This window comes from Lycorma delicatula, chromosome 2, assembly GCF_047948215.1.
Source record: "Lycorma delicatula isolate Av1 chromosome 2, ASM4794821v1, whole genome shotgun sequence".
Classification (NCBI taxonomy): Eukaryota; Metazoa; Arthropoda; class Insecta; order Hemiptera; family Fulgoridae; genus Lycorma; species Lycorma delicatula.
In genome coordinates, this window is record NC_134456.1 from 24,541,503 (window position 1) to 24,829,860 (window position 288,358).

A 288,358-nucleotide genomic window follows, 5' to 3' on the forward strand; every position below is an offset into this window, starting at 1 on the left:
TTCGAGATTCAGCCAAACCGAGTTACGTTTTTAAACTTTAAATATTATTCATTTATTTAATTCTATTGCTCACCTGTGATGTCACAGCATAGCAGTCGTTTAGATAATTTTTTTGAGGTGGGGGTGTGATTTTGCAAAATATTTTTTTTGTAAATGTTGTTATTTTTTAATTAACAAATGTCCCTTAAAATAAAAATCTGTTCTTGGAGACCTGAAGAAAGTTAGTTATTAATTTATTGACTACTGTGATGGTACAATTGCCATATTTCAGAAACAATGTGGAATAGGAAACTTGAAATGTAGTAAGGAGTTTCACATTAAGTGCAAAAAATATAATATTAATACTTAAGTACTAATCATATAAATCATATAATGACCACCACTGTAAACTAAAACTAGTACTAATCCAGTTATTATAAATTGTGATTGTACATGTGTTAATAAAAAAAATGTTGCTAATAAAATTATATGCACTGAGCTAGAGATTTGGGCTTTAAAAATTATATTTGTTAGGTTTACTCCACAGAACAATGTTTTTGTCTTACTTCGGCGGAAAATTTTCAATAATGTATACAAATGAATGAGGCTGAATATGAAGCTTTTGCGTATTTAAAAAAAAAAAATTATGTTTTGTAAACACTATAATTCTAAGGTTCTTTAAAAAAAAAAACAAAATGAACAAGTACATTTTATTGTCATAATTATCATATTTTATTAACATAATGTGAAGAAAATATAATTATCTAATCATTCAGCTTCTTAAAACGAACAACTGGTGTAGTTGTTGGATAGAATACCAGTAACACTTCATTCTTTGGTTTCAGTGGCTCTGCTATTTTATCTTTTGCTGGTAATATTTCATATTCTTTAAGCAAGTAGCACAACAGAAGTTTTATTGTTGTCAGTGAATGTCTCATACCTGTAATAAAAAAAATATAAAATATTTTTCATTATTCTCAGGTACAATTGGTTTCACCTGAATGGTGGTCATATACTTCCATCTATTTCTAATACAAACAGTAAACATTATTCGTGTAAAATTTTTTTATATTATCTTTTATTACGTGAAAGAGAAAATTAGAAAACAGTTGAACGGGGCAAAAAATATTTCTGCCCTATTAAATATTTCTCTTCAACAAATATTTCATGTTAAAAGATAGAATATTTTCAATCATGGTTTCCAATGTAAGCTTAATTAATGTTGGTACTGTTATGTGGTGAAAAGAATGGTAACTGATAAAAACAGTACAAATTGAGGTAAAAATGAGCTTTTTGTATCAGTTTTAGAGGAATATATACATAAAATACATAACATTTTATGCTGCTAGTAAGATCCAGCAGATTATCATAATTGAAGTATCCTAAATGATGTGAAGATAAGGAGGGACCAGACTATGCTGAAACCACTGAGATAATTTTACGTTCATGCAAAAATAGATGTTCTCGATTAGAATAATTAAAAAAATCAAAATATTCAAATTTTCATTAATTGGAAGATGGAAAAAAATTAGAATGTTAATTAATTTAGAGGTTTAGGAGTAACAGTCACTTTAATTAGGGACAACAAGGACTCTTCTGTACATCAGTGAGATCTTTATGTGTCCTTGAAAATTACATGGTTTTAAAAAACGTTTGACTTAAACACACTTCAATTTTTGTTAATAAAGGAGTGGAAGGGACCTGTAGTACCTGAGTGGACATTAAGGTTAAAAGTTTTTGCTGTGAAGTTTTGCAATATACATAAAAAAACTGAATATCGAATTATATAAGTTTTTGTTAATTTAGGATGGTTAGGAAGTAATCTCTTGTATACTATTTTTTGTTTCTTAACTTTTTCTAAAGGTAGGACACAGTTTGAATGCTTTAACTATAGCATTATTTCAGTTTTATGTGATGTTAAAATCAGGACTAACAGGAACAGCTTGTCCAACTTATCAGCTTCTTAACTTCAGTGACGGTAAGTTTTTGGACAATAGCATTAGGTTGTTTTTTATTATAGGCAAATAGAGGCAGCTTTATGGAGGATCTGCCTTTTAGATTTTACATATACACCTTTTAGATTTTACATATATTATAGTTGATATTATGTCGTAATACTTTTATGATAATTTTTACTATTTACTTTTAATTCCATTATGTTTTCAGTAATTGTTTGTTTTTTTAAATGAAAGATTAGGCTTGAAGTGTGTATATTAAGAAACAAAATCCTTATGAGAGTTACATTGAACTGATTACTTAAACAGTAACATCATAGAAGTGGGGTCAGTATTTCTCGTTTGCTTATAATAATTTATTTTACAATTTTATTTCATATGTAGTTTTAAAAATTCAATTTGAAGTAGTCTAGAATATTAAAGGCTTCAAAGGGAATTTAACTTGATTAATTTATTAAGATATTTGTTAGAGTTAAATTATATAAGCATTAAATAGCAGTATTGTATATTGAAGTGATTCAGCATTATTTATGTATGTGCATTTAATAAATAGTTATTTATTGTTTTGTAACTGTTTTCTTTCTTAATAACACATTTATAACCCGTTGTTCTCAAGCATTTCTTTCTTTTATTTGAGATGGGCACATTTCTGTTTACTGAGTCATGTTCTGCCAGCAGGTAGATAGGTCATCTTAAAGCTATTAGATACTGATAGTGAGGAAGAATTTACAATGTTACTACATCACATAGCCTCAACACTTACAGAAATGTGAAGAAGAATGTACAAGCCCATATTTTGTATTAACATTAATGTTGAATTGAAAAGGGCTCTCATTTATCATCCCAGCAGTTTACTACAGTTTTAGTTCACTACATTTATTTACTTGTTTGTTATAAATAGAAAAGTAGAAAGGGATATGAAAGGTGCTTTTCCTGAAGTTTTGTTCACTTTTAAAAAATTTGACTATCATTAATTAAATCATTGTATTCCAAGACATACGTGTTAAGTTCCCTTTTACAATTTTACTTTAACAATTTTTGTTTTATTTTTAATTCAATTGCTATCCATTTTTTTTACAGTCTAATTTTTTTTTTGTTTCTCAAAGTGTTTTTCCCCTTTTTTTTGGTAAAGATTGGGACAGACATGATTGCTGGTTCTGAAATACATTGGAGCATTATGTCCTGATTTTGGTCTATCTCTTTACAATTTAAAACCATGCCATTAGTCTTTACAATTGAATTCTCTGTAATTATTTTTTCTGTAAAACTTTCTTCAAAAATGACTAATGTTTTCATTGTTACAACAATTTCTCTACAAACTGTAAGTTTGTGTTTCTCATAATGATGAACATTTAAAATCTCTTGCAGCTTTTAAAATTTACCTACAATTGTAACAACATCTCTTTAAAGTATTAACTTGTGTGATTGCATTGAAGCATCTTGTTAAACCGTACCACTGAAATTATTAAAATATGATAAAAATTGAGAAATATTTTTTTGAAGTTATCTAGTCATGAAAATGGAGAAATAGACTAATCAAACAATGATAAGAACAGAAATATAAATAACACAGGTAACTTCTTATATAACTAATTGGTTGTCAGCTGAAAGATTACTATTACTGTCATGTCATTACAGTGGGGGGAGTAGGCATTCAAGCCTGTTTGTTACTAGGCCCTGTTCAAATGCAGTTAATTCTTTACTCTCATCAAGTTCTATAAAGTATTTAAAATATTACCTATCATATTGAAAAAAATAAAGTATCAACATAGCATAAAGATAAAAACAATATGATTAGGTTACTGACAGAGAAATCTATCTGTTCAGCCATTGTATTTTGGTACTAAAACACACTGATGATATAAAAAAATTTGCTAATGAGAAAATATGAATTCATTTTTCATAAAATTCCTTCATGTCATCTGGAATGCAGTAGTGATGATGTAGGATGAAGTGAATGATCGTGTAAAAAAAAAAAATGTAACTGAAAATATAGACAAAATTAATAAGATTATCAATATAAAAAGTGAACAACGTTATAAAAAAAGGAATAAGGATATGCAAGGAATTCATGGTAGATGAAACATGTAACAGATGATGATCATCACTGATCATGAAGGTGACATCTGTAAAAAAAAATCAGGCTGAAAATTTTTTAGCTATACCTCAGTGATGACTGTAGAAATAAAATACACTATTCTATTAAATTATTTATTTGATAATTAGAAACTAATGAAAAGTGTTATTTTTGAAGTAGAATTTTTAATTTATTTTCAGAATGAAGTGGAACTATATTTTAACAGTAACAATAATTTATCATGACTAAGTTCAATTATCTGAACCTATAGAAAAACATGTCCTGATTGATTCATAATCAACACTCGTAAGTATTAAGTTTATAAATTGATGAAAATTTGTACATGTTCTTCTTACAGTGTAAGTGCACACAAAGAAAGGATTTTTTTTAAATTATGAGATTAAAGGATTAAAATGGAGAAACTGAATTTTACATTTTTTTGAATTTCTGGTAACAAATTAAGAAATCAACTTGATTTTTGGTGAGTGTAATCTTCAGGTGAATATCTAAAAATCAATTTCTACATTTTTTTAAAATTAACCTTGAAAGAATGGAAAAAAGGTGAAAAATTTTCAACAATGATAGCAAATTTTCCACATTTGCAATCATCTAAACAAGATATTCATTCAATATGGGCTTGTACATACTCTTCAGGTAAATAACTAAAAACCATTTTCAGGTTTTTTGAATTTTGATTTTTTAAGGAGTGTGATAGCACAACGGCTCAAACAACACAGCCACTGCCACTATTACTACTGTATGTGTGACGCAACTGGCTGTATCTGCTTCTGGTTACTAGACTAAAAAAAAAAAAAAATTAAATAATTTAAAAAAAATATATGAGAAATGATTATGGTAACCTAATGTTAGGGAAGGTGCGGAGATTGTGCTTTCGCAAATCAGTTAATTTGATAGTTGGTGTCCTTCTTTTTCCTATGTTTCAATAACTGTTATCGGTCGCATTTTTCATGATCATTTAGGCTTCAGAAAGGTTTGTGAACGTTGGGTGCCGCACGTCTTAACGGAACGTCACAAAAATATCTAAAATATATATATAATATAATGGGATCTGCTTTGGAATTTTTGATTCGCTATACAGAAAAAGGTGATTAGTTCCTTAATTCAGTTGTTACCGGCGATAAAACATGGATTTTGTATTACACGTCAGAGAGAAAACGGCAGTCAAGTGAATGGCGTCATCCTCAATCATCAACCAGACCAATAAATATCAAGGTACAGCCATTTGGGAGCAAACTGGTTTGGCATACTGCTGATTGATTTCATGCCACCTGGAACGACTATAAATGCAGAAACCTACTGCGAAACTACGCAAGTTACGGCGGACCATTCAAAATCAGCAACGAGGGCGGCTGACCGACGGCGTCGTCTTGCTGTACGATAATTCACGTCGACATGTTATGGTCTGACCGTGATTTACTGAGAACATTTGGATGGGAAATTTATGATCACCTACCATATAGTCCAGACTTAGCTCCTTCTGAGTACCATTTGCTTGGGAAATTGAAAGAATTTTCGGGTGGTAAGCAATTCGCGGGGGACGATGATCTTAAAATGTTTTTAATCAGTGGCTAAATTGACTGGCGGCAGAAAAATACGACAAGGGTATATTGAAGCTGGTGTATCGCTACGATAAATGTCATAATTCATGTGGCGATTGTATAGAGAAGTAATATAAGGTATGTAGTTCAAGAGAAATAAAAATATATTTATAAAGTTTTCAGAATAAATTTTTTTACAGTGAAATGGTCTTTACTTTAGAGGTAACCTCTCATACTATTTATTAGATGGAGGCTGATTATTTTGAAACCAGCATTCTTCTGATCACTCATCTGTAATCAAGTTTCAGGTCCTTTACTGACCAAATTATTACTCTGAAGAAATTACAATACTTTGGTAGATTTTATAAATTGAACAGGCTTTAATTTTTATTCATCATTATTATTTTCATAAGCATGAGTTTAATGAACACAAAGGAACATTCATCTGGCTAGACGGAAAAGGCAAGTGAAATGAGCTTTGACCAGGCTGTCTTTCTATCTTTTCTCAACTCATGGAGATTTCATACTACTTGTGATCATTTCTTTTAAAAATAATTTGCATTTCTGAATAATTAGTCATTTTTTGTAATTCAGAAAATAAAATTAGCTTGGTATCAAGGAATTAATTTTTGGATTCATGTTCAAATTCTGATTATTTATTTTGCAAGTGAAGCCACAACAGGAAATGATAGTATTATAATAAAAATGATTTGGAGAAAATATTTTTAGGGTAGCTAGTATAATTTTGTTTACCTAAATATCTAGTATCAGACAGAATGAGGAGAGAAGGTGGCATAAGATATCATTCCAGGGATTATAACTTTAAATAACAAATGATAACAAATGGTCTAGTTATACTACTGATTCGAAATGCCTAAAGCTCAGGAGTTAGCAAGTTAGTTTTTAAATGGGCTTTAATAAACAGAGCAATCTTGACAGTGGGTATATGTTAGAAAATTTTAAGGAGTTTTAATGAAGTCTAGAAGTGAAATACTGGTTGCAGTGAACTAAATTCAGGAAGCACATAGATCAAGTACTATTAATCTGTGTACAAAATCTGAGTCGATTTTCTGATGAATGTCTGTTTTATTACTTAAAGTAATGACATTAATGCGATAATGTTGTATAAGGATTCCAGAACATCACAACATTGGGAAAACAAGGGAGCAGATAAGGTGACAGAAAAGAGAAGATTCTAGAATCCTAATTGATAATGGGAACCTAGAGGTAGGCTAGAGGCGATAATGGCATTTCCTAGTCTAAGCCTTGCTACGTTTCTCAGCAGGAGAATGAATTTCTTTCCAATTTCTTGTTCTTTAGAGTCAAGGGGTGAATCTGAACAGAACATTGTTTATTCAGGAAGAATTTTAATATTTTAGGGATCTGATTTTTTTAAAAGCAATTAAACTAAAATAATTCTTTATTTTATTCTTCTTTACATCTTTAAGGGTATTAAAAGTCCAGTATAATCATGCAATAAAATCTTGTGGCTAATATCATAGCCAAAACATTTTCTAAAAGTTTGTTAAATGCCATAACCATAGGTTAAAGGTGACCTGAGTTACAAGTTACTCCTGAAATGGCATGGTCATTCTAAAGAATGACATTTGTCTCATGCAGGCTTGCAATGCAAAGTTAGGAGTGAAATGAGTCCTTCACTCAATCAAGTATATAACTGCGTATCAGCATACTAGTCCATCGAAGTCCAGGTAACACCTTCTTTCTGTTCACAGTCTAGTCCTAGCCTGTTTATGTAGTGAATATCATCACTTTAAGAGAAAGCAATTCTGAGTGTTGCCTCTTGTTTCTCAGTACTTTACATGCACTTAGCGACAAGTAAGACTGGGACAGAGAGTGTAAGGTAACTAATTAATGTACTCCTTATGAAACATTATGTTAAGTACACTACTTAAGTTCAGCAAGGGAAGAAATAAACGTATAAAAACTAAAGTAATAGACTATCTTAAAATTTAAGTTAGTTTATAACCTAATTTATAAAATATAGATACAAAGACTAAATGGTAATAAATAAATTATAGAGCACAACAATGAATCTAAACCTATTGGCAAATTTAATTTGAGAGGTTTTTATAAAAATATAAGACAATGTAACAATTTAACAATTTCAATGATCAGCACTGGTGAAAATTAAAGCAAACATAAAAAAATGTAATACACAAAGAAAGAATACATAAATTATGAATAATTTATCAGATGTGTACTTCAGTGCTTGAACTGTCAAATGAGTTGGTTCAAAATTAATAAAAAATCTTTATTTTCTACTTTACTCTTACCTTGGTGAACATAAAACTTGGTGTAATCAACTCAATTTTTTTACAGACACCATCTTTTGTTCATCACAGATTTTGGAAACAGCTAACAGAGTGTAAATCACATTTAATGAGCACAAGAATGACATTAAAACAAAAACAAAAATCATGTTAATAAAAAAAAAAAAATTGTAACATTTTAATTTGATTGTATACTATATGTTTAGATTTAAATTATGTTTTTTCTCATTACATTTATTTTGAAACATTTATGTTTTTATATTATTTAATATCTACTTTTCTATATTGATATTCATGGGTTGAGGATAATGAATCAATTTTTAGTATACAAATGAAAACTTTTACCTAGTACATGGTTTTACCTGTATGCATGTTAATGCATACATCATTAATCATTAAAACTATTTCTAAATTCATATATATAAATAAGAAAAAGTATAAAACCTATGACTGATTGAGGCCACTTAAATGTCAACTTCCAAGTATAATGTTAGCATCCTACCTTTCACTTGATGGTTCTGTGTTCTAATCTTGGTTAGACTAGACATTTTCCACCTGCTATGAAAGTCATTTCTTATATAAAAAAAAATTATGGGGAGTAGCTGTAATTGGATATCAGCATGTAGCTACTAGAGAGAATAAATAAGAGAAGTTGATGTATCTATTATCTTACCTAAGCAAATTCGAGGTCCTTGACCGAATGGCATATATGTAAATTTATGCCTTTTCTTTTTATTTTCTTCAGAAAAGTTTTCTGGATTAAAATTGTATGGGTCTGGGTAGTACTCAGGATCATGATGAATTGCATATGCTGGAATTAAAATTGAAGTTCCTTGTTCAATGTCTATTGATCCTAGAGTTGTTTTCTCAGTACAAATTCTTCCCAGATAAGCTACAGCTGAAATATATCTGCCTACTTCTGTAATCATATTTATTTATTAGTTATTATTAATATTTGACAAAAATTAGTAATATATTTGTGTAAGTAAACTGTTTAAAAGACATGTAATCAATAAGAGATATATTCTAATTTCATTTCCTTTTGCAGATCTTAAATAAGCCCAACACTGTGCATTTGTTAAATGAATTTAAATATAAAAATTTAAACTTTAAATTTAATATCAAATTCAAAGTTGAGTCTTTTAGACTGTCTTTAAATTAACTTTTTGCTTTTGACTGAATTTGTCTAAAATAATGCACTTGTTTTTAATTATATGTTAAAATAAAAAATATAACAATATTTTTAAAATTATTTTGCCTTGTATCTAAAAAAAATATATATTAGTAAATTATATTTGATGGACTTCGCCTTAAGAAATAATTGTAAAATACCTTGAAATTGAAATTATTCACACATTGAAATTGTGAAATAATTGAAATACCTTTTATCCTTTAATATTCTGTTTTTCAAGAAGACTGCAATTTTGGTGTTTTTATTACACTTTTATTCCTTTATCCTTTATCAATACATCAAATTTTTTCTTTTTCTTTAGAATATCAAATTATTAAAATATCTAATTTATTTATGTATGAAAAAATGTATATGATTTCAAAAGGCTTTATTTTTTAAATAATGAACATATAATTTTCTGGTGAAGGTATGTGTCTATTATCTAAATTGAACCACTATCTCTTTTTTAGTAAAATAATTTAATGTTTTAATATTATCAATTATGTAAAACTGGATATTTTTTGATCTGAAAAATAAATATGGTCAGTGGTTTTGGTATTTATTAACAATAATAATTAAATTTATTTGACAGTGTAACCAGCAGTGAAGATAATGAGATGTGGTCTAAAGCATCAAGACTGTTAAGTAAACCCGCAGTATTGAAGAGCTATGTTATTACTATAAACTCATTGAATTTTTACAAAAAAAAAATCATATTATGCAGGAATAAGTGTGTATAAATTTTCTTACTATGTTACTGGGTGCTGGAGATGAAAATTTGTAATGTACTTTATAATGCTTTTGAATATAAATCCTTGGAATGTTTAGCGGGAACCATGAACTCAGCTAGAAATGATTCAGTATGGTGCCATGTTGTGCTGCGATATTTTTTATTCAACCATTTAATGAGCCCCCAAAAACGTTCTATTTGTTGTATTTGTGCTCTGCTGTTGGAATCTACAAAATTATAACTGTGGTAACTTCGCATGCGTAAAACAATGAAGCCTGCTGCCTCTAGTTCATTGTGTTTGTTTGCCTTTCAGCAGTGGGAGTAAATTGTAGAACAATGTTTTAAGCTCTGACAACTTTTAAGTAAGTTGTTAGTCGACAGTTAGCAACTTCAACTCTAAAAATTCAGTTTTCTCCACAAATTCCTTTGAAAATCTACTGTTGAGGCAGTTCTTTGCCTGTGTTTGATTTTTTGCTAGTGAATAGACTTTTGTTGATTTCGACAATGTATCCAAGACCACCAATTATTGCATCACCTAATTTTCTAGTGGCGTGTGAAAATATTGCACACAAATACATATGTATTTCAGTCAACATCATTATCCTTGCAGATATTCAACTGACTTCCAAAACCTCTCCACACCAGTAGTAAATAAAACATACAGTTGTGACAAACAAAGCTAACAATCCTTCTAACCACTTCCCATTCTTATGGGAATCGTACAAGCAAAAACCAGTATTCTTATACTGGTTTTTGCTTGTATGATTTGACATTGTACTTCCCAAACAGTAATTCACCAAATACAATTTCATTTCATGAAGGATTTTGTAATTTTTCATAAACGTTGAACTCAAAAGATGAAAACTAATATAAGAGAAAAGAGGGGGTGTCAAATTGATAGGCAAGTACTCAAGTAAGTGAATTATAAAATACATGTTTGATATTTTCTTTTATGTACAATCTCATAAATTCTCAATTTGGTCCACTCAAAATGTGCAGCATCATCTAGATGGTAATTAAACTTGTCCCATACTCGAGTGATCATGTCTGGTGTTACTGCAGCCATTGTTGTTGCTGTTAGGTTGTTATGGGGAGGGTTTCGTCTACAGTTGCTGAGGGTCCCTTGTAGTTGATCCATCATTGTGGAAGCTCATTGTTGAGAAATGCTCTAATTTACAGATGCCAGTGAGTTGGTGCTCCATCCTGCTGGAAAATGAACTCATCAGAATCTACTAGTAATTGCAGGAAAGGCCAGTTCTGCAAAATTTCCAGATAGAAATTCCCTTAACACTGATTTCCTTAAAAAAATACGGATCATAAACATAAAATGATTTGTGTTGTGAGGACACCAGTTTGATTCAACTGAAGGGACTAAGTCAACAAGGGTGATGCTTGCCACAATCAAGTGAATCCCCTCTTTAATGTGCTATATGATTCATTCATTAGCAGTAACTTTTGCAGAGTTAGAGACTTTTGAAATCGAATGAATCTTTTTGATATACCTGTACATGATTATGTCAATTATGTTATCATAATAATCTTTTAATATAGTTAAAATTCTTTGTTAATAATTAATCGAATATTGCTAATAGTTATAATATTTGAATAAAGGAAAGGAACTGAAGTTATAATAAAACTCAAAAACGAATTTTTCAAGAAAGACAGGAATAAAGTATAAAGATAAGAGTATTCTTACTATTTATGTGTAAGGTGGAATTTATTACATAATATAACAATTATTACAAGTGTGATTTTGTTTTTAATTAAATGTCTGATTTGAAAAAGTTTATTTTCTTAACTGTTAGCTGCAATGAAATATTTGTCAACATTTTCATTTACACAACCATATATTTTATTTTAAATTGAAAATTTATTTAAAATTAAATGATTGAATGAATGATTGGATATATATATATATATATACATATATACATCTTTTAAACTTTTATTTTGCATAAAATTTTTTTGTTTAATACAAAAGTACACATCTCTGGGTCACTTGGTCAAAAAGATGTTCCATATTTGTAGACAGTATGATTATTTGTAGGTCACTTGATTAATTAATCAACATAAAGATTAAAACTATTTGCTAAAAGGAAATGATATCTAAACTGACGTAAATATAGTCAAATAAAATATTATTTTTAATTTTGTATACATTTTAATTAGGAGTATTGTGTTGTAAAATATCAGACTAATGAATAAAAATAAGATTGGTGATATGTAAGTATTAATAGATTAAATGTAAAATTACTTTAATTTTTACTTTATGAATTCTATGAAATGAATGAGCATTGTGTATGGTTTTGTGGAAATGTATTTTTAACAGGCTGTAAAGTTTAGCTCAAGAAAATTCACCTGATATAACCATTTCCATGTATTCCATCTTGTTAGCTATATCAACTGTTGTTTCTGTTGAACTCATTATTTCATCCCTTAGTTTTTGCTGCACATCTGAAAATAGTGCCAACTGATACAAAACTAAGTCTAATAGCAAAATTGTTGTTTCATATCCATCAATATAATAAGTCGCCATATATCCTGTGATCTCATTTACTGAGAAATCTGAAAATGAAATGAATTTTACTGTTCACACAGAATTGAAATTTAAATGTATAAGTTCAACAGTCAAGGAGAATCTGATGCATTGTTATATAGGAGTTATCTGAAGGGCATTCTGGAGCAAAATAGATGATGTAAAGTTTTCTTTGTAAATATGCAAACAAAATTGAGAATTTCTTTCAGCAACTGTCTTGCACTACTAACTTCCTTAGCAGTGTATTGACCTTAACACTTTGCAGCTTTTTATAAAAAAATATCAACCATTCATCTTCCCAAGCTGCCTATAGCCAAGATTTAACAAAAAATACATAATTAAGAGTCTATAAAAGTCAGCTAATGCAAACTTCCTTAGTTACTACACCAGCTACTATTCATAATATTATGTATTACATATTATGAATATGTAATACATAATGAATGATTGGTGTAGTAATGGATAATGAGTAATGCACATAATGAATATCATAATGTATGAATATTATGATATTATCTATTAGCATATTACGTATTGACATACATAATTCAGGTATTACTAGATGGTGAGGAACCCAACTGGAACTGAAATATGTAGAAAGACTTATGTAGTAAGAAAGATGAGACAATTATTGGGGATATAGTAAATGTATCAAGAAAATGTTTTTTGGCACATTTACAGAATCAGAGTACTCAGGACTGTATTCTATTACTTGTAATGATTTTGGTACAGCTAGAAAAGGTAGACAAAAAGGTATTTGAAATATTCAAATTTTTGTTAGCATATATTATATTTTTTCTTTCCTTACATAATAACCTCCACATAAAGAAAATAATAATTTTATCATGTGTTTAAAGGTAGTTGAATTATAGTATATTAGGCAATGTTGTGCCCAGTATAACCTGAGAACTTCAGCTACTGACTCCAAAGATTTTGTTAGAAATAATAAATAACATAAGAATTTAGAGTACAAATAAAAATGTAGTTAGAAGAGAACACATCTGTGTACCATACATGTTTTTGTATATGATACCCATGCATAGTAACCTGATGTCATTACAACTGTTTGTGATGCTGTTGGATCAAGGTAAAAAAACTGGTTAAGGAATAAAAAAAATAATAGCTTAATTTTTAAACTTATTTAGTACAATTCGTATTTTAAAAGGGCTTGAGTTTTTGTATTAGTATTGTGCTTTACTCTTTGAGGTTCATTTTACAGCACTGTTTCAGAAATGATACCTGAGAATGAATAAGAACATTGCAAAAACTATAATTGAGATAACAGCCCGGTGTGAAGTGCTATAATTTTAAAATAGAGTAATAAGCTTCGGAGGAAGGAAACATGACAGCTGGAAAATTTTCTATTTGAAAGATGTCTCTACAGATACCCTTGTTAATTATTTAAATGAATGCATTAAAAGTAATAAAGTTGCATCGTAAAATATTTACAATTACAATGTAATTAAAATAATTTTATTTTTTCATTGATAGCATAAATAACCAAAAAATAAATTGAAAAATAAAGTTTAGATACGAGATTAAAAGTTAAGAGATGAAGGTTTAGTTAATATTAAAATAATTTTTCAATTTTTTTTTTGTCAACAATATGGTGATTCTAATAACTGTTAAAAGAGACTTATATTACTGGTGACGTAATGTAACTTCTCACAAATGTAACATTAAATATATTTTGAAAGAGCTTTTTGTTGTAATGTTCAGCTTTATACTTCTTTGGGAATAATAATATTCAATTCTACATGATATACTATCAGTGGGTATATAAATTAGTTTAAATTGTGCTGTTATTATTACATTAATTACCTTTCCCAGCACCGTCTTTGTACTTTTCACTTTTACTTAGTATTGTGTGAAGAAATGAATTTTTGTCAGGATTTTTCATGGCTTGTTCAGTTATATGTTCCAAGCAATTGTTTAAATCTTTTGAGAAAAACCTGTTAAACAATAAATAGCTCATGAATTTTTATATATCAGAATATTTGTGTTAATTTATGTATATACATGCCGATTTTTGCTTAAAACTCAAGAATTGTTGGTCTGATATGATTAATTATTATTTTACTCTATGTTTTCAATGAAATTTCAGAATGGTTTTTGGAATGATTACAAATGATTCATTGGATTTTAAAAAAGTAGTACACAAAATTTTAAATAATAGATGAAAATAAACAGAAACTGTCCAAGTTTCAGTCATACCTTGATTGATAAACGTTTGATATGGCCTCTATTTGTCACTCGACACACATCTTTTCTTTCATTCCCTGTTTAGCCTCTGGAACCACTGTAAGGTATTACTTCAGAGGATAAATGAAGGTGATGTGTATGAATATAAATGAAGTGTAGCTTATACAGTCTCAGGTTGACCGTTTCTGAGATATGTGATTAATTGAAACCCAAACCCAAAGACCATTGGTATCCATGATCTAGTATTCAAATCTGTATAAAAGTAACTGCCTTAACTAGAATTTGAACATTAGATTTCTCAACTTCGAAATCTGCTGATTTACGATGACTCAACATACATCTATGTGGTAGTCCATTTCAGCCCACACTGCATTAACATATCCCTATTGATGGTTATAAATGCAGCTGTAATGTGTTCCTGTAGCTCAGTCAAAGTTATTGAGTGCAGTGGCATGTAAACACAGTCTTTAACATACCCCCAATGGAAAAATCATAAACTGTGAGATCAGGAGATCTAGGAGGCCATGTTAAGAGCGCTAATTCATCATGTGCACATCGCCCGATCCAGCGGCGCAGGAGTTCTTCCTTCACAAGTCTCATACTTAAGCATACCAGTGAGGCGGAGCCCCATTATGTTAGAATACAAAGTTATTGGAGTAGCTTTCAATCGAGGAGACAACCACAACTGCATCATATCGAGGTATGAAGTACCCGTCACGGTATTCTGCGAGAAGAAAAGCGGTCCGTACACCTTTGTTTTGGAAATTGCGCCGAAAACAATACGTTTTGGGCAATTACGTTCACGTTCTACAGAATTAGGTAGTTCAGTACCCCATATCTTGATCATAGAATCGCCATATCTATGGCGATTCATCTTCCCATTCAAGTGAAATGACGCCTCGTCACTAAACGCCAGACGGTTAGCAAATCGTCATCCTGTATAGCTTCCTGCATGTCATTACAAAATTTGTAAAAAATTTTTCCGTTTGTTGAGGTCATTTGGTTGTAACGTTCGTAATAACTTTATACGGTACGGTTTCAATCCTAATAAAGTTCGCAAAATATTCCAGACAGTTGGCTGCGGAATATAGAGTTTACTACTGCGTTGAATCGACTTCTTCGGGTTACGAAACGAAACCAAAACGAAACTCTCTCCACTGTTTCATCCGAAACAACTTGGGCGTCTGCTGCTTTTACCTTTGCACAAACAACCAGTGTCTTTAAACTACCGATACTATCTTAGAATGCTTTGGTGGTCTGGTGGTTCTGTTTCAAACCGCTTTTGGAATAAACCCTGCACGTTAACAACCTTTGTTTTTGCAAGCCGGGGACAGGCCTGACAGCTCTGTTCCGTTGGCCCGTGATGTTTTGGCGGAACTGAGTGACTTGTCTTCCTATTTAGAAAACCCCAAGTGTACAAGTTCAGCTACCAAAAGGAGATTATGGCCTTGTCTCGAATTCTTCCGAGCGGCTTTCACAGCTCACATCGAGGGTTTCGAAAATCTTGCCTTAAGGCCTAAAGAAATAACTGTAGCTCAGAAACCAGCCCTGGTCCCGATGCAACCACGCAGGTATGCTGAGGTGGTCAGGGGGAGACATGAAACCAGCCAGTCCTCTAAGAAACCTGAGGTTGCATTTGTTAATAGGGCGGAGGGATTGACTGTGTCCAGCAGTCAGCTGATGAACGACCTCCAGGTGTGATCGGAAAGGTTTTAAAATCAGGAACATTAAAGGGACCGGCAAGTGATTAGTTGTGGTAACGGATGATACAGAGACCACTCAGGCAATTAGAGATTCCACGGCTGTTAAGCGATTGAATGTGAAAATAGACCCGAAGAGAACGCGTAGGCCCCGTATTATAGTCTATGATATTGACCGTAACCTGACCGACGAAGATGTCTTGTCCCTCATTAGGGAGCAGAACAGTGATTTGGATGAAGCAGCCATCAGGCGATACTGCAGGTTGGTCTTTAAAACAGGTAGGTGTGACACCCAGAAATATCATGGAGTCTGAGGTAAGTTCTGGTCTCTTTCAAAAAGTTACGTCTGCAGGCAGACTATTTATCAATTTAGGGTCCTGCCGAGTAAAAGAGTACGTGGATGTCCAAATATCTTGTTGGTAGTCTCGGAATCTGACAGCAATGAAGCAGGCTGTGAACCGACTCAGAAGGGCTGCGCAACGAGAGAGTGATCCCGATCGGCCCTAACTGAAGATTACCGCAGAGCGAGGGCTAGGTACTTTCATAGCATTAGGTGCTCCAAGCGTAATTCCTGGCGCTCCTTCGTTCAGGAACAAGGGAATAGGGACCCTTGGAGCGTAGGAAAGATGTCCTCTTGTCAGCCTTGTCAACCCCCGAGGGTGTGGTAATCGATAAGAACCGTGTTCTTAACATTTTGCTGAATGATTTGTTCCCGGATGACTATGGTGGGTGAGGTTTCATATCACCGGCGTGTCAGCCGGGAAGTCGCGATCTTCGAGACAGACTCACAATCTTCTGAGATCACTGAGGCGGAGGTGCGCTAGGTAATCTGTAGTATGGCATGGCACCAGACCTCCGGATATGAATGTATCACAGTGAAGCTCCTCGTCCGAGCGCTTCTAGTAGTTCTTGGTCCTCTAACTAGAATATATAATAGGTTGCTCTTCGCCGGAAACTTTCCAGCGTGGAGACTGGTGTTGTTGTTCAATGGTGGTGACAAAGATCCTACTGTTAGTTCTTCTTACCGTCCACTAACGCTCTTGCCCGTGATTGGCAAGGTTTTTGAGAAGGTTCTACATTTGCATATTAATATTAGATTGGCCACTGATCATTTGCTAATGGACAACCAGTTTGGTTTCCGACCGGGCTAGAACACTGAGGGTGCCATACTAAGGATGATAGATGTTCATGATTCTATCATACTAAGGGTGATTCTTCTAGTCCATGTAAATATGTATTAGGGATTTTCCTGGATATATCCGTGGCATTTAACAACTTATGGTGGCCCTCTGCCCTGTTTCAGATGCAGAAGAGTAAGTGTATAGGAAATGAACTGGAAGTGCTCAAGTTATTTCAGCCATCCGAACGTTTCCTTAACTAAAGGATGCCCTCAGGGGAGTGTTCTGAGTTCTCTTCTTTGGATTATAGAATTCGATTCGATGTTGGGTTTAAGGTTGCCATGTGGTTGTTGTGTCGTCGCTTATGCTGACGACGCGCTGCTACTAATTGAAGGGGATTCGCGGAACGAGGTACAGTTCCGGGCTGCTCGTTCTTGTGAGACACTCCGGCTGTGGAGTCTCCAAATAAGATGATTTTCAGCCCAGAGAACACCACAATGATGTTGCTTAAGGTCGGTTGGCTGCTACCCGACGAATCCGGGTCCGGATGGCTGGTCTTTCCATTCGGTATGTTACGACTCAAAAATACATGGGTGTTATCCTTGATGAGAATTTTCGGTTCAAGGAACATCTACAGTATGTAGCAAAAAAGGCCGCTGATGCATTTTATGAATCCGTAGAGTTATTCATCCCGATTGGGGGTTGAATTACCGTGCGTATCCTTTACAAAGGTGTCAGCAAAGCTATTATGCTGTATGCTGCGCCTGTCTGGGCTCACCGCATGGCTTTTAGGTATTGCGCGGACATTTTGTTGCGGGCCTAGTGACTCCTCTTGCTGGCTGTTATAGACGGTTAAAGAACAGTCTCGCAGGAGTCAGTCTGTGTTATAGCCGGAGTCAAACCAATAGATATCTTGGCTAATGAGCGTAAGGAACTCTACATTTCCAAGGTAAATAACCTATTGACATCAGAACGAAAGTAGGAGATTAAAGACCGGGGCCTTGTGTCTTGGCAGGTCAGGTGGGACGAATCTCCACAGGTCGCTACACGTATGATATATTTCCTATAGTTTTAGGTTCGATTGGATGGATCTCCCCCAATCGGCATATCACATAGTTTCTCTCCGAGCATGGTGCCTTTCGGGTGAGTTTGGCTAGGTTTCGTTTGGTGGATTTGAGTCAATGCCAGGGAGCGATGATACAGTGGACCATGTCCTATACGTCTGTCCCCGATACGAGGTTGAACGTTCACGAGCAGTTAGGGAACTTGAGAGAATACATTCCTTTCTGGATCTTCGTATTAACTGGATGATCCGCGAGAAGTGGTCTGTAGTGGCTGGTTTTCTTTGCGCCCTTGCGGTGTGTAGGTCTGTAGAGGGAAACCCACCGGGTTGGTCTAGTGGTGAATGCGTCTTTTCAAATCAGCTGATTTGGAAGTCGAGAGTTCCAGCGTTCAAGTCTTAGTAAAGCCAGATATTTTTACAAGGATTTGAATACTGGATTGTGGATACCGGTGTTCTTTGGTGGTTGGGTTTCAATTTACCACACATCTCAGGAACGGTCGAACTGAGAATGTACAAGACTACATTCATTTACACTCATACATATCATCCTCACTCATCCTCTGAAGAATTATCTTAACGGTAGTTACCAGACGCTAAACGGGAAAAAGAGAGAGAGAGAGAGAGGTCTGCAGAGGGAGTTTAATCGAGATGTTTGATCGTGGTAGGATCCCAGGTGGCTAAGGTTCCGGCTTAGGCATTGGATTGGTTGGAGGTAGGCGCATTGACATCATGCCACGATTATATTGGTATTGTTTGTGATTCGCTTTGAGGCTTCCGCTGGTGGGGTGGCTGCGCCGCCGGGGTGTGTTAACCCGTGCGACGGGGGGCGTGGCTTATCTTCGCCGGTTGCGGTCGTGATCATGAATTGGCAATGCCACGCGAAACACTATGATGGGGCCTGGGGCCGGATGGTGGTGCGGGGTTTGTCCCAGGCTCCTGTGCGGATTAGAATGTGGTTGCGTTCCCCTTGTTAGGTGACCTAAATTTGTTGACTTAATTGGGTGTATCTATATGTTGCGTAACACATCATTTGGATTGGTATGAGTGTAGCACTGATTTAACTTTAAACTCGTTCGTTTTCTGAGGCATTCACAATCACGAACGGTGCTGTCAAATCTGGACTAGGCGCGGGGTTCGCGCTTCCTCGGTTTCGGTCAGTTAATTTGAGGGAATCATGTTAGGTTGGATGTGAAGATGTCTGTTTGAGCCTATGTGAAGGTGAAATTTGATTTGTATTTTACTGATGCAAATGTCTACCGTGGCATTCCGACCGAGGCCTGGTTGATGACTGTGAGATGTAATCAGTTACAGTGTCTAAAGACGACCTCCGGTAAAGCCCCTCAGCGCTTGGAATGGAGGGGGTGGTTTGGCGACCAGTAACGTCATAAGATGTGTGACTTCTCCCTGCGGGGTTGGGATGTATTTTTCATACGTGCTTTTGCACTATTGGTGATTGACTTGAAACCAGATGCTCGTGTATATGATCTACTGGTTGAATCGAACGAATGTAGTGTGTTGTACTCTGAAAATTAGTGCGTTTCTGTCTGTGAATAGTGAGGGAGTCGGAATTATTAACTTATTACTTATTTTCTTGTTACAGTACATTAAAATTATTATTATTTTTGTATTATTTACATTTGTGTATAATTCTATTTTATTTTAATTTGCTTCTTGATTGTTTACTTATTTATATTTCTTATTTATTCGTTTTCTTTGTAAAATTTAAAATGAAATGGAGTTGATACTTCCAAAAGGAAACAAAGTAAAGTAACGAAAAGTCGATCTTCTTGTGCAGAACTGGTTAAGAGTTTTTTTTAAATTGAAACTTAAATAAAACTCTAAACTGGTGATCAAGGATCCTACTATGAGTTTGTTGACAGGCCTCTGACGCTTCTGACAGTACTCCCTAAGGTTTTTGAGAAGGTGCTGTATTTGCGGATTAATGAAAGGCTGGTCTTGCGAAATGTCTGGTTGTCGACCGGGAAAAGGTACAGAGGATGCAGTTTTAAAAGGGATTGACTTCGTTAGTAACTCCGGCTCTTCGTATGTCCTGGCTATTATTTTTGGATATATTTAGGGAATTTAACAACTTGTAGTGGTTCTCTGCCTTGAATCAATTAAAATGCCGGACGTGTACGGCTGATGAGATAGGAGTGCTGCTACAAAGTTACTTTTGTAACTTATATCTAGTGCTTCGTGATGGTGGCACTCAGGTGAGTAAGATACTTTTCAAGGAGTGTCCCTAAGGCAGTGTGCTGGGCACTTAGCTTTAGGTTGCGGGGTTTGACTCTTTCATGCGGTTGACGTTGCCCAGCGGATGTCGTGTCATGCTTACGCCGATGATGGGTTTCTGCTTGTCAAAGTAGACTAGCGGAACGAGGTCGAATTGCGGACACTCAAGTTTGTAGAGTTCTAGAGGTTTGGAGCAATTAACGCAAAAAGGTATTTAGTCTTGAGAAGACCACTATGATGCTGCTGAACAGCCGTTTGGCCGCTACATGGCATGCCCTTGTTTCGATGACCGGCCATCCTACTCGTTATGTCTCATTGGATCGGTATTTGAATGTACTCTTTGGTGAGAATTTCAGATTCAAGGGAGACGATCAGAGTGTTGCTAAGAAGGCGGGTGACATCTTCTTCGGCATTCGTATGGTGGTTCAACTGATTGGGGTCTAAATCTTAAAACAATAAAAATTTTGTATAAAGGTGTATGCGAGGAAATTATGCTTTACGTAGCACTTGCTTGGGCAAAAATAATGAGGCATAAAAGCTTCCGCAATATTCTGTTGAGGGCTCAACGTCTCCTGTTACTTACAGTGACGGAGGTTATAGGATTATTTCACGTGAGGCAATTCTAGTTATCGCGGCTGTTTAACCAATTTACGTCCTTGCGTCGGAGCGCCAGTTACTTTACAATGCGAAGAAAACAGGTGAACTCGAGAAATAGAGAATCGAGAAATAGAGGAGGAATATTTTGATAATTGGTAGGACAGGACCACCTGTCCAAAAGGAAAGAGACCACTCTTTCCAGACGTAAGGGCGTTGATAATCGCCTCGTGGATCTCCCCGAATGGTATATGACTTAGTTTTTTTCGGGGCACGGCGCATTTCGGGACAGGCTGACTCGATCTGGCTAGAGTGATTCGGGTCAGTGTCCTCAATGTTAGTGTCAGATGATGCTTATCATGTGCTGTGCATCTGCTCAAAGTATGAGTTTAGGCGTGCAGAGGTAGTCAGGGAGTTTGAGGATATAGGTTCGAGTCTGGATTTACAGGCTAACTGGAAAGTTAGAGATGAGTGGCGCATTGTTGAAAGATTTTTAAGATTTATCAAGCTCGAAAGGACTGCAGAGGGTATTTAGCGTAGAATAGTAGACTGGGTAGTAGGGATTCATTTGAGTGCTTTTCCGCCGGAGTAGGCGCATTAGGCGATTGTGCCCGGTTGTTGTTTGGTATGTTTTGTTTGGTAATTTTAGTTGCTTTAGTATAGTAGTTAAAAATTGAGATGCTGCGAACAATTTTTGAGGATATGAGATTAATTTTCTCCTGCCTTCACTTTGTAAAAATTATTTTACATATGAAAAATTTTTATAAGCTGTGTATTGCTATTTTTTATTCATAAGCTCTAAAACTCAAGCTCATGTTATAGCTTACTTATGGCAAATTAATCATACTTTATAAAAACATTTACTTAAGATACCTCTAACTTAAGATATTTGTTACAATAAGAAAGTCAAACAAGTAATAAAATTGCAACTTACCTTCTGTTTAATATGTTACCTATTCTTGGCCAAAAAGCCCAAATATTAAATAAAAGACTTGAAGTAACTGATGAAAAATCCATTTTATCAAAAATATTTCTAATTACAGAGTTTTCAGAAAAAGAATTTGCATGGATGCCCCAACCCCAGTTTGCTACTACTTCACTCATGAATTTAGCTGTCAATTCATGAACCTAAACAGAAAATTTAATAAAAATTGTTTAAATAGGCAAGAAACAATTAATATTAGTCTATTTCAGTTATACTCATAAACAGAAAAATATACAAATAGATTTTATAAATTGCAATAATATAATACAGATTATTTTTATGATCAATTACATTTTGAGATGATTTTGTCAGAGTGACCCACTAGACATGCTAGAACAACCATTACAATAATAATAATTAAAGATGGAAGACAAACAAATATAACATTTTTTCAGATCGTCAACGAGCCATATATGTTACTACATATTCGAAAAGTATTCTACAAGTTGTCTTTAAGAACTTTCTCTTAGGGAACTAGGAAGGAACTACTATAAAAAAAGAAGAAATCAGTGCACTTACAGTAAGCAAGGCTTTTAAAAAAGGTAACAACCGGAGCGAACGAAATAATAGCGAGGATAAACCATTTAAAAAAAATATATATATATTAAGCAATGCTAGTAAACTTGCTCTGGCAATTACAACTCATGAATCTCCCACTTGTCTTTTTATCAGATTCCAATTCGACGATATATTAATGCAACAGCAACTATTCGTCTTCTTTATAACCACTACAGATATGTTTTTGAATTGGATACCACATGAAAGATTTATTAGCTTTAACTACAAGGGAATTATTTAGTTATAAAACATTTAAATTACGTAAAAGAAGTAGGCGCCATCTCTAAACGTAGGCATACACAGAATTCGATTGAAGGATGTTATTTTTTTATTCTTTAGTAAATGTAAATATATTAATTTATTTTAAACTTCCAAGTTTCGAGGTCATGCAATTAGTCGATGCATATCATTGAATTCATGATGAGAAAACTTCACAAAAGTAATATTTTTCGTCACTGTTCTTGGAGGTGTAAATGACTTGTCACCAGAGGTAAAAAGACCAATTAATGTTGCATTTTGCATGTAATGACGCTGCGTGAAAAAATCAATTTGCCTATCCATTAAACCAGCGATCGCCAACAGAGAAAATTTTGGTGCTCCTCAGAAAAATCTGGACATTACATTCTTTATGTATTATTAATAATAATAAAACAAAAGTAATATTCTAAAAAATTCTTATATTCTGAATAACAATTTTTATAAATTTTCACTTGAAAATAATAATCACGTTAAATTGAATGTACAAAGTGAGCACGTTAAAGTGAACCTACAAAGTTACAATCACGTTAAAAAGAATTACATTTTTATCATTTGCTGGAAAAAACACTGGGCTTCAGATTGTTTCGACCATTTCAACAGATATTTTATCGCTGTTAAAGTAAAACGTATTCTTGCAAGGACAACTTAATCAAAATAAACTTTCTAAATGGAATTACTTAGTTCTAAAACCAAGGGCGTATGAAAGTGTTTAAAAACACCGATTAACAACTTTAATTCGTCATCCATAAATAGCATACATTGAAGTTAAAAATATTCTATTTTGCTTATTAAATTAGCCGCTAATTAATTACAAAATGCTAAACAATCTTACCTGAAAAGTTATGATTATTCAATCTGTAGACAATGTTTGAATTCAGACTGAGCAAATATTTTCATCATACCAGTGTAAGGAGTTTTCTATCAGGGTTAAGAAATCTTTTTGAATATAAATAACATCTACATCTGCAGGTAAATCAGCATTTAAGTATTCATTTTTTGCTGCGCTGCACAAGATAAATTTACCGTATTCGTTTCGATCAAACCAGTGATAGGAGGTAAAGTCTGAATGAGATTCAATAATATTTTCAATTTCTGGGAGGACATCGTTCAGATTACTGTTACGTATTACATCTTTAATATCTTTCGGGGAATCCCATCTAAACGCAGAATCATTATAAATAACTTCCAGCTGTACCTTTAGTCTCGGGATATCAAAACATTTACCAAGTATATAAGCTATCGTTTTAAAAGATTCCTGCGGAAAGGTTATCGAATAACTAGTAAATCTTCGATCTAGCATCGATTAGTTCAAGGAAGTTTAAGGATGAAAAAGAATTAAACCTTGAATTTAAATGAAATAGAGCGTTGTCGATCAAAGTATTTTATAATCCAACTAGATCATCATCCGATCGTAAAGCAAAACAAGCTACTGACTGGAAAAAGTTTGACAGTCCGTTATCACTTTTCACAGGTTTTAAATAGGCTACGGTATTGTCAAGCATATTTTTAACATTTTTAACATCATTAACTGAATTGCGTAGCTAATCTGCCCTATAAATTCCATCGATAATTCAAGATCACGAAACTAGAAAAAAGTCTGTTTATATATAATGAGAAGATAAATAAAATTATGTTCTTTTAAAAGATTTTTATTAAAATACAATCAACTCATGGAAATACAATCAAGATTTTTCAATTTTTCAAAAAAAATTATCAGGGTGTCACGCTTTTTTAAAATAGAATTAACGGTGCTCTTAATATCATAGTCTTCATTTAAATGTCCTTTGATATTCTCATCGGAAACCTTTTTCAATAAATTAATTATAAACCCAGGAAATCTTGAGAACGAGAAAAATGCGCGAGTTTCCCAAATATTAGTCTGAGCTCCTGCAACAACTGCTTCACATAATTGATGATAACAACAATTTACATATAACAATTCTGGAATCATAGATTTCATGTGCATCTGAAATTTTGTTATCTGATCGACACCGAGGCAACCACCACTAATACAATAAGCTCTCAATTTGCATTGGTAAATATAAGATCCAAGTGCAACATCTATAGTCATGAAAAGTTCTTCGGCATTTGTTCTTTTACATTAAAGAATCTAAGAAATCGTTCACATACTATGCCTTTAGAATCAACATAACGAACTACAACAGAATAACGTCTACAAGAATATTCATCGACAATAATACTTAAGAATGACGCTTGATGAATTTCATTTAGTATACGTTTTTCAACAGTTGTTTTACAGAATTAAAAAATCCTTTTATAAGCGCATCAGTTCTTTATCCATCCTCCTTCAGTCCTGCCGGAAGTCGTTTTAATTCAGGATCGTGCAGTATAATCGTATAACTCCGTACAATCTGACACAGGATTCTGACGTACACTAAGAATCAACCCATCTAATAGACGCATATACAATTCCCTATTTATAACGATATCATTCGTCTTAGAAAGTTTTGATACTTTCTCCGAAAATTCTTGATTCGTAAATCGTCTTAAGGCAATATAACTCATGAAATGTTTGAAAGCTTTAGTCTTAAACGTTTTAGAACCAGATAACCATAGTAATTCCGCATAGTTCTTTTAACAGAAAATAAATACATGGCTAAAAGTAAATTTTACAACTAGCTTCGCTCACAGTAAGCCAACTAAATGAAGTACATACACCCTCTGAAAAATATCGTTAAAATAATTTTCCAGTTTTATTATCCTATAGCTGATTTGAACAGGAGTCTTCCTTTTAAAAAAATTTTTTTTTTTTCAAATAAGCTTCAACTTATTAATTAATTCGACTAAATTCTTATCAATTGGCATTCGACAACATCTTTTTCACTCCCTGTTAATGTAACCAGTTTCGATGACACAGAATGAAATTTTTTACGTGTAGTTTTCGTTTTATTGACTTCCATTGTACTCTGATGAGGTTGATCGTCCAAGAGTTTTCCTTCGCCATTATTAGAATTTTCCAACGCACTCTTGTAATCGTCATATAAATTATCTTGTGTTCTTTCATCTACTTCAATTTTTTTCGTTTTAATAAAAATTTTGTTCATTACAATATTCATACCCAAATTTTCATTCATTTAGTACACTTAAAAAGTGATATTCCTTTAATTCTTTTTAACGATTAATACTAACTAATAAGCAGGGTAATTAATACTCAGTTCAGCATTCTATACTGTTTGTTCATTAAATTAATGAACCCACATATACCACGATTGAAATGATTTCCTACATGTCATTATACACGCACATAAAGATAAATAAAATAAAAGAATGTTTACATTGTTATCAGAGCTATTTTGCTACCAAAAAAAAAAAAAATAAATAAAATTTAAAAAAATAATTATTTAATTACAGATAAATCAACGGCACCAAATTTTAATTTTAATATTATTACTGTAAATCACGAACCCTAATAACTACAACAAATTAAAACATATGAATTGAATAATTCAAACCATAAAATTACAATTCTTATTAATTAAATTCGTAGAGTTTTATAAATACTATCAAAGCCTTGACGTCGTAATTAAATACATTATTAAAAGATTCACTATCAACACATAATACATGTAATCAGTGAAGTTTTGTTATTTATTAACAACAAAACAGCAGTTAAACGCTTATACAAAAAGTATACATAACAAACACAAATCAATTTTTATTAAAATACACTTCACATTAACCGAGACACGTAACTGAGGAGAACTGCACGTTGCCTCGCAGCAGTTGCAAACTCTCGAACAGGTACTTAAAACAATAAGTTTAATCGGCAATTGTATTCACCTTCTTTTATACGACGTTGCCTAGTCTAGAAGATAAAATTTCATTAATAGTATTGTTAACATATCAGTCATAATGTTTTTACTACAAATCAAAATCGTAAACCGAGGGGGAATATAGATATCAGAACGTGTTCGTTCGACTCAGTAGTGCATATAAATAAATAATAATGTAAAATTACAGTTCGAACACTTGCTTGAGTAATTTCTTACAGTGTAAATATATATAAGAACATGTCCTGACCGACTGACTAATTCATCAACGCCTAGCAAAAACTATTGAAAATAAATTGATAAACATTTGTTTTCATGTTCTTCTTACGGTATAAGTGCACACTAAGAAAGGATTTTTGAAATTCCGAGTTTAAAGGGTTAAAATAGATTTTGAATATTTTTTGAAACCCGGCTATTTTTTTTTTTAAATTTCTCGCTAACAAATGAAGATATCAACTTCATTTTTGGTGTGTTTAATTTTCATGTAAATATCTAAAAACCAGTTTCCAGATTTTTCGAAATTCGATCTTGGAAGGGGTAAAGAAATGTAAAAAATCTGAATAATGATTGCAAATTTTCCGACTACATTACACTAGATAATTACTAAACCGGGGCTTGCAAATACTCTTTAGATAAATATGTAAAAACCATTTTCAGTTTTTTTTTAATTTCAAATTTTTAAGGGGTGCAACGGTACATCGTCGCTGTCCTCAACAATCAACACAGCCATTGCCACTGTTATTTTATCAATTTTAAAAAAATTGGCCGCAACGGGAAACGCAAGTAACCATATAGCGCGGGTAAAGCTGCGATGTGGATGCTAGTATATTTTTTCACCATTAACAATAGCAACCACCCCTCATAATCTTTAACATGAGCCAAGTTATGAACAGCACCAATCATTAGAAGTTGGTTGCAAGAGCAACTGAAAATATTAAAAAAAAAAATTGAACTTATTATTTAATGACTGGTTTTGTCATTTTTAATGCTTATAGTTGTAAATTAGAATTTTATTCTTAGTATGACATAATATTATATAATTTCTAAACAAATTATTTTCTCAATACCCTAAATTGAAGGTTAGTGTGGATTTCTAGAAAGATCTACCGGGTGAATTTAAAAAATTGTTATATAAATGTTAACTATACTATTGATTTTTACCTCTATATTTTCCATATTATTTTTTTCTAAATATTTGGATGCATCTTTGTACACTGATTGAACAATATCTTCCAAATTTCTTAATTTGTTTGGTGTGAAGCCTGGATTAATAACTGATCTTACCTCCTTCCATCTGAAAACATTATAAATTAGTTGATGTAATTTTATTTTTTATAGATTACAGAACTGTTATGTTTTATGGATTTCATTTTATACATTTTTTCCTAACATGCATCAACTTTGATTTGATATTTATGAGTAATGTGAAGCACAGTAAAGGTATATATTTAAATTTTTACTGCTTTCCCATATAAATACCAGCTCCTGTCATATTACTAAAAAATTATGATAGAGTATTGCGTATTTGATTGTAAAAATTTTTTTATAAAGTAAGTATTAACTGATTTTATTTTATTTCAAATTTAAAACATAAGGATAAAAAATTATATAAGATTCTTTTAACACAGTTAAGAAAACAAAGCTAAAAAATGAATAGCTTTTTAAAACAAACATTGTTTATAAACGATTATTACTGAAAGAAATCTTAATTTGTTTTTAGTATGTTTTTCGTCAACAAAAAGGTTTTAGTGAAAAGTGAAATACTGTAACACCTTAAACTGGAGTCTTCTTATCTTGATTCAAGTAATTCTTTTACTGCCATGACATGTTGGATCACATTGATGAACATATAGTATTTATTAAAAAAATGAATCCTTTTAATTAATTGTAGCTTTACAAATACGTTTTAATTATAAAACAGCACAAAATGTTTTAATTTGTACAAGAAATTGGTGCGAGTATGACTGAATAAACTAACATAAACTATGATAAGCATAGTTACTCCTATGAAGGAGTATATACTCCTTCATCTGGTAAGTCACAATACTTTCTGTCAGCTATTGATTAAGAACAGAGAACCACTCCAGATACATAAAAAGAAGAGAAATAAGATTATTACCCATGACAAAGAAATATATAATTAATTTAATAAGAATGCTGTATTTGTATATTTATTTCAACCATAAAAATTAAATGGAAATTATTATGGTCAACATGTTTTCTTGTTCATTATCAGAGTATTCAGAGCATGCAGTATTTTGTTTGAAATCCTATTTCAAAGTACTGGGAAATTTAAAACTACATTTTAGAGTCGTCTGTACTTGGAAGGTATCCTTTGACAGTTATTTTACAATATGTAGAAGAAAACTTTAATAAGTCTCTTGTTATTTATTGTTAAATTGTACCTTTTTTATCTTTTGTGTTACTGTCTTTTTGCAATTAGTGATTAAAAATGGTCACAAATGTGACTGAAGGAATTGTGATATAAGTATAAAATTATTCTAAATGAAATAAGAATACAGTTACATAAAATAAATTTAAATAAATAATAAACTTCAATTTTTGCTCTTATGCAGACTAAAATAAGGTTATAAAATCTCTTGTACAATTTTTACCATCTATATTTTCTTCTATTAGTAAATAAATTAACCTTGGTGAATCTTAACGTGCAATTATCCACCTTATTCTTACAAATCTTATTATACAAACTTCTACTTTATTCTTCTTTCAGTAAGAATAAACAAGGTTTTTTCAATTTTTTTTAAAACATCTTAAATTCAAGCTTTTTTAACTCATTCAATTCTTAACATTCTTCTACATGGCCAAATTCCAATCCCTCTATACTTTGCTTTTCAAATAGACTCCTTTCTACATTCATATAGTCTATGTTTTGTGTAACCATATAGCACTTCATTTCTTACAAATAAATTAAAAAATTTCTAAACATGCATTAGATATTAGTCAATTTGTTTTCTGTTTGAAGGTTCTGCTTTCTTGTGCTAATATTCCCTAAATACCTCCCTTCTATTACTCATTTTTTTCAATTAATTTTTTCATCATCATTCTTGAGAATGGCTGTAAACCAAGACTTCTACTTAACTCTGTTTCTTCTCTAATCCTCATTTTAGATTTCCCACCACTGTTCGTTCTTCCAGGTCTTTAGAGAGTCTAATCATCCTTTTCTTAGTCTTACTCTAGATATTTTTCATTTAAAATAAAAACCTCTTTCACAGCTGTCTTACTTGGCATTACTGGTAAGTGTCCGGTCTACACTAATCTGTTCTACTCAATTTATCTTCTGCAGTGTTCTGAATCCTTGGTCTTCACTTTTTCCAACAGTTCTTACTTATCTTTTTGTTTTTCCTATCATGCTTCTTAAAAATTTCAATCATTTTGCCTAAACAGTAGATGATTATCACACAAATTCATCAAATGATTCATCACATAAATTTGAAGATGTGAATAGAAACAGGGAATTAATTTTTTTTATGTGAAAAATAAAAGCTAACAATTAATTTTTAACTTTATAAACAGGAAGTGTTTATAACTATCACTTTATAATAGGAAAACAAAATCAGAAGCTGACACTTTCATATTACACAGTAATTATTATTTTAGAATATTTTTCTGGAGTTAATTATGAAGTTCTTTCTTGATAAAAATCATAATCAAAATAACAGGCAAACTTTAAAAATATATAGAAAGCTCACTCCAGCCTACACATCCATTAAATATCTCAGACTTCTCATCCCACTTAGAAAGACTTGATATGTGGAATGATGATGTTTGAAAAGACTCCATGTACATGCAGCTATTTCAGACATGTTACTTTTTTCTGCATTTCCATTGTCTAATATACATACTTTTCAGCTGACAACATTGAAGAAATCAATAAAATAAAACATGAGTTAATGGCTACTCTTCCACACTTATGAACAACGTGCTGCACAAAATATAGAACAAACTTAGTAGTACAAATACATAACATCATAAATTGTACAAAATTGCTAAAATTTTAAGAAAAGGAGGTTCTGTGTTACTTTTAAAACAACACAAAATTTAGAGATCAACTAAAAAAAATAGTCACTGACAAATACAACCACCCAAGAATTATAATTAACTGCAATGATGATAAAATTATATTGGGCAGGCTATACGTACATTCTGCAGTATTTACAAAAAAAAAAAAAAAATACATATAAACATTGTAGTAGACAACATTGACATTTATCTTTTAGAAATAGACATCCATGCAAAAGTATTAACCACAACATGAAAATTTACCCATAATACACAAATTTCACACAATTGCTTTTATCCAAAAAAGCACAATTTCAACAGTCAAATTGACTTTAACAGACAAATTTATGAATGTAATATTTTAATCTAAAACACATAAAAGTATAGAAAAAGGATAAACAAATACCAGTCAATAATCGATATTACAGACGTTCCTAGATATTTAATATAGGCACCAGTAAAAAAAGTGCTTTGTGTGCTTTGTGTGAAGGAGGCACATAACAATCTTTTCTCTTCTTTTCTGTTTAGCCTCTGGAACCACTGTAAGGTATTACTTTAGAGGATGAGTAAGGATGACATGTATGAATGTAAATGAAGTGCAGTCTAGTACAGTCTCAGGTCGACCATTCGTGAGATGTGTGGTTAATTGAAACCCAACCACCAAGAACACCAGAATCCAAGATCTAGTATTCAAATCTGTATAAAAGTAACTGCCTATACTAGGATTTGAACCTTAGAACTCTTGACTTCAAAATCAATTGATTTGTGATGAGGATGTAACCCACCAGTCTGGTGGGTTACATAAAAATCCTGAAAAGATCTAGAAAAACAATAATTACATGTATCTAGAAAAGAATTTATATTTTAATTTGATCTCAAGAATATTTTTCTGATCACAGTATATCTATACAGTATGTTTGGCTCAGCAATAAGAGTAGTGGAAACCTCTTCACTTGTCACTTTCCTTATACCATACTTGTTATCTTGAAAATGTCCATGCCAATTTCTGTAATGATTTGTATTTAACATCAGTTCACCTACAACCATTGTAGTTCTGATGCATAATTTTCAAATTAATTAATCTTATTTAATGTATTTTCTTTCTTAAAGTATTTAGCATATAAGAGAAATAAAGTTAAAGGAATCCTTACTCTTCATTCTCACTTGTTCATATTTACTGTATCACTAAAATGTAACTTTTAGGGACTTTAGTGAAATGAATCAGGATTTAATAAATGTAAAGACAGCTTGATCTAAGCTTTACTATGCTTCTGAAAAAGGCCTATCTCTATGTGGAATCTTTGATATTCTTAGGTTGTGTTTTCCTGTGATATTCTTGATTTAATGGATGATTGTAATTTTGTAAGAGGTTGGAATTTTCAATTTTATCCTTTACCAAATGAATGTTACTACTTTTTTATTGGAAGCTGAATTAATAAAATTTATACTTTAATATTTTTATCATAATTTAAGACTTACCTGGCTCCTGATGTGAAAAACGGGTGAGTTCCTGCACTATCATCAGGATTATTTAACTCGTAGCGAAATTTATTATCTTGAAAATACTTAAACTTTTCAACCAGGACAGTTTGTATTAGGTCAGGATCACGTACCATAAGTACTGGATTTATAAATTCATAAAATCCACCAGCTGGATGACCTTTTAACTCGCTAAAAATTAACGCAATAAATATAATATAGTAAATGATGTTCAGTTAAAGAAAAATAACAGATAATAGTATATTACACCTAGAATGCACTATTTTATTGTTTCTGCAGATTAAAAACATCATGTTGTAATTAACGCATATGTAGATGTTTTACTGGTTGGTAGTTATTTATGTTTGAAGGAGATATCTGAAAATCATGACAACTTAGATGAATGTTTTTCTACGGTAAGAAATGATTTAAATTTTCTCTTGTAACATTTTATCCATGAGTGTTCATTCTGTAAGCATAATCTTATTCTTTTTGAAAGCATATTTTATATACAATATTTAATGTTAATAAATTAATAGCCCAGCAAATTTCATTCTTGTAGAATAATGTAATTCTCTCGCTACATACTGATTGTAATTTATTATAAATGAACTGGTATAAGTTTATTTTTTATTTTCTACTATGCTTAGCACTTTTACAAGAGATACCTGCTTCAACAGAATGCATGAATGAAAATATAGAAATTTAGATTAAAATCATTAAAAATTTTGATTAATTTTACTTAAAAAGAATATAGAGATATTTAAGATAAAAACATTTATTAGTGACTGAGATTAGTAAACATACCTCTCTTTATTCAGTTGTGGAAAATTGATTTTTATGAATATTTGAAGTACCATTTTGTAAATTCCTGTTTTATAAAAGTAGTAGTTTACTTTTATGAATAACTAGCTCCCTGTTGCAGCTTCGCCTGTACTATATGGTTACTTTTATTTCCCATAGCAGTCTATGTTTTTATTTTTTTATTTTAGTCAAGTAACCAGAGGCAGGTGCAGCCAATCACACATACAATAACAGTAGCAGTGGCTGTGTTGATTGGGCCACAGCATTGTATACCTTTGCATCCCTTAAAATAACTGTAATTAAAAGAAATCCGAAAATAGTTTTTAAATATGTATCTGAAGAGTATTTGTAAGCCCAAATCCACTGAATATCTTGTTTAGTACAATCGGTATTGGGGAAATTTATAGTCATTGTTCAAAATATTTTTACCTTTCTTCACCCCCTTTCTAGGTCAAATTTAAAAAATCTAGAAATTGGTTCATTCACATGAGATTATACTTACCAAAATTCAGTTTGATTTCTTCATTTGTTTCAGAGAAATGAAAAAAGTAGCCGGGTTTCAAAAAAATTCAAAAATCAATTTTAATCCTTGAAACTCAGAATTTATAAATGTAGAAATTAGATTTTAGATATTCACATGAAGTTTACACCAGAAAAAATCAAGCTGATGTCTTCATTTGTTACCGAGAAATTAAAAAAATAGTAAATTTAATTGTTATTCTATTTTACCCCTTTAAACTGGGAATTTCTAAAAAGCCTTTCTTAGCGTGCAGTTTCACTGTAAGAACAAGTATTCAAATTTTCATCAATTTATCTTCAGTAGTTTCTGCTTGGTATTGATTTTGAATCATTCATTATATGTTGTCTTAGATTTCAATAAGACCTCTATTGAAAATATCTCTACTGAAAAATATCTTGGGAGCAGCTCGCTGTAAGAAAGGAACTTGAGAATTTAGCTGTTTGCCACTTAGGGACTTTATGAGAAGTGCAGCACTGTAATGGATTATTTATTATTTACACGTTTTAATAAATAATTTTTAATTTTTTGATAACACTTCCGAATAACTGTGATCTGTTAGATCCAGAGTGTACCTGATGTATGCAAAAGTTAGACTTCAACCTACTAACAAATACCCCTTTTGAATATTGAAAATTGGAAGATTGTTTGCACAGATATTACAAGAGCACCCCATTGCATCTCCCAAAACAGCGCTCCAGGGGCACTCCGTTTGTTACCAGTTGACGGTGATGATTGGTTTAGCCTCCCATGAAGTGCTCGCATACCTCACCACTCTAGCCTCACACGCAGTCTTCACAGGAAGCCCATTATTATTAAACAAAAATTTTTTATATCAAAAAAACTTCTCAGTTATGCCAAGAAACAAGGGTTAAAATTTGTTTCAGATTGATCAAGTAGTTTTTTGTTTATCCTGAACAAGAGATCCCTGAAAGAAGGCAGCAGCTCTTTCAGTAGCTGTTAAGGACGTAGGTCAGGAAGATTTAAACAGCCATATCAACATCACTCATTCTTCTGAGTACTGTGCAGCTGAAAGCAATGGAAAACTACAGCTGTTTTTTTCCAAGAAAATATATTCTCTGCATTTTCATGTAACAAAGATGGAGGTGCCTTCCTTGGTAAAATATTCTGGAGGTAAACTAGTCCCCTGTTCGGATCTCCAGGTGGTAATTGCTAAGGAGGGGGTCACCATAAAATTAAAAAATAACATTTTGTGAGTCAGAGCATGGAATGTTAGAAGTCCAAAAAAGGTTGATAGGTTAAAAAATTTAAAGAGGGAAATGGGTAGGTTAAATGTAGATGTAGTAGGTATTAGTGAGGTTTGGTAGGAAGAAGATAATGACTTTTGGTCAGGTGATTTTAAAATAATTAACTCAGCATCAAATAAAGGGCAGGCAGGAAGTAGGTTTTGTAATGAACAAGAAGATAGGGAAGAGAGTAGAATATTTCAAAAAGCTTAACGATACAATCATTGTAATCAGGATAAAATCAAAACCTAAACCGACAACTGTTAACATCTAAATGCCTACAAGTAACCATGATGATGATGAGGTAGAGTGTGTATATGAAGAAATTGATGAAGTAATTAAACGCATAAAAGGGGATGAAAAGTTAATAATAGTTGGAGACTGGAATGCAAGCATCAGAAAAGGCAAAGAAGGAAATATTCTGGGTGAATACAGGCTGGGGAAAAGAAATGAAAGCGGGATTGTTTTATTGAGTTCTGCATGAAGAATAATTTAGTGATTACCTACACCCAGTTTAAATATCAATAGAAGAATATACACATGGAAAAAGTTGGATGATATTGCAAGGTATCAGATTATATCATGGTGAAGCTAAGATTTAGAAATCAACTCGCCGACTGCAAACAATATTCAGGAGCAGACATTGATAGTGACCATAATTTGATGATAATGAAATGTAGATTGGGGTTTAGAAAGCTGAAGAAAAGGTGGTAGATGAATTGGTGGAATTTAGAGAAACTTGAGGAAGAGGAGGTAAAGAAGATTTTTGAGGAGGACATTGCAAGAGGTCTGAATAAAAATGATAAGGTACAAAATATAGAAGAAGAATGGGAGAATGTTAAAAAGGAAATTCTTAAATCAGCAGAAGCAAACTTAGGGAAAACAAAGAGAACTGGTAGAAAACCTTGAATGTCAGAGGATATATTGCAGCTGATAGATGAGCGTAGAAATTATAAGAATGCTAGGGATGAACAAGGTAAAAGGACCTATCAATAATTAAGAAATACTATAAATAGGAAGTGTAAATTAGTGAAAGAAGATTAAAGAAAAGTGTTCAGAATTGGAAAGAGAAATGATCACTGGTAAAACACCAGATGGAGCATACAGGAAAGTTAAAAAGAATTTTGTGGTCATAAGTTAAAATCTAATAATGTGTTAAATAAAGATGGTAGACCGATTTATAATACAAAAGAAAAGGTTGATAGGTTGGTGGAATATATTGAAGAATTATAGGGTGGAAATAAATTAGAAATTGGTGTTATAGGGGAAGAACAGGAAGTCTAAGAGAATGAAAAAGGAGATACAATACTGAGATCTGAATCTGATAAGAGCATTAAAGGATTTGAATGGGAAAAATCTCCTGTCACATACAGGATGCTTGCAGAATTACTGCGTAGTGGAGGTGAGCAAGCATTAGATTGATTACACAAACTGGTGTATAATATTTATGAAAAAGGGGAAGTTCCATCAGACTTCAAAAAGAGTGTTATTGTCATGATACTAAAGAAAGTAGGAGCAGATAAATATGAAGAATTAGCTTAACTACTCATGTATAAAAAAATTTAACTAGAATTCTGTACAGAAGAATTGAGAGGAGAGTAGAAGAAGTGTTAGGAGAAGACCAATTTGGTTTCAGGCAAAGTATAGAGAAAAGGGAAGCAATTTTAGCACTCAGATTAATAGTAGAAGGAAGATTAAAGATAAACAAACTAACATATATGGCTTAGACTTAGAAAAGGCATTCAATAATGTAGTCTGGAATAAAATGTTTCGCATTTTAAAAAAAATTAGGGTTCAAGTATAGAGATAGAAGAACAGTTGCTAATGTATACAGGAACCAAACTGCAACAGTAATAATCAAAGAGCATAAATAATCAAAGAAAGAAGCAGTATAATAAATAAGAGTAATTCAAGGATGTTCCTTATCCCTTTCTTTATTAAATATTTACTTACTTGTAAATCTTTTGGTAGCCAACCCCACCAAATTCTTTTCCATAAAACATGTTTTTGACATTTCCATAAATGTATGAAGTAGGATTTACTTGTGGTACTCCTCTTCTTGTCCAATAACTATATGTCCTGTCTAAATATATGTAAATAAGAATGAAGAGAATCGCTGGTAGGCCAAGCAAATACAGGTCATACATTTTCAACTCCCAAAATCCAGTCATAATATCTGCAAAAATAACATTTTTGTAAAACCTTTTCTAGCAGACTGATAAAATAATATACTATAATTTAATAATTAGTTAAAAAAGGTAGGTGTAACAACTTCATCTTTGTTGTTAAAATTATATTAAATGCAATGCCAATCCGATACTGAAACTCCTGTTTGAAAACCTTGAAACCAATATATCCAAATGATTTTCACCAATAAACAAAAAATGTATCTGGGATCTGGAAATGCTTTAGTTTATACATCACACTATTACAAAATGTACCGAGAAAATAACAAAACAGTCAAATAATAATAACTATTACAAAATTTTGAATAAACAGCTACAAAAACAGTGAAATATATCCTGAAAAAATTTAAACAAAGCTAATTAGAAAATAAAATTCTTATTTATGACAGCATTATGTCAGTATTGACCTTTCAGCAGTGTTGTTAAATTTCCTTATATACAAATGTAACAATTCAACTGTCTGCAATGTGAGGCTTTGCTTTTGACCACTGACCTTTTTATTCATCTAAAAAGATCACAAGTATAATTTTATAAATTAATAATTATTTTAAATATTTTGTTTGAAAATTTTATAAGTTTAAATAATATTAATCACCTACTGACACGGAAAAATACATCTTTTCTTATAAATGTGGGATTCAACCTTTGTGTGCTTTAATGAGGGGTTTGTTGGGGATCTCTATATACATGTTAGGTATCATCATGACTCAAATTTATTTATTTATTTGGTCCCCTATGAGGTATAAACCCCCCCACCCCCCCTGGCTAATGAGGGATTGTAAATGCTAACAGTTAGACAAAAAAAATTATGAATCTAACTTTTAACTATTAGAATAAACATTTAGTCTATATTAAAATTAAATTAAATTTGGCATTAAAACAATTTTTAAATTTAGTTTTTCTTTTATTTTTAATACTTTTATTATAGTCACATCAACAATTTTAATCATTAATGTAACTAATGTAATTACATGATCGTAAATAATAAACACAAAAAACAAGAAACAATAAACAAACACTAAATTACATAAACTAAGCAAAATCGCTAAATTACATTTTTCATCCCACTATGAGAGAGAAAATGCAACAGTCTTTTTATGCATTCCTTCCGGTTTAGTAAACACTTCACATCTGAACCCTAGTCTAATTTTTGTTGAATAGATCCGAAGGTTGGGCAATCTATAAGCAAGTGGTGTACGGACCATTTTACATTGCACACCTCATGGTTCTGCTGAGGAGAGTCAAATAGATGGGCACAGATTAGCCTAGTGTGTCCAATCCTCAGCTAAGTTAGGATGGCTTGGTTTCTTCTGTTGTTTGGGATAAAAGGTTTCTCGAACCCATTTTCCGGATGCTATCTAAGACAGTGGGAGGACTTAGCAGCCAGAACTAATTCTACTGATAATGTAATCTGTTTTCATGAAGTTGCTCTCACATATTAATTCTGCTTTGCCTCTCTCTTGGTAGTCTTATCAGTCCGTTCACTTCCGAGATTGCAACTATGGCTGCGACCCATACCAATACCACAGTCTTATTTATTCTGGAGAAGGTATTATAAATTATTTGAAAGATGGATTCAGATCATCTGCAGCTAAAGATTTAAAGTACACTAATGAAGTCAGTAGTTACCAGGAAGCTGTCGTCACTACGGGTCTCGATAACTCTCAAGGCGGAGTAAATTGCATAGGCCTCATAAAAGAATGCAGAGGAATAGGCAGTAAGCTTATATTTCGGTACTATGCTTATCTTGGTGTCAGGGAGTATAATTGAACAGCCACATCCGTCGGCCGAGACAGAGCCGTCTGTGTAGATGTGAGTGTATCCATTATACTTCATGATCATTTCGCTAAATTGGTCTCTAGCAGACTGGTAACGTGGGTCCTGTTTATGACTACCAGTTGGTAGTATTCAATCTTTAGAGATGCGTGCAACCAAGAACCGCCGCATCCTATTTCTTTTCCGAGAACCTCAGAACAGACAGGTCTAGTTCCTGGAGATAGCGAAGCAGTCTGAGGTTGAAAGACTGCGGTAAGGACTTTTTTCCCTCGAGTAGTAGAGTGTGAGCGTGCCTGGTCGTTTGCCATGAGCAGTTGGGGAGACGGGACTTTCTGATCATGTACTTGATAGCCTGGTATTTCCTCCTGTAATGTGATGTGAGTTCATAGGATTCCGCCAGTAAACTTGGTATAGGGGTAGTGGCAAATGCCACTACTGATATGCGAATGCAGGTATTGTGCAAGGAGTCTAGTAAGCCCGGAATTTTTTCTCTCGCAGAGTCATGCATAGTAGATCCGTATTCTAGCTTTGACAGAACAATGCTTCTATACGTGTTCAGAATAATAAGTTTGTCAGCAACCCAGTTGCAATATGATATGAGCTTAAGGACATTAATTCTCCTTACACATACTTAGTGTATTTAATACGACTCGAGAAAGTCAGCTTATCATCAAAAGTCACACGTAGAAGTTTAATATCGTTTGTTCTTTTTATCTCATCTTCACCTAAGTTTAATTTCACCATGTTCTTGTATCCATCTGCTGTCTAGAGAAAACAATAAATCTATACTTACCGACAGTATTAGACAATATTAGTTACCGACAGTTTGAAACTACTACACTGTACCCATCTTTGCACTGAGTTCAGGGAATTCTGCATTATTTCCCTAGTAGTTTCAATTTCCTTCCCTCTACAGGTGATAGTGATATCGACAGCGAAGATACTTTTTCTTACCAATGGAGTGATCACATCAGCTACCCCATTAATAGCCACCAAGAAGATCATCACCAAGAAGAGCAAGAAGATGACTCACACACGTCTGTATAGATACTAGGTGATCCATGGTAGATCTCTTTTCTCTGAACCCGTATTGGTATTGGGAGACGAATTTAATTCTTTCAAGATGCCATTTCAATCTGTTATTTATCATCTTCTCCATCACCTTGCAACCTTGCAAAGGATGAATGTTAAAGCAATCGTATGGTAGTTCTCTGCTAAAATGATGTCACGATTGGGGTTAGCCACAGGGATGACTACAGCCCTCCAGATGTCTGGAAACACTTCTTCCTTCAATATAATGTTGAACAGGTGTAAGAGGTGATGGAGACCTTCATCTGAGAGCTTCCGTATGAAGACATATAATATTCCATCGGGTCCAGGGCTAGAAAACTTTTAAATTAGCAAGTACATCCTGTAATTCGCTCAAGGTTAGAGGGGCGTTCAACTCTCGGTTGATGTTAGTATACGTTTTTTACCAGTGAACCCAGACGTTTTGGGTATACTGAGCTCAGCAGCGCGCATTACAAAATCCGCAAAGTTCCTAACATATTCATTTATTTGTGCTCTGTCGCCTGTCAGATGTAGATCTCCAACGTCTTCAGAAATCAGTTCCTTAAATCTATTTCAGTCAGTGTGCTGCAACAGCCATCTAGAGTTCACTCTTCTTGGAATATTGGTTACTTTGCGGTGTTTAATCACTATCTCAATAAGGAAATGGTCACTGCCATGTAGTTCCTGTAGGAACCCCCCCCATCCGTAGAGGTGGGCTGATGAGGTGTCACATATGGTTAGGTCGATTGCACTAAAGGTTCAACATGAGCTGTTGAGGTGTGTATGTGTGCCCAGGTTTACGAAAACAAGCTCCGGACTCTCGATTAACTTACCCCTAACGTTCCTATTACAGCCCTAGTTGATGCTATGGGCATTAAAATCCCCCATCAGAGGAAACGGTTTGGACAATTGTCTAACCTTCTACAGTAAACTCCTGACTGCTAGGGAGGTAGATATTACATATTGCAAAGGTACCAGAAGTAAGTGTCAAAGTCACAGCTACATCTTCAAGTTAGTATATAATGAATTTCTTTATAGGTTAGTAGAGCACTGATCCTCTTCATATTTATCATCTTCTCTTAATCTTTCTATTCTTTCTTTGTTTGCAACATTTTCTTCCTCTTTATATTTATCTTCTTGTCTTAATCTTTTTATTTTTTCTTTGGTTTTACCATTTTCTTCCACTTTATATTCATCATCGTCTCTTAATTTTTTTGTTCTCTTGTTCTTAATATTTTCTTCCTCTTTATATTCATCTTGACGTTTTTTTAAGATATATTTCTTCATGTTATCTTTGTTTTTCCTGTATGATCCAAATAATCCAATAATAAAAACTTAATATTTTATACCGTAAGATCGAAATTAACCTTTGTAACCAGTATACAGGAGTTCAATAAACGGAATAGTTTAATTATTATTAACTTTTTTTATACGACACACCAGAAATCTGAAAATTTTGTTAATCGGCAACTCACGAAGATACTAAAATACTGATCTAGTAAACAATAAAGGGACTTTTACTTTATCCTAATATTTAATGAAATATTATTGAATTAATCTTATGTGTGTTATATGAATGTTTGTTTGTGAGTTGTGCGCACGCCCGTGAAGGTTTCTAAGGTTTCTAGGTGGCACTGGGGTCGAGATATTTCAAAAAATTGTATTTATAGTCCGATTTGGCTCATATTCAGAATAAATATGATGAAAAGAAATATTTCTGCGAAAAACGGAAGAACAGAAAAAGGGGAAGAGGGGGAAGGGGTGAAGATTGAAAGAGTGAAATAGGGATAAAGAAATGTTTAAATTTTCTGATGTTCCGTAATGTTCAGTTTTTAATGTTTTATTAAACTCATTTCTGCTGATTTAATTTATATACATACTGAAATCTAGCAATGGCGAAGTATTGCCGGGTCAGCCAGTAATTGTATAAATATTTGATGTTAATAAAAACTAATATTTCAGCAATTGTATAACTGTCCACTTTATTAAAGAATTGTAGGATCATATTTCACTTTCAAATGAAATATGTTTAAATGAAATGCAGCAAAAAATGTGTATGTGTAATTTAATAGGTGTAAAAGGAAGTCATCTGGTATCCACATCAGATTTTTTTTTTTAATTGTATTTGTAAGTGTTATTTATGATTTGGAATTGTGATTAAATAGATATTTTAGATTTTATAATTAAAAATGTTCATTAGAACTTCAGTAAGATTTTGTTGTAATTTTAATTTGTAGTAGTTGTAGTAAAGAGATAAATAAATATTGTATTAACATCAAATTTGACAATGATTTTTTATTTATGGAAATTTAATTGACTAAATGACAATTTTTTTAAAGGTATTGACTACATTATTTTAAAAAAATTTGGAATAATAAAACAAGATCTCATTTTCTTATGTGGTTCAAAGTAAAACATCATTTTCATGATTTTTAACTAAAACAATGAATTACAACTTAATTTAAAGTATTTTAATATTGTAAAACTCAGAGATCATCTATAGCATATGAATAAACTACATGTATGATGATAATTATTTGTAATTTTCAGTAAAAATTGTTTTTTTAAAACTGCAATAGATATACATTTTTAATATACAGAACATGAAAAAAAAAGTTATTTGATTAAAATTAAAAATTCCCTTTCGGCATGCCGGAAAGCGGAGATAGATTTAACTGCAGCTAAGGAGGGGATAAAAAAGATTTCCACCTTAAAGTTAAGAAAAATTAAAAATTTACTCAATACAACAATGGTTGCTGTGAAGAAAAGTTTAACATGTTTAGCATACGACAAGCCCCATCTTACAATTCCAGCAAAATTTTGGTCTTCCCTTACTGTAAGGGTTGGCCATATCAAAAGTTGTTTCAGACAAAAGTTTTAGGTAATATTTAGAGGACTAACAACCAGTTTAAACCGATTCGATGGTTCCTATTAAGGGAGGTATGATTCTTTTTTGTCTTTGAATCACCATTTTTTCAACTCCCTGGGCCAATGGTAGGTGATATCAAAAAATTTGGTTAGATAGGTTTTAGGTCCTTATCCAAAGAATAGTAGCATTTGTAAATGAATTCAATATTTTACTTAATAAGAAAATTATAGCGATATTTTGTTTTTTCCACCCCCAAGGTTTGATTTTGGTCGTTAACGAACTCAACTGAGATTTTGGGACAAGTTATTTTTAGGGAACAATTTGCAAATGATTGGTGCAAAATTACAGCAGTTATCGTGTCCACAAGAAAGTGAAATATATGTAAATATAAACTTTTGAGCTGATGGTGGTTTTGGGGTCTGGAGGACGTGAAACGCGAAGATATTTCAAAATTTTCTGGAAGTTGAAACATGGAACCCACTACAATAAGTAGCTTTCTTATGAAATCTACCTAAAACAGTAATCTGATTAATATATATTTTATAGTAAAAAAGGAAAATAAATAAGAACACATTAGTTACACTATAATTATTAATTATAAAATTAAAAGTTATAATTATTTTTAAAAAAAATACCAGTGCGATATTTAAATTGCTTAATCACCAACTTTATAATATAACAGAATGCTTTTTTACACAACAGCATTGGTCTTCAAAAAAATGTTAAAAGTTTTGAAAAAGGAGAAATTCATCATAAGTTGATATAAGCATGCCATAACTTAAAAATTTTGATTAAACTTTTATATTTTTAAAATATCATGCTTTTTCATATCATCACAGGAATGTAATTTCTTACCTTTGGATTCAAATCTGTTCTCAGTTATGTTATATAATTACATATGCCAAATTAAATGATTACATAAATAGCTTTGTTAAATTGAATTTGTATTAATCTTTACCAATAATAACTGTGTGAAGCAAATTTCAAAAAGGTTATTACTAGTATATGCAATCTTTATCATAAAGAATATTACACTGGAATAAAAATTCAACTGTGCTATCTAATTTATGAGATTGATCTTCAAGGACAACATTTTTATTGGTGTTATTAGTTTAAAGGTCTTGTTGTGAAAAGATTGCTCCTGATTACAAACAATTTAATTTTAACTTTTTTCTTTGTATTTTATGATATTGATATGAATTACTTATAAAAAAACCAACTGGTCTACCATCTGGTATATTATTAAATGGTATACATGCTGCATTTTAAATTTTCTCAGAATTTTGATTCTAATGTTGTCTTTTCCCTCTATCATTTCATGAATGTCCAAAATTAAAAAAAAATAGTTCTCTCGATGCGTAAATAGTTAATATAAAATACACATGTAAGTTTTAATACTAGGTCAATAAATGTTAGCTCATGCACTTTATTTTTATTTTTAATGTTAAAAATCTGTAAATACTTTTAAATATGTACTTTAATGTGGTACATTAATTTAACACAAATATGATTATAGTCTTAAATTATTGATAGTTGATACGTACGCAAATATTACACCCCAAAAGAAACTGGGCATCAAAAATGATGTGTTTCTTAATATGCTCTTATGAGGAAAATATAATTTAATGAAAAACCTAAATTTGTGGCTGGAATTCAACTCTTCCATTATGTTCATAATAGTTACAACTTTTCATTAGCATTGTTATAAGTAGTAATATTACATCCCAACACACACACACACACACATTCATGTAAATTCATTCTCTAGAGAGAAAAAAATTACCTTTTTGTAAGTGTATACTTTTTTAAATAAAAATACTGATTTATTGGTGTATACTCTTAAATGTTGAGTAATAAAACTACCCTGAAATCTCCCAAAATAAATTTGTTAATCTAAAAATAGAAATCCTGAAAATAAGAACCTTTTCTTCTATATTTCAATAGTGTATTGAGTGATTTAGGGAATATACATATCAATATATGTAAATTCAAAATTTCAAATCTTGTTTGTGTATATTTGATAAGTTATTCGATTAAACTCTGGCTAGTGAATGATCCAACCATTTTGAATAAAAGTTCAAAATAATTTTACTAACTTCTTTTGAAGCTGAGCACAGTTACATATGACTACTATGTTTTGCACATTATTGATAAACAAAATTATTATTCGAGTTTTTAAAAATTAACTAATTGTTTTACAAAAGAAAGCAAGACTGATTTTTTCTCATCTTATCTAATTGAAAACAAAAGGGTCTAAGAAAAATTTTTTTATAAAAAATAAATTTTTAAGTTTTAATAAAAATAGTTTTAAATCATATTCAGTTTCTTACAATTTTGTTTTTTTGTTATTCTAGCATTTTTAATTTTTTACATAAATTTTGTAATATACAGTTTGCATCTTATGAATACTTCCAATGTTATTCGTTCTATGTTACAATATTTCCTACATAAAATCATTTTTATTACATAAATTATGATGTGGCTATTCAAATTTAAGTATGGTTTTATGAATTTTATTAAAGTTTGTTTTAAAAAAGATTTCAAGGTATTCTACATACCAGATACAAAACATGATTGTTGACCATATAGTTTTCCAATTTTTTTGTTGTCAAGATAATGTTTTCACAGGTTCTTCACCTGTGATATTCAGCTTACTTCGTGAAAAGAACCTACATCAAAGTAATGTTAGCAGGATATCTGGAAAAAACCTTTAACTTGTTCATATTGACATGAGCAGTTCCTCAAATAACCAAATCCTATGTGGTTTTACTACAATTTGTTTTTTTTTGTGCAATAAATTCAGTTTTTCAATTTGTCAACAAATATCATCGTAAAAAATAAGTTTAATACATTGTTTAGAAGAACCTTTCCTCATCTAAATGATGGTATGATTGATTTAAAAAAATAGATTTTTAAAATAATTTTATATATTTTAAATGTTTAATTCTTCATTTTTTTATATTTAGTATTTTTTTTCACTTTGTTCATGAATGGTTGTAATAAACTTTAGAATTTGATAAATGGATACAACACATCTCATTTTCAATAAGTTTAATTATCCTTCATGTAATAGTTACTCATTTTTACTTCCTTGTACGAAATAAAGAAAGTATTGTGATCGCGAAAAATTTCGGTTTTCAGATTTCAACTGAAATATCCATTTTGATCATCCCTGAATCCATTTTTCTAGTTTCGGCGTTACGTTTGTACTGTATTCAAAAACGATTAGCCGTAGGATGTTGAAATTTTGGATTTAGGATTGTTGTAAGATCTAGTAGTGCACCTTCCCTTTTAATTGCAATCGACTGGACTAAAAGTGTCCGAAAAATCCCAAAATCGAAAAGATTTTGGATTTCGGACTTTTTCTTAACTGCAGTAGTAAGCTCTCATTGAGAGCTTTTCAACGATATGTCATAAGTGATACTTATTTTCACTGGTTCCAGAGTTTCAACCAAATAAAATTTTAATTAGTGAAATATTTGGATCTTAGGGGAAGCCACAACGGTTCGAATCAGACTTCATAACCTATAATTTTTTTCAACTTTTTTCTAATTTAAACATATAGATTTATAAATAATTATTAACCTCTCATTGTAAAAAAAAACCCCTTTTACGATAAATAATAATTCAATAATAACAAAAAGATAAGAAAAAATGAAAAAGTATCAGAGGTTTTTTATGAAATTAAATTTTATATACTTTTCATTTAAAAAAAAGTGTAAATCTAATTTAATAGGCGTACAAGGAAGTACATGTATTGTCCACATCAGATATTTATATTTTAATATCTTTTACATTACATAAATTACGATGTGGCACTTCAAATTTTAGTAGGTTTTATGAATTTTATTAAAGTTTATTTAAAAAAAAGACCAAGTTATTCTACATACCACATACAAAATATAATTGCCGACCGTATAGTTTTCCAATGTTCTTGTCGCCAAGATAATGTTATCACAGGTTAATCTAATAGTTAACAAATTTTAAAAACTTAATATTTATAAAAAATTACATTAAACAAACTTTTTTTCATTATTAAAACTCTTTTACACAATAATATATTTAGTTCTAGATAACTCATTTGGTTTATACACAGTAGGTCTGAAAATTCCCGAACTAAATTTCTATAGTCGATACAAGTACCGTCATCTCTCGGACAACCAAGGAACTATGTAGAACGATGTCTGATGAGTTTGAGCACAAAATTTCATCACATTTTGTCACTCCAGTCTTGAGTTATATTCGGCCGCGTACGTTGTGTGCATGTGACCTTGTGCGAGCTCGCGACATGGAAAAGAGAAGCGCGATAATATTTTGTGTTCGACTTAAAAACAGTTTTAACACGTTATTATGCCGCAAATCAGATCATCGTCTTATCTCATCCGCCCTATTCACCCGAATTGGCTCCAGCAGACTATTTTCTGTTCCTGAAACTCAAGTTGAATATGAAAGACGACATTCCGACCGTCAATGGTGCAAGGCCTTGCACCAAGCAGTTGAAGGCGATCCCACAAAGTGATTAAAAGTGTGGAGAATATAACCACACTTTTAGAGTATATAACCACACATCTCAGGAATGGTCGAACTGAGAATGTACAAGACTTTACACTTCATTTACACTCATACATATCATCCTCATTCATCCTCTGAAGTATTGTCTGAACGGTAGTTACCGGAGGCTAAACAGGAAAAGAAAGAAAGAGTATATAACTAGTGAAAGGTTCTATGTAGAGGGCTGATGTGGGAAAATTCGTTTAACTTTAAATCTGTATTTTTATTAATTTAATTCGGGAACTTTTCAGACATACAATGTATAAGAAAGATTAAAAAAGGTCATATACTTTGTCTTGATAGTAAACATTTTTTAACCAAGTCAAATAATAATAATTTTCAGATTGTTGATGTATTTCTGGAATTTTGGGCTATAACTCTTGTCAGTTTTGGATTAATTGATAAATACAAAAACAAAACTAGATTATAAAAATATTAAATAAGCTTTTGATTTTTTGTGACTTATTTTCTGTTTAGAACCTTTAGTTTTTAAAGAAATTTCAATAAATGTGAATGAAGAATACTTTTTCTTAAAAGAGGATAAATTAAAACTAAAATTTAAAAAAATTCTACCCTTTTTAATTTTAAACATATCATACATAGACAACAATAAAATCAAATTAAAGGTAATTTCACAAGTTAAAAAAGATTCTTTTAACTTGTTTTAATAAAACCAATATTTTTTAAAACTAAAAGTAATGTTTTTATCTGAAAAAAAGATCATAGACATTGTATTTATTCAATATTTTATTCCTCCTGAGCAAAATGAATAATATAATTTTTGTTTAAAAAATTATGAATTAGGATCAGAAAAACTGTTTTCTGTCATAATGTTTTGTGTATTTTTACAATATTCACTATAATTTCTATGTTATGTACGTAATTGTATATAGTTATACGTTTTATAATTAACAAATACAGACAAATACATATATTTAAATTGTATATCATTATATATACATGAAACAGAAATGAAAATAAAATACTAGCAATAAATATATACAATAAAATATATATATAAATCATTTGTTAAAGATAAATAAATAAATATTTGTTGCTTTACCTCTTTTTTTAAAAAACTATTTCTATCAGCAGCTTCAGCTTGGTATACTGTACCTGGAAAATTAAAAAAAAAACTATCAACTAAATATGATGACAATAGCATTATCTAACTTAACTAGTAAGATTAATTTCTTCTAAAATTTGTTATAAGTGTTCAGTTTCTACATTAATATTCGGTTAATGACAAACAACTTATCTTTTTGTTGAACATGTACACATTTATAGAGTTTTCTTATCTATCAATTAAAATTCTATTGAAAAGTATCAAATATTTCTCAATTAACTCTTCAAAATTGTTCTGATTTTGTTTATTTATAACTCATATGATGGAATTATTATTATTTCATATAATTATTGTTTTATATATTGATATGGACTTTTTCTTATATTTATTTGAGTTATGTGATTCTGTTGTGATTAAGGTTTTCCTTATATTTTCCCTTGATACCTCTGCAAATGTTGGAGCAAATAAGTTTTGAATTGAATTGCACAGCTAACCAGTATTCTACAAAATGTGTAATTTTGTTCTGACCTGAATAAAGTACTTATTAGGAAAATTAAAAGGTAACAGTTATGAAAGAATGCACTAAAATTATACAATTTGTATAAAGAACTATTATAAGTACAGTTTTAACTGTTCTAGGTAATATCAAGGTTTTCAACTGTCTAACAACTTAATTACTCAGGTTTCTCCAAGGCACAGTCTCACTCTATTTTACAGTATCTCCCATCCCTGGTGCTGAGTAATTATACAATTCATTTCATTGTTTATTCTATCCTGAAATTTTCTGGGTATATTATCCTACGCTGAAGCTGTCACAGCTATTAAAGTATTTTATAATTCTTGGAAATAGGTTTTATCCATTTGAGGATATGTTTATGAAATTTTGAGAGCACCAATACATGGATGTATGAAACCATATCCATATACGCCTGCTCTGTGAAATAACAATTACAATTCAGTTTTACTGCTACCATGGTTTTTAGCATGAAATATATGAATTGTGTTAAAAAGAGAATATTTAATTAAAATTATTGCTACCAACAAATATCTATATTTTTAATAATTAAATCTTTATTATAAATGTACACAGGATGTATTTTCATAGAAAAATATAAAATCAGATAAAATTGTAAGTGTAACCTTATGCAGTCCTGTGCATGTATTTTGAAATTAATTACTGTTATTGAATAAAAAAAATAGTTACTATCTGATGCATCAAAAGTAGACAGGAAATTCTGTACACCGAATCATACAATAACTGAATTATTACAGCTTATGATTGCTTAGTGTCTCAAACTACTTTTTTAAATAAAGTTTGATTTTTTGAAAAGTAAAATTTTTCATTCAGTAATTCTAAAATGAAGTTAATTCTGTGGATTATTTTCTTAAATGTTTATTTAAAGTCCATGCATTGTTTACTGAATACTCATAATGTAAGTGTTTATTTTTGTAAAAATTCATGAGAATGGTTTGAATCATTTCTTAATTTCTTTCTATTCTGTGTATATATTTTGATCTTAGTGTATTAGTAACATTGCATCATCAGTTATTTGTTCTATTTAATACATTTTATGTTTTATACCTTCCTCTACCAGATTATTTATGATCCAACAATATTTTTTTTTATTTTAAGAGTTTTTATTTCAATTATGTTTTCACTTTATCTTAAGCTTTTATTTCAAATTTTATTGATTCCTTCATAAAGAAACATAATAAAATGTTTATACTTTAAAATAATAAAAATCGACAACTTAATTCTATCTAGAAATTTATTTTCTATCTGGAAGTTATTCCAGTTACGTAATTAGAAATGTGAAGGGTGTTCAAATAGCACGGATGAAGAGACTGGATCATAGTGTTGAAAAAAACTTTTGGAAGCATATTGCATATTTCTAATTATTTAGAAAATCAGTCATTATTTTTATTAGTTATTGACTATCTTAACTTTCAAAATTCTCTTCTGACCCTACATTTCAAATTTTTTCTGACTTGTCTCAAATGCTAGTCTTTTCTTTCTTGTTTTCTGGACATAAAGTTTAGGGCATTTAGAAAAAAAGAATGCCAGGGGATGGTGCATCATTCCTACAGACTGCAGAAGCTGGACTTTTTTCTCTTATTGGATCTTTCACTTAAATGGCAGTTATTTATTTTCATGACATTTCATAATTAATGAATGGATGGAAGGTAAGAAGATTAGATTCTAATCCTTTTTGACCATAATTATTTTTTGAATTGTGATAAGGGTGGTGTCTACTGAAAGTCTCTTCTAACTGCATCATTCTCCTGGTGCAGTTCTCTTTCAGTCCTTTCTCTGAAAGTCATTATGGTGCTAGGATCAAGGATGGTCTAGCATACTTGTGCCTGATGGGGTCTCTAGTTCTGTTTTTTTTTTTGTTTTGTTTTACGATTTCACCACAGAAACTTGAAGCTTGTTTGTGGGGTATGAAAATGGAATTTTGTAGTTATGAAAAATGCCATGCCTGATTGGGATTCAAACCCAGGACCTCTGAATAAAAAAACCGAGATACTACCACTCATCCACAGAGATTGGCTATTGGTTATTTGTGTACTTTTTATTTAGTGAGGAGTGTATAGAATTGGCTAATTGCAGGTAGATGCTATTGGTCAGATTGTTTAGGAACTGGTTGTGAAAGGTTGTTGTTCTTCTATATGTCAGCTGTATGTGGATTGAGATAGTCTGCTTGTTTTCTTCTTGTTTCTCACCTGATTCTTCATTTGTGATTGCCTTTTTGCAGTTTCATCATGATATAATGTATACAAATTATTTATATTTTAACTACTCGAACATGGTACCGCTGATATTTTAATTAATTAAATAATATTAACCATTATTGAAATCCATCTTTTACCAGCACATAGAAATATCTTCTAGATCTTTCGGCTTACTTGAAAGCCATCATCAGGAGTTAAAATATCAAATCGAAGTCAAAAATAATTTCTATCAAAAAGGCGAAGGCACATCGGTTTGAATCCAACCTCATATACATATATATTTTTTTTAACTTTTATTGTTAATTTAAATATATTGATTTATTAATAATTATTAACCTCTGATTATAAAAAGATTTTTACAATAAATAATTAAAAAAAAATAAAAAAATCAGAAGTTATTAGTTAAATAAAGTTTTATGTACCTTTCATTTTAATTAAAAATTTTCATAGAGGTTAATAATGCAATTAATAAATCAATATATTTAAATTAAAAAAAAAGTTAATAAAAAATATATGTATATGAAGTCAGATTCGAACTGATGTGTCCATGGTTATGGATCGACACATTCTCACTTACACCACATAACTACTTAGCCAACATGAAACAAAATTAATAAACTAATATAAAATACTGATACAAACACCATAAAAAACACCACACCACAAAAAAATATGATGCAATGTGGTGTCCACCACAATGCAATCGTGTATCTGTCCACTTTATTAAAGAATTGGAGGATCGTATCTTCAGCTTATTGATTTCTTCACATCCTGATATTTCTTCAATTAACTCCTGAAAACTTTCATTGTTTTTAAACTCATTTTTAATTAATATCCCATGAAAAAGTTTGTTCCAACATTTTTGTAAAGTGAATGATGTTATTTACTCCCAGGACTGAGCACACCAGTAAATAACGTCTTTCATATTAATCGTTTTCAAGACTTCAGGTACACTCTTTGAGTCACTTATCTCTTGTAATAGAGATTTCAGAAAGAGTGCACAGTAACGCCTTTTGAAACACTCTATCACCCCTTGATATAAAGACTGGATCAAATTTTTACATTTGATGGTAAAAGCTTGACCATTGCACAGATTTTAAGGATGTGTTGTTGCATTATCAATGAGTAAAACAGTCTTCTAGAAAGGGTCTTTGACTAAAAAGACTAAACACTGGAGACAAATTCATTGTTGAGCCGTTCAGTATACAAGCTAGTGGATACCCTGGAAATCTTTTGTTTTTTGTAGTTGACAGGAAGAACATTTTCTGCAGTATCTATTAAAGCCTTGAATTTTTGGGATTTGCCTATGTAAATATGTTGATGAGTTCCCGCAGCATTAATAAAAATACAAAACTATCACTCTTTGTTTCATCTTATGTCTTTTCATCCCTTGAAGTAACTGACGTTTTAGATAATATTTTAAAATTTAGTCCAGTTTCATCTATTATAGATCTGATCATTTGTGTATCCTTGGAAAAAATCATCCATTTCTGTTTTAAAGTCACCCACTGCATTGACGATGGCAGAAAACCTTTCCCCACAGACATTCACTTGCTGTACTTGGTATCTATTTTTCCATGTTTCGAGCATTCAGCACTGGTATTAAATCCTGTACCTGCCTCAATCATCATTTTGGACAAAATCTTGGCCCTTTCCTGTATAAATGGGCCTGTTAATGGCACTCTCTTTTCCCTTTGTTGCATGAACAATAAAAACACAGCCTCATTCACTCACTTTCTTTTTTTGGCACATTATCATTGTTCTCTTTTTGCCATTGTACAAGCATACTCTTCAAACTTATTTTTCATCTTGATCCAATTAGAAACAGTAGAAACACCAACACCAAAATAAACTGCCACAGTTCACATTTTTAATTCAACTAATTGCATCCAATCTTTCTTCAATTTTTATCACAACCTATTTCTGCTTTGTTGACATATACACAAATTTTTAAACTCAGTTCATATAAGTATCACAATAGCTACAAAAATGATCACCTAGTATGGATATTGAGCAGACTGTATAAACTACCTAAAGTGGCAAAACAATCTAACTTAGGGAGCAAGCCCATTATTCTTTCCCTTTTAGACAACTAAGAGGTAGTTAATCTGACAGGTGACCATATGTGCTTGCTTTCTACTTCAAACCAAGGAAACCTGTTTGTATTAAACAGAGCTATCATGACAAATCAAACTTTACAATCAATGTTTATTACATTAATCCTTGTTCTTCATCCAGAAAACAAATATTTATTGTTGAAATGTGGAATATAAAATTTTATTGACAAAATTTTATTGTTTTGGTTAAACAGTATTGTTTTGGTCAACAGATGTTTTACTGAAGTTTCATTGAACATATGTAAATAGATTTTTCAGATCAATGAGTTCACTAAAGCAGTATAATTTAAGGAAAATCTTCTTACTTTATCGACTCATTTTTTATTTCCATGAATATTTTATATGTATATTAAGAAGACCCATCAGTTAATTTAGTCTACAAATAATAGTTTATTGCCAAACACATTCATAATAATTTACAGAAGGTGATGAAAATGATGTCCATTCACTTCCATGCATTGGTCAACAAGTTTGACCATGTTCCTGGCTATTCCTGTTAATTTCTGGCTGTTCCTCTCTATTTCCTGGATTGCATTTGTAATTTTGTCTTTAATTTCTACAGAGTGTGTGGATTGCTTCTATAAACAATTTATTTTAAGAAATCTCCCTAGAAAGAAGTCTGGACTAGTCAGATTCGAGGATCTCACTGGACACAATCTTTTAGAAATGATTCTTCTCCCAAAAAAATCCTGTTTCATTTCCATGGTAGAGTGAGCTGATTGGCAATTGGCGCTGCCCTATTTCAATAACCAGTCATGTTCATCTTGCAGTAAGGCTAAGAACTGTTGAATAATTTCTTTGTGGAATGATCCACAGTATTTTCAAAAAACCTGTGGCTCATTTGCACATTATTCGCCTATTTTTTGTGAGTGTAGGAGAGATTCAAAGAAAATGTGCAGGTTTTCAGTTCCCCAGGTCAGGTAGTTCTGACTCTTAACATACCCACCAAGGTGAAACATGCTTCATCTGTAGAAAATCTGCTTTCATCTTCGAAAATGCCAACATTGCTTCTAATGAAGTTGTTAAACCATTGACTGTTGTGAACTCTTATAGCATAATCAGCATTAATTAGCTAATGGAAAACCTGCATTCGATAAGGATAACATTTCAGCATTCTCCTCATGGCAGTGTGGGCTGAGAACTTTTTTCACAGCTGATCACTCTTTTCTCAGCTTAGTACCTGCAGAAATTTATGAGGAGATTTTCTAACTGTCACTTTAGTGTCTTGTACGACCTGTGTCATTAAAACTGTCCTGTGTCGGGCAAGTTTCTGGTTTAACATCAAACATGTTTAATGAAATTTTTTAGGTAACTTCTGAATAACACTTTCCACAGGCGCTTTCTTTTCAAATTTCTCCCTGAACTTTCGCTTCACAACACACAATATTAGATTTCGTTTCTAAATAAGTTTCCATCACCAATACTCGTTCTTCAACAGTCAACTGTATTTTAACAAATAACACATGATTATGCAACCTTGTTCAAAAGCGAATGCTTGAGTGACTGGCAATACTCAAATGTGCAGGCAATAAACAGTTCTCCTTACTCCAGATCAAGTTGTACTAAGATCTTCCACATTATTTTAACCATCTCATGTTGATATATGCATTTTAACAAAAATATGCATTTAATGTAAACTAATGAGTGATAAAGGCCTCATTTAAGTTTATCACTCTCTCTCTCTCTCTCTCTCTGTGTGTGTGTATGTATATATACACTTTTTTGTTGTTTTTTTAACTAACTGAATTATGTTGTCAGTATTTGTATAATAATACAACCACAAATGGTGTAGTAAGTTATGATAATATGTAACCTTTGCCTGATGAAAATTAAAGCACCTTTGGAAATGTGTTATTCATGAAAAATACAATATCTATCTATCTTCTGTAAATTTTACAGCTCAAACAAATTAATTGGCATACACTACCAATCTTCACTCTAATGATGCTATTAATACTGTTAATGCAGTTCCACTCCAATTAACTGTTGATGCTTGCTCTTTCATAATAAAAAAAAAATCAGTAATAAGCATGTTTAAAATTTTAACAGTTATTTAAATTGTATTCAAAATTCATATTCATTTATCATGATTTGTGATTAAATTTAGATATATTTAGCATAATTATACTCTAGTTCTATTAAAATAAAGTATCAATAATTTATTAATTGAAATTAATAATTTATTAATATTAATTAAATTATGTTTAATTGAATTTTTTTTTGACAGTGGATTCATTTTTCTTATAAAAAATCAACTTTTTATTAGTCAAAAAAGTATTTTTTTTTCCACTTTTTAAATACTATTTGTGAATTAAAAATTGTCTCATACATTATTCAGTTTATTTGTTAAAAAATCAATCATTTAAATAAAAAATTAAATCATATTTCTTTAAATTTTATGAATGCTTTTGTTTAGATTTAATTTAATTCATTGATTTTTTTTCTTTGCAGCATTACTTTCTTGTTGGTTGCAATGGCATACATGTTTTACAAGTCATTAATAATGTCTAATAAGATTGTCTGTATAATTATGTAATGTTTACAGAAGTATTAGAGGTCCATGATCTGCACCTGACCCAATGATAATTGAATAGTGTAAACTGGTAATGATATGCAATTAAACATTACACTGATTAATACATGACAACAAATACTTATTTTCTTGTTACATATTTAATCTTTTTCTGCTCTGAAAGAGTTTTTTAATTTTCTTCTTAATTTAAAAAAAAATCTATTATTTCAGAACCCATACTACATTCATGTTCAGAAAATTTCTAGATGTAAACGCATGGGAAGACACTCTTTAGTTTATGACACTAATATTTACAATGTAAACAGCACTCATCAAGGATACATAGGAAATTTTACAGTGAAAACTAAAATATCAAATGAAATGAAGGTATGCTATTTAAATACTTATTGAGGATAAATTTATACATTTTTTATTAAAATAATCTGGTTAATAATAACAATATGGTTAATATATTTTTTTTCCAATTTTATACCACTCATAATGAAAGAAAAAAAATTACAAACTAATTGCTTTTTTATTGTCTCTACCTGAGGAAAAACATGAGACTAGCTATATAATGTAATTATAGTTGAGCTTCTGGAGGTTATGAGGCAGGAAGAAGCTTCAAATAACAAAATAATTAATGATTTGCACATCACTAGAGTTATGTTGAAAAATTTAGATGGGTCATGATCACACTCTAGTATCCATTATTCCATAGTCTGACTTATTCCCCTTACCCACAGTACAGTGTTGTAAGAAGTACTTTAGTGTTATTTGTTCCATTTATATTTATTTGGTTGGTGTTATTTATGTCATTTGATGTTATGAAGTCATTTATTTTTATATGTTTGATTGATTTATGTGCAGTAGATTTATATAAAATACTGAACATAATTAAATCTGTAATGCTTAATAAGTATGAAGACAGAGTTTGTTTTTACAGGGTAATCTAAAGAATTACAAAATTGGCACGTAGAACTCCTATACTGTTTTACAGCTTATCCTTAGCATCATAAGCTATATTGAATTTGTGTAATTCTCATATTATCGCCTTTCAATTGTAAGGGGGTAATATAAGAATTGAGAATAAGGAGTAATTACCCCTTCATGGCAATAACAATAATTATAGCCAAAAAAATAAGGTCTGATAGACCATCCCAAAAGGATTTACCATTATTTTACATTGCAAACTTCTATTGTTTGTAAAATTAAATGCTGAGATTTTTCAAAGGAAGAATCTTCTTCATAGGTACAATATTATTCATAGCAAATATTTTTAATATCCATCCCACATCCTCAATCTTAGTGAAAAAAAAAAAAACAGCTTGTTATTAAATTAAAACAGGCATTAAATTAAACAGTAGGTGGCAAAACATGTTTTGAAAGTCTTAACCAGTACAACAAATAAAACATTTTATTATAAAACTACCTTGAGCCAAAGATACTCTATGCTATTGAGTATTATTTAAAAATGGTCTGATCGGGATTAGTTTCAATTTTGTGATATTACATGAGTTTTATGATTTAAAAATTGCTTGTAAATTTGAAGGATTATTAAAATTTATATTTTAAGTAAATTTATTTACAGACATCTGTGAACATGAATTTTTTACATTTTGACTTTCTGTATGTTTATTTTATAAACAAGATTGAAAAATAAATATTTAATAGTTTGTAAAAAGAAATTAAATATAAATGAAATTTGCAAAGGAATAAAAGGAGACTGGTTCATGAAGATCTGTGGCAAGGTAGAGAAGAAAGTAATTTCTGGAAAATTAGATTCAACTCAAAGAAAAATAAAATAAAATCCTAGGAAGTGTAATATATCAGGAAATTGTGAAAAAGTAAGAATTATTGATAAATGTTTGAGGAGTAAAATGAAATTAAAGTTAATTTCAGAAAAGTGTGTATTAAAATCAGAATTTTAAACACTTATAAATGATTTACATTTGAAAAAGTCATTATTAATAGATGACATCAGCAGAATTACCATCCACTAGGACTAAATAAGTTGTATGAATTAATGTCATATATATTTTATAAGATAAAAGAAATACGATCAAGTTTAAAAAAGTACTACTGTTGACATGTAGATTTTTCCAAAAAATATTTGGAAAAATTATGAGAAATTTAATTAAAATTTCATGTAAAACTTAATGAATTGAAAACTGCAGCATGGAATTTGGAAAACTCATCTACTGATACAGCCATTTTCCAGTTTTAGAAAATATTTAAAATAACATAGATAAGAAAAAAATTCCATTTCCAATTTTTTGCTACTTAGTAAAGAATTTGTTTTAGTTCCACACTTTTTATTTGTGAGTAAACTTAATAACTATCAAAGATACTGCTAACAAATGGTTGAAGTCATATCCTACCACTAGCAGTTGTAATTCCATATTTTGATAAAAACACATGAATAATGTGTATGTAGGTCCTCACTTCAAAGTTGTGGAATATGTAGTACCACACTGCATTCTGCATCTCTTGGTTTTCTTTCTTGGTTTTTGCTTTTTTTATTATTTATTAATTAACTCCCTTAAAATCTTGAACCATTCATTGTTACCCTCTTTATGGATAGTACAACTATATTTATATCTGAAGATAATTATTTAAAATAACTTGAAAATTCTACATTAGAAATTAAAAAAAATATTCACTAAATGAATTGTAAGCATCTAATCTTAAATATGGATAAACTAAAGAAGCATTGTGCTTCTCAGATAAATATCACATAGTTAATCACATGGTTAAATTTTCATTAATGATAACAATGGTAATTTCTTTTGACCATGAAGGTCTTGATCATCTCTGGTTGTTTTATTAGTGATGAATTCTCTTGTAAAATTAAATTTATTCTGTTTGCAACAAAATCAAATCATATTGTTTTAATTCAAAGTGTTTTACAAAAATGCTAATCATTATAAATAGTCAGTTGTGCAATAGTGTAATGCAGCTGCTATCTGTTGGAGAATGTGTAAAGTAAAACTTAATTGCTGTAGCTTCAAGATTACACATAAAACTAAATTGAGTGCTACAAAATAAAAACTACATTCGTTCTTGAATCCTCATAGTTCTTTTGCAGACACTGGAAGCTGGAAACAATATGTGATTAATTGACTGTTTAATAAATTAGTCAAACCATTGAACTTCAACCAAAGCAGGTCAACCCTGAAACAAAAAAAAACTTTCAACAATAGTAAGTAAATGGTAGCTTCTTATGAGATATATAACAATAGAAAAAATATCAGCAACACTTAAAAAAAAACAAAAAACAAATAGTTTTTACAATATCAATATTATGGAAGTGTTTTAGTCTTTAAGTAAAAATCCTTTATAAAGCAATCTACAAAAATCTCTGTTGTTTGTCATATTACAAAAAATAAACATTATTAATTTTTTTGTTACTTAATTCCATAGTTTTTACATTCATGAAAAGTTGATGTATATCAAGGTATGTTAATGTTACAAAACTGAAAGTGTTTTTAGTAAATAATTTTTCTATAAAATTAAATGGAGGAAATGTTAATGATAAACATTTAAGAATTACAGTTCTTAAAATGTGTAAAAATGATATCACAGTTTGACATACTGTTTTGTCAACAATAAAATGAAAGTGGCTATAAATTATCCACTAATACAAATTTCTCAACAAACTAAATGCAATGAAAAAGTGATAGACTAAAGAATATGAATGAACTGCTTATGTTCCTAACCTGATACAGATGCTGATTCTGTGGAACTCTGCAACTGTCATCATCTGTACATTCATAAATCAATTATGAAAATAAAATTATCTCTTAAAAGAAGCAAAACTCTTTTTTGCTTATTTAATTTATTTAATTATTTAATTTATTAAATAATTTACATCCTGCTTCAGCTGTCCTACATATGTACTTTATTCTGAAAAAACTTGAGTGTTATAACATTTATTTTCTATTTTATCTATGATGTGTTTTTTGTGAATATTTATTACAGTGATAAAGAAAAAAAAATGTTTAATGTTTCTCTAAGAGTGATACAATTTCTTCAGTTGTTTTTCTGTGTACATTACAAATCCCGAGTTAATCTCCAACAGTAGTCGACAAGCATGTTAGTATTTTATTTCCCTTTATAGCGGCTTTCCATCACCAAAATGTCTTGGTGGAAATGTTCACCGTTTACGTCACTTACATCTTTGAGGTTGTACGGGAAAAAATCCAGATGTGAGTGGTGGAAATGTAATTTCAAAGACATATTACATCCCATAGCTCTGTATGAAGTAAGAAGCTGATTAAGAATATCATGGTAATTGACAGATTTTTGTTTGCTGAGAAAAGTTTTGCAAATTTCTTTAAATGAAGTCAAAGCTGCACTTTCTACATTGTTTAACATTGACTTAAATACATCATTTTTTACCAACTCTCTTATTTGAGGATCAAAAAATATTTTTTCTTTAATTTTTCCTTCACTTACATTCAGAAATTTTTGCTTGATGTACAGAAATCCAGGACTACCCTTCTTCATTGCTTTTACAAAATTTTTCATTAATCCTAGCTTTAGTGGTGATGGGGTAAAAGTATTTTTTTGGGTTCAACTAAGGGCTCATGAATAATATTTTTCCCCTTTGGAGTTGTCTTGTTTCTTCTACTCTTTGGTAACATAATGTTTATTCCTAGCTTGGCTGTCCCATTCACAAAGAAAACACATGTACTTAGTATAGCCTAACTGCATGCCTAACAAAATAGTTATAACTTTCAAATCACTACATATGTTCCAGATATGTTTTTTATAATATATATTTTTAAGAACGTCTTTCATCACATCATATGTCTCTTTCAAATTAATACCACAAGCAATTGGTATTGAAGGATATTTGTTACTGTTATGTAGTAGAACCACTTTTAAACTATAATTAGATGACTCTATGAAAAGGCGCTAGTCCTCAAGTTTACAAACTTTTCCTAAGTGCAACATAAGCTCATCAATATTAGTGCAATAAACCAAATTATTTTCATCAATAAAGTACTGATAAAGTTCTTTTGTCTGCTTCAAAAGCCTGAAATTTTTGTATTTCTTTTGAAGTAAATTACAACATTGCATTCTTGATCCTAACAGTTCAGCTTGATTTTTGATAAATTTAAATCCCTAACCAAGTCATTTAATTCACATTGTGATATAAAATGTGGCTTATTGGAAGATAGTCAACCTTGATTGAGTATCTGATGATCTTGCGTTACGTTTTGAAGACCGCGCTTCTGAGCCGAGCGATTTACAGGGTTAGCGTCTGGCTGATGACCATGGGTTGTCTCTATCCCTTAGCAAAACGGAGATTGTGGTTCTAACGCAGAAGCATATTAAACCCTTTCTCCTCTTGCGAGTCGGGGATGTGGTTGACGAGATCAAGCTGGTGCGAAGTATCTCTGTATGCGGATTGACCGAAAACTCAGCTTAGCTGAGCCGCTGACAAAGCCGCGAGAGCCATAAGACGGCGACTGTTGATGTCCACGGTACGTTTCGTCCTATTATACGGAGTGGAAGTGTGGGTCCAGGCGTTAAAATTCGAGAGAAACCGAAAGCGGCTCACGCAGCTGCAACTCATCGCAGCCTTGCGAGTCGCTTCTGCGTATCGGACGGATTCTGAGCCTGCCGTTCTGGTGGTCGCTGGCCTTATTCTTATTGCTCTTTTGGTAAGGGAGCGCGTGGAGGCTTACAAGAGATGACGGGCAGGCGAAAGCTTGGAGAAAATCTCACATTTCTCGCCTGGCAAGAGATCTGCAACCGCAAGACCAAAGGCTTATCCGTCTGGTCAGACCGGGGACTGAGTGGCGACATGGAGAGGTGAAGTACAATGTGACCTAGTTATCTCCATGCCAGGGTTATCTTCATGCCATAGGGAAAGCGCTGTTCCCAGACTGCCTCTATTGCCTCAGTGAACGGGACCACACCGACCACATCTTTTTCAAATGTTCTTGGTGGGTAGCAGATCGAAGGACACTAGAGAAGGATCTTGGAGCACTGAGCCCTCACAATGTGATTGCGAAGATCCGTCTCTCTTGTGCCCAAGATCGAAGTGATCTGAGCAGCGGGGAGAGTGTGGTATGATTCATTGGCAGCATTCTCAGAGCCAAGAAGGGTGACCTGGATATTACTGATCCAAGTGAAAATTAGGTAGTGGCTTTCTTCGGCTAGGATAGGAGGACTCGGCGTGAAGTAATGTGTAAAGCAGTTCCAGGTTGAGTCCTGGTAGAAAGGAAGGTGGTTTTAGTCGGTAGTCTGCTGATGGCGGTTAAATAAGACTACCAGTGGGAGCCCAACACTCCATGCATAAATACATTTCCACCTTCCCCCCGAAAAAAAAGTTATTGTTATTATTATTAATTTAGTCACTCTAAACATGAATTTACTCGGAGGTTTGAGATAGATGATTGAAAGAACATTTGAAAAAAAATTCTAAAATTTAATAATTTCAAAATCTTTAATAGCTACAAAAAATTAGTTAAACCAAGGATTATTTTTAATTTTATGTATACTCATTAATTTATTATTCTGAGAAAAAGGGATTGGTGAAATGCAAATTAATATTTATTTTTATAAAATTATTTCAGATCCGAATAATTGCATGGATGTTACCTTCTGGAGAAAATAAAAAATGGATCAACGCAATTGATGCTACAGTTAAAGCATGCGATGGATTCGACAGATTCGCAAAGAATATTTTAACAGATATATTTAAGGCAAGTGGTGCAGAATACCACTGTCCAGTTGAGGCTGTAAGTATGTGAATTTATTTTCATCAAACAATATATAATTTGATTAATCAATTATATATTTTCTTTCTGATAAAATTGATATTTTAATAACATAAGAACCCTGTAAAGTACAGAACATTTACAAAGAGGTGGTCTAATATATAAATGCAATCATGACTTGTAATACAATATAATGAAGTATTGTAGTAATGGTATTAAAAAACTGTACTTTGTTGTTGTTGATTGTGCTAGTTTGTGATTGAAAGGAATTCAATAATTTTTTACTTTTCACTATTTGTCCCAGTTTTCCTAATGCTGTAATGCATGTAAAGTATCAGAAGTACAAAAGAACTGGTCAGAGATGTTTTCTGATAGTAACCTTACTTACTCGATCCTTGTTGTGAATTTGTAGCACTGAAAAAAGGGTGTATTTCTGTAAGCTTGGCATATTAATCTAAAACAATATATTTTCACGTGTTGTGCGGCTTGATCTGGATATTGAGAGATTGTTGACAATTTTGAATGTTTAAATAATTACAGTTTATTGGTTTAAAATGTTTTACAACCAGGCAAATTAATAATAATAACAATAGTGATAAATACAATAATGATAATTTTTTTTTCGGATGGAGATGGAAATGCATTTACGTACGGAGTGTCGGACAAACGCTGATGGTATTATCCAATCACTATCAGCAGACTACTAAAGCCACCCCACTTTCTACCAGGACTCGACCCGGAATTACTTCCGGTCGAGTCCTCCTATACTACCCTAAGAAGGCGCTACCTAATTTTCAGGACTACCCAGTTCACCTTATTTGGTCCTGAGAATATTGCCGACGAATCGGGTTACACTTTCCCAGCTGCTCAGGTTACGGAGCATCATCGCAACCACGATGTGGGGGTTCAGTGCTCCAAGATTCGCCTCTAGTATCCCTCGATCTGCCGTCCACCGAGCACATTTGAAAAAGGTGTGTTTAGCGTCGTCCCGTACACCGGGGTAATAGAGGCAGTCGGGGGACGGCGCTTTCCCTATGACATGGAGGTAAGCGCGGAAGTACCCGTGACCCGTTTGGGTCATGCAGTATTCCACCTCTCCATGTCGCCGCTCCGTCCACGGTCTGACCAGAGGGATAAGCCTTGCGGTCCATCGTCCTCTGGTCTCGTGGTCCCAGGTCTCTTGCCATGAGTGGAACGTACGAATGCGTTCCTCGTTGGCAATGGTCTCCCGGTCTTCGCTTGCCCGTCGCCACCTGTAGGTCACCTGGGGCTCCCTTGCCAAAATAGCAATGGGTATGACGCCGGCAACCACCATTACTGCAGGCTCGGAGACCTCCGACATGCGGAAGCGACTGGCAAGGCTGCAGTACGTTGCACCTGCGCGAGCCGCTTCTTGTTTCTTGCAGCTCTTATTGTCTAGGCCCACACTTCCAAACCGTATAACAGGATATAATGCACCGTGGACATCAGCAATCGCCGTCTGCTGGCCTAAGGTCCGCCGACATTCGCCATGAGCCGGCTGAGAGCAGTTTGTCGGCGGCTCTCCAAAGCTGAGTTTCCGGTCAATCATCATACCGAGGTACTTTGCGGCCGGCTTGGTCTCGACAAACTCCATCCCGACACCCAGGGAGAGAAGAGTGTCGATACGCTTCTTCGTTAGAACCACGGTCTCCGTTTTGCCGAGGGCTAGAGACATCCCGTTAAAGCCCAACAGGGCAAGGAACGAGGGGGGGTTGTGGCAACCGGAACGTCACTAGATAGATGTCTTCCCCTATGGGGTTGGGATGAGGGCTAGAGACAACCCATGCCGTCTAGCCAGACACCGACTGTGTGCATGGCTCAGCTGAGCCTCAGTTGGGCGCGCTCCACGTCGTGGTCTGTGACAATTAGCGCAACGTCGTCAGCGTACCCAACCAAGACAGTTTCTTCGGACATTTCCAGCCTCAGCAAGCCATCATAGAAGGCGTTCCAAAGGTCGGGGCCGAGAATTGGCCCCTGCGCCGCCCCTGACGTGATCGCAATCCTACGCCAGCCTGCCGCGGTCTCGTAAATGAGACCGTGGTTTCTCAGGTATGCATCCACCATTTTGAGGAGGTATTGAGGCACATTGAACGAATGGTCCAGGGCCCGAATCATATCGCTCCGTTTTGCGGAGTTGAAAGCGTTTTTAACGTCCAACGTAACGAGAAGGACTACACGTCGCAAAAAATTATTGTGGTTCTCTGCTCGCCGTACTGCCTCAACAACCTCTTGAATTCCGTCTAGGGTCGACCGACTCTGCTGGAAACCTTACTGGTTGGGTGACAGTCTACCTGCCTGATTCATCACCGCAACCAGTCTTTTCTTTAATAGCTTCTCCAATACCTTCCCAGCTGTGTCAAGCATACACAATGCTTGGGCGGTAGGAGGATTGCCCTTGAGCGGTTGTCTGGGTTTTCTTTGCGCTTGGGAATTAGAGCAAGATGCGCGGTTTTCCATCTGGCGCTCAAAGACCCAGCCTTCATCTGAAGGCTGGGTCTAGACATGTATAATGCATATCTATGCATTATACATGTCTAGAAGAAGACGGGGCCTGCAGCGCCCCACTAGTTTGAGTACTTCGGCCGGTATATCGTCGGGTCCATGGGATTTTTTGCCTTTTAGCAACCGTAGGACTCCCTCCAGTTCTTCCATCGAGAAGAGCGGGAAGTCGCCCACGTCGCCGAAGTCCCGTTTAGTACGTACCGAGTGGGCTGGGAACAACATCTTAACGACGTGTTCCGCTTTAGCCTCGTCTAGTGGAACTGGTGACCGCGAGACCCCTAATCGCCGAGTTACTATCTTGTAACCCAGCCACCAAAGGTCTGCATCCACGGTCTCCGTCAGTTCTCTCCAGCAGCGTGCTTTGCTCATGTTGATGGCTCGACGGAGCCGCTTCTTAGCCGTCTTATACTCGGCTGACCTGGCGTTTGCGTCTGTGTGATTCCTTGCACATTGCGCCACTCTTCTTAGTCGAAGACACTCTCGGCTCAACCCCGCAATCATCGGTGTCCACCAGTACACGGGTCGCTTCCGATGCCTCGGCCCTCCATGGGGCATGGGAGCGTCGCATGCAGAAGGAATCAGCCGCATGGTCGAGGCAACTACGGCTTCAGCGCCAGCGTCAACCCCCCGTTGGTGATGTTTTCAGAGGCTACCACCCCTGAGTGGATCTTTCTTTTGAATTCCTTCTCGTCGATTTTATTGATTTTGTATATTTTCAACAGCCGTGGAGGCCCCGGGCGCTCTCATCCACCATGTAGGACTCTAAATGAGATATATTGGTGGTCGCTACCGGTATAATCCTCGAGAACTCTCCAGTTCTGGACGAGCGTGACGGAAATAGGAGGCAACTGGAGGCGAGGGAAATATCGGGAATGTCCTGGACGGCGAGACGTCGTCGTGTTCCCTGTATTGAGGATCACGAGTCCAGTACGTGCCGCCATCTCCAGAATATATTTCCTTCTACAGTTGGTATGCGCCATACCTCACTCTACCACCCTAGATTTCAAGTCCTCAGCTCTGCTGCGATACGGAATCCATATCGCGGCAGTCCCGAGCGATTCCCGGAACCATTGGGAGTCGTCACGGTCCCGATACTGCTCGCTGATCAACACCAAGTCGGCCTCCCTGTCTCTGGCTAGCTGTAGCAGCAAGTCATCAATTAGCCGACTCCTGTTAAGGTTGGCCTGTAGTATGTTCAACATTCTAATGGAGCCTTCTCTTCGTCTGCTCCAGGGCTTCCTGGAAGACCTAACACTCCCTTGTTCCAGGTGCGTGAACCAGCTGCGAAGCGTTCACACTTTTTACTTGGCAGAGCATGTACCGTGGGGGGGCAGAACACTCCTTAGCCTTGTGCTCCCTTATCCCGCACTTATGGCAGAGCCGGCTTCTGTCAGGCCCCTTACATCCATGAGCCAGATGCCCATATCCATGGCACCTGAAACATCGTGGGACCTGTACCCTGGGTCCAATCTGGCAGTACACCCAGTCAATTCTTATCTTGGATTGACTGAGTAGTCTGGCAGAAGCCTTCTCTCCAATCTCTACTACTGTTGCATTCTTTCCCCTGGCATTAGCACTAGTAATGCTAACTCGGCAGTCTCCTATATCTCCGAGATCTCTTCTCAGTGCTGCTTCCACATCCTTCTTTCCTGTGCCGCAGAATAACAATAATAATTTATTTATTTGTTTGTATTTTTTGTGCAATAGGACAGCTACCTATAGCCTTTGTATATTACACAATAGTACATAAAAAAATATATACACATTAAAAAAAAAAAAATAATAATAATAATAAATGAACAAAAATATTAATATAGTAATTACAACCATAATAATAGTCAGGATAATAGTATTAAACGATAATTACATGACAAAATATAACATAATCAAAACAGTAAGCATGACATAAAAACAGAGAAAAATACATAATGTAATCAACAATCAAAATATTACACATCAAATATGATAGTAATGTCAGTAGTAAATGATAATATAGATTACACGTAAGACAGAGTTCAAAATAAATAATCGTTTGAAATTTATTCCAGGTATATAAACAGAAAACTAATATTCAGACCCATTAACAAAAGAAACCGCTAGTTTTAACCCTTTTTAATCACTAGTCTTACATTAACAAACAATCGTCTAAAGTTCACTTGCTGCCTACCCTAACAGTTTATGAGTGAAGTCGATTGCATTATTTCTTTCACTTGTACACTTATAGTTTTATAACTCATCGATAGTATTTTTTGGTTACTGGAATTACTCGTAGCGTCACCATAATCGTATCAAACTGGATACTCTTCTTGCTGGACTGACATCTTTTACACTCGTCTTGCAGATTCACACCTGTGACTCTCCACGCTGGACCGTCATTGTACGTCTCGCTAGACTGATTCACAGAACTCTGCCAAACCCACACAATTTCATACAACTCTGCCCTTACATTTTATTTAAAACACAAAATAACAAGCCACTAAACATTTAAACTTATATTGGACACTAATAACACTAACAGGGTGTAAAGAGCCCTGAAACTTAATAAAATCTAAAAATAAACACATTAAAAATAGATAGATAAATAAATAAACAAAAAATCATATGTCTTGACAATACCAAGATGATTAAATTATGTTCATGTTCATAGAAAAAACTACTACATAAAGAGAATCCTTAAGCAGTAACTTGTTACCATCTTCTTTACCATTTTACAAATCAGCAGCAATATTACTTGTTAGATCGTACCTTTTTCTGAGATCCTCATATGTCATGCACTCTTCCAGTGTTTGACTGTAAGCTATTTATTATATACACCACACATTGGTCTTTCTTCGCCAATTAACAAATATGAATTTGTTTGTGTGTCACTGAATTACCTTCTTTTTTTTTTGTTTGTTTTTTATTCCCCTTCCCCTTGGGATAGACCTAGACCGGCAAAGCACGACTCAATGCCAAGGGTGCCTTTGCCTCTAACCTTCCGAGTGACCATGCTGGATCCGGCTATGCCATTCCCAGCACGGGGTACCACCCGGTCGGCCGGGACTGGGTCTTTTCTAATGCCTTACCTCTAAGCAGATGTCCCCCTAGAGGGACCTCCACCTGGGACTCTGGTCTTCCTTTATGCCTTGCCATTAAGTGGAGGGACCCCTAGAGGACCCTCCACCTGGGACTCTGGTCTTTTCATTTTAACCTCCTAATAAATCCCCTGGAGTCCCCTTTCACTCATTGGCTGTGAGACACCTCGGCATCCCACACCTCCTGAAAAGAACTATCCACCCAACCCCTAATCTAGAAACCCCAAATCTCTGTTTTCAACGTCCCCCCTATCTTCCTCCTCATCTTCCACCTCCTCCCTAGTCTTAGCTCTTGTTATATGGATGACCATATTACTAATGGCGTCCCAATCACCCTCTCCATCACCCATCTGACACAGTGAAACACTATGTGCTCTACTGTATCACTCCCTCCGCAGTAGAGGCACCCAACCGGGTCCTCCTCTTTCCCACAAATACTTGTTGAAGCAACCATGACCGGATAGGAACTGCGTCATCTCATAGGTTAACTTACCACTGATTTACCAGAGTCTGGTCACCATCGCTTGTTCTCGGCAAGTCAGTTTTCACGAGAAGAAGAAAATTATTTTGCCTTTTCTAAAAATAAGGTGAAAAGCAGTTGGGACAGACAATATCCATTTATTACCTTTACATATTAGAGGTTTCTTTCTTGGTCTTCTACTCTAATCATGACTATTTGATTCTCATACAGGCTATAAATAGTTCTTTTGAAATCTGCGACAACTTTATCAGTTTCATTTGTTACGTATTTTTAATTGTGTATCTTATTCAATCCTTCTCTCTTAAACAGTATAGAGATTTGGATAGTAAATATGCTGTCTGTAACATAATAATCTACCCTTGCTGCCTAATTCACATTTAAATCATTCATATTATTTATTTCAATCTGTTCAACTATGAGTATGGCTATAAAAAATACATCATTACTCTCAGAGATGGCAAATCTGACTGGTATCTCTTATATTTTAAGTAATTTGCATTTGTAACAGCCTTAAGAAGGACCAGGACATATAGTATAAAGCAATGGATTTTATACCTTGTTAAATTATGAAATGACATATTATGTGTATTTCTTCAACTCAGTAGAAGATTAAGTGTATTTTAACACAGCAAATTTGTTTTTTGCAGAATATGTAAGTGTTCTGGTAAAAAAATAAATTGTCTGGTTAAACTCTTCTTTAGAAACTTGAGAAGAGTGATCTATGTAGCAAAGGGAAAAAGTATAGTTTTATTTCAACTTTTCTGTTCTGCTTTTCTAAATGTTTTCATTCATAAATAACCACTATATACCTTACACCTGCTAGTAAGAATAAGATTGGTGTTAGGTCAAAAATAAGTTATAACTGGGTCAGTGTTAAGCAGCTGTTATGTTGCAACACTGACTCTCAACTTATGGTAAAGATATATTGTTCTTGTTTTAGTAATTATACTTCTTGCTTTTAAAATTTACTTTCAAATACTACTGTTGAATGTTTGCCCATTTTATTAGTTATGTAAATTTTCTCATATAGCTGTTTTTATTAGACAATACTAGTATGTTTATCTATTTCTTTTGTAAAAGTATTATCCTTTGTTATGACAATATCTGGTTGATAGGTGCAGATGATTAGAATATGATGTTACAGGTGGTCAGAATATTAATTTAGTGCTATATATTTTGTAAAATATCTAAGACAAAAGAAGTTAGTGGATCGTGTAACAAGTAAAATGCTTGTGTAATGTATGTGTAAACAGATAATGAATCAGTTATTCATTTTTGGCACTGAAAGGTACTAATTATCAAGTTAAAGTATTCCACAATTGCTATCTAAATAGAGCATTTATGAAGGTCAAACCAATCTTTCAAACTTTATGTTTAATCATAAATATAGAATTGTATTATTAAATATCCCTATTTTTTTTAAAATGATTAATTAATTCCTTAAGCTTAGAGCTTGTATATGGAAATATGAAATGGAAATTTAGTGTTTAATAAATGCTTTATCTAATCAGGATTTGAGCCTGAGACCTTCTGAATAAAAGGCTGAGATGCTACCAATCCACCATGGAAATTGCTAATTAATGTATACAGCATGTTGTAAAATTGTAGTTCTTACAAATAAAAAAGAATCCGTTTTAATAAATATTTATTTTTTTCAGGGTAACTATTTCATTAACAATTACATAATTAACTTTGAGCGCATGACAAATATCCCAAATCCTTCATTTGGTGAATTGAAATTTAATATGCTGTTATATTCTATGAATAAAAATAAGAGGATTTTAGAATCATGTATGGATGTTCATTTGTTAGTAACTCGAGAGAGGATGATTCTAAAGAATGACAATTAATAACAGTAATAATAACACCAAAGGATTCATACTTTTTGTAGTTGTTAGATAAAATATTTTTATTTAGATATGTTTAATTGCTGATATTATATTCTGGGTTATGCTAACGTTATTGTTATACAATATTTTAATTTTGTTGGACTATTGTATTTGGTTTTTAATTTAGTATTCATATTTAGCTTTGAACTTCAATTAAAAATAATTTATTGTAATGTTAATATTATAACTAGTATGCTATTGTAATATTATTGTAAATTATGGCTTAAACGATTATTTGTATGAATAAAAATGTTAAATACATACATCTTTAGCTAATGATAATTTTAGTACTAATTCACCACTTATTGCTAATATTATTTTTATTTAAACATCCTAAACAGTATGTTCTATTATATCACATATATATTCCTACAAAGGGTTCATAGGTCTTACAAGGCTGCTGATTTCTTTTCACTCACTACAAACTGCTGTAGACTGGATGCAGGAAATTTGAATGAACACAAAGTTTGTTAATAATTATAATTAAACATTCATTTTGAATTCTTAATTTTTCTCCGTTTTCCATTAAAAGAAAAAAAGGTTTTTCTTACTGCATACAGAATTAGTTTATGTACCTTATCTTAAAACATAATATACTCTTGCACATTTTGCTTTGCATATATATATATATGTGTATGTATGTTATTCTAAGTGTTGAAATTGATATTTAATGTATTAATAATGAAAAGGAAATTAATATGAGCATTTAAATAAAAATTTTTTGGTGAAATGTATTATTTGTGTTTTAATATATTTTTGTTGCTTTTTTAAATATTTTGCTAAAATTTAAGATTTTATAAAAATTGTAAAATTATCAAGTAAATTAATTAAATTTTTTTTGAGATAGCGAGCAGTTGGAGCCCTGTTCAAAATTTTCAAAAATGTTTTCTATAGAAGTTTTATGGGATAATTTTTTCTAGAAACTTTTTGATTTAGTGAATCCTGTAAAATAATTGCCAAAAAACTCAATTGGAAGGGAATTGTAGATATTTTAGTTTTAGGAACAGTTTTCAGTCAATGTTAAAATTGAACTGAATCTCCAAGTTTGTTTCATTGGTTATTTTATAAGAAAACAGACAGGCATTAATTTATTAGAAGCTGAAAAACAGTATATGATAGAGGTCAGTGGATTTTAAACTTTATTCATCAACTGCAATTCCCCTACAACTTTTTATTCTAACTCAAAGCAAAAAGACAGTAGTCTTACTACTACAGTTATGGATAGCTATCCACAAATGTAGCATTGTATGTAGAAACCTTTTAGAATATCATTAAGCTCTGTTACAGAGGCAGAGGTTGAGAAGTATGTTTTATACATATTAAAACATTTTTACAGTGTCTTTTGTTGTACAGTATGGTGTTGTTTACATATCTGTGCTAATATATAATTTTCTGTGTTTATTTTGTGAGTATAAGAATCTGAATTGTGGAAAGTTTTTTATTTCAATAATTGTAATGGATGAGCTCAGAGATCATAGATTTGCATAATAATTGTTACAGGAGTATGGTTCTTTACTTGGCTGTAGCCAGATGACAGAACTAATGTAGGATGCCCCAAACGTATGGTGATGGTAAATCAGTCTGACCCTCGTGAAAATCCATTATTGCTGACAGGACTTCGAATTTACATAGAAGAATTTAGTTGTACGCTCCTTGGGTGAATATAATGATTGTGTTCTAGAATTTGATATGCAGCTGGGAATGAATATGAATGCACAGCATTAAATTTTGATCATTTAAATTTAAATTTTGATCATGGTGAAATATGAGTAGCATCAGCATAGCCTGTAATCTGACAGTTGCATTGAACGTATCATGTTTGGTACTACTGAGATCCCAATGATCATAATAAGCAAGTGATAATAGTGATGCAATAAGGTTTTAGCAAGTAGAGTATGATAGTAAAATTCCAGTGAGCTAGATACCGGTCATTTGTCATTCATATGTTACATTGTGCTGAATGTGCTAAAATCATGTCTTAGAAGGCAGTTCATTGACAATGAATTCCTTCATTGATAGGTGTCTGTTTGTTACACTTACTGTATAGCGCATAACAATCAAGGTTGTTAGGTTTCACTTAAAAGTGGAAAGTATATTTTTGAAATAGCTTGTAGGTGGGGTCCAGGACAGAATTGTATTGGGGAAACCTTTTCTGTTTTTGATATAATAATTTTGGGTTATTAATAATTCTGTTAATATTAAATTACAGTTACTGTAATTTAATATTTAATTGCTGGATTGTGAGTTTTATAATATTATTGTAGATGTATGTTCCTTATATGTTTTGTTTATTTATTTTCTGGACATTACACTTTAAAAAGATAAAAAAATGACATACTGATTAAATGAAAGAAGCATGAAGACACCAGCAACTGTAATACCAAAGCACAAAACTGAACAAGAGAAAACCAGCAGTTATAACACATAATAATAGGTTACAAAGATAAAAATTTATTGCCATAAAAATTATTTACTGTAAATAATAAATTATAGACTATTTACAATTATTACATTCAATAAAAGTGATGTAACTGGAAGTTTATTTAATAATCTAACTCCCACATAAAAACTGTTCTTTTAAAAGTACTTTTCTTATGTTCAGAGTATATTAAAAGGTTATTTTTTGTGTATCATAAATGGATATCATTATAGTTGCTTGTTGAAATTAATTAACAAAAAAATATAACCATAAGACAGATATGGAACATTTACAAAAGGAGGACTTTCTTCCACCTTAAAAACAGGGTATCATATCTACTCCAGCCATCACACAATATTCTATTTACATTATTCTCTTAAGAATACATTATTCTCTGTAAGGAACTTTCCTTGGCATAATACCATTCTTCACAAAACAATACCATAAATATCATATGTGACAGATAAATGCAGTAAGAATAGTAAACCATTTGAAGAATCTTTTCTTCTACGTTACTGAACAATTAAGCATTACATAAAAGTCCTTGTTCAGTTTTTCAAGGCAGACACGTAACATTCTATCAAACCAAAAAAATTATTAGTGTTAGACTGTTTTATCAACCCTTTGTGCTTGTTTAGTTCCTTTAACAAAGTGTCTCAAAATGCTAGTAGAGTATGGCCACTCACAGTGGCCATACTCTACTGGCATTTTCTCTGCCGGCTTGGATTTTTGCACCGTTACGTAATTCCCAGGTCACTAGGACCTGGTAAAATGAAGGATTGTTTTGTATGCAGTGATAGAGGGGCAAGGAAACGTACCAAATATATGTGTAAAACTTGTACTGCACAACCTGGATTGTGTACTGGACAATGCTTTGAACAGTTCCACACAGCCAAAAGACTCAAGGAATAAAACACTAAACACTTGTTTTATAAATTTTTGTTTTTTATTCGTTTTATAATTTTCTGTTTTTTATTCAAATTATGTAATATAATTTTTTTTCTTTGGCCTCATAACACAAAGCAATTCTGAACTCATTATCTGTATTTTACTCAGTCAATAAACTATTTTATTATTCCAGTTCTGTTTTTGTATTTACCTTTATTCATAGGCCTAAAAAAATTTTGCAATACTATGTTTTTTATTTTAAGATTGTAAATAAAAAAGAGCTTGTTTGAAAAATTATTGCTCATGAAGATTAGTTTTTGAGTGTAAAATATCTTAGTTACTGTTGCAACTGTAATGTCATCATTGTTCATGATCAATTTTGGATACTCTGGATAAGTTTGACTAATAATTTATATAAGCAAGGACAACAGAGGTCCAATTTTAAATTCTGTGGAATTCTTTCTCCAGTTGTTTATAGATACTAGATTGACTCATATCACTTGAAAAAAATGTTTTCTTGTCAAAAAAAGAATTCTATAAGAAACCTTTGAATTCAAAGACCATCTCTAAATCCATAAACTTTTAATTTTTAAGAAGAATGTTGTGAAGAACACATATAGAGGTTTTTGACATATAGAAAAACCCAACAACAAAATGTAAACTATTCCTTCTCAATCTGTCTCATAAACCAAAAGACAATGGGCATCGATGATGCAGGATTTAACTATTTGTCTAAAGGGAGGTACATTATCCCATATAAGAGATCTAGAGAGTTTTAATTGGTCTAAATGTTCTTTATTTCCTGTTCAAATCTGGAAATGGGAAGCTCCTATAATTAACCATTTGTTCACCACTTCTTTTTTTCTTTTTTTTCTTTCTTCTTTTTTTGGATGTGTTTAAGAAGTGTGAGTTAAGTAATTCCATCATGTGATTTGGGTCAGTAACTGTAACATCTTGATGATTTCCTGAAAGTAAATGGTTTGCCTTTTTAGAGACATGCATCTGAGACAATATCCTCCATGCAGCTATCATTTTATTTTTGGCTTTGTCAGATAGTTTACTACTGTTAAGCCAATTTGGTACCTGTTAATGTTTAATTTTTTTTTAATTTTATAGAATTTTATTAAGTTTTGTTAATCAGAGTAGAGGACAAAGTCAATAATGAACTGAGAGAATAACAAGGAGGCTTTAGGAAAGATAGATCATTAAGATTGATCATTAGAGGTAGAATGAACAAAAATAAAAGTTTTGTAAAAATTTTTTTTATAGATTTTAAGGAAAGCTTATGATTCTATTGACAGAAAATCATTATTTGGTGTTCTGGAAGAATTTGGAATAGATGATTAAGATTTTAACAATAATTAACAAAATTTAATGAATACAAAATCTAAAATTACACTTGTGTGAAATTTGTAAAGCCTTTGAGATTATATCCGTGACAAAGTGATAGGGTCTTGGCATTTCATCTGGAGGTTCTGGGTTAGAATCCCAGTCAGGCATGACATTCTTCATATGCTACAAAATTCCATTTTCATATCCCATGCACAAGCTTCAAGCTTATGTGGAGATATCACTGATCCTATTTAATTGTCTATTCTAAAATGTAGTTAGAGAATGGGAGAAGAGATTAAAAGAAAAAAAGAATAAGCAAACAGATTATATTGTGGTATAAAAATCAAAATCTAGGGATCATTGATTGTTGTTTGCAGATGATATAGTGATTTTTTTTCAGAAAATGTACAAACAGCTACAGAACAAATAAACTTATTAAAAGAAATAGGAAAAACTGACTTGAAAATATTATCCTTTGAGAAGACCAAATTTATGACTGATATAATAACTTTACCAAAGGTTTTAAATACAAAATATGAAAGATCAATTGATTAGAAAAATTTGATAACTAGGGAAAATAATCCATAACAATGGATGACAAAAAACTAACAATACCAGAGTTGGAAAAATGGAACTAGCTTTTCAATTGATAAAAAATATGTGCAATAAAAAAACAATGTCTCTAAAAAAAATGAGACATTACAATAATCTATTTAAACTATTTCAGTAATTGAGATTTCAGTCAAATTGAAGTTAAAAATGATATAGAAAAAATGTACATTAAACAAACAAATTTTAAGGTTTTCAGGAGGTGGAAAAGGAAAAGACCAAGAAAACCTGGTCAAAAGAAAGAAAGAAGAGGTGAAAGAATACTGAAGGAAGAGAAGGGAAAATTGCAAAGTTATTTCACGAGATCCGTAGGTAGTCAAAGTTGGCAGTAGAAAAGAATAATTTAAGAAAAGTGTTTAATATTTCTATATGACTGTTGTTTCCCTATTCTAATTTGATAGTAATTTTGTTTTTTTTAGTAGTGTTGATTTATGTAACTGTTTTTCTTATTTTATTTCAAAAGTCACCTTGATATTCAATTTCAAAATAATATGCTTTCATTTTATTAAAATAATATCATGCACTTAATGTAATTATGTACTTTTAGATAAATGCTTAATTCCATTTAAAGACAGCATGTATTTGAACCCCTTTTAAGTCACTGTGGTTAAAAATTCTATTATTTTACTCTTTAGTTATCTTCCAGTCAGAATCATTTTAACATAAATTCCAAGATCAAAATGATCTCTAATTTGAATTAATCTATTTATTTAATAATATTCCATTAATGACCAAGATCTATTACTGTCAAATAATATGCCGTCTTGGTTCAATACCACTGTTATATTTAATTATTCTAAATATTTTATTATTCGCTGATTCATTCAAATAAATAAATTTTATTTTGTTTATAATATAAATTATTTTTATTATGATCTTTGAACTTGTAATTCATATGTAACATTATTGTATTAATTAATTATACATTCATATACACTCAACACATGTTCAGTCTGAAGGATGGAAAAAGACTTCCAACAATAGAATATTAGACAAATTCATTTAATAAGGGTAACAAAAAAGTGAGAATTTATAAAGAGTAAAAGAAAGAGTAAAAGTTTATAAAGAGTAAGAAAAAAGTGAAAATTTTATTTTTACAAATAAAAAAGGAGAATATGAAACTTGAGTCTTAACGACAACAGTTTGTTTATAAATAAACAAATGTGAGAAAGAGGGAATGAAAGGAAATAATTTTTAAATTTTTTTATTAATAAAATTCAAGTAAACTGTGTAATGTTTTTTTACATATTTTATACAGTATAAAGAAATACTATGAAAAGTGATGTATTATTTGTTATCATAGATAACGTTATCAATTCACCTTTTCGGTCGTAAAATATAGCAATTATTAGCTATTAATAACATTTCTTCTTTGATCAGTGTTATAGTTATTTGAATACAGTCTTTATTATTGATAGTGAACAAAACTGAAATTTTTTTAGATGATTTTATTAATGAAATTAATTTTCAGTACCCTAAAGAGATTTCTGTGGCTATCTATTAAAACTTCTTTTTAATACATGAGGTAAGAATAAAGAAAAAACATGTATATATGAATTTATTACCAGCTTATAAAAAAAAACTTTTAGAATTTCATTACTACTTTGTTGTTACATTACATTTATGTCATATTTAGATTAATTTATATATTTACAATGAATTAAATTTTAATAATTTATCATTATTACTAGATGTTATAATTAGAGGATTTACTATCCAGTATTGTATGACAACCTCATTCTTATGTTAAATATCTTAAACTTTTATAACCTATTTTTCAGTCCTAGAACCAGCAACACTAAGTTCTGTACCAACAGGCTTTGCAGTAGTTTTCTGTAGCTACTGTAACTTACATTTGTATTTTGGATACAAATGTACAATAGTAGTATTTTACTACTAATTTCTTGAATTATTTCTTACTAATAACTATGTAAGTGTAATATTTCATAATTGAGCCATTTATTTCATTCATATAAAATTGAATTATAAATTTAATAAAATGAATTATGCAGCAACAAATTATCTCTGTGATCGCTATTACTATTGCATTATTAATTTTATAAATATTATGTAGAAAATTTTATATTCACACTGCTTTATAAACATAAAAGATATTTAGCATAAAAAGTAATATTTAATATAATAAATAATATTTAATGATAACAATTGCTATCTATTTTGTAATAGTTTATCTACTGCAATTATTGCTATATAATTAATTTCTTTATATTATTCTTTATTTATTCTACATAATATCAGAGAATAAACAAAATGGGTGAGCTTTAATCAGCATCAATGATTCACGAGTCAACCATTTTTAAAAATTAAAAAGCAATTTTTTAATAAATTATTGAATAATATGATTGATATTCTCAAAATAAAATTTAAAGCCTTTTTTTGCAGGGTATATATCACTTAAAAAAAAGGAATTTTTTCCAATACTAACTGGAAAGAACTATGCATTTCCTGCTGTTTAATACATAATATAGGCACAAATAATTTTCGTTAATACCCTCTATATTGTGATTTATTTTGAAGTTTTTTATATATTTAATATCTTCAGATATGTACTTTAATATTTCATTTATTTGTATTTTAATATGGCAATCTATTTTTTATTTAATAATTTATTATAAATATTTTGTGATGATGCTCTCAAGACTATCTTGGTTCCCTTGATTCATCCAGGTTAGGTATTCATCAAACTAAGGTAGTTCCTTTCTTTTTCACGGAGTACCATATCGAAACATGATTTGATATATAATGTATTATTATGTACAAATAAGAATAAAAAAGGTTTATTTATTTATTTAGGTTCTAAGAAGATTCATTTGGAAGCCGAGAATTCCAGTGTTCAAGTCCTAGTAAAGCCAGTTATTTTTACATGGATTTGAATGCTAGATCGTGGATACCGGTGTTCTTTGGTGGTTGGGTTTCAATTAACCACACATCTCAGGATTGGTCGAACTGAGAATGTACAAGACCACACTTCATTTACACTCATACATATCATGCTCATTCATCCTATGAAGTATTATCTAAAAACGGTAGTTACCGGAGGCTAAACAGGAAAAAGAAAGAAAAGGTATAATCTTTATAAATTGACATACAAAAATTAGAGTTCTTGCTAGAATTAAAAAAAAAAAAAAAATTACTATAAATCCTTATACCATGGTTAAGAATATTAAACATTTATGGTTAGCTTCTTTATTTTATACATTAGCTTTTTCTATACATTTTCAGGGAATAAATTTATGCATAATTTTTTTAATTTCTTTTTCAATATTTCTATATAATTGTCTGTACTTTTGTATATGTATTTTTTTTATGAAAGCATGCAACTCATAATAAATGCAATTTATTATAGCGATGCACAAGTGCCTATTTTTTACTATGCTGTCTAATAATGATATGAGTGCTTAATAATATTAAGCAATAATAACATTAACATTAATTAATAACAGCCTAATTAACTTTAAGATGTTACCTAAAAGATATGTGGTTTTGTAGATATCAAATTAAAAAAAGATTATTTCCAAGATGTTCAGTCTTTGTGTCAATTTATATTTAAACTGAACAAGCCATAATTAACTTCATCTAATTTCTGTATATTCATCCTCTCATTAAATTAAAAATGTGTATTTTAATAAAAAAGCTTATTTTCAATTATTTTCTAGTAAACTTTTTGTAAGGCAATCTATTTTTTTTTCAATAATAAAAGTACGTGTTTTAAAATTAAAACAAAAAATAGTTAATCTAATGAAGGTAGTAAATGAATCTTTTTCTAATGAGTATCTCACCTCTAGTCATCTCTTGTAAACCAATAAGATGTTATTCCATATCTTTTTTCTTCTCAAAGTTGATGACATTTGTATCACTCCTTAGTTGTTTGTTTCAAATTTTTGTCATCTTCTGTCTTCTTTTTTCTGATGGGCCTCACTTCTATATTCCTTTCAGCCATCTTTCGTCCTCCATTATTTGTGTATGTCTACCATACAAGGTGCCTTTTCTAGTGTGATTAAATGTACTGCCCGTTTGCTTTAATTAATTTTTCTTGTTGTTTCCTTTTTTAAGTTGCCCTCTAATGATATTATACTTCCCAAGGTATATTGGTTGCAAACCAATAAGATGTTATTCCATATCTTTTTTCTTCTCAAAGTTGATGACATTTGTATCACTCCTTAGTTGTTTGTTTCAAATTTTTGTCATCTTCTGTCTTCTTTTTTCTGATGGGCCTCACTTCTATATTCCTTTCAGCCATCTTTCGTCCTCCATTATTTGTGTATGTCTACCATACAAGGTGCCTTTTCTAGTGTGATTAAATGTACTGCCTGTTTGCTTTAATTAATTTTTCTTGTTGTTTCCTTTTTTAAGTTGCCCTCTAATGATATTATACTTCCCAAGGTATTTATAGACTTAATGGGCTTACTCATCATACTTCTAAATTATATGTCCTATCTTTAAGCATCCCCAAAAAAAATTGAATAATATAAAACATATAGTGGAAATCAAATATTATGCAATCATTTCTGCAATGCTTTTTTATATGCAGAAACAAAGTTTTTCCTTTTTTGCTTATCCAATAATTTTCTTTTATAATTGGAAATTTTAATTTTTCTGCGGAAAAGGAGCGAATTCAAGGAGTCACCCTGTGTTTCTTATTTCATTGATTATTAGTGGTGAAGAAAACTAACAAATAAACTAACAAATGTTGATATTATACAATATATGTAGTAGGTAATAAATTTTGTTGGCAGACCAGATTTAAATTTTAACAGACTTTTTTTATACTTAAGTGAAGTCAAAACTTTTTTAACTATCCTTGAAGTCTTCATAATGACAAGCACTGCTTCCTCATATTCTTGTAAACAAATTGTAAGTCTAGAAAATGTTAATATCTGTTCGAATAACTAACTGCTTTGGTTTAATACCTCAGTTAGGTGTAATTACTATATAGGCTATATTAACTTTGCTGGTTCATATTTTATAATAAAAGATATTGTCCATAATATGATTAAATATTAAATTTAATAAGTTATCATGATTATTACATGTTTAATGTTTTAGTTCGAGTTATATTAACTGAAGATTACATTGTTGATGAAAGTGTACATGACAGAATGAGATCTAAATTTAGACTACGTTATTCTAACACATAAAATATCAGGTGATAAAATAAGTTAGCTGAATATGTAAATTTATTTACTTTTACTAAAGAGTAAGAAGCAGATATGCATTTATAAATTAATAAGGAGAAAAGAGAGTGAGTCTTAAAAATATCATCAACATACATGTTTTATGTTGAACTAGCAAAAATGTTTAAATAAATTTGAAGAAATAACAAATACACAAGACATATATCATTGATATGCTTAGTATGTAATTCCACACAAACTGCACACTTGAAACTAATCAGCTAAACAATTTCAATTTCTAATTATTATAAAAATTATTCTGATTCTGATCACTTATTCTCCGAAAGAACAATTTCTATATAATTAGAAAATGAGTTATTTATAATATCTAAGGTTTTTTAAAAATTACTAAACAATTATAAATGACTTGCTTTCAGTTTAATGTAATTTGTTTTTTTAAAGCTCTTTCAAAAGTTTATCAGCATATAATTATCAGCACCTTCTTTAGTGGGATTTCTAATGACACTGTTATTAACGGTACTTGTCTTTATAAGATTGTAAAGTAACTGAAATAGTATGATTAAAAAGTATGTAACTGAATAATATGTACAATCCGTAGATTATTGTTTGCACTCTTTTCAAGTGCGAATAAAAACTTTCACAAAATTTTGAGTTAAGATAATATGTTTATTTATCTTAATGGTAAAACATGAAAATATTTCATAGACATACATATATAGTGTTTCAAGGTGAACAAAAGCCCTTCAAATTATCATTTTTATAACAGCTAATAATTCTTTTAGACCATACCATAAAAATAATAAATAAAAAATTAACTAAGAAGATCCAAAATTTATTAAAGGTATCATCACTATTATAAGAAATATGACAACTAAATTATTTTGAATTTAATAACAAATATGCGCAAAAAAAGTATGTTATGTATGGGATTTCAACTCTCAGCAATAATGTCAGAAATATGTTTACAGGATCTTGAAAGTAAATTAGTCAATGGCATATTCATACACAAAAAGTTTTAATATGGACATGGTATGTTGATAATCTCATTATATATTATACATCTAATAATATTAAACAAATTAAATTCTTATTCATTCATTCTCTCATAGTTCTGTGATTAGGGCAGGTCCTGTCATGGCTGCTGCTTTCCATCTTACTCTTTGTTTTGCTAACCTCTTTGTTTCAGCATATTTTCCCTTTTCCACAATTCCATCCATCATTTGAAATGTCTTCCTTACTCTTCGTTTCCTTATATTCACCAAGCCTTCTACTGAATCCACTAACAAACACCTTCTTCTCATACAATGTTTTTACCAGTTCCTTTTCCTATATTCAATCTCATTTAGTATTTTCCTGTTCTCTCTCATTCTCCTTTATACCTATTCATTTGTTACATGGTCTTACCATCTGACATTTATCATTCTGCACCACACCAATACATACTAAGACACAAAAGAATAAAAAAATGTACATAAAGTATTCAAACATTGATAATATTATCACTGAAAATATTACTGAAACTTACAGTAAAGAAATATTTAAACCATCATACAAACCTAATAACCACATAAGAAAATATATATAGAAAACAAAACTAATAATAATAATAATATTAATAATTTTTTTTTTGTGGAGGGAGGTGGAAATGTATTTACGCACAGAGTGTCGGGCTCCCGCTGATGGTATTATCCAATCACTATCAGCAGACTACCGACTAAAACCACCCCCCTTTCTACCAGGAATCGACCTGGAACCGTTTATCACATTACTTCCGGTCGAGTCCTCCTATACTAGCCTGATTAGGTGCTACATAATTTTCAGGACTATCCAGGTCAACCTTTTTGGCCTGAGAATGTTGCCGACGAATTAGGCTAAACTTTCCCAGCTGCTCAGGTCACGGAGCATCATCGCAACCACGTTGTGGGGACTCAGTGCTCCGAGATCCGCCTTTAGTGTCCCTCGATCTGCCGCCCACCGAGCACATTTGAAAAAGGTGTGCTCAGCGTCTTCCCGTACACCGGGGCAATACAGGCAGTCGGGGGACGGCGCTTTCCCTATGACATGGAGGTAAGCGCGGAAGTACCCGTGACCAGTTAAAAATTGGGTCATGTAGTACTCCACCTCTCCATGTCGCCGCTCCGTCCACGATCTGACCAGAGGGATAAGCGTTGTGGTCCATCGTCCTCTGGTCTCGTGGTTCCAGGTCTCTTGCCATGCGAGGAACGTGCGAGTTCGTTCCTCGTTGGCAATGGTCACCCGGTCTTCGCCTGCCCGTCGCCTGCTGTAGATCACTTGGCGCTCTGTTTCTAAAGTAGCAATGGGTATGACGCCGGCGACCACAAGTACTGCAGGCTCGGAGACCGTTCGATACGCGGAATCGACTCGCAAGGCTGCGGTGCGTTGCACCTGCGCTAGCCGCTTCCGGTTTCTCGCAACTATTAATGCCTGGGCCCATATAACTTCCGACCCGTATAAAGGATGGAATGCACCGTGGACATCAGTAATCGCCGTCTGCTGGCCTTCGGTCTGCCGACATTCGCCATAAGCCGGCTGAGAGCAGTTTCGGCTCGCAGCTTTGTCGGCGGCTGTACGAAGCTGCTCAGCAAAATAATAATGATAATAATAATAATAACGCCCTGAGGTAGGTAATCCCCATGTCCGAAACACAACATCTACGTTCCACGTCAAGGGCGGAAACAGCTGAACTTACGTACAATACTTATAGCTGGCTAACGGGGCTCCGAGTAAATTCTCGGATATATTCCTTTTTTAACCTGCTGGATTTTTCGGCCACCTACAGGATACGAACAATTAATCGATTAGGAAGTGGATACATACCATATTTAGAGCTGGCGATGTGGCGGCCAGGGTCAATGTTATTGCAGGTGTAACGAAGACCCTTCCGTTTTTCACATGCCCCCTGCGATGGCAAGCATGTAGCAATGGTGCCCATGTATGTCGGTGCATGGGAGCTCTGAAAACTTCGGTGAGTAGGAACCTGGAATCAGTGCAGAGATTGCGCATCCGCTCTCTGCCAGGACATATGCCGGTTCCACCGGAGTACTGGATCGGACCTCCAAGGTTAGTAGCCCTGGAGTGGGGGTGTACCCCGGCGGCTAGCCTTGCTACAGAAGGGATAATCTTTCATGAACATACTTGAACAAAGAAACGTGGCAGAGGGTGCACGTAAACACCCTCGTTTAGAAACCTCTGATTCGCCACAAGCGAAGAGGAAAAAGAGTAAAGAGTGTGATAACATTAAGAAAGATGCTGATAGAATCAGTAAAGACTTACGGAAAAGTTTATTTGGCTATAATCTACCTAAGCCAAGATTTTTAATTATTACGAAGGAGAATGGAAACTTTCAAAAGGTTAGTCCATTCTTAATCGGTAGAGAGATTGTTAATGACGCTGGCTGGGGTCCTGTTAAAGAAATCCGGAAGACTTTTAATGGATTGCATGTCGAAACTATCAACGACAGTCAAAGCCAGAAAGTCCAGGCATTGAAGAAGATCGGTGAATTTGCGGTATCTGTGCAACCGCATAGCACCCTTAACTCATCCAGAGTTGTTGTTTGCCGCGATCTTCTAAACTGTACAGAAGAAGAAATAGTACAAGAAATGTCGAGTCAAGGAGTGATTCAGTGTCGCAGACTAACAATGAGAAGAAATGGTGAGGTTCATCTTTCAGCCTCGCATGTTTTGACATTTAATAGGCCTAACCTTCCTGAAAAGGTACGTGCTGGCATACATCGGCTTGATGTACATGCATTTATTCCGCAGCCTATGCGATGTTTCAAGTGTCAACGTTTCGGACACACTGCAGCTAGATGTGAAGCGCAGGAAATTTGCATATGTGGAATGAAGATACACGAGGGTGATCCATGTAAAGACCCTCCAATCTGTATTAATTGCAAAGGGCACCATAATTTCCGATCAAGGAACTGTCCAGTATATAAAACGGAAACGGCCATTCAGGAAGTTAAAACGCTTCAAAAGATTATTTATCCTGAAGCGAAGAAAATTGTTAGTCAAAGAACACCTCGACCATCAACCGCTAATGCAGAAGCAGCTGCTACCCCTTCCACATCAAAAATTAACGTGGAGCAGTTGCTTAATACAATGGCACCATGTTTTGCAACAATGATAGAAAAAATCATTGATGCAAAGATTGAGTCGACTCATCGGTCAGAACCAACTAAACATGAGAAGGCTCATTCCCGGACTGACATCGTTGATAAAAGAAACGTACCAGTGCAGCATAAAAAACTAGCAAAACCTGCGATCATAACACCACCGCTTGAAGTAATAAATAAAAATCTTGATTTATCTGGAAAAGATCACTCCATCGTCTAGTCACAAGGCTAAGGAAATTGTGACAAGAAAATCTGAGTCTACCGAAATGGAGGTGCAAGTCATTATTGAGAAACCACCAGACACAGATGATATAAAAACTGCAACAATGGAACCTCTAAAAGCTCAAAGAACAGCTTCAGTGAGAGCGTCTATTTCAGCTGGACCCAGCACTCCCTTAAAGATAGAATCCAGCTCATCAGCCACCGAAAGTGCATCGCTTGCTAGTTTAGATTCCATAGCAACGATGCTAACAGCACCAACGAAGCTTTCATCACCTGATGTAAGCCGGCGAACGTCATTGGCATCAGAAAGAGAAGAAGATGCCATGTCCGAGGCCTCAGACACACTGTCATCGGAAGTTGAGGCCGTTCGCAGAATGGAAAAACGGTGCAAGAAAGGATGGCCGAAAGGAAAGCCTAGACGGTAAACTTTGTATTCGAAGTTACAGCAGAATGTGAAATTGTGAACCCTTTTTTTAAATTTTTTTTGAAGTGGGACGGGGCTAATGACCAAAGTAGTCGATGCCCCTAAAAACCTCAAAAAAAAAAATAATCTGTGCAGAATTTGTAAAATTAAATGTAATGATGGTGATGCTACGAGGGTTGTCTGAAAAGATTTTGAGCCTCAACATGGAGATGGCAGCACTCGTCAACAAACGTTAGGGAATATATTCGCGCATGCGTTGAAGGGTACTCACTAAAATTTCAACCATTTTAGATGCTCATTTTTTTGATAATCGTTTGAGTAAGTCATTGTGACAGTTTTTGTGAAAATGGAAAAAATCGATTATCATGCCGTGATTAAGTACTTACATTTGAAAGGCAATACTCCTACGTGAATTAAAACCGAGTTGATTGCTGTTTACGGAGACTACATTATTGGCCACCATAAAAAGATGGGCAGCTGAATTTAAACATGGTCGTACCAGCTTGGTTGATGATGAGCGTTCGGGACGGCCAAAAGCTACCACCAATATCATCGAAAAAGTTCACCTGATGGTACTGGACGACGGACGAGTTAAGGTTAGAGAGATAGCAGGGTGTATGGGACGTGTTTGTCATATATTAACTGAAAAATTGGATATGCGTAAGCTATCCGCGCGTTGGGTATCGCGTTTGGTCACTTTGGACCAAAAACGCATTCGAATGAACATTTCCAAGGCCCTGCTGGAGCAGTTTAAGCAAAACGAGTCAGATTTTTTCGTCGATTCATAACTGTAGATGAAACTTGCATCCACCACTACACTCCTGAGACGAAACAACAGTCAAACCAGTAGACTGCAAAGGGTGACCTGCTCGAAAAAGGCGAAGAAGTTTCCATCGGTCGGGAAGGTGACTGTTTTTTTGTGATAGTAACGAAATTTTGTTCATCGATTATCTTCAAAAAGGTAAGACAATAACAGGACAGTATTACGCATCATTACTTGACAAGCTGAAGGCAGAAATTGCAAAAAACCACCACATTTGAAGAAGAAAGTGCTTTTCCATCAGAACAATGCGCCTGCTCACACTTCGACGGTCGCTATGGCTAAAATTCACGAATAGCACTTTAAATTGGTTGACCACTCACCGTATTCACCAAATCTGAACCCAAGCGACATTTTCTTGTTTCCTAACGTTAAAGCTTTGCTTAGAGGAAAGAAATTTTCATCGGACGAGGAGGTCATCGCATACGTAAACGCCAATTTTGCGGAGAAAGACCCCAGGTACTATTTGGAAGGATTAAAGAGGTTAGAGCATCTCTGAAAAAGTGTATCGACTTGAAAGGAGACTTTGTTGAAAAATAAAAGTGTATTTGACAAAAAAATACGTTTTTCTATGTCAGGCTCAAAGGTTTTCAGACAACCTAGGTATTTATACAGTGAAAATAAATAGATCCTTTAAAACTAGATTTCTTGAGCATTATAGAAATTACAAAAATCATCTAATAAACAATAAACATTCTATTTCTGATATTAACACAAATTTAGAAATATTAGATAATTATGCCATATTTTTTACAAGGGAAATAAAGGTTTATTCATTCATTCATTTTTTAATAAAGATGACATAAAATTAAACATATTAGAAAAATATTATTTGTATAAATACAACAAAATTTCAATTTGATAAACCATCAGACAGTGTTTGAGGGAGACGGTCTTATAAAAAGTGAGACAGCAACACTCGTTTAAATTAATATACACTTCATTATTTTACTATGTTTATTATGCAATAGTGGAATTATTTCAATCATGACTGAAGATGCAGAATACCGTGAAAGTACTTTCATAAAAATTAAGGTAAGATATGTCTTCTTATTTTGATAATCTGTAGTACTAGGTGGTTGGTTTATTTAATAGAATTAAAAGAAAAAAAAAATATATATATATATACATATGTACATTAGCCAATCACTTTGCTCACCCATCCCATCTAGCCAAGGAGTGGAGTCGCCTGACCCTGCTGTATTTGTTATCCTCAAGGTTGTGAGAATAATACTTGTGCTGGCCCCCATGGCGCAAATGGTAGTGCCTCAGCCTTTCATCTAGAGGTGGTGGGTTTGAATCCCTATCAGACATGGCATTTTTCATTTGCTACAAAATTCCATTGGTGATATCATCAATTAAAAAAAAAAAAAAAATACTGATACATAACAGTTAAATCCTGAAAAGCTTTCTTTCCTCCAACATTTCCCTCATTCTTGACATAGAGGCTCTGATACATTCCTGCTGTAGATGTATTCCTTTTGGTTACTTTTTCCATTATGCTAAAATACCCTATATCTTGCTTGGGAAGGGATCAGAGTAGAGAACTGAAAATCAGATATTATAAAACGCATGGTCTATTATTTTTAGATCAAAAAATGGAATAAAAAACAGTATTAGGTCATCATCTAAGATAAAACATTTACAACTTCACTCCCAAGGGGGTTGGGGCCTTAATATTTGATTAAAATCTCCCTTGGGTAACACAGTCAGGTCAGGATAAATGTATCCTGAAAATTTGAATTCAATCAAATTTGAGTTGGTTCTCATGTAATGTTGTTTGGTGATACATGATACATAACTACATAAAAAATACTGATAAAAAATACTGATACATAACAGTTAAATCCTGAAAAGCTTTCTTTCCTCCAACATTTCCCTCATTCTTGACATAGAGGCTCTGATACATTCCTGCTGTAGATGTATTCCTTTTGGTTACTTTTTCCATTATGCTAAAATACCCTATATCTTGCTTGGGAAGGGATCAGAGTAGAGAACTGAAAATCAGATATTATAAAACGCATGGTCTATTATTTTTAGATCAAAAAATGGAATAAAAAACAGTATTAGGTCATCATCTAAGATAAAACATTTACAACTTCACTCCCAAGGGGGTTGGGGCCTTAATATTTGATTAAAATCTCCCTTGGGTAACACAGTCAGGTCAGGATAAATGTATCCTGAAAATTTGAATTCAATCAAATTTGAGTTGGTTCTCATGTAATGTTGTTTGGTGATGCAAATGGATAGAACTGCTGCAAACTTTCACATTCTATATATATTTTTATTATTTATTACATATATATATATATATATATATATATATATATATACATAAATTTCTCTCATCAAATGTATCATATTCATAAATACAAATGAATGGACATCTTAATTTAAACTGTAGTAAATATGAACGTCCTACAAGATTATTTATTAGCACCAAACAAACATCTGACAGCACATTTGTGTAACCTGTAAACCTACTCCTACTTTTTGAAGTAGCAGCAAGTTTTACCCTAGACATAGGCACATTAAATGTTTATGACAAACTTAATGTTTGTTTAAGATGCTTCAAAGTGAAATCAGTATGGTGTATTGAATTTGGCTTTATATTGTAAATCAGTTATTATTTACTAGATATTGAAGGTGATTTGATCACCCCCTCAAAACATAATCAAGTAAAACTCCAAAAATGCTTTATTAAATTAAGTTTATTTTGAAACATATGATTTACTTCAAGATTAGTAAAATTAAAAATTTTATATCAAGCTATAATTTTATCATATTATTACTAGCAATATTAAGAAAATTGTTTGAAAAAGTTCTTCAGTTATTTTTCTAGGAGACAAAACAACTTTTTTTAATTATTCTTATAATACTATGTGAATGGTTACAGTTATTCAACATTGTATTGCAAAACAGTTCAGTTCCATCTTTTTCTAACACAACATCTGAATTAATGAGTAGGCAGTATTCTGTATCTGATGTGCTGTGAATATTGTAGTAATACCTTCACAGAAATTGCTTCATGACAGAATTCTGATGAATCAGAAAAACTATATCTAATTTCTTCAGTGTCAATCTTTACTGAATGCAGTTCATTGCATGAATCAGTCTATAATGTTTTATATATAGACTCAAGTTTTAACTCAAGTTTTGAGTTAATTAACTCAAGTTTTTCTCTGGCTTGTTTGTTTTTAATTTCTTAAAAGAAATGATAATAAGTGTAAGAAATATTAGCTATTATAAATATGACAACTTGAAGGGCCTTTTTTAATCTTGAAATTATATTTGTATATTATATATATGAAATATCTTTGTATGTATGTGTAAGTTAGGCAGTGTATGTGTAAGTTATCTTTGTATGGCAGTGTAAGTATAGTTAATTTAAATGTACTGTGTTACAAGCCTATTAAGAAAAATATATTATCTTGACTAAGAATTTTATGTAAGTTTTTATTTGCAAACATTATACTAAACAAGATACAAACAATTTTATAAAACGAAGAAATGATCTCAATGTTATTTATTTTTTCTGTGATAAAGATAATATAGAAGAAGCTACAGACTGAGTCTCATTTATCATAGGGAGGGATACTACAAACTAAATCATGGATGCGAAGAAAAGTACTTTTGAAATAGCTATCCAAAGTCAAAAACACATTACTTATATGATAATGAGATAAATATTAAACAATTTTCAAACAATCATTAATTAATAATTTGATTTTTGTGTGTGTATGCATGTACGCATGTGTGCATATACATGTACGTGTGTTAATATTGTCGAATTAAAGAGACAGTAGATAGATAGATAGATATCTATGTTCTACTGAAGTTTGCTCTTTTTAGGGATGAGAACTATCCTTGTCTCCTTCCAGCAATCTGGGAATCTCGAGCCCTCCAGAGCTTGATTAAATGCATCCAGTACTAGCCATGGATGCCTAGTCAACAACATCCTTACTATCACACCAGGATCCTGATCCAGGCCTGGGCTCTTATTGGGATGCAGCCTAGTAATGGCACCTGTAAGTTTGTCAATAGAAAACCTTGTATTGTGTTCTACCTGAATCTCATGCCAGTCAGTTTCAGTTACTGGAAATAATTCTGTAACTGCTCGTAGCGTATCCTCGTCGATCAGGGGGGGACTGGTGGTTCGAACCCATCTATTACTATTTTACATGCACCCCCTCATGGATCGTCATCCAGCCTGGAAATTAACTCATCCCAAGCCTTGCAGACTTGATTGTAGATTTAAGTGCGTTCCTTGCAGTGCGGTATGCCTCCTGCTGCCTCTCATCTATTCTCGCGTTCCGTCTAGTATCATGCTGGAGTCTTCATCTACTTAGAAGTGTGACAGCCCTTTTCTCAGCTATGTCTGGTGACCACCAATACACTGCGTTTACCCGGCCTGGCTTGCAAAATTTCTCATCTACACACATCACTCAACACCTCCGACAACCTTTCAGCCGCAATCGTGTTACTCCTGTCAAACGTGCCTGAAACCTTATCAGCTACAGTTTTGGCCTGTCTTTTGCTAGACTTCCAGCGAGGTATGCGGGCGTATCCCTGCTGGACACTGTCAACCGTGAACGTTATAGCTCTATGATCATAGCCAACTCATCATGCTGTACCTTCCAATCATCACCACGATCCTATCAGACACTACCGTCACGTTCAACATTAACATTAACCAACTTCTTCTAGTCTTCAGTAAATCAAATTTAAATTTCTTAAATATGTATAATAACTTGTACAATAGGTAAAAATAAGAATCATATTGTTGGTAACTAGAATACGATTTTCAAAATAAAAGATGTAAGAGTTTAAAAAAACAGATATTCCTAATAAGCAATATATGTATCTCATAACTACTTCAATTGGTGTGAATAACAAGCCATAAATAAGTCTGACACAACCCATAATTTTAAAATAAATAATTTTTTAGATTTTAGTATTAAACTTTTAATCTGTCTTGTGATTGCTGAAAATGAATACTGAATTTTGTAGAGAACATCAGTATACAGAATTCACAGTATATATTGGACCAATTTTATTTGCTGAAATAATTAAATTTATTAAATTTACTTTCACTGCCTAAGAAGGGTTATTAAAAAACCACATTCTGTACATTCAGTTACCTGTACCAAAGTGTAAGATCGAAAGCAGAGGATGGACAATTATTGAACACAAAATTAAAGAAAATCAGAACTGACATTCAATGATAAGCTATTTTTTTTATAATTTGTAGTATTATATAAATTATACTATATAATATTCTATATTTTATATGCTGCAATATACCATATTATAATATATAAATATATGTATGTGTAGAATGTATCGCAAAGTTCTTCCGGGATATTGATAACCTATTCTACTCGTGAAAAATAAGGAAAAGGTTTATGTAAACATATGTCCTAAATTTCTTAGTTTGTGAGTTACGGCTAGTAAAAGATTTCGCTCGCATTCAGCCATCCCGGTGAAATGAGGTCAACTGAAAAATTTGTAGAACATTAATTAAGGGACAGAATTAGTGACTTTGTATTGTTTTTGACCTGAAAAATCGAATAAAATAGGTTCCAGAACTGTATCTTCATTCGTTTTTTGAGAAATTTGGCGGTAAATACCACAATTTTTTATTTTTGATGTACAATAACTTTGTTAAATGGGTAATAAAAACAAAAAACTTTTAAACAAAACTTGTAGGGAATTTAATTTTGAACAAGATGATGTAAGGTAAGTTGAATAAAACAAAGAAAAGTTAGAAAAATTTGAATTTTATCTAGAAACAGTTCATTATCACATTTATCAGAAAAGTTTTTATAAAAAAGAATTTAGTTTTTGTCAAAAAAACTAAATTCTTTTTTGGTGATGTGAAAAATTTGTAAAAAAAATTTACTGTTAAAAAATTAAAAAAAGATTAGAAATTTCACAATTGAAAAATAAAAATAAATAAATAAATATTACTTAGATAATATTTTTTTTTTTTATTAATGATAGAAATTTAATAAATCATTTGAAAAATTATTATTTCAAAGTTGGCAATAAAATAACAACAGCTGATATACTGTGTGAGTGTTTAAATCATTAATATACCTTAAAGTATATTGGTAATATACCAATCCTTTAAGGTACATTAATTACATCGGGTACTGCAAACTGTTCTCTCATTAGCGAAGGTTTTCTGTGAATTTTAGTTTAAACGTTATCGGTTTGACATTGAAATAATGCCGTATTTATTTACAGCAGAGTAATACACTGGTATGGTATACATTTTAGGTGTGTGTAATGGTAATACTATAGCTGCTGCAGCAAAATGTGAAATCCCAATACAATTAGTGTGACTTTTCGCAATCTTCGAAAACAGGTTCATTATCTAGTATTTATACCAGCTATGAATGATCTGTTACTGAAGAAAATCTGGCGATGCAGTTAAGTGCAGTACATGACATTTTTCTAAGCGGATCGGACTTTTGCATTCCATGGTTTAGAGAACATTTAAACAAAACAAGTTTTATCCTTATCACAAACAGCCAATTCAATATCTACACCCAGGAGACGGTCCACTTCACTTGCAGTTCTGCAGCTGGTGGAATACACTCAGCACTGGTGGTAAATTTCACAAATTTTATGAATTTCAATAACGATTTAGCATCAATGTATGGTGCGGCCTTCTTCACAATCAGCTGTTAGTACCATTCATATTATCTGGCCATTTAAATGTTGAGCTCTACTTGCACTTTCTTCAAGAAGAATTGCTCCCCACCTATTTGAAGATGTTTCTCTAGCATGGAACACAAAGTATACTTCCAGCATGATGGCTTGCCTCCCCATTTCTCTTTTGCTGTTTCTACTCACTTAATAGATCATCATTTCGCTGAGAAATGGATTGGTTATGGAGGTCCACATTCTTGGCCACCAAGATCGCCTGATCAAACACCTATAGATTTTTGCGTCTGGGGATGGATGAAAAATATCATATACAAAACAAAGGTACATTCTCGTGAGGAATTAATTATCTGCATTATGGATGCAGCTGAGGAATTTAAGGACAGTTCTGAAGAATTAAAAAAAGCAACAAAAGCAGTACAGAAGCATGCAAAGAAAAGTGCTGAAAATGGTAGGCCAATTTTTGAACATTTATTGTAAACTTGTATGTATAATGCACTTTGGTCTTAATAAAATTAAAATTTTTCTAACTTTTCTTTTTTTTATTCAACTTATGTACATCATTTTGTTCAGAATTAGATTCTGTACAAGCAGTTTTGTTTAAAAGTTTTATGTTATTACCCATTTTATAAAGTTGTTGTACATCAATCATACAAAATAAGGTTTTTACACCAATTTATTGATTTTCACACCAGATTTCTAAAAAAAAAATTATAAAAAATCAGTTTATCCAACCTGAAGACATCAAGCAAAATGAAAAAAACAAAAAAATTAGGTTTATTGTACCTGCTCTTGAATGAAATTTCACGAATACATAGTCAAAGTGACACACTAATGTAATAAAATCATCTAATTAGAACAAGAATTACAACTTTGAATCCAGAAATGACAAAAAAGAGAAAAGCATTTTTTGCCCATATTTTTTTATAGGGTTTGAATGAATCCAAACACCACCAAACAATAAGATAACTCTTAGAGTTAAGAGACATTAAATTGCAGGAAAAACTTGACCTACCTATTAGCAAAACTTTGAAATAAGGGACTCATTATAAACTATTATGGAATCCATGAGTACGTATGAATTGAACAGACAGCTTTTATAGAATTTTTCAATGCTGAAATTTTGTTTTTTTGAGAGGAGGTTATGAAATAAGACCTGCAAAACATCTAACAAAAACATTTAAGTCAACTAGCATATTTTTCCCTTATGTGGTTTATTTGTAGTTAAACTAAAATTAAATAGCTGGGAAAATAAGAAATGTAAGTTATCATGAAACATTCATAAATACTTCTTTTTAACATTTGTGAATAATTCACCTCTTGCACTATGCCAGTTTGATTTTCTTAGAAATATTTACAAACATGTTATATTTAAAAAAAAGGATGATGGAGGTAAAATAAGTTTTAAAAAAAATCTTCTGGAACCATACATTTAAACATAAGTATTTTTTTAAACAAGTTTTTAACAAATTTTACTATATTTTGTCTTGCTGATTAACAATGAATATTATCATTGTTTAGATTAGATCTCTAATAATTATTAACATTAATAATACAGAGTATTTAAAATACATTTTTTTTTTACAGGTGTGAAAATGGATGCTCAAACTATATCAGTTTTTGATGTATTTTTAATAATTTTATTAGTTTTGATATTACTGTACTTATACATTGATAGAATTTATAGCTACTGGGCCAGAAAAGGTGTTCCTCATGTTCGACCAACATCACTAATATTTGGAAATGTAAAAGATTTATTTTTTGAAAAAGAATGTTCTGCTACATTTTATGGAAATATATACAAGTAATACATATGAGTATCTGCAATTTATCATCATTAATGATGTCTATGCTTAAAATTGTAATTCTGGGTGTCTGAGAATTATATGAACTACTTTGATGACTTATTAGAAAAAAAGTAAAGTCCTGTTAATGAATGGTTGGGCTCCTTTTACAGGCAACTCATAAAATTTCTCTTTAAAGGCAAATACTAGATAGTGTTGGGATTGAATATGCAATCAGGAGTATGAAATGCATACATGTGTGAGCCATGTATGTATGATACATGTATGAAATGCATACATCAGTTGCCATGAATCCACAGATGAAAGCACAATGCATAGGTGGTTTATTGAAGCAAAATCACAAGTTCAATGCAATTTTAGAACTCAGTATAACTTAGAGCCTCCCCAAATATTTGTTCATAATATGATAAATTTAAAAAACTGGCAGTATTGAACATAAGAAGGGTACAGGGAGGTCTAAAATATCAGATGCAAAAATGGAGATCGTTAGTCAATCTTTTGTTCATAGCTCTGGGAAGTCAACTTGGAGTGCAGCACGAGAGTTAAATCTTCCATGAACTACCATTCAAGATGTTTTGAATAAGCTATTATAATTGGCCTTATAAATTAAAAATATTGCAGGACATTACATATAAGATTACATTGTTAGAAAGGAATTTGCTGTGGAAATAATTGAAAGAATTAAAAATGATGATTTTTACCTTAAAGAAATTATGTACTCAGATGAGACTACATCTCACATGTCTGGAACAGTAATGTCTGAGAATGTTCAATTATGGGGATTAGAGAACCCACATGTTATACTTGACTGTGTTAGAGATAGCCCAAAAATTAATGTTTGTTGCTTCATAATCGTGTGATTGGATCTTTTTTCTTTGTGGAAACGGCAGTTAATGCAAATATCTATCTGGACTTGTTAGAAAGGCTTGTTTACTCTCAGTTTGAAGAGTTACAGCCCCGAAACCATATTCCAACAAGATGGAGCGCTGCCACATTGGAGTTTATTAGTGCATGAATCCCTCAACAACACATTCCGTCCTCCACCACATCCAATCCAGCAGATTGGATGTGGTGGATCGATTGCTTGGGTTCCTCAACCAACAGGTATAATTCCATGTAATTTTTTCCTATGGGGGTTTCATCAAGGATAACATATACAAAACTCTTGTACTGAATATTGATGACCTTAAGAGAGGATTGTTAACTCATTCGAACTCATAGATGTGGCCATGTTACAACGAACATGGCATGAGATTGATTACCACTTGGATACTTTGTCAATTACTTATGGTGCATAGGCTGAATGTCTTTGATTACTGGTAAAAAAACATTTCAATTTTAATGTTTCTAAATTCATACAATCTTCTTTCGTATCTTAATAAATAAATTATTTACTCAATATCAAAGTTGTTCAGATAATTCTCAGATACCTGTTATTTAACCCACCTAGTCTAGCGGTCTAGTGGTGAACGCGTCTTCCCAAATCAGCTGATTTGGAATTCGAGAGTTCCAGCGTTTAAGTCCTAGTAAAGCCAGCTATTTTTACACGGATTTGAATACTAGATCGTGGATACCGGTGTTGGTGGTTGGGTTTTAATTAACCACACATATCAGGAATGGTTGAACTGAGAATGTACAAGACTACACTTCATTTACACTCATACATATCATCCTCATTCATCCTCTGAAGTATTATCTAAATGGTAGTTACCGGAGGCTAAACAGGAAAAAGAAATAGAAAGACACCTGTTATTTAATTTTATGTCTTATTATTAAGCTATATAAAACAAACTATCTATAGTAGTTATTAACTACAAAATATTTTGTTTAGTATTACATCACTTCTTCTTTCCTATTGAGCAGTGGCAACATATGTTATGCTTTGTACATTAATTCTATATATTAGGTAACTTACATTAATCTGTTGCTCTACATGTCCTAGTCTTTCTTATGGTTGTGCAGTGGATAAAACATCTGAGATACAAGAGGTACAATTTTGGGATTTAAAGTTTCTTTCTCTGAGAGTAATGATTTTATCATTCAACCAGTTCCTGTGGTGAATAGAATAAAGGTGTCAGTTATAAAGGTGTATATATCCTGGATTTTGGAAGGTTTGGCATGCGGATATGAGACAGCATGTTAAGCTCATGAAGAAGATGATAGGGACCACTTCACTCTTTACTTTTTTCATTAAGTCAGCATGGATTGCTTGTTATGTTGAGAATCATGAGTTTTTTGATTTTGGTACTACCATACACATCTCTTTCTAGTCAAGACAATTTAATGTAAGCTCCAATAAAAAGACATTTGGCTATAATAATGATATTTCCTTTTAAATAATTATATGATTTACAATTATATTTTATCATCTGTAATGTACTATCAAAAAGCATATTGAGTATATTGAGAAAGAATCTCAAAATTCAAATTTTTGGTGAATTCATTAAGGTAGAGTTTCTCAACATTTCAGTATTTGCGACCCAATTTTCAATCATAATTTTCATCGTGTACCCCCTCTCATGCATAACAATGTATAGAATAATAATGTATTTTGATGCTAAAGCTACACTACGATCTTAATTACAAACCTTACAAATTACCAAGAATAGATAAATTTATTGATATTTGGCAACATTGATCTGCTGCATTGATAAAACGAGAATCGATGCCTCTTTATTGCTCTCTGTCTTACATCCACCATATCGGACATTCTTGCAGCTTTGTGAGAAGTTCTGATTTGTCTCAAACATTCCAGAATGTCTGCGCAAATGTGTATAAATGCTGCACCTCGTTCAATTCCAGCTAGCTCAGTCGAGTTGATCCTTCTATCACTATCGAATCTATCCTGAATGTGTATGTTGTAATTTGTGTGTTAATTACAATTCATTATTAAGTATTAAATATTCATGGTAATAGTTTTATACAGAATCATGGCTCAATTTTTAAGTGGGTGATTAAACCTTCCTTCGAAAAACTTTGCTCTGCAAGACAGGCCCAAGGGAGTCACTAATAATTATTAAATTTGTTTTTATTGATAAGTTAATACATTGTGTAGTACTGATACAATCCTATCTATAAGTGTATTATAGCAGTGTAAATGTGTATTTTATTATTATTATGTCAGAATGTATTTTGTTTTGCTTTCCTTTCAGTAAATTAATAAATACTTTTAATAATATTTTCTTTTCTATATGATCATGCTCCCCATTTAGTGTTAGCGTGCCCCCCTAGGGGCATGATTGAATGTGTTCAACCCCACAGGTTGAGAAACCCTACATTAAGTAATAAATAAAACCTTTTGAGTTATTTTAACTTCAGAAATTTGCAGTTAAAAATGATATGTTCAGTTGAATTTCCTAAACTAAGATAAAATTATAAATCAATGGAACTTGGAGAAGAAATTGTAGTGAAGAAAGTTTAATATACAGCACTCTTAATTAAAGCAGAAAGTGATGATTCTGAGAGAGGTCTTTTTTAATCAATGGTTTTGTTTTATCTAATGGTGTAAAAAGTTATCCAAAATAATTATTTTTATTACAAACCAACCAAATTTAAAATATAAGAAAAGGATTTTAATTTATGTCAAACTGTTTTTAATTATCCATAGTAATCTTCTTTATTTTGTTCAAGGCAGGAAAGCCCTTATTTATTGTGTGAAGTTTATTAGATTTGAACCAGTTGGTCATTTAGTCATTCTGTTTTTTTTACATTTTATATTATTTAAATTTACCACATAGTGTGATCCATTCTTTTGACTGGATGTGTGATCCATTCTGAGTAGAATTTCTAGACTGTTAATGTTACTATATTTATGATCTATTTCTATAAAAAGGTTGGTGATTGCTGCCTCTTTATTACAATAAAATGATTTTATATGTTTACTCATATTTTACTGAGACTGATTTAAGTTTAGATGCTGCAGAGTCTTGATATGTTGACCAGTTTACACTTCCAGAATGACATGTCAAGATCATTATGATTGTTCGGAGAATATTCTATAATGAGACATTTTAAACAATCAAATTTATTTTAATAAAACTCTTTTTTGTTCATTGCTGTTATTTTATTATTTTTGCTTGTTAAAAATATAATTTTGTTATAAATTAGAATAGTTGAAATTTAAAGAAACTTTTTTAAGTAAGGTTATTTTTTAATCAGGTGATTCAATAAGTAAAGTTGAACAGGCTTTCAACACTGATGTCATGGGGATTGTAAAGGTCAGAAAATGGTATAATGAGTTTAAAAATGGTTGAATTTCAGTTGTTAGTGATCAATTTAATGGTAATGTTTCTTTAATGTCATGGAGTTAATAATCATGAATATGCACCAGAAGGTGTGAACAAATATTACTTTCAAGTTCTCTGTGGTCTTTGTAGTTTGATAGACTTGTAAAAGACTGAACATGTGGCACCATGCAACTGTCATTTGCATCCTTTCAATACCTCTGCCATTCTTTGCATCCAACCAGGATTTCTTAGTTATGCATGGAATTCATCAGGCTCTTTACTCTTCAGACATAGCTTTTATTGATTTTTAATTGTTTTCCAAGCTGAAGATGCCACAGAAAAGGTACAGATTCAGGAATTAAGATATAATGAAGAACACAACAACATAGCAAATACCAATACCAATAACAAAAAATACCAACAACATCAACAAATATCAACAGAAGAATTCGAGTTAGGGAAAACTGCTGGGATTAGTGTGTAGAGTAGAGTTACAAGGGGACTGTTTTGAAGAAGACTGGTATTGAAAACCAACAGGTTAACTATTTTTTTTTCGTTTCTACAGGGTGTCCCATATAAAACGCAACCCAACCTTATATTGGTAGGTATTGAAATAATAAAAAGGCATGTGTAGATGTAAATGTAATTTTTATTATTACCATCCATTACCTTACAATTAGAGTAAATGTTGGAAGTGGCCGCCATCTTCTTGAATACAAGCTTCAATTGTTTTTACAGCGTTTCTTGCAACTTTTTTCAAAGTTTGTGGCCGGATATTTAATACAGCTTGTTCAATATTGACTTTCAATCGTTCAAGTGTTCGTGGTTTGTTGCTGTAGTCTTTTTCTTTGAGGTAACCCCGTAGAAAAAAATCCGCCGCAGTCAAATCTGGAGATCTTGGTGGCCACAAGCCTCGACCGATAACACGATTACCAAAGAATTCCTCGACGAAATCAGAAATTGAACCTGCGTAGTGCGATGTCGCACCGTCATGTTGTAGCCAGCAGTGTCTGTCTTCCTCTTTCAAGAGTGCGATGAACCGAAATAAAATATCCTGATATCGTTCTGCATTAATGGTGTACTCGAAAAAAATAGGACCAATTATTTTCTTCCGCGATATCGCGCACCACACGCCCATCTTCTGCGGGTGTAATTGTTTTTCGTGATAAACTTGGGGATTTTCAGCGCTCCAAATTCAACTGTTTTGGCAGTTTACGTAGCCATCCAAATGAAACCGAGCTTCATCTGTGAAAAATAACGAATCCATAACGTTAATTCCACGCAGAAATCGACGGAACCGTTGACAATATTGTAGCCGTTTTTCTTTGTCGGGCTCAAGAAGTCGATGAACCGTTTGAATGCGATAAGGTCGTAATTGTAATTGTTCGGTCGCCCGATGATTTCGACAGTTGATTTATTTCGACAGTTGAACAGTTGATTTAGACAAATTAATTTCAGCAGACAAACGTCTGATCAATTTATTTGGCGAGGCGAGTAATCGGGCTTTGATTTCAGTGATTGTATCTGTATTCAACACTGACGCAGATCTTTTGTGTTCCTTGTTATTAACAGAACCGGGTCTTTAAATTTTGCAACTAACCTTAATACTGATGTTTTGTTAGGAGCTGGTTTATCTGGGTACTTATGGCGAAACAAATCTTGCACTGCAACCACTGATTTCGTACTGAAGTACGACTTGACAATGAAAACACGTTCATCTAGCGAAAACACCATCTTGTCTCTAGCAATACACTGAACGTTATGATTGCATTGTTGTTACTATCGGTAGTGTTCTACTGCGTCGCCGCGATATTTAGATGTTGGACAAGTCCATTTCAGTAACGAGTAGGGGAGTAGGCTTCACTTTTGAAATTTCATGGATGAGTGATTGATGGGTTGCGTTTTATATGGAACACTCTGTACTTACTGGTTGCTTTTGCAAGAATAACAAAAAATTTAAAATTCAATTTGTGTTTGGGATTAAATAACTGTTTCAAATCTATAACTTAGAGTCAGTTAAATATTCTGTTGGTGGATAGCAGATTAAATTGTTTGTTATTAGAGGATACTATAGAATTACATTTATTTAATACAATTATTATTCTGTTTTCAGTCAGTTTCCAGAAAAGTCATTCTGTGGATTTTATGAGTTTCAAAATCCAGTATTTTTAGTGAGAGACCCTGAAATTGTTCGAACTATTCTAGTTGAAAAATTTAATTGTTTTCATGACAATAAATTTCAAATGAGTGAGAAAAATGATGACATATTTGGGCTCAATCCATTTATTTTAACTGGATCCAGGTAAAAGAAACCTTTTATTATTTAGAATTTATAATAAATACATCACATAAGTGTTTTACACTACTAGTGTTTCAGTGATTTATGTATAAATCTCTCCATTCTACATTTTTATCAAGATCACTTCTTAATTCTACTCAATTTTCTTTATACCAAAATATTATAATTCTTTATTTTTTCAAATCAAATTAACTTGAAGACTCATTATTCAAAATGTTGTGTACTATCGCTGTATAAAATCTGGATGAATTTTTTTTAATAGAATAAGGGTAATTAAAGAACATTTAATAAAAGTAAACAAAAAGAATTTGGTGTATGATCAACCCATTACAAAAAAAGATATAAAAAAAAGATAAGCATGTTGACAGTGCAAATTATCTTTAGTAAGTTATCCTCTTTGCAAAATAAAAACTTTCCTTGTACAAGTTTATAATAATCCTCCATTTCCATCTAGTAATCCATAAAAATAAGAATGGTGAACTATTACTTTTCTACAACATATTTAAATGAGTTTAAATAATTTATTAATTCTGCAACTTGTTCTGACCAAGTTTTTTTACTGTAACATCCAAAAATTTCACTTTGTCTGGAGCTGTGATAGATAAAAAAAGTTGGTAGTAATTGATAACATACATTAAAGAACAGACAATCAGAATGAACTACCTTGTGGTAGACTGTCCTTTTTCACCCCCCCCCCCTGTTTTTTTTTATCTTAAACTCTTCATCTCCATTGTGTGCAGATGTGACCCACAAGGATGCATCTGCACTCAATTCATTGGGTGCAGATGTGACCTTAAGTTTTCTGTGTTAATGATCTACTCAGGGACACAATTTTTCATGCCCAGTGGCTGTACATCAAGCTTAAAGCTGAAATGTTTATTGGTGAAGGTGATCTAATCCTCCTTCCCAATGACTCAACACATTACATATAAAGGCTTAGTTGAAGAAAAATCTTTTTAATTGACTGATTAATTATTAAGAATGTGCTATTTTAAAAGTAGGCGAAATTTGTCTCTCTATATCAAATGATTGTTTTTAGAAGACCTTATTATTTTCTTAACAGTGACCTTTTCAAATATCAATTGCCCATCAGATCCAGCATTACCAACATACCTAAAGTATCCATATAGCTTTGGTCCCAAAGAATTTGTGGATACATTTATTAAGAATTTATTAAATGGTTTACTTGTTTGGAGTGGATCAATAATAGTGTCATCAAATAAAACTACTATTTTTTAAATATCTTGAACACAATGTTGAGTGACCATTTCAGATTTGAACAAACAACAACGGTTCTAGACATTGTCATTGATCAGGAATATATTTATTTAGTTTTTGTTATAGCAGCATTAACAGATTATTGACTCTTTTAAAAATTATTTTTAAAATAAAAAGTAAATTGTGGTTCTCTGTTTAGTTTTAATTCATGTAACTTTCTTTTTTTTAAACTGGATTTTTTCCCTTTGTGATCCAAGAAAATCTCCTGTTTTAAAACTGGTTAAAGATAAAGATTTTTGAATAGCGTTAAAAAATTTTCTATAAATTTTGTTGTAATTAGTATCTATTGGAATGTTATGGAAAACAGATTATTTAATGTTTTCTAGTTTTAATAAAAAAATTACTGTTTTATCTGACCTACTTACTTATTGAACTTTGAGCTTCCATTTAATTTTGGAAGAATAAAAAAAGAGGTTAATGATTAGTTAGGCCAAATTGTAGACTGAACTCTCTGTTATTATAATTAAAGCTTATTGAGATTTCAGCAACAAAATCTTGCGCTACAAAATGTTGTTTGTGAATTTTTCAGTGGAAGAGAGTGCAAAGGTTATTCATACTTTTATTGTGATACTTTCTCTCTCTTTAAAAAAAGTAAATAAATAAAAGATTTTGAATTTTGCCTATTGATGGCTATATATATTTAATTTCTTTTTCTTTCTCTTCAACTTTTTTATCTGTAGATGGAAAGAAAGTAGAGGTGTAATTGTGACAGGACTGACAGCAAGCAAAATAAGAGTAATTGAAGACATTGTGAAGACAGTTTATAAGGACATATCAAATTTCATAACCATTAATTCCAGTGATATTGAGGTATTTACTGTATATGAGTTATCCAACTAAATTAGAATTATTAATTTGAATAAAAATCAATAAAACACAAAAGAAAGATTTGTACTTAGGTAAAAATGTTTTAATCGTACACAGTAATCTTACTTAACTAAAGTCATTATGCTTACTTAACTAAACTATTAGTATTACTTAAACTAAACTATTATATAACTAAAGTGCTTCTGTCTCTATGCTATGTTTCAAATAGACATTATGTCTGGTAGTTTTGGTGTCAGGAAGATCATGTTTAAAATGTGATCAAAAAGTGTGTTAAATTTGAATTGGGTCTATCTGTTTAGTTTATCAATATAAAGTGTTAATATATTTCATTCTGCGATAAGTGATTCTTCAATAAAAAGAAAAACTAATCAGTGTGCAGTCACTATGCACATTAGTAACCAAAGAGGAACTAATCACAGTGTGCAGTCACCATGCACTGTTGTCAGATGTATTGGCTCAGGCAATTTGAGGTTTTCTGCAATTTTATGGGATTGGGACATCGTAGCTACTACTAATACTACTAATATGATTCTATCATTAGATCATAATAGTCTCTCTACTAATTATGAACAGTGTACTACATGGTACTATATGGTTGGACATTAGTCCATCATTAATTTTTTCAAATGACTATTAATAATCAGCTTCAAAAAAAAATAAGGAAGTTCTCAATTTGACTATGTACTTTTCTTAAGGAAGTATTTGGGCCATTGTTCAATGTCTTCATCTTGTTTCATTTATAAGCTACTGATTATTAATAATAAATTTTACAAATTTAAAGTTTGTTACAACAACCTTATTTTGATTAATGTCTTTTGTAAAAATAAACATTCTCTAAAAATAATACCTTCTCATTTATCAAATTTCTAATATTGCTTACTCATAATTAATTTTGAAATAGGAAAGTGATTTCTGAAGTGTAGGTGTCTTTTTATACTTTCTTTAGATAATATATATATATATATATGTGTGTGTGTGTGTGTGTGTGTGTGTTTGTTTGTTATAAACACTGGTGTCTATAACTAAGGTGAATCTTAAATAATTTTTCAACTGTTAAATATAGAAAAATAAAATTTAGCAGATGCTTCTACCTGACATGACCTATTTTTTCAGTATGAGATCACCACTCGCCTAATATGTAGGGATAACTTAAAAATTGGGAAAGGGTAGAATTGTAACATGTTACTTTAAAGGACACTGAAAAAAAATTGGCATAAAAATCTTCAGACTATGACAACTCTTACCAAAATAGCAGACATTTAATATTTTTCGCAAGTCCTTCAAAAGTAGTCTACAGTATATCTTAAATAACTTAATGAAAATAAATTAATGAGGTGGTTGTATTTGCTTTTCATTTAAAAGTTTCTCCACAAGTGGATCTGTGTTAAACACACAGAAGTAAATTGTTTTTAAGTGATAAAAAATGATTCCTATTTTTAGCACAAAGATAGATGAAAAATCCTTTTTACAGAAGTAAGATGGGCGAAAGGGATTAATATTTTCAGTGCTTCTGTGACTAAATCTCCATATCCACTTTGACAAGCAGGTGAAAATGTATCTTAATCTTCAGATGTGAATGGTGCTTTCCCCCTCGATAACATCTTACTTCTGGATGGAAATGAAGAGATATTTTTTTTTCCCATTTCATCGCATAGCTTAGCAAACAACTATTCTATAAATGGTCAACTTTTAAAAAAAATTAATCATTTTTTAGCTTTACAAAGAATGTGTTTGAGATTTTCTGGCATATTTTTTAATGCAAGAGCATGTCTGTGTAGGAAGCAGTGCACCCGTTCTGGTGGAATGATTCTTTCCTGTTACTGCCTCTGCACCATCACTACATGCTATATACATCATGACATACATATATTTTGTCTGATCTAAGTTATAGTTTTTAGTAGCTTATAAAAAACATCAAAAAGACGTTGTCCTGTTGCATGATCAGTACTGATTTGCAAAATAAAATATTTTCTTTTATTAATTTGTCCCTATCGCATTCATATCTCACAAAACATAAAATCAGAGAAATGTTTGCCACATATTTTGATTCATCAAATTGAATACTAAAAAATTCACTTGAACTCACTTGTTGAATTATCTGATCACAAACATCAGCGTCCATGTCATCGATTTGCCTTGATAATGTGTTATTAGAAATAAAATTTTTTTCAGTTTTTTTACTTCTTCCACATCTATTTAAACACTGACCATATTAATTGCAGCAGGCAATTTGAGGTTTTCTGCAATTGTATGGGATTGGGACATCTTAGATACTACTAATACTATGAAATAAGCTGCTTCAAATGTACTTTTATCAGTATGGCTTGATTTAAAAATAGAAGCGTGTTGATTTTTCAAAGTATGTAATTTCTTTTCAAAAAATTTGAAGAGTTTGTTTTGTGATCTGGATGTTTAGTTTCCAAGTGTTAAATTAATTTTGACGCCTTCATGCTTTCATCTGTGAGGGTTTGAAAGCAAACAATGCACTGTGGCTTTCCATCTCATCAGGTAAAACCAAAATTTAAATAACTGTAATTGTACAATATTGTCTTTTTAGCTATTGATTCACTGGATGTAGATCGCTCACCTCCTTTTTTTCACAAATTGATCCATTTTGTATAAGAATATAATTGAAAAAAATGAAACATAGTTACCACCATTTAACAGAATATTAAAAAACTAAAACCTCAATTATTATTTTCAATGAAACTATGCTTTTTGGAACTTCAATAAAGACACCAGACACACGCTTCACATTCAAAACCCATCTGATATTCTGCAATTCTTTACGTCTCTATTATATTGCTGAGAGCACAATCTGTTTAAATGTATAATATGTGTGTTCGAACAAGGCGTTTTCACAGTGAATGTTATGCAAGCAGACCAAATTACAAGGAGCATGTACACATCAATTTGGAACCTGTAAATTGCTCATGTTTGTATACTTCATACATGCATGTTCTGCACAATGCTGTCAATGCAGCTAAATAGTTTTAACTAGGTTTCATTGGGTTGGGATTGAGGTGAAAATTCATTATATATTTTTTATAATTTTGGGGGTTATGGAGATAAAAAGATTGAAAATCATTGCTGTAGGTTATTACTTTTGAAACTAGCAATGAAAAATACGAATGACCTTCATCTTGATTAGGGTTATTATAATCAATTTTTTTATATCAAAATTTTTATTTAAAATCACATGTCACAACCCCATTTACAATTTTTTAATTACTCCACACAGGGGCTTTGGAATGTACTAGTTTTGGAGTATTTGATCCATGTTTTTAAAACCTTGTCCTTTATTCACTATACTTCATTATTTCTTTTATGGACATGTCTGTTTCAATGTTAGAATTGTGGGATGCTGATAATGTCATATCAAAGAGATATGTCCAAATGATTGAAAAATGTGTCTTTTCAAATAGCAGAGAAACCTGAAATCAATCCAGACATAGTTTCAACAGGATGGGGCAACTGTCACACAGGTTGGCCATCAATGAATGCAATTGAAACGTTTCCAGATCATTTATCTTAAGTCATGACAATATTCACTGGCTGACAAGATTGCTCATCGTACAGCATTCTGATTCTTTCTTGTAGGGCTTCTTGAAGAGTAAGGTATTCAGTGAGAGTAAGGTAATTCAGAGATTTAGGCAATTCAGAGTAAGATATTCATGTCCATGAAACATTGAAGAATTCAAAGAAAAAAATTGTTATAAAATTACCATAATTCCTAGGGTATGTGATGACATTTGATGGAAAACACAAAAACTCAACTTGAGAATTGTGTGAGTTGAGAGCTTGGTTATATTCTGGGTATAGCATTCAGAACTTAGAGTATTGTAAGATAAAGTTAAGATAGCTAAACGCTATTAAATAAACTCCTAGTTTGTTGAAAAATTTCATTTTTAAATGTATAAGTAGAAAATTTATTAAATTCTTAAAAATCACCTTTTAATAATAGTACTCAGTATTAATATTTATTAATAAAATATTTTTATTGCCGGCCTCTGTGGCGTGAGTGGTAGTGTCTCGGCCTTTCATCTGAAGGTCCCAGGTTCAAATCCCGGTCAGGTGTGGCATTTTCACATGCTACAAAAATTCCATTCATTTCATCCTCTGAAGCGATACCTAATGGTATCAGAGGTGAAAAATACCTAATGGTATTTTTCGGAGGTGAAAAATAAAAAAAAATATTTTTATTGTTATTTTTAGTATCAGTAGAAAATTATACAAAATATTATTATACATGAAGGTACAGTATTCATACTCTATGGAAGTAAAGTATCCATACAAAAAAAATAAAACATGACAAAAAACATAACACAGGAAGCTTAAAGAAAAAAATTACTACTATCATATATTATTTGTTTTTTATTGATACATTTAATTCATTATTTTAGTATTATTTTTTATGCCTTTATGTTGAGTTAAGATTCTATTTTTGATTTTGTTATTATTATTTTAATAATTTGAGTTGAGCTAAAATAATTGTATTAAATATGAACTTTATATGTTCTTATTCTTGAAAGTACATACTATATTTGTTAAGTTATTTATTATGATGATGTGCTATAAGAATTTAAAAAATTGGAAATAAAACTTATTTATTTATTTTGTAACTATATTAATACAACTAATATAATAAAACGTGTAATGTGGTAAAAAAATATACAGTACTATGTTAAAAAAATATACAGTATTCAATGTTCAGGAAAAAGTAACTATGCCAAAGTATGGTAAGATTTAAAATTAGAGATAAGTTGTTTCGGTTGGAACTTCTAACTTCTTATACTGATTTTTACTATTTTCTTGTAAGTTTACTGTAGAAACCTTTTATTCTACTCTTTACAATGAATTCTTATCATGAAAATAACTATGTTTATTGTTTTTATCATGTGTTTTCAGGTCATATATTATGATTTTATTGCTGTATAATAAAAGGGGATTAGTATTGATGAAATCTAAATAAATAGATTGATTCTGATTTTGACTTTTGATTAAAAATGTTTAAATTGTTTTAATTAGTATAATAGTAAAAAAAAAAAAAAAAACTACTATTTCAGTATTTTACAATTTATTTGCCTAGGTAATGGATTTAACAACCAGATTTACCAGTGAGACAGTGGCCATTTATGGATGGGGTATTCGTAGTAATGGATTTTCTCCTGATTCTGTTATTAAATCAGGATTTGATAAAATTCAGTCAACATCTGTAACAACAATCATGCTAAATCCATTCTTAACTTACTGGTTGAGAATTTCGTAAGTTGGTAGATTCATTTTCAAGTTATAGTTATCTACTTTCCTATTAGAGCTGTAATTGAGTGATTGAATGGTTGATACAATGGTAACAACTAGATTGCTGATGAACTGTTCTCAGATTTGACTTCCAGCTAAGATCATGGATTTTTTTAACTTGTTATTTTATTCATCTCATCTTTCTTATTAAAATATTTGAGTAGCATATAATGGTATCTCTATACAAGTCCCTGTTCCTGTAATGCATGGGGTGCATTATTCCTATTATTTAGCATCCCGTGCTATAATAAATATCCCATGCTAGGTTTGTAAAAATAAGCACAGCCTTATTTTTTTTAACCTTTAACTTCTATTCAGTTTATTCTAAAAATAATAAAATGTATTATTTTTTATACTTAATATGTTGTTGCTTTTCAGCATGTCAAAACATCAGATTGCTGATGACATTTAGGTACTTTTCAATTTGGTCACCTAAGGTGGCCATCACTATGTGGCATCCTATGTGGTGAACTTTATTAGTCTTAGGCAGGAAAATATTATTATTTTCTTTAATGTCTGAGTTGCTTTAGATTCATCTTGGTTGTTGAAATAATGGAACATTTAAAAAAAATAATGCTGATCCAGGGACTGATTTTTTTTCTCTTTCTGTTATCTGCAGTCCTATATCTAATTATAGGTACTTCAATTACTCCTTTATTATAATAAATAAATAATCTGGTCAAAATTAAAACACAAAATTTTCCTAGAAGGCTATGCTGCCACTACTACTACATCATCATTGTTCTCATTAAGAAAGAACCTGTTTAGAGCTTTGTCTCTCTTAAGTCATTTACATACTTCACAACTATAAAAATTATGGATAAATTAATTTAAAGCAGTTAACTAAAGTACCCTTTCTTTCATGAAAAATATATATTAATTATATTAAATTTATTAACTTTTGCATAATATTTTCCATGAATGATCAGCAATAAGCTATTAACTTTTTCTTAATGATAAAATTTATTTATGAAATGTGCATGTGTGCTTGCTTCACCTTATTATCATTCTCCTTTCACTAATAACCAAAACAATAGGTGTGACAGCCATCTTTTTAATATTCATTGTCGTAGAAATATTACTAAATCATTTGATTTTGAATTTGGTTCTTAATTATAAATTTAATTTATCAATAATAAATTCATTGCAAAATTGTATTCAAAATAACTCCTCAATTGTTATTAAGTGATCACAAGTTCTGCGCAGTTAAAATTGGCTTGATATCTATCTTTGCAGAAATTTGTGTCAAGATTATATTTTCAATTTGTCTACAGTATAAGTCCTTTTAGTCATTAAACATCAACAAAATTTTGATCAACAATTTTGCAGGATATGTCCACAATAATTATTTTTACATTTAGAATTACAGATAATTTCTAATTACAGATAAATATAGAATGATATTGTCTATAATGAATAGCAAATAAGCTACTGCAAGTCTAGAATGTGTTACATCACTTTTTAGGGTTGTAAAGTTGGCTTCTATTAAACTGAATGACGTTTGGCTTTTTTATAATTGCGTTATTTAAAAAAGCCAATTATCATAAAGCTCTTCTTTCAGTATCTTACAAAAACCACTAAAACTCAATTTTTATTATAATCCTTGTTCTTTTCACTGTTTTAAAAATTAAATATGTATTTCTATTTGTCCCCTTCTTCACCAGTATAGTGAAGAAGGTATAATGTCAGTATACCTTCTTCAATTATATGTCAATATAATGTCACACTGATGTTTTACTTATGGCTACTCTTAATCCTTTTTTTTAATGTTTTGATAGTGAGTGTATTTTTTTAATTTAAGTTTCATGCTTTTTAACTACTTATTAATCCTTCTTTCTACTTTCTTAAATTTGTTACAAATACAATCTAGGCTTCAATATTTAGGTATTCAATAAAACTTTTAGGTTTTAGTAGGCATCTTACTGTCCAAAAGCTTCCTTAATCATTCACTAACTTTAAAAATTTTCAAGTGTAGCTAATGACCAATTGACCTTTAAAGCTGAGAGTAACCTCTTTAAACTTTATTATTAAGAGATTGAAATTTCCTTTCTTACCTTTACTTTCTTGCCTAGAATTAAAAAACAAAATTGACACAGAAGCAAACCAGAAAGGTTAAAAGGGAGGCACAACCATTTTACCAAAAAAATTTTCAGAATACTTCAAATTTTGTGATGTAGATGTGAAAGTCTGTATGTGATGTCATAATTCTGAGTAATTACTTGTGAAAGTCACATATGTGGAGTCGTACTTATTACTAACTGCTCTTCTGATGTTATTACTTTATAACAATAGTCATACTTATAAGTTAGCTCTAAAACTTACATTTTATTTGATAAAGAATGTTAACTATGCATCAAATTTATTCATGACTTTGTTTTCAGATTATTTCCATCAGAATTCAGAGATTTTCTATGGAGTATAACACAGCAAGTATTATGTAATTCAGAAAAAACAAAAACAACTCAGTCCTCTTTAATTCAGTCATTAATAATGACAAAAGAAAAATTAAGAAATTCTGGAAAAGGTAATTTGATGTTCTTTTTGCATGAATTATTTCAATTTATCTTTGTTAAAACATCCCAATATTATTACTGATTACTTATCATTTACATTCTTCTGCAATTGTAGTTAACCTTATTAAATTAATGCACAACTATGTTGTGCACTAATTGTTATTATCTGTGGAGATGGATTATTTATTGTATTTTGATAAACCAATTTGCTAAAATTCATTGCATGCTATGCTGTAATGCATACTATTGAAAACGTATAATATAATATGTAAATATATTTTTTATATAGTTTTGGCAGTGTTCTTATACACTAATATGTATGACTTAACTGTCAAGTTAAAGTTTCATTGAGACAAAGAACTTAAAGCTTAAAGAACTTAGGTTATTACAAACAGCAATATTAAGATAACAGTTAAAAAGGCCAAAGTGGTTATTAAAATAAGAAAGCAAAATAATTTTGTATTTAGATCCTTTCAATGTATGTTTCATAAAATACTCAGATTTTTGAAGATACTATAGCCTTAATAAAAACTTTTGTTAAAATTTTGTTGGCTGGCCAGTTGGTTTATTGCTTAGTTAGTGCATTTTATGTTATATTATAAGCTAACTTGTAAATTTTATGTTTTTGGGTTCAATTCTTGGTAAGGGTCTGGGATTTTTTCTTCTATGTTATGATCATCTCATCTCTTGATTATAATTCATATTTATCTTTTCAAGGTCAGAATAATGTAAAATAAAATTTTATAAGAGAAATAAATAGATGCAAAAATTACAAACTACTGATGAAAATGTATATCATTTAATGACGAGCATTTTGTATTTGATTGAATTAATGCATTGTCATAAATTAACTAATCAAAGTTTGAATTATAGAGCTGTTGAATTTTGAATCACTAAATTAAATGTATATTGACCTGTAGAAGATCATGACCAACAGCACATGGGCATAAAATGTAGTTTGGGAAATATTACTGCAAGAACACATTTAGGAAAATTTGTACACTGAAATCTGTTTAAAATACCTGGAGATTTCTATTCTGTCATACATATCATTCATTCTTAATTATATATTGTTACAGGTTATTTATATTTCTGTTATCTTAAAATTTATAATGAAAGTATTTCTTATGTATATATTATGAATTTTATTGGTTGAAATTTGTTATCTTTTCACTAAAGGTAGGAAGACACTAAAGTGCTGATGATAGTGGCTAACAAGGACAATTGCATAGTAATTATTATACCAACCTGCATCTTGCACTAAATGCAAAATAATCTATTTTAGTGAAAAAAAAATTGATCATTTTTGTTGACTGGTATTGTGCATTCATTCAATGCTATTATGTCTCCTATTCTAAGTAAATCTTTTAATTTCAAAATATTTAAATTATTATTAGTTATGTCCTATGCACATCACTTTATTATTAAATTATTTAAACCTGAATAATTATATCAGCCGCTAAATCTTGTTTTACTTTGTAAAGATTCGCCTTAAAGTGTTTTCTTCTTTAATCCATCTCAAGAATTCTTCATTTCAAACTTATCCTTCAATTTTTTTTTGTACAGAGTGTACAAAAAAGAATATCAGGATGTTAAAGTTATTTAATACCTCTTAACTTTGACTTACTGTAATAAATCATAAATAAAATGAAAGAGTAACTTACAATTTTGCCTTATGGGTGTTCAATGTGAGCACCTTCCATCACATAGCAAATCCAACTAATATGGAGAGTTTGTGAAATACTTTAATCAGCATGTCTGGTGTAAAGGTAGTGATAATTGCTTCAGTCTTGTGCCTCAAATTGGGTAGATCAGTTGTAGCAGAAGCACATAGCCAAGAGCCTTTATAAAACCCCAAAGGAAAACATCATGGAGTCAGATTGGGTGACCTTGGAGACACATTTTAAACAAGCTCTTTCATCAAATCCATGCCAACTGATCCAGCCAATATGGCAAACATCATTCAACTGATCTGATACAGAATTATGCCACTGAGGAGGTGCACCAATCATGTTGCCAAATAAAATTCTCTAGTCCATTTTGCAGTTGAGGAAAGAGCCTTGTATGCGTGATAAAAAATAAGCAAACTTGTGTTACGCTTGCGTCATGTGACAGTTTACTTGCTGTTGAAACATGCACAGAAAACATTTAATTTTGGGAAATCCCTTTTGCATTTTAAGAGTTCATGAGGATTTTCTGACTCCCAGGTATAGATATTATGTCAGTTAACTTTTTCGCTAAGCTGAAATGTTGACTCATTACTGCCTATATGATCAAGTAAGTTCTCAACTTCTTGAATTTGTTTCTCTCAGAGGAAACATTGAAGTTAGAAGTTAACAGAATGAAAGTTTTGTTTTCAAAATCATAATTCAATTATATACTTTACAATTCATTCACTCAGAAGATAATTTACCTTTTTTATTCTTATATCCATGATACACTAAATTTTAAACAGCAAAAGATTTAAAAAATTGGCTACAGTATGCTAGAACATAAAGTGAAATCTAGTTTAAATGCAGGTAAAGTTATTGATCTTAGAAAAAAGTGTGTTGCAGAGTTGAAATGACAAAAAATGTTTAATGTCAATAAACAATTGTTTCAAGTTTTATTGAAATTCATACATTGATTAAAAAGTAATTCTGTACTCGAAAAATCGTAGATGACAAATTTTCTTTGCTTGCTAAGTTCAATTTTACTTACCAAGTATAAGTGAATTAAAAAAACATCAGTAATTAAAATTTTTTATTAAAAAGCTAATGATTTCTTTTTAAATATAAATATTTTTACAAAAATATTAAAATATTTGTAACAGAAAATTATCATGGTGGAGGCTCCCTATTTATTTCTTCCCTATCCCTTTTCTTTTGGTGATTTTCTATTTATTATTTAAAAATTCTCATTTAAATTAAACTCTTTTTTAATTTAGCTTTTACAGTTAAACTAGTTTTTGTTTATTTTTGTATTTGCTAGTCTTTTACAAACAGTTTTTTTTTGCTTGATTCCTTGAGCTAAGTTTTCTTTTGACTATTTTCTATTTAGTTTTTATGAACTGAGTAATTTTTATTTTTTGTGAGGTTGTATGTTGTTCTAGATTTTAGCTATTTTTATATGTATTTACCTCTGTAGTTTATTTGTATTTTTACGACAATTACAAAGTGTTTTTTTATTCCTTGTTTTTTTTAGAAGGAATTCTTCTGAAAAAATTTATCATAAAAGTTACTGTTTTGTTTACTAGTAGATTATGCTCGAGTTCTTCTTTATTTATCTAAGTTTTATTCTTTATTTAAAGATATCATTCCAGACAGTTGCCGAAATTTAACTCTTATCTGTAGTTTGCTATAATATTTATAAAATTTCACCCTTTGTCTTAAAAATACATCTTTATATATAAAACAATATGTTGAGATTAATTCATAATCAATGCCCAGCAAAAATTACTGAAGACATATTGATTAAAATTTGTGTACATTTTCTTGTTAAGGTGTAAGTACACCCCAAGAAAGTTTTTCGAAATTCTGAGTTTAAAGGGTTAAAATGGAGTAACAATGATATTTATTATTTTTTTAATTTCTCGGTAACAAATGAAAATAATATCAACTTGATCTTTGTATGTGTAATCTTCATGTGAATATCTAAAAACCAATTTCTAGATTTTTTGAAATTTAATTTTAAAAGTGATAAAGAAAGGTAAAACACTTTTGAATAATGATTGCAAATTTTCCCCATTTCCAACTATAGAGATATTCACTCGATTTGGGCTTGCAAATAATCATCAGATAAATATTTAAAAACCATTTTCGATTTTTCTGAATTTTGATTTTTTTTTAAGGGTGTGATGGTGGTGGCAAGGTAGCTCAACCAATACAGTCATTGCCACTGTTACTCTATACATGCAATATGACTGGCTGCATCTGCCTCTGGTTACTTGACCAAAAGACATGAAATTTAAAAATGTGAGAAATGAAGTACAGTTACTTCCTAGTAGTGTTTGTCGGGTAATACTAGGAAATGAGCAAAATACATTTTTACTCTTTGAAGAATGGGTAACTAGCTATAACTAATATTTTTAAGATGGAGGTAGACTATTTTGAAACCTGCATTATTTGGATCACTCCAAAGTTTTGGATTCCTCACTGACCAAACTGTGCCTCTGAAGAAATTACAATAATCTTATATTTTTTATACATTGAGCAGGCTTTAATTTTTATTTAACTTTTATTTTCATAAGCATGAGTTTAATGATCACAAGGGGTCCAGGGGGCAGAGCCCTCTGTCCAGACAGGAAGGGCTCACTTTGCTCGCCTGATCAAGATATCCCTTCACTGCAACAGGAAACTCAAGTAACCATATAGTACAGGCGAAGCTGTGATGGGGTTGCTATTACATATATATATATATATATATAATATTTATCAGATATGATTGTGTGAGTCAGGCAGATCACTCTTTGAGGGTCAGTCATGTAATGTATAAGGTCTTGGAAGGTAATTCAGATTAACATAAATTTGAATCCATGATTTTGAATGGTATTGTTAAGTAATAATATTAAAAATTTTAGAGGTGGTAATATTTTGGTGCATGCTTTCTGTATTTTCCTAGAAAGATATATAAGAAATATAATAGATATAATTGTAAATTTGAAGAATGTGAATATCTTTCTAAAATTACATTCATTAAAATTGTTTCAGTTTATATAGTTATATCACCTGTGTGAGGTATGTAAAAAGTAAAATTGTGTTTGAATTTCAATTTTGAGATGCATTTTCATCATAAGCACTGTAGTAGTAGTCTTTTATTCATTTTATTAATAAATAAAGTATGTAGATAACGTCTGTTTATAAAAATTCTTATAAATAACAATATAGAATTATTTTATTATTTTCTTTTTATATTATAAATAATTTTTTTAAAATTATAAATAGTTTGATTTTTACTAATGAAAATAATTTTGGTGTATAAAACTAATTGCTCAGTGATATTATTTAAGTAGCAGAATATAAAAATATTTATATAACAAGTAGAATATAAAATTTATTTATGAAATACTGATTGATCACTCTAAATGTCACCTCTGGATTATATTAGTTTAGTTTGAAATTAATTAACAATATTTAATATTTCATCAGTATTAATAAATTAACATTCCAGATTTAACAATGAAAGAGATAATTGGACATCTAGCAACTTTTTATCTTGATGGCTATGAAACCACAGCAAGGGTTTTAGGTTACACACTATACGCTTTGATGGTACATCCTGAGGTTCAGAAAAAACTACGAGAAGAAATTTTAGAGTCAGGAGAAGATTTTACTGTTGATTTTGTTAATAAAATGGAATATTTAGATATGGTTTTATCAGGTAATATCAATTTTCATTGATTTTTTTTTATAATAGTTTTTTGAGATATAAATAATATTTTTTAATGGAATGCTTTTGTCAACAAAGTATTTCTGCACCACTTCAAAAATTGATTTTGCAGCAGTATTTGTTATTATAGTCCAATGTTTGACGGTTTTTCGCTCAGAATTCTTTTGGACAAACCTGATTGACATGAAATTTGGACAGTAATTAGCGAATAGCTCAAGAAACAAAAGTTGTATAGTGCTGATGTGTGCTTTTATTCTGGGGATGGATGCCACCCCTTCTCGGGTGTGGAAGTTATTACATTCAAAATAATTGCTGAAATCAATGGAGGAATACATTCTAAGCAAAAAATGTTCTATAAAAATTTTTTGTAGAGTCAATACTTTGATTTATTTGTGATTGAAAATGTTTATTTTTCATACAACCATTTAACGATTTTTCACGAATAATTCAAAACCCTTATGCTTTATCAAAAGAATTATTATTAGAAAAATGATGCTTATAAAATAATGAAGAGTTTTTTTTTGTATTTCTGTAGATGCAATACAAACCGAGTTATGGCTCGTTGAAGTAACTTTTTGTTCACTGAAAACTGAAAAACGGAAAATTTTTCAAAGATAATTTATAGGATATTTTTCAAAGTAATTGAAAAGACTTTTAAAATTAGCTTTGGTTAGTCATTAGCATGAAAACTAACGGAGTTATTAAAATAAAATCGTTGTCTTGCTTTTTCAGAGAAAAAATCAGCAATGAAACAAATGACTTTTTCGCAAGAATTGGAATTGGTTGATTCAAATTTGAAAGGTTTTTTGAAATTTCTTAAAAATTTTCTTTTTTTCACAATAATTCAAAATCTAAAGAAAACACATAAACAATGCTACAGTGCAAAAATTTAGTTTTTTTTATATTTTCTGTAGAATAAAAATTGATTGAGATATCACCATTTAAAGTTTGCATTTGAGTGCGAGGACCACCTTTCCCAAGCACATTAAACTAAAAAATTAAAAAAACGAAAGGCTCAGGGAATCTGAACTTTACATGCCTTCCATCCCTTGAAATTTCCTGCAAAATGGTTTTCTGAGCGATTGGATAGATTAAAAATTAAGGAAGTTGTAGTTGAAAAACCAATTGCATTTTTTCTGTGAAATTTTAAAAGCATGTAAATTTTTATATTCTGTACAATTTTGGAGCATTTATGAATACATGTGAACATATATAACTGTATCTACATATGTATAAGCATACACTCATATCTATATATAATATATATATATATTATATTTATATATATAAATATATATATTAATATATAGATGAAAGTATAGGTAGAAGAAGAAAAGTAACAGAGCACACCATAGGCGAACACCTGCAGAAAAGTGGGCTTTTTTGTAACCCTACATGTGGAACATGCTTTGGTGACAATTGTCAAAACTGTTCTCTGTTCACTGTGGGAAATTGTATGCATGATTTGCTGTATTTTGGGACATCCTTAAAGAAGTTTTTGAAGAAAGTGCAATTGGAGAAAATATGCTTGCAGCAAAGAATGACATACTTTATTTATCTGATATATTTGATAAATTAAATTTGCTTAACAAGCAACTGAAAAAAAAACAACTCAAATCTGATATTAGGCAGAAATTTAATTAGTGCATTCTTGAATAAGCTTGATCTTACTTCGAATGAATTCATCAATGTCGTGAATTTTTTCACTTTCCTTCATTAGCTGCTACTGCAAATGATATACAAAGTGTAAATCTTCAAGTTTATATTCATCACTTAAAAATCCATGAGGAAATGAAAATAAGATTTCATGATTTTTTCTTGAAATGGAAATTCCAGAATGGGTAAGTGAGTCCATTCTATAGCCACATTGAAACTGTCATTATAGAGATGCAAGAACAGCTTAAAAATTTTCAATGATTCCACTTTCCAATTACAATGGAAGCAAAACCCATCAAGCTTTTGCATTAAAGCTAATATAAAAGATAAATTCTTTATCGTCTGAAAGAAACTAATCCTTTTTTACATTATTTTTCCGAGTATTTCTGGTGGAATCTGACTTTAGCAGACTCAATTATTTTCTATCCAAAACAAAAAATTATTTGAATGTGGAAGGCCAAGGAACACCTTCGTTTAGGTTTAAAAAATTTCTTACTAAACATGGTAAAACTAGCTTTGTTTCATCAACCCTTATGACTCTACTTAATTTAAAATTTTAATTAATTATTTTTTGTATAACATAAAAATGTTAAGTAAAAGCTGGATTGTATTTTTAAATTGAATTATAAAATTTATAAGCCACAACTAATTATAAGTAAATGATTCCTAAGAATTTTACAAATTGTTTTATTACTTCCAATCTTCTTAAATATTTGACTGCAGCAAACGCATATTCATATTTGTTGAAGCGTTTGAGTATTTCTGAATACTATGTATTGACTCGATTTATAAAGTACAGTTATTGTTTGAAACTCACCAGTAAACTTCATTCCAAATAAGATTTAACTGATTTTCAAAGAGGTCCATAGTAAAAAAAAAAGGTTGGAATCCCTGTTCTAGATGAAAAATATTTTTTAGGATTTAACAACTTGGCGTAAATTTACGAAATATTGATTAAAATTAAACTCCATAAATTTTATTAGTTTTCAAGAAATTTTTTAAATTTAGATATCTTAGAGAGGAAATCATTTTGTGATTAACATTCAGGGGATCTTAGAGTGTATGATCTCAAGAAACAAAAATTAAGAGAAAATGCTTTCTTAATGATTTATGGGGCGGAGCTCCGTAAAAAAAATTTTTGTACGCTTTTATTTGAAGTACCTTACCTTGAATGTACCTTAAGTAAAAAAAAAAAAAAAAAAAAAAAAATTGTAGAAGTTCTTCTGGTGGTTTTGCTGAAAGCTTTTCATTGTAATTTATGTGACGGTATTTTCTAAATGAATAAATAAAAGTAAAATAATTATTATTAATCAGTAAAAAAACAACAATAATTGTTGTTGCTCACATTATTCAGTAACTTCAGTATAATAAATTAAGAAATGTTAATTAATTAATGACACTCTGATATTCAGTTACATGTCAACAAATGAAAAAAAAAAAATCCAAAATCTTAGATAAAGAATAATTTATATTTTTGCATTTCAGAAAGTTTTAGCTCACTTTCAGTAGTATTCTCTTCATGGTTTTCTTTGCAGTCGTTTTCTTTATTTATCAAGTCAGAAAAAATAATTATCCATATTTTTAAAATAGGAAGCTTTAACACACACTTGATGAAGTCTCATTACATAATTTTCCTGAATTCTTTTTATTCTACTGTAATTATGAAAAAGATGCAGCTTTCTCTTCTTTATGTTTATTACAAATCACATATATATGGATTGCTTTTTTTGATAGATCTCTTGGTATAAATAAAACTGAAATTAAAAGCTAAAAAAAAATTATCTTCAAAAAATTGTACCAAAAATTAAAAAGTAATGTTATGACTATTTAGATATAATATAGATTACCCACCAGGTTGGTCTAGTGGTAAATGTGTCTTTGCAAATCAGCTGATTTTGAAGTTAAGAGTTCCAATGTTCAAATCCTAGTAAAGGCTAGGACTTTCATATGGATTTGAATACTAGATCATTGATACCGGTGTTCTTTGGTGGTTGGATTTCAATTAACCACACATCTCAGAAATGGTGGATCTGAGACTGTACAAGACTCAGGACTTCACTTACACTCATACATATCATCCTCTGAAGTAATACCTGATGGTGTTCCTGGAGGCTAAAAAGCAGAAAAAATTATACATATATATATATATATATATATTAATGATATTAAGGACACAAAATTATTAAGATTTCTAAATATCTTCTTTAAATTTTGATTTTTTTAAATTTATTCAAAATTATTGTTTGGATAAGTAAGTTGCTTGTAATTTAGAAATATATTTCTTGTTGTGGATACAGTTTATGAAAGATTTCAAGGACATGAATGATAAGAAATAAAATTTGTCTGTTGGTTTCTTTGCAGATAATAAATATAAATATGCAAATGGAATAAGAAATAGTAAAATCATCATCTTTTAAATAAATAATTACCTTTTCATTTTTACAGAGGTCACAAGGTTGTATTCACCAGTACCATTTTTAGGAAGAAAGTGTACCAAAAATTGTGTTTTAAATTCAGTAGAAATTGAAAAGGGGACATATGTTGTGATTCCTACCTTATCTCTACATCTTGATCCTAAATATTATCCAGATCCAAAAAATTTTAATCCTGAGAATTTCTCTGAGGAAAATAAAAAAAATCGACATACGTTTACATACTTGGCATTTGGGCAAGGACCTCGAATATGTCTTGGTGAGAATTCTTAAAATCAATTTAAAGCAGTTTTATATGTTGATGCAAACCTCATGTTCTTATTTATATTTATTAATATTAATTTTAGAGCTACAATTTGTTAAATCATGTTTGCTTTAAATATTTAACAGTAGGTCAGCACTTTAGGTAATTTAAGCTTATGGAATTTGCCAAAGAAAGCAGAACAAAATCATGTGCAGGATTGATGCATCAATATCATCTATTCTTTGTATTATCATATATTTATCCTTTGTATTGTAAGTTCTGTAGTGTACACTACACAAGAGAAGCTAGCAAGGAATTTGATCTTAGACTTGTAACCATTCAATTGGTTTAATTATATCATAAGCAAAGTTTTTGTTACTAATCTGGTTTTGTGCATTAATTGAGTTTTCATTGTTTTAATTTAATTTTGATTATGTATAAAATACAGAAAATAGGCAGGTTATTTCTTTTGTAATATGCTTTTAAATACAATCAAATGAAGAGTAAGATTGTATAAATGTAACAATCATGATACTGAGTATAGCATCATAGTAATTCAAATTTGTTAAACAGATATACTTGATCCTGTCATAATTTCTGTATCACATACTGTCTTAAATAGCCAGTCAAGTGTTGGTGAGACAGAGTGAAAACAAGTGAAGAATTTACTAGCTGGAAGATATTAATTATAATAAGTACTTATTGTTAATGTATATTCAACAAGTCTAAGTCTATAACTGCAGTTACTGGTTGCCGTTACAGAAGTGGAACAGACTTGATTGGAGAAAGATTTTAAAGCAAACAAAAATTAGATAAGATTACTACATTGATTACATAGATTACTTCATTGTTGTAGTAATTGTTTGAAAAAAATTAACTGGTGAGACTTCTTCTGTCTATGTTAAATCAGAGAAAAAGTATTTCCTGGTAAATAAAAAAAAATCTCCAAATAAAAAAAAAACCTGGATCCAAACACAGATGTTATTTAATAAATAGTAAATTTATTTACAAAAAAATCATACCTGTACAATTTCTGAATATCTAATGATTACCATATCTTTCTTTATTTCTTTCTTTATCTCTTCATCTACACTATTTGACATTGATTCAGCAAGTGTACCACACATATTTTTGATTTTTTCATCATGAAACCATACCGATATTGCTTTAATGAGGTTAATTTTTGTGGTACAATTCATTTTTGAGAGTTGTTGACTATTGTCCAAACATTTTTAATTAGGTTTAAGTCTGGAGAGTTGTCTGGCTATGGGCACACTTTAATATTCCATTTTTCAAAAACTTTTTCCACATTTTTGACAGTATGGCATGATACAAAATCTTTTTGAACACTCTGTTTTCTTGCGAGAATTTTTTTTGAAGCTGTGTCAACGTTTTCCTTCAGAATTTTGATATATCCTTCACTTTTCAACATACATTTACTGGAAGTAATGAACAAGGGCCTTCAAATGTGAAACAACCCCAAAACATTTTTCTGGGGATGTTTAACTGATTGCTGGTTAAGAGCTGGTGATGTATTTTCATATGGTGCTTTTCTAACTTATGAAATTCTTTGTCCCTGTACATAAAACTGTAATTTGTCAGAAAACATTACATTTTTCCAGTCTTCTTTCATCCAGTTAGCATGTAATTAGATCCACAAGAGCCTCTTTTTTAGCACATTGCTGGTGCTAAAAGGTGCTCTTTAGCTGGACAATGAGCTTTCAGTCCAGCTACAAGAAGTTGGCATCTAACAGTTGTCACGAGTAAATCTATTCCACTAGTTGCTAATTCTTGATTTAAGTCCACAGCAGATTACTTTGGATCAGTTTATTTTTTCTCACTAATAACCGATCCTGCGTTGGAGTTGTTTTCTTTTACGACCACATTTGCCCTTCCTTTGAGGTGAAAAGGAATCAGTTTCTTTAAATTGTTTTAAAACAGCATTCACTGTCCCTGGTCCAACACCACACTCAGAAGCTATTTGTTGTGTCATACTGGTATGCTTAGAAAAAGAAAGAATTTTCGAATGCTTTATTGGTGTTATCTCCATTAATATATATTCAAGACACACAGAAAAAAAAATGAAAATATGATTTTGTAATAAAAATATGAACTAACTTACACAAAATACTATTGTGTTTTGTGAACACTATTTTTGTTATAAAATGAAAATTGTGAAATAACCAAAGAAAAATAATATCATATTACACAGATAACTTAAAGGATGGGACTGGTCAAGCAGTGTAACCATAACATAAAATAAACAAAAAATTCCCTGTGTTCAGATAAATTGGCATGGTACTATATATATATATATATATATATATATATATATAGTATAGGTAATGATTAAGCTCTGGTGTTAAAGAAGCAATGGATAGACTTGTATATTTATATGGTAAACCAATAAATAATGAACTTAGGCTTAATTTGTAAGTTCGCTAATTCTCAAGTTTTAAAAGGAAAACCTGAGAATTTTTTGCTAGGATTCGGAAATCAAATAAAGATATCTGGATAACTGATACTTTATTTTTAGAAAGGTTTCATCATTTTTTGTTTAACAGGTCAAATGCAATCTAGAAAAAAAAGGGTTACTATGTTTGGTAGACAATGATGGACTATATTCAGCTTATCTTTAGCTTAGTTTAACTTATTTTAAAGTTCTTTTTCTGCCTTACAACATTATCTTCATTTCAATTATTTGAACAAATAGTTAATCAAAGACTATGCATTTAAATATATTTTATTGTGAATTACATTAGTTTAATTAAAAATATTATATAAACAATGAAAATATTCAATTGCAATGTGAGATATGTGTTCATAATGAACCAATGAGAGAGAGTTACAACTGTGTTTTTTGTTAGTTTAAAAAAAACAAATTCCCAAATCATTATTTTCTATAAAAAAAGTCTTCCATTTTAAAATAATTCCACATTATTTGATATCATAATTTAAACCAGTTTACTTTTATTTTTAAAATAGAAGTAAATATACTTAATTGTTTAAGGTCATATTTTTTATGTTACAGGTATGAAATTTGCACTGGCTGAAATTAAATTAGTATTATGCTACATACTTAAAGAATTTGAAATAGTTACTCCAGTAAGTCACCCAGTAATATCCATAAAGCCAGGAAAGAAAAGTTCATTTATCTTAATTCCAGATGAACCACTTTATATTCGATTCCAAAAATTATAGGCTGTAATTATTTATAACCAGCAAAAAATTAAGAAAGTGTAAATTTATACCATCTAGTCAATAAATTTGGCAAAAGAAAACTTGCATTTTAAAAAAGAATTAGTTGGTTATGGTTTAATACATATTAATAATAAAATGGACATTAAATTGCATACATCTACACAGCTAAAGAATTTGGATGTTACAAACTTTATTCTTAGTTTTCAGAACTCCTGAGGGTTTCTGTACAATTTATAACATTTAATTATTAAACAGTTTGTAATTTTTGTAAAGCTCTGTTTCATTTTTTTTTTATGTACAATTTATAACATTTAATTATTAAACAGTTTGTAATTTTTGTAAAGCTCTGTTTCATTTTTTTTTTATATCTGAAAGGTTTACTCATTCCCAAATTCTGATTATCTTTGTGATTAACAAGATCAATCATTGAGATGGTTCATGCTCTATAAAACAAGAAAAATCTTTTCTTTGTTTTACTCAGTTACAAACTAATTACTAATGGTTTTTCAATCTTAGCTGCCATTTATGAATTAAGGAAATGCTAATAACAGAATAAATTTGGCTATTTTATTTGAATTTTTGACCACACTTGTATTATAGAAATGGATTGCATGGATACTAGCTGGTTAATTCTAGAAGGTTCAATATTTAGATTTTACTTATTAATATGGTACAGTAGTACCATAATATATTTCCATAATATCCATAAATATTTCCAGAATTCCTCTGAATGCATCTTTACCTTCAGAAAATAAGAGATAGAAACTAAATCAGAAGTTTACTATCAGTTACTATCAGTACCATGTGATAATACAATATTGTAGTATTCAGTTAGATCTTAACCTCTAACAAAATGTTCAACACTGCACAGAGTTCTGCATATTTAGAAGCCACTCAAGGTATTCGTATGCACGGTAAAAACAACTTCTCTCATCTTACATTAACTGATCTTAGTTCTTGAAGTATATGGAACTGATTTACTTGGCCATAAATATTTTTACTTCTGTGCCTAAGGCAACAGAAGGTAAATAAAACATGTTTTTTACTCTACATCATTTTGTAAAAATCATGCAGCATATATAGAGATAATATCTAGCATGTAGTAGGAAGTATAATTTGGAGTTGATCTTCTACAAGGCAAATTTGCCACTTAAACTATTCAATATTGTTTACAGAAAAAGTGAACTCTTAAAGTAGGGACAAGTTTCAGTGAATATGAATCCTACAAAGTTGTCCACCTACTGAGAAAATTTCAACTTTCTATCAGTACTTCAGTTATATTTGAGTGCTTATACATTAGTTTTGTAGTTTATTTATTGCTGAATTGTAGTAGTATCTATATAATGTGTAATAATTGAAATGATCAAGATAGCTTGTGGAAAAAACATCTGAGTATTTTGTTTGATCCAATAATGTCACTATTATTAATGGCTATGGTTATTCACTTTATCTGTATCATATTTCAGCAAGCTATTTTTAGATTTTGAATAATCTTCATTAATATTGTACAATATGCTAGATAACATTTTAAAAAAAAAAGGAAAACTTTTTGGAAATTTTAATAATTGAAGAAATTTCTTAATTAGATGGTAAAACATCTGATACAATAAGTGAGCAAAAAATTTGTTCCTGTCTTTGCCACTGAACTGTCATCTGCCTTAGGCGGGACAGATGAGTGGACTTGTACTATCTAACCAGATGACCTTATTCGATTACTAATAACATGACATCTTTGTATATAAAATGCAAACACATCAGACTAGTACAATACAATGGCTGTGTCTAGTGTACTCACTAGACACAGCAGTTGGTAAGGGACTAACTTTCAGCTTGTGTTTAGTAATATAATGTTGATTTTACTCACTAATTAAACAAGAAAAAATGTAAAATTAAACAAGTTAAATAATTATTTCTTGTATAAATATAACTTTTTGTGACCCAACCTCTACAAAAAAAGGTACTTGATATCTAAGAAATTTAAGTGTGCAAAAGAAATATTTTGAGCTTAAATAAGCAAAATAAATCTCTGGTATTTCTAAAACTGATATATAAACTTCTTTACTAATTTATCTTCTATTCAAAATAAAGAGATATTGTTGCCTAGTACCATGCAATGGTGCACCAGAGTGATGTAAGATGGAAGGTAGAATTATAATTTGAATTGATATTGTCTTCTTCTGTAACATCTATTTCTTCACTGTTATTTCTGTATGACAAACTTTAAGTACTGATTAATTGGAAGGACTTTACTAATACATGTCTTCAGTCAGATGGAAATGAAGGATAATGAAAAGTTCTATGTTTACATACGTTAAGCAGAATTCACAATAATTTTTAGTAGTCTTTTGATTTGTTAAAAACCATGGAACACTTAGGTACATTCCTTTATGTCATCATCTTAAAGAGACCAGACAGTTGAGACAGTTAAAATAGGGGGAAAATTTCAAATGTAAAATGTATCAGAAATTGAAATATAACCGATCGATCACAAGCAATGTCATGCAGATGTACTTTTATGGGATCCCATGGACAGGTAACAGAAAAATATGATAACCTAATGAGTAAATAATAAATAAAAATTAATAATAATATAAAATAAAGTCATATGGTATAATTAATAAAAGTTTCAAGTTTTTAACAACTTTTTTTTTAATAAAGTTAATAAAAAAGTGGTGGTATAATAATAATAATAATAGTAATGGTATAATAATAATAATTTTATTTCAAAAGTTACTACTGCCTGGTGAAGGTCAGTCAGTAATCTTTGTTGACCATCGTAGTTGAACGATAGCCATAGTAGGGATAAAAAGAGCGGGACCGTTAAAAAAGGAAGCAACAAGTGCTCCAAGTTAGATTCAACTACCAGGCGCTCATAAATGCTAACAGTTAACTCTTTCGTAGCATCATATCTATTTAAGTCTCTAAACCTCTCTCTGTTCCAGCCAGCCGTTACTAATATTTCCAATACTTTTTATTAATGAATTTTATCAACAGTGCCAGTTATGTAAGAAATAAATTAGTTATTTACATTCAAATAAGTGATTATCATGTTTACTTTTATCACTATTGTAAAGCTTGTCTTTATTTGAGTCATTTTTTTTTATTACGCTGTTGTCTGTGTTCCGTACTTTTCAGTTCTTTTTTCGTAATAAATGGCCAACCAGTTGGCCCTTTTTTGTTTATATTTGATCAAGGGGCAAGCCAACCATCCCCTAATACTTCCTCGAAGTAATCGTATTATAATAATATGGCTAAGTATAATCTACTATAAAAAATAAATGTTTGCTTCAGAAGTCAACTTCAAAGTATATTGAAATTTTGTGAAACAGTGATAACAAATAGACTTGGAATAATTGTATAACATTTTTTCTAAATTTCTACGTGAATTTCTTTTTTTTTAAGTTTTTCCAAATTACATTTTTCTAACTTGTTCTTAACTGAATGTAACCCTGAACGTGGCTTTTAAATAAATGGGATGATTCTTAGCAAAAAAATTTAACAGAAAAATGCAATTAAATATTTTAAAAAATAAACGAGTAACTCCATTACAACTTCGTTGAACATACCTTACGAGTAGATTATGATTTGAGAATAATAGAAAACGAAGCGGTTTATACATTAGATTAGATAAATTTGTTTAGGCATTATCTTGAAATTTTTATTAGTTATCTTGTAAAGGCTGTATAAAGTCAGAAATATTTCTTAAGTATATATAGTTAAAATTATAGACGAAGTGAAATACAGCATACAAAGAGAGATTGGGAATACAATTGATATGGGACTTATTAAAGTGGTTATAAGGTCTGTTAAATTTGTGTTCAATTTTAATAGACGTTATTTACATTAATTTTCTAGAATTAAATTCTCTACAAAGTTAACTAGAAATTTTAGTATGCTTATTGATAAATTAACTAAAGTTATTTTATTCAAAACCTAAAAAAGTGTATTATCCGACAAAACATTTTCGTGTTTTATCCGTTTTTTAAAACCTAAATGAGATAGGGATCTGAAACAACTTTTGTTCAATTTATTAGATCAAAATCCATAAGGAAACATCAAATTTACCCTTCGATTTATACCCCAAGAATTTTAGTACAGTTTAATTTTCGCAGAGGGAGCAGAAAGCAGAGTTAAAATTTTCGCGAACCAAAACTCCGTTTTCTGACGTATGTTTATATGAACGTTTTTCTTATTTCTGATTATAGAATCATCTTCCAAACGATTGCCGTGCAATCTGGAATCATTCTGTACATACATGATGCTTGATGTATAATAAAAATTAGGCTTAACATTATACGGACTGAATGTACATTGTACGGATTGAACGGCTAAATTTAAGTTTACCAAAAATATACGTAATTTACTTGTGTGTATATATATATATATATATATATATATATACACACACGAGTAAATTAACCAAATTATACCGGTAATTTACTCGTTTAATTTTATACTGTATTATATATATATATATATATATATATATATATATATATATATATACGGTATATATATATATATATATATATATATATATATATATATATACCGTATACACTCGTTCTACAGACTTATCGGATGTTTCAGATTAACCATAGAACTCCAATTATTCATGCTAATCATGAACACAAAATTATCTTTAAGCAATTATATTTTGTTTGTTTTATTATATTGCCACATAAGCTAGAAGTTTGTTTTGTGGGATATGGAAATGGAATTTTGTAGCGTATGAAAAATGCCATTCCTAACCGTAATTCGAACTCGGGACCTCCGGATGAAAAGCCGAAACGCAACCACTCCGCCACGGAGATCGCAGATTTCTATAATTAAAATAAATGTATTATAATCGCATCAACTCTAATAAAAGCGAAGTTATGTATGTTTTTCAATTTTTGAACTATATAAACTTCAGTACTTTTCAAGAACTATCGTACTACCCAGGATATGGTAAATAAAAACATTAGTTTATTTACGTGGTATTTTTCTTACGCATGACCTGTGATATTTTGAATGATTTTAAACTAATCATGAATTTTAGCCTAATCTTTTTTTTTTTATAAATTTTATTAACCTAATCCATAGATTATGTTAACTATTCGTAAACGTCTTACACAAAAACGTATTAGACGTTTTATTCTTCTCTACCAAAAATAAAAGTCACCGTAATAGTATGCATATATTTTTAAATAGAAAAGTAATACTTTTTGTCAGAACCTCCTCGATCGTGTAATGAAGAAGAAAATTTTTATTCTTTTGGTGTTAAAGCAGATCAGAAGTTAAAAGAAAAAAATATCAAGAAGTTAAAAAACGATCACAACTAAAAAGAAGTCATTTAGGTCGAGTGTAGACCTACATATTTATGAACTCGATAATTCTGAGGAAAGTAAATCATAATGGTAAATTTGTGTAAGAAATTCATCATTATATCTTAATTTCATTCTTAATTATTTGATTAAGAAGAATTTTAAGGAATTAATTTTTTAAAAAAAGATGTCCCGGATTCGAATCCCGGTCAGGCATGGCATCTTTTCATATGCTACTAATTTCCACCGAGCTAATGACCAAAGCTGTTGATGCTCTCTCTTTCATAACATATTTATTAATAAGTCCTAATTAAATGTTTTAATTAATTTTTATTTTGTAATAATCTTTTGTTATTTTAACTGATTTGAAATAAAAAATAAATCGTTATTAAAAAAACTCAATATTGCGCTCTTAAAGTACATATATTTCTTGAAAAAAAAAAAACTGATAACATTTCAGATAAAAAGAAAAGAATTACTAACGTTCTGGGATTGTGAAAGTAACAAAGCATTTTTGATAAACAGGAACATAGCCATCAGTGGCGGCTTGTAGCTAAATTTATGGGGATGCTTCTGCAGAAGATTTTTAGTTTTAAACGAATGATGACACACGATTATGAATTTCAATTTTTTAAGATGTTCGACGGTGTACGGCGCGTAGGTTCAACAAACACAGCTACTATTATTGTCCGTGCGACGCGACTGGCTATAATATTCCGGTTTCTTGACTAAAAAACATAAAATAAAAGTAATAACAAAAAAAATGACGAGGACACCACATGACTTCCTTGTACGCCAATTAAATTACATATACATATTTTTTCTGTACTTTATTTAAACTTATTTCAATTGAAAGTGAGATAAGATCCTCCAATTTTTTAATAAAGTGGACAGTTACACAATTGCAGAAATATTAGTTTTCATTAACATCAAACATTTATACAATAATCAATTCAAGAATCTTACATGAAATATTAGGATAGAGTAAAAGTCCCTTTACTACTCGTATTACTAGATCAGTATTATTTGTATCTTCGTGAATTGCTGATTAACAAAAGTTTCAGATTTCTGGTGTCGTATAAATAAAAGTTAATAATAATTAAACTATTCCGTTAAGTGAAATTCTAAAATAATTAAATAAAATTAAACTAGAAAATCCAAAAATAATACGATTCTAAATTATAATTTTCAGTATATATTAAATAATCAGATGTTTCACCAAATTTATTACATGTACACCTATGTAATAATAATGACTATTAAATTATGTATGCGGTCTTAAAAGTACATAAAATTTTATTTCACTAATAACTTCTGATTTTTTTTCATATATATATATATATATATATATATATATATTTTATTGTTATTGAATAATTATTTATTGAAATTTTTTTTCGCAATCAAGAGTTAATAAATTATTAATAAAGCAATACATTTAAATTAAAAAAATAAATTAAACAAAGAAGAGTTAAAAAAAGGAGATGAAATCTGATTCGAACCGATGTGCCTTTCCTTGTACGATCTAAATATTTTATTAATTAAAATTTCATTTGGCTATAACTCTGGAACCAATGGAAATAAATACCACTTATTATATATAGTTGAAAATCTTTCAAATAGGGATTATTACTGCATTTAAAAAAAGTCCAAAATCCAATTTTTTTTTGGATTTTGGTTTTTTTTGGACAATTTTGGTTCAGTCGATTGCAATCGAAATGGGATGTGCACAACTAAATGTTACAACAGTCCTAAATCCAATATTTCAACATATTACAGTTAATCGTTTTTGAGTTATGCGAGGTACGTATCTCGTATAACTCAAAAACGATTAGCTCAAAAACTGATGACGTCGTACGTACATACATACATACGTACGAAGTCACGCCGAAACTAGTCAAAATAGATTCAGGGATGGTCAAAATGGATATTTCCGTTGAAATCTGAAAACCGAAATTTTTCGCGATCACAATCCTTTATTTCGTACAAGGAAATACAAATGAATAACGAAGTATGATCACAGTGCTGTTTGTCGAGTAACGATAAGAACCGACCAAAATACATTTTTACCCGTTTCGTACGAGTAACCATTTATAGCTAATATTTTTTAGATGGAGGCCAGCTGTTTTGAAGCCCACATTCTTAGCGCGGGTGAAGCCGCAACGGGCATTATACTACATTTTTCCTTTATCCTTATTGGGCTTATGGTTATCAGTTTATATTGGATTATTTCAATAAACTAATAAGATGGATTGGTTTGACAAAGATTTTCAATTTTCTTATCTTCCTTTTTTTTTGTTTTTCTTTATGTAAGCGTTGGACAACAATTCGTTGTTTATCGTATATTCATCTATATTTTTTATTAAAAGTTTTTATTTACCATTTTATCAGGATTTAATGAAAATCTAAAAAGAATATTCTTGTTTAAATAATCTTTATTTATAAATAAATAAGTTGGCTATTAAAAAAATAGTGCGGTGGAAGCCAGCCGCATTAATATCGCGGGCGAAGCCAGGAAAGGGGAATGCTAGTGTATATATATGTATAATGTTTTAATTATATTTTCTTCGATTAAAAATAAATAATATAAACAAACTTGAAGAAATGATACAAAAACATTTCCCAAAATATGCTATTTTTTTGTTAGTTTATTTATTCTTGAGATTTTTTTTGAAATATCAAAAAATAAATGTTAAACAAGAATAAGTAGTAATAGTATACAACAATTTTTTACGTTTATGTAAGGATCAGCTGAGAATTATTTTCAGAAATCAACGATATAGTGCTGCTAACTATGTACAACTTCACTTTAACTTTCATGTTACTCTTAATTTTAGGATCAAATGTCACAATTTTATACTATAACACTAATAAACGACTCAAACTTTGAATAATACAGAAGGTAAATAGTTTTATTTTTGCATGAATACATCAGTTAAAAATTAATCATTTCAGGTTGGTGTTTTTTCAATTGGCGGGTTACTTCCCCTAAATATGTTTTAACATTATTGCAGTTCTATTCTCCTGATAGTAGCAAACACTAAATGAGCAGGGCCGGATATAGGTCGTGACCGTGGTGGGGGCGGCAATCCGCATCTGGGGGACCGCAAACCAGGGTGGGGTGAATCAGGGTTGTCGAGTGGGGACTTAGGAGCCCCACCTTTACATCCAACAATACTGTGTTTGACGATCGACAGCTTTTGGTGGTGGTGGTTCGGTTAAGTTCAGCTAGCAATTCCGTTGTTAAAGTGGGGTGTGACAATGAACTGAACTACTCCTAACTGATAATGTTTGATAGTCTCATCGGTTATCCCAACTTCCGCTGTCAGAAATCACACCATGGATTTCATGGTAACATTATATTCCTAGTGAAAATGAGTAACTAAATCACGGATTTTTTGCATTCACATGACACAGTTTTCATTAATACCCATATAATCTTATGAAAACTCCATGCATAACAACATGTTGAATCTGAATTAAATAAAAACTACTAATGTACGTATGAATCGACATGCTCTATCACTAACTCGGTTGACGACTGAATTAGAACACCGGTAGGGCGGCAAAATAACATTTTACAAACTGATAATCGTCCATATATTTCGTTTAATTAAAAGTTAGAGTCCTTTATGAGTGTTATAATACAAGCATTAATCTGTTTGGATTATGTTATTTATCTTATATACTGTAGATTTCTTTATTGGGTTATTCTGAAGGTGTGTTTTAGTAAAAACTAAAATTATGCCTTAATTGATCTAGCCGAGCGAATACGTTTATAATGCAGTTACGACCAAACATTTTTCTCATTATTATTAACTTTTGCAATAAATGTTTTGATTATTAACCGGAACAAAGAAAGTATAACGATTTTTCATAAAATTTTCCGTTAGAAAATAGCAGTCAGTATAACTGTGGTAAGAACGCTGATAAAGTACTCACTCAATAAAGTACTTGCTGCTTACGTATTACTTTGTTAATTAATTATAGTATACGATATTTATTATATGTATTGTAGTTGGAAAATTTTGCAAAAAGAAAACATGAGAAGGAAACAAACTTTATGATTTCCTAATCCAGTAAGGCTTTTTAACAGTTGTTAAAATTTTCAAATTCTGTTTTATCAAAAATTCTGGGTTTTATTTTTTTTAAAGTTTTATCTTACTGATTAAATTTCATTGCATAGCCCAATTTGTTAAATTAAATACAAAATGAGGGAAGTCTGCTGCTCTGAGAACTACTGATAAATCAGTATTAAGACTTGATTGTATCTTAACAATTAATTAGAAAACTTAGGGATTAAATATATAATCTCTTTTATTTGTGTTCATGTTAGGTGATTTTGCTGTATTGAGTTTATAAGAAGAATATTCTTTCTATTATTCCTATAAAATAATCGGAATATATTATTTTTACGTATGTAGCTGTAAAATATAAACCAATAAAATCAATTGTTTTTAAAATTGGTATGACACTATACTCGTATATACGTAAAATCTTATTTTTTGTTTCTGAACATCCTTATCTTTTTAATAATTACATCCTTAGTTTTAGGCTTTTCAGTTTTGGAGTAGAAGGTAGAAAAAAAATACCAATTTTAACTAAATTTTATCACTATAACAAAAAAAAAACATATTTGTTTTATATGCTGTTCTTAATATAAAGTATGTCAGAATTTAATAGATAAGTTACATGAACATTTAACTTAAAATAATATTTTACTTGCTTATTCAATAATAATAATAATAATAATAATAATAATAAAAAACAATAACAGTGTGCTACCAAACTACGAAATGAAATATTTGGTTGCAAGAATAACGAAAAAGTAAACGAAAATCTGAAGAGATTATTACAAATTTTAATATGAATTTATAAAAAAATTATTTATATATACTTGAAAATATTTCAATTTTTATGAACACTTTTAAATATTCTATCGTATGTACGTACAATATATTTGTTGCTCTTATTTAAGCTTAACTTCTTTATAATTCATTTTTAACCTCCGGGATCACCATTAGGTATTGCTTTAGAGGATTAGATGAATGATTTTTAGCGTGTAAAAATGCCATGCCTGACCGGGATTCGAACCCGGGACTTCCGGATGAAAGGCCGAGATGCGACCACTCGCGCTACGGAGGCCGACTCTTTATCACCCCTTGTTTCTAACTTCACATTCGCCTCGCGGCAATAGTTTAATCAAAAAAACTTTATTTAATATGATTATATTTTACAAGCGGACTCATGTTGATGTCTTCTTATATTTTTTAACTACGTAGCATCCCCGTCACGGCTTCGCCCGCTCTGTGTGGTTACTTGCGTTTATCTTCGCAGTAAATTTTTAATTTTATTTTATGTGTTTTTAGTCAAGAAACCGGAAGGCAGGTGCAGCCAGTAGCGTAGCACATACAGTAACAGTGGCTGTGTTAGTTTTTAGCCGCTACGCTGTACATCGTCGTACTCCCTTAAAGATTGAAATACAAAAAAACTCGAAAATGTGTTTTTTAGATATTTATTTGAAAAGTATCTGTGAGCCCCGATATAATGAATATCTCGTTTAGTATAATGGAAATGGGGAAAATTTGCAGTTATTGTTCAAGTCTTTTTTTACCATTCTTCACCCTTTTCGAGGTCGAATTTCAAAAATCTAGAAATTATATTTAGATATTCATATGAAGATTACACACACACACACACACATAAATACATACACACACACACACACACACACACACACACACACACACACACACACACACACACACACACACACACACACACAAAATCAAGTTGATATCTGCATTTGTTACTGAGGAATTAAAAAAAAAACATTGTAAATTTCATTTTTAACCCTTTAAACTCGGAATTTCAAAAATTCCTCTCTTAATATGACTTACACCGTAAGAAAAACGAGTACACAGATTTTAATCAATTTATTTTCAATAGTTTTTGTTGGGTATTGATTATGAATGATTCATGACATGTTATTTTATATGAATAGAAGATAAGAAAACCTACTTTTTTATTGCGAGAGAAAAAGTGTGTCTTACAAAATAAATTCTTTCATTATCCCATGGAGTTTTATTACACAAAACGAAAATGGAGAAAAAATAATTTTGGTTTGACGAACATTATGTTGATACATGTTTCTTGAATATAAATATCTACAAGCCATAACAAGAAATATCCCAGAAGAATGGAAAAATACTTGCTTTCATGGAGACGATTTCATAGACTACGGCGATAAATCGATTTTTATAAACGGTTGGTAGAAGAAATGAAAAATATATGAAGAATGTAATGAAAAATATAAACGATCAGCTATTACAACAGTTAGATATGCTAAAATGTTCTATAAAATCATCATCGGAAAACAACGTGGTGGTGAGGAAAGACGGCAATATACAATTTTAATCTGTTGAAGAGAAAGAATGAATCGGATGATGATGGTCGGAAAATTAATACCAAATATTGTGGTGTCAAAAGAGAAATATAAAACAGACGCTGAATAGTATGAATTCGTATTCACGAACAGTATGAACGTTGGATCAACGAACAGACATAGAATAGCGAGTTGGCAGTTGGTAGTTTTTAACGACATTGCTACCCGTCATTTTTAAAACAAAAATTTCCCTTAATATGTATAGTGAAGTTGGCTCGTTGGATCTTTCCACTGCAAAAACTAAAAAAAACCAGGAACTGGTTTTTTAGTTTTAAATAGAACTGGTCTAAGTTTTTTAACTTAGACCAGTTCTACCTTCCACTATTTAATTATAGTTTCATTTCAATTGTGTTTTCAAATTATACTCTTCATCAAATGGGCCTATTATGATTGTTCTTTTTACTGATTTTTCAAAGAAAAGTATGTTATTACTTTCCGTCGTGTGTGGAAGTGGGGGGTTGAAAATGAATTTTCTTTTCGTTTTGAGATATGAGAGTACCAAAATATAATTCACTTAAATTGTAGTTTCCTTTTGTGGTTAATATATTTATTTGTAGGCCTACGTATAAAATATTTTGCTCAAAAATCTCCAAAACTACTCGATCAATTTCATTGAAATTTAGAAATGTTGCAGTGGTGTGTCTAAAGTTGTGCATTTGAAAATTTGATGAAGTTTGGTTGAATCATTATTAAGTTACGCTCAATTTAATATCGACAAATTTGAGCGTTGCAAGTTAACAACGTGGTTCGTTATGATGCTGCAAATTGGAATGATGACGTTTCTTTATTTGTGTTATCTATTGTTAGCAATATTTTTCGGCGTATTCAGGTAGCGTTACCTACTCTGAGGTACATCATGGGTGGGTATGTGTTGAGGGGAGAAAAAGGAAACGAAATAAAATGAGAAGTAGTCTTTTTGTAAAGAACTGCTCAAAAGTTTTTTTATTTTGTACAAATTATATAGATAATTTTTTCTGGTAACTTAAATAGAAAATATTTTTTTTTTAAGAAATCCCATTGTTTACAAAGGAAATTTGAAGAATCTCGCCTTTATTTCATAGTATTGGATTGTTTCAGCATAATAATACATAACTTGATGTCATTCTGATACTCAAACTACTTTCCCGAGGAAACTCAAGAAAATAGATTGAAAAACTTAGATTACAAAAATACTATGCACTCCCGAATTTCAAAGAATCTTACCTCGCACTTGGTAGCAGTCTCAGTACAAAGTTCTTCTGTATTCATTTTCTGGTTCTTATTAAAACATAATTTTTTCGGTTTTGAATGTCTTGAAAACAGAATTTTTTTATTTTGGCGACAATTTTTGGTTGAGTATTCCTTTTTTAAATAAAAAAAAAGATTAAATATGGCTTCAAAAAATACTTATATAAAGTAAAATAATAATAGTTTTTAATCGAAAGACACCTACAATAAGAAGAATCTCTCCAAGTTCGTGAAATTAAGACATTATACACCTAATCTTATGCCACTGAAGAATTACACCTAAGTAATCTCGAAAAACTTTTTAAGTTCGAAAGAAGGTTCCTAAGGAAAACTCATGGTACATAGGTAACAGAAGAAGGATTTAGAATGAAATCTAACAAGGAGATTAGCCAAAATCAAGAGACCTAGAAATAGCGATAAGGAAAAGAAGGTTAAATTTCTTGGGGCGTATGATCAGAATGGACCGAAACAAATTAAATGAATCTTTGACGAGTTGTGGAAAATGAAAAGGAGATCAAATTGCCTGAACAGATGGAAGAGGACTTCCAAAACATGGGCTTGAAAGAAGATTGTTACGATAGAATAATATACAATATAAGAATTCTTGTGGCAAAAAAAGAAGTACAGTAAAAAAATGGACAGATGAAAAAAAACGAAGCCATAATGAAAAAATGAGAAACTTATTGAAAAAGAGAAAAGAAGCTATTATGAAGTGACATTTGCGTGGTTCTAAACTGGTCTTTTAAAATAAAAACACAATACTTTTTTAGTTTTACTTTAAATTTTGATTTACTGAATTCTTTGCCAAATTAAGGTTAATAAGATTTTGATAGTATCTTCAATCTGGCATCGGTTGAAAAAAAAAACATAAAGAAGGAAATTGAAAATGTAATATCTTTTAAAAAATTTTATCTGAACTAATCAAAACATAAATACAATCTATCATCAATCCTAGGAAAGTAATACAATTTAATATAACTAGGAAGTTAATTATTACAAAAACAATAGTTATGCCACTAGTCTAATTCTTTTTTAATAAGGATTTGCAATACTAGTAATTGCTTCTCTTGTGTTTTTTTATATTTATATTAATTTTTGAAAATTAGATTCTTATAAACGATGTAGAATTTTTAAAATTATAATTGGAAAAGTTTTGGAGAGCGTTTTTATAGACGAAATTATTTTGCGTTCGACTTAAGAGCTATCCTGTTGTGAACTAAACTGTTGTGATGTCACAAATATGCCATGAGATTTATGGTATATGAATTTTGTAGTAGATAATATGGCATCTGTCTTCTGCAATAGATAAATACACAAATAATAAAGGCTATTAGGTGAACATTTATCAATATCATAATATTTATGAGAGATTTTTTTTTAACAATACATAAATTGATTTACAACATGATAATTCTTACACTGATTGCAATATATGTACCATGAATTTGGCTTTATTAATTGATAATGTACAGCATATAAAATTTCGACAGTTAAAAAAAGCTGTTTGTACAAAAATTGGATGAATTATATTCTTACATTTAAAAAAAAGTTATAAAAATATAATACTTAATGTAATAATTGTTATAAGAGTTGTAGAGGAAAAACATGCAGTGTGTAAATTAGGCTAGCGTATGTTTAAAAATGAAAGTGAATGATAATTATTTAGTAATTGAGAGGAAAGTGGAAGAAGTATTAGGAGAAGACCAATTTGGTTTCAGGAAAAGTATAGGGAACTAATTTTAGCGCTCAGATTAGTAGTAGAAGGAAGATTAAAGAAAAACAAACCAACATACTTGGCATTTATAGACCAAGAAAAGGCATTCGATAACGTAAACTGGAATAAAATGTTCAGCATTTTAAAATAATTAGGATTCAAATACAGAGATAGAAGAACAATTTCTAACATTTAGTACATAATTTCTAACATGAAGTACATAAGAGATGCCGTAATAAAAAAGGGAGTCTGACAAGGATGTTCCCTATCCCCATTACTTTTTAATGTTTACATAGAACTAGCAGTTAATGATGTTAAAGAATAATTTAGATCCGGAGTAACAGTACAAGGTGAAAAGATAAAGATATTACGATTTGCTGATAATATATTAATTCTAGCTGAGAGTAAAAAGATTTCGATGAAACAATGAACGGCATGGATGAAATCAGAACTACCGCATGAAAATAAACAAGAACAAAACGAAAGTAATGAAATGTAATAGAAATAACGAAGATGGACCACTGCATATAAAAATAGGAAGAGAAGAGATTATGGAGGTAGAAGAATTTTGTTATTAAAGATGGACGAAGCAGGAGCGATATAAAATGCCGAATAACACAGGCGAAACGAGCCTTCAGTAAGAAATATAATTTGTTTACATCAAAAATTAATTTAAACATCAGGAAAAGATTTTTGAAAGTATAAGTTTGGAGTGTAGCTTTCTACGGAAGTGAAACTTGGACGATCGGAGTACCTGAGAAGAAAAGATTAGAAGCTTTTGAAATGTGGTGCTACAGGAGAATGTTAAAAATCAGATGGGTGGATAAAGTGACAAATGAAAAGGTGTTGCGGCAGATTGATAATGAAAGAAGCATTTAGAAAAATATAGTTAAAAGAAGAGACAAACTTATAGGCCACATATTAGGGCATCCTGAAATAGTCGTTTTAATATTGCGAAGGACAGGTAGAAGGAAAAAATTGTACAGGCAGGCAACTTTTGGAATATGTAAAACAAATTGTTATGGATGTAGGATGTAGGGGGTATACTGAAATGAAACAACTACCCCTAGATAGGGAATCTTGGAGAGCTGCATCAAACCAGTCAAATGACTGAAGACAAGAAAAAACGCCCAGTAACTATAATAATATCTAGGATGGCATGAATTACATTTGTAAAAATTGCATTTAACTTCAGATGTAAATTAGGATAAACATCCATGTCAAATAAAAATTACTTTTCTTTATTTTACATATATAACAAATTGAAAATTACAAACTGTAAGTACGTATAACAGAGTGATTCTCGAAGAATGTAACAAACTTTGAGCATATGTTTTACTAATGAAAATAAAGAAGAAAGTTCATATAGGTTTGAAAAAGGCTTCATTAGCGAGTGTCGGCTGGCGAAAAATTTCTCTCTGATTTCTACGCTTTGACTAAAATTAGGCTAGACTGGAATTTTCGCACCCGAATTAAGCGGTACATTTGTGGGTTTTATATAAAATTAGGCCTGAAAAATTGAAAAAAATAGGTCCCAGAACTATATTTTTAGTGGTTTTCCAAAAATCTTGGGTAAAAAACCAAGATTGGAATCGAGAAACAAATTGTTTTGGCGTAAAATAACTCTGTAAAAAGCGTAATAAGTACAAAAAAGGTTTTTAATAAAACTTGTAGAAAATTTGATTCTGAGTAAAAGAGAATGGTTAAAGAAACTAAATACAAATGTAAGAATTTCGAAATTTATTAAAAACAAAACATAAAAATGTGGCAAATTTTAACTTTGTATTAAACGTAACAAAATTTCCAATATTACAATATTACATTTCATATTACCATCTCAGATTGGAATTGAGGGAAGTGAGAAGGCTAACTCGTTGGCGAAACGAGGACCCCGAACAATGACGACTAAAACATGTAACTTGTCTTACCTCTACGTTAAAAATGTAATAAACCAAAGATTTTAGCGAAAATTCCTGAATTATCTAACAACTTAGATGGAAGGTAATCAGTATACAATTCTAAATATGGCGAAAATATAATTCCTGACAACCCTCGAAGGGAATCTGTGGCAGCCTTCAGGATGACTACGGGTCATGATTGCCTTGCAGAACATCTTTTGAGGAAGAAAATCCTCGTATCTCCTGGGAGTGTTATTTATAGAAGTAAAGGTTCTCTTATGAATTGGGGTCATTTAAAAGTATGTACAGAATTGATTGATGAGAGAAACAAGTCTGATGGATCATTGTACTGGAAGATCAGAAATCTTACCACACTGTATTAATGGATTGAGCGTTGAATATTACAAAATTAAAGGATGAAAAATATTTTTGAAAAATAAACAGCCAAAATTAAATAAAAAATTCATATTAAATAGATTGTTAATCAGTACATTGTTAATCAGCATCATTTAACTACAGTTAAAAAAATAACTATTAGTCGTTTAGTTTAGAGATTAATAATTTTCTTGATAATAATGTAAAATTGGTCTTACTTATCATAATTTCATATCATTTTTCTATTTTAAACATAGTAATTATGTACTACACAATTTCATTTCATCATTGAAGTTAAAATAGCTGAAGGAAAACTAAAATATTTCTTTTTGGTTCACTCATCGGAATAGATGTAACGTGTGTAAGCAAGTAAACAGTAACGAAAAGTACCATATATTTCTATTAAATATGGTATATACTGAACTGGGTTTGTTACAACACTTAGTTTATCATCTATTATGCAATCGAATTGTTTGGTTAGAGGTGCATACTTCTTGGTTAAACTGCTATCCTGGTATATCGAATTTGGCGAAAAACGTTGTCAGTGTTCATAATTCCAATAGACCACGCAGATCGTCCATTAAATTTATTTATTTGCTCTTTGTATGTAATGATGTTTCTTTTTTTTATACGCGTTATAGAAAAAATAAATGTTTTATGGGAAGATTATAGAGAAAAAACGTCAAAGTTAATCTTTCTTAGCAGATAAACATAATACAGCATGGTAATAGCAGATAATAACAGACAAGCTTGTATTATGTTAATTAATTGCTGTTATTTGCAGGAAATTAAAATCTTTTATTTAATTTAAAAATGAGGAGTGCGACTCCTTGACCTATTTATCTGGGTCCCATTATTCTGAAGTGTTAAAGATACAGATTACATTTTAAAAAATGTTAAGGTAATAAGTTAATTTTTAATTGTTAATAAAGTTAAAGTAAAATTGTTAATTTTTAATAAGTAATTAATAAGGTTAATTTAATAAGTTAAGGTAATAAAAAAGTCCTTAGAAAAATATAATTACAGAAACAGTAGTTCCAGTGTTAAATTTTCGCTCTGCGCATCTCTTTGAATTTCAGGAAATATTTTTCATTTAAAAACCCTAAAGGAATAATTTTTCCTGATTGCCTGGAATCTTATTTTAATATTTTAAGTAAAAAGATCTCATTTTATTTATATTTTTTTAACAAAAAAATATAAATTATTCATCATTTTCATTTTTCATCTTTATGTAAATTAAGATAAAAACAATATTAATATAAAATATTTAAAAACAATTACAAAAGCTAAATAAAAAAGCAACGTTGTTACATATTTAACAATAAAATAATATACAAAATATTATTTAAGATCTCAGAAAAGTGGATTGATTGGAAAATGAACGATCGATCTACTGCAGTGAACATTTTTGTATTTTTGTTATTATATTTGTCTACACGATATGTGTGACTTATACCAATTCATAGACAAGGCAGTTTAGGTACTTTATCTAAAAAGTACGTAATAAATAAATGGGATATGTGTTGTTATTTAGGCCGGATGGAAATTCCTATCACGACCAAAAACGAAATAATAACCATAATAAATTAATTATTTTTATTCGTCGGTAACGAATTCAGCAAGCGTTATAATGAAATTTGAGTCAGATTACATTTATTAATGGAAATTAAAATCATTTGTTTAAAGATTAGGTAAGTAAAATGTTATAAAAATTTATATCTTAAATTGCCTTTTCAATACTACTTCACAGAACAACCTTAAAAATGTAGTTTACACACAAACGGGCAATAGAATCAGACAACGACGACACACGTCACGAGCGTGTGCACCAACTGAATACCAGGATTACAAAGTTGATAGGTAAGCCACTCACTGTCAATAAGTAGTACAATGTTAACAGGCACCTTGCGTTGTTTTGTTTCTATACATTTATTGTCAGTACAACATTCATTTTACTTTATTTTACTTAAAACCAAGAAAACAAAATATTTCTCGGCGGATATTTTTTGTTGATTATTAACTACTATCACATTGAATGTTTAGCAATAAAAGTTACTCTCACTTGAAATACTGTATTCTTAACAAAATGCCTATTAAAATGTTTTGTTTCTTAATTTTTTGTGTAACTAAAATAGAAAAAGAAGGCAATTTTTGATCTTAGAAGGCTATTTGACCCAATTATCAATGAAATACGTTATAATAAATGTGAAATCCCTTTCATCTGCTCTTTCTCCTGAAGAATGTGTGTAATCTAACGATCTAGATGTAATCTTACTAATCTAACGAAAAAGGTTATTTTTTTAAATAACCAATAATATAAAATTTTTGGGTGATTTTTTTTAGGTTATTTTTGGTTATTTTTTAAAATAACCAATAATATAACATTTTTTATTCATTTTGTCACTTAAAGTAGGAAAATCAAATTTCAAATACTTAAAAAAGAAAGTAATAAATAAAAACTGATTTGAATTATTTTTTTTTTTTAAAACTAACACGTAATTTAGAGCTGTAGAAGATTTCATAGAAGCAAAAATATTCTGTGTAACAAATTTTCCTCTTCCTGTGAGCAGGCACAGAAAATGTTAACTAAATTTATTACAATTACAGAAAAAAACATCTATGACTAATCCTAGTAAGGGTGCTAATGAAGGTTTAAGGGACTTTTTTAGGTTTTGAAGGGACTTTTAAGGTTTGAAGGTTTAAGGGACATTATTTACATATATGATAATGTAAATGGATCACTGGGGTAATTGGAGCTTCACATCTCTTACAAGGGTAATATCAATAATCAGCTAATGAATAAGATAAAGTGATGAACGTGTCTTTTTTGTTGAAATTTGTTCATATTGACTTTTGTGAAGTCAATAAGGAAAAGCTTTTCTTTTTTTCTTTAACTTGCGGGTCCACCGTCGTTAGGCATTGCTTCAGAGGATGAGATGAATGATTTGTAGCGTGTATGAAAATGCCATGCCTGACCGGGAACTCGGGACCTCCGGATGAAAGGCCGAGACGCTACCACTCGCGCCACGGAGGCCGGCGATATAAAGAAAAACTTAATAAAGAAAAAACTCGCTGATATTTTTTGTTTTACTACGTTAGTTGACGATTTGTCTCTTAATTCTCAATTCAGATAATAGGAAAACATGAAACCAAAGATGTATCTTAGAAAATTTCATGGAACTGAATGTTTTTAAGACTATATTTTAAAAGTACGAAAACTTCTGTTATCCTAGTAAACACCGCTCTAGAAGATGTCTTGTTTTAGTCGTGTCGCGGAAGTGAAATATATCTACACATTTTTCTAATAGTCCACAGAATATCCATCGGGTTTATTAATTTCTACGATTTTATTTATTTTTTCTTAATTACTGTTAACAAATTTCAAGGGAATATCTATTTAAAATTGTAATTATTTCTGTTATTGCTTCTCATATATATTTAATATTATTAAATTTAATGTTTCCATTATTTAAATGCGTTATGATTACAACTGATTTTATAAGAACAATCGACGGTAATCCCCCGTCATACACTAACCCACAAGCAGTACTGCAGTTACTTATAACATAGATATAAATAAGCAGTGTTTTATTTATATTATTATTAATTGGAAACTTATTTTTGGAAATTGCTACCAACTGTAGGAATTCAAAATTTCTTAAATTTGGCATTTAATATAATTTTTTAATTAACGCTGCATCAGATATTAAATACAAATAAAATGTTTAATTATTTTCCTTACTTTAAAATTAGCTATCTATTTTTTAAAATACAATAAACACTTTTTTATATACTACACTGCGTGAAGGTTATTTCGTACAGGCCAGTTGCCGCGCACCTATAATCTGAATTTGACGGAATAATTTTAATTCGTTGATTTAGAAATTCTAGATGCGTACAGAGAAATTTATTTGAAAAAAAAAGGCTAATTCAGTGATAGTTTATATTTTTTGAAATTTATGCATTCGAAAAGCTGAAAATAAAAATTGAATTGTTCGAAAAGTTAGAATGTACATTTTTAAAATTAACGAACATTTAAATATTAATTTTATAAACGTGTTAACTTAGCAGAACATTATTAGCCAGAAAATAGTTATTAATATTTTTATTTCATGGTGTTATTTATTTATTAAAAATTAAATTTTCAAGAAAAAAAGTGTACAAAAAATAGCAAGAGATATGCAGAATTTTTTTATTTTACATGATGTAAACTAAGAAAATAAATACACAAAAATGTGGTTTGGTAAAACGACAAGCTCTTTTACATTCTGTTTTCCTGGTAGTAAAACGCCTCAGCGCGAGCTTGCTGGCTGCTTCACATTCCAAGCCAGAAGGGGTCACAGCATATTCTCCCCTCTTTGTTCACAGTCACCCCACCTTTACAATTTACTCCCCACCTACCCTAAGGGCAGCAGCAAGTGGGGTCTTATGATCTGTCAGAGGGGTTTGAAGTTTGGTGGGGAGCCAGGCATTGAACAAAATTGGACCCAAAGACGGACATTTAATTCTACAGAACTTGTTAGATAAAGAAACAGATTTTTTAATGTTAAAGTTTTTTATTTTTTATTTTATCAAATATTTTTTATCGGTTCTTGATCTCATTAATATTTATCAGTTTTTTTACGCATACCAGTTCGTGATATGGCCAAATTGATGAGTAATTTACAACCTGCTCTCCTCCACTCAATCCTTAACAAATATTATCACATACGTAAACTAAAGATTTCATGATATCGATACAGTAAACTTATAAAATCAATGATTCAAATTCTACTTCTAAATTTTCCTTTTGAGAAGGGGTATGACAACAAATTAAGAAATTCTGATAATTTTTCTAAAATTCACAACAAAAAAAAAAAACTGATATAAATATACGACAGATTTAATGTATTTTTTTATATCATTCTCTCATGAATGAATGGATCTCATTGACAGTGTATATATTGATTTTTTGACCTGATGAAGAGATAATGTGACTTTCTTAAATTAAGCAAAAACCAATATGAATTGATAATATGAGATTTTTAAAACAATAATCTTGATTTCAATTAGAAAAAGGTTCTGCTAAGAAGCTTGTTCTTGTAGGAAGGTTCTGCTAAGTATGGATAAATTCCGGCGTATTTTTAAGTAATCTGTTTTAAACAAACAAATTTGTTTTAAAAATAAAAACTGATTTTCGATTATTTTCATAAAACAATTTGTTTTGTTACGGATAATGTATTAGATAATCTCGAACAAAATAGTAAATTCAGCGTAATAATAATAATAATAATAATAATAATAATAATAATAATAATAATAATAATAATAAAATAATGCTGATCTCCATGGCGGAGTGGTAGCGAAAATCATCCGGAGGTCCCGGGTTTGAATCCCAGTTAGACATGAAATTTTTCATACGCTACAAATTTCTATCGAGCTAATGACAATAACAGTTGATGCTCATAAATAAAAAAAATAATAATAATGGAAATTTGGCGTAATGAGGTTTTAGTTGTGCTTTGGATATGTTTAATAAATACTGATGAAATATTTTTCACATAGTTTTGAACTTTCAGATAATTATTTTTATTGTTGTTATTAGTATATGCTAACGCATATTTTAATGAGAAAAATTTTATGTATATATGAAATAGAAAGTGAAAAGTACCAGACCCTGGTACTTTATGTTTATCAGTTATCTGAATTACCCATGCAGATCTATTACTACGCAATAATCAATTGATTTTCACGAAACCAAAATTGAAAGAAGGGGCTGTTTTCTGTTTATTCGTGAGCTGGTTTAAATCTATTTCTATTGTTACTTTGACCTGAGAAATAAAACCTGATTTTTGTTATATTTTTGTTTCATTAAAATATTACATCGGTTAAATATTCAGTTTAATGTAAAGATATTTTTGTTATTTATTTGTTATATTTATTTATTTAAAGATGTGTTGAAATAAATTATTTATTATTCCTGAAATCATAAAATAAGTTTTCCGTTCAAATGTCCCACATCAAAATTTCGGTGTCTCACCGAAATAAGTGTCCTTAGAGACCGAATAAGTTACAGCTTTTCCTGTAACTTACTTAAAGCCTTCATAGTAGACCTAAATGACTTCCTAGCTTATCAGCTAGTGATTTGATAGTTTTTCCTTGAAGAAGCAATCTTGAAATCAGATCAATTAGAAATCAAATTTGATTAATTGTGGTTTTATCTAGTTGTTGGGTCAAAAAAATTCTGAATTCCAGTCGAAACGAACTTCTTTCAAAATTCCTATAGCCTAAAACTTAACAACAACCAAATATTTAAAAAATACCCTAAAAATAAAAGAGCAAATTGTTCAATTCTCCCAATTTTTATTTTTAAACTCGAAACCAAATTAAAACTAAAAAAATGTTAACCGTTAATTTGATTTCAAAAAATCAAAATTTAAAGAAGAGCTAAAAAAAAATTATTTTTATTTTAAGGTTGCTTTTTTAAAGTGGGTTCTAAAAAAAATTTATTTTACACTTCTCAATTTTATTTTAATTTAAAATAAAACAATTTTAGATAAATCCTGGCTTTGTAAGAACAAGCCTTTCGCAATAAGCGCTCTTTCTTTTACGTGTTGATAAACCTGGAATCTGGAACTTATTAAAAAAAAAAAAAGGAATGCAGAGAAACTACACATAGATTGCAGCCGAATACGGAAGCTAAGGCTTTTTGGAATATGTATATTGTATTTTAACCCTAATATTTTTCATCTAGTTTTCTTAAATTTTTCCTTGAAAATGCTATGAAAATAAAAAAGAACGACATATATTATTACTCTATAACTAACCTATATCTAGCGATAATGACAGCATAAAGGAAAAATGTTTCATATTGAGTATGTTATTAATTAATTTTACGTTACAAATTTGGTTTATCTTGAAAAACGTATAATCTGTTCAGTAGAAGAATTTCACACATAGAATGAAAAAAAAAAAAATATCGAAGTCTGTTTATTTGCTGAAATGTAAGACGATTAAACATAGAAAAAATGTATAGATTAAATTCAAAATCTCCTACCGCTTCCTTTTTTGAAGTCGGTTAAAGGAAAAGAAGTAATAAATTATAAGTTTAGGAAAGTTATAACTTTTAGAAAAATTGTAAATTTTTCAAAAGTACTTACATTTTATTATATCTTCAATTAAGGTTTTTATTTCAAATTTGTCTTAGATAAAATTTTTACAGAATAGCAGACGTATTGGTATGATTTGAGAATTTCGTAAATAATCATGAAAATAGTAAAAGAAATAAAAATAGTTTATCTGAAACAGATAAAAGATTAAGTGTGTTTTGTTGATAAGAGAAATCTATGCGGAACAAAAGAAGTTTAATTAGTCCCATTAATATATAAAATAATTTAAGTTTTATTACACTTAATAATAATGATGAAAATGATTCGTTGAAGTTAAATATTGATTCGATACTTAAAAACGTAGACGTAATTCAACTTTACAGGCAGGCTCTGGTGTCTGTCGGCTAAAATATGAACTAACTTCCTGTTGAAGAAACATTTGACTAAAATTCGTACAACATTGAATTCTTGAAATAATTAATCTTGTTAGTTTTTTTTTATTAGAGTTTTTAAGTTTCTTAAATTTAAATCTTGGCCTGTAGTTAAAGTTTAAAACTAATTTGTATTAACTTAATAGTGATGACCAATCTAAATAAAGTTACTTAATTTGGAATGAATAAATCTTCATTTATTGTGCAGTAATTATAAACATTAGAAAAAAAAATCGTGTCCAGCTAATAATCGTTTGCAAATAAAACTCAAAAAGTAAGTGTTTTCTAAGGAATGAACTTATTAAAAGTGAAGTAAACATGAAGCATAGCTTGTTAAATAAACAAACACTTATTTCTGTAATAAATGAAACCTCCTAGGGCAGTATATCGACAATATCTTTGATCTTGGTCAGTCTTACTTCTATGTACCATAACCATTTAAGCTGTAGTAAACTTTTATTTTTTTATTTAATGTAACAGATTGTTTCATTCTAGATTGTGTTTCAGTCAAGAATTCAATGTATTGAATGTCGGTTAGGGTTTTCTTGATATTTACAATTTGACTCGCTGAACACAATAGGAATGTTTTCCTTATAAATATTTTTCTTGTCACTTTCTTGAATTTATACATTTCAATTGATGTTGAACGAAGTTTATGCAATGATATGTTTTCTAAAGAAATTAATTTAAAGTAAATTTTAGTCTTGAAAATTCAATGTTTCCCCTCTGCGACTTCGGTCTCCAAACTTGGGTCATTAACGTTGGGAAAAAAGCGTTTCCATTTACTTCAACAAAGTGAGTTCACCATCTTGTTTCATTTTTTCAGCCATAAACTGATTATAAAGCAATCTAGTACTAATAGATATAAATGATGTAAAATATTTACTAATATGATACATCTAGTATAAAAAATTCATGTTCCTAGGAAATAATAGCTACAGCATTTCTATAAAATAGATTACAGAACTGTTATCTTTTATTGTAATACACGATAATACTTTGGCGTGGCGAAAGAATATTCTGATGCTTTCTTAAGCATATGTTGCCCTTTCTATTAAATTACTGACGCATTTAAAAAATATTTTATTTAAAATTAAATTAAACGATTTTCTTTTATGGAACCAATATTTTTCTATCGATGAAATTTTAAATAATGTTATTTAAAAACAACCCGGAAATTCTGCTTCTAATTAACGTTGAAAATAATATGTGCTCTTCTGTTAACGACTTAGAATTTTATTTTATTTTTTAAACATCCTCACATAATATGTTTAATTACAACTTGGAAAAACAATAAATAATTTTATACTTATGGTAACAACAACTTAGTTCGATCTCTTGAAGATTTTACCAGGGTTTCGCTTGATCCGTCCAGGGAGTATTTTACCCATCGATAGCACTCTTACCCATTCCAGAAATAAATTATTTAAAGTATTTTATTTAAAATACGTCATTTAAAATAAAATATTTATTTATTAAAAATAAAAACATCAAAATCATTATGAGTATTGCAATTTAGTAACACTTTATCTCTTCGCTTTAGTAACGCTTTATCTTAATCAAAATTACTAGTTTTTATTCAAACTATCTTTTGTGAATAATTTACTTCTTCTCCAGATTAACTGCAGAGCATGTCAGTAACTAAAGACTTTTAATTTAAACTTTTAAAGTCAGTAAATTACTTAGTTCATTCAAACTTTTGTAAACACTTTTGAAAAACGAGCGAATAGAAATATGTAATTACAATTTGAAAAGAGATTGAAGAAAATAAATTTCCAAATAAGTTTTGAAGTCGGGAGTTTTTTTTATAAGTATTTAACTGGTTCTGTTCATCACTAATTTCTTAAAATTAATGTATTTTCTTCAGGTTTTACTTTCACTTTTATATCTAAAGATTTGTCGTAGGATCTATTTATTTTATACAAGAAATTCTTCACACCTTAGAACTCATAAAATCTCCTTAGAGTTGAACGTTATTAATAGATTTCTGGAAATCTTTGGTATACCAGTAATCTCTAGTGATTGGGGTTGCCAAATAATAATGAAGAAGATTGTGATAGTGAAGATTTATTTCGAAGGTAGAGAATAAACTTAATAAAGTTCATCAGTGAAAAGCTTATTTGATCCTTTTTTTGTTGATACATATATATGATTCGTCTCTTTATAGGTTATAAGCATTTTGCGTTCGTTGATGACAATTTCCTGCTGACTTGAGGGGAGATTGTATCGACAAGTAGAATTTCATGTAAATGAGGCCAAAACGTTTTGATGAACGTGACTTTTTATTTTATCTGTTATTTAATACTCCAAAAGGTATGATGATGTTACAAAATGTTTTGAACTATTCAAGACAATCCCATTAATTAATAAAAACATTTCATATGTTCAACATTGATATACGTCTTCACACGAAGTACTGCTGATACCAATGTTTAATAGAGGATACCAACATTATCACGCCAAGTATCATACCAACATTTATTTGGAGATTCACGGCATTACACTAAACGAAAACGTCTAAACAGTAATAACAGTATATAGGTGTATATTGAAGATTATCAGTAACTACATTACCTACATTAATGTTTGAAAAAAATCAACGTGCGCTGAATTTCATTTTTTTATTAACACCTAAAATGCGTTGAATAATTTATGATCACCTGTTTACATTCACATGTTTATAACTGAATCGTTTATTTCAGAAACCCGCTACGTTTCATAAGAATACCATTGCACAAAAGGATTTTTGAAATAATCGATTCAATGATAATTTAATCTATCATCCCAAATAAATGCATCATTACTGGTTCGAAGTCCCACAACACGTTCCATTGTACCGGATGTGTAGGCTAAGCTGAAATAAATTCAATTCCTAATCTCTGTACTTACAACCCACAGTTTTCCTATTTTCACAGCCTTGTGAAAACCACCTTCAAATAAATTTTAGATGTCAATTTTGAATAAAAAATTATACAAAAATATATTTGTTGTCGACATATATAAATTTTAATTTCAGTTTATAAATACATCGCATCTACAAACAAAGTTTCGGAAAATATCGCAAAGTTGTAACTATGCGTTTTGTCAAAACGTGTTCTAGTCAGCTTGAAAATGATGCCATGTATTTAAAAAGGAGGTAGTAAGATGGTAGGGCTACAGAACAGCGTAAAATGGAATCAGACAGAAAAATTTTAAAATTTATCTTTGGTTAAGTTTACCCAACGTCTCGTTCCTACCATTTTTCTAAGATTATCAAAACGTGGGTGGTTGTATTTCATTTGTTGACGTAGATTTTGAAAGCCATTATTCAGTGGTTAGAGATAGTTGGTATTGTTGATGAATTAAGTTTAGAAGAATAATTATATATATTTTTGTCAATAGGTGAAGAGTGCTCTGTGAAGTTGGCCCAAATATGAGAATATGCCCGTGGAGGAACTCATTCGATTAGTGATCATCCTCAATAATTACAAAATATTCAAAGTCTGGAGTGATTTTACAAACCGAATCTTGAATCTGGGAGCATTATTTTCAGGTACTGGTTTTTAAATATTTCTTGTGTTGCAAAAGTTTTAATGTATCTGATGAAAAGGATTATTTAAAAATATCCGCAACGGCGTATTTTGCTGTGGGAGGAATCCCATGGCAACACAGTATCTTTGACGTGTCTTCCTTTGGTTTTAATATAATTTTTTTTTGTATTTTATACATCATACATAGGGCTATCAAAAAATATCTACAATTTTCCTAAATTATAAAACCCAGACCTTGAAAACAATAAAATGTTTTTGAAAATGTTAGATTCTTGTTAAAGAAAATGTTTACATTCTTGTTGTAAGTCTTTATTAGAGCGAATTTAAATTTACAGAAAACGTTATTTAAGGAAATTTATTTATTTACTTAACCTATTTATGAACTTAAAAAAAAATTAATTTATTTCCTTCCTCTAAAAAAATGTATTATTTTTACTTCCTTGTGTTAGAAGTATTGTAATCGCGAAAAAGTTCCGTTTTCAGATTTCAACGGAAATATTCATTTTGACCATCCCTGAATCCATTTTGACTAGTTTCAGCGTGACGTCTGTACGTACATATGTATCTCGGATAACTTTAAAAAAATTAGCCGTAGGATGTTGCAATTTTGGATTTAGGGTTGTTTTAACATCTAGTTGTTTACCTTCCCTTTTTATTGCAATCGACTGGACCAAAAGTGTCCAAAGAAAGTCCGAAAACCCAAAACATTTGTATTTTTGACTTTTTTTTAACTGCAGTACACGCCCTCATTGAGAGATTTTTCAAGGGTACATCACAAGGATAAATTGTGAAAATTAATCGTATATTTTTTTTATCACTGCTAGCATCTGAATTTTTCGTATATAAATTGAAAATAAAGATTCAGTTCAAAGTATTCTACAATCGTGTTTTTCTAGAATTTTATACATATATAATAGAATTATATAATGGAAAGAAAAGGTATTAATTTTGTAAACACACAAATATCATATTTCAATGGTCTGTTACAAAAGAATCTGAAAATTTAAATATTACTATTGTTAGCCAAATTATCTCTAATCTTGGTATTGCGCGTTATAATAGTTTTTTTCGAAAATGGGCCTTCCAAAATTAAATTGCTTTACAAAATATCAGTAACAGCATGTTGATCTGACAGTGACAAACGAAATACGAGTGTATAAATCTATACTTAGATGATAATAAAGATTAATTTTAATATATTTTTGTAATAATTTATTACAAATTATTAATAATTTTTAATCAACTGCTATGTTTATATATTTCACATTTTATTAACTACTCGTATTGTGACATTTTGGATACCGAGAATTTTTAATCGCTTTATATATATATAATATTATAATATTTACATTATTGTTCCTTAAAAAGAAAATGTATGGATTAATTAAAAGATTTACTCGTATTTTTGTTTCAGTAGAATTGAAATTCATATTTTGTAATATTCAACGTTCTTTACACGTAGATTTATTAAGTTATTTTATTTTTCCTTCAGAAAGCAAAGTTAAAAAAACTGAATTCAGCAGAATATTTAATGATATATGCTTGCATTAATGTACCCTAAAGTATGGAGGAGTGATATTTGAAAGTAAAGAAACGAGTGGTAACATAGAGCGGGTGAGAGGAGGCAATATTCACACGAGAGGCGGCTTTTGCGGGGAAAGTATTATACGTCTCGCGTAAAAATAGATTTATGAGTCTCTGCACAATTCCATTTCCACTTTGGCCAGGAAATACCATCTAGCTGTATTTTGCATATAACAGAATATTTTTCGTGGAGAATAAATCTTGAAGCGTTTTGACATGTCGGTGATATCTTTGGGGGAATAAATAATAAATGCTGCAGTTACTGTTAAAGAAACGGTATATGGCATTTTGTGGCATATTGTTTTTGTATTTTACAACCGGCCGATACTTTCATTTTCTATTTCATTGAAAAATCTATTCTATTTTATTAAAGTTTTTAAATTAAACGAGTTAATTCGGTTTTATTTAAACTTATTGTGATATTTAATTACTTTCAATAATTGTGGAAAACGATTTATGATTTTAGGGAATAATTAATAGCCTTACTACAAATTAAGTATCAGTTAATTTAAATAATCAAATACCAAAATTATAAGTATTATACAGAGTGATTGAAGAATATAACAAACATTTAGAACATGTTCTACAGGTAAAATTAAAGAAGAAATTATATACAAAGATAAGTTCAGAAATGTTTTATTAGCGAGTGTTGGCTGGAGAAAGATTTCGCCCTAATTTCTGCTTCTTTGGTAAAATTAAGCCAGAATGCAATTCATAGGACCCAAATTAAAGGGTAATTTTACTGTTTTTACGTGAAATATTGCCTGAAAAATTGAAAAAAAATAAGCTCCAGAATTATATTCTTAGAAGTTTTCGAGAAATCTGAGGTAAAAGACAAAAGATTGGGGTTGAAAAACCCAATTAATTAAAAATAATTTTATTAAATTTGTAATAAAAACATATAAAAGTATTATAAATAAATTGTGGAGAATTTGATTCAGAATAAAACGGTATGAATAAGTTTCACAGAAAATAAATCCAAACGTAAGAATTTCGTAGTTTATGAAAAAATAAGATTATAGTAAAACGAAAGATAAAATAAAATATAATAAAATGTGACAAATTTTAACTAGATATTAAACAAAACAAAATTTCCAATATTACAAAAGAAAAGAATTAAGTATTATAGAAAAATAACGATTACAAACACAAACTATAAAATCAGCTTTCAAACAATTAAATAAACTACAGAAAATGTCCTCCGCCAAACTGGATACAGCACTCTGCCTGAAGATCAATGTGTTTTGTGTCTTTCCGTATTTCTGCACGGTTGTTTTGTATTGCTCTGAGAATTCAAATAAATTCTTCTTCTCTTGTATTACATTTCTGTTCATATAATAATGATTTCAAGTGGTAGTCAAGAAGTATGAAGGCAGGTAACCTTGATAGTATGACTAAGACCGAGGCTAAGGACTTACTTCTGGCCGAGTGGCAGGAGGCTGGGAAACCTCACCTACTGGTATATGGACGCGTAAATTAATTCTGAGAATAGATGTATGGGTGGCGAATTTGAAGCCTACATGCATCGATTTGGCAGGAGAGTGTCTCCTCTATGCAGGTACTGCGATCTTGAGGATACCGTTGAGCACACCATCTACCAATGTCAGCGGTGGGACGTGGTAAGACAAGATGTCGGGCTAAGCCGGCTTTCTCCGGAAGAAACAGTTCCGTACATGTTGACAGAAAGAACGGAATGGGACAAGATAGTACACCTAGCTACTAGAATCCTGAAAACTAAAGCGAGAGAAGCTAGAGAATGGGATAGAGCCTGATTCAGGACCCAGATCGGTAAGAGGACTGAAGATCACCAGCAAGGAATCAGAGTTCCATACACAAGACCTGAGACTCAGGCGAAGAAAGTGACTTGAAGGTGCAGGGGCGAAGGACAGCCCCCTGTGGAGGCGTCGTGCGTCTGCATTTGTGCGGATGGACGACGGTGATGAAGCACGGGGACTCTGGACCCTAAAGGCACCTCCTGGACCCGCGCAATGCTTAACTGTAGGACCGACCCCGGAGGAGGACAAAAGGTGAGATATGAGTTTTAGTCGGTAGGGTGCGGGTACACGTAGGCTCTTAATAACATCTAGCCGAACCCGTGCGAGTCCGACACTCCCCCAATTATTGGGGGGGGGGGGGGGGGTGCGTAAATGACATTTCTCAGACTCATCTATAAAAAAAAAAAGAAAAAAAGGTAACCTTGATAGAATGAAGGCAGGAGGCCAGTTGATAGGTCCGCAAGTCAAATCCAGTTTAAAAAAATCGCACTTAGGTGTTATCTGACTGCTAGAGAAAAGTGTGCAGTTGCCCATCGTAACGGAAAATCATATTCTTTCTCATCATAGGAACATCTTTCAATAGATCTGGTAAATTATTCTACAAAAAGGTATGAAACACCCGAATTATTTTCATTAAAAATAAACGTTCCAGACGTTTTGTTACCTATCATACCGCCCCAAAAGTTTTCGTAGAACCTGTGTTGGTATTCATTTTCGGTGACGTCATATTGATATTCATGATACTATATGTGACTGTGTTTTTAATTAAAAATTTCACCTTAAGTAAATGTGTCTTTATCGGTAAACAAATGAATCTTCGTTATTAACGTTGTCCAGAATCTAGTACCAAAAATTTAAACGTACGGAAGATTTTTGGAAATAAATTTTGAACCTTAAAATGATAGAGTTTTTCGAAGTATTCGCCGTAACTTTATTTGTGTTAAATCAGTGACGAATGAAATTCTACTGCTACTAATGCCCGAATACATTCAATGTAATGAATTACATTTTCTTCTTCCCCGACAGGATGTTGTTCTTGCCATTCAGCAGTATATGAAGACAACGGCAACGACCCAATGGTGCATAAACACGGAAATACCGAAGAAAATGTTCTATGGCCTGGAATCATTCTATTTAATTATTTTGTTTTGTAATATTGAAAATCTTGTTTAACACCTAGTTAAAACTGTCACAATTGATGTGCTTTGTTTTTAATAAACATCGAAATTCTTGGGTTTGCATTTCGTTTCTGCGAGCTTTATTAAAAACATTTTACCTTGAATAAAATTATCTACAAAATTTGTAAAAAAAACCTTTATGTTTTTATTATCCATTTAACAAAATTATTTCACAATAAACATAGAATAGTGTGTTTGTCGTCCCCAATCTTTTGTCTTTTATCCCAGATTTCTCAAAAACTACCAAAGACTTAGATTTTCACAAAACCACTAAATTTATCCCCCTTAATTTGGATCCCAAGAATTACAGTCTGGCTTTCTCTTACCGAAGGCGCAGAAATCAGGAAGAAATATTTCGTCAGCGGACACTCACGAAGCGTTTCCGAACTTATATTTATATGAACTTTCTTTCTTATTTTCACCAGTTGAACATGTTCTGAAAATCTTTCATTCTTCGTGAATCACTCTATATTTTTACTATATTATGTAATCACTAATTTTTTTTCTTACCATAAAACAAATAAAAAAAGGAAAATGATGAATAATTAACAATTGCAATTAATTTCTTGGTATATATCATTCGAAGTAACAGATTAAACTTTAGTTAACTTCACAAAAATTGATAGAAATCGTAATATTTATATAGATTTGATGAAATTATAGAGAGATTTATAAGTATTATATTTTTCATTTACTAGAATTATTTTCAATAAGGATTAAAATAATCCTCTTTTAAAAGACTTTAACCAAGATTGTTGTATTACTCATATTTTAAATGTAACGTACAGAAAAATATTTTTGTTCTAGAAAAAACATTCGATTTAGAAATCCGAGAGTAACGTCTTTAAGCAAGCTTAGCGCTTAAAAACTGGAGATAGATTTAATCTAAACTAAAGTAAATACGTTAAATATTCCTTTAGATAAAGTTTATGATGAATAGAAGCAGAAAGACGTTTATTTTTTATATAAACGCTAAATTAAATAATGATGAGATCATGCATGGCTATAAATTGTAAGTGAAATAGAAAAAATTTAATTTTTTTCAGTAAGTAATTACAGTTATTTCAGTTAACTATATCAGGTACTTTCCTTAATCACAGTAACGGTATGATGATAAGAAATAAATTTTAAAGCTTATGAAAATTGCTCAGCCCGATCGTCATTCAAACTCAGAATTTTTCGGTTGAAAAGTATTTCCATATAAAGGAGGTCGGTATGTATTTTTACATATAATAATGAATTTCAGTGTATAAATAACATTTACATTTAAAAAATCAGTATTCATAAAAATAAAAAATAAAAAATTGTAATAATGTCGATCTACTTTACGGATTGGTAACGTCTCAGAGTTTCATCCGGAAGTCTGGGGTGCAAATACCGAGATCAGACACAGCATTTTTCTTTTCTTTTTTTTTGTCTTCAGTCATTTGACTGGTTTGATGCAGCTCTCCAAGATTCCCTATCTAGTGCTAGTCGTTTCATTTCAGTATACCCTCTACATCCTACATCCCCAACAATTTGTTTTATATACTCCAAACGTGGCCTGCCTACACAATTTTTCCCTTCTACCTGTCCTTCCAATATTAAAGCGACTATTCCAGGATGCCTTAGTATGTGGCCTATAAGTCTGTCTCTTCTTTTAACTATATTTTTCCAAATGCTTCTTTCTTCATCTATTTGCCGCAATACCTCTTCATTTGTCACTTTATCCACCCATCTGATTTTTAACATTCTCCTATAGCACCACATTTCAAAAGCTTCTAATCTTTTCTTCTCAGATACTCCGATCGTCCAAGTCTCACTTCCATATAAAGCGACACTCCAAACATACACTTTCAAAAATCTTTTCCTGACATTTAAATTAATTTTTGCAGTAAACAAATTATATTTCTTACTGAAGGCTCGTTTAGCTTGTGCTATTCGGCATTTTATATCGCTCCTGCTTCGTCCATCTTTAGTAATTTTACTTCCCAAATAACAAAATTCTTCTACCTCCATAATCTTTTCTCCTCCTATTTTCACATTCAGCGGTCCATCTTTGTTATTTCTACTACATTTCATTACTTTTGTTTTGTTCTTGTTTATTTTCATGCAATAGTTCTTGCGTAGGACTTCATCTATGCCGTTCATTGTTTCTTCTAAATCCTTTTTACTCTCGGCTAGAATTACTATATCATCAGCAAATCGTAGCATCTTTATCTTTTCACCTTGTACTGTTACTCCGAATCTAAATTGTTCTTTAACATCATTAACTGCTAGTTCCATGTAAAGATTAAAAAGTAACGGAGATAGGGAACATCCTTGTCGGACTACCTTTCTTATTAGGGCTTCTTTCTTATGTTCTTCAATTGTTATTGTTGCTGTTTGGTTCCTGTACATGTTAGCAATTGTTCTTCTATCTCTGTATTTGAACCCTAATTTTTTTAAAATGCTGAACATTTTATTCCAGTCTACGTTATCGAAAGCCTTTTCTAGGTCTATAAACGTCAAGTATGTTGGTTTGTTTTTCTTTAATCTTCCTTCTACTATTAATCTGAGGCCTAAAATTGCTTCCCTTGTCCCTATACTTTTCCTGAAACCAAATTGGTCTTCTCCTAACACTTCTTCCACTCTCCTCTCAATTCTTCTGTATAAAATTCTAATTAAGATTTTTGATGCACGACTAGTTAAACTAATTGTTCTGTATTCTTCACATTTTTCTGCCCCTGCTTTCTTTGGTATCATAACTATAACATTTTTTTTGAAGTCTGATGGAAATTCCTCATTTTTATAAATATTACACACCAGTTTGTATAATCTATCAATCGCTTCCTCACCTGCACTGCGCAGTAATTCTACAGGTATTCCGTCTATTCCAGGAGCCTTTCTGCCATTTAAATCTTTTAATGCTCTCTTAAATTCAGATCTCAGTATTGTTTCTCCGCATTTTTCATACGCTACAAAATTCCATATTCCTACGTACAAGTCTCGAAATCTTCTGTAGTGAATTAATTCATGTAGAAAAAAAAATTTCATATAACTTACTTATTAAAAGTCTAAAAAATATAACTTTCAAATATATAAAACGCTCATTTCTATGAAGCCAACCAACAAAATTTGTATTCTTAATCTAATATTTTATTTCTCATCTATTAATTTTATATACATCATTTAAGACTTCATTTAATATCGTTTACCATAACTGCGAACAGAACTTTTATTAAAATAAAACATAATTTCCTTTTACTTTAAAGAAAAATTTTATTTAAAATGTACTAAAAGTAACAAAAAAAAATTATTTTCAGCAAAAAAACTAAATTTAGTATTATGTGACTAAAAATAAAAATCAGGGGCATAACGACTCTAATACAACATAATTACGAACTGTACTATGAATCATACATTAATGGATTTAAAGTAGAACCAAGATTTACAACTAATGTTTATTAAACATTTACTGATCTTGTACAAGCAGAATTGAATATACATTGATAATGCATATAAAAGAGTTGATATATTGAACCAACTTCTGCTGTAAAATATTGTAATAAATTACTCATTAATATAAAATTAGTAACTTGACAAAAAAGATGCGCAGGCTTAGCGTCTAGATTTTTACAATTGAAAATTATCGATACAATTCAGTATAGAATAAAGGAAATTACGTTCTCATAGAAGATTTTTAAATAAAAATAACATTACAAAAATCAGAGGGCTAGACAAAATGATTTATAAGGGAAAATTTATTTAAAATTGAAAGATGATGGTTATAAAGCAATTAATTAAATGGTAAATAAGAGAATGGAATATAATATCATAGGTGCCTTAGAGAAAGATCAATAATGATGAGGAATATACATATATCGTTGCAGTCTATGATTAATACGTATTACTACTGTCATCTATTAATACTTTTAAAAGGAAAAGAAGAAATAAATCCACATGGACAAATCAGGCAGAATTGGTTTTTCATCTCATTATTGTTTTCTGTAGTATTCACTCTTCATGATCGACATTTCACATTGAAAATTTTCTTATTATCAAAAACAACTAGTATAATAGACACTTCTTGTTACTTTCAGGAACAACAAATTCCTGTTTTCATCCAGTTTATATTTTTAATAATTTTGTAGTTTATCCTATGTCTTTTTCAGTGGCAACTCGCGTATTGGCACTGTGGAACTGCAGCACCTCCTACTTCCACTTGATATTACCGATAACATTTAATATAATGAGTTCCTTTTTCTTTAATCCTTTCTTTAAATTTTACAATATATAAAATCCTTAAGCATAATGTCAGTAGCAATCCCGCAGTTTATGAAAAACATACAAAAATCTTTGTATGGAACTGTGCGCTTCACAGTTCCAGCGGCGTAGTGTTTGCCTGTTGTGCGCATGCGCACATAGATGCTGCACGCGAGGCTGCGAGGGAGGGAGAGAGCACTGTCAACCCCGCAGTTCCAACCCTGGCGTGCTGGTGGAAGGTAGTTTTTTTTACTCCGCGTGCGTGTGGAACGTTCCTTGTTCGTTCCCTTTTCTAGTTTTGTCGGTGGAAGGAATATGAAAGCGGTTCAGTTGTTTTTTCAGTAGTGATCAGAAGATGGCGGGAAGCAAGGGCTCTATAATTGGCAAATCTGTCCAAAAGCAAACTGGAAGGGCGAAAGAGAAGGTAATTAGTAAAAACGAATTATGTATTTGTTTCTGAGTGCATAGAAATTTAAATTAATCACCATTGAACTATAGTGGTTTTAAGCGGACATTTTATTAAGTTATTATTTAATAATACTAAATAATATCTATATTGAAATTTTATTATTTATTCGGTTAAACCGAATGTGGTTTTTAAACACATTGTGCTTAAAACCGTGTACCATATTCTTGAATTTGATAACGTGTAGAATTAGATTATTGTCCTGCTTCCAGCTATTCTATTTGATGAATTTTTTTGTTCTTTTATTTTACAGAAAACTTTAACTATGGCCTTGAAAAGGCCCAGAAAAATATTTCTGGAGCAGCACCTCCACTAATTTTACACCCCCACTAATTTTAACTACGAGCCGCCAGTGGTATTTTTTCTATATTAACTGATTTAAGGCTCATTACTGCAGTAATGATAGAGTAGGTGACTTCCTTTAATTTAATGTCGTTATGAATCAGTTCCCAGTTTCTCGTAATTTTATTACCGTCCTTTTAACACTACTTCTGGGACGTTGATCGTACGTAGGGAAATCTTTTTATCTTAATTTAATTTTATGTATAACGTTGTTAGATAAAATGTACCGAGCTATGATTTCTTTTTTCTGTTGTTCAAAACATTAATGAGTTCAATTTATTCTAACTTCCCTCTAGACATCACCGTTTTCAAATACCTGACCTGATTTTTAATGTCGTAATTTCGGTAGTCTACGATTGAAATGGTAGACTCTCCCCTCATGACGACCTCAATTTTCTCAATGAGTCCTCCTACAAACTATCATCTTAATAAATATTTCATTATTTTTATTCATCAAAATCATCTGTCCTTAAATTGTTAAACTATAGTAATAAAATACGATTGAAGTTTCACCTTGCTTTAGGGTTTTTATTTTTAGAGGGAAACTGCAGCACTATTTGATTAATAGTGAATTATAAAAACAACAAAGTTTTTGTATCAATTTTGAATTAATTTTATTTAGTAATTAAACTGGGTTTCTTAAAATAAGTGGAGAGAGTCCATCGAAGATTATCTTATTCGTATCATTTTATTTTGTTATCTGTTTACTAATAGTGAAATACAGCTTCAAAGAAAGTATTTATTACATCTAGTTGCACGTATTAATTGTATAAAAATTCAACATAATTATGATTTAGTCATGGTAATTAATTTATTATTTAATTTTAATTTCTTATTGGTAATATAAAAACATACAAAAATAAAACACAGGTTATATTTTGAATTCTTCAGTTACCTATGGAAATTTAAAAATTTTAAAAATTGAGAGAAAAGAGAAAAGAAAGCAATATAAAGACCACGCGCGCGCGCACACACGCAGAAAGAGAAAGCTGATTAAAATTAACTTATTAATGAAATAAATAATGTATAATCAATATCAATTTAACCCGTGGATATAAGTGTCAAAAGTAATAAAGCAATTAGATAATAATTTTTCAAATTGATTGTATGCAGTATCCTGAATTTGGGTTTTGCATTTTGATACAGAAAATTATAGGTCTATAATGATTGCCTAGTTTGGGTTTGATGGTAAAACAGAACAAAAAGCGTTAATGTTAATTGTTTCATTTGTGCTTTATTAAAAGTATAAAAACAATGAAATTACCGTTGCACAATAATATGTTTGATGTGAAGCAACGTGTTTCCACAATGCGGATTAAAGTCAATCTAGCTTATTCAGCGTCATATATTCCTCCATAATGTAATTAGAAGAATAATCAACCGTGTTCAAAAAGCGCCAAACTACATTTTTGTAAATTTAATTATATTTTCATAATGAAGGCTTGGTACGAGGGGGTAATGCGGCTTCAAGATTAACTAGGATAAAAACACCGCATTTGATATTGTGTAATATTTGTGAACCACCACTCGCTGCATTTTTCATGCTTTTCCTGTTGGCCGCGATACAAACACGCTTATCAAATTAAAAGGTGGTGGCAGGCTGATAATTGTTCAGTACATTATCTCTGTAGTGTGTTGATTGGTTTTTCGCTTTTTGTACTGACTGGTGGTAATCCACAACTGTCCTTGTATTCAGAAGTGTACATACAAATGTATACACTCACACTTTCGCAATATTAAATAAAATATCCTATTCTAACAAATCAACTAATTCGTGTTCAGAGTATTATAAATTATGCTGACATAAATAGTTTTTTCAAAAAAAATGATTATGAAAATTCAGTAGGTATTGAATAAGTTAACTTAAAATGATCAAAATAATAATTTATGTAATCGAATTTCCGTTTTAGAATATTAGTTATTAAATATGTAATGAAAACTTATAAATAAAAAATATTTCTTTCTAATATCTTACACGGAAAATGTTTTTCATAAATTTATCAGTAAAAGTTATTGAAAAATGTTATCTAATGATAAATTACTGGAAAGGTCGCGTAATCATTCGTGATTCATTTAAGTAATATCAGTGGGATATTATCTCGTTTAACGGGAATGTCTCAAGACCCGTTCCGCCAAGATTTTGACAGGAATAACTGGAAAATTGTAATTAGATAATGATGGTAGGGAGGTCATAATTTAAAAGAAAGAGTATTCTTAATTTACATGAATTAACCTGATATGTTTTTTTTTTACTGCTGCAACCAATACTGGTTGTTTGTTACCTCTGGTTTTAAACTTTCATTAACGTGAACTGTTGTTTTTCACACACCATCAAATTTATTTCTGTTTGAAAAAGTTGGAATTGCAATAAATTTTATCAATTTTTTTTTAAAAGAATATACTGATTGTACATTTGTTAATGATTTATTTCCATCATGTTCAAATAGGATATTACTAATTTTAAGAAAAGGTTTTGTTTAAGTCTGAAAAACAGGTAAATATTTGAACCTAAATCTGTGTAGCTTTAGCTGTCAGTAAATGTAATAGAACAGAAAATTTAAACTTCGGGTTTACAAATATATTTATTTTTTAAAATTATTTTAGTGAGTTGATCTAACAATCCATTACGGTAAGGCCATATGTTGTATTAATGTAAATTTATCTTAGTTTTAAATAATTTCAGTTTTTTATGAAAATTAAAAAAAAAATTAAAAATTCTTTTTAATATATCATCACTATTCCCTTTGTTTTTTCGAGTACGAAATAAAAAATTCTGTAATGGTATTGCTAAACCTTCCAATAACCCATATATGTTAACCCTTCTCTATCATTCCATCCCTTTGAGATCTTGATTTCAAACTATAATAACATCAGTGGTCTACATACAGAAACCACATGTCAAATTTGAAGATTTTGATTTCACCAATCTCGAGTTATTAACCCATACACACACACATACACACACACACACACACACACACACACACACATATAAATTTAATTGAATAGATTCAGTTGTTAGTTTATGCCTTCTACTAAATTATTTTAATTTGTTTTTTCCAAGATATTTTTAAAGTTCATCCATTTATATTATTTATATAAATTATGAAATATAACCTAGCATTGGTATACATAGAGTATGGGGTAATTAGGTACTATTTTCAACTCGGCTCGAGCGGAGCCGAGTTGAAAATAGTAAAATTACTCGTATTAAATCAAAGAAAAAAATTAATTATTAATTTTTGTGATAAAAAAATATTTACGAAAAGATTATCATAATTTTCCCTTTATTTTGGAAAAAATATACGGTATATGTATTATTCTTAATGAATTTCTTCAATTGTATATAAAATATATACGCTACACAGATTTTCAAGTATTTTAGATTTCAACTCTTTCCAGCTACTTTTAAAAAGTTCAATTTGAATAAATTATGACTGCACTTCTGGAAGTAAAGTAATTTGACAAAGTATTCTTAATTAATATCTTTAAAATTTTAGGATGTTTTTAATCTTTTATTCTGACTGTACCATGTTGCATCCTCTGGTTAATGGGTTCTATGAGATCAGTGTCTAAGTTGAGCTCTACATGAAAAAGGGTTAGTTTTCAAGTTTTTTTTTTCAGATATGCAGGTCGTAAATTAGAATTGGGAATGCCCCTATGTAAATATTATATCACAGTGAAACTTTATTATTTATATATAACCTTCCTACATATTACGGAAAATAATTTTTTTTTACATTTTAGTGGTTGCTATTATTAATGGACGAGTTTTATTTTGGTGATTAAAATGAACTGAATTATGAAGATAAATATAAACCTTAATTATAAAAATAGTTAATTCTAGACCTAAAGAATTATAAATAATTTAAGAGATAATATCATTTAATTTGATTGAAATGTAAGAATTTTTTAAAAATCTATTTATTTTCGCTTACTTGATGGTCATTTGAAGGTTTTAGAAGTTATAGTCTAATCTATAATTAGACTATAATTTATAATATTTTGAACTCAATACTTCAGTACTTGCAAGGTTCGGTATCCTGGGTTTGATCGGACACTTTGATCATCGCTTAACGTGGAAGTACCATGTGAAAGAGAAAAAGAAGCAACTTAACTCCAAAATAAGAGGATAAGAGTATAAGGGAATTAACTCCAAGTATTGGTTCTTTGGAAGGAACTCGCACCTGTCGTTGACCAATAAACTTTTAATGTAGATGGTGGTTCTAAAACCGGTTTGGACATATGGCATGTAGCTATGAGGCACGACGTGAAAAAGTAACGTTGAGGTTATACATCGTCTTGGCGAGATCCGTTGCAGAAGCACCGTGGTTCGCCCGGAATGAGGAAATTCACAATATCTTGGATTGCCTTACGTTCGACACGAGATCAAACGGTTCCGTTCAAATTATAGTTAGCGATTAGACAGTCATGTGAACGTTCTAGCAGCTAATCTTCTGAGCAACAGTGAAGATGTCAGGCGACTGAAAAGCCAACACGTGATGGATTTGGGATATCTTAGTGACATTTGAGCTGGTTCGCTATCAAACTTGTGATAAATGTCTACTATGCCTTAGTGAGGAGATTAGCGAGCGCTCTTCTATTTCTTTCCGTGAACTTGTTATGCTACTATTTTGTTTATATATTTTTTAATAATATTGTGGATTGTCTTTTGGTTTGCTTTTTCACTAGAATAATATAATCTCTTGAATATTTGTGATTGCAATTAATGCAAGTGTGTTTGTATAGACTTATGTATATGTAATTTATTTATATACGTACGCTTTATTGAGGGTACTCGCTGGAATCGCCCCACTTCACGCGCTTTTGTAATGAAATTTATTTCTGGTTCCTTCACCGGAACCGATTATAAATAAATGATTTGTGAGAAAAACTTACCGATCTCCTTGGGGAGGAGCCGTTCCGTCTCAGTCTTCCATTCGGAAAGTTCTAGATTAGAATTATAGTCAGGCTTGGATTTGTTATACACTACAAAACATTTCCACACCGTATTCCTAAGCACAAGATAAAGATTTATGTAGTAAAATAATCATTTAAAAAAATATGAATTCCTGTAATGGACCGGTACATACGAATATTTGAAAGTTTTTGAAAGTAAATACTCGTACTTCAAGTTGATCAATTTTACTCGGTAATAAGACATACAAATATTCTCAATAATAGAGACTACACTAATAAAAACAAGTAAGAAATTTACTATTTATGCTATTATTATTTCAATAATTTAATTTTCCCTGTACGGTATGATACTTAGACGGTGTTGCCACATATATGTTTAGAACCATTCATATGTAATTCTGTAGGATAGAAATTTTCTTGGTTTACTCTCTAAATTCCAATAAATGTTATTTTTATGAAAACTCTTAAACGAGTCTATAAATTACAAGGCTATACAACACACGGTATCCTAGTTGCTGTGAGTTTAGGTACAGCGTTATCGATTTACCTAGAAAAGGTTATCTCTAGCTAACTGGAGAACGCACGGCGTTAAATAGGTTTGATGAGAATAAATCAGTAAATACAGATTTTCTTTTGTCACTAAATTATAATAATTTTAAGAAAATTTTATTATTTAAAATTTAACTGATGAAAAGTTTTTATAAGAATGTTTATTGCTTTGTTGAATTATTTTATTTTAACTTATATATATTATATTAATTTATAAAAGAAGTAACAAAGAAATTTATCTAGGATAAAAAGCTATCAGAGACAATTAAAAAAAAAATGCGTAATGATATATGGACATTTAATCCTGTTGCATGAGGACAGATTAAGTTAGAGAATATTTCAAAATTTCATCTCTAATTCTAAAACAGTTAAAAAACTGATTAAAGAAGTTAAAAAAAAGATGTAAAAGAAATGGGTATTTAAAAGGAAGGCATAAAAGAAAAGAAAAAGTTTAGAGGAAAGATTAAGAAATTTAAGGATTTCCAGGAAATAGAAAAGATAAAGACCAAGAACATCTGAGTAGAAGAAAGAAAGAAAACATTCGGTGAAAGAATGAAGGAAGAGAAAAGAATAGATGAAGAAATCACAAAGTTATTTCAAGAAAGATCCAAAGGTGGTAAAAATAGACAGTAGAAGTACAAAATATTACACGAACAGAAAAAAAATCAAAGTGCAATTTTTTATATGTTGTATAACAATTAATTTGTATGATTTAATAATAAAAACTTTCTTTATTTATAAAAAAATTTCATTATTTTATGTTAATTATTTCGTCATTTTTTTCGGCTATCGGAACATTTTTATAGATTTTTTTTTTAAAGAGAAAAGCTACCAAGTGTCTATCCTCATATAAATTGTACCTTACAGTAGAAATAACGGTTGTAATTATAATTTTATTATAGAATTTACAAGATTATAAGGGAGACTATAGTATGTTTTTAAATTGTAACAAATGTGAAATAAAATTCAGCCGTTATTTTTGATAACTATTGAAATATCAAGTTGTTTTTTTACGTGAAATAGTGTATGAAGCTGCTGATGGGTGTAATTTGCATCGAGGGACGAATATTTAGAAGAGGGAGTTGTGCGTTTTTGCGGTGAGTTTAGGACCAACACGTTTTCCCAATAGGCGAAGGTTAGGAATGGCTTCAGGGACTATTAGGATAGAACCTGCACCCTAGGGACTATGATTTCTTGTACCTTGTTTTAATTGAATTTTTGAGGAGTCCGGGAGGTCCCTGGCTGGCTGCGTGGTAGTCAGCACTTAACGCTCTTTCTAATGGGGATTTATCTTGAACAACTACCGGTTTGTTTTAGCAACACAACCTCACGAATTATTTACACCTACGTATGTAGTCGACCATTTATATACTTCTTTATATCTTATGTTTGTCTGTCGTATTATCCCTAGATTTTCTCTGACTCAAAATAATATAAAATAAAATACAATCTGAAATATTAAACTTTATTTTATAAAAATGAGTTTATCTAGTAATATCTATTAAATAAAATAATTTTTATGTTTATTTAACACAATAAAGAAAGATCATAATATTTTTGTAAAAAAAATTATAAATTTATTTTCTTTTACAAGAATAAATACTTAAATATACTTTGTTTCATGTGAATATTTTCATTTATTTTTCACTCGTACTTTATTGTGCATCACTAGATAACTGATACGTATAGGTATCCATAAATTCTCGTTTCAATAATTTTATTTTAAATCTCAAGGTTTTCTCATAAATATAAAGGTTTATATCTAACATTAAGTTTGTAATTAATTTCAGTTTTTTTTTAAATTTTAATTTTGCAGCAGGAAGTCTGGACTATATTAAGAGAACCAGTTAGTGTAGTTTAATAACTTCTTTTTTTAATAAACACAGCAACTTACCAAGTTTTAATGTAGGTTATTCAAGTTCAATGTGTGCATCTTTTATTGCTCACAGACGTGTAGAGGATAATCTAACACTTGCCAAGTGTTTAGGAGCATCTGCGGCGTTATTAAACCAACAGCTTCGACAATTCTCTGTGTTAAATCGTCCAAATCATGAACTTTTCTTTGATACACACAACTTTTAATAACTCCCCAAGCAAAAAGGTCCAAAGAAATAATATTTGGATATCTAGGTGGCCATGCAGTTAAACTATCGGGTTGGTCTAGTGGTGAACTCGTCATCGCAAATCAGCTAATTTCGAAGTCGAGCGTTCTAAGATTCAAATCCTAGTAAAGGCAGTTACTTTTATACGGATTTGAATACTAGATCGCGGATACCGGTGTTCTTTGGTGGTTGGGTTTCAATTAACCACACATCTCAGGAATGGTCGACCTGAGATTGTACAAGATTTCACTTCGTTTACATTCGCACATATCATCCTCATTCATCCTCTGAAGTAATACCTTACGGTGGTTCCGTAGGCTAAACAGCGAAAAAGAGAGGTGGCCATGCAGTTCGACTTCTTCGTTCGATCCAACATCCGTTGAAAGTGTTGTTCAAGAACATTGTAATATCTCAATGAAAGTGTAGTGGAGAACCATCTTGTTGGAAACTAAAGACTGCAGAAATCTGAGGAACAGAAAAGTTCTCATGATTGTAGAGGTACTTGTGTCCTGTCGCAGTGGGCTCCAAGAAAAACGGACCGATGACAACTTTTTGTGCAGTACTAACCAGAAATTGATATTTGGTGTGTTCCTTTCATTTTCGATTACTGAATGAGGGGGTTCAATACCCAAAATTCGACAGTTGTGTCTAAATTTCCCGCAGGTATCTGAAAGGCTGTCTCATCACTAAATAATTACTTATCAAGATAATTAGGATTGTTTTCGACACGGGGCATTACCTCTGCAGCAAAGTGATATCTTAAGCGGCGATCATTTCTTTTAATGTGATGGAGTTGTAACTTGAACGCTCGCAAAGGGAGCCGCTTATGAACAATGTCGTGAACAGTGGGACGAGGAATTGGCAGTTCATAACTAGTCTGTTTAATTGATGTTCTATACTGGCAGCAACTGCTTCACAGTTTCGTCATTAACAGAAAATTTTGGTCGATTTCCATTTGCGAACCAGTGTCGCGTATTCTTAGAATTAACGTAGCCTGATTAACGTAACCACGCTTCATCTGTTGAAATGAAGAGAAAAGGATCAAGGAATCCTTCGCTAATATTCTTTAAGAGCCACTGGCAATAATTTACTCGATTACCCTTATTATGTTTTAATTCATGCACAACACTCATACGATGGGCTTTCATTTTTTCCCCCTACTTTTTTTCTCCGCCCCCCCGGAGCCAGATCCGCAACGAAACATAAACTCGGCTACGAGGAGTGCCATAGTCTCTAACTACCTCGTCGAGAACAAAGTTCCCGCCAGATAGACGGAACTCGGTCTTTTAGGCGCCATGCCTCTAATGTGGAGACACCAAAGGATCCACCACCGGGACTCGGTGTTTATGCTTTGCCTGTAATGGAGAACTCCCGAAAGGATTTTCCACCGGGAATAGGTCTTACTTTCCCCCAACGGTACTGCAAGGGAGTTCCCACCCGATCATCGTAAGCGGGAGACCGACGCCGTTTACGATGAGGCTTTCATTTGTAAACCGTGAAGTACACGCCGACATGATATTCGAGACTCCTGTTTGTAGGGCCTGTTGTCTTGCGTGAACTCCTTCCAATACGATTCTGTTTTTCATTAAGTCTTAAATTATTGATTTTGCAGGATCATTACTTTTAGAATACATCCCTTGAAACCTTTTACGAACCAAATTTATTGAAATCGTGCGATCATATTCCTCCACAAGGAAAACACGCCGCCAAATTGAATACACCATGACGCACAAACACTACAGACTCACTGAGCGGGTGGGAGAGGGTAAAGGCGTATGAGTGAGTCAATGACCTTCGACTAATACGCATGCGCGACAAACATACCGTCTTCTGACAGAGAATGTGTCATAAAATACTGTGTCAAACGGCTGAGATCGGTTTTATATGACTATTAGTGAAACATAAAGAATATTGGAAAAAGAATGTAAAAAAATAAAGGCCGCTGAAGTATTGTTTCTGGAGGATGCTGAAAATGAGGTAATTCGATTAAATTCGAAAAGATTTTTAAGAATAGTAGGTATGGAGAGGTCAGACTTTTATAATAAGACTACGTAGGTTGGTAAGGTATTAAGACATTCAGATTTAATTAATTTGTTGAAAGAGTTACAAGTAGAAAATAAAACCTATACAAGAAGATGATTGGAATATATAAGAATGATGATAAAGAATATAGTATATAATATATGTTACGATTAAAATATCAGCACATAACAGAAAGGAATGGAGAATAGCATCAAACCAGTCAACTGATTAATTAATAAAAAAAATTCCTTTGTTTCTTTCAGATGCAAAAATATATTATGAATATCATCTAAAAAAATTGTAAAAGAATTTAATTCATTTAAGAAAAACTATAATAAAAATAAACCAAAATCCATGATTATTTATTAACATCATTTCTGTTGGGTTTATCTTCTTTTTTCTTTAGTTTTCCACTACATTACTTTTTTTCAGCTAAGTGAAGAAACGTTTGTGGAAGGAGTATGCAAGCTGCTGTTTAATCACAGAGTAGAGGATGGTTTTTAGGAGAGGAAACGAGTAGGGAGGGTTATTGCTCGGTGACAAGAGACTCATTCGTCTTGGCACGGCCCAGTTTTAATTGCCGCGACTTGTTCCAGTAGGAAGAAAAACAGGACATGCTCCAGAAATTGCTCCTTCCTTCCATTCAATTACAGTCGGGACAAAACTTGTTGGAAGCAAAAAGCAGTAGCTAGTTCTTTCCTTTGCAGCTTACTTGTTTCTTGGAAAGAGCACACATTTTTCTTTCAAGCAGTGGTTCCTTTTATTGTTTAGTATCTTCAAGATTCTTTGTCAAACTGTAAAAAAAATAAATATATAAAAATATTAAATTTATTAAAAAATGTTGTCTCTGTGTGAAACTATAGTACTAAATGTATTTCTTCCATTTCACCCGAAGTGAAAAAAATATATTAAATTCTTTTGTTAAAATATAAAATAGATAACTTAATTGAAATTAGCTTTGCTATTGAATGTACTTTACCAAAAATTAACAAATAAAAACAAATTGTTATTGATAAAATTCGAAATTCTTGAAAGTAATTGTTAATTACTATATTAGCATTGGTTAACTGAATAAAATTACTCTATTACATTATTTTGATTAAAATTACCTAGAATAATTACACTATAACTTCAATTAGATTAAAGCAAAATCTAACGGCCGATGCTGGGTAATCCCAATTCTTGTAGGGGCACCATATTTCAATTACTCATTAGTATTAACTAAATAAATTAAATTTTTCTTATATTGGTCTCCATTTTTATGATTCTATTTCATTTATATTCATTGTTTTTATTTTTCAATGTTACAAAAATTATTTATTATTAATAATATGTAATTATTATATCACAGTTAAATGGATAAAACTAAATGGATACATTTTTTACGTTTCTATAACTTAACTGAAAATAAAAACAAAATTAAAATTAATAAATAAATTAAAATTCCAGTAAGTAATGTAAATGGAAAAAATAAAATATTATAAGCAAGTTTATACATTTTTCTTTTTCCACATATTTCAAATGAATTTATATGTAAGTTTATCGACTCATTATTACCTTTAAATGATAAATTGAATAGATTTGTTAATACTAGCTTTATTTTACTTTATTTACTGCCAGAGATTACTTACTTACTTATCAATTAATTAAATTATTTCTCTCAGCCTGAGTTGAGAAGGCATTCCCATAAAATTTAATCGATCAGAATTTTTTATTAATAACAAATCAAAACACAATCAAAGCACGTGTTAACTAACATACGAGGGTAAGTCAATTATTATCCGCAATGTAGTTATACATTTTATTACAATACAAGTAGGAAACTTACATGTACATCATTTTTCAACATAGTCCCCTTGCGTTTCAACGCACTTGGTCCATCGTTGCACAAGCTTCCTGATGCCCTCATAAAAGAAGGTTTTCGGTTGAGCTCCGAGCCAGGAAGGCTTTTATTAACTTTTAAAGTTTATTTTACATCTTTAGTAAATGCTTTGGAAAAGCTTTATATTTGGGCCTGTGTATAGATAATAAGTAAACAAAATAAAAGAATGTCATAAAACAAATAAGTAAATATAATCTTAAATCATTTTAATGAAAAAATAATCTGTAACATGATGTTAAATTAATGAACAGTATATGCAACACACGTACTGCACTACCTGACAACAAAACGAACTAGATTTTGATACTAGGTATTACGACGTTAAGACAGTCTCGCTAGTATCTCATTGCTAACCCACCGGGTTGGTCTAGTGGTTAACGCGTCTTCCCAAATCAGCTGACTTGGAAGTCGAGAGTTACAGCATTCAAGTCCTAGTAAAGCCAGATATTTTTACATGGATTTGAATACTAGATCGTGGATACCGGTGTTCTCTGGTGGTTGGGTTTCAATTAACCACACATCTCAGGAACGGTCGAACTGAGAATGTACAAGACTTACAGCTCATTTACACTCATACATATCATCCTCTGAAGAATTATCTAAACGGTAGTTACCGGAGGCTAAACAGGAAAAGAAAGAAAGTATCTCATTGCTAGTACGCATGCGCTCTACCAGCTCTACTATCAACAGCGAGTGGACGACACTATCTGTGTCCACACGCTTAACAGGTAAAAACAAGTTACTACTCCGTATTGTTCAGTCTTGTTCACGAAGTAGGTTTGGTTAGTATATTTTTAATAGAAAACTGTGTAATACTGTAACGTAAGTGTAATGAGTTAATGTGCGTCAAAAATGAAATAATTAAATGTAAATACATTTTACCTGATTCTGTATGGCGTGTCCTATTATCTTTGGGTAGCGAATTGATTGTGGAATATTTGGTAATTGGGTAAAGTATTAATTTTTCAATATTATATACAGAAGTAGCAAACAGGTTATATTAATGTTTATTAGTCTAAGAAAGATAGTATATATTTTACGAAATTCGTTTGGTTATTTATCAATACTTATTATGAAAATAAAGATAAAAAAGTTATGACTATTAAAAAATATTTAAATTACCTAAATAACAAATTGTGTTGCTTTCATGGTAGCTTGTAATTCAGAATTTATTTCTCTACTGAGCTCTTCGTTTTTCCGTAAGCTCCACTAATGTTTGGTCCATTAAAGTTAATTAAAATGTTTATCGAAAATTTATGTTTATTCCTGAATTCTATGTCAAACTTATGTTCTTTGAGATTACATCACAGATTGTTCTCGCCGTAATCTGGTGGGTTACGGTGCTCGTCATTCAGTTTGTGATCTTCAAGTAAACACTATCCGTTAATCCACTATACAAACAATAATTGCGGAATTCAACTGCCTATCTTTATTATTAGCAACCGCAATAAATCTTTCAATTAGCAATCGTTGTTGGGTTTCCGACCATGTAGAAATATTTAAGCCAAAGAAAGGACCGATGTTGGATCGATGAGTTAAAATAGCTTGTACTCATCTGTCCTTCATCAAGCGTATTATCTTTTTTGGTTATATATGCTTTTCATGAATGCATAGTTGAGTTTTGTTGACTGTAAGGTAAGCCACATTCAAACTATTAAACTGCCGTGGAATTTATCAGTAAACAGTTATATGATTAAGTAATCTTCGTGATTTGCGTATGGGGTAAATTTTGTTAATGATTCCTCATATCTGGTAATGGCTTTAATATACTCCTTGGATGACTGTGGCATGACAGTTCATCAATTTTCTTTGGCTATGTAAGGGTTATGCATTGCATTGCGTTGTAGGCTTATATTTAAACCAGCACACAGAGATTTTATTCAATTTTTAATTCTTTGTGTAATTTTAATATATTTTTAGTAAAATTATAGATATATTTAATGTGTGTGTGCGCGCGCGCGTGTAGATATTAATATATATTGGTATATTATTAATTTTTTTTGCGATTTTCTTTTAAATGTTACGTTTTTTTTGTTTAGTTTGCTGATTGATGTACATATGTTTGCACCCATCTTAGTTTAGTTTATTCTTTGTTTCGGGATCCTTTTCTTTTCGCTATATATCGTGCTTTCCAGATGTGATTTATGTTTTTTTATGATAATTTAATTGAACCTTTTCTGAAAATTTTCGTAAAAATATACATTATATGCAGTTCTTTTGAACATTACTTTGTTTATCGCGAATTACGAACGATAATGATCTACTGGTGCATTACTTATTTGTTCACTTTAAAAAAAATAAAGAAAACGGATTAAAAATAAAATGAATGAATAAATAAAAGTTAGCGATTTAGGATAAAATTAGTGAGTATGTCAGTTACGACCTGAGAAAAAGAATTCGATGCTAATTTTTTAGATCGTCACTGTGAAATTTAAAAATAAATTTAGGTGTAAATTAAATTCTTTAATTTAGAAGTCAATAATTTGTCTATATAGTTATTCCGATTGCTTTAAATATTATATATTATAAATTCTATCTACAGAATAAAGATATGTCTACATTTCTACAATTCTAAACTCTGTTCTTCAACGATTTAAGGGGAATTTTATATGATTAAATTTTTTTATATCATTAGTAACTAATTTTTCTCATTCGCCCTGACGTTAACAAATATATTTATGATCTTGTCATGGAAAAAAGAGAAAACATTGTTAATTAAAGTCTAGTCATTTGCATTTAAAACGGGGAATACTCTTTAATGAGTGAAAATCAATATTTAATATTTACTTTTTAAGTATATAATTTATTATTTCATAATTAATTTTCTGATTCTTTACTTCTTGATTTTTCCTTGATTTATTTCTGTTTAGTATTTTCACTGTGATTTTTCTTCATCAGAACGGTATATTAATGTAAAGGTTTTTAAAAAACGTAATTAGGTACTTAAGTATTAACGCCACCGCAGCTACAGCTTTATTTAAAAACAAAGTAGTCAATCGGATTTCGGTGGAAAACGAACAGTCTCTTTATTAATTTTAATAAATGGTTATTTATGTTTATTTATTTTATAAACATAATTTAACCAAATTTAACCTATGCTTGCTTCGCTCGCTAACCTTGACTAATTAACACCGTAATTTTTTGAGTATTTATTTAATAAATTCAGTATTATCGCAATTATTTATTAATTAAATAATCAAAACACTCCTGTTAATTAGTGATATGTCTAAATTAATAAAGAGACTGTTTTGAATCTATGTTAAACTCTATATCGGCTCATTTTCCACCGAAATCCGATTGACTACTTTGTTTTTAAATAAAGCTGTAGCTGCGGTGGCGTTAATACGTAACTACCTTAATTCTATTTGTTTGCCTGGAAGATAAAAAACGCATGAGTCACGATTAAATTGTAGCTATACATTCTACTTGTTACATGTAATTAGGGAAAAGCAAAAATAAAACTTAGACCCAATGAATTCATAAAAAAAAGGATAGGTGAAATGTGTATTAATCAACATAATCAAAGTAATCCCTTCAAAATCCGTCTTTTTTTAGTCGTTCAAGAATCTACAATGATTTGCCACAAGATTTCACGTTGAACATCCTCACTAATTTATTTAAAAACAGATACTAAAGGAACATGTATTTATCACAAAATATTTATTTTTCATTTTCAATTCCAAGTAATCGTATTAATTTAAGAAAAAAATTAATGAATAAGATGAATTTCTATAAAGTTTCTAACAAGCAGGAGAAGCACATAAAAAACAATGTATATAAGAAATCTTATTTGCAGTTAATAAAAAATATAAACAATTGTTTTATTATTTATTAATTTAGGAGTCTTGATATTTAGAAATCATTATAATTTCTTTCAAAATATTACTCAAGATGATAGTAATATATAAAATGTTGTTTCATGCTTTTATCTTTAGTAGTTTAATAAATTAAAACCTCTTTACACGATGCTCAGACACACACACACACACACACACTCACTATAGGTCTATCTAACTCGCACACAGTTACAACCTATTTACATACATGCAAAACTAACGTGTTGTGAGTGTTCCGATGTTCCGGCGCAAAATATTCATCTCCTATTTTAAATTCCAATAATCTAGTTTTATTTTAAGCGAATGTGAATTTATGTTCAATAAAACCGTTGCATATTTTGTTTATGTCACTTTTTAAATGTAAATATGTAGAGCGAGGAAGGGAAACAAAAACGGTGGATACCATTACCGGTTGGAAAGTGGAAGGGTCAAAGGGGCAGTGTCTTATTGCTCCCTCCCGCAGGACTGTCGAAGTCCCTCAGGAGGTTCAGAAGCAATAACACGGTGGACGTGCCTTCCTATTTGCAATGTATATCACCAGCTCACTTATTTAAACCCCAATTTATCTTTCGTTGCCAATTTGTCTTATCCAGGAAAAAAAGGTTGTTGTAATACGTGCTTCAGTTATCCAGACTTCTTTTTATTGAGTTCTTGTAACGTCAACAAGACAAATTTCAAGACGACCATACATCAAGTAGTCAGTTGACTGTTTGAAACGCTCTAACAATTTTAATAGGTATCGATATGTCTCTGCCACTAGGTTGTAATAGTAAACCAGTAAAACATGCAAGATTCAAAACAATTTTTTTTTCATTTATTTTTACTTTTATCGGTTCTGAATTACATTAATGCCACTTATTATTATCATCAAAAATTGTTGCTTAAATATATGAGATAACTAAGGTAATCCACAACAATCACCATATGCGATAGACAGGAGGACTGAGAACTGTAATGGAAAAAAGATAGAATTTGTTATAAAACTTTTAAGAATGTACATTTTACCTGGGGGAGTCTGAGTGACTCTCGGGCTGAGACGACATCCCTTAAGTGATGAGCATCTTCTATTTGCCGGATGGAGAATCTAAATTCCTTTCCTAAGGAGATTATGTTATTGTTTTTTATTTTCTTTTGTTTTTTAACATTATTTTTTGTGTTTGTTTGGGCTTTACGAAATGTTTATATCTCCTTTTAACTCTTGTTTTATGAATGTATGTTTTATTGTGAGGATTCACTGGAAACCCCTCATCAAGCGCTTATTGTAATTTTGTTTTCTTACGGTTCCTTCTTTGGAACCTATTATAAATAAACGAAATATGGAAAACATTAAACAATGGATTTTATTAAGCAAATCTGATTTAAGAAAAAAATATTTTGTTCAATATTACAAGCTGGACTGCTCGGTTGGTCTCCGGGTACCAGATTTTATTACCTTATTATCACGATACCAGATATTATACTTGAAAGGAAAAACCCAGTTAAAATTTCAAAAAAGGGATATTTCTTATGAAAACTATTATATTTTTCAAAATGTCTGTCTTCTGACATTTTTCCTGAAATTTATCTATAGCTTATAAATAAATAAAAAAAAAAAACTGTCCTCACTTGATGAAACCCCCCCCTGTTTAAAATTTCTTAACTCACAGTAAACGTTTGCATACAAATTTATTTACATTAATTTTCACACCTACAAATTTTGTGCTAAAATGAGTCCTGGCTGTGTAAATAAAAAATAATTAGCAAAAAGGAGGATATTTAATTTCCCGATCTTCTAGATATATACAGAGTGTTCAATTTTAATCGTGCCAGGCAATTTTCTCGTAAACTACGCACAATAAAAAAAAAAGGACCCTAAAAAAGTTACTCAAATTAGAGGTGGACATCTTATGGTGACCTTGACCTTAACCATTACATGGTTAACATGATTTTTTCAAATGAAATTACTTATTTTTGACTACACCAATGAAAAGAGCAAAATATTTTACGTTGAAGTATGTGGTCATAATATGACCTTGGATCTTTTTTCACGTATTTTAATAGCCCCAGGAAATTTTCTCGTAAAATAAACAATAAAAAAAAAATATCTAAATAAAAGTTACTCAGATTGAAGAGGGACATATCATGGTACTTGATTGATCTTAACTTTATTTCAAGGTTAACATGATTTTTTCAAATGGAATGACCTATTTTTGACCCCACTAATGAAAAGAGCAGAAAATTTTACATTGGAATATGTAGTCACATATATGACCTTGGACATTTGTTGAAGGTCATAGGGTAATCGTCTGCGATAGTGTTGTACATTAGTGTTCATTTTTATGCTCTTTCCCATAATTTGCGAAATAAATTGCCTGAGTATAAATATTCTGACTATTCTATGACCTTCTAAAACGTGTTACTTGTATAACACTATTTCCGTATAATATTATCACCCATGTAATACTATCTCTGATGGTTAGCCGTATGGTTTAAGTTCACACGTGTGACTACATATTCAAATGTAAAATTTTCTACTCTTTTCATTGGTGAGGTAAAAAGTAGGTCTTCCCGTTTAAAAAAAAGTGTTAACCTTGAAATAAGGTCAACTTAAATTCAAGGTCACCATGAATGTCCCTCTCCAATCTGAGTAACTATTGTTTAGACACTTTTTTTGTATTGTACGTAAAAAAAATCGATCGGGGCGATTAAAATGAAACACCCTGAAAAAAAGGTCATATTGTAACCACATATTTCAATGTGAAGTTTTCTACTATTTTCATTGGTGCGGTCAAAAATAGGTCATTCCATCTGAAAAAAATCGTGTTATCCTTGAATAACGTCAACATCAAATTCAAGGTCACCATGATATGTCCCCCTCCAATCTGAGTAACTTTTCTTTAGGTCATCATTTTTTTGTGTCGTGTGAAGTTTACGAGAAAATCGCCTGGAGCGATTAAATTGAAACAACATATATATCTAAAAAAAATGTCGTGACTGATTCATAAACATCCAGCGAAAACTACTGAAGATAAATTGATGAACATTTTTATACATGTTTTTCTTACGTTGTAAATGCACACTAAGAAAGGATTTTTATTTAAATTCCGAAAGAGTTAAAATGTAGTAACAATGAAATTTACCTTTATTCTTCTTTTTTAATTTCTCAGTAACAAAGGTATCAACTTGATTTTTGTGTGTGTAATCTTCATGTGAATATCTAAAAACTAATTTCTAAATTTTTTAAATTCAACCTTGAAAGGGGTGAATAAAGGTAACAAACTTTTCCAAAATTGATTAAAGATTTCCCCCATTTCCGATTATACTAAATGAGATAACCATTCAATTTGAGTTAAAAAATACTCAGATAAATATCTAAAAACCATTTTCAGCTTTTTTGAATTTTAATATTTTAAGGTGTAGAAAATAAGTTTTTACATTTTTATCATTTTATGCTACCATTATTGAATAAATCTCTATGAAATTTGGTAACATTGTGATGGTAATCTATGTTTGTAATTCTGATTATGATTTCGCGACGGAAGCCGGGAAGGAAAATCGAAAAACCAATTTTTGGGCCCTGTACTGACCAAATTATTGCTTTTAATAAATTACAATACATTGATTTTTTAAAAATAAATTGTACAAGCTTTAAGTTTTTTTTTTATGATTATTATTCTCGCAAGAATGAGTTCATTGGACACAGGGGGTCCTGGCTAGACAGGAAGGGCAAACTAAGCAAACCCTTCAAATAAACCATCCTCTGACGGCGATGGGAAAGGCAAGTATCCGCACATCGTGGGCGAAGCCGCGACAGGGATGCTCTATAATTTTCCTTTAATAAAGTGCATCCTGAGCAAGTAAATGTTAAAAATTCATTATTTAAAGAGAGAGCGGCCCTGTTGTATATATTTTTAGTTGAGATTTTAGATGTAACTAAGATTTTAATAGTGTAAATGGCTTTTGTAAATGCGAAGTTCATTCTTCGCATTTCGTTAAGACAAGCTATATCGTTCGTGTATAATCCCCAAAGAGAGAGTAAAACAGACGTAAATGGAGATAATGGCCTCAAATTTATTTATTTGTTATGGTCACAAAAATTATTGAAGCAAAAGTTTTTTTCCGCTATAGTTTTGTGTAAAAGCAACGATAAAAAAAAAAATGGATTTACATTATTTACAGACGTGACGTAACTTTTAAGTCCAGCACATAGATAGCGCTGGCTACGAAAAATTACTTCAATTGTCTATATAGGAAAATTGTGATACAGTAAAATGTTCTCTTAATGATATCTTAAATACATTTAACTCAATTTGATAAATTAAATAAAATATTTTTTATAAATTTCATTCTCAGGCACTATACAATTCTACTATCTACCGTACAGAACGTGGTATAATTAGCAACCTATATTACTACATGAAGAAAGACATTGTTTCATAAGAAACGCTCTTTGTTTAAGCATTTTTATGCATGAACTATTGAAACAAAATGGAAAAATTTATGTTTTAAATATTAATACAACCATTGGTAAAAGAATCATTAGGATCAGTTCAGCTGTTCCTGGTTTTATTTTTGGCTAACATCGGTCCATACGAACATTTAATCATCATATAATCGAAAATCCTGATTTTAGTATTTAAAGATTTATTTAGTGCATTTTCTCTCTCTCTCTCTCTCTCTCTTTCATATATATATATATATATATATATATACAATGACTGATTAGAAGTTGTAATGGTGGTCGTAATAGAGTTTACTTACTTACATATAAAAGAACATTATTTGTCAAATAATTATGGTGTATATTTTAACTGAGAAGAGTTTTGTTTTATTATACATATAACGGAAATTTTTATTCTGTTTAAAGATTAAAAGTATTTCCAGGAGTATATTTTTCTTATATTATTTGGTTGTAAACTTGTCGCTGCATCGCTGGTAGAAAGCCAGTGTACGCCTATACGTGTAATAGAAGAGGTGGTGATGTAGTGGGACTGAGGGGTAACTTGTTTTGCATGCTTGACACGCACGATCTACGCAAGATGTCGCCAGGGATGCATCAGAGAATCCAACTCACATTATGGAAAAGGAAAAAAATATGGCGTTCTTCAACCTATCATCTTATCCCTTTTTTTCTTTTTTTTTTCTTTTTCTGCAATTTTTTAGTAAAGCTGTTGCATTGATCAATACTTTGTTAAATTAAAAAAAAAATGCTATAATAAATACATTTAATTACTTTTATGACATTTTTAAAAAATGTTTATTGTTTACCAAATATTGTAAATATTATATTTAATATATTTATCCAGATTTATTACCAAACATTCCTAGATATAATATTTCATTACTGAGCATTTTAACATAAATTATGATCCTATTCATTAAGCTAAGATCAGAAAGTGATTCCTGAAAAGAAAGAATTAGAAATTAGTAGTAGTCACCTTGTTGGCCTGTATTTGACTATACGTTTATAATTCAATTATTCCTCAAAATTTCGGTAAACAAAAAAAAAAAAACCGAATAAAAATAAAATGACAAACGATTTTTATGACGGGATTCTCTAACCTAGAATTTTAATTTGAAAAAATTTAAACGGGTGCATACAGAGTATTCAGTTTAGTTACCAAAAATTTCCCTCCTTTTCCTTGCTTTTCTTTTTTTTTTAATTTTCTACCTATCTTCTAATATTTTTTAATTTTGTTTGCTAACAAAACTGCTAGTTTTAATCAAATAATGGTTGGTTAAAACTTTGTTAACTATTGCTCTGTTAAGTAGAAAAAGTTAACGTCTCTGTTAAGTAGATTAATTGTTGTGTTTGGGCGTAACTAAAATATTTCTTGTCTGTAACAAAGATAATGTTCTTTCATGCGTTTATGCCGTAATTATTTACCGAATTCTTTACTTAATGCCGTAGTAAAACAATTGCATAACGAAAATAAAAATCTACGGAATAATTGTAGAAGAAAAATTAAATGCCTAAGGCAACTCATAAAGAGGATTTATTCTGATATTTATTTTTGTATAAATTAAAGTTCCACTTACCAACAATTTTAAAAGTATAAATATAATATAAGTATAAATAATTAAATATAAGTATAAATATATCTGAGTACTTTCGGAGCCTTTACTCCATCATCAGGGATTTCCCATAACATGTTAATTCAAATTCAAGCGTATATCATATTTAAATTAAATCTGAATTAACATCTTATGGGAAATCCATGATGATGGAATAAAGACTCCGAAAGTACTCGGATATATATTTTTAAAATTTTTGGCAAGTGGAACTTTAATTTATACAATTGTATTAATAACAGCAGTGCCAAATGCTTAGTAAATTATATATATATATTTTTAATTATCACGTGATTCGACTTTTAAACAAAATTAAGAATTATGTAACTATTATCCATTATCTTACTCCAATTTTGGCGTTTTTTCATTCAGTGTTCCATATATCGACCACTTTTCAAGTAATAGTTTCGAGGATCGTTCAAAATGTTTTCTGCCTAACAAAGAAAACACAAGATTTTTCAGAAATTATATTTTTATTTTTCAATTTTTTTATTTGATACATTTAGACCATTCGTTCTCAAAGTAGGCGATAAAGTCCCCTTGTGAGCGCTGGTGGTCTTCAGGGAGGGGCGGTAGAAGGCCCACAGAAATTTTGGGAAAAAGTACATCAGATTCATCCTTCACATTAATGTAAGTGTAATTTTTCAATTGAAAGCTTTAATTACTGAATTGTTATATTGAATATGCTATCGCTGTTGTGGTTATATAACTATATAGATACAATTACAATTTTTTTGAAAACAATTTTAATAAAAATACTTCCAAATATGATTAAATATGCGTTTTAATTGCTCTCATTTAAAAATATAAGTTTCAACTCAGAAATAGGATACGCCACGTTTAAAAACAATCATTGCAATTCCTCTTAAGAACATACCTTAAAAATAACAATTGCAATTATTTTTAACTGACGGTAAGTTTAAATACTTTGTGGAAGCTAGAAAATTTTTGATTCTCAATATGGGCGGTGGGTGAAAAACTTTATAAACCCTTAGCAAAATGTGATTTATCCAATTCTGCAAAATAAGTAAAGTTATCTAAGCTTTGACCTCATTATCTGAAGTGAATCAGTGACAGTGACTTCAGATGTGGGATGGGGAAAACTAATCGCTGGAAGCCAATCGGGAGAATACAACGCATGAGGAAGCATTCAAAGCATAGGTGATTAAGTTTTGCAGCAATAACCTGAGACGTGTAGATGGAAGAATACTTTCTTTTTGGCCTGATGTGGTAGTTTAGCTTGAATAGCACCCTTTAATCGGTTAAGTAGTAAAGCCTAATACTTCCAGGTCATCGAAGAAACTTAATGGAATTTTGTTTAAATAAGTTTAACTCCTTGGAAAAGTGATCAGTCGAATGCGTTTTCGGTCAACTGTAAACAAACGCATACCCTTCGTGCGAAAATTTTTTCATACACAAAATATCATGAAAAACGTAGTGGACACGGTCTATCAAGATTTTTGCAATGTCAGTAAGCCTCAGTCGCTGACCATTTAGGCACTGTAGATATTTTTGATGATTTCGTCAATCTTAGGGTTTTAGGGGGTCCTGAGCATTCATCATCTTGAAGAATTCCTTCAGAAATGTTCCAGTAAAGGGAATTAATATTTTATCAGAAGTGGAAGATTTAAATTTATATTGTTACAAATAATTAGTCACACTGATTTCTAAATCACGTTCATGAAATAGCTCGATCTAAATTTTATTTATTTTCAACAGTAAAATCCTGTACATATAAAAAATGAATGTTTGTTTATTTGTCCCGTATGCGTTCTATACCATTTATCCGATTGCGATGAAACATTGTTGAGTTGTTGTGCGCACGCCCGCGAAGCTTTCTGAATTAGTTTGGACCAGCTAGGTGGCGCTGGGGTCGAGATATTTCGAAAAATTGTATTTATGGTTTGATTTGGCTAATATTCAGAATATGTGCTACTTACATGGAAAGAAATACTCTGCAAAAAATGGACCCGCTAAATGGCGCTGGGGTGGAGATTTTTGGAAAAATTATATTTATGACAGACAGATTTGGCTCATTCAGAAATTATATTAGTTACGCGAAAAGAAAAACTTTTGCAAAAACTATACCCGCTAGATGGTGCAGGTGCAGAGATATTTACGAAACAAACAAATGTACAAACAGACTTTTTCTTCTTCTATATATAAAAGGCAATGTTCGTATGTGTGTCCGCTATAGACTAAAAAATTACTGGACCGATTTACGTGTGGGATAAAGGAAAAAAAGAAAAGTAAGAAAATGGAAAAAAGGTAAAAAGGTAAAAAGGGGGAAAAATTTAACTTTTCACACAAAAGGTTAAATTTTGTTATAAAAAATACAATTTTACAGTGTTTGTATTTTATAAATGCTCTCTCTGTTGATTTAATTTTATTTTTGTATTTAAAATTGTTAAGCTAATTCTAAATCCTTCTCTTTCTTCTCCTTTTCTTCTTATCAATTTTTTTATGATACTAACCGGTTCCTTCGCATTGAAGAATTGATTTTTTTTGTTACTCATTTTGCAATTGTATTTATAAATGTTACACAAGAATATAATTTTAATCAAATTCTCAAAAATAGTTAACGCTGATATATTTATAAATTATTAAAAAAGTACAATCCACCTTAATAGCAATTAATTTTGAAATTTTCAAGATCTTTCAGTCCTTAGACCACCGTCAAGAGATTAAAATATCACAATAAAATAAAGTTAAAAAATTAAAATTTTAACCATGGTTAATATTTCAATTTTTAATTTTTTTTTTTTTGAGAAAGATCTCAAGAAGTTCAAAATTAATTTTTGGTAAGGTGGATTTGTACTTTTTAATAATATTTGATAAAGAATATTGTTTTATTTTTTCAACTGTGGAATGGCGTATCAAACAAAAATAAGAATTCAGAAACGAATCTTTTTTTAATGTAACTGATTTCCTAGTATTTAATCATACAAAAAAAAAATTGTTAATTATTTCATATATTTATAAAATGTTCTAAAAACTGATTGCTAATAATATACAACACTCTTAATTATTGTTAGATATATTTTACGAAATTTTATACAGGCATTCCCTTTTTAAGTAAGTAAACTGTACTAACTTTGAATTTTCTAATATGGTAAATCTAATTACCTTTGTTTTATTTTGCTGATGTTATTAATATTAAGAACTATTACAAACGAGTGTTATATCGATGCGAAGTTACTGACCGGCGGTTTGACGGAATGTAATTTTCTTCTACATATGGCCGGGCGGTGAAGCGCAATAACTAGCGTTTACTGGTGTTGAATATTTCTACTGCTAAGGACTACTGCTACACAGTGTTGACAGTCTAATGACTGGTGGTGAGTAGTTCCTTGGCACTGCTGTTCTAGTGTATATAGACATTAACTTCGGTAAGATTTTAATTATACTTAAAGTTACTACATATTCCTTGAGACAGACTGTTATTCTCATATTGGTATCTAAATGGGTCATATTGATTTTGGGATATAGTGCTGAGTTGTTAAAATAATTTTCTAGTCGTCAGAAAATAGTTGACAAATTTTTCTTGTCACTGATCAAGTCAGTGTGCAGAATTTTAAATGGTCCTTCTTTAAATGTAGCACTAATCAACGGGTGTACACAAAAAGTTTATTTTTCTTTTCAAAATATAAGTATCTGCAAACTTTATATGCAAATATATAATTATTTTTGATTAATTTCATAACACTTGAAATAATGAGTATAACCGAAATAAGATGGAAAAGGAATGCGAGACAGAAGTGGGTTGATGTTGAAGTACTCTGTTTCGTCGCGTTGACGATGCTTTGCCACGCTCTGTGAGTTGCATCTCTCAACTTGGGCGGCCGGTAACGGTGTGTCGACTCTACGCTCGTTTGTAATAGCCCTACTATTACTTATGTTTATTATTACGCATCTATGAATAAATAAATAAACCATAATTATATGTTTATCAACCCTGAGGCAGGTTCCTGGAACCACTTCCGTAATTATTCTGTTCTATTCATTTACCTAAACTTTTAAGATCCTGGTGACACCCATTTACTTTTAGATTGTCTATGGTTTGCACATTCTACCGATTCTAAATGTATTACTGATATACTGAATACAGGAAGGGAACTATTAATCGTCTCTGCCGATGTCATGTTTGGCATATCCTTGGACTTGTAACTAGCCGGGAAAGTTAATTATCTTTCCCGTTCTAAATTGTTCTGATTACTTCTATTCTTGTTCATTTTTCTCATTTCTTCCTTTTTTACTTAATTTTTCCATTTAATTCCAATCTCTTTCACGATCACTTTTTAAATGCTTATAAACTTTCTTTTTCACCTTTTCCTTATTATCTATGTTTTACATTCATATAGAATTACACTGAAAACAAAACATCAGAAGACCTTATTTTTACTTTAACTCCTATATAACAGCCGCTTTTACCGGTCAAATTCTTTCTTAGTCAGTGCTGTTCTCTTTTTCGTCTTCACTTTACAAGATGCCAAACTAAACTTATTGTTTTATACGTTCAATTTTTTTTTTTTTTGTGGAGATATTCGTCGACTTATGTTCTCTTATTTTATTACTTTCATTTTCATTGATCTTTATGCCATTTTATGTCGCGGTATCTGCTATTTTGAAATCATCTGTTGAATATTTTGTATTTTATCTCCTAAACAAGCACGTCATCTGCAAACATTAAACGACTTATTTTTGTTTCTCTTATAGATTATTAATCTCTTATAGATTAATCTCTTATAGTAGATTCCTCGCCGTTGTTTAGAGCATTTTCTTGAGAAATAAATAGGTAAATAAACTAATATTATTTTGTCAAACTACCGGCGCTTATTCTGTACTAATCTAGATCATGAATTTTAATCAAGTTGTTAAGAAATCATAACTAGGATTAATTTGTTGTAAGTATATTTTCCCTTTTTAGAAAAAAATTGAAAAAGCTTAGATTAATAAATTTATATTACTCAGTTTGATATATTGATATTAATCATAATGTAATATACGTTGGATATAAAAATTTAATTCAATTAATTAATATTTCCTGCACTTATTTCTTAATAACATAATTTAATTTTCAGAGATAAAAAGCACGGGTATAATAAATAATTCGAATTATGCTGCACTTGCCGGTTCGTACAATTCAATGTTAGTACTCAAAAAGAGAGTAGTAATGCACTGTTGAACGAGTGTGGTAATGTAGTAAGTGGGAGGGTATTGTTGCATTAGCGGTATTAAAATCTCGTTTGCTTTTAATGAGTGCTGTCGAAGGGAAGGGAAACATGATATCTTACTACATGATTGACACAATCACTCCGTCGAATGGGATTACACCAGACGACGCCCGAAAATCGCATTAGGGTATCTTGCCACATGTGGAATATACACCCTCAAATATCGAATACCTCTCTCAATACTGATGCCACCCAACCATTTCTTTATAACCATAGCAGAATATAACAAACAAAAATTTACGATAAAAATCATGTAACTTACTGTTTCTGTTTCTAAGCAGAATTGACTTTTTTTTTTTAAGCTAGCTCAGAGCCATTTTTCAATTATACCATTCCATGTTTTATTCTAAACAAATAAATATAGAGAATCTAGAGAATCTTAGAGAATACCAAATATGAAATGTTAATGTTGGAGAAGAAATTATATTGAAAAAACTTTCTTTTCGAACAAATGGGCCGATCTACCTCGCCAGTCATTTACATGATAATTCTAAGGATTAAATCAATAATAGATAAATTTTCTATAGAATGTAATCTCATTATTTTCGCGATCAATTTCAAAGTGAATTTACATCACCCTGGGTTTACCGGTAAAATACTGGGTAAATAATCAGTCGCAAATACATACACTTACGAAATGTTCTTCTTTCATTATTCTAACATTTCAGCAATTAAGTGGTGGAATGATAGAATGTTTATTGATCCACTGTGCTTCCAGTTTTTTTTAATATTAATTTTTATTTATTACTGCATAATTTGCAGAACTTACTTTTAATTATTTAATAATTATTGAGTTTTAATAAATCTTCGTATCTATTAAAAAGATGGGATAGGATATCCGTTTTCGCTTTTTGATTTTGTATCATTATTTCGAGGTTTTCCGGATTTGTTTAATATAGTTTAAAACACTTGTTTAAAATACTGAAATATGAATGAAAATTTAACTTAATTATGTTTAAATCTAGGTCTATCCAACTGTGAAAACTGTACTATAGTGTTTGTTGGTGTTGTTTTTTGTCGTTTGTGGTTTGTCTTGATAAAGTCCTACATCTTGGACGAAACGTCGAGGTTTTCTGCTTTTTTTTATAAATTTGTTTGTTTGGTAAGTTGTTGACCTAATGAATTGCATTAGAAAGTTTTCTATTAATTTGAATAATTTTCTAACTTATTTAGTTTTTTTTTATATTTGTCTATCCAAAGAATAGAGTTTAGTTATTATTTTATATATATACATGAGTATATGGAGAAAAATAGAAAGGTTAAAAGTTTACTTATCCGGGAATAGTTTTTCTGAGGACAGAAGGCAAGTGGATTTAATCAGAGTGTAAGAATTCTAGTCTGGAACAAGGAAGTACCTTTGTAATGTAAGAAAATTATGTATAAAGTCTACTTTGTGCCTGTTCTTACCTACGCGACAGAAACCTAGACAGGTGGTAAAAACATCGAGGGTTGAATAAAGTCAGCAGAAATGAAATTCAAGAGAAGCATTCCAGGTAAGACAGGAAGGGTAAGGAACAGTATGATTAGAGAGGACCTGATATCGGAAAGCCTTGTCGAGTTAATTGAAAGATCAAAGCTCAGGTGATTTCGGGATATTGAAAGGACGGATGAGGAAAGATTAACAAACAGAATGTTGTATGGAGAGGAAACAGGTAGACCAAGAATGAAATGCATGAATATAGTCTTGGAGGAAGTCTGCAAGAGAGGGGTGTGGTGAGAATATTGGAAGAGAGATGGTTCATGGATCGAGGCAGGTAGAAAAATTTTGTAGAAGGCTCATCGAGGAAACTTGGATTAAAGGGAACTGAAGATTATGTGTTCTGGATGTTTTACAAAGAAACGGGAAAAATGTCTATACTTGTTCTTCAAGTGAAAATAACGATTTTTTTGTTGATATAAAATTTATACATACAAAAATTTCGCTGTGATTTCTACTCCAAGGGTAAAGTAAAACTATTCTAAAATTTCTGAAGTTTAAATTAAGATTAAATGGTTTCATAAGGATGTCCCAGAATGTCATATATCATTTTATTTAATGTTTTTTTATTAATATTATTTTGCTTGAATAATTTGAATTTTCTAGATTTCTTCTAATGCTGAAATGATTCTTGTTTTAGTGTAAAATTACTGCACAGTATTTTTCGCCTCCATTCGGTCTGGTTTGTTTTTAATAAAAGTCAAATGCCTTAAAGTTCCCATATTTAGTTGACGTTACATGTACAGATTATCTCAGAATTAAATTTTCTACAAAGTTTTTTGCAAGATTGTTTACTGAAATTTTAATGAACTTGAACAACAGTAAACAGTATCAAAAAATTGTTTTCTTAACAATTTAAACTAAAAAAGTTGTGTTTGGACACCAGTTTTTTTCATGTCAAACCATAAAAAAAATCTAATTTACCTAATTTATCTAATTTAAGTTAAGTTTAAGTTACAGGAATTTTCATTTTGGAATAGAAACCAGGGAGAATTATTCGCAAGAATTTTATAATTTAAAAACAAAACTTTTCGGAATCTATGCTTACACGAACGTTTGTTATTTACTTTCACTTATAAAAAGTGTCCTGAAATTATTTCAGTTTTTTTTTAAGACGCTATATAATATCTACAGTATTCTAAGGATAAACACCAGATAACAATAAAAAATATCATAACAGATAATATTATAAGTAAAATTACATTAATTTATCTTAGATAACCTACAGTAAATACGTTTACTAAATTATACAAATAAAAGACATAATGAAATCGTCCAAGCAAAACCTTAGTTATCAATGATGTGTTAATGAAGAAAAAAAGATTGGATATTGATCTCTTGACTAATGAAAGTAAATAAATATTTTTTTTGTAAAGAAAATTATTTATTATAATAAATAAATTACGGTAAATAAATATTTGAATGTTGTAAAAACCTGACTGAATTTAATTAATCTTTAAAATCAATTGAAATATTAGGATTAGGATTAGTCTTTTGATAACGCGAGGATGAGGTAAATCCTTAAGGAATTAATTATTGTGTGAACGTGTGGCAGGATGGAAAGTTCCTTTTAAACTTCAATCCTTTTTCAACTTTACAAAAATTCCCATCCGTTTTAAATAATTCTATTTTTATCAGAAACACTCCAGATTTAGTACTTCTAGGAATTTATATATATGTATAATAAAATGTGGAACTGCGTAATTGAAAAATCGCTCAGGGATGACAGATCTGCTCATAAATATTCGCTAATATTTTACTAGAATGTAAAAAATATTTTCATTTTAATTGAACTTTTGGATTAAAATTTTATTATTTTTTTTTATTTGGTCTTAATAGTTGTAATTTGGAAAACATTTTTTTTTTGTAAATCAAATTTCATCGAGGAATTGCGGTTTTTATCAAAATATTCTCTCTAGAAGAAAGATAATCTGTCAAACAATTAAAGTGTTACAAAATTACTCAACAGTTTTATCACTTTCGGTGCTGCGGAGTAGGTCACCGAGCTGGGTTCTGCAGTGCTTCCGACAGGAGTGGGCAATACTTTAATTGCGGTGGCGAGGGTGAAAGCCAAATTTTCCTTATGTAATGTTAGGGGACATTCACTTGGGGACTGAAGCTGCAGGGCCAGCAGCAAGAAATGAGACCTTACTGGAGATGGCCTAAAATTAGGAAAGCTCCGCGAAGGATGGGTGGGATGCTCAGATGTTCCACATTCGATGATTTGACGCAACTCCTATTCTCTAGACTTTGGTCTAGAGAATAGGAGTTGTGACTATGTCTTATAACGTAGCAATTCTTCTGTAATTCTTCAGTAGCAATTCTTCTGTCATACATTAAATGTTCATCAGCAAAGATGAGATATCCGTTTCAGCTTGACTAGCTTAGTCTTATTCATATTCGAATCAGCAAACTTTAAATTTGGTAACTGATGATCCATCTTTGAACTATTTCGTTGCACCGCTTAGATGAGGAGAAAAAATTGTACATTTTATAAATAATGTTTTTATTAATACTATTTTTCTATATTTTATGTACAGTTTATACAATTATTTTTGAGTTTGGATCATAGAAGACATGGCCCAACAATAAAAACAATGTGATATGATCATTATTACATTATGAAAGTATTTGAATTCCAAAATTAGATATTCTACTAATGTAATTTTGGTTTTAATATACAGGAGTGAATTATATTATTATAAAGAATGGGTTATCCAATTTTACTCTTACGTATCATCAGAAAAAGTGTTGTGTGTGTGTGTGTGTGTATGTTTTATATATATATTAGCATCCCCCATCACGGCTTTGCCCGCGCTATATGGTTACTTGTGTTCCCCGTCGCGGTCATTTTATTTTATTTTCTGTTTTTTAATCGACTAACCGAGGGAGGTGCACCCAGTCGCGTCACACAGACATTAACAGTGGCATTGTTGGTCGAGCCGCCGCGCCGTACACGGTTACACCCTCGAAAATGGTTTTTAAATATATATCTGAAGGATATTTGCATTTGAAAAGCCAAAAAAATCGAGCATCCTCGTCGCAGCTTCGCCCGCGTTCAATGGTTACTTGTGTCGCAGTCACGGGATATTTAGCGGTCATGGTTCGCTTCGTTCGCCATTCCCGTCTAGCCAGAGGGCTCTACCACTTTTAAAGTCTCTTCAATTTTTAAAAAAATGCCAGTGTATTTTAATTTCTTTAAAGAAAAAGTTTTCTCAGTACAAGACTCGAAACTTTGAGTGATCTAAGGATGTGGGTTTCAAAACAGTCGACCTCCATCTTAAAATATTTAAATTACATTTATTTTATATTTTTTGATCTTGTAACTGGTGATAGGTGGCGTTAGTCTTGTAATAGCCAGTCGCGTTGCACATACTGTAACAGTGCTGCTTTGGTTAAGCCGGCGCTTCGTACACCATCGCATCTCTTAAAAGATCGAAATTAGAGTATTTTGCAACCCCCTATCTAGTGACTATCTCCGTTTAGTATAGTCGGAAATGGGGAAAATTTGCAGTCGTTCAAATTTCTTTACATTTCTCCAACCTTAAGATCGAAAAATCTATATTATTTTAAGGGGTAAAAAACATTGTCTTATGCTACCGCTATTGAATCAATCTGAGAATTGGTGACATTGTGATAATTTATGATTCTAATTCTGATTATGTTTTTCGCGAGCAAAGCCGCGACGGGAAATCTAAAAACCAATTGTTGGGTCATGTATTGACCAAACTGTTCTGAAAAAATTACATTGCACTCAGTTTAATGAATACAGTGGGTCCAGACAGAAAGGGTTTGTTCTGACCGGCTAAACATCCCCTGACCGCGATGGGAAACGGAAGTATTTATATAGCGCGGGCGAAGCCGACGGGGACGCTAGTACTCTATACACAAACAAGTGTGCACGCAGACACTATTAAAAGTCATATTTAATATGTATTATATATTAATATATATATATAAAAATTTGTTTTTAATAAAAATGTCACGTTATATTTATTCCCCTAGCAGATTCTTTAATGATAAAATGAAATTCTTGGGCATGACTTAGCATCATATATGGAGATCACATAACTCATAAGCTTAAGCCACCCTTTCTTGTCTCCCTACACGAAGTCTCTTCTGTCTTTGGTTCGCTGATTTTGTTCATACAAGATTGCTGTATGAATTAATGTTTTAAATATATATGTAAACAATTTAATTTTTAATACTAGTAATAATTTTTAATACTATTTATAAAATTGTTTTAAATTTGCTTTTTTATTTTTTTTATTTTTTTACTTAATAAACTTTACTCCCGTAAATATTTATTTTTAAAAATTATAACCGCTTATGAAATAGTTATTCACTTAATAAACAGACAAACAAAACAAACTTTAAAACATTGGTAAAGTGTTTCCCATCTACGTAGGTTATTTTATTTATAACTAATATTTAACAGCTAAGGTAAAAAAGAAGGATTTTACAGCTAAAAAAAGTTTATAAAATTTTATAAATTTTCAAGTTAAATAAATCTGATTCGGAACCTACGTTTTCATAAATAGTGCTAATTTCGTTTTTTAGTATTAGTCTACACACTCAAAAACGTACGATACTAAATTTTTCTGAACGCTCTGAAAATATATAATTATGCGAATTTTAGTTAAGATGTCTTCTGGAGATTCAGTTTATTTCTTGTTAGAAATATGTTGAAAGTTTTCTTTCTTATGATGAATGTAATGTGTTCTCAAAATTCAAAATTTAAAAAAATTGATTTTGATTGGATTTTTGGTCTTTCTGTTTAAAATAAAAACGCAGTAAACCTGTACAAAGGATTTTATATACTCATAAACAGGCATTTATTACCATTATTTGTATGATTTATTTTGGATCATTTGAGCTTTGTTTGGTTGGTTTTTGATTTAATTTTTATTTACACATTCTTCGATTTAAAGTAATTGATTTACAGTGAAACAAATCACATGAATTCAAGAGATTTAATAACATAACCTAATTCATTTACAGTAATATATGAATCAAATATTAATCTTATTTTTTTCATTTAATTTTCTTCATGATTCGTTGGGTACTTTGTCGAGGTCTTTGCTTCTTCAAATTCTTCAGAAAAAACACTGATTGATTAATGTAGTAAACTCTGCCTCTGTAATTGCAAGTTTTAACAGTTTATTTTTTGGCATAATAATAACACAGTTTTATTTGATTTAATAATAAAAAATCTAGTCTATGAATAAATTTTATTTTTATTCTACTTGATATTACCTATGCATGATTATTTTCATTTGAAAAAATTGTATTACGTGCAGAAAAATTAATTTTCAAATTAAAATATTTTGAGCTTCAATACTTCTACTATTACGGGAACTGACGGTGGTAGTGATGCAAAAATATTACTGAAATGAATTACAATTTGCACGTGTTTTATTAAATTTATGATTATAATATTTGCTCTAAAGAACAAAGATTTGAACCACTACAAAAAATTCTCCAATACGTAGTTAATTTAGAAACTATCAAATACTGTATTTTGAAGTAAGAAGCCAAAGTCAATATGAGAAGTTAATAACTGGCATTATAATGTAATTCAAATTCAATTGGTGTAGAGTAATGACTGATTTACTGCTTAACATTTGTAATATATTTTTTAAATTTCAAATATTTTTAAATTGATTGTATTAAGGAATTTAGGACCGAAAACATTTTACTAAATTTTAAAATTAAATAATTAAAGTAAATATTAGTTATTTAGTCGTCATTTAATTTTTATTAATCTTTTTTAATTTTTAGTTATTGTGTATTATTATTATTAGTGTTAGTATTATTGTTAAGGGTGTTAGTGTTTAAGCCATTAATTCCAAAAGTAACTGTTTAAAGTTTATTATTGGATATAATTATAAAGGTAATACAAAATAAAAAAAGTTACTACGGGGCGTTTTACTTCATTTTCTTACTATGCGATTTTTCCGTTTTTGCTACTTTAATAACTCGAAAACGAAGGTATTTATTGAGAAACAGGTTTCGCCACCGTTTTTTCTCGTAAAATCTTACGTTAAAATCATGCATCAATGTCCATCATGCTATTAAAAAAAACTTTAATACCATATGGCGAATCCAAGATGCCGGACAAAAATTTCTAACACCATAATGTAGTAATTTTGTAACTATGTAGATCCGCATTTGTTTTTCCTAGTGTTTTTCATTTAAAACACGAAATATGAAGCCGTTTCCATATTCTGATTTACTGTGTGTACTGTAACACAAAACATTGTAAATTGGTTGCCCCATTAACAATCGTACACGTCAACAACGCGAAGTTCACATTCGTGGAGGACCGCAGTTTTATTTGCTTATAGACAGAGATTATAACACAGTCTGGGTTTAATCCTACTGAACAATTTGATAAATAGATAATTTATTTTTTTACAGTCACTTGCCTTTAATTTTTGAACGATTCTAGCGCATAATATAATGCACCTTATGAGTCATTGAGTTTTAAGACTGCTACCTACCATCCTAATTGAATCAGACTGAAGATCTAGTCACTAATGAAATGTCATGATGAAATGCAAGTTCTGTGAGAGAAGTTTGGAAGTATTACTGCTTTAAAATTGGAAACTGATTTGTAAACTAGTTAAAATGACGGGGAAATATTTATCACTAACAGAGATAAGTAGTGAAAACAGTTTTATTGATAATACCGCAATAAATGTTGATGGCATTGAAAGTATTCTACAGACTGTGAGCAAATTAATCAAGACTTGCCAAGAATTAACAATGAACTATTTACATTGGCTAACAATAAAGAGAGAGTAAAATACAATTAACATTGTTTTAGTGTCAAATAAATTCGCTTTGGTGGCAAAAATAATGCAGCAAGTTTCACTGTTAATTTCTATAACGCTAGATGAATAACACAATACTCTTGAAAATATTTCATGTATTATTTCTATACAAATCCAAGTAGCACTTTGCGTTTTTCTAGTACATTCTTGTCCCATAATAGGCTTCTGACATTTTAGTAAAAACAAGAATACTTCTTAATTTTTTCACCTTTTCTTTTTTTTAATTGTCATCTTCTATAAATACTATGTCTAAACGTTATAAATTCCCCTATCTGTACCTTTTACCAATGTTTATCATATAAAGAACAAGCAGCATTATATAAATTGTCTGCGGTCAAGAGATGTGAAGAATTGACCAGATCCTTTCTTCTTTAGAAGTAAAGAAAAACTTTTAATATTTACGTTGATTTAAAAGATGCTTACAAATACAAATACTTAATTTTAAATACTAATTATAACTTAAAACTATTATAATCGATGTATACTTATCTGTTTTTCCTTTTGCAGAGTTGAAATTTATTTTAATGTAAAGGAATGAAAGATTATTAATAATTATTTAATAAATTAATGCAAATAATTTTTATATTTGATCTTCCAAAATAATTTTCTGTATTTTTATTAATATTTAGATTTAAAAGAGCTTAAAAATTCTCTACTATGAATATTATTTTGTTATTTTTTGAGGCAGGGCGCGCCTGCCCTCCCTACCTCACACAAACCCGCTCCATCGCACACTGAATTTTTAAACAAAATATGCGTTACTAAGGTACTGCATTAACAATATAAGATTTATTAATTGTTTTTTATTTATTTTATAACTAAATTCACTAGGCGTTTATAACAATTAAAACATTTTAATAGTAAACTAGTATTTAAAAAAAAGAAATATTTCAGAAGATACTTACTTAATTTTAAAAAATTTAGGAACTTTATGGCTACTGACAATCACACTATGCAAATAAGTCGGCTTTTAAGAATGGATTTTTTTTAAAGGTTTACAATGATTCAACCTAATTCCCATCTTAAGAGAAAATAACATTTTTTGAACTATGGGATCGGATCATACCTTAATGAGTATATATTTAAAGCATTACAAAACACACACACACACACACACACATGTATATATATATATATATAAAAACATATAATCGGTGAGTAACTTAAAATCAAACCGAATATAAAAACGAGTGAAATTATTTCTTATCTGATCTGTTTAATTGTTTTCTATACAAAAAATACTTGTAGCAGTTTACAATACGCACAAGTTTTGCGTATTAAATAACTGTTTTAATAAGTTAATATTTTCCAAAATTAGTTTTATTTACGTTGAGATCGAAACTAAAAGAAATTTTTCCAAATTTTTTAATACTTGGAAGCTTAATACTATGAAGGGGTCTTTTTTATATTAATATGGTTATTACCAAAATAAGTTTTGAAACATCAAAATTTTCCAAATTTCAAATAAAAATGTTTGATTTTAGGGGCTTCCTTATTCTGTGGCGAAAATTTAGGAAAAATGTATTTATAAAGAAGTGATCCTAGCAACAAAATAATTTAAAAGAGAATTGTTTAAAAATATTAGAAAAATAAAGTATGACTTTTTTAAAATTAGTGAATAGGTTGCCTCTCATTTTGGGTCTGGTATATAATGTAGATACCAACGCTACTTTAATTTTAATTTCCCGTTAAATTATGAAGAGAACAAAAGAGTAAAAAAGTTAAGAAAAGAGTAAGAAAGAGTATTATGAAGAATAAAAATTAAAAGAGCTAGAGCCAAAAACCAAACAACAGAATATATATACATTTTTTAGAGGTGGGGAATAAACTTTAAGATAACTTTTCTAAAAATGTTAAGCTTAACAAATTTTCTTAAATAAAGTTTTCTCCAAACTTAACATCCCTTCAATATAATATACGAAAAAGAAAAAACTTTTCTGCATTTTAGGTCCGGATATGCAATTTAAAAATATTGAAACGTTCAATAAATCTTTAAAAAATATTTTAACCGAAGCGATATAGAGCAAATGAACAAAAAAAAATACAATGGGTTGATTTTGAAAATAAATTTTTGCATTAATAAAGGGGAGGAGGCTATATTAAAGAATCTGATCTTTTGATCTCGCCTACCGATTAACTAAATAAATTAACTTTTTTTTTTGATGATAAATAATATTATTTTAAAATCTTCATCTTTAGCTGAATTTGTTAGGTTTTGTCGTTGTCTCTACTACATCTTATTTCACAACTGTTACAGTTTGTAAAAAAAAAGGTACAGAGTTCTTATTATATTAGAGTTTTATCATACGACAGACCTTAGGTCAAAGGAAACGTTTCTAATGATGCAGAAATTACAAAAAAAAAAAAAAAAAATGTAAATGAGTTTTTAATTTTTTAGGTTGTAATGTTTCCTGTGCAAAGTAATCATTTTGAAGTATATTTATTTGGGAAAAAGAAATTCAAATTCAATCTTTTTGATCATGTGCATAGGATTTCTGTAAGGTATTAATGTAATGCTAGCTTATAATTATGAATAATAATTTTTTAATTGTTACGGTTGAATGGATTTTAACACACTCCTCAATTTGCTATAATAAAATATACATTTTATTGCTTATGTGAGATATTTATAAAACATATCACTAAAGACCGTCGTAAATTTGTTTTGTGAAAATGTACAGTCTTATAAGTCTACCTTTGTGGATCATGTAAATGTTCGTATCATATTAGATTTAATTAATTTTGCCTACCTCGTTTATTAAATTCTATCAATTCCACACAGAAATAACGGTTGCAAAATATTCTATAAAAATAAAAAATAAACATGCATGATGAAGATATTAGATTAAATTATTTTTAATTTTGATTACTGGTTGGCTGAATAGGGGTGTTGTTATTGCACAAATTTTTTGAAAAGTTTCTAAATATTCCCGTTCCTCACTGCAATGCAGTTCAAACTATTATCGAAAAATTTCGGACAACAGGCTCTATTGAAGACGCTGATAGAAGTGAATGTGACCAGGCTAACTAAATGAACAGAAGAAGCTGTTTGATATTTCGGATGCTAAGTTCATCAAAGGCAATGTATAAGTTAGCACAGAAAGTTAGCAAAATATCGGACTTAGTACCGCATATAAAGCTGTAAACAAGATATAATATTAAAAATTAAAAAACACGACTGCCGAAAAAAAACATTGTTGACAAATACTGCTCTTTAATATAGGATAATTGAAAAGTGTGCGGGTGACAATTTTGTGTGTGTGTATATATATATATATATATATATATATTCTTTTTTAAAATTTCTAAAATCTATTTAAGCACCTGACAGACGTTGTCCTGACGCGGCATTATTCTGTAAAAAGTATACAACACATAACAGTAACTTATTTAAGTTAAAATTAGCAGGAATGTGTTCGAAATTTCATTAAAATGACTATAATATGATATTATCAGTTTGTGATTGTTGTATTATTGTAATGGGTTTATTGATTAATTATGTGTAGTATGGGTAATATTTATTTTCACTAAATATTGAGATGTCCGATGAAAATTGAATTAAAAAATCGAAACGTCGTAAAATTAATAATTACTGTAATTAATAAATTCTCATCCACATTACTGCTAATTTTCACTTAGCATCATTCTAAAAAAGTACCTCCTACATATTTTTTTTTTTTTATTTAATAATTTTGATGTTTCATAACCATGTAACAGCTTAATTAATCAATTAATAAAAAAAAATAAAGTACTGTAAAAAAGCAACGTAGTTAAAATTTTAGTGGAAATTTTTATCATTTTTCTCATTCTTTATTTTAACATCTATTTTACCAAATTCTAGATAATTGTAAGTAAAAATTATTTTAGAAAACATTTTATAAAATTAATCAGCTAAAACATTATAAATTCAATTTTTTAAATATACTTTAAACTATAATTATTATAAGTAACCTATATTTTAATTTTATAAATGTTATAATTTATTTCACAAACTTACATTTTTATTTTCAAAGAGCCGTTCAATACTTCATAAGTTGCATAGGATCAAATTGGAACTGACAATTTAAATTTGTAGGTTAAGTTGATTGTTATTGAATGCAAGTGTATACATCATTAAAATTCATGAAAAATCATGTAAAATACTCACTTCAATACTGGACCTTACAAATTTGCACAATGTACATTTTTCAATTAAACTTTAAAACGTTATTTCAATAAATAATAATATAATATAATTTTCTCAATAAGCGCGCAATTCTAGCAGACTCGGCAATGCTTCGCTATTACTAGATTTGAGTATACATACAGATTAAATGAACATAATTGAAAGTTTCATAAAACCTTAAAAATTGAACATTAGCAATTTAACAAAATTTAACCTTTCATTTTATAAAAGTCAGAATGTAAATAAATCCAAATGGCAAAACAACAGCACTACCTATCGGATTTAATTCACACCACTCTCTAATCATAGTATTCGGTGAAAAATTATTTTTTAACGAAAAGTGTTGTGGCTGCAAAATCATTACAATTAATTCTGAACATTAAGAAACTTAGAAAACATTACTGAACTTCATAAAATTTAACCTTTCAGTTTATAAAAGTCAGAATGTCAATAAATCCAAATGACAAAACAACAGCACTACCTATATGATTTAATTCAAACTATTCTCTAAACACAGTAGTCCATTAAAAGTACGAATTTTAATGTAAGAACAACAGTAAGCTACGACGCAAGTAACTGATATGCGAAAAAGCAACAAAATAAAATAAAATTCCTAGAATCCGATCGCAGCACCAACTACCGGGTTTGACTGATAAGCCAAAAATAAAAATAAAAACTTCTAAAACGCAATCGCAGCGCTGCCTACCAGACCCAATTGTGAACCTTAACCATCCCAAGATCAACAACACATAAATAAATTAAAAAAACATTTTCACTTCAATATTGCACCTTACAAATTTGCACAATGTATATTTTTTAATTACACTTTAAAACGTTATTTCAATAAATAATAATATAATATAATATTTCAATACGCGCACAATTCTAAACGCGATCGCAGTGCTGCCTACTGGATCCAATTGTGAACCTTACTATCTCTAGATCAACAACAACACATAAATAAATAAATTTAAAAAAAACATTTTCTATCGGTTCAAATTGTGAATCTAAACAATCCTCGAATCCCCTTGAACACACACAAAAAATTTCATCAAAATCGGTCCAGCCGTTTAGGAGGAGTTCAGTGACATACACACGCACACAAGTAATATATATATAAAGGTATATTTTATGATACACCCGGTAACGTAAGGATTCCAACGTGTGGTATATATCTAAATCGGCTGCTACGGTGAAACAAACGTACATACATACATAAATAAACAATAACCGTTACACTCCTGTTTGGGCAGTCGTATAATAACACTAGTTACATGAATCAAATTGATCATTTGATCTATAAAATGATAGATCTGTTTGATGATTGAGTCGTTTTTGAATAACTCGACTCTCAACGTTTCATTCTGAACGATTCATAAATCTTGTAACTCATACGTGAGATGCGAGTTATTAATTATATTTAAAATATCATTCTAAAATGATTGTAAAATTAAGCCGGATAAGTTTCTATTTAAAAAAGAATTATTAATGCCATGTTTTTAATTAATTTCCTAACATCTTTTTATTGGTTTTAAATTTTATAAACAACTTGATGTTAAATTATGGCAAGACAGCTTTCTCATAAGTTATAAACTTTAGTAAATTAATGTTTTTAACAACGAACTAGTAATTACGTTACCACCTCGATTAATTCACTAAATAAAAGAAAGGGATTATCAGTTAATATTTTTAGCAATAAAAAACATGATCATCAAAAAAATCATATGATTTAAAAAAAAAAATGTTTATAAACAATAAGTAAGAAGAAGCAACACCAACAAATAAGAGCAAGAAGAAAGAACATTCTTACATGATCGTTCGATCATCGGGTAGTATGTTCATACTACCCGTCAAAAAAAATAAAACTCTTTCTTAAATGTTTATAAACAATAAATAACAACGTAATAAATAATTATAAAATAAATTGATAAATTTTACTCCCTTTATCAAGATGTAAGTTTATCTAATTTTTCCTTTCTTTTTTTTGTTAATTTGCACTTTGCAAACTGTCAAATAGTGAACAACAAGCAACCCCTCTCCCGGTCCAATGAAAAAAGGATGATATATATGACATGTAAAGAGATTTATTTCTTGTACAGACTCAGGCCGAACATTGCTGTGACGTGCGATTGATTAATTGAACTCCCAACCACCAAAGAACACCAATATTCACTGCCTAACATTCAAAGCCGTATAAAAGTAACAAACGTTTACTAGAATTTGAACCTCAGAACTTTCGACTTCGAAAATCAGCTGTTAAATAACTAATTTGCGACGAGTTAACCACTAGACCAACCCAGTCAGCTTCGTTTCTTTTGAATAGTTTCTTTTTTATAGGGAGGCATATACTTTTATAGGATTTTCCATAAAAAAAAGAACTAAAAAAAATAAGCTTTTTAATAAATGAAACCGACCTAATAAAATTCAATAAGTTCATAAAAAAAATATTCTTTTTAACATTTTGAATTTTTAAGTTGACATTAAATTCAGTTTTTGGTACTTTTGTTTTTCATTTGGTGACAATTTTAAAAGTTAGAAATCTTCAGTATTTAATTGTATCAATTTTTTATGCGATTCTTTAAATAGATTTTAGATCTCTATGTTTTAAAATATTTATATTAACTTTAACCATTTATATTTTTATTTAATAGTTCTACATTTTTTGTTGCCGCTGTGATCATAGATTTTCCTATAATTTTCCTTTTACTCCTTCCAAGCGAATGCTAGGACAGTTACGTTTTTATTTCTTGTGTAAATAAGTTCCTGACGTGACTTAAATAATTTATTTATACCGTTCTTATAAAAAAAACGTTTTTTTTTTATTTATGAAATTTTTTTAACGTAAATCCGGTCAATAAGTAATTTGAATATTATTAAAAAGGTTTTAAACGATTAAATTTATTTTTATATTCGCAAAATTTTATTTTAAATTGATTATGGAGTAGGGTGTACAGCTTCAAAGTATAAGCAAATGACGAAATTTGCTAAAGTTATAATATTTCATAACAAAACAGGGATGAATTTTTATAGCAGCACATATATTTTGGTCGGTAGTAAAGTGAGATATGAGAGACCGATGGAAAACTTCAGTAGAAGAACGTGTATAACCGTTGACAAAAAAAAAATATATAATATTCAAGTGTCAGTATGATTGTGCATATTTTATATTTCTGACCAAGCAACCAAGTTTGAAACACAGAAAATACTAAAAAATGTAAAGTTTGACTTATATCAAATATAATAAAACAAGAGCTTTATAGAAATTTATCTGAATAATATTTCGGCAAAAACTTACTACATTTTTTGAAATTGATTTTTCAACTTTATGTAACATTTTTTTTATAAGTGATGGGATAATTATTTTTAAGTTTTATAAACTATATATACAATGATGCTTATATATATTTGTATAACATTTTTTTTTCGTAATAGCTTATTAACAATTAAAAAAAATTTCTTATTCAAAGTTAGTTATGCAGTATTCATTTAAATATTATATTATTATTTTTTAAATAATTCTTCTCTAACAATTTTCTAAGTTATTTAGTTTTATTTTCACAATAAATATTTTATTTAAAAACAAAAACTTAAATATATTTTATATAGTTTTATTTGTGTAGTGAAAAGACCCTGTGATTCGTTGTCTGGTAGGGTGACTCAGTAGTGATAAGGATGGAATAGGGGTGTAGTGTCACTGAAGGTGAGACAATGGGGAATTTTGTGCAGTTAGAGGGGGTTGACGAATAGCGCTCATAATGGGTTGTAGCGCCGCTATTTATGAACCCTGAAGTATGTGTAATAATCAGGACGGGACGGGAGGGTCGGATTTAATTTCGCGGACTGATTTCAGCCAGTTAATCACTCGCGAGTAGCTCCATAGCTCGTGATGGATGGGGCCGCCTGTCCACACAACTATTCCGCATTAATATTGCTCTTGTGCTCGGCCCTAGCTCTGACCCTTCCCATTAATTATGCTGCTACCAACTTAATAACTCACCGGCATCCTCAAACTTGGTCCCATGGCCGTCCCCCTTCCACTTTCAACACAACCAACCTACGTACACCACAATGATTTAAACATACTCTAATTTCTCATAAAATATTTCTAATATGTTTATACCATTATATAATTTATAAAATTTACGTCTACTACATTGAATTAATTAAAATCGGTGGAAGATAAATTTAAATTGTTATTAATATTAAAATTTTAACATTATTATTCGTGTAATGAATTTTTATTTATATACTATTTTTTATCCTATGCATTGAGACTAAACAGTTTTGTATATAAGGTGTTATACGTAATTTTCGTCTATGACTTAGTGAAATAAATAAACTATGACTAAGTAAAATAAACAAAAAATGGTAGTTTTAAATAATTCGACATCCTATAATTGATTACAGTCAAAATTACAAAAAAAGGGTAGTTTTTAATTTACAACTCTAATAAGAGAAACAATGAGGATATGAATTCTAAAACGTACTAATCAACTTTTCGAGAAAATCAGAATTTTACTTTTATTTGTTCATAGTCTTTAATTTTCAATGAAATAACCTAATTAAAAAAAAATAATTTATATATTTCTGCGTAAATTATAGGTTTTATATTATAAAAATAATTATAATATGTTTATTTATTAATTGTTTGATTAAAGAGATTAAAAGCCAATCTAAATAAATAACATAAACGTGTTAACTGAAAATAATGAATTCTTTACTTGTTCCTTTAACTCATTCGGTTTTCATCACGCTCAACCTTATCCTAATAACAATAATAACAACAACAACGACGACGACGACGACGACAACAATTTTTTATTTTTATTTTTCTTTTTTTTTTATAATTGTGCAACAGAACAGTTACAAAACCTTTGTATGCCACACAATGTCACATAATGTTACAAAAGAACAGCCACAAGTCAACAACCCACATATAAATTAAAAATACAATATTCAAAACACAATAATAATAATAATAATAACAATTATGCAGTCAAATACAAAAAAATAATTAGAACTTTAAAAACGGTAGCTACGGAGTGATAATAAAAACACATAGATGAAAACATACAAAAACAAAAAGACAAAAAGACAACATTACTAATAAATTCCAAATAAAACAAGTTATAAGCAATAATCCTTAAAAAAACAACAATAATTTTAAAATCATGAAAGTAATAATAAGTAGTAGAAATAACAAAGATGGACCACTGAATGTGAAAATACGAGGAGAAAAGATTATGGAGGTAGAAGAATTTTGTTATTTGGGAAGTAGAATTACTAAGGATGGACGAAGCAGGAGCGATATAAAATGCCGAATAGCACAAGCTAAACGAGCCTTCAGTAAGAAATATAAGTTGTTTACATCCAAAATTAATTTAAATGTCAGGAAAAGATTTTTGAAAGTGTATGTTTGGAGTGTCGCTTTATATGGAAGTGAAACTTGGACAATCGGAGTATCTGAGAAGAAAAGGTTAGAAGCTTTTGAAATGTGGTGCTATAGGAGAATGTTAAAAATCAGATGGGTGGATAAAGTGACAAATGAAGAGGTATTGCGGCAAATAGATGAAGAAAGAAGCATTTGGAAAAATATAGTTAAAAGAAGAGACAGACTTATAGGCCACATACTAAGGCATCCTGGAATAGTCGCTTTAATTTTGGAAGGACAGGTAGAAGGGAAAAATTGTGTAGGCAGGCCACGTTTGGAATATGTAAAACAAATTGTTGGGGATGTAGGATGTAGAGGGTATACTGAAATGAAACGACTAGCACTAGATAGGGAATCTTGGAGAGCTGCATCAAACCAGTCAAATGACTGAAGACAAAAAAAAAAAGAAAGTAATAATAATAATAATAATAATAATAATAATAATAATAATAATAATAATAAAAATAATAAAAATAATAATAATAATTCTACCCTACCAAACAGCATTTGTATGTGTGTGCGTCCCCGTTAGCTTAGCACCGCAAGTGTACTGATCACTAGCGAAAAATCTCGATTCATTAGTACATGTCTCGTGGTGGTCAGGTGTATACTTGCTATATTACCGACATATAGCATATATATATATATATATATATATATCGATGGAAAAATTTAGTACTTTTTACCAGATCCGAATTTTCGGATGGAAAAACGCAAATATCTCATAAACGGTGGGTCGTAGCACTCTGAAAATTTTTTTCGACCAACCCTCGCCAGCTCCCCATCCGCTCCCAGTGGTACCCATTGGATAATAATATTTTCAAGTGTCTTCGTGGGGCCGTTCGGAAATTGGGGAGGGATTGCAATTGGGTGCCACTGTAATATCTCGGCAACCGCTCGTCCGATTTTCACGATTCAAACGGCGTGTGTATCGGCAAGTCGAGCGCTAACTGTTTAACGCATAGTGTACACTCTTGATTGACGGGATCTTGGTTATCTGGAAATGATATCGTTTAGCCCTATTTTGATTGCACTCACCCGCTGTAAAACGTACCGATCCGATCGTTCGCTAAATACACTCAACCTGTGGGCTAGCGCAGCTGTAAAGCATAAACATATGAAGACTAAAAAGTAGAAAATAAAAAATATATAAAAATAACTTTTTAAAAACCACTCATTAAACGCACAAAAAGTAGAAAATAAAAAAAATATGAAAACATTGTTAAAACACCACTCTTAAATTAAACGCACTAAAATGTAAAAAATAATTTTAGGACGGTATCTCAGAATGGTTTTGACAACATGCTTTGGTGGCGATATGTAAGATTATGCGTGATGAATGACCTAAAGACTGGGGTGCAAAAACACCAGTAACTGAAATGGACTTAATTTACTTGCCTTGACGATGTTGAAAAGTTTCTTAGTGAGTATCTTCACCCATCCTGCATAAGTGTCTGTAGAATTATAGACGTCTTGTTCTAAAAGTGTCGGTGATGGTGTCTGTGTTTTCATATAATTCCTTTGTCAGTCGTTTGATCCACGTTCCTTCTCTGAGAACCTCACCGTGAATTTTCCTGAGAATTTTCCGTTCTACCTTCTCGATTTCATGAATTTTGATCATTCCTCTGATTACGTGGTTTCTTCTTCATACAAGGCCTGCAGCAAGACAAATGTATTGTAATGTTGTAGTTTCCCATGGCGGGACACTGTCCTTTTTTTATAATGATTCCACGTAGGCTTGTACGCCTTTTGTAGTTTGAGTATTCTTTCTGTGTTGGATATTGTATTCAGTTCCGTTTGTTGGGTGGTTTCTCCCAAGTACTTGACGTGGGGGCTTGTGAGATTCTACCGTACTGTGTTTGCAGTGGGAATTTTGCAGTTGATTTGGTGTCCATATGTTGCGTCTTCTCGTAAGAAATTTGGAGTCCAGTTTTGCAGGATATTTCATGCAGTTTCTCCAATCCAAAAATGGCTTCATCTTTGTTGTTTGTTAATATAGCAAGGTCATCTGCAAAGGCCAAGCATTTCACGATAATTGTATTTACTATCTGTTTTCCAATTTGGATGTCTTTGACTTGCTTCTCCCATTCTCTGATTACCTTCTCCAAGACGATGCTGAAAAAAGTGGTGATAAGCCGTCCCCTTTTCGGATTCCTGTGTGAACTTCGAACAAGTTTGAGATTTCTCCCATGATTTGAATTTTCCAGTGGTTGGTTCCTGATAATATTTCCTGGATGATGGCTCTGATCTTTCTATCGAGTCGGCATTCTTGTACCGTATTAAACAAGGTTTGTTTGTCGATAGAGTCTTAGGCTTTTCTTAAAGTCGTCAAATGTGACTGTGGTGTTCCGAGATCGTCTGATGTGTCGTGTGGTGTTGAGGTTCCAGATTTATTCGATACAGGACCTTCCTTTTCTGAATACTGCTTGATACTCGCCAATCTGCGGGTCCGCTTAGAAATTCTACGTGTGTGAGTGGAATTGAGTCAGGATTTGGTGTAAGTTTTACAATATATATATATATATATATATATAAAAGACAATCTTCGTTTTTAATCGGCCTAATAACTGAACTATTGAAAACTACTCAGCGCCGATTTCGCTGAAAATTCAACAATTTACTATTTGTTCCGGGAGTGTTTACATGTTTTATTAGTTCTATAATATTTAATAATTTAATAACATTATACTTAATCACGTAATGACTGTCTGATAAAGTCGATACTGGCGACGTAGACAACGATCGAAATAGACAATATCAATCAATATAGACGATATCTCTTGATGTACAAACAATATTAAATAAAGTAAAAGAAGTTTTAGGTTATTTATTTAAACGTTTTTTTTTTTAATGATTTATATAATACTAGCAGACCCGGAAATGCTTCGCTATTGCTATATTTTAGTATATATGTGTAGATTAAATGAACGCAATTGAAAGGTTGATAAAACATTAAAAAAATAAATATTACGGAACTTCACAAAATTTAAACTTTTCCTTTTTCCATTTTATCCTTTCCCCTTTCCTCTCCCCCTTTCCCCTTCCACAGTTTTATTTCCCCACTTTCATTTTTATCATATTCCCTTTCCTCCAATTAACTCTTTCCCTACTTTCTCTTTTCCTCTTTTTTTATTTTTTCTCTTTTCCCCTTTCCACTTTCTTTTCCCGCTTTCTCCTTTTAGATTTTCCCTTTTCCGGTTTTTCCCTTTCTCCCTTTTCCCCGCACGCGTATATCGGTTCAGTACTTTTTTAGACTATAGCGGACACACCTATTAGAAACATTGAAATGGAATCGTACCATATTTAGTATAGCGTGTGTTGCTTTTACGTCTAAGAGATAGGGCTGTTTTTTTAAAAAAAAAGACATATTTTTACCTGTTACAGGTGTGACATCTTAGGTATATGAATAGTAGGTATATAAAAACACGCGCGTATTCGAATTCAACGTTGTGTCAAAATTTCAAAAGAGTCGGTGAAGAACTTTTGGAGATTTAAGATTTTGAACAAACGAACATTTACATTTTTATTTATATAGATTGAGATTGGTGAGGTTTGAACTGTGAATGGTATTTCATTATCATATGTATATTTTAATAAGGAAAGGTAAATGTTGGATTTTGTTCTCTTTTGAGTTGGATCTACTTCTTTATTAGTTCACTTGAAAAGGTGCTTGCAGTTACTATAATATTTTTTCTGTGTAGGATTATTTTATACGATGTTACTTTCATTTTTCTTGATTGCTGAATAGAGATACAGATTCTTTCACTTTGAAAAGTAATAAAATGTGACCATGAACATCGGCAGTTTGCATCAATGACTTATTATTTTCGTAACGTATTTATCATTGTATTTATCTATTCGACAGCAGTATTTGTTTTCCTTTATTTTTCTCTGTCCGATTAAAGTACCTATTACATGTAGCTCCAAAGTTGAAATTACGAGTAATTCTTGTAAAATATGCATGACAAATATAATTAAAAAATATCTATGTTACATTTGTTTTACCTTAAGTTTCTATCTATTTTTTTAAATAACAAATTTATATCAGTCTTTGAATTATTATTTCATCGATCATATATAATTACATTACAATAATTCACTATCAATAAATAATAATGAAAAGAAAATTATCTTAAAATCGTCTATGTAGGAAGTATTATTGTTCCATTTTCAAAGTCTTTTAAGTATTTTATATGGAAAAATATATTGAAAATATTTCAAAAAAAGGACTTCACAAATTTAAAAACATATAAAGATTTATTGAGATAACTTACAGGTTCCGTTGACATCTCATGTTATAGAAAAATACATCAAGTTTGCCACCAAAACATTCTCAATTTGTAATGCGATATATATCCCACCGTAAGTTCGATTTAATTTTCCAGAATGTAGCCAGCAAGTAGGGCGTTATCTCTGCAGCTGCGGCGTTAATTTGAAGTCTTAGCTCAAGAAGATCAGCAGGCAAAGGTGGTATATAAACCCGATTTTTAATAAAATCCCACAAGAAAAAATCTATCGGGCTCAACCCAAGGGAGCGAGGTGGCCGCGCAATTGGACCTTTACGACCGATCCAACGACCTGGAAATCGAGTATCAAGAGAATCTCGGACTTCTAGTTGGTGCCCCATATTACTGATAGTAATGGCGTCCATATTGGTCATCATCGTCTAATTGAGGAATTAGAAAATTTTGAAGCATGTCACACGAAGCATGATACACGATCCCGTTTACGGTTGCCTCCTGGAAGTAGAACGGGCCGTACAGTCTTTATTTGCTTAGGGCACAAAAAACACTGACCTTAGAGCTATCACGAATGTGCTGCAAAATTTCATGAGGGTTTTCGCTAACCCATATTTGGTAGTTTGGATGTTCACCATGCCACTGATGTGAAACGTTGATTAATCACTAAAAATGACATTGTCTAAAAATGTATTGTTGTCTGCAATTCTATCCATCATTTTCCCACAAAACTGCAGCCGAGCAATACTGTCGTCATCTGTAATGTGTTGAACTATGATGTGTTTGTGTGGCTTCAAGTGCAATCATTTACATAATACGCCCCAGAAAGTCGTTTGTGGAATGCCAGTCTCACGTCGAGTTGATTTCTTTGGACATACGTGTAAATCTTTCTCTAAGTTGTTCCATAGCAGTTTCAGGTAGGTGTGGGCATCCTGATAATTTTGTACATTTAACAGAACAACCTATCTCAACGAAGGTTTGGTGCAGAGTAAATTTTATGCTTACTAGGAAACTTCCTATCGTATTTTCTACCAAAATTATGTTGAACTGCAGTTGCTGACGGCAAATTGTGAAACCAAAACGCAAAGCGAGCACGTTCCACACCAGTAAATGTATCCATTTTTAACAACACTGTTGACAGCGATGGGAATCGAATTCAGTACTTATGTACTACGTGAATCAAAACTTGATATGTTTTACTATGAAATGAAACCTCAACCGAATCTATAAGTTATGTAAATAAATTTTTATATGATTTTAAATTTGTAAAGTTATTTTTGAATGACCCGGTATAACATCGAGATATTATAACTCAGGATCATGACGAAAAATATAGATATTTTTTCCAAGTCCCCCTATTTGTACAATTCAGTATGAGAATAGTTTTTGTTTTGATTTTTCGTTTCAAAAATTTATAAGTTATACTGAAACGAACTTCCAAAGGAATTTCTTAAAAAATAGATGAGGATCATCGGAATTGATTCGTTTGATGAAAAGTAAGATTTGAACATTCAAAAAAAAAAAATGAAACTTGCAAAGTATTCCATTACTTTCCCGGCTACACCGGTCAACTCATTAACTACCTTGCGCACTGTTTTTTCAAACATTAAGGTTCTGACTTTTATTTTTGTAATAAAATAATTTTACCTTCTTATAAAACAATATCAAACAAAAAACAGAATATATATTTTTTAGAGGTGGTAATAGATTTTAAGAAATATTTTATAAAAAAATTTATATGTAGGTTAAACTTAACAAAATTTAAAGTTTTTACTAAATCGGACAACTCCTTCAATAAAGACTAAAATAGGAAGAGTACTTTATCAAAAAACCTTTTTACATTTTTGATCCAGGGCTTATAATTTAGAAAGAATTATAGAAATTTCTTGATAGCTCTTCATATGAAGTATAAACTTTCAAAAAAATATTAGAAAAATATTTAAAACGAAGGAAGATACAGCAAAAAACAAAAAAAAACATATATTTCAATTTTAAGAGGTCTGAAAACATTTTCTGGATTATTTCATAACAAAGTTGTTTTAATAAAGTTTTCTCTAAAATGCTTCTGAAGAAAGTCGAAATTGGTTTTTTACGATATCCCCATCCCCTTAACGAATTTTGAAAAAAAATTAATTTTGATCAATGCCTCATATAGAACTATTGAGCCGAATTTGAAGAAAATCGGCTCAGTCAATCTTTAGATAAGAACTAAAGCTGTGCGAAATACATACATAGACACATACACAAATATATTTTTTGGTCTAGATGAACTAGTTTGTCTCTAAAACGTAAAGATTCACAAAAAAACCGATATCCCATGTTTGACATGATCACCATACTTTTACCCTTTAGGATAGCTATTCTAGCTGTATTCGCCGGGAAAGTAAAAATAAATAAATAAATATTGATTGAATTGAAAACCCTCCTTTAAAAATACATTTTTTGATCAGTTACATAAAAGATTATATTAAATTTTTCTGACAGTCAACTCGGAAAAGTAAGTTAGTATAAATAATGCATGAATGAAGATAATACACGGGCTGATTGAATTTAAATTCTATTTCAAATAATTTGAATTCTATTGGAAATGGTAATTTTGAATAAACTGTAATAACTTAAAAGGATAAATAAAAAATAAGTAATTATTCATTACATGCCAATAAGAGGTAGTAAAGATTAGCACTTCTCAACGGAACCAAACAGGTCACTTTTACTTTAACATTAATTTAGAGAATGAAATTTGTTTTGTCCTTTTGTAATTGGATGTGATAACTCGAATCATAAATATAAAAATATTTATAAAATATTAATATCAAAATAAATTTTTGATAAATAACATACTGTTTATTTATATTTGTGTATACGAGGGCTGTCCAGAAAGTAACTTATACGCAACGTTTTGAAATAAAAAACCAACCAAATAGAAAAAAAAATTATATATATATTTGAAAGGGACAATCTTAAATTATTTTTCTACTTAGTCGATATTTAAATTGGGGCACTTATCGTAACAATGCACAAGCTTTTCAATTCCTTCTCTGTAGAAATCTGCTGCCTTAGATTTTTGGCAAAAAATTTATGATAACCAAGCTTCCCAGAAACAATTTCATACAGTAAACTTCGTGAAACGAAGCGACAGTTCCTTAATCGTATGAGGCGACTTTCAGGATTTTTATCGTTGATTTTCATCGTCGGTTCATCAGTCACAAGCCGATCACTGCAGTTCTCATCATGAACATTGGTGCGGCCATTTTTAAACTGAATGCACCACTGCCTTACTTCACCATCGCTCATTATTCCATCTCCGTACACCTCACAAAGTTGGCGAATTTCAATTGGTTTGAGTCTTTTTTTGCCGGTAAAACTCTAATCACCGAACGCACCTGACAACTCGCGGGATTTTCTATTGAAGCGCACATTTCAGTAATTCACAACGAACAAAGTAGAAAAATCACAGTCCACACGCTAAGACAGCTTGATGCGTACTGAGTGTAGAAACGTTTTGACGCCAAGATGGCGGCTCTATCCCCACCCATCTCCACGCTAGGCACAAACGTAAGTTACTTTCTGGACCACCCACGTAGAAAATAATAATTGATGTTGATTTTGACAGTGTTATGCAACACTAGGACTTGCGCAGTTAAAAAAAATGAATTGATACTCGACTGACCTGATTGAGCTGAGAAAAATCACACCAAAAACTTACACAATATCAGAAAGTAAATTAATATTATTAAAATATATTAAACAATACGTTAAAAATAATAATTTTTAATTGCTCTTAGCAAAAGAAAAAGAGTTTCAATTCGACCCGTATTTTTTTCTTTTTTATTCAAGATCAAATGTTACTCTTAAGAGAATGAATCGATTTCGACTATTCTTACTTTTTGTACAGGAGATTTCTTCGGTAATAATTTAATTTTTTCATATAAAACATTAAATTACAATCAGGGTTAGACGAGATCGGCACGCGGCTGACGAAATGGAAAATGAGGGTGAATCAGAATAAATCGAGCCATGTGACATTTACGACGAGAAGGGGGGGATTGTCCACGGGTCCAACTGAATGGCGTCTACATCCCTCCCACGAATCGGGTTCGGAACCTCGGCTTACACTTTGATCGTAGCCACGATTCAAGTGGTAAAGAAGCGGAAACAACATCAAGAAAAGATAACGAAACTGGTTGCTGGGTAGAAACTCACAGTTATCATCTTTTAAACTGTTGATCTACAAAGTTATCCTTAAACTTCTCTAGACATATGTGATCCAGCTATGTAACAGCAAACATGAGATAATTTCTAAGATTTTAATATAAATTGATGAGGACCATAACAAAAGCGCCATGGTTTGTTTCGGGTAGAGAAATTCATGGTTATCTAGGATTACCTTTCTATTTACGAAGAGATCAAAAAAATTAGCTTACGATACAAACAGAGGTTAGACAAAAGTGTAAATATTCTGGCAGTAAATTTTTTGGACAACTGCAATGACATGAGGCGACTAAACCGTTTCCATCTGCTTGACAGAGAGATGTAACCAGAAGAATAAACGGGAGAAGGGACCTAGGAATGGGGACACAGGATAACTCTGATATTGTATAGTGAACATCACTTTGACAGTCTCATCAATTATAACTATTTCTATTTACCAACGAATTTATGTTTTATCTACAGTGTTATTTTCATACATACGTGATTTTATATGACATTATTTTTATTTTTTCTTCCTCTTATTTATTTCTAATATTTAAGTATTGGATAATTCCAATTGGACCTCTCATACAAGTGCTTTTCCTTTATATGTGGTATTAAACCTTTGTTTGCTTCAATGAGGGGTTTCGTCGGGGACCTCTCTTCACGTGATATCATGAATCAAATATACTTATGGTCCCCTATGAGGTACCCCTTGCAAATGTTAACCCATAGATAAAAAAGAAAAAAAAATTTAATTAATAATTAAAAAACCCACTTACCAACAATTTTTTATACGTTCAAGCGCTTTCGGAATAGAATTCCATCATCAGGAACTTAAAAATATATATGATATTCTTAATAAAACTAAAACTTCGTTGTCATATATAAAGTTGTTTATGAAAAGTATATAAAATATAATAGTGGTCGTCATGTGTTTAAAATTGTGTATACTTAACGTCCTGTCATTATGAATGTCTCCACGGTTACCTTGATGACATCACGTTAAGTAGACACATTTTTAAAACACGATGATCACTGTTATATTTTATAAACTTTACATAAACAATTTTATATATGACAACAAAGTTTTAGTTTAATTAAGAATATAATATATATATTTAAGTTCCTGATGATGGAATTTCATTCCGAAAGCGCTTGAACGCATAAAAAAAATTGTTTGTAGGTGGGTTTTTTAATTATTTTTTATATAATCATACCAATGGCCAATATTTGATAAAATTAATATATATATATTTACTTTGAAAACGAAAAAATAATATTTCCTACGTAGACGATTTTAAGATAATTAGTAAATATTAAATATATATCAATTGTTATTTTCGATAAATATCAAAAATTCATCGTGTCTGATGAACAAAGACGCCTTTATCATTTGTCATGGACAGAGCAAATTAATAATAATAATTAATGTATAAATTATTTTAATATAAGTTTCTCGATATTTATAAACTTTACTGTATTACGAAAAAAGAAAATAATTTTTTAAGTAATGATTTCATATTATTTTAATAGATTTTTAAATGTTGAAATTTATTTTTTAAGAAAGCGTGTGATTAATAAATTCATTTATGAACTAAGTTATGTTAGGTAGGGTTATATATATGTTTATATAAAAAAAAGAAAAGAGAATTAATAACACCATTAACTTCATTTTGAATATTTGAGGATTGTAATTTGTTTACACTTTCGTGTGGTATACATGACAATGTTAGTGTCATTATCCATTTTTGGTTTATGAACGTACATGTTGTTAGAAGAGCACTCAACGGTTATACGAGTATTTTAAACAACACCATTAAAGTGGATATATAGGTAAACGTAGCTTATAAATAATATCATATGATGAAATTTTGGATAGACCTAGCTAATATTGTGTTACGCCTACTGTAGTTAAATTACTAGCCTCATAATCTAATAATAATACGTACTATTATTATTATTATTCATAAGATAGATTATGGTAGCTTGATTTAAATTCTTAATATAATAGTTTATTTATTATTAACTGGTTACTGTTAAAAAAATTAGGAAATTTGATAAACTGAAGTAGACTTAATGTTCCAATTGGTGAGAAAAATTAATTAAATAAAGCTTAAACGATTTTCAAAAAAATGCTTACTTCCTTGTACGTAGTAAAGGAAGCATTATGATCGTGAAAAATTTCGGTTTTCAGATTTCAACGGAAATATCCCTTTTGACCATTCCTGAATCCATTTTGACTAGTCTCGGCGTGACATCAGTGCATACGTATGTATATGTACGTACGTATCTCGCATAACTCAAAAACAATTAATCGTTGGATGTTGAAATTTTGGATTTAGGTCTGTTGTAACATCTATTTATGCACCTCTCCTTCTGATTGCAATCGACTGGACCAAAAGTGTTCAAAAAAAAATAAAATAAATTTTGGGACCCTTTCTTCATTGAGGACTTCCATAGATATATCATAAGTAGTGCTTATTTTCATTGGTTCCGGAGTTATAGTCAAATAAAATTTTTAATTGAGGAAATATTTGGATCTTAGGGGACGGCACATCGGTTCGAATCACACTTCATCTCCTTTTTTTAACTTTCTTTTTTAATTTAAATGTATTGATTTATTAATATTTATTAAACTCTCATTGTAAAAAAAAATACGATGAATAATAATTCAATAACAAAAAAAGAAGAAGAAAAATATGAAAAAATATCAGAAGTTCTTAATGAAATAAAAGTTTATGTACTTTTCATTTAAAAAAATGTTGTATGTTATTTAATAGGCGTACAAGGAAGAGTTGTGGTGTACACATCATATTTTCTTGTTTAGACCCTCTATAGACCAATCAGCATTTTTTAATGTTTTGATTCATAATTTGAGCAATTTTTTTCCTGTCCAGTTCCTTTCAAGACCGTTTTCTTTTCCTATTTCTTGAATCTCATCATTATAAATTACCATTCTAAAGAGAACCCTCTCTGAAATATATTTTTTTTTGTAAATTCGACCTCAGGAGATCCTTATTAATTGCTTGAATCCAATTGATTTTTGATTACTTTCTTCCAGCAGAAATCTGTTAATTTTTTTTTCAGTATTCTGTTACTACTCATTCTTAAGATGTGACCAAAGAAACACAGTCTTCTTTTTCTGATTGCCCGGAAAAGTTTTCACTTATTTTATAAATTTCTTTATTACTTATGCTTATTTTATATATGTATACATTATTTTCCTTGGCCAATAAATAATTCATTATTGAAGTCAAGATTTGTGGTGAGACTGTGAAACATGAAATTTGTAAAAAAAAAAGTATAACCTCACCAAAATTCAAAGCCAGAATCTTTCGGATAAAAGGCAGTGATGCTACTACTGGTTCATGGAGGTCGGTATTAGTTCATTAATTAATTTTATTTAAAAACTGTAATTGATGCTTCCAAGAAGTCAAATATCACAGAAATTACAGAGAAGATAACTTAAGATTATTTAAACAAGAGTACTTTTAACCTTTTTAACTTGCAATTACAATACAGATATATAAAGTAATTTTATACTTATAAGTTTATAACAATACAAATAAAAAAAACGAATAAAATACAGCCATATAGTATATGAAAATGTAGTGTTAGGGACAAGGGTAATAGTATAAGTAAATAATAATGCGAGTGATATTTAAGTATGAAAAATGATTTATATTACACATCTGATAGGTATTTTGAAGCAGAAAAAATGAAGTTTTACATAGTTAAAGGATTCTGCGTTGTGGTGGGGTTTTTAATTTTTGTCTACCATCTGGGATTCGCCATACTGAATCAAACTTAATTTTTTTAATAAGAAGGTTATTTTTATTAATAATAAGGAACATATGACACATTATTTCGATTTAAAATTTTCCAGAAAAAATGGTGAAACCCGTTTTTCTGTTGATGCCTTCGTTATCGAGTTTTTTCCGACATTACAACTTTGAATGCTTATGTCATGTTAACGATAAAATGACGTAAAACGTGCTGAATAACAATTTTATTGCACTTTACATTCTTAATGCATACAATAATGAATTCTAAATCACATACTACTTGTAAAGGCCGAATTCTGTCGCTGTACCCGACAGAGTTACATCATCGACAGAGTTATTGTTTCGGTTTCACTTAAAGAGGGCATTGTTATTTGAAGATTTAATATTTAATAAAATTAAATAAATGAACGAGGAAACTAATAATAAAACTTTTACCAAAAAACAAATTAGAACCACTAGGCCACAACTTAAGTTTTACTAGTATTATCAAATTTTACCATTACAAGTATATTGAAGAAAAAAGGTGAAATGAGGAAATAATAAGTTGCATTGTTTTAAAGTAATACAAACAGAATTGTTGTAAATTAATAACTGATAAGTAATAAATATCAGCTAATATTAACACTGGAAGTTAATTTTTATTTAGAAAATAATATTAGTTGATATAGCCGTTCAATTTGTTGTATTGTTAATTATTGATTATTCTTTATTATTATCAATAATATAGCGCTGTTTAAAATTCGTTATTGTACGCATTATGAATGTAAAATGCAATAAAATTGTTCATGCAGAGCGTTTTAACTCGTATTACTGTTAACACGATTTTTCCATCTTTACAACTTTGAATACTTATAATTCGATAAGGCATTAACACAAAAACGGGTTTCACCATTGTTTTTCTTGTAAAATTTTGAATCGAAACATGTCATATGTTCACCTTATTCTTAAAAAAAAGTTTGATTCAATATGGCGGATCCAAGATGGTGGACAAAAATTAAAAACCCACCATAATGCAGATTTTCTTTAAGTATGTAGAATCTCATTTCTTTCTGCTTCCAAATACGGCTCTGTTGTGCAGTATAATGGTGTTCCCATACTTAAATATTACTCGATATATCTTATATCTATGTATATAAAAATCTTACATATTTTATTAGACTAATGTAGTTATCAGACTACAAATGTAACTTTAATTTGTAATGTAGTTATCTTATTTGTATTCAAACATAGAAAGATTATCTACAGATAAACAAAGCTTTTAAAATAAAGGGGAAAGTTAAATGTTGAATTGTTATACGTCAAATCATAATTGTTATAGGCGGTATAATATTTATCACGTCATTCATAAAAATTACATAGCCACTCTCAAGAATAAAAAGCGTGTAATGTCAGGCTTATTTGGAAAAGTAAGGAGATTAGAGGTCTTGTTATACGCTTCATTAAGCCAAATATATTGCTGCTTATCTACTTTTCTAGCTTGTGGTAATACAAGTTGATATTCAGGCATACAAGTGATTCACCAAAGCACTGGGGGCACTATTCTGAACATCACTACTCTCAAAGAAAGAAAGATTAACAGGAAAGAAGATTGGGGCAGATGTCGTAAACAAAAAATTAATGTTTTCTGATCTATGTAAAAAACAAATTCTTTTACACATTGTACTTAATATAAACTCTGTAAAAAAGTCTTTTTTTTATCTATAAAGGCGATTGTAATCTTGCATAGTATAAATTTTTCTCCGTTTAATGTTTCAGTATTCAGTAATAAGTTACTAGTGTATGTTTTTGACAGCTAAAAAGAACGAAACTTTATTTAATCTCTTTTAACCTGTCTAGTTAGCCCAGGTTTATAACGGTTATAAAAGGTAGGTGGTATGATACTTTAGTCGTATGAAAAATCGAGATAGCCATTGGATCAATGATTTCAAATAATAATAATAATAATATAATAATAATATTATTATTATTATTATTGGGGTATGGGATTTATTTTTCGATGTAAATTAATAAAAATCAAGAAATTTTTGTCCTTCATATATTTGTTTGTGAACGAGTATATGCAGGTTTAAAAGAGATATATATTGATGATTTCTCTTTATTTCAATTATCTAAGTACAATGTAAATCGTTTACTACTCTGTATGAAATTAAAAATGATTTGTTGTGCGCTGTCAGTAATTTACTACGGAATTGAATGAATGTACTTTCAATATTGGAAGAGGTTTGCTCTTATTCCTGTAAGCTGCAATGGGTTTAGAACAATAGAGGTTAAGGGATAGTAGCTGGCAGGACGGTCGCATGGCCATTAAGGGGCAAGAGTTAGGGGAAGGGGAAGTGGAGATTTCCCTCCAGGAATGCGGAGGACCGGACTGCAGCAATCCCGTCGACACCGCATTCCAGACACAAAGCATGTGAACAAAATGAAAACTCCACAGCAGTAGCACAGACCGCGCTTCACTGCCATTTATAAACTGTTCCTACCCTCCCGACTCTATACTCGTTCATTACTGTTCCTAATTGAAATCTAGACGACAGACAGCTCCTGATCAGTGGCTGAGTACACCATTTTAACTGGAAAAACCAGCGTCAAATATTGGGTGTATTAGATAAATTTTTAACAAATCTTTGTAAATATTATTTATTTTATTATTTTGTAAAAAAAAAATAATACAGTTTAAATTTTAGAACAGCAATATATTTATAACACTTATTTTAGATTATATTAATGAATAAATCTGTTTATTAGTTACATTTATGTATTTATGTAGAATTATTAGTTGTTTTATTGGTATTGAAAAGTAGAGAATTAACGATAAATTTATTTAAAGAAAATATTTTAATTAATTTATTTAAAATTTAAATAAATTAGAAATAAATATTCCTTTTGGTTTTTAAATGGGAGATCATTATTTTGTCGATTATTGTTTGTTGTTATTCGAATGGATGCGTTCTATTCTTAAAACTGGTATTTGCATGGAAATACAATTTAGATTATCAGGTTTACGGATAATTAATTCGCAATTGTAGTAATCAATAATAATAATAATATTTATATAGGCAAATATTACTCTATTATTTAATTCTAGCTTCCGTCTAGCTAGGAACTTCACCACCCTATGTTTGTTATTCTCAAGGTTTAGAAAATAATACTGATAAATAACAAATAAAGTCTGAAAAGTTCCTTTTACAAATACCTGAAAAAACTATATTACAAAAGACAGAGTAGTAGTAAATATAATAACTAAAGTACATAGATTTTTGACGAGAAAAATTTCACAACTTCACACCGAAGAAAGCTCAATCTACGGTTTAAAACCTCCTCAATCTACGGTTTAAAACCTTTTCTAGGATGTCAAAAATGTATTTTTAAAATTTGAAAGCAATCGGTGGATTGGTTGTCGCGTGATGCTGTTGCAAACGTATATGCTGAACCTGCCACAAACTTCCGCATTTATATAATTATTAGAATGTAAACAGAATTAAATGTAATTTTTCTGTAAGTAACATCTACTGTATCAGATTTACAGATATAATTATTTTATGACGAGGGTAATTTAGTTATGCGAAACAGAAAATTAAGCAGACTACTTGTACATTTTTTTTTTCCATACGGATCAAAATAAGATGTTCAAAATATCCAACTTTCCTTAGAATTGCTACACTAATATTAGGCTACTGTTTTCAATATTTTCTTTCAATTTGTCCAAAATAGCAGATTTTTTTTCAAAATAACGTTTTCCTGGAAAATGTCAAGCTACTGAAAAATGTCTTCCAAACTGGTATCATGAAATATTGACGGATGACCTCGCTACTTTTACGATCAGGTATATTTCCTGGTTTACGAAATCGAGACACCAATAATTGTAAATGGAACATAATAAATTTATTTTGTACTGCAATGTGGAAAAAATAGACATAAACTTATCATTTTGAATAAAACCGAGCGATGAAATATATTCCACATTAAATATACGCTGTGCTTGTGAAAACGGTACTGCTTGTTGTACTGGTGCGAAACTACTGACACAAATGGAGAGATGATCTATGCGTTTTGACCTTGTCTAATATAGTCTCTGAAAGTATCTATCTCCGCAGTAACTCTACCAATAAACTTCAAAATGTAGATCCGGCGACCGTTTTGGGCTACACGATTTTATGAATGCACTAACTAGGTTTAATATTGATTAGATCAGTCGTTCATTATTTACCACTTTACGTATTAAACTTTAAAATGGTTTTAGGCATACATTTTTATAGATAATTCCTTGTACTGGTGAGCAGTTGTTTAATATTAATTATTTGTGACTAACCTAAAGTGGATATATTACATTTAATGGCGTAATTTTTCGTTTCGTATTATTTTGATTTACCGATTAAACCAAGGGAAACTGCAGATAAAATAAGAAAATATAATTTGTTTGGTTTTTAATTTTTTTTAAATTTGTTCAACTGCTTTGGAGACAACAGAGTTAAAAACGTAAGTATAAATTTAAGTTTTTTTCACGTTACTATTAATCGATTTATTTTTTTATATCTTTGTGTTTCTGAAATATTAACAAAAATCATTATCTCGTTTCTGGCAATTATTATTGCTTTAGCCCCTTTATTGATTTGTATCTATCGGGACTCATACATGGATGTCCGACAGATTTTAACAAAAATTTCAGAAAGAATTTCTGTTAATCGTGATTGAAATTTTGAGGTCCAACCAAGATAAAAAAAAATACTTTCCTTGGAATTTACTAGCTTATATTACATTTGAAAAAAGGGGTAAAATTGAAGCTCATAAATTTATTGTAAAAATCTTTTTAACAATTTTGTCCTGCGGTTCAGACACCCCTTCCCGTAATTTCTTTTTTGTAATTTTCAAAATTCACGATAACTTTTTTAAAATTTTAAAAGCTGATAAAGCTCAATTTCTTTTTTTAGGTAAACCGATTTGTATGTGTAACGGGAAATTCTTGTAACAAGTGTAACAAATACAAGTTCAGACTTTTGAGACTAGTTTCCGAATAAAACTGGTACGGTAATACGTAAACAATATTTTTCAGCCACATGACAAAAATGTAGTACCAAATCACCGTATCCTGAAAACACACACACACACACACTCACGCAACACACACAAAAACATATATATATATATATTTTATATTATTATATATATTATATTTTATATATATATTAGCCGATCAGGGCTCGCTTCGCCGCTCTTCTCGTCTAGCCAGATGTCTAGATCCCCGCTATGTTCGTTAATCTCATGGTTGTGAGAATAATACTGATGAAATCCCAAACGAAGTCATTTGAAAGACGGTCGTGTAGAAGGTCTTTGGATTTAGGGTAATTTCCATTCAACAGTACTTCAAGTACTTCGGCGATTCTATTCTGGAATTGGAGGTAAATGAACCTTTCCTGACGCACAATATTTTCCTTTTGGTTCCGCTTTCCATTTCTGAGCGTGCCAATACAAACACATTTCTGTCTTGGCTCAGTATGTCCATGTTCGGCGTATTTAATCTGAACATTTCAGCGTAAGCTACTTTAACTTTATATGACCATGGAAGCTGTACAATGACATCAATATGAACTCGTGAAAAATCTAACTGCTACTCACGTTGTAAAACTATTGCAGTTCGAATCTAGGCGTAGCACTCTTGGTCAGCTAACTGAGAATCACATACTTCAGCTGTTTTAAAGGACCAAGATACTCTCATTCTTTTAGCAGCCTTGATTAGTAAGAAAGATTACTTCTCTTTCTTGAAGGCATATTTTTTAACGTTTGAAAATACATTGTCGATAGCTAAAATAAGTAGTTGAAACCTATAGAAATTCGTTAAATTAAGCTAATTACAATAATAATTTTATAATAAAATATTTAAAAGTGAATAGATCTCACCCAGAGGTACTTTTCTTTTACCATGGTAACAGAAATATAATGAAGTAAAAGGATTAATATCTTTTCTTTAATGAATATCTTTAATATCTTAACTCCCATTAAGAATACCATGATAATTCTAATTGGTGATAATGAACAAACCTCTAAGGTATAAATATGAAAATTTTTATTAAAATCTGTCCACCAGTACTATTTCCGTAATGCACACACAGAGATGATCCTAGTTATCATTTTATTATATGTAGAGATTTATACACTGACAGCACACAAAGAGTTTGGGAGAAATTGGTTCGGTGGTTAGCAGTATAAATTCAAGAACAAGAAGAATACCAATTTAAATTTCTTCATAATCCTTTCTATCATAATAAAGTTGAAAATTATTATTTTCACCTTCCACCCAACTTCTTTTCTTATTATTTATTTATTTTTTCTTATTAATGGAAATAATTTTGAAAATTTTCGATGATTTTAAATCGTTGTAAAAAGATTAACAGATCAATTTATAACTATTACATGCAATATTTGGGTTATTTGAAAAATAACCCAATAGTAGTAGAAATAACAAAGATGGACCGCTGAATGTAAAAATAGGAGGAGAAAAGATTATGGAGGTAGAAGAATTTTGTTATTTGGGAAGTAAAATTACTAAAGATTCTAAAGGACGAAGCAGGAGCGATATAAAATGCCGAATAGCACAAGCTAAACGAGCCTTCAGTAAGAATTATAATTTGTTTACATCAAAAATTAATTTAAATGTCAGGAAAAGATTTTTGAAAGTGTATGTTTGGAGTGTCGCTTTATATGAAAGTGAAACTTGGACAATCGGAGTATCTGAGAAGAAAAGATTAGAAGCTTTTGAAATGTGGTGCTATAGGAGAATGTTAAAAATCAGATGGGTGGATAAAGTGACAAATGAAGAGGTATTGCGGCAAATAGATGAAGAAAGAAACATTTGGAAAAATATAGTTAAAAGAAGAGACAGACTTATAGGCCACATACTAAGGCATCCTGGAATAGTCGCTTTAATATTGGAAGGACAGGTAGAAGGGAAAAATTGTGTAGGCAGGCCACGTTTGGAGTATGTAAAACAAATTGTTGGGAATGTAGGATGTAGAGGGTATACTGAAATGAAACGACTAGCACTAGATAGGGAATCTTGGAGAGCTGCATCAAACCAGTCAAATGACTGAAGACAAAAAAAAAAAATTGAAAAATAAAATATTTTAAAATAATAATTATAAATTTATTCCCCTAACTATAATATTAAATAAAAATAATAAAAAATAAGGAAAGGTTCACATTTATATGTTATTTAGAGAATTCGATTTTCTACAGGGAAAATTGTTAATCCAAATCCTTTCTTAGCTATCAGATAAGGTTCCTCTCAGAACATCTTAAAAAAATTCAATTTGATATAGTGAAAATTAAAAGATTAGACAAATATTTATCTCTCCACTTTTTAGGCGGGTGGGTACCAGTACATATCCATGATCTTAGGTTAAAATACTCCAGAGGTATAAATACAAATATAGTCCAACACACACTTACATACATACAGAATCGTGCACAATTTCTGTTAGATTCTAGTATTTTACGATTAGTGTAACTAATGACATTGATAAATAATAAAAACACCAAAGATGGTTATTTGTTTTTAATCAGTAGCCTTAATTACCGGCTTATTTATAATATAACAGAATTATACATTAGAATAATGAATAGTAATGTAAAACGGTTTTTTAGAAAGTTGAAATACATATATATGACTGTTTATTCGCAGGATAGACAATTTATCTCTGATAAATCAACTTGCATCGCCCTAGTAAATATAACCAACTTTGTGATAAAACAGATTACGCATCGGATTTTGTTAGATTAATTGCGTGTTTGGTCAATTTCAGTAATTTTCTGGAAAATGTAAACTATCATCATTTATTCTATTATACGAGTATTAAAGTATCTTTAAGTAATATAGTTATAGATTTTTAGAACAAAAATAAATAATGTGATTTATCAGTTCATATTTTTGTACGTTTCATTTATTCATTGCAAGAAAGAAATAGATGGGAAAATTATGGAATTAATATTCCATAATCCCAAATTGATTTGGAATAATATTATTAGTAAACCGAGCATTCATTCGTTACTTTACATGATAAACCGAATAAAGACATGAAAAGGACAAAATGTATGATTTGGTATGGACCGATACCGGTGTCATTAATAATATGGTGACACCAATAGTAATCGATAAACTCATTAGCGGGTTTGCAATGCGACCCTCACTTATCTATCTACTACACCGGTGGACATTACGGGCTACACAGGTTTGCTTATCAAGTTCATCAAGCAGTAAAATTTTATTGTTTGCTGTTAGTCCGATTAGGTAAACACAAAGAGACATTCATCCCGGTGAGTTTACAGGGATACATCAGGTTGCAACATGACAATGTAATTTCAACCTCTCCATAAAATATTGAAATAAATTAGGAGTTCGATTAAAGTTATTTTGTACTGAAAGATCAGTTGATAAATTTTAATTTTACTTTATTATTTTGCTTTCTAACCGAGTTCAAATTCAAAAAAAGGGGTATTCAATTTGATACATATGAATTATTATTTTTATATCTATGTTCAAGAATTACTTAAAGAAAATTGACCGATTTCTTTGATTATTTTTTATTTTGTTGAAGAATTTACTTAGATAATTTCATTTTAAGTTTTTTATACATAATTCAAAGGAAAACTTTTTTAATGAAAAGTTAAGTTGTATGCAAAGACGATTTGAAAATTTATAAAGATATTTTCCTATTTTTTTTTGGTATTTCAATTGCTTAGTACTGGATTGTTATAGCGAAATGATACATAATATTAAGTCATCCTGATAATCAAAATATTTGACACAAAAAGGTCAAGAAAATTTATTGGGAAATTTCTGTAAAAAGATATTTCGTTTTCTTTTGCTTGATGAAGAATTAATTCGTTGATTCACCGCAGAAACTTTAAAAATTTTCGTGGGAATATGAAAGTGGAATTATTTATCGTATGAAAATTGCAATGCCTCACGGGGATTTGAAACCGGAACCCTCGGATGATTTTGTTTGGTAGTGAAACATGGATACTGGGGAGAAAGGAAAAAGATAAGATCGAGGCTTTTGAGATGTGGGTCTGGAGGAGGATGCAGAAGGTAAAATGGGTGGTCATTGTAAACAACGTAGAAGTATTAAGAAGAATAAATGATGAAAGAATAATATTGGCGACTAACAGAAGAAGAAAAGGAAACTGAATCGGGTATATAATTAGTGGAAAAGGAAAAGCAAATACCGTTCTTGAAGGCTTTGTTGAAGGTGAAAAAAGAGAAAGGAAGAAGCTGAAGTTAATAAATGTCATAAGGGGTAGTGAAGCTTATGGTAAGACGAAAAGAAAAGCATGGGATAAAAAGAGACGGGGCGAACAGTGGGGCCAGGTGGTGCCTGGCACTACTGATGACCCCCGAATGAAAGAGACACTACCACTCCGCTACGTTCATTGACGGAGATCGGTTTTCAAAGATTTTTACCTAACTATCAAAAGCAGTCTATTTAAGTTGTTTGATTGGATTTTCTTTTTTTAATTTTATTAGAATGCAGTTTTCTCATCTTTTATCTTTCTTATTATTGGTTTATTTTCTTTCATACGGGCAACTTTTTTGTTGACCATTATATTTTAAATAATGATTACTCTAAAAAGTACAAAAGTAAATTGAATTTTAATTAAATTTCCCCCTCAATTTTTTTTTTTACATTTTAGCTTTTTGAAATCGGCACTTAATGTAATGCTTTAATTGAAGCCGAGTTAGTAGCTTGAATTGATAGTAGCTATTAAAGATACTTACTATCAATTCATATAGTAGCTTTGTAGCTATAGTAGCTTTAATTTGAAGCAGAGTTATAAAAACTTCAATTTAAAGTCGAATTTAAAATTTATGAATGAATTATTTATACATTTAGTGCGTATTTTTAAGGCGATTTTTTGTTTGTTATGTAATATAAGCAACTTTGCTAAAACGAATACTTTGAAATTTCTTTCATTTGCTTTATACCAATATAATCTCGTACATTTAAAGAATTGATCTGTACGGATAGGAAATATCAAATTTTAATTTTTGTTGGGGATCGGTTTTTACCTTCTCGTACACTCCTAAAAGTTACTGATAAATTATTAAATACAACTGTTTATCCTTTTGTATCACTTTATAAATAATAACTGTTTTGGAATCGATATCCACAGGTTATTATTTAACAAGGAATTAGAAAAAATACGGGGAAAAATATTCAGATCCTCACTAAATTGAAATCACAATGACGTGGTCAATGTTTTTTTACAACTTGTCTTAGTTCGATGTTCTTAATCAATTATTTACTTATGAATTTTTTATAAAAGCCAAAATTTTACCTTTAAAGGAACTGAACAACTATACTTATTATCTGAATAGTAAGTATATGTTTATCCATAATAATCCTGAATAACGAAAGATGAAACTTGAATTTAATCAGATGTTTCTTTATGGAGAAATTTGTTAAAACAATCTAATAAATGATTTATTTTTATGTGTATATTCATTTATTAGGTAGTCTAAAACGTTTTGAGCCTTTTGCGTACGAGATAGCGTTAGCGTTTCTGGCAAAATTCGAGAAAGATGGGCATGTAAGGAATCATGATATCGCCAATCACGTAAACATCCAACACCAAACGGTGTTAAACCATTTCATTAAAGCTGGCGACAAGAAGAATCTCGATCTTTGGCTGCCACATAACCTGACTCAGAAAAGTTTACTGGATCAAATTTCTATCTGCGAATCTTTACTGAAACGTAACGAAATCGAGGTATTTCTGAAGCGGTTGATCACGAGTGATGAAAAGCGGATAACCTACGACAACAATGTGCAAAAATGATCACGATCGAATCCAGGAAAAGTTGCACAGTCTATGGCAAAGCCCCCACTGACGCCTAGGAAGGTTATGCTGTGCGTTTGGTGAGATTGGAAATACATCATGCATCACGAGCTGTTGCCGCTAGACAGAACGATAGACTCAGACCTGTCCTGTCGACATTAGCGAGATTGCACCTAGCTATTTAAAAGAAATGGCCTGAACTGGTCAACAGAAAGGGTGTCGTATACCACGCTAACAACGCTGAACCCCATACATCTTTAACGACCCGTCAGAAATTAAGATAACTTGACCGGGAAGTTTTAATTCATCCTTTGTATAGCCCAAATCTGGCACCGTCAGACTATCATTTGTTTCGGTCACTACAGAACTTCCTAAATGGTGTTAAGTTAATTCCACTAGAGACCTGTGAAAACTACGTGTCACAATTTTTTGACCAGAAACTACAGAAGTTCTATAACGATCAGATTATGATGTTAACGGAAAAATGGCAGAAGGTCATTGAAAAAGATGGCCTCAAGTCTCAAATGGTTTTTTACAATAACAAAAAAGTATTCTCAATTTTGAACTACAAAGGCTCTATACTTTTAGACAATCTGATATTATACAACTTATAAAAATCACTTGGGTACCTTAATAAAAGAAAAAAAAAATGTACTCATTTTTGGTTAATTTTGAATGTCATATTTTTGTGTCTATACTCTAACAAATTTCCAAAAATAAAAAGTTGCGCTTCTAGGAAAAATTTGTTATTTTCAAAAGTTTTGTAATTTTTTCAAAAATTGTATTTTTTAAAAATCTGAAACTGAAACAACAAAGTTGGATTTTCTGTCTAAGGGTTTTAGGCAGTACAAAGATTTAAAAATAAATTTTATTTTCTTCCTCGAAACATTAAACCTTTCGTTAAAATAAATGTTACAATATATTTTGCATGCTAAAACCTCAATAATAAGCAACTATCTCGACAAAAAGGTCAAAATTATCTTCATATCGTTTATAGATCTTATAAATCTTTCGTTAAAAGAGTTTTTCATTTGAGTATGTGTTGAAAACATAGAACGAAGCCACCAGATGACATTCATGTACAAAATAAAGACAGCTGTCACTAAATCGATCCATTTGTTAAAGAGTAAAAGAATTAAACAAGTTTAAAAAAGGTCGTATTAAAAAACTTCTCCTTTTTTGAAGACTGTTGAAATTAATTTATTAAATTATTTAAAAGATATTAACTTTTTTTTCAGTACAAGATGAACTAAGTCCAGCTTCCTGGATTGTTTCTAAGCCTGCTGGTAGGTTTTGTACCTATCGACTAGAAATTAATCTACAGAACTTATATCTTTACCTTTATATTCCACAACAAATTTAAGGGAAAATCTTTTATATTGATTAAAATTTTTAAGTTGTTTTTGTTGCAAGGATAATAGCGTTTGAACTATATTAATAGTGTCTTGGGAACGGAAATCAGGTTTTTCTTTTTGTACTTTTCTAACTTCTGATTCTCCTGTATTTTAAATCTATACTTTACTGAGATATTTAAAATAAACGCAAAGAAGTATCTTTAGAAAGAAAACTTTAATTTTGGAATTTGACCCGGTTAAGTAATTTTAAAAACAATGTGCTTTTAAAAACCTTTTTCTTCCATTATTACTCGTTATGAAATTCCCAAACACCTTTTAAAGTGTATTTGTACAATACGAATTCGTAAACTGCTTTGTTTAAAGGACAAGCTATAAATTATGTCAAGTATCGCATTTTAATGAATTCTAAATGATGAGTTTCATTGTCCTAAAATTTAGTTTTATATTTTTTCTCTACGGTATATAGTGAATAAATGGTATCCATGACCTGTGTTATTTATAGTAATATTGTCATTTGTATGGTAGAAGATAGATTAAAACAGAAAACGTGCAGCATACAATTCTTTCTATTTAAAAAAAATTAAATGATAGTTAAATACACCCAATTTTTATGTTTCAGTTCAAATATTTATTCTACTTTTAAACATTTTAAAATAAAACGAAACAATCTTTCTTTTTTATCTATAAAGGGTTATTCTCTTTTCTTTGCTTGTTTTCACTTTTTTTTTCTAGAGGCTTCTCCGTACTTATTTTAATTTTCTCCGGTTTCTCATTTATTCTAGTTAGATTTATTAAAAATCTAACGTTAAGTAGGGTAAAGACTTAGACGTACTTTTGTAAAAAGTTCTAATGTAAAACCTTACATCGTACTTTTCATATTATGAAATATTTTCTTTCATCTTTGTTATATGCTTTATTTTAACTTTTAAATAAATGTTGATTATATCAATAAAAAAAAAAAAATTAATTAGGATTTTTGATTTGTTTGTATCAAGTCAACATAAACACTTAAACTGTCTTTGACAAATTATGAATTTTTGGAAGGATATAATTTTCCGAACAATGGAGAAAAAATAATTTATAAATCACTGAAAATTTATAAAAAATTATAAATTTATTATTTATAAGATATTTTATGTTATAAAAGGTAGGTTTGAAAATTTAATCTTGAAAAAATAAGCTATATAAAATATTTTCTAATTAAAATAAAATCATCTTTATTCAGAATAAAGAATCGTTTGAATATATATACCTTTTTAAATAAAAAGAGAATATATAATTTAAGTTTAGAAAAATACGTGTAAATGAATATGGATAATTATTATTTGAAATTTAGTAATTAATCTTTTTATTATCAAAATTAAAAAAATTTTCAGGTAAATATCATATTTATAAAACCTTGGTTGAATTCGGACAGTTTGTACACTTATATTTTATGATATGGTTTGGGATGATAACTGACCACGTTTCTCCCCAGATTATAACACTGGACATAATGTAGGCGATACTACAGTTCGCTTACATTCTGTATTGTACGGTTGTAAGTGTTAAGGGTGGAGTTTAGATATCCCATTGCCTTGTGTTGCAAATAAATGAACCAGTATTATATTATTTCGGGGAGTGTAGATGCGGCTTAACAACCCTAACCCGTGTATTTGAGCCCTCCACTAAGAATCCCAAGGGTATTGCAAAGGATGCTTCTTGCTTTAACTATTAACTTTACTGGATATTTACAATATTTTCGCTTACTACTAACCATAAGTTAAGTTACTGTTTATTTTTAATCCTCGATTTAATGTTTGGTTTTATACTAAAAAAAAGTAAATTTATATTCAAGCGTTCCAAATGCAGATTCATAAAATTTTTATTGAAATAATGTAATGTATAGAGTAAAAAAAATTAGACCTTATTCGAAAAATTTTATTCTTCGATATATCATATATGGTGATTAAATATACGAGTACGTCCATAAAATAAGAAATTCTTTTATGAATACTTTTTTAAATAGCTAAATCATTTCGTTTGAAAAAATTAATAATTTTATATAGATTTATTTTAGTTTTAAATAAACAAGTAGTTATTTCGTAATTTCAATTTGTACTTAAATTTTGTAATTTAATTAGTAATTTCATTACTTACACACCGGCCTTCCACATTCTATGAATAACACGTAAACAAAAAAAATCTTAGCGTCCGTCTGTTTTTGAATGATAACACTAAGTCTGCTTGACTACAGAGTGTCATACTAAAGATGTTATGATTCATTACTGCAGTCAAATTCAAAGGAGATCAAAGGAAAATTTAATGGATGTTATTTTGAACCATTTTAAGATATAAAAGTTTTAGCATAAGGAAAATAAAATAATTTCCGTTCTTTTGTCGATCCGAAATTTAGATCTGTGAGTCCAAAAGAATAAATAGTAAAAGATAACGAAATGAAAATTTTAATCGGTATAATTTCATCCTGTTACAAAAACATCTTCCTATGAAAAATCGAAGAGGTAGACATTTTTATTACTTATTAACAACTCCTGTTTCAAAAAGGATTGACGTAATAAATGTAGAAATAAGTCAAAGGATGAGCGTAACATTTTTTAGTTATCATAACATACAGAATCGGAAGTCAAAATGATGTTGTCAACTTATTAAAAGTGAAGACACTGTTAAAATTATTTGTGAGATGATTACAAATTTGGCAATAAAATTACGAACAAATTGAGGGGAAAGTTTATCAAAGTAAAAGAGAATTGTTGATGAAAGAAGAGTTATTAAATTTTTCATAAATCAAAAGAGCTTGTTAAAGTTTTTCCTGGTTAAGAATATTTATAAATAAAACACTATACTAGGTAAAAATGTGTTTCCTTTTATTACTTAAAATAATTGCAAGTTTTTTTTTTACAATTAAAATTTTACAATTTTTAGATCGTTTACAATATAATATAACTTTTATATGCATCAATGAAGGAAAAATCATGGAATATGTATTATGAATAAAAATTACTTGTTAAATTTCAGGGGCATATTATTAATAAATTTAGAGGAGATTCGCCAGAGTAAAAAGGTTGTGCAACGTTTATAGTTATGGAACGTTGGTGATAAACGGAATGAAGGAAACTATTGACTCACCGTCCTATAACTTTCAAGCAGTTCTTGAAATTCAACTTATCTTGCCTCAAATCAACTTCTCATCCTAAGGGACCGTAATTAAGATTTTGCATGTACGTCTACGTAAAATAGTATATAATGTAGAAAATTTCCAAACCTTGGTGTTAATTTTGATGCAGAAATGGATGCACGAATTTACTGTGAGTTATATTGCTTCGACTTAATGGAGATACTGATAAATTTTTATCCAGTTTTTTTGTGTGGTAAGACCAGTTTTATTATTTCTGAGATAATTAGATTAGACAGCACTAATTACTCTTTAAAGTTTTTTTTAAACAACAAGCGAATTCTCTCAACTCTAAAGTGGATATTGCATTTATTAATTATCCCAGAAATAAATGCAATATCCACTTTAGGGTTGTGAGAATTCGCTTGTTATTTAAAAAAAAAAACTTGAAAGAGTATTTAGTGCTGTCCAATCTAAAAAAGCTATTGAATAAAATTGCTTTTTTAATCGATCCCACCGTTTTAGTAAATGTGGTCTGGATATGATGAAGTTTTACTTTGTATTTCAATTAGTAGAGTTTCAGCCAATTGTCGAAAAGTTCGTAGAAAACTATTTCGTTACTATTATCTTATAACGATAGTAAATCTGTATGGAATTTAGTATTTCGTGAAATATTTCCAAGCTGGTGGATTAGGGGAGATGGTCCAACACCGGGAACGATTATCAAGTTCATTGGTTATCACTTTTCTTATTTCATTTCGTGTTAGTATAAAGAAAAATTGTTGTATTCGGCTCTAGTTTAATAATAAAAAAAATAATGAAGCTTTAAAGGTCGGTAGCTAAAACAATTTGACGAGTAAAACAAAGAGGATTGATAATCTCCTGGAATCAGATGTAATTGCTTTTAAGTGGATTATTGTAGAGGAAAAGTTTGATCTGAGATAAAATTTAAATCAAAAAAAAAAAACTACTTCTTTTTCTTAATAATTATTTTTTAATCATCTTGTAATAAATATTTGACATCAGAGAAAGATTTTAAATTTATTATAATATGAGTTTATTATAATATGAATATTGGAGAAGCGTAAGCTGCGAGATTAGGAGGCAGAATGGTGAATACACTCCTGCACTCTTCTAGGATACGTTAAATAATAAAAAGGTTATTTAAAAAAGCTAATTCTTTTAATTTTCCAACCTATGATTTCTTTTAATTTTAATCTGCTAACCTTTTATTGAAGTACTAGAGTCTCGGCCATGTATACCTTGATCCCAAACTCGATTCCGGTCAGAAAAAGCTTTTTTTATACACGAAAAAATTTCCGTTCAACAACTAGCAAGTTTCTGTGGTGAAGTATCCACACAAAAAAAAAAATACTGATAAAGTGAATAGTGTTATCGAATAATTGTTACAATATATGTTAGTGAAATACAATTTTATTCATTAAAAGGTGTTCAGCTTGGTATCTAGTATTTTTAAAAATTACATATTAAATGATGTTGGAATAATCTACTTATAACGAATCAGCTGAAGTTAAAATCCCTTACGTTACTCGGTTTTTTAAGATCATACACAATACTGGAAAATTCATTGTTTGTAAAGTGCAGAATATTAAATATAATAATATGTTGCAGTACCGTATCTTGCAGTACAGTTGGGGGGAAAGTAAGACCTAATCCCGGTGGGGGATCCTTTCGAGGTTCCCCATTAGACGCAAGGCATAAAAACCAAGTCCCGGTAGTGGGATCCTTTGGGGGTCCCCTCATTAGAGGCATGGCGCCTAAAAGACCGAGCCCTGGCTATCTGGAGAGTACTTTATTCCTGACAAGGCAGTTAGAGGCTATGGCACCCCTCGAAGTCGAGTTTATGTTTAGTTACGGATTCGGCTCCGAGGGGGCGGGGAAAAAAAGGAGAAAAAAAAATGTTCCGGATACCACATGACTTTCTTGTACGCCTATTTTTTTTGTTTGTCTTCAGTCATTTGACTGGTTTGATGCAGCTCTCCAAGATTCCCTATCTAGTGCTAGTCGTTTCATTTCAATATACCCTCTGCATCCTACATCCCTAACAATTTGTTTTACATATTCCAAACGTGGCCTGCCTACACAATTTTTCCCTTCTACCTGTCCTTCCAATATTAAAGCGACTTAAAGGAAATGAAGTCGTGTTCGAACCGATGTGCCTTTCTCTTGTAAGATCCAAATATTTCATTAATTGAAATTTTATTTGGCTATAACTCTGGAACCAATGAAAATAAGTACTACTTATGAATATCGTTGAAAAGCTCTCAATGAGGACTTATTACTGCAGGTAAAAGTCCAAAATCCAAATATTTTGAATTTTGGGCTTTTTTGGAGACTTTTGGTCCAGTCGATTACAGTCAAAAGGGGAGTTGAACAACTAGATGTTACAACAGTCCTAAATCAAAAATTTCAACGTTCTACGGCTAATCGTTTTTACGTTAGGCGAGATACATATGTCCGTACAGACGTCACGTCGAAACTAGGCAAAATGGATTCAGGGATGGGCGAAATGGATATTTCCGTTGAAATATGAAAACCGAAATTTTTCGCGATCACAACACTTCCTTTACTTAGAACAAGGAAGTAAAAATTGAACTTTTATATATAAAAACAATATTTAATGTGGGTTTATAGAGAATGCTTTTTAATTTGGGATAACCGTTTTTGTTGACGTGAATATTGAATAGTATGTCGTAAAACCAGTCTGGTAAGATGGGCACGTTTGTGAAGAAAGCTTTTTACGTGCTCGAATTAACCAAAAAAACTTCATTACTATCACGCTGAGACATTTTAGAATAAAGTACGGTGAACGACCACCATCAACGATGGTGGTAAACAACGAGGCAGTCTATCTATAACTGGTAAACGCAATTAAGAAATACAGGTTGTTAAAAAGAAAAATTATGAAAATCTCCCATTTCAAAAAAAACAAGTTGATTGTGTTTACGCCGTGTACCAACATAGTCGTCCAGGTAAATAAACTACAGTAGCAGTTTAATAATTACAAGTTCCGCATCTAATCGTGAGGAATATTTTGCGGTTGAAACGTTGAAGATGACGTTTCATTAATAACAGTTAGTACAAGGTTTAAGTGATTATGATAGAATCTTACGTAAACATTTATAGAGATGTAGTAACAAGTTAACGAATAAGATGGTTTCTTTCATAGGCTTAAGTTCTGTGACACATGTGCATTTCACATTAGTGAAAAGGTGAACAGACGCAACGTATGAATGTGGGGAACAAAAAAAATCTACAGAAATTGTGCAACATATACGTAATTCTCTTAAAGTAAATATCTTTTGTGCTATTTCTCGCAAAAAATAGTATCTATCGATTGTTCTTTATTCACAAACACAGAGTAATTGGAGGAATTTACTCGTATTTCGACATGTTCAAGCTATGGACCCAGGAAGACATTAAGACCTAACAAAATGGAGCTTCGCCTCACTGGCAAGTAGATATTTGAAATTATCTGGACCCAAGAGGCTGGATCGGCCGTGCAACTGAAGAGAATTTTTTCATGATTTTATTTATATTTTATTTTTCTATGATTTAATATAAAGATTACTTTATATTTTCTATTATTTCTGCTTATGTAAATTTGTTTTTTTAAAAATATAAGATAACTTCAAAGATAAGGGATATCCAACGTTTTAGTAGTTGGATTGGTGTTCATGTAGGACAAAAACACGGTTTTAATAGGTTACCAACAAAATGTTTAGAAAAAATGCCTTGTGGCTACTTTTTTAGGACTATTTTCCTGGAGTGTTGAGCGGGATATACTTTCACATGTTATGACTAAATTGTACTATTGTATTAGTATCTGTCGTGTGACTGACTCATGAGGCAAACAGAACAGTTGTAAATTCCTATAGATTCATACCTTAAGAAATTTTCTTTTAAGTTCTAATTTCCAAATTTTAAAAATGATTTTTTTTACAAACCATCGAAAGTTTTCTTCCTGATATATTTGTATAAACGTTTTCCTTATTTTAAGCTCTAGAATCAATTTCCAGATTATTTCCCTTTTCTTTTGAATCACCTGTATATACGCATATATATATATATATATATATATATATATATATGTAAGCCCATGACTCTACTGTAACCTAAGGATTCCAACGCGGGGTATACATTTAAATCGGTTCACCCGTAGGTGCTACGGTGGAACATTCATACATACACCCTAAATACATTACTCTCTTTTTTGGGCAATCGTGTAATAAAGGAGTTGTAATGTTCATCTTCTCTATATAAATACAGTTATTTTTTCAGTTAAATTAACAAAGTAATGTGAAAAAATTGATTATAATATGCATAATTATTCTTTAAATAGGAACGTTTTGAATTGTACTGCAGTAGACTTTTTGTGTATTCTTTGTTACTTTTAAATTAATAATGTAACAGTCTGTAGTATAAAAAGAAATTTTACATAATTTTTAATAATCGCATTAACTTAGCGATATCTGTATTAATCAGTAATTACTGTATGAAAATGCGTTTTAATAAAAACTGCTTTGGTCTACAATAAAATTAACAAGTTGTTAACTCCGTAGTCAATTGTTAGATAAAAGTTCTCATTAAAAAATTGCTTACTTACTAAACTTCGTTTGTTACCGTAATTAAAGAATGTCTCTTGATGTAAAACAGTTTAGTATATCGTAAAAATGTATTTTGTATTTTCAGAGTGCACGATATCTATTTGCAAATAAATAAGGGTTAATAAATATTATTACTAGGTAAACTTGTATTTTCAATAATACATTTTTATTTATTTTCTTCGGAGACTTTTGTTATTTGATATTATATATTACAATGATATTTACTTTGAAAAAACTTACAATGTTCATATAACAAGAGCTTAAATAACTACCACAATAATAATATTTTGGAATTATGAAGCGGAAGGCGTAAGATTTTGTTAATGTGCATAAGATGCCGGGGATTATCCATTATGAAATTCCGTTAGCTTTCCTACTTTAACTCTAGTCTCGGATGCTCCGCAACATTCCTGTATTAAGTTCTTGACAGTTCATTTAAGCAAGCTTTAAAACGTAGCGCTCATAAAAACGTGAATAAAACTGAGTTGTCCGTTATTAAAATGCATACTTTATCTTCAAAATTGAATTTCCATGGATGGCCCAAACATAATTTAGTGATATAATAAATCATTGGCATGAGAGAGAAAGCAATTTGAATAGGAACTCAATAAGTAGAGATGACGAAAGTGCTTGGAATGTAGGATCTCTGATGGGGTGGCAGTAGACATTAGCCCGCACAACAGCCCTCTAGAAACTGATTTAGATATGGAACATTTCTAAACTAGAGTGAACTTGTGACTATAAATATTTCACAGAAAAATATGTTGTTTTCTCGATTTTATTTATATTTATATTTTTTCTGATTTAATATAAAGATTACGTTTTCTCTATTATTTTCGTTAAATTAAATTTGTTTTTAATGTACGCATAAGATAGCTTCAAGGTTAACGAATATTCACCTAATAATGAAAGTTTTTAATAAACGCAGTTTTTATTGTTTAATTTTTAACTGACCCGATCGTATTGTTACATAAATATATATACAAAAAAGTAGTTAATATTATATAAGGACAAAATAAGGCATAAATTATAATTATTCTTTCGTTTAATATGATTTTTTTTATTATTTTTTTTAAATATTATGAAGTATTATTTACATTTTTGAGTTCGTTACAATAAAATAGTATTACAGTGTAATACTATAAACAAATTTTTAATCAAAAACGCGTCTTTCGAAAAAAATCATACTTTTAATGCCAGTAATAATTTTACATTAGGTTACAAGTGTTCCTGAAAATAGATTTAAGATACCTTCCAGGTAGCGGGGACCTATCTCAACAAAATTTCCTAGTAAATAAGCATAACGTAACTTAATAGTGATTTTGCATTGTCAAACTTATATAAATGATGCAAAAGAACTGTTTGTCTCTAGAAATTAGCGAGCTATCTGAGAAAAAAATTTTGCCGATCAAATCCTTTCAATTGAATAACATGTGAAAGTAGACTATCCAAATAAGGTATAAACTGTTTTAATTAAGTTAACTTCTCTATAATAAATCTCATAAATGTAGGTTTATTGAAATAATGTCATTAGGACAGTTTATTCTGAAATATAATAAATAATACCCGCATCTGTTTTACTGTCTCATTTTCAGATAAAATTATGTAACGGTAATATACCGGTAGGCCTATATAATATGTTTTATATATTTAAAATTATTTCGTATTTATATGAAATAATTTCAAAATGAAGAATTGTAGTAAAGAATGAACTCATTTGAACTTTGAATTAAATCTCATTTTATTCTTTTTTAATAATAAAAAATTTGGGACCTAATTTTGTTAGATTTCATAAGAAAGCTACCTATTGTAATGGGTACCATGATTCGACTCTTGGAAAATCTCGACATATCTTCTCGTTTCACATTCCCCAGACCCCAAAATCACTGTCAGCTCAAAAGTTTATGTATAGATTTATTATACATATAAATATATATATATTTTACATTCTGTGGACACGATAACTGCTGTAATTTGTGCCAATCACTTTTAAATTGTTCCTTAAAAATAACTCGTCCCAAAATCCAGGTTGAGTTTGTTAACGCTAAAATCGGACTTTGGGGTTGGAAATAGGGGGATTTATCGAAAAAAAAACAAAATATTGCTATAAATTTCTTATTAAGTATAATATCGAATTCGTTTAAATTTCCTACTATTCTTTGGATAAGGGCCTAAAACTTAACTAGGTCAATTTTTTTGATATCACCAACCATTGGCACACGGGGTTAAAAATGCTATTTCCAAGACAAAAAAAGAATTATACCTCCCTTAATACACAAGAATCGAAACGGTTTAAAATGGTTGTTAGTCCTCAAAACATTACCTAAAACCTTTGCCTGAAATAATTTTTGATATAACCAATCCTTACGGCAAGGGATGACCGAAATATTGCTAGAATTGTAAGAAGATGGGACTTGTAGTATGCTAAATATGTGAAACATTTTTTCACCTGTAACCATTGTCGCATTGAGTAGATTTGAAGTTTTTCTTAACTTTAAGATGGAAATCATTTTTATCTTCTACTTAGCACTGGTGAAATCTACCTCCGCCTTCCGGCTTGCCGAAAGTATATCAAGTGGAAATAGGGGGTGCTGTAGGTGCCTATACGCGAGCCGCAACTGAAATAGAGTAACGAAAGTGAATTCAGGTAAACTATGTTTGTTGACAGACAGGTAGTTTTGAATAATAAATTTGGCAGTTAGAAAAATCCAGTGATAATTGAAGTACGACTCATTAAAACTAAGTAAGTTTTAATTATTTCAAGATTTTAGCGTATGGATGCATGTTACTACTACATACTCGAATGATGAAGCGACGGTACTTTATAATTTAATAACACGTAATTCATTACTTAACGTAGTAATGAAAATTTACAAGTTTATTAATAAGAAGATCTTACGTAATTGATGTTTATAATACTGTTTTATGAATAATAATTTATCAAAAAGATTACTGAAAGTTTATAGTCCTTTGTTTTTTAAAAAAATCAGGCACTTTTAAAAATTTTATTGAGACGTTTCGACTTTATTGTAGAACGGCAGTTTAGTTCAAGACAGTTATTTTGTGGTATAACGTCTGGGGATGTAAATATATACGGTTTTGTTACATAAAACATGAAAGCAAGCCTCGAAAGAAAGATAAGTGTATTTCTGCACTTTAGTTTTATAGTTAACTTTAATGTAATCTGCGCAAGGCTGAAAAGGGTCGGGGACTGAACAATCGCAAGGGCGTAAAAGCAAAATGAAGGGAAATAAAAGGATCATAAAAGTGAATTCATATCTTGATGTTATTCAAGCACAGGGCTCCAAAAATATTGCTCAACTTATCCATGAAATGCTAAACGTTGAACGGGATTCTTATCGTTGCTTTTTATCTGATACTGTATTTTAGTACATCGTATAAACGTATTAGAATATCTTAAATAATAATGATGATCTGTAAAATATTTGTTAATGTAACGCAGTATTTATTTCAGCCAAAAACTACTACCGTTTCTAAAATATGAAAATATTTTATTATTTTTTATGAATAATGTACCAATAGCTAACACATTTCTCGTTAACAAAGCTAAAACTTTATCGCAGACAAACAAATCAGAACATTACGATAAACTAGCTATTCTGAAAACATATATCATTCTATTTTTCATGGTAAAATGCAATAAAAACTTCTAAATTTAAAAATATCTGTAAAAAATTGTTGTAATCAACATTTCAGCATTATCGATTATATATTAAGTATAGGAATGTATGTATTTTATTACATGATGTATTCATTGCCTAATTCCATATTTCTTTTCTTTTTAAGAAATCCAATGCAATTTAATCATTTATTCATATTTTATATCTGCCGCACTAATTTTGAATTAAAACCAGGCATGGATTAGTATTTATAATCATAAAATCCCGTAAAAAAAGAAAAATATATTTCTTTCGACACTACAATTACTGTGACTTGTAAGAATCCTCCTTGATAAATGGACAACAAAATTTTTTTATAACTGATCGTGGCAATAAAAAAAAAAAAAAAATTTTCTATCCCTATTATAGGATCTGATTTGGAAATGCTTGAGTACAAAAGTCTTTTCCTACATTTTTTTATTCAGTGACCTGTTTTTTGCTAATTTTAAAGTTCTTGTAAAGGCTTTTAATGCATTTATATGAAAAATCGATGGATTTATTCTCACTAATTTTATATACTAAACAGGAAGAAGTTATTGGCAAAGGAAAATTCAACTATAAATTAATTGGCTGTAGTAAAATTGATTTTAGTTTAAATGTTTTTATTTACTACTTCATTACTTCATATCTTCATTTATTTGATATTAAGTGATTCACTTACAAAATAAAAATTTTTTTTTTTTTTACTTCGTTGTACGAAGTAAAGGAAGTATTGTGATTGCGAAAAATTTCGGTTTTCAAATTTCAATGGAAATATCCATTTTGACCATCCCTGAATCCATTTTGACTATTTTCGGCATGACGTCAGTACGTACGTATGTATCTCGTATGTATGTAATTATAAAAACAATTAGCCGTAGGATGAAATTACGAATGTAGGACTGCTGTAACATCTCGTTTTGTACCTCCCCTTTTGTTTGCAATCGACTGGATCAAAAGTATCCAAAAAGTCCAAAATTAAAAAAAAAATTCGATCTTGGACGTTTTCTTAACTGCAGTAATAAGCCCTCATTGAGAGATTTTCAACGATATATCATGTGTTACTTATTTTCATTGGTTCCAGTGTTATAGTCAAATAAAATTTTAATAAATGAAATATTTGGATCTTATAAAGAGAAGGCAATATCGGTACGAATCCGACTTCTCCATTTTTTAGGTAGATTTCATAAGAAAGCCTACCTATTGGCTTCAAATCATGGATACCATGATTTGACTTCCGGAAAATTTCGACATATCTTCGCGTTTAACATTCCCAGACCACAAAACAACCGTCAGCTCAAATGTTTATATATATTTAACTTTCTTGTGGACAATATAACTGCCGTAATTTTGTGCCAGTCACTTTCAAATTGTTCCCTATAAAAAACTCGACCCAAAATCTTGGTCGAGTTCATTAACGGCCAAAATCGGACTATAGGGGTGGAAATTGGGTGGCTTTTTGGAAAAAAAAGAAACAAAATATTGCTATAAATTTTTTAAGTAAAAATATCGAATTCATTTAAAGTCCCTAAAATTGTTTGGATAAGGGCCTAAAACTTATCTAAGTAAAATTTTTTCATATCACCAACCATTGCCCAGGGTATGGAAAAAAGTTGAGTTTTGAAGGCAAAAAAATCATATCTCCCTTAATAGACACAGTATCGAATCGGTTTAAAGTGGTCGTTAGTTCTCTAAACATTATCTAAAACGTTTTTTTGAAACAATTTTTAATATACGTTACACGTGAAACTTTTTTCACATGTAACCAATGTCGTATTGAGTAATTTTGAAGTTTTTCTTATCTTAAGGTGAACATTTTTTTTATTCCCTCCTTAGCATCTGTGAAATCTTTTTTCCGATTTTTTTTATTTTAAATATATTGATTTATTAATAACCTCTGATTGTAACCTCCTATTTTTAATTATTAACCTCTGACTGTAAAAGAAGTTTTACAATAAATAATAATTCAATAATAATAAAAAAAAGATGAAAAAAATCAGAAGTTAGTGAAATAAAATTTTATGAACTTTTCATTTAAAAATAAGGAAATGAAGTCGAATTCGAACTGATGTACCTTCCCTTTGTAAGAGCAAAATATTTCATTAATTAAAATTTTATTTGGTTGTAACTCTGAAATCAATGAAAATAAGAATCACTTATGATATGTCGTTGAAAAGCTCTTAATGAGGGCTTATGACTGCAGTTAAGAAAAACTCCAAAATCCAAATGTTTACGATTTTGGGCTTTTGTTGGACACGTTTTGGTCAAATAGATTGCAATCAAAAGGGGAGGTACACAATTAAATCTTACAAAAAAAATTTAAACTTTCAGCATTCTACGCCTAATCGTTTTTGAGTTATACGAGATACATACGCACATACGTACGTACAGATGTCACGCCGAAAATAGTCAAAATGGATTCAGAGATGATCAAATGGAAATTTCGGTTGGAATCTGAAAACCGAAATTTTTCGCGATCACAATACTTCCTTTACTTCGTACAAGGATGTAAAAATCAATATTTATTTATAATATTTATTTAACAGTCAATTATTTTAAATGGTCTCAAATAATTTTTATTGGTCCTTGGTTATTGAATTCACTGCTGTAACAATTCGATTTCGCAAATCTTGAAGAGTAGCAGGCTTAATTGGTAAACCCACAGGGTTGATGTAGTGGTTAACTGGTCATCGAAAATCAGCTGATTTCGAAGTCGAGAGTTCTAAGATTCAAATCCTAGCAAAGACAAGAATAACGTTTTCGAATTTGAATACTAGATACTGTATACCAGTGTTCTTTGGTTGGATTCAATTAATCACACATCTCAGGAATGATCGACCTGAGGCTGTACAAGACTTCATTTTACTTAATTTACATTCATACGTATCATCCTTATTCATCCTCTGAAGTAATACCTTACGGTAGTTCCGGAGGATAAACAGAAAAATAAGATAATAACCATGATGTAAAAGGTTACATATATATATTTATTGTTTATATTCTAATGTCGACATATTACAAAATAGAATTAAAACGAGTGTTCCGGTGTGAAATAATAAAAAATATTATTACGTTAGCTATTTAAAAATTTAATTACTCGTATGTATTTAAATATTAAAGAGATAAAACATTTCATTTAATAGAATATTTCATTTAAGAATTGTTTCTTATAAAAACAAAATTTATAAAAAAAATACGAATAATACACGTGTAATGGACACGGTTATAATAAATTATAATATGAAAAACAAGTTAAATTTAATATTATATTATATTATAACACAATACAAATAGGATAGGGCAGCTTACACTTTAATATCAACGCGTCACTTTATGTTCCCTGAATGCCAGGGCCAGGGCCGGCTGCGGGGGTCCAGGAGGTAGAGCTTCGACCAGTTAGAAAATAATAATAAAATAATCATCATAATTTTACTCTTTTCCTCTAAAAACTTAACATTAAAAATTATTATTCTTATCAACGGCCGAGTCCAATGATAATATATTTTACTAGTAAAAATCCTAATTTTTTAGTTGCAATGCTCAAGTTTATTTCGGTAGAATAAAGAAAAACTGTTAACATTTCGAGCTTATAAGTTACGAACGATTTAAACTCAATCCGATTTTCCATGAAAGTAGATAGGGAGCGAAGAAAGTTTTATCGAATACTCTCCTTTTTCGCTTTGCTTCCGTTTTCCACTCTTTCTATTTTGAGCCCTTCCCCTTGGGTAGTTATGATTTCGTGCTTTCTGTGTTTATGTGTCTGTGCGTATGTGAGAGATCGGTCCATCTGACCACCCGAGATTCTGCTTTGAAGTGACCATGAGATTTCTCTAGGGAATAGACGGGGAAATAAACGGTAATGAATAAATATATGAAACTTTGAACCGTAAAGCCTGTTGCGAGTCGTGGATTACTACCATCATCGGACATTCAATCTCTCTGCTATAGCTCTTTCTATCAAAATTTTATCATTAAAAACAAGACAAAAATATACAACAAATTCTAATGCATAATTTTTTTTTTACGTCTACGATCAGTGTTTGTTTACTCAATAACTGAAAAAAAAATGTTAGTATGATTCGTAATAATTAATCAGTTAGGCTGTAATCTGTTGACTAAAGAATCTCTCTTTAATAAAGTATGGTTGTATTAAATCTTTCTTTACGTATGAATCTCTTTCAAAATTTATACTAATGCAGGATAAAAAAATCTAAAAATTAGCAAAATTTTGTAGAAAATTGTTTTTTCTGGTAAATTTATATATTAAATCTTTATATAAAATGTTTTTATTATTATTTATTACTCTGAAGATAATTCAGTAATCGTTGATGAATTAACGAAGTTAGGCCACGAGGTTAAAATCGTTACTAACGTCTACATCGTCAAACGCAGGAACCGTGTCACTTTATTTCGTAGATGTGAAGCCCAAATCTAATAATAAAGAAATTTTTGATGTGAGATCTCTCAACTATACAATTGTAAGCCTTGAAGGTTCGTTTATTAAAAAATAAGTGGTTCAATGCAAACATTGCCAACGCTTTGGGCATACCAAAAATCTATGCAATTGTCCACACCGTTGTGTAAAATATGGTCCAGATCATGCCACAATAATCTGTCCTAAGGCACCATAGATTTCCAGTTTCCTGCATCAACTGCGGCGATCAACACCCAGCGATTTACAAAGGGTGTAAAATTTATAAACAGTATAAAACTAAGGGATATTCTCCCAAATCCGACCTATCTTCAAGAGTTGCAACTAATAACAATTCCAGTGATAATAATAATGATTATACTAATGTCAATTAAAACAATCTGAGGGCTAAAAGAGGAGATGTTCGTGTAACTAACTCGAGTAACAATGGTTTTCATAATTATAGCAATAGTAATGTTAGTGATAACCGTAATAATGAACATAATAATAGGCTGAATATTTCTGGCCCTACCTACGCTGAAAAAGTTAAAATGAGTAGTCCCTGTGATAACAAACTATTGATTACCAAAATTTTCATGGGCTCATGAATGTCGTGGATCACATGTTTCAAAGATTTGAGCGAATGCTTGAAAATATGATGAATAGAATGATTGGACTATTCATGAATCGTCTTGAGAAAAAATGAACAACTGTTTCAGTCTAGCAATAGCAGTCTGGAATACTAATTTTTATAATAAAAAAAAAATTTATTATTTTAACATCAAAAATTTCCTTACAAATTTTTAATTTATCATAATCCTATAGTTTTAAACTACATCTCTGCATCCTAGCTTTATGAAAATTGATCTGAACTACATTTCATCTTAAATAATTTATACAGATGAGAAAATTTTGTTTTTCTGGACTGGACCCTTTTGAATCTGTTCAAAACCACCGTAATCAATTGTAGCAAAAAAAAAAATTTACCAGAAATATATTATTTTTGAGTGAATTTTGAAAATTTATATCTTAATATCTTAATATCTCATATTTTAATTTATTATTAATTTAAGCAGCTGAATTTATAATTTATTTAATTTAAAATAAAAATAACTGCATGAATAACAATTTTTAATTTATTCATCTTCTAGTTCTTGTTTATTTCTATTTTCATTCTTATTTTTAATTTGTATCTCATTACTCATTATAAGCGCTAGTTTACTTATTTCCTTCAACTTTCATTAAATATGTTAATTCCAAAGCAGAAATTAGTTTAATTAAAAAAAAAAAAAAAAAAAAAACAAAATAAAACTGAAGTTTGCATAGTCTTGACAATTTAAAAACTACTTTTCGGAATACATTGTATTTTATTGTATAAATATATTCAAATGTTGGCGAATAATCCCGACGGGACGAAAAAGTTAAAAAACTTAAAATACATATTAAATACTTAACTTACTTACTCGTTTAATTGTTTTATTTATTCCGGTATTTAATAACTTTTGAAATATAAAGCAATGAAATTAATTATAACTTTAAGGATCAAGGGAGTTTTAAAGGGTTGAAAATTATATAAAAACATTGTTGTTGCAGTGTTTTGGTTACCGCATCAATTATTCTTTGTTTATGAGGGGTTGAATTTTAAACATAAATTTACGTGATATTTTTTGTGAAATAAAGTAGAGAGGAAGATGCTAGTAATTTAGGGAGGTGTAAATTGTGGATGGAAGTTGTTTAGTGATGTGCAGGCCGCTTGGGACGGTCTTCTCGGCCCTGAAGCACAAGTCGCGTTTTTATAAATATACCATATATAGTAATTTCCCTAATGGAAGTTTACATATTCAGAACGCTCCGCACAAATAGATGTTTTTTATGTAACCTCGACCTCTCCAGGCTAGATTGTCCTCTCCCAAGAGAGCACAGGAGCAGTTTCCCTTCATTAACTGCCCCGTCCGGCCGCTAGCACGGGAACAACCGCCGCCCGGTGTTTACCTGAATTTGCATAGCCTACATCTTACTTTATGCCTTCTGTAAACCGACATTCATAAATCGACAACACTTAACTTATTTATTAAGTCTAATAGAATGAGCAGGAAAGTACATATAAATTTGTAATAAAGCTGGAATTATTGCTAAATTTCTTCTGTGTAAATAATTGATAAAAAAGTATTTTTAATTTTCATCTCGATAAGGAAAGGTTGTATGCTTTTTTATTTAGTAAGAATTTACTAAACCAAAAGTAATTTCAGAGAAATAATCTAGTCACGAAAAAGTTATAAGCCTGTCGCATAAAATTTTATAGGCTTATTTTAAGTGAAATTTGGTACTTTTATCAAATATTGGCGCTACTGATTATTTGTTTAAATATACATTTTTTTTCTTTTTAACAATATGCTTTTTGATTAAATGCTTCTAATGAAAAGGGTAAATCAACAGCAGTTTCCTTATCAAAATGACATAAATTTAACTCGGTATCTATATCTAATATAATGCAGCCGGCTAAAGTTCATTCTGTGCGTTTATCGTGAATACAGTTAAATTTCTCTACCAACGTTTATTATAAACGTTTGAGATTTACCAAAAACGAACATGATGCCATTGAGTTTCTGCAATTGGGTGGCACTCTATCAGGAACCAGGTCATGTCGCAATAGTCACTCTATGCGTTAATACAAAACTGAAGGTATTATACGGCGTTATAACAAACGTGTTTGCCGGTCGAAAGTCAATATGCGTGTTGGTACGTGGCAAAACGTGATTTACGTGATAAAAACGGCCAGTGTTTTGTTGTAAAAGTTGCTGAGGGATCAATTCAAATCTTACTGAAATGCTCTCAAAGAAGGGAGAGTATTGTACTCGGATTCCTGGTATACGTACAAAACCTATGCACTGGAAATGAAAGGGTTTACCGTCTGGAATTATAGTTGTTCCTCACAGCGGTACTCATATTTAAACCGTTGAACGCTTGTAGGGTTCGCTGCAACGGCGGAGTAAAAAGCACAGGGAAACTGCCAGGCACCCTGTGGAATCCTACTTCCCTGAATTTATGTGGCATCGAATGATGGATGAGACGAACTCGTTCCAGAAAATACACGATGCAGTAAAGGTCAGCTGACCGTTGAAAGTCGTCATGTAGTAGCAGTTATTAAGTAAATTTTCTATGATCGTTAAGTTGAAATAATGCAGTACCCTGTAAATTAATAACGAATAAAGAGATTCGATCTGAAACGCTACTGATTTGAAGGAAAGAAGTGGTGTTACCAGTATTAGATAAAGTACCTAAAATTTAATTATCTAATTAATATAAATAATTTTCTTGAAAACATATTGTTTATGTATTATACGACTATTATAAAAAACTATGCATTCAATTACCAATCAACTTCTTTGTTTACTCTAAAAACAATTGTACTTATTTGCTTTCTCAAAATTAAAAGATGATTTGTTTTTATAAACTCTTTTATCTTTTTTTTTTTAATTTCAGACTTTGTGTTGCAGGGTTATATGTAATAATTTCTTTTGAAAATGTAATATAAACAGTTTTTAAATACCGAATAAAAATTTACAGCTGTCACCCAAAATAAATAAAATATTTATGTACAGATTAACCTTAAAAATAAATGAAATAGAAATTACTGTTAAAAGTTATTGCTTTTATTAGGATTTGAATATTAGATCGGGGATACCGGTGTTTTTTGGTGGTTAAGTTTCAATTAACCATACATCTCAGGAATGATCGGCCTGAATTTGTTCAAGACTATTTACTTGGATATTTCAGACGAAGCTATTAAATAATATAAATTCATGTGGTATTGTGAAAAAAAAAAAACATGAGATAAATATTAAAAAACACGATGACTAAAAAAAATATTGATGACAAATTGCTCTTTAATATAGGATAAATACTAACATAAGATAATTAAAGAGCGTGCAGGTGGACATTACATTACATTATTACAATATACATTATGTATATAGTACAATTATTTAAATTTATTTTAACCCACACACACACACACACACACACACACACACACACAAATATGTGTATGTATATATATATATATATATATATATATATATATATATATATATAGTCTATGACACTCCCAGTAACGTAAGGATTCCAACGTGGGCTCATACATCTAAATCGGTTCAGCCGTTGAGCTGCTACGGTGAAACAAACATACATACATACACCATAAATACATTACACTTCTTTTTGGGCAGTCGAGTAATAACATAAACACTCATTACTCGTAACCGTATGGTTTCAAAACCCAAACAAAAAAAATCATATTATCCGTTTAAGAGATGGTTAAAAAAACTTTCTGGTCAACATTTACTAAACGGATACAATTATTTAACAAGAATTAACATTTTTCTAGTCATACGTTTTATTATGAATATAAAAATGAATAGTGTTAAATATTAGTATAATATTGAAATGATATTATTCTTATTTTAAAATTAATATAACTATTTATAGAAAGGGAATTTTTATTTTGTATTAAACGCAATCAAACTGAGGTTGATTCTTGGAATTAATATTTTTCTAGGTAATAAAGCAGTATTTGTATTAAATTACCGAGTATATTTTATTTATTTGAATTTTTTACTACTTGAATTTTTTCCTTTTTTATAATATAAATGTGAATGTATATTTATATTATTCTTTATAATTTTTAAGTTGAGAGATTGGAGTCGGCCATAAATATGGTGATGAGCGGGTCTTATATAATAACTAATAAAATAGAGCTTGCGACGGAGGAAAAGTACATATGAGCCGTCAGACCGCGAGAAAGAGAGCATAAATCAAGCAGAGGATAAAGTTTGTGGATTTTAACATGGAAATACTCAGCGAGCTGCACTCGAGGAAAGTATATCAGAATATATTCACGGCGATGAGCAAAAGGGAAAAGTCAGAATGTAAAATGAAATCCCTCAACGCGCACCCGAACGAGGCCCCGGCGGCAGACGCTCTTCTACCGCGACATTACTCAAAGTTGCTCTTAAAACGGAGTCCACTGAAAACGGTGAATATCGTATGCCCCTAAGGAGAACATATGATACTCCTTCTCCCCTCCCACCGTCACAGCTCTTTCGATATTTTATATCTTTCCTTATATTTCGATTTCGTGATGGACATGCATATAGTATAAGCAACGATCTTCTTATAAGTGTGTGTAAGAGTGTTGTTGCCTCGGGACTTTTTCAGTTATGTCCCTCTGTCATAAAATGCCCACTCTATACTTCATTCTAAATTACATTTTATACTTCTGAAGCTCATTATGCATTCCCTAGAAATGTGCGTCGATAAACTTTTAAAAATTTACAAGTGCATGGAATATAAATGATCAGTTAACCATACGTATTTTAAAAAGCTTCCTGTAAGCGCTCAAAAAGCAAACAATTTTTAAATTGTTCATTTTGTTTTAAATAATTAAAAATAAATAATTTATTACGCTAACAATTATTTGTTAAATTAAATATAACGATTCTCTTCAATTAAAAATGATAATGAATAAAGTAAAAAACGACATAAAACTTAATTAAAAATCACCTCAAAATTTACATTATACCATAAATTATAACATTAATACCAATGTAGTAATTACAAGTTTTGTAGTCTTTTTAATTTTTGGTTTTATTTTTGTTTATTTTTATTATTTATTTATTTTAAGAATAGTCTTTTTAGTTTAATATCCGATTTCACTTTTTATTTATAGGCTATTTAATCTGTAAAACATCGTCAATGTGATGTAATGAGTGAAAGAGAAACTTTATAAAACTGAAACAATTGTTTATTTATTTACAGAATTCAGGAAAGCACATACAAACATTGTAATGTTGTATTAGAACATTAAATAATCAGGTTATTATACTCCGTTGATCTACATGGCGGAGTGGTAACGTCTCAGCCTTTCATTAGGAAGTCCCTGGGTTTGAATCTCGGTCAGACATGGCGTTTTTCAATACGCTATAAATTTCCATTCTCAAAATGATCATAGCAGTCGATTCCGGTTATCTCAAAAAAATCTGTGTATCTATTAATTTTATTTATTATTAACATTTTATTTTTAATTAATTATCTCTCTTATTTTTAATTAGTCAAATCACCATCACACTAATTATCTATGTACTACATGTTTATGGTAAATATAACTATTCCAAATTAAAGGCTAAATATATTAGCAGAGAGTTTATAGATATTATAACTCATTACAGTAATTAATGATGATAGAAGTTGAATATTATAGAGAAACGTTTACTCGTTTAATGTCCGCATCTGAAATCAGAAAATCCCCACGAATTTTTAAAATACGGAAGGAACTCTCCACAATTAAATGTCTTCTGTGCAATATCCCGACGGGAAAATTCTCATTCGCTGAAAGGGGCCATTCTTTTTCGCTAAAGCAAGAGTAACAGGAGTTGCTTCTTTGGATATCCTGCGTACATGACTGTACCCATAAGAAGAACTACAAAATTCTATTTGGAAAGAAGATGATGCGCCTGCTCGTTGTCATAATTCAGTTCGGAATCGATGTAATGACGTTTTATTCTGATGGCTGGATTGATGAATATGAGCCGAAGAGGAGCTTGTTTGCGGTGGCCTCCAGTGTTACCCAATCTGGCGCCGTTTTTTTTTTGGGTTTTATAAATGATCTTGAGTATATGCCTCCGCTACCTACGATCTACCCGATTTGTAGTACAGATTTGAACCGAATTTCGCTTTCATTACTTCTGACATGCTGGTATAGGACGTACTTTCCTGTAGTATGTATGTGTGCCGAGAGATTAAAGGTGATACTCAGATTGAACACTTGTTAGTACTTGATCGTGGATATCAGTGTCCTATGGTGGTTTGGTTTCAATTAACCACAATCTTGGGAATGGTCGATCTGAGACTGAACAAGACTACGCTTCATTTACATTGATACATATCATTCTCATTCACCTTCTGAAATACCTTACGTTGGTTCTGGAGGCTAAACAGAAAAGAAAGATTGAACACTTGTAGGAAAAAATTGTAAGAGTTACTCTTTCGCTTTATTTGTGATTCGTTAATTAGTCAAAGTTATGAGACAGCAAATAGTTTTAAAACTAACATATTGTTTTTGTACGCCTGTATATTTTAAATTTAATGTACAAAAACTACGAAATGTGTATAACACGGGTGATATGACAACTTACCAATTCTGACAAAGAGCGAAAATATTCCATATGAAAGTAAATATGTTATTAGTTAAAAATATATAGTTACTTTTGGGAAAGAAGTTAAGGTTTTATTTTAATTTTATTAAATTAAATATAAAGAAATAGATAAATAAAATAGTTATTGAAATGCATTCTAAAACAGTAATACAGTAAAAAACTTTTATAAAATATTTACTTAAAATCTAAAACTAAATTACCATTTCGGCTGTTAAACAGTTAGCTGGATAAAGTATACTCAAGAAATAGTATAAAAACTAAACAATTGAAAAAGATAATTAAGAAACAATAATAAAAACCACTAATCACCAAATAAATAACACATACAATATACTATAAAACGCTGAACCATATAGAATTAAAGTAAAAAAAAACCAAAAAAAAAAAAAAAAAACAGTAGCTGAAGTTGTTATTCGAAAACGTAAAAATAGTTTAAAAACATGTAAGTTTCTGAGACCTGTAACTTAGAATTTTTAATTCACGGGAAATTTCATAATTAGCTTATGCTATTTGACGAGATCAAATTTTATTCCATGTAAATGAATAGCTTAAAGAATTTAGATAAATTATTTTAACTTTTTTAACATCATATAGGTGTTTAAAAATAAATATATGTATATGCGCGCGCGCGTGTGTGTGTTTTAGATAATTTTACGTTATTTATTTTTTGATTAGGTTTGGTTAAAAAGATGAAGATTTGTATTTTTTCATAAATTTTATACTGTTCAATAAGCAATGGATATTTGTTAATTAATATTTATTATTTTAACAACTAATTGCATATAAAATAATAGTCTAATTTAATTAACTTTACTATCCTAATGAATAACATTATCTCTTAACATTTTCATTTCTTAACATTTAATGTAACATTTAAGTTATCTGTCTGCTAAAATAGAATTTTATATGAATTTTTTATTTATTCATATTATATTCCCTGAATATCTATTGATGATTGTCTAACAATCGCAGTAGTCATCTTGATTTACATTTAAATAAAATATGTGATTAGTTTTCCAGTTTAGTTCAATAACCATTTGATAGCACATTATTTGTATCTCATTAAAAAAATAAATTTTTAGCAATTTCACAAATTTTATTCTTTCTTACAATAGAATGGTTAATTTTCAAAAACATTTAACTGAAGTTTTAGAATATTTATTACCTCATTCTACTGGTGAAATTGTAAATTTTGAAATAAATTTCAAACAGCTTACTTTTTAAAAGGAAATCCTTTAAAATACATTACAGAACAGTCGTCTCTTTCAGAATAATATTCTGTTTCACTAATTAGTTTTGTAGAATCTAGTATTGTCGCAAAATAAATAAATAAATAAAAAAGTAGTTCACTATCTGATACGTTACAGATGAGATTTACGCTGTATTTAAATGCTCCCTCTGTATAAAAACAATAAAATAGTTTTATTTGTACTTCCAACGATTTAAATTCGCTTAAAAATTCCTACTGACTCATTTAATCGCTTTAAAAATTTTAGTGACATTTTAAATGTCATGTACTATTTTTCTGAAATACTTCTTGTTTTATTTAACAAGAAATATTTTCCTTGGATTAAGAGTTTAATTCAGTTTAAAACATGAAATTCATCCATCATTAACCACATCATATGACGCTAAACAGCTCTATTTATTTGGAAATATGCATGTAGATAAAATATTCTTGCTTGGCTCTGCGTGGTGTAATCACTCCACTGTACCACTATAATTATTTGGATCAGTAAATAGTAAGGAACTGTGTAGGACTAAATCCACTGTATTTATATTTTTTAATAACTTTGTAAATTATGCTAATGGTTACTTTCTATAATTAAAAATAAAAATAATTTATAATATGACGTGAAATAAAATATAACAATAATAATAATAATAATAATAATATTAACAACAGGGAAGCCTTCTGCTCTCGGGGAGTGACAAATCTGATGCACCCCATCGCGGTGAAGGTTATCTCCCCTCCCGGGAGATCTGCAGATTCGTATCAGCAGAGGAAAAGCGACGGACGATCTTGACCCAGGCAAGGGGGAGCGCGGAACAGCACAAGTTGGCCACCTGGCAAATGAAATAGGAATGAACCTACCAGAACAACACGACAATAACCACTGAAGCAGGCTTGCCCAGATAACGCACGACACAGAACAAGGACTGAAATAAGAAAGTCATGCGGTGTTATTACAGAGCGACAAATTTATAACAAATAATCACAGGTATAGAAAGACTATGCGTGAACTATTTTCGGCAAGCGCATCAGAGTATGCAACGGCATCAGAACAGAGACTTAGCGGCGAAAGAAGGGTGATTATTAATAACAGAACTCACCAAATTAGATCTCAGCTAGATAAAGGAAGACGTACGCGCAGAAATGGTAGCGTAACGAAGGGAAATGGAAGAAGCTCTTGCAGAAGCAGGCGAGAAGAAGATCAAGCGAACGCTGACCCCCTAGATCAAGAATCAAGGAGCTAGTATGACGCTCCCGCTGAAAGCTGTGCGCCAGAGGAGTAGTCGAAATCCGACACCGCGACCAAACAGAAGCGGGCCCCGAAGACAAACATATACAAGCGATAAAAGAAATATTCCAAGAGACGATAGTGAAATACAAGGGAACCAACCCCAATCAACGTCCAGCTGTCTCAAAGCTAAAGGAAAATAAAAATATAAAGAAGCCTAATATCTATATCGATCAAATAATAGCAGAAAAAATTGAGGATAAGGACTTATCCAAGAACTTATAAGAAAATATCCAGCCATTCAGATATTTTGGAGTGGTCGCTGTGTTGAAAATTAATCATCATGAAATAACGACCAAAACCGAGAAAGCATAGCTGGGCAGGAATTACGGCTGGCAGAAGAGCCTGGAAAAAATGATCTACAGCCTCAGAAGGGACATAGGGATTTTCGAGGAAATCCGTCGGCCAGACTAAAGAGACTAGGAAACGCAATAATCAACGAAATATCAAACGTACCGCAATAAGATGCCCTAGTCAGGCGCAAAAAATAACTAAGTGCATACTGCAAAAGACTGATGAGGTACAAAAAAAGCGTGATAACAACCTATTCCAGAATAGGCAAAAAGCTTTCTACGGGAGTTTGGGGGGGAGACTCATAAAATCGTCGAAAATCCACCCACCAAGGAAGTCATGGAAATGTACTGAAGGGAAATATGGTTGAACGACAAAGATCACAATGAGACCCTGTTAATCAGGAATGAAAGAGATGAAAATCGGAATATCGAAGGCCTGCAAGTCACCACAAGTGATATTGAGAAAGCGGTTAAGAAAATTGTGAACTGGAAAGTTCCAGGGCTGGATAAAATCCAAAACTGATTAAAACATTCAAGATTACGCATCCGATGCTGACTGAAGCCTTCAATCGAATCATCCAAAATCTCGAATCAAACCCGCAAACCCTTACTGAGGATATAATCTACTGAAACCGAAAGATGACAACATGGAAAACCCTGCAAAGTACCGACTAATAACGGGTCTATCCAGCCTTTATAGAATCCCCACGGCAGTCGTCACAAAAAATCAATGACCACTTAGCCAGAAATAATATATTAACGGAAGGACATCTCAACCCTCGTAGGAGAAGACACCCGGCTTGTGACGATTCCGGTCGCGGCAGCCCCCCCCCCCCCGTTCACTGATGAGCTTTAACGGAGGTCGTCTTTTAATTCTCTAAATTTTTACATCTCACAGTAATAAACCTGGCCTCGTTTGATGACACCGATGTAAATGCCTCGGTAGACATTTACATCAGTGAATTATGACTCAGTCTTCGCCTTCGCTATAGGCTTCTTTCCTAAATCTATACAGCTGTGCTGACTAAATTTTACTATTATATATAGTAAAGTAAAGAAAAGAATCACGGAATATTTTAGACATCGAACAGAATAATTTTAAGTGCCTAAATTTTAATTAATTCTTAATTTTTAGCATTAATGATACTCTTTATATCTTTGCAACAATAAATAATCTTTATCTATTTATTTTATTATTTTAATTTAATTTATTTATAATTATGTTAAACCACAGTTTTTGTGGCCTTGATTCGTCTCGAGCTGATCATTCCTATTACAATATCATTAAGTAAACCATAATCAAAGATCACAATTCGAGCATTAGATGTTATTAAAAGTATTTAGCTATTTTTTACCATTATTTAACCAATTTTCTACAGCGTTAGAGTTGTGGGCTATGATATTTTTAATAAGGGTAACAATAAATGTATGTAGTCATATGAAAACAAGCAATTTATCTCGTGCTTGTGTTTTATTTAGCGCACAAAAAATGATGGAATATGGATTTTACAATAATTACAATCAGTATAACTGATATTTTATTGAGCTTGAATATTTTAATCGTGTGTTGTATTGACGCAACCTTTTGCTCAGAAAGGTCAGACTTAGCAATTTTTTTATAAGTTCGCTAGGATCAATGCTTGACGTTTAGTACAGATTTTACGTACATATTTGAGAAATACATTTTTTTTGAATTTAGTTTATTCTGCAGCTCAATTATATCATTGTTATTCCAAAATAATGAAGAATTTACTTGACAGTGAGTATTTTATGGTTAAATTAGAATTGATAAAAAAGTATATATATAGAATAATTAAAAAAAAAGTGAATGTATTTAAAAACAAAAAATAAAAACCAACAATTTAATTAATAAATCGTGTAGGATACTCTTAAATACACGGTACCATAAAAGTATTTTTTTTGTGCAGATAGAAGTTCCATTTTTTATTTCTTTTATGTGCGAAGACTACTAAATTGTAAAAATTCTGCGTTAATAGGTACGTATATGTTTTTTTTTTTACTTAAATTTTATAGCGCTTAATACATTGCACGAAATATAAATAACAGATTAATAATGGTGCTATAAACAAAGTATTCTTCATCGCAATTAATTCGTGCTGCCTATGTTATAAATAGAAGGGGCAGTACAATATTTAGAGAATATTTGTTTATTATAATGTTTTATTTATACAGAGTGTATCTAGAAGTTCTCCTGAGTGAAAATAATGGAAAAAGTTCATATAAATATTTGTCGTAAAATGCCTAGTGAAAAATTTTGCTCGGATTTCAGTTACCCCGATGAAATGAGATCGTACTGAAATTTATAGAACGTTAATTAACGGGTAAAATTAGTGATTTCTTATGGGGTTTGATCTGAAAAATTGAATAAAATGGGTCCCAGAACCGTATCTGTAGTAGTTCTTGAGAAATATGGGATGAAAACCAATAAATTGGTGTAAAAAATCTTGTTTCTTATGTTTAACCAAAAATAACTTTGTTAAATGGGTAATAAGCACATAAAACTTAACAAAACTTGTAGAGAATTTAATTCCGAACAAAATGATGTAAGATAAATAGAATAAAACAAAGAAATGTTAAAAAAAAATCGGATTTTATTTAGAAACAGTACATTACTACATTTGACAGAAAAGTACTTATTTAATGTTAATAAAAACCAAATTATTTTTTGTTGATGTGAAAAATTTTTAAAAACAAAATTTACTGTTAAAAACTTCTGTTAAAAAAATTAAAAAACTGGAAATAATACACTTATAAAACAAAAATAAATAAATAAAAATTACTAAATAATATTTTTTCATTAAGGATTGAAATACAATAAATCATTTGAAAGATTATTATTTCAAAGTTGGCAATAAAATAACAATAGTTGATCAACCGTACGCAATATGGTATTAGTGTTTAAATCATTCTGTAAGGTACATTAAGTATATCGGGTAGTGCGAACTGTTCTGTCGTTAGCGAAGGTTTTCTGTGAATTTTGGTTTGAATGTGATCGGATTGCCATTGAAGTAATGCTCTTCTTATTTACAGCAGAGGAATACGTTGATATGGTATTCATTTTGGGTGTGTGTAATGCTAATGCTACAGCTGCTGCAGGAAAATATGAAATACGTTTTCCGAATCGCAGGATTCCAGATCCCAAAACAATTAGCGCGATTTTTGGCAATCTTTGGGAAACAAGTTCACTATCTAGTATTCGTACCAGCTATGAACGATTGTCCAACACAACGCTATTACTGATAGCATTCATCATTGTTATTGATTAAATTAATATCGATACACTTTAGCACAGTCCAGAGACCAGTATATGACGTCTTTCTAAGCGGATCTGAGTTTGACATTCGACGGTTCGGAGGACACTTAAACAAAACAAGTTTTATCCTTATCATAAACAGCCAGATTAACGTCTACATCCAGGAGACGACGGTTCGCTTCGTTGGAGTTCTGCAATTGGTAGAATACAAATCGACAATTCTACAAGTATGTTTTGTTTACCGACGAGGCAAATTTCACACGAGATGGCGTCAACAACTTACGCAATGAGCACACATGGACAGAAGTAAATCCTCATGAAACGGTAGAAGGCAATTTTAAACACCGATTCAGCATCAATATATGGTGCGGCCTTCTTCACAATCAGATGTTTGGACCGTTCTTATTTCCTGGCCGCTTAAATGCTGAGGTCTACTTACACTTTCTTCAAGAAGAATTGCCGCAAATGCTGGAAGATGTTCCCCTAGCGCTGAGACGAAAAGTATACTTCCAGCACGATTGCGCGCCTCCCAACTTTTTTGTGAAACGATCGTGGAGGTCCATATTCCTGGCTACCAAGATCGCCTGATCTAACACGTTTAGATTTTTACGTATGCGGTTGGAGAAAAATATTGTATATAAAGCAAAAATACATTCTCGTGAGGAATTAATTATCCGCATTATCGATGCGGCTGAGCAATCTAAGTACAATCCTGAAGAACTAAAAAGATCAACAAAAGCAGTACAGAAGCGTGCCGAGTAATGTGTTGAGAATGGCAGGCTCATTTTTCAACATTTATGGTAAACTGATACGTTTAATCGACTTTGGTCTAGTGTACTGTTTCCAAATAAAATTCGAATTTTTCCAACTTTTATTTGTGTTATTCTACTTATCTTACATTATTTTGTTAGAATTAAATTCTCTTCAAGTTTGTTTAAAGTTTTTAATGTTTAAAGTTTAAATTGGTAATAAACACTTTCTAAAGTGTTCATTACCTATTTAACAAAGTTATTGTACGTCAAATAGACATAAAAGACATAAATAGAGAAAAAAGAGTTTTTTCCCTGATTTGTTGGTTTTTCACTCCAGCTTTCTCAAAAACTATGCAGATACAGTTTTGGGACCCATTTTATTCGATTTTTAATTGTCTTAAAAATTTCAGTACGACTTCATTTCACTGTAGTAGCTGAAATCCGAGAAAATTTTTTCACTAAGCATTTTAGGACGTGTGTGTGTTTGTATATGATATATATGAACTTTTATCATTATTTTCACGAGTAGAATAGATTATGAAATTCCCGGGAGAACTTCGTAATACACTCTATGTATAACATTATCCTAAAGTAAAAATAATATCTATAGGTATATGCATATTATATCACTGTGATTATTTTTTAAATTACTTTATCGTAATTATTAATATTATCATTGCTGTAACGAATTAAAATTTTAATTATTACTTATTACAAAAGTTTAAAAAATATTAATATTTAGTTAATTAATTTATCAAATATGGTACCGATGATATGCTAAATAAATAAATTAACAATTAATGTAATCCACTATACCAGCACGTTGATATGTTCTCTAGATCTTTCGGCTTACTTGGAAGCTATCAGGAGTTAAAATGCATTAAAGTCAAAGTTTACAAATCAGAGTTAAAATTTAAAAACAGTCATGACTGTCCCGCTCCTACTAGTATACTCATTCGAGTATACTATTAGAACCGGTTTGTTTTAAAATTTTAACTGTGATTTTTAAACTTTGACTTTAATGCATTAATTTTATCTCTTGATGATGGCTTCCAAGTAAGCCGAAAGATCTACAGAACGTATCAGTGTCCTGGTAAGATGGATTATATTAATTGTTAGTTTATTTAATTAGTATCGAAAAGTGAGTTAACTAACTAATATAACTAATTATACATCGCAAATAAATATACATTTTTGTTTATTTAATGCATTACAAGAATATTTTTATATCTGATAATATATTAAAAAAGTTATATTACTGAAGTACTATTTTTAAAAAGTATTTTTGAAATTAATCTTTTTAAATTTTTTTACAAAATAACAACACTCGATCATGATTATCATAATATTAAATACGTAATCAAATAATGATGAATTTAAGTAATTCACCAAAATCTTTTTTAAAAAATATAGATAACTGAAGTATATAATTTGACTTATTTGTTTTTTTTTCTTTACTTTTGTTATATACATGTTGACAAGCTTGGCAGTACCTTAAATAAAAAGGATTTTAATAAGATTTCTAAGATGATCCATTTGCGGAATGGTTCATTTGCTGATTTCATTATAGAAAGCGTCCTCAGTTTAATTTTAAATGTAGTTAGAAAAGCTTAAAAATTCACTCACAAAAAGACAGGTAACCCGGTTACAGTAATCAAGTAAGTATAATAATTATTGCTTTATAAAATTTAGGTTCAACAAAAGTTAAATCTAAAATCTTGATTTAAGTTCAATAAATTTAATTAAACTAATTCTATGAGGTTTCATAAATCATAAGAAAGACCGAACACAAGGAAACGGTGTTGGACAAGTTGTAAGACTTCCCTTTGGACTGGTTGAAAACAACAGTTTTTGTATGATTCAATCAGATATCAGACTTTCAAGAAACAAAGTTGCTGACTTAACTACTACCAAAACCGGCTAAATTACCAGATCATCCAACATCTCATCTTGATTTTAGGTGATTTCTTTGTTGCATATTAAAAAAAGCCTTGGTTCATTACATCCTCCGACTAATTTCTTAACAATTAAAAATGATATATATGAAAATTATTTCATTCACTTACTGAAAGTTGATACCAATTATCCTCTCTCATATGGACATTTGATAATAAAAATGTTACCCATATTGACACTGGCAGCCCTATTGACATAGTCGGCCACGTAATTTCTGAATTTCCCATTTTCTGATAACTCTTAAACATCACTCAGAAATTTCAAATTCATCTGTAGACTATTTTAATGATCATATTATATATTGAAGATTAATTTAAATCTGTATAAACACCTTTGAGATTGCTAATATTTCATGAGGTTATCAGAATTACTCAACTTAAATTCATAACTAATTTTTGGTTGTTGAACATATGAACTGTAAATTTTTCTAATATCAAAAATTATAAAATGTCACTGTAGCTTAGTTTACAATAATATTTATTTTTATTCATTACTTTAAATATTTTATACTGTAGATTTTCTGGTTTTGTTTTCTTGTTTTACATTTCGCTTATTGCATACTAAAAAAGAAAATTACCGCTAATTTTTATGAAACTTCTTTTTACAGTTAATTAAAACTTAATGTAATTCTATTTTTTTTAAATAATTTTTCAAGTTAACCTTTAAAAAATTTGAAAATTTTCGTTCAAACAAACAGTTAAAATTTATATTTGAGTTTTAATTTATTTTCTACTATTTTTCATTTTTTCAGAAAGCTTTCTGCTATCTTTTTTATTAATTTTGATTCACGTATATAATTTTTTTTTCATTTATATTTTTTATGACTTACGTTTTATAAATGGTGCGTTGATTTTTAATTCCTTTTCGCTTTCAAAATTTTCTCGTTAATGATAGTATTTTTTTTTTTTACTATGTTCGTCATTTACATGTGCATGCGTTACATTGTTCTTAAGTATGTGAGTGTATATATATATATATATAGTTTATCGCTTATATATAAAAAGGTTTTATTATTTTTGAATATTCTATTTATAAAATTTGTTTTATTACTTTTATCGTTCGTAAATTATTTATTAAAATTTTACCATTTGCTTCTTAATTTTTAAAACAGCGCGGTAACCTATTAGTATGCTGTCTAAGAGGATATTCCCTTGATTATTGATCTCTTCATTTATGAACAATCGAGCGGATGTCCTTTTCAAAAACTTCAATTTATTGAAAACAGGAAATAGGTAAATAAAACGAAAAGATAAGTATAACCATTCATAAAATAGTAAATAAGAAGAATGCCAGATAAGGCATGACGTCAAATACAGAGAGGGGCGTTGACTAAACGCTATATAAAGATTAACAGAAATTTAAAAGTACTATTACAATAAGTTTTGACAATGGAATGGTTCTGAAACGCGTAAACATGTGATAAAAGAATGAAGCTAAGAAAGGTAAACGATACTCAACATAGAAATTATACTGCTCTTGCAGAAAAGATAATAGTAATTATTATATTAATAACAGCAATTTTAATAGCTGGTAGAGATATATTTGCTTTATTTAAATTTTTTTTTCCTATAATGATTTTTCGATTCTGTTGATGGATATTTTATTTATTTTCTCGGGAAATATAGCTGGAAAAAGGTATATTAAAGGGTGATCATGTAAAAAAATGAGGAATGGTTTTTTTTTTCTAATCCAGATTTTAGGATCCACCTAGTTCATTTAGATTAGAAGCATAAGTATGTATATGTATCTATGCGTGTTGTACTGTTTTAGCCTTATATCTCAGGATTGACCAAACAGATTTTCTTCAAATATGGAAAAATATTTCTTAATAATTAAGTATTGGTATTTTTAATATAATAAATAGTAATATTCGGCAAAATGTTTCTTTACATTGGGCGGTTCAATTTTTCAGGCGGTGGGAAGATATCGCGAAAGAACCATTTCGATTTTCTTCAGAGGAATTTCAGAGAAAACTTTATTAAAGCAAATTTGTTATCCACAATGCATGTATAAGTAATCTAAAAAAACCTTTTTCAAAGAATCAATACCCCATCTCTTAAGATGGAAATGTATCTCTTTTGTTCTTTTGCCTCTATCTTCCTTCGGTTTAAATATTTTTATAATATTTAAAAAAAATTTTATTTCATATATAGAACTATCGAGAAATGTTTGCAATTTATTTTATTTTAGATCCCGAATCTAAAATGCAGTAAAGTTGTTTGAATATTTTCTTTTTCTTATTTTAGCCTTTATTGAAAGGATATAGATTTAGAGAAAATTTACTTGAGCAAATTTTTTAAGCTGAATCTTATATGAATATTTTTGGAATAGGTTTTCTTAAAATGTATTCCCTACCTCTAAAAAATTAATATTCTATTTTTTCCTCTTTTTACTCTAATTATTTTAATTTTTCCTATTAAGCAGATTATTTTTGTATCTTTCTTCATCACCTAACTGGCTATTAAATTAAAGTAGCTCTGGCACATGTATTTTATTCCGGACTCAAAATCAGAAGCAATTATATTTTCAGTAGTTTTTAAACGATTCTCTTTTAAATTATTTTCTTTTTTCAAATAAAAATGAGACTCTTAATATTGAGTTAAAAAAACTTTTCGGCTATGCATGATTTTCCAGTGAGTGTTTTTAAAGAATAAACTAAAAATCAGCTTTTTTTAAAATGTTTTACTATTTCTTATTTCGGATTGCTCTGTTGTTTACTGAGGTTTTACACATTCTATTATTTTTTTCAAATGGTAGTTTTTAGATCTGCTCTGGGCGGATAGGTAGGTTAAAAAGGATATTGGTGGCTAAAAAGTAAAAAAAATAGTAATATTAAAGAAGAATAAATATTAAGATTTATTTTCAATGATTATTTTGATTAAGGATTGGTTAACTTGAAGCATTATATTTTAATGGTTTTACGTAATAGAATACTCTTAAAGATTTATTAAAAATTCAAATTTGTAGGACAATATACAATTAAATGAGGTTTTCCATTAAATTTAAGTAAATAAATTATTGATTTACTATAAAGTTCGATAATTAACGCAATAGTTTAAATTAGGAACAACTTGATTTATTAATATCTTTAATATCTACATAATACACGATAATATTAATGTAGAAAGTTCAGATTATTGAATGTTATTGTAATGATTCACATCATTTTACATTTATGTGCTGAATTTGAATCACTCGTCATTTAAATAGATGGATTGTTTAATGAAACTTGTAGCCTGCTACGGATAAATTGCTAATAATAGACGGTAAATTGTGGGCAGATTATAGATATATCGCTAATGGTAGTGACCGAATAATATCACAGTGGTCGACCGCAACAGTAGTAATAGTAATGTGCACATTCAATTAGAAAGAGCCATGAATAAAGGATGCTGTGTGAACAGCAAACAGAGGATTTCCTATTGAACATGATCCTATTTGTGTTGCGGTTTGAAAAGAGAAGATCTCAAACAATTTAGGGGACTCTGAAACTCAGGACAACATTTTCAACGTTATTGTTAATGGTTGAATCAAAGTCCTAGTTTAAAAAAAAATAAAATCGAGTTGTATTTTCAAAGTTCTCATAAACAGTGTAAATTGTAAAACGTATTATGAAGCATTTAATTTTTTTCTTAAAAGTAAACAAAAGATTTTCTCGTTTTACGAAACAGTTATCGTGTTATTCTCAATAAAAAAAAAATTGAAAAATATTACTCGGTGGTTATTCAGTTTTCGGTAAACATTTTGTAAAATTAAAGTCGCTGTTCAATAATAAATAAGGAAATACTTTAGGTATATATTTATTTATTTTCTCATAACAATTCTTAGATTTTTTAAATATTATACAGTATTATAAAATTCTATTAAAAAAATTGCTAATCCCTAGATCAAATGTTGTGCTTACAATTTTACCAACAAATGAATATTAATAGTTACTAAAATAATTCATTACTTATTTCTTCTTTTTAGAATTCAAAATAGTTTACTAAAATTATCAATTAATATTATGATTTTAAGTAAGTTACTGGTAGTTACTTTTTTATCAAAAAAAGTCCTTAAATTTGAATCCTTTGTTCATTTATCCCTATTCATTTTTTAAATTTTTCTTTGACTATAAATTACAGTTGTCTAAAGCAGTTGTTTTAATTCTTTCTTTTGTTACCGACGGATTTTGTTACCTGCAGATAATCAATATATGGATTTTCATTTTGAACGATGCAGAATTATCCATATGTTGACTGTGCATTTTGAGAATAATTCTACTTTACTTTGTTCTTGTATTAATAAATACCGGTATGTGTAACGTTTCTTTTAGCAATAAATAATAATATTTTACAGATGTATTTGTAACGTTTTACAAATTATATTAATATTCTTTGTGGTCTTAATTTATTCATATTCGGAATATTGGCTGATTTTCCCTACAATAAAAATGAAATTTATATTTTAGAAAATTATTTTATTATCGATAAAATTAAGTTGGTTAAGGATCTGTAATTTATTTTAACAAATTTTTTATTTATTTATTTATTAATATTATGAGGTATGCACGTGTTCATTTTGAAATTAATTTTTAAAAGTAAATTTAAATCTCATATTTTAAAACTATATTTTAGTTTTGAAAATTTCTTTAATGTTTTTCACGTAATATAGTAATCAAATAACAAATGTAGAAGTTTTTACTTTGTAATGATTATTGAAGGATATATATTTTTTAATATATGTATACTTTTTTCTCCACATATATAAAGAAAAGTTTTTACAAAACTAAAAGTGATTTTCGTAATGTGACTTTACCGATCTTTGTGGCTAAGAAATATCTTCTCTCTCTTTTATACTGAAGTTTTCATAATCATGTCCTGATCAGGCATGGTACTTTTATTCGCTAAATACTAATTTATTCATATTACGTACCTTCTAACAGCTAGATTGTGTCAAGAAGTTATACAGCATCCATAATGTACAAACCAAAATCAATGCCAACCTAGAGTAAAAGAATCTTGATGAAAAAAAATGATCAATACAGGACAATAAATTAGGATTTACATTCTTTAAATTGCTTTACTTAAATATCTATTATGAAACTATAAAAAAATATCAGTTCCTAAGTAAATAAGGAAATTTATACATTTTTGAACATTTAAGTAGCCGGGAAAATTTAATTCGTTTGCGAAAAGTTCATTGTCAATCTAGTGGTATCAAAATTCGGAATAATCATACATGTTTATTTATATTTTCTGCTACAAGGAATCTGAAGAGTTGAATTTAAAATCTTTCATTTTGAACTAAAAATATTTAACAAAATCCTCTTTCTGATAATTGAAAAAAAAAAAATCTTTGAAATAAATTTTAACACCAGTATCCTATTTTTTTAAATGGATTCTTATAAGCTTGTGGAATTGTATTATAAACGTATAAAACACTAATCTATGAGCAATAAGACTAAGATATCAGATTCGATTCTTGGCATTTATCAGATAATTTTTCGTTATTTAGACATTTTTACTATAGTCACTGATTAACAGCAAGTAAACCAGCTGATATTCTGTTGTTATTTGAAAATTATTAGTAGATAAAATCTTTCAGCATTTTTCAGGAAGTAAAAAGGATTGCTGTTTTTATCAAAATAACTTTGACTAGACTATTTTTCTTCTTCAATAATAGCACAATAACTCTTCTTTCTTTTTCCTGTTTAGCCTCTGGTAATTACCTTTCAGATAATACTTCAGAGGATGAATGAGGATGATATGTATGAGTGTAAAGGAAGTGTAGTCTTGTACAGTCTCAGTTCGACCACTCCTGAGATATTTGGTTAATTGAAACCCAGCCCCAAAAGAGCACCGGTATCCACGATTTAGAATTCAAATCCGTGTAAAAATAACTGGCTTTACTAGAACTTTAACGCTGGAACTCTCGACTTCCAAATCAGCTGATTTGGGAAAACGCGTTCACCACTAGACCAAGCCGGTGGGTTATAGCTCAATAACTGTCTTTTTATTAATTTTTGTACGGTTTTGAAAATAATTAAATTAATCTAAAATGAGATTTCTTTCCAACACTTAGAAATAACTTATAGCCTATATTTTAATGATTTTGATATTTGAAACAATAGTTGAACTATAACTATAGTTGAATAACACTAATAACGACCAATATGTAAATATATGAGGTGATTCATTTAAATTGAGACACATGTATATCTCAAAACTACTCAGTTTAGGAAAAAATATTTCCTATTAAAGTTTTTTCATTTCAAGGAGGAAATACGTTCACAACCTATGTTGTCCTTGATAAGGTCAAATAAAGGTCATTTCAAGGTCAAATTAATTTTTTTAAATAGAAACCTTCATTTTTATTACAGAATCGAATTCTTTGCAAAAAAGTATTAAAATTTCACTTCAGACTTTTTTTTCTAAAATTGATATTTTTTTTAATTAATCATCTTCAAACATGCTGTAGGCCTATAAACTGGTGCTTTTGGTTTCATAAGGTCTGCCCCAGCTGTCGAGTTACATCCAGCTGATGTTAAATTTTAAATTAAAGAAAGTTAAGTTTTAAATAAAAAACAATCGGTTAAATGATTAACCTAAATAAAATCCATTTACGTTCTAATGCATTTTTTTAAATGAAATAGTACATGCCGGTATGGTAGACAGCCTACATGTGTTGCAAGCTTTGGTCAGTTTAGTTATGTCGACTCTACGAAAATATTTGATTTAATGAATTACTGATACTTTAATTTTTTTTTTTAATGCTCTTTTTCAATATGTTTTAAAAACGACCCATGAACATTTAATAGAGTTTTTCACCTGATGTTTCTACAGAGGTTTACACACATATATACGCATATATATGTGCACATTATACGCTCTTTCATATTTTATGGGATGGTTGGTACTTCTAGGTAAACCTTTTCTTTAAGGTAACCCCATAAAAAAAGTCTGCTGGAGTTATGTCGGGGGAACGAGCAGGCCAATGAACTGGGCCAGCTCGACCAATCTAAAGATAGTAGTATTCGCGGTCAAAAATTACTCTGGTGATAATTGAATAATGTGCAGGAGAGCCATCATGATGAAACCACATCGTTCTTCTCTTCTCCATGGGTAGTTCATCAAGCGGTAAAGGCAACTGATTTTCTAGAAAATCTGCGTATTTCTCTCCGTTCAAATTTTCATCGAAAAAATGCGGTCCGATTAATGTACAGCCTATTATTCTGCACCAAACATTGACAGTCCATACACGTTGATGTTCTGCTTCCCTTAGCCACCGTGGATTTAGCATCGCCCAGTAATGCATTATGTCTCTTTACTGTTACATGATAAGAAAAACCTGATTCGTCGGAAAATAGAACATTAAGAAAAAAATTGATGTATCTGTACTTTTTCCAGCGTCCATCGACAAAATAATACTCTTAATTAAGTGAAATATGGTACGAATGGAATTTCAGGCGTTTTAATATTCTCAGAACGCTGGTTTTTGATATCCCGGAGTCACGCGAAAATTTTCTTGAACTAGCATGAGGATCTACAGTGACTATCGTTGTTTTCTGCTGTCACAGTATTTTGACAGTTCCTATTTTTGGCCTCTGCACTTCCAGCATCACTAAACTGTTTTACAATTCTGTACACAGAAGAACGACTTGGAGTATTTCTATCAAGGAATCGTAGAACATACAAAGATCAACATTTGATCAACATTTCGGTGATATTCCCCGTAAAGCTAAATTACCGCAGTTTTTTCTCTAAATGTAAATCGTTCCATAATTTCCAGTAAATAAAAACGAAAAAATTTAATATATTTATTAATAGTTGGGGAGTAACTAAGTAATACAAAAATTAATTGAAGATACGTTCATTTAGACAAATGTCACTTCATTAAATGACAAATTTCACTTTTAGGCTATTTTAAAAAGTTTGCTAGTGTTTACATGTGACATTTTTTTCTTCTTCATAATTATTGTTAGAATTGATTGTTTTTTTATTTGAAATTTAATTTTATTTACTTTAAATTTAACATTAGTTGGGCCAGACGTAATGAAACTGAAATCACCAGTGTATGAACTTACAGCATATTTGAAGAATAATTAAAAAAACATCAATTTTAGAAAAAAAAGTCTGAATCTTAATTTTAAAAGTCTTAATATTTTTGCAAAGAATTCGATTCTACAATACAAAATTTAGGCTCCTATTTAAAAAATAATAATTTGACCTTAAAATGACATTTATTTGGCCTCATCAAGAACAACATTGGTTGTGAACGTATTTTCCCCTTGAAATGGTGAAACATTAATGGGAAAATTTTTTTCTAAAATGTGTAGTTTTTGAGATATAGATGTGTTTCAATTTAAATGGACAATCCGGTATATTACATTTTAAAAATCGATATACAAATAAAACATCAACGTGAAATTTTTTATTTTACCTATAATATGTTAATGTAATATTATCCCTTTTTTACCTATCTTTTGCAGAACACTTTGTTACTACATTTCTAATTTTATCAGAAGTGATAATAAAATAATCGGTATTTTATGAAACGTCATTCAACTACTAATAATAAGTGATTTCATGTTTCTTTTTATTAGACCTAAAATAAAATAAAATATTAGTGATCATCTCGTAAACTAAAATAAAAAAAAAACAATAAAGAAACTTTAATTCGTAGTTAGTAATAAATTTGAGTACAAAGATTAATTCTTATTTATTGCACGGCTATATAAGTAAGCTATTGTAAAGTTTATAGAAGCTTCTGAGAAGAAAGTATACGTTTTCTTTTTATTGATGCACTAATATAAATTCAGTTAGATATTAAATACCTTTTTGATAATTCACTTTATTTTACTGTTATCTTCTGTCTGGTTTATATGCTATTAAAATCTTTTTTAAGTACAGTTCATGCAATTTAGACTATTCCGAATTTCATTTACCTTTAGGTACACCTGCCTTTCTTAATTTCACTGTTTTAGTAGAAAACAACTATAATTTAATTTATAACAGACTTATATTTAAGTAATTAGTGATTGACGAGTAAAATATATAGCATTATACGGAAAAAATATTCCTAAATCGTGAAAAATTATAAGGAATTATTTTTTATTTAAATTTATTCATTAATTTCTAGCCAAATATCCGGTATTTCTCTGGATACTTAATGTTTTTGGTTAATCGGATGGGAAAATTTAGTAAAAAAATACTTCATTCAAAAAAATTTTATTAAATTTTTTTATTCTCTGAAATTTTTAAAAAAGAATTCTATTTACAGCATGAATGAAATAGAAATATATTAAAGAGATCTTATGTAAATATTATTAAATTCTACCTGCTTAAATTTTAATCGTTTAAATATTTTGCTAAAACACACACTTAGTGAATAAATTAAAATAGTGTTTAGTAAAAAGGAGGTGGGAAGCAAGTTTTTTTTTTTGTAAAGTTCGAGTAATGCCAAAGATCTAATTTTCATCAAGAGGCCAGACCAGTAAGTATTTCAAAAAAAAAATCAAAAAAAATCTTGTAACATTTCAAAGTTCATTTTTAAAGTTCCGTTATCGCCCGTTGTGTTGTTCATATATAACCCCATAACAAACAATAAAAAAATACAAATCCAGTAATGATTATACATCGAAATAAATAAAGCCATTGGAGTTTTTGCTAAAATTTTGTATGGAATTAAAAAAAAATCTGAAAATAAAATGCATTTTAACAATTATTTACAGACCTTAATTTGATTGTGTTATGTAGTATACACTAGTACACAGATACCATTCGTAATAAAAAATTACATCGATCAATTACGTCTATGTAGGAAAGTTGTAGTACAATAAAATTATATTTATATAGCAGATATCTAGGAAAAGATTTATCCGACTTTGACGAATAAAATTCCAAAATAAAACCTTGTTTATTTCCTGAATTTTATTAATAAAAACTATGTAACTGTTTCTTAAAAGAATGTGGTACAACCAGAAAAGTTTTGTAATATTACTACATGAAAAATTGCACTGTAAAACACGACATATTTGTCTGTTTTAACTGTAAAAAGTCAGCGAAAGAATCATTCATTTCACCTCATCTGTTCCTATGTTTTAAATATTGCTACATACATAAAGATATTCAGATTTGTACATAAAAATTACGATATATATCTAAAAAAGTAAATTAAAAATGAACCCCTTTTTCACTTTAGAAGATTCGATTAATTAGTTGTTCGGGAGCTGAATAATTTTTATAATTTAAACAGTATTCTTTTTATCTATGTTAATTACGGTAAACGTTTGAGTAGTTCATGTCAAAATTTGCACTATATTTAAAATTTATATTTTATATTTAAATTGCTAATTTTTGCGAGTCACCGTTTTTACGGCTTCTTGTTTTGTCTCTTTGAGAAGATTATGAAACATAATTTATATTAATGAGAAAGATGACTATTATCACAAGTAAAGAGATCACCTTCAAAGAATGGATAACACTAGAACCCCAAAAATGATTTTGATATACGAGCCCAGAGAAAGAACAATTGTAGGAAGACCGTTACAACTTTGGAAGTAATTATATTTCGGTGTAATGGCAAAACAGGTTTATACAAATCTTTTTCTTGATGTGAAAAATAAGAATAAATTCCTAATATAATCTTTATTGATAAAATTAACATTTAATTACGTATACTGTTATACATTAAAAATTAAAGCTTATTTTTATTATGATCCTAATGGTATGAAATTGTTAAAGGAGTCACAATTTTGTAAAATCATTCTGGATTAAATTTTTTACTAAGTTTCGGATAATTTTTTTTTTTACCTCGAGACCACCGTTAGAAATTGCTTTAGAGGATGAGATGAACAACAAGTAGCGTGTGAAAAATGTCATGCTTGACCGGGATTCGAACCCGGGACTCCCCGATGAAAGCCCGAGACCGCTAACACTTACGCCACGGAGGCCGGCTGGATTAATTAATTTACAAATAACAACTTATCTAATCCCATAAAGAAATGTACCAAGATATGGAAAATTTTTCCATCAGTAGTTTTATTTAGGCTAAGCACGTTTGCTAAGTACGATCTATTTTTTTCTGACCACCGTTAGGTATAAGTTCAGAGGATGAGATGAATGACAACTTTTGTAGCGTGTGAAAATGCCATGCCTTATCGGGATTCGAACCCGGGACCTCCGGATGAAAGGCCGAGACGCTATCACTCTCGCCAGGGAGGCCGGCAGCTAAGAACGATCTAACTACGAGTAAAACTACTCGTACTTGATACATAATTATTAATGGTTTGTTATCTTTTAATAACCGGTGATTCATTTCCATATTGATAAAAATCGATATATTTTTATCACTTTACTTTTTTATATACATAACTCATTTTATAAGAACTCTTCAAGTTCTATTCTATACAATATCATTTGTATTATTCAACCAATCTCATATCTGTACTTTTCAGCTCTTTTGAGATGATCATATCTACATTCTCTGTATTCTTTAACTTTATACTTCCAGTTTTACTTTCTTTTACTATGTATATTGATAGGCTCACATTTATAACAGAGTGCCTTATTTTACGAGGAATATGAAAGCGAGTCAAAAACAATTGGATTTATCTAATTCTGAATAGATTTTACTCTCTCTGGCAAGAATTTACTGATAAAAACGGGTAATTGATTCAGAGTCAACTGAAAAAGACAATTTTGACGACGGAAAGTTCAGAAGAATCAAGAAGTGGTCTCCAGAGAAAAACTGAACATGCCTAGGTGTTGCAGGTGGCTAACCCACCCACTGAACTAATTTACAATTTTTTAATTAACTATTCGAGGAATTTTACCTGGTTTTAAACATCCACAAAGAATTTAAGTTGTTTGTGAATGTTTAAAGATTCTTGGTGTATCGGATTTTATAGGGTTTTTTTGTGAACTTTAAGTTCTTTGTCGATCCAAGTCCTTTACAAGGACTGGGACTTCACTAAACGTAAACCCATCATCATATGAAAGAAGATGAAAGAACTGTGTCACAATAAGTGCATCAGAAAGGTAGATTTCCGGTTTTAGTTAAGAAAGAAAGGATGTTGCACTGTTATAATGATTTTTGAAAATAATATGGCTTTAGGTGTTTTAGCTACCTTTCGGTGGTTTTTTATATTACATGTTATGTTAGTACCACGTGTTCTGTTATAATATGTATTTTTTCAATAAATATACATTATACTTGTATATTTTCTTTCTTTTCTTCCTCCTTTTTACGTAGTTGTTGAGTTGTGACTGCATCAAATGCTTAACACTGCTATTTACTAACAACCCAGTTTGATACTGTTACCAATAATTTATGTGGTTTTGGAGCCGTGATCACAAAAAAGAAAAGGTTCAAATGACCTAAAAGGATTAAAACTTCAAAAGTGATTCCTTCATAAGAGACATTTTGGATTATTGTGAAGCTACTAGCGGAAATGGAATTGTACTATATAGGAACTAGCTCGGACCTGGCGGTGCTCGCAAAAATCTGATCTGGGGGCTACAAACTTGATGCTTGGAACTAGTGGGAAACCAGTTTGTTCTTATGGCTCTCGCAAAAATCAAATTTTGGTTTTCTAACATGTCACCTTTCAAGTTACAATATGAAAACCTAGATAAACCTTCAAAACCTATCCTAAAACCCAGTATTTTTTCTTCTAACTTCGGTTCCTGTTAACCGATTCGCTTGAATATCAATAGGGCTTTATTTTTACTACATTTACATCATCCTACCAAATTTCACCAAGATCTGTTAAAAATTGCGCCCAGTAGAAGGAAAAAAGCTGTAAATGTACCAAAAAACGGGGTTTTTTGGTTCATATGAACGGATAGCCTGAAAATCAAGAGGGCTTTATATAAATTTACATACCCCAGCCAGTTTAGTAAAAATTGGTTAAGATTTGTGTCCGATAGAATGGACGATGAAATCTTATACATAAATGTACAATCTTGTACATTATGTAATCTTATTCATAATCTTGTACATCTTGTACATGTGTACATTTAAATTTAAACCCATAGAAGACTATAAAAGGTTTTCACTATCAAATTATTGTTGGCTGTTGTCAATTGAAAATGTAGATAGTTTTTTTAATTGATTGGTCTGTGATTCTGGGTGGAATCGATGACTAAAAGTTTCATATTTCTATTATCTTTATTTTTGTTATTATTATTTTTCTTTCAATTTTATCTAGGAGTAATTTAATTTTCGTTTTTATCACTGTATTCTTGTATTGTATTTATGGTTCTGGGTTATTTAATCTGTATGTATGTATATATAATCTTGTCACTACCTGAAATTTTAGTATTGCAAGACTTGTATCACGTAATTAATTTTAAAATCCGACTTGGAGATCCATACTTGACCATTATTCAATAAATGATTAGTTTATGATTTTAATCGCTGAAAATAATTGGCTGGTAATCTCCAATATATTTATTACTTAGGGGTAGTTCCACAAGATTATGTAATAATTGTTTACTTTTATTATTTTACTTCTCTTTTGTATTGTTAGGTTGTCTACCAAGCTTATGTATTAAGAATTTATAACTGTAAATAATTTTATTTTCATTTGTAATCTGTTTATTTTGTGGAATAAAGATTATTATTATTATTACGTACATAAACATTGAAAAGTTGTGTTCAGTAGACTCCAAAACGTAATGAAAAAATGGTTTCTCCTCCCTACGACACCCCTTAAAAAAATCTTATCGAGCGCAGTAGCGATTTCTCTTTTTTGGTAAACCTCTAAAAGTCGTATACAGCATATGAAACAAAATCTTTGAAGTTACCATTATGTTCATAATTAAGAAAAACATTTGAAATTTAATTCAGTGTATAAAATATATTAATTAATTTTATTAAATAAGTGCAGCATTAATAGATTAATTTTCTTCTTCTCTTCCAGGGCTAGGTAACGTAATTTGTAATTGTAACTTTTATACGGATCGTCCATCGTTACTTTCCCCAGCATCAAACGAATTTTGTAAAATATCAACTCCCTGAACTTGTTTTACTGTTTGAAATACAGTCTATTTCTTATCGAGATAAATGTATTCTAATACAGATCTCGATAACATATTGACTGATAACAGAAAAAACGCATAATTTTAAAAAACCGGATGAACAAATTAAAAGCGAATTTTTAAATTGAAAAAATGCATTATCTAAGTAAATATTTTTATCAGTAAACTTACAAAAATAAAATTATTTTATTATTTTTAATTTTCAGATCACATCAACTACTAATAATATTGGTGTAGTAAGCAAATATCCTACCGCATGTGTTAGCGTCTAAATTTTAATCCGTTTTTAATTAAAATAGTTTAATAATTAATAATCGAGATTTTATCGTAAAAATGAAGGTTTTTTTTTTGTTAAACAAAAAAAAAAAATAAATACTGTGTGTTAGACAATCGTGAAACATAATTAAAAATCTTCTGCAAATGATATTTCTTTTTTTATGCAGGATATTTAAACCTCAATAGATTTACAACAGGTCTATATTACGGCATGTGGCACGACATAGCATAATAACGTATTTGTCCATTGGGGACTTACTATCAGGTCATAGAACAATATTATATTTCACATTTTCTGTAATATTGGTTGGTTTTCTGCGAATTAAACACGAAAGTTTATAACGAATAATTTACATTTGTAGAAACGTTTAACTCGTAGATAAAAATCTTGCTTTTTAACGAACATCTATTAAAATATTACTGAAATAACATTAGACGTCATGAACAATTCACAAAAATTATTTTTACGAATAATTATGAAACCGTTTGATTGATTTAAAAATCTCTTAGTCAAGTTTCTAGGGTAAAACACATTAGAATCAAATGTTATTGCTTTGAATTTTGATGACAAAAAAATTCGATGTAATAAGAGAAAATGCAGATTATAGATACTTTTTTAATTTTAATTTATTTATTATGATCTCGAAATGCTTCAAATGTAATATAATGAGGAAGATGAGATGAATGATAAAAGGTAGATGATTCGGTGGTATGTTCCGGTTAGGATATAGACAACCCTTATTTAGGAGCAAGTATGACTATCTACAACGAACTCTATGATCAATTCCATCTTCAGCTGTATGCAAAAAATTAAATCAAAACACATTCTGTCAAGCTTAAACTTTTATTCGATCATTTTTCTACTAGATTTTCTTTTATATTTCAATATTAAACATTTTTTTCTACATATAACTTTATGCCTAAACATATTTATGTTGAGCTAATGTTTTTTGCAAACCATTTATATACTAGATTTCAGCGAAAGAGATGTGACGAACAAATTGTACCACACCTTATTTTTAAATAGTATTCTTAATAGTGTTTCGTATCTTACTGAATTCATCATTGAGAATTCGTAGTTGGATAAAAACAATATGTCTCATATTAAAATGGGATCCCTATTGAAAAAATGAAATCGACCAAGTAACCCACATCGTTACTCGATTTATTTTCAGTCGAAAACACTAGACTTTGACCATGCTTGAGCGGTCCTTTGATCTGACCAAGTCAAGTTTGGTCAAAGTCTCGTGTGTTTTTGATTGAAAAAAATCGAGTAACGATGTGAGCTACTTGGTCGATTCCATTTTTGGAACCTGAAATACATTTACACCAATCTAATAGGGCAACAACAATAATCCTTGTACTTTTATTTATGCTCGTTTAATTTATTACCGTTTTCATGTTTTATTAGTTGTAATTCATTATTACATAATTAGTAATGATTACACTAAATTAGCAGTACAATTAATTATTATTGTACAATTCTTTTTTTTAAATATTTAAAATTTTGTATTATTCAGAATCTTAAAATCTTCTTTTTTTTGTGTGATTGTTTTCATTGTTGTACTACTATTATTATTACTGTTAACACTTACTTGAAATTTGCATTATATGTCCAGTTCCTGTACAGGTTCACCATCTTCTCTGTTATCAGGGAACAGTCACTTTCACTACCACTGTCTAGATGTTTGATAAATTATCCTTCATTTTGTCTATTAGCGGTTCCATTTTCTTATACTAAGTTTCAGCTTTTTTTACATATTCGCAATTTGGTCTCCAACAATCCTTACTCATTTCATTCATTTTTTCCTCAGCTATTTGTTTAATATCTGAGATAAAGAATCTATATGGTTTATTACTACCAAGATATCTTTACAGAGCTAACCATACCTTCTCGATCGCATTTAAATCGGTTTGGTTAGGTGGAAGTTGCATAATTTGATGCCCTTGTTTTTTTATAGTTCATCAAAATGGTACCTTATTATTGAGTTTCTATATGATCTAATTGTATCATACAAGTATGGATTTAACATTGCTTTATTAAACGGAATATTGTTCTTTTCTAACCAATTAATCATGCCATTTTTCTTATCATTTAAAACTGGAGATTTCTCTAGAAGTGAATTTTTGTATGGCGCATTATCGACAACAGCCACTGACTGTGGGGGAGAGACAAGGAATTAATCTTTTAGATGTCTACTTCAAGAAATTGTTGTTGACGCTGTCGTGATAGTCACCGCTTTTTGAACTCATTTTCCAAGTTAACATCGCGTTCAGAATAAACCCTATTTCTCCTCCAGCATGGGTTATGATTAATTGAACACTTTTATTAATCGGAACATTTAATCCTGCACCACTGTCATCCGATCACAGTTTTGTAATCGTAATAGAACGTTAAAATATACGATTTGTCCAAATAAACAATCGAAGAATTTTATTTTTTATTAATCGGTAATTTTTCTTAAATATTCTATCCTATTGCACCCAATTTTTTTTTTCTCAATCAGAAGTTTCCAATTATTATCAGTTTTACACCACAAAGCCTAACCCTTTCAGGATAGCAGCTAGTGTAGTTCTAGAACCTTTAAATTGAACGCTCTTTTGAAGTTCTTTGCGTAATTTATTCAATGTAGGCAGTTCATTATATTTTGCGTGAAACTCGTTAACTGTTCGTCTTACTGTGCCTTGATCAAAACTGTCTTATCCATTAACTGGTTTTGAACGTTGTTTATCCCGTTAACGCCTGAATTAATTTTTCGTGACATTTTATTTTTTATATTATAAATATCTTTTCATTATATTAATTTCACTACAAAAATGGTCTCTATATTATTGAAGCCGTATGTAAAAATTAGCGCAAAAATTCAACGGGTGCTGCTTGGCATCGCTAGGCACCCCCCGGTACTGCTGGCCCCCGTAGCGCGAGTGTTAGCATCTCGGCCTTTCATCCAAAGGTCCCGGGTTCAAACCCGGGTCAGACGTGACATTTTCAAATACGCTACAAATGATTTATCTCAACCTCTGAAGCAATATCTGACGGTGATCCCGGAGATAAAAAAAAAAAACAAAGAAAAAGGCGCTGTAAGTGCCTTGCTGGGCACGAGCAGCAATTGTCGTATGGCACCACTAGGCGTTCTCGTTGTCTTCGTTTAGAATCGAGAATACAACTCTTTCATTATGTGGAATTTTTATCCATTATTATCAGATATTTTTAATAAAATTTTCTGCAAAGCTCTTTTTTAAAGGTTTAAAAGAGGCTGAAATTTCCACATTTTTGTCATTTGCAACAGTCTGCGTTGTTTACAGAGTGAATAAACCGATTTATTGACAGAACCGATCTCTTCTCATTGACCCGTACACAAATTTACTTCTCATATAAAAACTCGTTTCCCAGTATCGACATTATCCTGGTAATATGTTGTAGCCAGACACAATTAGTATACCAAAAAATACTTTTATTTTTTCCTTGGTGCAATTGTGGTTAGAATATAGACCTGCTGAGACCTCTGAAAAATTTCTCATAGGTACAAATAATGAAGGATTTTTAAAATTAAAAAAATAATCTTCTACAGTCAGTTCCAAATGCTTAAAGTTTTTAAAAATGTGGTAATTTCAATCGCGTTAAGTTCCTGATCATGGATTATTTAATTTGACATTCCAACACACATATATGCATTCTATAATATTTTGCTTGATAGGACATAATCTGAAATATATTTAAAACAGTTAATGTAAATTAAGTCTCATTCATATAAAATTGTTTAAAAATAAACTTCAAAAAGTTTAGAATGATTAATAATTTTTTTAAATTTTCATATAATATATCTCTTAATAAATAGGCTTAATCAAAGTGGTTTTATTTTCTTTCAAACAAGACAATAAAAATGTGCTTTTTTTGACAGACTTAGTGGATTTTAATATTAATAACTATATATATATGCATGTGTGTGTGTGTGTGTGTGTGTGTGTATAAGTTCTAGGAACTACAGTGAAAAGAAAAGCTGTAGGTAACCCTAACACTGCTTAAAATTTTGAACGGTTTCATAATTAATAAATATTAAACATAAATTACATTTTTCATCAGATATAGAAAGTATTTTCATGAAATATAAATTATTCTTTAAAGCTTAAAAAGGTTGACAAGCTATGTTGTCTACTAAAATCTCCGAAAGCGCTTAGGTGTCAAGCTGAAAATGCACTTAAGCGTGTACACGTAGTTGACCAGTAAAGGGGGTTAGTCATGTCGTTTAAAATAATTAAAAACTGTCATTTCCTGTAGCCACGCCCAGTAGGGTGGTGTAATGAGCTCGGTGAAACGACAAGGCTGAATTAAACACATCAGCAATATTGCTCTTTCTACCTCTCCCTTATGAATATATTCTCTATTTCTGTCCAACACATGTATACTCACACTCGCATACTATCAGTCTTTCCTTTTTTATCTGGCACCACTCTTCCTCTGATCTGAAATTATTGCTTGCTGAAATTAATATCTCCTCCCTAATGTAATTGCGTTTTGTATCGTAATCGTGTCTTAAAATTTTTTATACTTAGTAATCGTACAAAGGCAATCAATTCAGTACGGATAATCTCGCAATCTTTTTCTTCTTTCCACGTCAGACTATGAAAAATTAAATATATGTTACTAATTTTATATTTAAATTTATAATATTAATATTATTTTCATTGTAATATCAATTTATTAATAATGATTATTATAACATTAATTTCATTCTTAATTTTGAAAAAAATTATATAACGTATATTTTTAATTAAATTTATAAATATTTGATGCCATAAGTGTGACAGTTATAGACTACCTGACACGATAAAATATCATTCTTAAAAATAGCATTGGATAAAATATATCCCAAGCCGAGGTTATTAAGATAAGAGGAATTTTCCATTGTCTTCTTCATTGAGCTGAATATAAATTTGCATATTAAGCCTACTACTTGAAATGCAAGTGATAAGTGACACCTACATTCACCACAGAAACCAACTTCTCATCATTATACAATCAGCTGAATAATAGATATTACTGTTCTCAGAGAAAGCGACGATTCTGACTATAGCCACTTCTATATCAGATATTTTGCATTCTCTTAGCTATAAGAAAGACTGGAAGAAACAGGGTAAAATTAAAATACCTTTTCTTTAGAAAAGAATGAATTATATATATCGTTTTTATCAGATAGGAAAAATTTAAATTATTTAATCAGTGATTAATTTATTATTAGCCATTTAAAATTTGTTACATATTTAAAAGTACTCTAACAATAACGAGATTATTTCTTTAAGTGTTTGTATGTTTGTAAGTTCTAAGCATTTTCATGGAGTCATGAAGTTCCAACTTAATTAATAATAATTCGGAAATTACCACGTGATAAACCATTTATTCTCAATTTTTCTTTTAATGGAACATTATTTCATTTTCTATTAATGATTAGTGCAGTTGAAAATTATATCCCATCACGAAATTCACAACCGCTTTCATAAACCTAATCTTATCAAATATCTCATTAATATTATGCTATTAGCAACCTAAAATTATTAAATGGGGTATTTAGTTCGACATTATATAATAATATAATATCGATTATGAATAAAACAATAGCTTAAGTGTGTACGTTCTTCATAAATCATACAATGGTTAATTAGAAAGGAATGAAATTTATTGAATATCTGTGTGGTTAATTTTTAGTGGAATTGCTTTTGAACATTTTTTTTTTTGATAGGTATATTTCAAAAAGTTCAGAAAACAAGGTCTTGGGCCTGGTCAGCTTTCATAGTCTTAGAAAGCTCAACTATATAGGCTTTTTATCAATTTTATACATCTTTTATGCTATATATAAAGTTTCAAAATGGCTCTACTGATAAAAATAATCGATCATAACATAGTTTTGGCCATTTTATATTTTAGTAAGATAGCTTGGTTTTTATACGTAGCAGGTTTTAAAATAAAATATTAAAGTTTATTTAATAAATAAATAATAATAAAGAAGCACAAGTACATCAGTAAAAAAGTTTGATACTTGTAGTTTATTGAAAGTAAACGATAAAAAAACTAAATTCGGTTCTTATCTTTCTCGAGCAATTCCTGGGAAGTTTCTGGAACATTTTGTTAATTTCTTCAAGCGTCTAATTTTTGGCTATTATGACTAATGGAATGCCGACCTGACATAATGCTTTCCTTATTATAATTTCTATCTTTCTTTTCTTTATTGTAACTTACGGGTTGTGTTGGGCATTAAACACAAACTTGAATTACATACGTACGAGCTCTGCATTCAAAATTCGTTATGATGAGATAAATTTAAATTATATCTGATAATTTTTTTCTTATTATACGCAAAACGCTTGTTAATCTGTTAAATTAAAATCTATTCAGTTAAAACCAGTAGCAAATTAATTTTTAGCGATCAAATTCGCTGTTAATTTTTATAAATTAATCATAATATATTATCTTTTATATTCGTATTCATTTATACTCATCAAATTTCAGACAGCGATTAGATAATCATTCGAACTTTGTATCAGTTAATCTCCTAGACAACAGTGAGGATGTCCGGCGACTGAAACTCCTGCATGTGTTGGACTTTTTCTCCCTGTTTAGCCTCCGGGAATTGTCGTTCAGATATTACTTCAGAGGATGATATGCATGAATGTAAATGAAGTGTAGGTTTATACAGTATCAATTCGACCATTCCTGAGATGTGTGGTTAATTGAAACCTAACCACCAAAGAACACCGGTATCCACGATGTAGTATTCAAATCCGTATAAAAGCAACAGCCTTTACTAGAACTTGAACGCTGGAACTTTCGATTTCCAAATCAGCTGATTTGGGAAGACGCGTTCACCACTAGACCAACCCGGTGGGTTGAATGTGTTGGACTTTGAGAAATTTGAGTGATTCTTAAGCTTGTTCAACATCAGATATATGATGAGCATTTTCCTATGCCTTGTCAAGGAGCCAATCCTCTCTCCATTTATCTCCATGAGCTTGTTTTATTACTGTTTATTTGCCTTTGTTTATTATTTAATGATGTTACAGATATTTTTTTTTGTTTTCATTAGTGAGCTCTTGTATTTAGTGCAAGTTTGTTCATATATATTAATTTTATGTATGTATGTACTTTATTTATATCTTTATGCGTATTCACGTTATATTGAGGGTGAAAACCCTCATCATGTACTTTTTATAATACGATTTATTTGTGGTACCTTACTGGGAACCGATTATAAATAAAATATTGTGAGACCAAAAAAAAATTGTATTCTGAACATAGCCTATATTCTAGTATTAAATAAATCATCTCATTCCCTTTTTTGGCCTGAGATAAATTTGAAAAAGCATGAATTTAAAAATTTCAATTTGCTTTTTCTGAAAAAATAGGATTTTGATAGTATTTGATTAAAACAATTTTAGTTAGTTATACCAAGTTTCTTTACTGAAAAAAATGTTATTTTTTTTAAGAAATAAGTTTATAGTTACAGTTAATATTTTGACTATTCGACCGAAAAAAAATCAACTTTATTTTGTTTTATTTTTATCGTATATGATTTTGAAGATAAAAGATCTTGCCATTTTTAACATAAAAATAAATAATCTTACTTTTGAAGACATATACTCTTATATTTCTCCAACCAGCTTTACAGCTACTCACAGGTTTAGGTGTGTGTATAGGCAAATACAATTACGGCTTTCAGCTTGCCAAGTCTGATGTCGCTGCAGATGTAATGTAGTGTAAGTGTAAATGCAACGGAATTTGGAACAGACTTAGTTCGATCACTCCTGAGATGTGTAGTTAATTGAAATTCAACCACTAACACCGGCATCCACATCTAGCGTTCAAATCCATATAAAAAAAAACTGCCTTTACAAGGGCACGTACCTTAGAACTCTCGATTTCAAAAATCAGCTGATTTTGCGATGACAAGTTTAATTTTAGTTCTGAATAACAATTGAAATTATTTTAATTAGCGTAAAAAAATTAATTGTTAAGAAAATTAATTTTTAAATAAAATTTATCTTTAAAAATCCCATCTTAAGTTGCGATTAAATTCTGATTAGACTACAACCAATATTTTGGGAATTGTGTCTATCTATAATGGAATTCTATTCTAATTATTTGTACTTCAAAAATTTGTGATTAGGTATTTGAAAATTGAGTCAACAAGTAATTCTATTCTTCTATAGTGAAATAAATAAAACGAAAATGGTTCTTTCCAAAGCGCAGTAAAAAAGAGAATGTAGTTTATATATGCATTTTAAATGGGTACATTTAATTGATCGATTAGTAAAAATAAGTTTTCTAGATTTCTGAATCTGAATATTCGATTTCACATACATTTTCTTATCTGTATAATTATGCGGATTTGAGTTTGATATCAATAATATTTAAAACAGAGGATTTATATTATTAATAATAATTTTTATATTAAGTTCTAAAATTGTAAAAATATTTTAATCAAATTATAATTAATTGTGATCGTGAAAAAGAAAATAATTTACGTAAAATTATTCTTGTTTATATTATCAGTAAATAAAGTCGGTGAACACAAAATCAAATTGAATACCACTTGATCGGTTATAGGTTCACGCAAAACACATATTAGTGGTTACTAATAACAAACAACGTTCTATCTTGAAAATCCTTAGGGAGCCTCGGCATGCAACTGGGCTGACTCGTTAGCTGTTTTTATCACGTCATTCAGAGATTAAATTTCCAATCATATTACAACCCTCTAATGGACTCTTTTTATAAAATTTACTTAAGGTTCATCGTTATCATTGTCATTATTATTATCATCATCATCATCATTGTGTTTAGCATCATAAAGATCAAGTTATATACGTAACTATGATGTTACAGCTAATATTCATCAGTATTCATTCAAAGAATAATATACTTTACGTAGCCTGAGATAAAGTAATGTGATTATATTTTCATTTCATTTTTTTTTTTCATTTTAATGCGGGGAAGAAATTATAATTTACTATACTTTATAGAATAAATAAATTATTGGTTATGTAAATAGGAAACAGACATGTTTTAGATTACTTTTTAATGAAATGAAATCTAGTGAAATTTTTCCGTCAATACATATTTTACTATATATTACGTTATTAATGAAATTAATTATACATTTTGTTAAAGGAAGTACAGTAGAATTAGATAATATTTAAGGTTTACTAATCTACGACAAATATGCTATTCTTAAAAAAAGCCTAACTTAAAGTTTTCATGGTTAACACAACATAACTTATAACTTTCATTAGAAGCTTAAACGTATAAAGTAATATTTTGCCATCCACAAAATAAAAAAAATTGAATGTAGCCTAATGGTTTTACTAAGAAAATAATAATAATTCTTACAGAAATATTACCGAGATACCTACTCTTCTCTACGATTATTTTAAATTAATTTTTTCTCGGTATACTTCCTTACTCATAATAAAAAGAAAGATTTGTATTCATAAACTGTATTCATATATTAGATATTCATGAGAATTTGGTTTTAGGCCGATCTCAGAGCAGTAGAAAATCATAATGACCGTCATTTGAGTAATTTAATTATTTTTTTCTGAGAATTTACAGGAGTGATTTTTACCAAAGTTTTAGGCTTGTTTAAAATACTTATCCAAGAAAGACTAATGATTTTTAATCTATTATTCATTTAAGGTGTTGAAGCATTTTTATCCATTTCAGGAAGTGAATTAGTCAGTAAGCTTTCTTAAAGAACACCTAGGACTTAGGATGAACTTGACATCAAATTTCAGCGTTTTACTACTGGTATTTATGGAGATATCTTGATAAAAGGAATATTATTTGACATTTATATATACATACATATATATAAAACTTATCGTGATATGTACACATATACACACGCGCGCGCGTGATATAATACGTGAAGTATAATACAGATATAAAACAAAATCTAAATAAATAAAATACAATCTTCTATTTACTTCAAAAACTACTTAACTGATTTTGCCGAAAATTTCACAATTTATTATTTATTCCGGTAGTATTTAAATGTTATTAGTTTCATAATATTTAATAATATAATAATTTAATAACATAATATTTAATTACATAACTATATGAGGAAGTCAATATTGACATAGATATCGATCGAAATAGAGAATGACAATCGATATCTCACGATGTACACATCGACATTAAATTTAATAAAAGAAGCTTTAGGTTATATATTTATACGTTTTTTTATGATTTATATAGTAGTGAGTTTGGTGAGGTTTGAACTGTGAAAAAATTTCTGGCTGTAGCGAAGCGTTGCCGGGTCCACTAGTATAAAATAATTATTACTAATGTACAGTAATTACTAATATACAGTAAAATGCTGATAAATAAACCCCGAGAGGGGAGGATCGGTGAGATATGAGGTTTGGTCAGTAGGGCGCAGGCACACATACGCTCCCTTAATAACATCTAGCGGAACTTGTTAGCGAGTCCGACCTCCACCCATAAATGAGGTTTCTCGGACTCATCGGAAAAATATTCTGATACAAAAGACAACTAGGTAAGCCTAACATAAAAATAATATTTTCCCCGTGCCATATTTGATTTTTTATAATATTTATTCACCAATTTGGTACGTGTTTTTAAAACACTGATGTAAGAAAATCATTCTAAGAAACCTATTCCATAGTACGCGTGTTTATAAATTTTGATATTCTTACATAGCGTTATTTTACATAGATAAATGATTACAACAATAAGTATCACCCGTTTTAATTTTCTTTAAAGAAAAAAAAGTTATAAAACGGTTATAAATAGCCATAAAATCAAATACTTTATATCTGTCATAATTTTCTTCTTTTTATATTTTTAGAATGGTTTTTAAAAAACAAATATGTGATGGAAAAATAATTTAGCTTCAGACTGACACTTAATTTTTGGGGTAAATTTAATCAAATTTACCCCCAAAAAAAATGTTGGCGTAAAAAAAAAAATGTTGCGTAAAATGTTGGCCATATTTTATGAGACGAACCACCAATTTGTCTTGGTCTAAATTATAAACTTTGAGGTTGATATTAATTGAATTGAAACACAATCTTTTGGTTACTTGTTAATAAAAATTACTTGATAAGTATTTTAAAGTGGCTTTGATTATATCTTGTACGAGTTAAAACCATAAATACGTTCATTAAAAAATATTTGTCATAAACATATGGAAAAAAACAACAAAATAGTTTGGTGAAATCAATATATTACTAACAATTCTGGAAATCCATATCATATTATTTATTATGATCTGCAACGTTGAACCATTAAATATTTCGATTAATTGCTTGTTTTTTTGAATAATTTCACGAACACATTTTTTAAACAATGAAGTGATTGGTAAACAAATTTTACATTGTAGTCAGCAGTTGAACATTCAACCTACCTATTTAGAAACTATCATACTGATTACTATACCAACTGGCCAGTAAAGTGAATTAGTGCATTACTTCACA

General features: G+C 30.4%; 3 protein-coding genes across 12 annotated transcripts; 2 read left to right on the forward strand and 1 right to left on the reverse strand.

Annotated features, from left to right (window-relative positions):
* Nucleotides 1–675: 675 nt before the first annotated feature.
* LOC142320571 (cytochrome P450 6k1-like) lies at nucleotides 676–48,536 on the reverse strand. Of its 6 annotated transcripts, XM_075358503.1 has the most exons (10): nucleotides 48,362–48,535; nucleotides 46,638–46,713; nucleotides 36,820–37,042; nucleotides 32,299–32,490; nucleotides 27,961–28,093; nucleotides 22,142–22,335; nucleotides 14,120–14,250; nucleotides 12,121–12,327; nucleotides 8,535–8,780; nucleotides 676–919 (listed from the first exon to the last, which is right to left on the reverse strand). In XM_075358503.1, exons 3-10 carry the CDS (start codon nucleotides 37,035–37,037, stop codon nucleotides 744–746), a joined length of 1,497 nt encoding a protein of 498 aa, XP_075214618.1. In that variant the 5' UTR covers nucleotides 37,038–37,042; nucleotides 46,638–46,713; nucleotides 48,362–48,535; the 3' UTR covers nucleotides 676–743. The 6 variants fall into 6 exon arrangements, with proteins under 6 accessions (XP_075214618.1, XP_075214621.1, XP_075214620.1 ...); XM_075358506.1 differs by lacking the exon at nucleotides 46,638–46,713 and having other exon boundaries at nucleotides 12,121–12,216; nucleotides 48,362–48,536; XM_075358505.1 differs by lacking the exon at nucleotides 46,638–46,713 and having other exon boundaries at nucleotides 8,535–8,777; nucleotides 48,362–48,536.
* Nucleotides 48,537–49,623: 1,087 nt separating this feature from the next.
* On the forward strand, nucleotides 49,624–71,107 carry LOC142320572 (uncharacterized). Its single transcript, XM_075358507.1, has 4 exons — nucleotides 49,624–49,797; nucleotides 55,958–56,113; nucleotides 62,317–62,481; nucleotides 70,197–71,107. The coding sequence occupies exons 1-4, from the start codon at nucleotides 49,723–49,725 to the stop codon at nucleotides 70,386–70,388; spliced, it is 588 nt and encodes a 195-aa protein (XP_075214622.1). The 5' UTR covers nucleotides 49,624–49,722; the 3' UTR covers nucleotides 70,389–71,107.
* A 5,931-nt stretch (nucleotides 71,108–77,038) lies between these two features.
* Nucleotides 77,039–124,591, forward strand: LOC142320573 (cytochrome P450 9e2-like). 5 transcript variants are annotated; one of them, XM_075358510.1, is made up of 10 exons: nucleotides 77,039–77,200; nucleotides 78,490–78,760; nucleotides 94,692–94,908; nucleotides 101,249–101,437; nucleotides 103,393–103,522; nucleotides 108,630–108,805; nucleotides 111,223–111,365; nucleotides 116,503–116,712; nucleotides 120,823–121,068; nucleotides 124,085–124,591. In XM_075358510.1, exons 3-10 carry the CDS (start codon nucleotides 94,700–94,702, stop codon nucleotides 124,252–124,254), a joined length of 1,473 nt encoding a protein of 490 aa, XP_075214625.1. In that variant the 5' UTR covers nucleotides 77,039–77,200; nucleotides 78,490–78,760; nucleotides 94,692–94,699; the 3' UTR covers nucleotides 124,255–124,591. The 5 variants fall into 5 exon arrangements, with proteins under 5 accessions (XP_075214625.1, XP_075214623.1, XP_075214624.1 ...); XM_075358508.1 differs by lacking the exon at nucleotides 78,490–78,760 and adding an exon at nucleotides 80,743–80,842; XM_075358509.1 differs by lacking the exon at nucleotides 78,490–78,760.
* The last annotated feature ends 163,767 nt before the right edge of the window (nucleotides 124,592–288,358 follow it).

Excerpts from the sequence above, each read along its gene's own strand:
- LOC142320571 (XM_075358500.1), bottom strand. The coding sequence starts at position 37,037 with ATGACTGGATTTTGGGAGTTGAAAATGTATGACCTGTATTTGCTTGGC. Across the intron at positions 32,491-36,819 it reads GGCTACCAAAAGATTTACAA|CGAGTTAAAAGGTCATCCAG; the intron begins GTAAGTAAATAT and ends GTTAATTTTTAG. Across the intron at positions 28,094-32,298 it reads TTTTTCACATCAGGAGCCAG|ATGGAAGGAGGTAAGATCAG; the intron begins GTAAGTCTTAAA and ends TAATGTTTTCAG.
- LOC142320573 (XM_075358510.1), top strand. The coding sequence starts at position 94,700 with ATGGATGCTCAAACTATATCAGTTTTTGATGTATTTTTAATAATTTTA. Across the intron at positions 94,909-101,248 it reads TTTTATGGAAATATATACAA|TCAGTTTCCAGAAAAGTCAT; the intron begins GTAATACATATG and ends TTCTGTTTTCAG. Across the intron at positions 116,713-120,822 it reads TTTAGATATGGTTTTATCAG|AGGTCACAAGGTTGTATTCA; the intron begins GTAATATCAATT and ends TCATTTTTACAG.
- LOC142320572 (XM_075358507.1), top strand. The coding sequence starts at position 49,723 with ATGAAGTTAATTCTGTGGATTATTTTCTTAAATGTTTATTTAAAGTCC. Across the intron at positions 56,114-62,316 it reads AAATATCAAATGAAATGAAG|ATCCGAATAATTGCATGGAT; the intron begins GTATGCTATTTA and ends AAATTATTTCAG. Across the intron at positions 62,482-70,196 it reads ACCACTGTCCAGTTGAGGCT|GGTAACTATTTCATTAACAA; the intron begins GTAAGTATGTGA and ends TATTTTTTTCAG.